Source organism: Acanthochromis polyacanthus, chromosome 9 (assembly GCF_021347895.1).
Source record: "Acanthochromis polyacanthus isolate Apoly-LR-REF ecotype Palm Island chromosome 9, KAUST_Apoly_ChrSc, whole genome shotgun sequence".
NCBI classification, from domain to species: Eukaryota; Metazoa; Chordata; class Actinopteri; family Pomacentridae; genus Acanthochromis; species Acanthochromis polyacanthus.
This window is the reverse complement of record NC_067121.1, coordinates 28,498,585-28,786,942: the sequence shown is the minus strand read 5'-3', so window position 1 is coordinate 28,786,942 and position 288,358 is coordinate 28,498,585. Positions and strand designations below refer to the sequence as shown.

General features: G+C 39.9%; 13 protein-coding genes across 17 annotated transcripts in view; 9 read left to right on the top strand and 4 right to left on the bottom strand.

The window, feature by feature from the left end:
- The window catches only part of clstn2a (calsyntenin 2a), a 170,405-nt gene extending 72,844 nt beyond the window's left edge, over positions 1-97,561 (bottom strand). The window contains exons 1-2 of the mRNA XM_051953245.1: positions 97,364-97,561; positions 18,934-19,056 (exon numbers count right to left, since the gene is read on the bottom strand). Coding sequence (XP_051809205.1) covers positions 18,934-19,056; positions 97,364-97,436 — 196 coding nt within the window. The 5' untranslated portion in view covers positions 97,437-97,561. The remainder of the gene's footprint in view (positions 1-18,933; positions 19,057-97,363) is intronic.
- A 12,170-nt stretch (positions 97,562-109,731) lies between these two features.
- Positions 109,732-136,356, top strand: LOC110948050 (nicotinamide/nicotinic acid mononucleotide adenylyltransferase 1). The gene is made up of 12 exons (XM_022189424.2): positions 109,732-109,849; positions 117,171-117,316; positions 118,314-118,497; positions 120,479-120,564; positions 123,072-123,485; positions 127,207-127,385; positions 128,704-128,805; positions 130,636-130,640; positions 133,396-133,499; positions 133,799-133,977; positions 135,877-135,978; positions 136,194-136,356. Exons 2-12 carry the CDS (start codon positions 117,205-117,207, stop codon positions 136,245-136,247), a joined length of 1,521 nt encoding a protein of 506 aa, XP_022045116.2. The 5' UTR covers positions 109,732-109,849; positions 117,171-117,204; the 3' UTR covers positions 136,248-136,356.
- On the top strand, positions 126,040-132,208 carry rbp1.1 (retinol binding protein 1, cellular, tandem duplicate 1). The gene is made up of 4 exons (XM_022189427.2): positions 126,040-126,420; positions 127,207-127,385; positions 128,704-128,805; positions 131,583-132,208. The coding sequence occupies exons 1-4, from the start codon at positions 126,348-126,350 to the stop codon at positions 131,631-131,633; spliced, it is 405 nt and encodes a 134-aa protein (XP_022045119.1). The 5' UTR covers positions 126,040-126,347; the 3' UTR covers positions 131,634-132,208.
- Positions 136,357-138,840: 2,484 nt separating the features above from the next.
- copb2 (COPI coat complex subunit beta 2) lies at positions 138,841-147,398 on the top strand. The gene is made up of 22 exons (XM_022189423.2): positions 138,841-138,981; positions 139,421-139,558; positions 139,693-139,779; positions 140,592-140,718; positions 140,820-140,968; positions 142,167-142,313; positions 142,577-142,676; positions 142,772-142,914; positions 143,159-143,358; positions 143,513-143,623; positions 143,706-143,794; positions 143,889-143,995; positions 144,278-144,421; positions 144,599-144,729; positions 144,874-145,081; positions 145,321-145,431; positions 145,548-145,762; positions 145,869-146,007; positions 146,169-146,306; positions 146,430-146,507; positions 146,612-146,758; positions 146,936-147,398. The coding sequence occupies exons 1-22, from the start codon at positions 138,979-138,981 to the stop codon at positions 147,029-147,031; spliced, it is 2,808 nt and encodes a 935-aa protein (XP_022045115.1). The 5' UTR covers positions 138,841-138,978; the 3' UTR covers positions 147,032-147,398.
- Positions 147,399-149,666: 2,268 nt separating this feature from the next.
- Positions 149,667-164,922, top strand: LOC110948053 (segment polarity protein dishevelled homolog DVL-3). Its single transcript, XM_022189428.2, has 15 exons — positions 149,667-150,296; positions 151,775-151,844; positions 154,229-154,344; positions 154,992-155,104; positions 155,797-155,932; positions 157,158-157,248; positions 157,394-157,463; positions 157,713-157,852; positions 158,381-158,457; positions 159,069-159,136; positions 159,262-159,411; positions 160,769-160,900; positions 161,321-161,488; positions 161,612-161,815; positions 163,642-164,922. The coding sequence occupies exons 1-15, from the start codon at positions 150,136-150,138 to the stop codon at positions 163,998-164,000; spliced, it is 2,055 nt and encodes a 684-aa protein (XP_022045120.1). The 5' UTR covers positions 149,667-150,135; the 3' UTR covers positions 164,001-164,922.
- A 957-nt stretch (positions 164,923-165,879) lies between these two features.
- LOC110948054 (AP-2 complex subunit mu-A) lies at positions 165,880-180,703 on the top strand. Its single transcript, XM_022189429.2, has 13 exons — positions 165,880-166,052; positions 167,425-167,546; positions 172,163-172,428; positions 172,691-172,773; positions 173,395-173,400; positions 173,548-173,683; positions 174,812-174,956; positions 175,265-175,282; positions 175,817-175,936; positions 177,567-177,702; positions 177,858-177,955; positions 178,151-178,262; positions 179,577-180,703. The coding sequence occupies exons 2-13, from the start codon at positions 167,473-167,475 to the stop codon at positions 179,709-179,711; spliced, it is 1,329 nt and encodes a 442-aa protein (XP_022045121.1). The 5' UTR covers positions 165,880-166,052; positions 167,425-167,472; the 3' UTR covers positions 179,712-180,703.
- Positions 180,704-185,577: 4,874 nt separating this feature from the next.
- pcyt1aa (phosphate cytidylyltransferase 1A, choline a) lies at positions 185,578-197,160 on the bottom strand. The gene is made up of 9 exons (XM_022189431.2): positions 196,797-197,160; positions 193,357-193,470; positions 192,755-192,854; positions 192,390-192,506; positions 191,423-191,574; positions 191,109-191,187; positions 190,203-190,345; positions 189,723-189,911; positions 185,578-188,001 (listed from the first exon to the last, which is right to left on the bottom strand). Exons 2-9 carry the CDS (start codon positions 193,468-193,470, stop codon positions 187,777-187,779), a joined length of 1,119 nt encoding a protein of 372 aa, XP_022045123.1. The 5' UTR covers positions 196,797-197,160; the 3' UTR covers positions 185,578-187,776.
- Positions 197,161-201,725: 4,565 nt separating this feature from the next.
- LOC110948025 (uncharacterized) lies at positions 201,726-203,040 on the top strand. Its single transcript, XM_051953684.1, has 3 exons — positions 201,726-201,732; positions 201,843-201,991; positions 202,078-203,040. Exons 1-3 carry the CDS (start codon positions 201,726-201,728, stop codon positions 202,777-202,779), a joined length of 858 nt encoding a protein of 285 aa, XP_051809644.1. The 3' UTR covers positions 202,780-203,040.
- A 1,434-nt stretch (positions 203,041-204,474) lies between these two features.
- LOC110966849 (dynein, cytoplasmic 1, intermediate chain 2a-like) lies at positions 204,475-213,437 on the top strand. 4 transcript variants are annotated; one of them, XM_022216338.2, is made up of 17 exons: positions 204,475-204,625; positions 207,072-207,180; positions 208,193-208,322; positions 208,773-208,857; positions 209,234-209,296; positions 209,500-209,627; positions 209,718-209,807; positions 210,045-210,207; positions 210,322-210,421; positions 210,665-210,790; positions 210,872-211,018; positions 211,109-211,222; positions 211,308-211,441; positions 211,558-211,702; positions 211,800-211,940; positions 212,126-212,251; positions 212,347-213,437. In XM_022216338.2, the coding sequence occupies exons 2-17, from the start codon at positions 207,073-207,075 to the stop codon at positions 212,446-212,448; spliced, it is 1,902 nt and encodes a 633-aa protein (XP_022072030.1). In that variant the 5' UTR covers positions 204,475-204,625; position 207,072; the 3' UTR covers positions 212,449-213,437. The 4 variants fall into 4 exon arrangements, with proteins under 4 accessions (XP_022072030.1, XP_022072029.1, XP_022072032.1 ...); XM_022216337.2 differs by having other exon boundaries at positions 208,722-208,857; XM_022216340.2 differs by lacking the exon at positions 209,234-209,296.
- Positions 213,438-213,713: 276 nt separating this feature from the next.
- On the bottom strand, positions 213,714-225,696 carry LOC110966848 (electrogenic aspartate/glutamate antiporter SLC25A12, mitochondrial-like). The gene is made up of 18 exons (XM_022216336.2): positions 225,611-225,696; positions 224,847-224,900; positions 222,599-222,744; positions 221,965-222,080; positions 221,416-221,555; positions 221,160-221,306; positions 220,296-220,434; positions 220,082-220,175; positions 219,845-219,929; positions 219,531-219,612; positions 219,262-219,420; positions 218,695-218,747; positions 217,516-217,596; positions 216,859-216,999; positions 215,954-216,092; positions 215,559-215,717; positions 215,377-215,467; positions 213,714-214,704 (listed from the first exon to the last, which is right to left on the bottom strand). The coding sequence occupies exons 1-18, from the start codon at positions 225,620-225,622 to the stop codon at positions 214,491-214,493; spliced, it is 2,052 nt and encodes a 683-aa protein (XP_022072028.1). The 5' UTR covers positions 225,623-225,696; the 3' UTR covers positions 213,714-214,490.
- A 2,432-nt stretch (positions 225,697-228,128) lies between these two features.
- Positions 228,129-235,980, top strand: metap1d (methionyl aminopeptidase type 1D (mitochondrial); the record flags this gene model as incomplete). Its single annotated transcript, XM_022216335.2, has 10 exons — positions 228,129-228,181; positions 230,064-230,223; positions 230,985-231,134; positions 231,217-231,365; positions 232,035-232,077; positions 232,178-232,341; positions 232,430-232,527; positions 233,524-233,571; positions 233,653-233,731; positions 234,071-235,980. Coding segments are annotated over 10 exons (1,044 nt in total), but the record flags the coding sequence as incomplete, so codon positions are not given.
- Positions 235,981-249,701: 13,721 nt separating this feature from the next.
- Positions 249,702-267,219, top strand: LOC110966850 (integrin alpha-6-like). Of its 2 annotated transcripts, XM_051952865.1 has the most exons (26): positions 249,702-249,929; positions 255,318-255,445; positions 255,577-255,656; positions 256,350-256,611; positions 256,798-256,929; positions 257,015-257,228; positions 257,315-257,508; positions 257,604-257,701; positions 258,296-258,423; positions 258,504-258,593; positions 258,742-258,803; positions 259,951-260,120; positions 260,203-260,343; positions 260,806-260,921; positions 261,054-261,210; positions 261,302-261,385; positions 261,467-261,546; positions 263,362-263,439; positions 263,520-263,622; positions 263,762-263,932; positions 264,094-264,195; positions 264,307-264,417; positions 265,057-265,155; positions 265,340-265,465; positions 265,669-265,749; positions 266,328-266,475. In XM_051952865.1, exons 1-25 carry the CDS (start codon positions 249,754-249,756, stop codon positions 265,735-265,737), a joined length of 3,171 nt encoding a protein of 1,056 aa, XP_051808825.1. In that variant the 5' UTR covers positions 249,702-249,753; the 3' UTR covers positions 265,738-265,749; positions 266,328-266,475. The 2 variants fall into 2 exon arrangements, with proteins under 2 accessions (XP_051808825.1, XP_022072033.2); XM_022216341.2 differs by lacking the exon at positions 265,669-265,749 and having other exon boundaries at positions 266,328-267,219.
- A 1,148-nt stretch (positions 267,220-268,367) lies between these two features.
- On the bottom strand, positions 268,368-277,969 carry LOC110966846 (neurabin-1-like). The gene is given in 18 exon segments (XM_022216332.2): positions 268,368-268,969; positions 268,972-269,008; positions 269,373-269,561; positions 269,724-269,822; positions 270,039-270,237; positions 271,711-271,776; positions 271,982-272,208; positions 272,293-272,423; positions 272,635-272,704; positions 272,799-272,895; positions 273,031-273,159; positions 273,994-274,094; positions 274,565-274,618; positions 274,818-274,976; positions 275,062-275,155; positions 276,239-276,343; positions 276,429-276,549; positions 277,196-277,969. Coding segments are annotated over 18 exon segments (2,094 nt in total). The 5' UTR covers positions 277,227-277,969; the 3' UTR covers positions 268,368-268,784.
- Between the last annotated feature and the right edge of the window lie 10,389 nt (positions 277,970-288,358).

The window sequence follows — 288,358 nt, the reverse complement described above, 5'->3', positions numbered from 1 at the left end:
TATTGTTCACAAATCTGTCTAAATCTGATAGTGAGCACTTCTCCTTTGCTGAGATAATCCATCCCACCTCACAGGTGTGCCATATCAAGATGCTGATTAGACACCATGATTAGTGCACAGGTGTATATTTTTTGTTGAGTGTATTTGTTACCTACAAAGAGTGATGGTGTATATACACAGATAGTAACATAATTTAATGATGACATGATGCCAGAACTTTGATTAAATCTACTATATACGGCGCAGACAAATCACACACCAATTAAACTTACCTTAGCATACCATAGGAAGGAGCTTTTGTTTATGCGATAAATCATCTTCCCAAATTCTTCTGACTGAGGCAACCAACTGGCTTCTATTTACAAACTGTCCTCTTTCTTCCCACTGACTGACTGACTGACTATAGGCAACTTCAATATTAACTGGCCTTTTAGCGGCAGTTTGGACCATCATCATAAATCAAGGTCGGTCTAGCTTGCTAGATGGCTGACATTTCCTTACACATTTATCTTCTGAGTTTGTTGAGACTGGCTGAAGGAGGCTTTGCAGATGGAGACCAGCCACATAAAACTATTAGATCAAGAGAAAGATGAACAGAAAAACAAGCCAGTATGCCGATTCTCAGAGGAGGGAACACTAATATCAGCTTTAACTTCACAGCAAGTCATTTGGTTCTTTGTGGATATTAAAAATACGGCTAATGGTTTTTTAACAGTATTGGCTGCTCGTTACTTCACATGCCTGCAGAGCTGTTGAGTCTTTAAGCAGACTTATAAAAATAGGAGTTTTTGTTGATTTGCTTTTGAAATCTATGAACAGACTCCACCGCTCAGAACTCTGCAGTTACAGATTCATCCATTTCACCTGTATCACTTACTTTCTCCTTTTTTCTCCTCATCTGGCCTTCTCCCGTTTACAATGAACTCTTGGTCACACAATTATTTTCCTATTATTTGTTACAGAAGTTCAACTATAGCATGAGTTAATGCAAACACAACATCAATGAACTCTGACAGGTGGCATTTGAGAACCCCAGGAGACCTTCTGCATGCTAATGCACACTTATTAAAATGACATAGCTAAGCCATCAGTCAGTCGGATCGGCGGGGGGGTGGGCTGTGGGGTGAGAGTACATGCGGCATTCAACAGGAAGGTAAATTCAGAGAAAACACCTCGAGAGAAGGTAATGAGCAGTGTAGTTTTGATATGCTGCAGAGGTTAAGATAACCTAATCTGTCATCTCTCATTGATCTCTGCATGCTAGTTATGTTTGTCATAACAGACGGCAGGCGATAGCTCATGCATGCGTCGCTGTCATGTTTGATCATTTGTCAGTTTCTCAGTAGAAGTAAATGTGAAAGTGTCTGTTTTCAGAAGGAACAGCTCCATTCAGCTACACAGATTTGCTGCTGTGAATCACGGTGTGAAACTGAAAGAAAATAACAATAGATTTCAGGTTTTTTTTGCACATACCTGCCAAATCTGTTTAGCTTCTTATGAATACTGTAACATCAGCATTTACAAGGTTAGACAAAAACACAAAACAATTTTTTAGAAAACAATGTTGATACAACGCATGCGCGCATCATCAAAGAAGGTTTCATCTCCATCAGATGTTATAAGATACCGAGCATCAGTGATGCGTTCCCCCAGGTGCCGAATGAAATTAATAATTTATACACCACATGCATAGAAGCACACAAAAAATAGAATCAAAATGTGAATGAGCGTGAATTTTGTTTACAAAATATTAGACTGATATAATGCAGAAGTCTTTAGTTTAGCATTTTTGGATCAGGTAAATGATAAGGAGTCAGAAAAATACTGCAAATCCACATAGAATAATTACATAGTAGCTCAAATCACTGAAAATAAATACAGGACAAAAAAACGCCACTGACTATTAGCTACAGTTGATTTTTATACTCACACAAATGCTGTTAATTGTGTAAATGCCGCCTGTTTAACAAGCCAACATAAAATATACATTCCTACTTTTAAATTCCAGTGATGTCATTCTAGGTAGCAGTTTCATATTAAATCTAAATGGAAAGGTGGCATTTTCTTATTTGCATCCATATTTTGTCTTGAAATGATCACCCAGAATCTCATTTACTAATAAAGACACATTGCACTTATGTTGATAATGTACCCAAATCCAGCACCGGCCGCCTCTAAGGTTCGTCTAACTCACTGCATCTTCAAACTGAATTTTCTGAATTTCGCTCCACCATTCCAGAATCCCCACACTTAACACCGACCCATATGGACTGTGAGTTCACAAAATCCTCACCTCACAGCAACAGCCCCACGTGTGATAGAGTTAAATGACAGGCAAAGGTCAACGAAAGGTCTTAGAAGGGCAGGAAAGGGGTTGGTATTAGACCGTCTTCATCTGTTTGCGCCATGGGAGGTAGAAGAACACAGATAAGGGAGATTTCCTTATTCCCCCTTCTCCCTCTATTTTCACTTTGGCTTTATTCCCCCTTACTCTCACAATTAGCAGAGACAAAGAAACCCTCAGGGCTGGAGATTAAAAACCTGCAAAAGAATACTAATAACCTCACAGCAAATCATAAATTAGTTCAGCAGCTGCAGTGCTGTGGAGCTCCAGGTGTCTGTAAGTCCTAGAAAAATACTGTACCACTATTTGAGCACGTGAGCGAGGTACGTCTTATTTAAGCTTTTTTGTAATTATTAAGTACAATAAAAATGACCACTGGCCTGCACAAGTTTGTTATTTAGGGATTACTCTTTCAACATCTGTGATCAGGAATGCAGATTTTTTTTTGCTTGATATTTAAATTTGCTCCACAACCTTTCGATAGCAAAATACATCAATATTCACCATAGATTTTGCAACAATTCTCTTCAAATTGGAACATGACTCACACTTGGCTGCTCTAAGATCATTTTTAAAATACTTAACAGTACCTTCTTCATACAATATGGCATGATTGTGAATAACCTCTCCATGCAATTTTCCTGCTGCAGTATTCAGCAAGAAGATGGAAATTGAGTCATTTGCAGTGAGTACAAAGGCAGCAGAGTGGCTGTTAGTGTATGGTAGCCAGAACTCTGACTTAGTTCTGTTCAGCACTTGACTGATGGCCCTCGCTGCCCTCATCCGTTACTCTGTCACCCGATTGAAATTGCCTTTCAAACGTTCTGGCACTTGTGTAAAAGTGAGCACTCTTCCTTTTTGTCCGGAGAGCAGAACGAAGGCACAGTGGCAAGTGGAGACGCACAGAAAAAATCTCAGTGCACTTGCACAGCTGTCAGATGTTGTGGGACCACTTCAGAGGTGATCTAGGCCTGTGCTGCAGATGGAATGCCAAAATGTGAACAGAAAGCACTGAGCAGAGAAACAAAGGACAGTTACAGAATAAATGTAGACACAAGCTGCAAAAAATGCAAACAAAGAAGACGCTACCACAAAGTATCATTACTACAGCTTTTAGACTGGATATTAAGCTGATTTGATAGGTGTCAATAGGATAAAACTTCAGATTTTGCATACAGCGTTGATTTCAACCATATAGCTATGAAGCATAGTAACAGCTCAGATTTCACAGTGCAACAAGGGCAGCCTCTCCTGCCTCTTCTCCTCTGCTCTGACATGACAGCTCATTCCTCGACACTATTAATGACAGAGCTCCCCTTTTCCAGCGCTGACAGTCATCCATCAGCCCGCGACCAGAACGGCCATCACTCCTTCACTAAATTACAACCTACTGCATGAGACATAAAATAGAATAATGGGCTGAAAATTAGCAAATTAAAGTCATTAGACTGTCATAATTGACCCCTGAGACCCGTGCCCAGCAGTACACATGCTGCCTTAAGGTTATGTGTGTGCTTGTGTGTTTGAGGCACTTAATTAGGAGTATATTGGACCGTGAGGATGGAATTTAATTTATTGAACAGCTGCAAACTAGCAGCTGACCGGCAGTAAACAAGGAGTCTGACATGGTGAGACACTTGCAGAGAGAAGAGCAAAAGAATGAAACTGAAAAGACTAAATGCGAAGGGAAAATAGACGATGTGAGAAGGGAGATATTCATTTTATCCATCCTTCAGACAAGAAAGAAGACTGGAAAAAAGGAGGAAGAAAACATTTAAAAACCTTTTAACAAAACACATGCAAGAGGCTTTACAACAAGCATTTGTATGATGGCAAAGGAAGAGCTTATAATACAGAGTGCAGGAAAACAAGCTGACCTAAATGTGCTTTGGTTGAACTCCATAACAGTTTGTTCTGTCAAAGCTTTATATTATGAAAAGCGGGAATAAATAACATCATGACTTGTATTTATTAGTCCTTATTTAACCTCTCTCTCTCCATCTCTCCAATGCAAACATTAATCTCAGGTTCTCTCAGGCTGAAGCATCATAGAATACAGAGGCTGTTTGTGTCTTTCACCTTGGCAGGCAACAGCAAGACATCCATCAGATTTAAACCACATTTTCAAATACAGCCCCTGATCCAATGTGCAAACTAAGGACATCAAATTCCACTTTTATACTGTAAGGACACATGTAAACGGGTCATTTGTTTAAAAAAAAAAAAACAACAACTTGCGTAACATTTACTGATTTAAAAAGACTAGATTAGAGATTCGCTTCTTTGGTTGTTCTCGATAATACGTTTGTGCAATGTTGTAGCACAGCAGAAGAAATCATTTTTATTCGTGATGAACAGCAATGATAAAAACAACATTGTTCCCACTGCATTTGTGACCCATAAGTGCTTTACTTACTGTATAGCTATGTGCTGTACCACAAATTGCCCCCCCCCCCCAAAAAAAAAACCAACAACACATGAAACTATCAAACACACCTAGAATATTCCAGTATTGTTCATATTAGAGTTTACTCACATAGCCACAGATCCTTACAATGTCAAGTCACTTTGGCAGTTTATGTGAACTGATAAACTCTATTAGTAAAACTGCTGAATGTAAATTTCTGCACTTGTCCAAGCATTGAATATTCATTAAATATATTAGAAAAAGTACAACTGATTCAATCTGCGCAGGACTGACAAGAATTTCAGAGATATAAAGATAAAACACGCCATGCAATCGGGCCTGTATCATTTGAATTACACAGACAAAATAAAGCACTCTGTGGCCAAAGAATTACTCATTAGCCTTTTACGTGAACTTTTAATGACATCAATGTACAGGATCAGTACGTAAATCATGCAAAAATTACACAAAAAGAAATCTGAAGCATAGTTTGGTAAGAGACATACAAATATAATCATTTCCCTGCCTTGACTCCTAAAACACTGGCACAGTGAATCACTATGGGGGTTATTATTGTAGCAAAACTATTTGTCAATGCAAATCGAGAGTTGTCTGTCTGTATTTCAATCCATGTGTCCGAAGTGAGATTTGTCAATGTGTAAAAGAATTTGTCTATGTAAACTGAGATTTGTCAATGCAAACCCGAATCTTCAAAAGTCGTCTGAAAATTTGTCTGTCTGTAAATAGGTTTTCAAATGTGTAAAAAAATCTGCCAATCTGTATTAAAATTTGTACATGTAATAAGATTTGTCCATGCGTACAAAGGCATTCGTAGTAGAAAAATTTACGTATCCCACTACACAGCAGCAGAAAATTCAGAAAAATCACCAGTTACGAGTCGTTCGGTTTCACAATTGGCTGTTTTATTTTCACGTGACTTTTGCTACACTTCTGTCGTGAGTGAGGTTTGGGTTTTAGCTCCCTGACCTCAGGCTCACAGGCTCGTCCAAGCTGGCTGCCTTCAGCTCTGCTGCCCTGAACCTCGGCAGTTCGCGAAATTGTTTGGCAGGGTGTCTTCATGAAAGTTTGCTCAGCAACCTATAAATTCAGCAAATGTAAGTTGTTCACATGTACCTGCAATATTATATTTTTAGAAGGCTCAGCAATAGCCTGCCTAAATATACAAACTGCAAAAACATTAACATGTACTCACTGTGTGCGATCGGGGCTCCATCTTGTCCACACCCTGCCCCACAATGTCGCGAACGCTCAAAGACTGAGGCATAGTGCCGCCTGATGCCTTGCAGACGGCGAGAACTGCATGGATTGAAATACGGACAGACAACTCTCGATTCGCGCTGACAAATAGTTTTGCTACAATAATACCCCCATAAATCACATACTGGAAACGTAAACTTGAATTTGTAGAATTTTGACTAATGCAATATATCAGATTTGGACGGTGTTGACTTTTTAAAATTTCATATTTACAGAAAGCACAGCACTGTTTTGAGGAAACCGTGTTGTTCCATAAAGTTCCTGCTATTTTTAACCACAACCAGAGTCTGCCAGTTTGATAACAGACTGTTTATATGCAGGACTGCGGTAGTTTGTCATGTTACAGTGCACATAAAGATTGACTGTAATTGATGGATTTCTTGGAAAAATAGCCATCAACCCATCCAATTACCTTCAGTCGGAGAGCATGGCCCTGTTTACTTTTTGTAATTTGGATGATGACCATGATGAGAGAGAAGAGGGAGCTGAATGTGTGGGACAGAGGACAAGATAAATGGGAATGGGAAAGGATGAGACAAGGGCGATAAAACAGCGGAGGCCCAAGTTGGTTGCTAAGAAAGCGAGATGGGGCGAAGTTTGGAAGGTGGAGGGGTCATGTATGATGGAGGATAAAGTTAGTCTGACTGCCTCTGATATCGTGCACAGGTCCAAAAGCCAGATTATCCTATTTTATGCTCTCATGAACAAGGCAAATGGAGTGAGGAAGATATGCAAATTGCTGTCTAATTGGCCTGTCAGTATACTGAAGTCCTGTCAAACCACTGTCAGAGAGAGGGAGGCAATAGCCAGAGAACACAGAGAATTACTGGATTAGTTTCAGCTGCTATTCACTGCACATTTCATTAAGTAATTCCAGCTCACGCCAGGACCATGGGTCAGTGCTCTATCCTTGAAGTGCTGCTCCGTTCGGCTGTCATTGTGAGAAGAAGAGAGGCAGAACATTACAGCTCTACCTTCCACCTGTCTGTCTCTCTCCACCAAAAACACAGATACTGCCAGTAAACAAGCTTTCGCTGGCTTCGCTCCTCTGCAGATGGCACAACAAAAACAGATTTAAATACAGACAGGGTGGCAAGAAAATACTATGAAACTAAATATTGAAACTGGAAAAAATCTGTTACAAAAACACGCTATTCATCTCATGTGTAAATCAAAATTCAAAATCACTTCAGTGAAACGCTACCTGTCCTCTTCTCTTTGTATACTAAATATACTTATACTAACAGCACCAGCTTGAGCTAGCAGAGATTTATTGATTTTCTGATTCAGGCTTGTTTAAAAGGACACCTAGCAAAAAGGGTCTAGAGTGTGAAGGTGTAATTATTGAGACATACACACGTGGACAAAATTGTTGGTACCCCTCAGTTAAAGAAGGAAAAACCCACAATTCTCACTGAAATCACTTGAAACTCACAAAAGTAACAATAAATAAAAAATTATTGAAAATTAAATAATCAAAATCAGCCATCACTTTTGAATTGTTGATTAACAATTATTTAAAAAAACAAACTAATGAAATAGGGCTGGACAAAAATGATGGTACCCATAACTTAATATTTTGTTGCACAACCTTTTGAGGCAATCACTGCAATTAAACGATTTCTGTATTTGTCAATGAGCGTTCTGCAGCTGTCAACAGGTATTTTGGCCCACTCCTCATGAGCAAACAGCTCCAGTTGTCTCAGGTTTGATGGGTGTCTTCTCCAAATGGCATGTTTCAGCTCCTTCCACATATGTTCAATGGGATTCAGATCTGGGCTCATAGAAGGCCACTTTAGAATAGTCCAACGCTTTTCTCTCAGCCATTCTTGGGTGTTTTTGGCTGTGTGTTTTGGATGGTTGTCCTGTTGGAAGACCCATGACCTGCGACTGAGACCAAGCTTTCTGACACTAGGCAGCACATTTCTCTCCAGAATGCCTTGATAGTCTTCAGATTTCATCGTACCTTGCACACTTTCAAGACACCCTGTGCCAGATGCAGCAAAGCAGCCCCAAAACATTACTGAGCCTCCTCCATGTTTCACCATAGGGACAGTGTTCTTTTCTTCGTATGCTTGGTTTTTGAGTCTATGAACATAGAGTTGATGTGCCTTACCAAAAAGCTCCAGTTTGGTCTCATCTGTCCAAAGGACATTCTCCCAGAAGCTTTGTGGCTTGTCAACATGCATTTTTGCAAATTCCAGTCTGGCTTTTTTATGAGTTTTTTTCAGCAGTGGTGTCCTCCTTGGTCGTCTCCCATGAAGTCCACTTTGGCTCAAACAACGACGAATGGTGCCATCTGACACTGATGTACCTTGGCCTTGGAGTTCACCTTTAATTTCTTTGGAGGTTGCTCTGGGCTCTTTGGATACAATTCCAACGATCCGTCTCTTCAATTTGTCATCAATTTTCCTCTTGCGGCCACGTCCAGGGAGGTTGGCTACTGTCCCGTGGGTCTTGAACTTCTGAATAATATGAGCCACTGTTGTCACAGGAACTTCAAGCTGTTTAGAGATGGTCTTATAGCCTTTACCTTTAAGATGTTTGTCTATCATTTTTTTTCGGATGTCCTGGGACAATTCTCTCCTTCGCTTTCTGTTGTCCATGTTCAGTGTGGTACACACCTTTTCACCAAACAGCAGGGTGACTACTTGTCTCCCTTTAAATAGGCAGACTGACTGATTATGAGTTTGGAAACACCTGTGATGTCAATTAAATGACACACCTGAGTTAATCATGTCACTCTGGTCAAATAGTTTTCAATCTTTTATAGAGGTACCATCATTTTTGTCCAGGCCTGTTTCATTAGTTTGTTTTTTTAAATAATTATGTTAATCAACAATTCAAAAGTAATGGCTGTTTTTGATTATTTAATTTTCAATACATTTTTATTTATTGTTACTTTTGTGAGTTTCAAGTGATTTCAGTGAGAATTGTGGGTTTTTCCTTCTTTAACTGAGGGGTACCAACAATTTTGTCCACGTGTGTACATATTAAACACCTACAAGCACTGTATCAGGATAACCTATTGAAACGAGAGTTGCATTTTCCAGGCAAAAATGCATCCTACAGATATAAAACATATTCTGACTGAAGAAATGGCACTGTTCTTGGAAAAAGTGCTGTTTCTACATTCAATTTCAGATTTAGTGAGTCATAATATTGTACAGCATGATAAAAAAGAAAGAAGATTTTCTCCCAGATTATGTCTCTAATTAATGCACTTTTGCCATTATTGCGATGCTTTTGTGAGATGAAAGTCAATTGTGAGCTTTTGGGTTATCAATCATTTATATGTCAATTATCTGCTAATCTGTACTAATGATCAGTAGCCGATATCATTTCAGGGAAACAAAATACTTAAAGTCTTTCTAAGGAAATATCTTAGCCTCGTCTCTAGAATGCTGGACTGCCTTAGAAATGTAAGACTTAAAAGGTTTACATGAAACAGAAAACTGTATCATAAGGTTTAAACTTACAACCTATTTACAACGAGCCAATAGGAAAAGAGTTTGTGTTCACTGTCATGGTATAATTAAACTGTCATTCTTCTTTCCTGGCACAAAGAGGTGCTGATTGAATTTTGTCTCTCTCCCGCAATGCAATGATGAACTGTTCTTCTCCATAATCTGTACAATATTACATTTAATAATGTCCCAGAAATGCGTTTGTAGGTAATACTAGTGATGGCAGTATTTCCACAACACTTTGGTGCCGTTTGTTTACAGTAAATCAATCATACATTAGGTGGGGTGGGACTCGCCCTGGTAACACACACAATCCACGAGAAGCTTCAATAATATTGTGAACCGGGACAATATTTTCCGAAAACAGGAAGTGAAAATGAAACTTGTGTCTACGAATAATGGTTCTAAACAGAACGCAAACCCTGGAAGAAATTCCAAAGTGAGATTTATGTCTCCAACCTCCCAATGCCGACTTTGTGGTTCTTTCAAACTAGAAGTATTTGCTACGACTCACAGTCCCAGCGTTGAGGGAGAAAATACATTTTCTTTAAAAATTAGAATGTCGTTTACTTGTGTAGGAAAGTCATTTTTGTGAGACATGGTTGACTTAACATACTTGTACAAGGGGGAACCAATGTGTCAGGAAATTGTAGCACCATTTCAGGCAATGTTGGCTCAAAGTTGCTGAAGTGCAAACTTTCCCAAATCCAAAGAGCTCGGAAGATGGGCCGTTAATGGAACTACAGTACGCTGGATTTGCTTGAGGAGGCACTCAAAAATTACAGTTTGCATTAGAGAAGTTCCTCACAATTTTGCTGCGAAAAACTAAAAACACGCTCGGGACTCTAAAACCTAGCACTTTCACAGCATTTCTATGTCAAATTCACCATCCTGATGCATTGCTCAATCACTGTTAGACACATGAGATCAAGGCATTCATATAGAAGTATCACGAGTTGTAAAATGTGCTTTCTGAAAACAAAACACCTCCTCCTTTTAAAAACGAGCTTCCAGAGATAGTGGACCACGTTTTATAACCTCACTGACACACACACAAGCACACACAAAAATCACACACAGCCACAGCTCATTACAAGTGGACACACAAAAGAGAAATAGGGAGCAATCAAGAAATTGAAAATCATCGCATGGTGTCAAGAAATGAGAGAATGATAGTGCAAAATAGAAAAATGGGGTAATAGGGCGATAATGGAAGGGACTGGGTCCGTCGTAAAATCAATCAGAGGCTAAGAGGTTGTTTGACACTGTGAGCAATTTGACAACGCATTGATGACAGAGCTCCAGTGAAGCATTACTGGACGTGTAATTACTCTGACCATCTTCTATGGATCCAATTAGCCTGCCTCAGCACTGGAGAGGCACGGTGATTCCCACCACATAACAGGATGGGGTTTCACTGCTGGTCAGTGTTTTCCAGAAAACATCTGATATCAGATTCTAAGTGCATCTTCTCAGAAATTGGCTTATTTTCTCATTTGGGTCTGATAAATTTCCTGGTTATATACACTGTAGTTTCACTGAAACAACAAGGATGCAGTCATGTCATTGATTTTGCTTGATAAATTCCATTGGAAAATATCTCTGCTACACAAACACGTTCAGACGAACTAGCACTAGCACATCACCTTCGGAATAATGGCGAACACGTTAAGGAGAAAGAGCACAAGCTCACGATTAGCTACAAAAACGTTTTTAATAAAACCTTTCCCTTATTTGGTTCTTTCATAACATAATGCGCACACTTACAGTTATTGTTCGCTATAGATCAACCAACAGCACAATAATGTCTGGCCTTGTCGCTGAAGAAAACACATTTTACATCTAGGAACAGACAGCAGTGGCCTTCAACTTTTGAACACATTCTTTAGCCCAAGCTTCATCTAATCATCATCCATTGTCATCAGTGAACACAACATTTGCACAAAGTTATTGTAATACTGCAATATTCATTACATACTTCTTTGTCGAATAACAGCTAATCTTACCGTATAGTAATTGGCTAATTTTGTTACCATTCCATTTTGGGAAATAATCCAACAGCAGTGGCATTTTGAAAATGTTAATGCCCCCTTCTACAATGATTTGATCAAAGTCAAAACTTTCTTTTAAAGCTCTTCTTGTCTGAAAAACAGGCCCTGCGGGGAGACCAACTGGCAAGCTAACAAACACGAGGGCAAACATGCAGGTCAGATACAAGGGCAAGTGAAAGCGGAATCAATAAAATGTGACAAACACAATATCGCTCTGTTCTGTAATAAGACGACGCCACCGTCTCAGGCACGGAAATTATGATGGGGTGGAGAAGTTCAAATGAAATAGCCCACTGTGATAAAGGTTCAAAAGACAAAGGCAGAGAGAGAAAGACAAAGAGAGGGATTACATTTTGAAAAAGTCTTTTGCCCTGAAAACAAGAAAAAAGGAGGACGACACAGCATGAGGAGAACCACAAAACTGGTCTCCAACTCCACATCCACTGTGGATTTATGTGTGCGCCCGGCGTAAGGAGCTTTTTGGTGTTGCATCCCTTTTTCCTGAACATCTTCATTTTCTGTGTGCACGGCATTGCAGCAGGCGTCACACAAACAACAAAAGAAAGGAAAATAATGAAGCGTAATGCAGAATAATGCAGTATAATTACAAGAGCTGTACTACACATTGACTAATTATAGACTGATACCACGTATAGAAAGAAAAGATTGACTGACTAAACCAACAATAGAAGAATATGTGGATTCATGTAATAGGTCAAGATCATACCTTATCGTCAATATATATAATTTTAAATTCAAAATGTTAGAGTATTAACCATCTGTGGGTTCCTCCCTTTCAGTGATCCCTTTCACTACAAAAATATCATTAATTAATATTATCTGTGCCTAATTAATATATAATATACATATTTTAATGAGTGCAGATTTATTGTATGTGATGTAATTACTGAAAGAATAAAAGAAACTATTCTTTGTCTGCTAAAGCTGGTTGTAGTGAGCAAAATCCAGTTTGTAGGTAGGTGTCAGAGCTCTAAAGAGCATACTGAATCTTTGATGTTGTGCATCTGTTTCATGTTGCAGACCTGCCTCACTATTACCTCACAACTAAGCACTCGCTGCAGAACTTTAACCATCACACAAAGGCACAGAGGACGGAGAGAGAGAAAGAAAGAAGGAAAGGGAGAGGCTGGCAAAGTGATATGTTCCTCTCCTCCCCGGGGCAGAGAAACAGACACCTGCGAGGATTGATCAAACTGTCCCTTCAATATCCTCACTTATCCTTTGATGATCCATCACATCAGTTCTGTCTGCTCTCTCTCTCTCTCTCTCTTCAACACACACAATGACTGCATATCCCCATTTTCTGGGTCTACCTTTGTTTCTCTCTTTCATCTCCTCCTCTCACCTCTCCCGCCTTTTTTCCCCAAACATCTTTTTTTGGTCTCTCTGCCTCCCTGCTCCACTTCCGCTTTTGTCCCACCACCTTTGAAGTGTGTCTGCTTTGTTGGGTCCCATAGTTTAATTAGCACCTCTGCTTTTGTCACCTCGGTGCAGTTTCACTCTCATGTAGTCGCTTTTAGTAGATTGGGATCTGGCAAAGGGAAACTGACTATGAACCGACTGTGAAGATGTTTAACAGCAGCGGAGCCAAAACTATGGCCATGATCAGTGGTAAAATTGCCCTCTTCATTGTAACCATGCCATCTCTTTATTTACCCCAATTTTCCATTCTCCTCTTAATGTCCTATTCGTCCTTTTCTGTTGTGATACTACAGTATGTTGTCCTGCTGTTTCTGAGCAGATGGAAAGTATTTTTGGACATACATATGCACAGTGCTTTAAAGGCTGCTATTGTCATGGCAGCATTGTTGCTGTACAAAGGAAAATGCCAACGCAACTGCAAGCAAAAGAGTGTTAGGCAGTGACTAAAACATATCCACTCCTCCACAACTTAAAATTGACTAGAGAATGTGTTGGAAAACTGGAAATAAATGATAAATGTTTCTGACAGATCAACAGGAAATTTAAACTTTTCACTTACAATTATTTCACTGTCTGTCATTGTGATTGATTAACAAGTCAGGTTTTGAAAAAAAAAAAGCCGATTAACTTATTTCAAAGTATTGTTCCCCCAGAAAAATCCCACTCACCATTGGCTTTGAACTTATGATAATAGGTCCTGTTTTTTCCAAATAAGACTACAAGCAATAAATGGATTTTGACTGAGTGCTTCTTCAAAACAGGATGAAAGGCACTGAAAAATTTACATCATATGTACCACTTCTTTGTTGTTTTGTTGCTAATATTATTGTTTTTCAACAAAATAACAGTAAAAATGGGGGACTTCTCATGACAAACACAAGGAATTCACTTATATTCTGAAATATATGTTAGAATGCTCAACACAACAGAGAGTATAAAATCTCTCCCTGGTTGGTAGTTAAAACTCTAAAACTCATCTCTGTGTATTAAAGTTCCAGTTGCTTCATGTAGAATTCAAAAATCTTTGAATTCCCTGCCTCTCTTGTAAGTACTTACTTACTGCAGCTTGAGCACACCAGCTCGCCCATGACTCTGCTTTAACACTATAAAACAAGCTGACACTGCTTGTTTTATAGCAATATTACAGTTTGCTTATATTAAGGAAACGGTAATATTGGAGTAATTCACCAATACACTGCATGTTTAGACCAGAAGCTGACAGGATCGGTCCCTCAGGTTTGTTACGTATGGAATTTCATGAGTATAAATCTGTTTTTTCAAGACAGTCATCAGTATACTGCAGTTTAAATACTGTGCTATGACACTGACTGATGCATCTTCTGTCATATAAAAACACAACAGGCAAAATAAAACTGAAACCATAGTTGTCAGGTCATCATCAAGAGTGTCTGGTACACAAAGGTTAGATTTACATTAAGTGTTACTCATTAAAACTCATGTGTATCCTTAAATGAACAAATGCATCTCTTCCTTTATAAAACATCTGAAAGCACATCTTCACAGTATTTACCTCCATGTAACTGCCTTCCCAGTCTTTGTTGGAGCAGTGCTGCATGTTTTTGTGTTACTACCACTTGTTGACCGGTGCAATATTGTGAAATAACAGTGTTTCAATACATTATAAACAAAACAGGAAATCAGAAAACAGGCCTCTACTCTTAGAAAACAAAACTGCTTTGTGCTAATGGATGTCAAACTCAAAATAATATGCATCTTCAAAAACTAAACGAGCCTAGTGCTGAGGGCAGTTGGACTTTTACAAGTGTGAAATGGAAGAGTTGGGACTTATGTATTTACAGAGGAGTTTTAATCATATCCAGAGGAAGAAATGAAAAGAAAAAGCTCAGTTTTGTAATGCATGTCCAGAGTGTTTTGTCAAAAATCTGTGAACAAAATAACAATAAAAGCATGCCTAACATGCTTCAATCTACATGCTGGCATGGTACAAAGCATTTTGAGGTCAATTCAGAATGGCATTCAATTAATTTGCATACTATGGTTCATCTAAGAAACTTTAGGATTTACAGATCAGAGAGAATAACTGAGAAAGCATCTGCATTTAACAAAATAGTACTGATTGGTTGATAATCTTGTGAACAAGCACACAATGAAATACTCATGACATGAAGGGCAGAACAGAACAAGTTTGAAATAACAATTGACAATGTAACCCTGAACCCAATATAATAAATGCCAACAGTAATGGGAATTCTAGTGAATGCAAGCACACCTACATGCACCCACACACAACTAGCAGGAATAATCAAACCTGTTATTTCGTGACAGCTGTGTGATGACCCGCTCTCCTTCTCATTGTCTATTTGTCTCTTCCATTTTCTCCCCACTATTCATTCTCCCTTTTTCTCCAATTCTCCAACTACTTTTGTTCCTTTACCCTGGGTGAGTTCTGCAGAGGAAACAATGTACCACGGTACATTATTCTGGTGCCATGATGAATGGGACGAATCCGTGCCTGTTGACTGTGGCCTTGAGATAAAGAATAAGCAAATGAAACTGCCTGCTTGCCTTGCAGCACCCTGGAGTCCACTGCCACCATCCCTCATGCTAATTTGATTGAGAACGCTCCATCAGCACATACTTCTCGACCAACACACCTCTGCTCATGGGAGGAGTTGCAGGGGGGCGGCGGAGGATGGAGGATGTCATCAAGGCGCACGGTAATAACAAATTTATCTCCAGGATGCCTGTCTCAGCGTATAATGTTTGAGTTAGGCCCACTGTGGGTAGTTTACATGAAAGTGAAATGTGGTGCCGCAGGAGAGGGCAGGATAGAACCAGAGACAGGAAGGAAAGAATAAGGTATTGTAAACACTGAAAGATGAGGAGGGGTAAGAAGTGAGGCTTTCAGACGCCAATAGTAAGAGATGGAGTAAAGAACAACTTAAAGAGTGGAGAAAATGGGCAAGTACTTAACAATCCTGGTCTGTGTTCCGACACTGCAATTAATGTGGAGCCAGAAGGATGCCCACTCCTTTCTGCAGTAAAACAAAACCAGGATTGATGAGAGTGTCTATAATGCGTAAGTGACTGGCTGTATATGGGCTCGCTAGGAGCAAAGTGTCAAGATAGCGAGGAGGAAAAAGGATAGCTGTGTTGAGAAAGAAGGAGTGCGGCGCTGGGTGGGGAGAAAGACACAGAGATCGAGCTAAAATTTTCAGAGAATAGTTAGACTCCAAGCAGGAAAAACAGGGGGGGGTGAGTTTGTGCAAAACACAGGGTGAGCTGTAGCACTAGACAATTGCCAAGGGAGATAAATTGGGACAGAGCTGCTCTTTTGCGGCCATTTTTTTTGCAGTCTCCTTGGTAGCTATTGTATGGGTCTCATTTGTTAGACCGCATGTAATGAAAAACATTCAAGGAGAGAAATATCACCAGTCAGCAGCCCGTGCACGGCTCTGCTTTGTCCTCTCGGGCGATATTTCACCAGACTTGACCTTCTCTAGTAAACAAACCACATGTTAATCATGGAGAAAAACAATTAAAATGAATTTCCTCTTTAGTCTGCCTACTTGTCATGGTGTCATTGAACCTTCTCTGCACCACGGATCTGGTGACTGGGGAACGCTACGTACTGTAAATTACTGTAAGGCAGCTTGATTAGACGGGAACAATGCCTATGAGAGTATCCTCAGAGTCTCCATTTGTAATGAATAAAATATTACGGGTGCTTTTTTTGCTAAATATATTCAGTATTTCTTTTAAAGTAGAACTAAATCTTCTGTACCCTCCAAAAGATCATTAAATCCTCATTTACAGTACATATTGCATAGTATTTGGGTTACACTGTACAGCACTTTATGTACAGTATTTTGTTGAGAACATCTGTGAGGGAAAACATGGACTCAATCTGCTTCACACACTTCAAGGTCAACAGCTTTTACCCATTACTTACACAGCAGCTCACAAGAAGCACTAAAAAAGGCAACATTATTGCCGTGGCATTAGAATAAACACACACACACACAAACAAAACAGAGAGAGAAAAATAGCTGAGTATCAGTTTTTCATGGTTGTCAGCTCCGGGATTAATAGGAGCCATTTCACCATAATGAGCTGTTAAGCGTTAGCTGCCAAAAGCCTCTTCGTTTGCCTTTGAGTCTCAGAATACTTTGTCTAATTATAACAGCTCTCTCCGTCCCTCTTCTTCCCGTCACCATCAGAACTGCTGTACCTGTGCGACGGGCGTCTGATTTCAGCTCTTGTTAGACAACATAATAAGCACCTGAAAGTATCATCTAGAGAGGAGAGTTCCAATGATGCTGTAGCCTACTGTCATTACAACGTGCCGCATGTCAGCACTACACCGCCAGCATCCAGTTTAATGGTAACGATTATAGGTTCTGTGGCAACTTCACTTCAAGCGGGAGCACGATAAAAAAGTTCAGCTGAGCAAATGTTGTCCTGGGGTTGTTTTTCGTGGACTACTGGGGGAATTTTTTACTGACTGAGTAAGCCGCGGAAACTTTTTCTCAAAACGCTACAGTGAGTTCTCAGTGGCCAAACTTTTCAGTGAATGCAAATATCGCCATCAAATATTGCTAAAAGGGACGAGGGACATTTCTGAAGAGCAATAAAGTTTTAGAGATTTATTCATGAAGTCTTTATTAATTATTAAAGATTAACAATGAATGGTATTGTGGCCGAAGCAAAACGCAACGCTTAATCAAAGACATGTATGAAAACAGAATTCAAATAAGTAAACCTGAATTTAAAATGAGCTGGAGCCAAAATGCACAATGTACTACACACCACATTATGCAATGTAAATCCTTATTAAAGAACATGCAGCCATGAAAATTCTGGCGTTCTGCTGCAAATCACAGAATATTGTTTTGGTTCTAAAATAAATACCGTCATAATGAAATGCTGACAAGGCTTAAGAAAAGACCTTATATGCTTCCATTTCTGAGGGCTATTTTTTGATTTTTTTTTTCAAACCAAATGCTTGTGTTTTTTAGGTTAAAGCCCACTGCTTCAGCAACGTGCCACACGTGTGTGTTATATAAGACGAGTCAAAGATAGAGACCACATGAGGAATGAGGTTCCAGCCTGAAGAAGGTCATTTGTTATGAATGTAGACACACAGTTGCAGGTTACATTTGTCAAACCATTTGAAATGAGGCAATGGAAAGAGTGTTGTGTTCATTGTCATACCATAAATAAGCTGTCACTCTGGAAGACCGCTGACAGAAAGATGGAGATGCTTGACAAATTCTGTCTTTTTCTCTATTGCATTTAGATGAAAACTTACCGACACTCAGCCAAGTGTTCCTTGTATTTTTTCACAACAAAGGAGTGACTTAAAAAAAATCTGAAGTTCACACATTTTGAAATGTTTAGAAATGTTTAGTCACATACCTGTAGTGTTGACTGTGCTTATTGTACGCAGCAACTCAGTTTAACCACAAAATTACATACAGCAATAGGTTTCCAAACTCTGTTTTGTACGTTCCTCGTTTAAGAAATAAAAGCCTTTTCTTTTGTGCATCCGTGTAAACTATTTCTATATAATAGCGAGGGAAAAAAGTTCTCTTTAACAACAAGAACACCATTTGTTTTCTGCTGCTAACAGTGATAAATGGCATTCAGTCTCCATGACAAACAGTGAGCACAGAGAAATGTTGGATCATCTGTTTTTGTCTCGTGGTGTGAAGTTGCCTCAGTTTCCTGCACACAGTACTGAAGCATCCTCGTCGGGGTCTTTTGTGTATGAGAGACAGTGTGTGTGTGTGTGTGTGTGTGTGTGTGTGTGTGTGTGTGTGTGTGTGTGTGTGTGTGTGTGTGTGTGTGTGTGTGTGGATCTGTACTCTGCATGTGTGTGTACTGTGTCTTCAAGTGTATGAACTTTACACTATACAGCAGATGTAAATGTGTTTGTCGCTGCATATTTGCATTTCCTACCAGCATAGGGAACCGGGGCGTCTTTGTCTAGAGCCACCAGTGGAGGGTCCAGCAGCACCGTGTCCATGTTCTCTGTGATCACACCGTGGTACGAGGTCTCTATCCACGGCTTGTGCTTGTTGACTGTGAAAAGAAAAGGAAGAATGCCATGAATGTTGCGGTTTTCTGTGCAAATGTACTTTATATTTCAATGTGCATTTCATTTTACAGTATTTCTGTAAAGAGTTTAGCTGTAATTCATAGACTTCTTCTGCCTACATAAGTGTATCTCAGGAGGTTTGTCCACTAAGGTGTTATGCTCAGGCTACGTGCCCACAGGAAGCAATGTGTCCAAACACTGGCTACACCTGATTGGACAAACGTTTCACTTGTGGGCTGTCTACTCCTGGATTTCAAACTGGACCAACATGGCATCTGTCGTGACAAAAACACCACATCGTTTGATCCGTCTTCATTTTAGATTGACAACAGTTTCTGAAGGCATCAAGAGTTGCATAAAATAGCCTAGACCTCAACTATAAGCAAATAAGTAGCGGGAAATCTCACCAACACTAGGATGCATTGCACGTGTTTACATAAACAACTAGAAAAGCACTCAGAGCGGAGACCTCCGCCAGGCCATCTCTCAATTGTACAGAGTCCTTCAAAAAAAAATCTTGGATCCAGACGGTGATCCGGATCACCTCCAAAATCTAATCGATTGTTACTTTTGCTCTTCTGGACATTCTGTAAAATTTTGGTGAAAACCCGTCCATAACTTTTTGAGTTATGCTGTTAACAGACAAACAGACAAACTTCGGTAATTACATAACCTCCTGGCGGAGGTAATGAATGGGGAGCACTGAAATGATGGACCTTGTGGACACAGCGTGAGAAGGCGCTGAGCATCTATTATGCACTGAGCACTGCGCGCTTGGCTTTGTTTGTTTTTTTGGTCACCTGTAGAGATGTTTAACTTTGGTTAAAACGCTGCACTCATCACTGTCTCTTTTTGCCCAGCCACACAGGTGCAGGACCACACTGACCAACTGCACCCAGCTGGGCATTTCCACAGAAGCCTCTGAATTCTGAAGCTGCCAAAAACAAAGCTTTGGTGGACACATAGCCTACATGAGTCAATTTAAAAGGACAGACAGTGAGAAAACAAACCCCTACCACTGTTAGTATTTTTTTTACAGATAAAAGGACTAATGGTCACAGTGTGAACAAAGTGAAAAACATTGATGTTTAGTGTACAGCATTTAGGCCTGTCTTGGTTTAAAAGAAGATCTTGTGTTTCCAGAGGAAATATTGCAGCCAGAACTGAAATGATTCCATGAAAAAAACTCAAGTAACTCAATGACTAAAAAGCTACAAAAAATCTCAGCATCAAAGCTTCATTCTAACTTTATACAGTGGTACAGTGTGTTCAGTTCAGTTTAGGAGGAAGGAAATAGCAGGCCAGGTCTGAGAAAAATCCACAGGAAATGCCAATGTTCGAGTTCACTGCATGCTGTAAACAAAATGAAAACTCAGTACAATACGTTTATTGTAAAATTTAACTCACCTACTACAATAGCACAACTCCAGTGCTTTAGCACATTAGCAGAAAACATCCAGTGCACAAAGTGGATGTACTGTAGCTACCAGCAGGAATACATATATACAGAGCAGATCTGTCTTAGACACCACAACTAGTCACCTCAGTTACATTGAATTAACGTATCAATTCACTAGCTAACTAGCTAACGTAATATTTTGTCACAGGTGTCATGTCATTTTGGTATCCTATTTTAACAACCCGTTATTTTGCCTGTCAAAATACACTGCTTAACTGTTCTGTTTACATTACTTATGTTTGTTTTTTCTTTACTTTAATTAAAATTTCTCCCCATTTTTTATGCATGTAGTGATACTTTTGCTCAACCTTAACAAGAAGAAATGTCATGAATAAGACATGAAAAGGTCTCTTGGTTGTCTGTCCCTCTCATATTCTCAATAAGAAAAGCCTTAAAAACTGTCCTTATGATACACTATATTTGTACATTTTAAAAGACTTCACTTTTTCTGTTGCATATATATTATAGCTCTTTAATAAAGCAAGTGCATTTCTTATCTTTATTTGATTAAACATGGAATATTCTGTAAAATATTCCTAAGTTGGGAAAACACTATGTTGTCACGTCTACACACCTATTTTTCCGAGTTCTAACTAATCTTAGTCCAACTAATGACACAGTGAACTACAGAATACACATCCTACTCTGACATAAGCTCTGTGTTTTGCCCTCTGCATCTGTAGATATTCCTCCTTCAGCACCACCCCACAGTAAACTCTCATTGCTTCTTTTCTCTCTCTCCTTCCTCTGTTTCTATTTGTGTCTCTGCCCATTTCTACAGAGTGGAGAATTCCACCACGATGCCACAAAAGTGATTGAAAGGTCAGAAGGATAAGCTGGAGATTACACAGATCAGCATCGCACATAATTACTGACATTGAAAATTAAACTTCCTCTCACTTCCTCACAGCAGGATCTCAGACATAGGCAGAAACCGATGTACCAAGCCACAAAAACAACCATGTGTGCGCGTGCATGTTTGTGTATACACACACACACACACACACATATCTCTGGTGTACAAGTGTCACTCTCTGCAGGGAGCTGGGATGTCAACCTGACCTTTCAATTCACTGAAGAGGAACGCTTTGTCTCATACCATTGAGCAGATGACATGTCCAGCTGGCAGTGATTTAAAATGCATCAAACTGTTCCTAAAGCCTTCTCGCAGCTTTTCATCTGTTTGGACAAATTTCAGTAGTTTTGTCCTACTATCCCATTTTCTCCCTCACTTGTCACCATACTGAGTTGAGAGAACAGGGTCAAAGCAAAATTGGAAATAGGTCTGGACAAAGGAAAAAACAAGTTTAAAGCAACAAATGTGAAGTGAAACATTTCAGTCACAAAAGGAAAGTCATTTGAAAGTTGGCAACTTTTAGACTCTGACAAGACTTCTGCTAGCTTCACATTTGACATAAATAAGTATTTTTTAGAAGCTTTTTTTGATGAGATTTCTGACATAAAACACAATATAACGATGAGAGGAAATATAGTTAGGAAAGCACGATTACTGTGCTGTAGCACTACTTCTCTTCTACATTTGCGTTCCGCTCTATCAATTCTCTGACAGACTTACTGATATTTCTAGATGGGACTATTGCCATGTTGAGAGTAAGTAGAGTGTGGATCACAGGGAGAGAAAAAAGCAACAAAGGAAGACATTATTCATACGAAGAGTGTCATCTCAACCTCATGCAGTAGACAGAAACACTGCAGCACACAGCATGACTCTACTCTGCCAGAAAGTGAAGAGAGTGGTATGTAAGCATCTTTCACCTTGAATATATTACTTGTAATTGTGGATTCAATGGTGCATTTACTAGTGCATTAAAACACACTTGCACATACGCTTTTATGCCGTATTAAGAGTTCAGTCTCATCGTTATGCTTCCGGCTTTCCTTGGATTTTCTCTGTTCGTAAAATTTCCATTAAAAAGACAGATGTGAAATGAACTGAAACAATCTTATAAAGAAACTCCACAAAACAAGAAAATAATAAACTGAGGTGCTGAGGTGACTATAAAACAAGCTAAAAAAATGGGTGTTAGAGGTTATTTTTCCGTTCCAGTCTGCCTGCATTTGCCAGTGTAAATACACATTAATCCATCATGCACACATAGCATTTCATTTACATTTGAAGATGTCTTCAGTGAGTCTAATAGCAGCCCACAGCTAGTGCAGTTTACTCATGGATGGCAGGTTCAATTTCTTGCTCAAGGTCTTGCATTTATCCCAAACAAATTGGGTGGTAGTTGACACAGCAGAGCTGTGACTTTTGAAAGGGAGTCTAATATAAGAGTTTTTTTGCAGAAAAAGCACACATTCACAGGCTGAATGGGCTATTTCTAAAATGGCTTTCATGACATGAAATAATGTAAAGCCATTAGTGATGCATTAAGGGTATTTATCCTTGACTTCCCTGTACTCTTGCATTAAAAGCCAATTTATGTTTTCTACATATATGTGTGCGCAGACCATTGAGAGGTTTGAAAACAGACAGCGGGCGGGCACATGGTTGCATTTACAGCACAATAGGATTACGTTGTTACACGAAGGTTGTATTTCGCCGTGACACCAAACAGAAAAACACACGGGGGTTCCCATCATGTCAAGGCTATTTGTGACATTTTTTTCAGCATATAGCAGCTGTTTGCAGTTGGACTGTAGTGTTGTGTCAGTAAATATTGCTAAAGTGTGTCAAGCACAGTGGATGGACAAAGCACTTTAGAATTTATTTGTCTGTGCTTTCTCTCAATATCCATGGAAATCAGAGCACTGCGCACCAAAGTCCCACTACGGCTCATTTAATTATGAATAATAAAGGTGTTGACAACAACAAAAATCTATATGTACAGTCTCTCCTCATAACAAGCACATGTTTGAAGCACAACTTGTTTTCTTGGCATGTGCAGTGTGGACAGCCGGCTCAGACCTTCACAGATGGCCTCTTGCAGACCCTTGTGGACTTGAGTGGATAACAAAATCTACATCTTTCGTGGCCCAATGCGGACTCAGAAAGCATGAAACAAAACTAAACAAAAATGGAGTTAAGCTTGTATTCAAAGAGAAAAACAAAGCCTAGATAAAGTGAAACCCACTACAGCAGCAGTTTTGGTTGTTTCAAATGAGTCTACAGATGGTAGTCACTCTAAGTCTGCATTTATGCACAGCTGATCTTTTTGCATTTTAATTTGTTAACTCACAATGAAATACTAACAGGCTATTGCTACGTAAAATGTCTACCATATCACCATCTCAGGTCTAGCTTATTTTAGCACGTGAGCAACCGTAAAATACTGCAAATAGTGACTGAAATGTTGGTAGATTTTTATACGTGTTTCGTCAAAACAGTGAATTTGAATTCAACATTTGACTGAAAGATCAAAGAGTTATAACAATCAATTCTCAGCGAAACACGAATATCAGAAAATGTCATGACAGTCTGTCAGAGAGTTGCTAAGACATGCAAATCCAAAAATGATAACCTTATGGTGGTGCTAGAGAAAACGTGATAAGCAAAAGTCATCATCTGGGAACTGTGAACGTCTGTACAAAATTTAAGGACTATCCATAAAAGCTGTTGAAACATTACAGACTGGCCCAAAACCTTGGACTGAACAACTGGCAGACGCTACCATCCCCAGGGCCAAGCAGCAACTGTGGTTAATAATAACCATTTTAGAAGCAGCTGATTCCCTTAATAAGGTTACAAGTGTCACTGGCTGCAAAATGCATGGCGACTTCGGCCGTTTCCTACGAATCATCTGTGGCCATTACAGTATAACAGCATCTGACTGCACATTATGGAGGACTAATTCACTTATGAGAAGAAACAGTCTGAGCGCAGACAAAGTACAGCACAGTATAAAATCTAATATGACAGTAATATGGACACAGAAATCCCGAAAACAAGATCGTGTTTTCCTGTAAATAGCATTAGAGCATGGGGACTGTTAACTTATCCTGTGCGGTATTGAAATCAAAATATCTGCTATGTTTTCTTCTCCTGGTATTAAGATTCATGAAAATGTATTACTGTGGGGACAAGACTGGATGATAATCTATATTTAATTTAGGTCCCAGCTCATGAGAGACAGTGTATCACTGTGCTACGGAGTGATCAGTTTAAGTCATGTCAAATCCATAACATTTATTCGATTACAGTGATGTTTCAGTGGAGTCATCTTTCCATACACTACAGAAGTAAAATATAAAGGCAAGGCTAGTAACACAAGCACAGAGGAGTAATATAATAAATACAAATTTACAAGTAAATATGTAGGAGGAAAAAGTCACAAAAGGGCAAAAAGATAAAGTGTTTTCCTCATGCTGCAAGTTTTCTCATTCAGTACACTTTAAGAGGCTATTTTTACAGTTCAGTCTTGACTTTGAAATGGCCACGATGTCCTGTCAGGGGATCCAAACTGGTTCAGGGTCAACAAAGGTCAGGTGGCTTAATATGCTTAAATTCTGAGGTTCTGCAGTGTATCTCTCACCAGCAGCACCATTCACCGGGAGGGAAAAGTGAGAAAATGTACGCTTCTCACACGATAAAGGTGAATGACAGGAGGTTGAAAGAAGTGGAGTGAATCAGTAAGCTAAGAATACAAATAAAGAGAGAAAACAATCCTGCAGAGTGCATCAAACATTTCAGTAATACAAAGAATAATGGCAACATCTCAGTGCTACCGACAGGTGAGAAAGCAGCCTGAGCATATGGGAATCTGCACTGACCTCCCTGTGCTCAAGTAATTAAACTTGGAAAAGCGTGCGCAGTACACACACACACATATATATGAGCACGGGGAGACAGAACTAAATAACATGACAGACGAAAATCAAAAGAAGGAGAAAGAAAGGGTTAACCAAGAGAAAAGAGTAACAGAGGAAGGGATGATAAGAAGCAGCCCTACAGGAGGCGGTGAGGTGAGGAGCCAGAGATGATAATAGAGGGGAGTCGGAGAGAAAATGGGGCAATCCAGGGGTAAAAGAGAGGACAGGCTGAGCTGGAATTTCCTGTATGGTAAATGGGCTGCCGCCTACAGGGCCTTAAATCCTTTCATTTATTCTCCAATTTAAATATAAAAATGAATTCCTATAGGAAACAGTACATGACAGATATTACACATCATCAAATAGTGACCACGACTTGAGGAGGCACCAACTCTTGAGCATGGAAAGATCAAGCAGAGGCTTCCAAAATAATGGTTTGGGGCAGCCTTTTGTCACACATTTAACATTATGGTGATAACACACAAAAGCCCTGTGTGTTATCAGAGAAAAAAATGCATAAGTTGCACTTGCAAACTCCATAGTAATCACTCTTTGGTGTCATCTTCAGCCGGTATAATTCCCCACCAGAGAGATCATATCCCTCTGTCCTTTATTTCACACCCTGATTCCAGCTTCATTAACGTAACAAGAGTGAAGACTTGTATCCAATTATTGTTAACTGACTGCACGTTCATTTTACACAAATTAAGAAGCGAATGAGATAATTTTGCATTTAATTCTCACGCAAAAAAGATGACGCATTATTAATCCATCTTTGAGAAAACAGGAACATTCAGACTCTCTCCCGACACTATAATGTGTATCATATTAAACAATGTCTTTTATTCTTGGTTTCTCTAATGAGGCAGTTAAAACAGATCGTCTCACCCTCGCCTTTTACAGCGATGTGTCCATGTGGGAAAGTGGTTATGATGCTGTTAGCTTAACAGTAAAAGCGGTCGGAGAATTAAAACTGCAGCTTCAGAGCATTTCAGCTCAGTTAGGAGGTGATAATTGCTTCAGTGGTGAACAGCGAATCTCATTATATTACACTTCTTACGGTAATTGATGTCAACTGAAGCTAAGCTATGTAGGAGTTTATGTCTAATGGTTAGGACACAACATGAGCAGACATGATGGACAAGTTCAGTTCAAGTCATTAATGTGCCTGAAGACATTCACAACATAACTACAGTATGTAGACATCAGTGTTCGCTGTCAGAGAGCGATTTAAATGCCCACATCACTTCTATGCAAATAAGGAGGTTCACAGCATGGGGGCATGGATCATTAGTATGACAGAAAATCTTTCATCTTATGTTAATACACAAGGGAAAAAACAACTCAACAAACATACGAGTCCAAGTTGTAAATTACAACCATTATATGATTGAGGCCTGTAGGATACAAGACTACAGATAAAACTGCTGTTTTTTAATCAACGTGATTTATGTCAAAATACTAGAATCGTTTTCTATTTCTACTTGCTGTCAAACACAGATGTAGTTTAATTACCTCGTGTACTGTAGTGGAATGAGTCGCATTTGACAATGGAGTAAAACATTTAATATGAAAACCGCCGGAAAATTCTGCAAAAGCTGCAGTTTTCTGGCATCATAAAACCAGGTTTGTTCATTAAAAGGAATTCTGACAGTGTAATACAGCACTACAATGTCACTGATGCCACATGAGGCAATTTAATGATAACTGGAAATAACTCCCAACTCAATGCAGCCCTACACCAAAATGTGTAATAGCTGCACTGGTCCACAGCACAGAAAAGTAGGGATCAATCCGATATCGATTTCTCAGGGCTGACACTGATGACATAACTGATATTTTGAACTGATATAAATTAAATGTTATACCTTATCAGCATTTGATAGCAGGAATCTATCATTCATAACTAGGCTTCTTCATTATTCATTATCTCCGCTTTTTACTCATCGATTGATTGATCTGAGATCCAACAGTTTGTCTTCCACAGTTCCATCTGCTGTTCTGTGATTTATTTGTAGTTTTTTAATCTTTCTCTGTTTTATAACTTGTATTAGCCACAAAAGGTCAATATCTTAAAGCTTATTAATCATCATTTTCCAGACTCTGCTTCAATTTGTGGCTGCCTTCTAACTTCGCCGCTAGCCCTTAGCTTAGCACTAGCCACTGTGAAAGCAGTAAATTTCCTGGCTTTTGGCGATGGTTTGTTTGCAGGTTGTGTCTCTGCTAGTGAGACATTGCTGAAACCACAGAGTGACTACAGACAGAAAGAGGCAGCAGCATCCAACCCAAAGTAGAGCATTTAATTTATCAATAATTGGTTAAGGAGAACAGGAGTACAGATATTCAGAAAAATGACAAATATCGGCCCCAATAGGCAGTCTGGCCAATAATCAGTCTATCCCTACAGAAAAGGCGGGAAAATTACGAGATGCCAAGACATTTTTGCCAAATTCTTTTCTATTCACCTGTGTCTGTGTCACATGACAACCAAAGTCCAGTAGGAAGAAGTTGAGGGGATGGTGGAATTAAACACAAGACTTACACCCAGGAGACTAGAGTTCAGATTGTGTGCGGAACCATTCCTTTTCATGTTGGTTTTTATGCGTTGCTACTTCAGTCAGTGTTTTCTGTCACGGTCAGTTGCTTTCACTTGCGGTTTGCTTAGGTTTACACCACAACTAAGTTAAGTTTGGTTGAAGAAAAAATCATGGTTGAGGTTAAAATACACCTGTGCAAATGCTGAACATAAAGCTCTTTTGTTTTGAAGGTTTTGCCATTAGAGTAGCCCATAAGAAATATAGGTATCTCAAAATTTCACAGCCTTTTTGTGTCTCGTTTAGGCTGTTAATTGCTTTGAAGAAACATGTCCGTCGTGTCAGGCTGACCTTAGCAAATATTAACCCTTACGTTTTCCCTCCCATCCCCTCTTCTCTCTGCTTTGGCTGCTCGGTCTTTTTACATTTCATGTCCATCACATATTCAATCTCACATCCAAATCATACACTACATAAATGGCAAACAATAGTACATAACATGCTGTGAATAATAGCCTTAACCTTTTAATTTCGTCATTTTTCTAGTGTTTCTGCTCCTTATTCTGTTCTAGTTATGTCATTATAGTGTCTACATGTCATCTACTTGAATGTCTTATTTTGCTTTCCCTACAATCAATTTTTCTCACAGATATATCAATCCCACAAAGTTTCCCTACCTGAAGAAACAATTTGTGTACAAAATACAACATTTAATGCTTATGTAACTGAATCAGTTCAGACACCATTCATCAGTGGGTTCAGGGACCAGCACTGAGAAACACGGACTTGTACAGTAACATTAAAGTCAACTGCTCTCACAGGGATTACTGAGAAAAGAAGCAACTACAGAGCAGTAGATTAGGCATTAGAAACTCCAACGCCCAAGAGATGAGTGGGACAAAATCATTACATTAGGTCCATAAGTACTATGAGCATCGACTCTGACTTTTATAGTCCCAGTGCTCAAGTGCAAGATGCAGTTAGCAAGAACAAAGTAATTAGGCCTATTGACTGCTGCATATAAGTCCTGCACTTTAAGCAGAACTAGGTCGGAGCTGACCAGTGGTTCATTTTCAGAACATTAATTCTTCCCACTCACTCCCTCTCAGGACCTTTCTTCCTCGTATAGTTAGATTTGCAGGCAGTGCTGTTGTTTTTTTACTCATTAAAGGGGCCATAAACTCTGATCCCCACCAACCACTGCACATAAAGCCCTCCTAGTTATGAAGACAATTAGCTTATGGAGGTTTTGATTTAATTTGGCTTTTCCCAAAATCTCATTACAACACTTGATAGGTTGCTTTTCAATATGAACAAGAGTATGTGAGACACAGATTTGACATAATTGCTCTGCGACATACAGCTCCCTTCCTTTCGCTGTCTGCTGACTGCATCAAAACAAACTGAGGTGGGAAACAAAGCCACTGTGTTTAATTGGCATCAAGTATTTTGCGGGAACCAAGGCATAGTCTGTAGGCTTAGAGGAAAAACAACTGCAGAGCTACAGAACATCTGAGTGCACAAGTGCACATCAGTGTGTAAAGCAGATGACCATGATAAGAAGAAGAAAATCACTTCGGACAAATAAAATAATCAGTGGATGAGCCGAGTAAGGAAAGAAAGAAACTGATTAAGCTGCTGCTGAGAGACGAAAGAAAGAGAAATGTGTACAAGCACAGAGTAGGGAGAGAAGGAAGGAGAATATAGTAAAGTAATTTAATTGTGTGTGGTATGCATCTCCCTGTGAGTGTGAGATGAAACTCAGCAGGTTTCTAATTCTGCTGGATCTGATGAGTCGGCAGAATCCTATGGAGACTGTGGCAGGTGGGTGGAATTGATACAGAAAATGGCAAAAAATTCCAAACAGGAGAAAATGTATAATGCGCATTCAAACAGAGAAAACAGCAACTCAGATTCAGCTTTCTTGTAATGTATGCTATATGAATTTTGCGACATTTGCCAGTCGCGACTGCAGAGACAGAAAAGCTGCATTACATCTCAGACTGAACCTTGAGGTCAAAGCATAAAAGAATTACAGAATCCAAGACACATAACAGACCTGATACTACCTTAACATAGAGTGGGTAACCTTCAGCTTATGAATATGAAGCATTTATGCCAAAGTGTTACAGAAACTTTGATGTCAAGTCTGCTTCACGTAATTAATCAGAAATACTAGAGCATCACTTCTTCAGAGACTAATTATTTACAATTTTAGGCAAACATTCCAACTTGTTTAGCTCCCTGGTTACGTTCTTTTTTCCCTCTGTGGCATTTCCTGACACCAGAGCTAAAGCGATACCGAGGGAGTCTCAAAATGTCAACCGTTTGCCATTAGAGCACTTGGCATTCACTACAAGGAAATATTGAGCCTTACTAAAAGAAACTCAGTCTTCCTGCCATCCCCAATTGCACTCAATAATAAACCCTATTTGTTTCCTTTCTGGCCCGCCTTTTCTACTTTATTCTGCGTTATGAATCATTTGTTGATTTACAGCCCAATGAGAGAGGGAGGGAACGCGTCTCTGAGTGATGGCTTACTGTCGATTAGTTTCACTGAGTGGGCCAATGAAGAGGCACAACAGAGGGATTTGAAAGAAGGCAAGTGAAAGTGGAGTGGAGGGAAAAGGACAACAAAGAGAGAACAGAGAAGGGGATGTGGAGGGAGGAGGCGGGAGGAGGTGATATCTCCATTAACAGAAAGCAGCAGGAGACGAGAGGAGCCATGGTGAGGAGAAATGGATGGCAGTGTGACTGACTGGATTGGATTAGAAACAGTTCCACTCCGCAGCCTTGGGATTCATGTGGCGATCAGCCAACATAAATGGTCTACAATTTGCACTTATTTCAACACACTTCAAATGCAACAATCTGCTAAACGTCAGAAAACTTTAAATGGAAATTCTGCACCTTGACTGGCTGGAGTGAACGATTCCTCCGTCTGTTCAGGCGTAGTTTTGGATATTCAATGGAGCTTTTAAGCTGGCTTTGCAGCGAAGGTGTGATAAAATGTGCAGTAATTGACAGTTTGAACACATTTAACTTTCAGGGACAATTCTCCACCATAAAACAACATATGTGACAGCAGTACAAATCAAAAATACCAGTTTATCACAGGGAAATGAAATGCATATAATTAGAGAAAACGTCTTTATCATCTACATCAGTTAACTGCTGCCAGCTTCTAGTTTACACTGACAATCTAATTTGTGATGCATGCATATGTAAATATGTCTGTTGAAATTTGCTTTGCCTTGTTCAGGCAATTTGGATTGTCAATCAGGCAGCTTCTGTCTGCAAAGTGTAGGAAGTTGAGAGGTTGTTTTACAAAGGAAAAAAAACAGCAGAAGATTGTTTCTTTTGAAACAATGAAACGAAGCCCCTGATGTCTCCCAATATACTGACTGGCACCAGCTGGGAACAGTCTGGCCTGTTCTCTCAGTTTTAGCCAGTAGCCAGTAATAACTTCCAAATGCCTCAAAATTGGAAGTTTATATCTTAGAAAAATTGAAATGCATCTAAAAACAATAATAATACCCCAAGTGTGTCACCTCCCTGGCTCATCCCAGCTTTTCTTTTTACTCCATAATAGAGCTACTCTGTCATTCACCGGTTGGCTTTCATACAGGTCCTCTGATGCACACTAGTTCACAGCCGCTTCGGCCTCTCATCGTGCCCAGCCAATGCTGTGGTCTAAAAATCCCTGCAACCCTGTGACCCCACCTATGCCTAAGACAAGGGTTATTTTTTCCATGCCTGCAAGTACACAAAGGTCCACAAAGGCCAGCGCAATGTAAATTTCAGCCTAGCAGCGAAGTTCCGTGGTTGCTTGTGCTTGCAAGTGGACTACAGAACAGTATAACAACAACAGCTACACATTTGTGGTGTCTGCAGTAGTGCTCATGCATGGGAATATAATGAAGGCACTCTACATGGCTTGCTGAAAAAGAAAGATTTCATTGGGAAACATTTTTTCAGATATATCGCTTAGCACTACATACAGCACCCTCCATAATTATTGGCACCCCTGGTTAAGATATATTCTTTAGCTTCTAATAAATTCAGTTTTTTTCTAAATAATGTAGGACCAAAATTAAAATCCAACCTTTAATTCAAGTGCATTTATTCAGCGGGGGGAAAATTAAAAATCATACATTAAGAAATAATTCTTTTACATCAAATCATGTGTGTCACAATTATTAGCACCCCTGATGTTGATACTTTGTATAACCCCCTTTTGCCAACAAAACAGCACCTAATCCTACAATACAGTTTTCTACAAATTTCAGTGTGAGAGTATGCTTCTGCAATGAAAAATTGAATTTATTTTAAGGCTTTCAACACATCTTAACCAGGGGTGCCAGTAATTATGAAGGGCGCTGTAAATACAAAGAGGTGGACAATGAGTTGACATCAGTTTGAGACTACTATTTCTGAGAAGTCTTCCTGCTTCTCAACTTTTGCTATCATTTGGAAAGAGTTTTAAAATGATCTGTACCTCATTTTACAAGCACATAAACATGTATGTAATCATCTAGCAGTAAATCAGCAAAAGATATGTTATGTAGTGTTAGCAATTGTTAATTAATCAGTTTGTATCCTAGTTGTAGATGTTGCACAGGGGAGATACAATTGATGACTTATGCTAAAATAAAAACAGCATCATGTCTGTAAATACCTGCTTTATAACTAAACTATTTGATGATGCTGTCTTCAGTCTGCCATACAAACTCACAGATCACCAAACGAAAGAGGACAAGTCTTCCTGCTCTGCCAGGTTGGTTATTTCGACATTAAAGATGCTGGGTGGGAGATGCATTGCTCGATCCACTGCAGTCACAGAAGTTGTACTGTGGCAGATCTCTGTTTGGTTGCTGCACCTCTTATCCATTTTGTTGCTGATTTATCTCAGCTGCGAGTCTGACTGCCTCTAACTTTTTGCACCGTCTGTCTCAGATCTTCTGTCTGTCACTGTCTGCCAATGGTAAATCTGTCATCTAAACCCACTTAACCGTGTCTTTCTCTGGCTTTCTGTGTCTCATTCTCTTTACCTGCCACTGGCATCAGGTGACAGGTGTGAACTGTCAGCCTGGCAATTTGTTGGGACTTTTTCCTGAGCTAACAGTGAAGGCACCACAGTCAAAAGGGGGAAATAGTCAACATATATCTAATATCCATGGTGGTGACAGATGGGAATTAATTAAAATGTGGGCTTGTTGATCAATAAAATATTGAATATTCACACAGTCAAACATCTGAACAAGTTCTTAGAAAGTGGATTTTGCATGCACACCAAAAAGAAATGCACAGTTTTTTCCTAGATTTTTTACAGAACAAAGCGTACATCAACACCTTAACAAGCTGCCCTCAACCTGCTTCCTTCTGGCACGTCAATTCCGTTTCCTTTGGACAATCTCTAAGATCTACAAGCCCACCAGAGGAATAATGGATTGAAAAGAGCAGGAAGTGTATTACATCTGTCCGAGCTCCAAGATGTCTGATTCAATTACAGCACAAAATCTGTTCCAATAGTGGTCTAACAAGAGAAGAGCAGGAAATTACTTCTACTGTGGTGTGCTCAATAAAAATCATAGAGTCGCACATTGATAAAAGGTCTGAAAGTGGCTGGTCTGTTCCCTTTGCTAAATAGATGTGACAAAAAAATGTATTCTAAAGCTTCCACGTTCCATTCCTGTGAAAAGGGGATACAGATATAATTTCATTGGCTGGCAGTATAATTCACATGAAGTAAATTATATACGGCTAATAATTAAAAAAAAAAAAACACACACACACACACAATCTCCTGTGTAAATATGAATCTTTCTCCAGAGTTGCTGACTCTACTCAAACAAACAACCTCACCATTGTAATCACAATTAAATTTGCTGTCACAGGTCATGTGGGGGCTATCAATGCAATATTAGAACTGCTTGTGTCCATAAAACACATTTCACAATAAATCACAAAGTTCTTCCGCTGAACTTAAGACACAGCTGGTGAGAAATCTCAGTCATTTTCTAGTTCCAATAACCCGTCATTTCCATCTCTAGTTTATCCTGAAAAGAAAATGTATTCTGATTCATTTGGTGAGAATAAGTATGCAATATAGGCAAATGCAGGATTAAAGAACTTTAAATGTAAAGGTCTAACATATGACTGGAAAATAGTTGCAAATCCATGTATGGTGCTGTGGATAAAGAATGAGAAATCACCCCAGGGAGGTGAAAGTTGCTGGCAGAGGCACTTTTAAAGCAGGAGAAAAGCTTTAGTCATGGCTGAAGGGACCTATAAGCCCCTCTAGAAAAGTATGAGAGTGAAAAAACTGTTACTTTCCGCAGAGGACTCATTTAGGACACACAAATGTGTATGCAAACACACCAACACACAGTACCCCAACAACACAGAGAATTAGTGAGTACTGCACCACTGGGAATGAGGGGTTTAGAGCTTTTAAGTACCGATTTAGTACTCCTTCTCCACAGTCTTCTGGTCACAATGGTGTGCACAGCAGGGTATCTTATTTGGAGAAGCAGCACACAAAAGAAACCGCATATAAAAATAGATATTTGTCACTAATTCCTGATGACTTAAGCTGATGCTGAAAGAGGTACAGTCATAAGTAAATGGACGGTGATTTCAAATGAACTGCAGTTAGGGAGGTATATGCTCTTAATCATACACGTGATAATACCATAAATACTCCAGTGCCAGCAGCTATCTGGTTGACACTAACATAGGAACAACGACGAGTGCAGCTATGGCTACAGACTCGCTCTTTCCTTTTTTGCTTAAATTTCTATAAATACTGCAGTCATATTATTACTGTGAATTATTTTGGCCATAATTATTGTGTAGTAACAATTCGGTATTGTGACAGCCTTAAATAGAAAAAAACAATCTCCTTCAGCACAAAAAGTGTGGTGTAGAAGTTGAGAAGTTCAGTCTTTATATGCCCATTTCCTGTCTTCATCCTCATCAGTTGAGCATTTATGTTTCCTTTTTTGTACCACAGGTACAATGGTGATAAACACAACACACAATGTCCAAACAATATTCGGAGTAAAGAGCTAAATCTGGACATTCACCTGCAATGTTTCTGAGCATGCTTGAGAGAATACATGAGGACATGAACTAACTGGTACAAAGTCTGCACTAATATCGAGCTCATCTACCTCAGCAGGACTCACTTTACAGTGTTTCTCATTCACCATCACACACAGTCCACAAACCTTCCACCTTTGGGAGCAACTCTGGGTTCAGTATGTTGCCCGAGGACATTGGCATGTGGAGAGGCACAGGATCGACTGTTCAACCCTGTGATTAAAGGACAGCCCACTCTATCACCTGAATCACTGCTGCCCGGCAGTCAGCTGTACTCTACTGAAAGTTAAAATCTTCCGAGTAACAATAAAAGATGTTCTTGTGAGTTCTAACTGAATCCTTTTTGTCTTTTGACCAAGAACAGCAATTTGTCTACAGACATGCCCCATTGCCAAGTAGTCATAAAGTGCACATTGACTAAAAACAAATTGTACTGGTGGGGTAATTACATACAGAGATGATGCATTCAAAGCTTTACAACACAGTCTGTATATCTGCTACTGACTGGCTTACTGCTAACATCTGTACTAGTAATTTTGCACGGTAGCAGTTTGGGGTAAAAAGAATGAGGGTAAAAGGATTCAAGTGGTCACATTTGTAAAAGTAATGTGAGAAAATCTGTCAGTCAGTGTTTCGTGTTACCTTGTCTAGATCACTGGACTCATCCGGAGCATGAAAGCATTTCAAAACTTTGTGGCACATTCACATATTCACACCCCTGCATGTTCTCCTCTGAGGATTCAGAAACATCACAGGCATTATCAGTCAACTGTCCTGCATCATCTGGGAGGGTCCATTTGCAATACAAAGCATGCATGCCTCTTTTTGATAAATGTTTTCATGTAGGTTCAAAATAAGGATGAAACAATTTGAGAGCGTTCATAATCCAGCAGATCATCACACGCATACCTGACACCGCTGAATGGTAAAAGTCTGTTAATGATCAAAGAGTCACTATGTATGTACAGATGGTGGGTCATGCCTTGGAGCTCACATCCATACGCGTTTGTCAAACAGAGGTGCGCGTGCACAGACATAAATCACATGCCATCCATGACGTTATTTTTAGTCCAATAGTCAGTAACCTGGAGAGAACTTGTGAGGCTTTAACCCTGTAAATGCTTCATCTTCACTTCAATTCCACTTGTTTTCAAAGTGGTCTGTTTCACCACAGTCTAAATACAAACACTGTAGATTCTAGGCCTGTGTGAAGCCACTGGCAATGGGATGAGACACACTATTGGAAAACTATTTTCTTAATCTGTTAATAAATATTTTAGTGTTTCCTTCACTCCGTCTCCCTGAGTCTGTCTCTCTCTCTCTGTGTGTCTTTATACCTGAATTTTATGCCTCCAGAATCACAAACACACAGACTCACACTCACAGCCTGAGGCTAAATCCAAACCACCATGGTAGAAAGAACCTGGGGTGATGGACTATTGACTGACAGAGTTCAAGCAGTCCATGTAACTCCTGGTGGTTAGCCAGTCATTTCAGCAACAGCCTTGGGCAACCTGCTACTACTCTCTGTGTATTTGTCTCTCTCTATATATGTGTGTGTGTCACTGGATTTCTATGTTTGTGTTTTGCTGCACAGTGATGGAATGCCCAGAAGCCCGTGAGAGCGACTGGGAAGATGTATGACAAGTGAAGATAAACCGGACCAACGGCCAACTGTGTGGAAGCAGTGGGCTTTACAAGCAGAACATGCCAGACAGACCACACTGTCTACTTTGTATAAGTGCTGACTAGGACTGGGATTTAAGGGGATGTGGTCCTGCATTTGTGCATGTAATGGCGCTGGCAAATCACAGAGGCTGTCGAGGTTACTGGTTAACAAAGTGGATGCACATGTCTGAGTATAATGGGGCTAAATGAAAGCTTGGGGAGTAAAGACAAGAGAAAAAAAGAGAGAGAGAGCGAGAGAGAGAGAGCGAGAGAGAGAGAAAGTAACTGCAATGAGATAGAAAGATGGGGGAATATATCAGAGATTAGTTACGGACCAGAAGGTAGAGCGGCAGATAAATCACCAACAGCGTGGGACAGCAGGGAAGGAAAGCAGCTGAAGCTATCCCTCATGTTTTTAGATTTAAAGGAGTCTGCGATTCTGGAAAAAGATTGTTGACAAATAGCAGGTATATTTTCATAGTTAGACCATTACCATGTGGCAGATTTACTGTCCCCTTTGCTTCCACTACCCCTTTCCCCACATCTCCCTTCTTCTCTTTTTCCCCCAGTCCAGTTCACAAGAAGGGATATGCATTAGGCACACTGGACAATTCAGCCTCCACAATATGATGTTCTTATACAACTAGCCTGCATCATCAGTTACGTTTTAAATGAAATCTATTTTCTGATGGATTGGAACATATCACAAACATGTTTTAATCAACATATCTTTGCAATTTATCTTACTGTTTAGCAGCAAATCAATCACATATTAGATGAGGTTGGACTTGCTACCTTAAAAACCCAGAAAATGTAGACGATGCTTCAAACACATAGCAGAATTGTCATATTTTAACCATAACCATAAAATTTTTTACTTACTTTAACAAAGTAATTTTGGTGCCTAAACATTATCAATGTTTTGCGTTCAAGGAACACCCGAACTTGCTGGAGCGTTCCTTGAACGGTAGGGAGGGGGGCCGAATTTCGACAACGCTCGTCACCACGCACAAAATGGGAAAAAAAAAAATCGAAAACACGGGCGTTGGCTTAGCGTTGGTTTAGCGGTAGCGAGCGTTGCTTTCGCGTTGGTTTAGCGGTATCGAGCGTTGGTTTAGCGGTGGCGAGCGGTGGTTTAGTGGTGACGCGAGCGTTGGTATAGCGGCATTCTCCGCATGCGGGCGTTGGCTCGGCGGGGGTATAACGTTGGTTTAGCGGCATACCGCTTGTGACGACGGAGCTGAACGGATCGTTCATCAAACATGGCTAGTGACATCCTCATGAAGTGCTGGAAGGCTCGTGGATCCTCATTCCTCAGCACCACCATCAGCTTGTCATACAGTCCATGTTCAGGCCTTCTCAGTATCCACTGTCTGACCCACACAACTCTGTCTCTCCTTCTTCTCTTTCTTCTCCTTCTGTCAACAGCTTGTTGCAATCTGAGGAGGTTCTGGTTCTGCTGCTGGACTAGTGCACCAATCATAGCAAGTCTCTCAGCATCCACGGTGATACAGTTTTACTGTAACTTTGAGCAAATTCGATATAGATGAGGTCTGAACTCAACGACAGCTCAATTCCAAATGAGCTCCTGGTCCATTTCTCCCCGTATTTAAAGCCAAATTCTGGTCCCGCTCCGACACCTCTATACCAACGCCAAACCAAAGTTCATCACCGCCATGGATCACTGCTTCAAACGCCCGACACCATTCCAGCAACCCCGTGTCCGCTCGTAAAACGCTTACAACCGCTCCACCGAAGTTCGTGCAACGTTTAATCGCCGCCCGGGCAACACTGGCGAAGCAGTGGTGGTCCAGCGTTCAAGATTTCTGCGTTGGCCTAGCGGACCCAAGCGTCCACAAACTTACGTCTAGCGGTGCCAAACTTTGACTGGGCATTGGTGGAGCGGGGGTGAACTTTGCCGGGGCGGAAAATTGCCCCCTCCTCACCGCTCGCAATATTTTGTGCAGCTCAAAACTTTCGGAGCGGTAGGAGGGCCCCTCCAGAAACATCAGCGGTGGCCGAGCGTATACGGCGTTGCTTTAACGGGGGCCAACTTCTGTTAAACAGTGGTGAACGGTTACGAGCGGTGATGAATTTTTTTCACCGCTCCAGGAACGCTCCAGCAAAGTTCGGGCGGTGTGACCGGGCCTTAACATGTGAAAGTGGCCACCAAAGCATGTTATTTGCCCAAATCTGACCATGTATTTTTTGTGCTTACGCTTGAAAGAACTCTTCATACAACTATAACATGAAACAGACTTGCAAACACAATTTTAGGTCCTGGTCCTCTGCCATGTTTTTCCGCGCGGCTCTGTCCTTGTAGCTCGTAGTTACAAAAATGTGGAGGTGCACTAAGTGGAAATTTTCCTTGTGACAATGACCGCTCGAGGGGGCGTGGCTGCTAAAATTATGTTATTTATCCACGTGGAGCCGCACGGACCTCGCAGACGCCGTAAGCATACAACAAGCTTAACCCAGCCTTTACACTGCCACCACTACCCTTCCAACCTGAAAGTGCAACTGATCCAGTTATTATACACTGTCAAGTGGCCACATGGAAGAAGTGAAAAGAGTAGGATTATACAAGTCGAGGCAACCCAGCTTTAAGTTGCAAGTGTCACAGTGGTAAGAGACTTTCATCTTTTTACACCATCTTAAGTAGACACACTGATACACTTAATCCATACGACCACATGCTGCTCCTCTGCCACTTCTTCCTTAGTACCAGCACAGATAAGAGCATTCACCATTAGGGCTTCACCTCAGCAGAGGACACACACAAACACAAACAGATAGAAGAAGAAAATTCTGACAGGCCAGTGAATGCACCCTGCTATGTCAGGAAAAGACTGCAGACTGTGTGTGTGAGTGTGTGTGCGTTTGTAGAAAGGTGTCATTTTTCATTCCGTTTCTCAGCAGGTTTAGCTCTTGATGTTTGGATAATGTACTGAAAGCTCCATTAGTTCCTCAATTCAAGAGAATAGATTTCATCTGCAGTTGATATAGAGTTAAGATTTAAGATCAAGTTGGATGAATTAGCTATAGCCACCCTGGTGCAGAAGCCTCTGTTGAATCCCACAAAGCATCGTAAGTCAAATGAAGTACTGTTGCCATTTCGGAACATCTTGTTTCTGTGCCTGCACATCGTCCTTTAACATAACATTTTCTTGTACAGTCATGTCTACAGAGGCATTCAGAGATTTGTGTCTCACATTCTACAAGAAAGTGTTTAGTTGACAATACAGACAGGTGACAAGTTAAAGGAAAAACCTAAATCCCTGAGCCTAAAGAAACACATGGTGCCACCTTTCTAAGACATTACAGAATATGCTGGGTTTTTTTTCTTTAATCTATCATCCATCTTTAGTTTTGCTCAAGTTACAGAGGGGCACTTCCTTTCAGGCATCTACTTTTGCATTATGCCGGAATTTAGAGCCCGATTCATGGTTGTTTCATCATCTCATCCCCAGCTGCATGTTTGTGAAATGTGGGAGAGACAGATGTAACAGAAAGGATGAGGACGAGGCCCTCTTCAAACCAGTATTTCAAATGATCGCACCCAAAACATTATGTGTGAAAAACAGCACGTATCTGTCTAGCAAGAACTATATTTTGAACATGGAAACAACAGCTTTTACCAGTCTTCCCCTCTGTCTGCTGAGGAAGACATTTAGATTTTGTAAAAAGCTTCAACAAGACTGGTGGAAGTGGATCTTCAGTCCTTTTGAATCTTGGTTGGAAAAACTCATGGATTTAAATGCAGCAACTGAATAACTTTCATGTGGCATTTTAAAATTTTTATATAAATCCTTTCAGAATCTGCAGATACACTGGCCACGTGTATGCATGATGAGATATTCAGAGAGACAAAGGAGAAGCAGGGAGGCTAGGCCGAGGGCGAGCCAGCTAAGATCTATGGGCTGTCAGTAACACTAATCAGGCTTTCCCCAGCAGTATTCATCTCTGGAGCTGCACCAAAAAGTGGGCACTGACCAGCAGTCGGCCAGCCAACTAAACAGGCTGCCATTGCTACAGCACTGCTTCAACTGCCCAGTAATAACAATGGTGAAGGCAGATTCCTTTAAAAGAATCTCATCATATTGCGGAGCGATGACTTTCAACTTCAGTTGTTTTCTTAGCTATGCTTTCCTTATTGTGAAAACTATGTTTCTGCTTGAAAATGGCTCTTTGCTTTCTAGTTGTCACCAAGCTGTCTGGCAAAGTCATTGTTAAAAAGACTAGAAAATGAAACATTGTGAGAATGTGACAGAATACCGTGTACATGATGTTAATATGCGCACTGACTGACTTCAAGGATAAAAATTCAGGAAAATGTAGCCAGCAGTCCCTCAGCAAAGTCAAGCTAATAGCATCAGAACCCTTTCATTTCTGTTGTTTAAAGGTTGTGCCATTTCCAGAACCTCTGCCTCTCCTTGCCGGCCTTATGTTCACTTTCAATCCTCTGCAGTTTGCATCTGACTTTGTCAAAGTTGTCCGGATTACATTTGAAAGAATATGTCATTGGAATAAAAAGGTATGAGGGAGGAGGAGTGGGGGCCAAAGTAATCAAGGGAGCTGAAAAGCGTGAAAGTACCATTACTCATAATGCCATATACACATAGGAAAGATAAATGACTGCAATCCAATGGCAGCCCTCTAATACTGGATCCAGTTGGGTGGAAAGGGAGGGAAAAACCTTCCCCTTGCTTACCATCCTGCCATTGTTTTAAATAATTCCTAAACATTGGGAGCTCATAAGAAAACACACATTCTCTGTCTGTGGCTTTTTAAACCACAGTCAGATTTCTCCCTCATTACATACGTGAATTTGATTTTGACCTTTTTCTGAACATGCCTTATTTCCATGTTATTGATGCTCATTGTGCCATTTGCTGATAATTTTTCACTAAAATGGGATTCTCAAGGTGAGAACAGCAACTCCAGCACAGGAAAGGTGTTGGTTATCTCTGCCTCGGGCTACATGTTACGATATCTGAGGCTGGACATGAGGATGGGCAACATGTGCTGGGGAAAGTCAACCAACTGAGGGAGAAGAGCGCTGGCATAACAATACGCTACACTGCCTCGAGGCCTCTTCCCAGGGAAAGTTACATATTGCAGGAATATGATATCAAAGACAGCATATTTTGACAGTCCTGTCAAAATATGTTTCCTCTATCTGTTCAAATACACCACTGATATCACACAGTCATTACAGCACACTGAGTTGTGAGCAGCTTTGCTTCAGCCTCCATTCAAATACAGAAACATCCGGCCCACTGTAATGCAATTTTTAGACAAATGCTAAGGTGTTTCCTTTTGTGCATAGAAATACACCACAAAGAATAACTTATTGGTCCGATAGGTAGACCCATTTTCTCCAGAAATCATATGGATATATGTACATATATCATAAAACAACCAATTTAACCTTAAGGTGAAGGACAATTTAGGCATACCTACTGAGAGAAAGCACCATAAAAATCAAATTTGGAGTCAACAACATGGCAAAAATAGTGGTGAAAATGGCAGATGCTAAAAAAAGTACTTGTTTTTAAATTCTATCTGTGAGGCAACAGTAATCAGACAAGTACTTAAGGCTCCATCAGGTGTATAAGATAAGAAAAGAGAAGTTTTTATCAATCATACAGTGGCTAAATTTGAAAATCACCAGGCTAGTCGGTAGCCAGAGTAAACGGGCACATTTTCCTGAAAGCATCAGTATAATAATATTCATCTATGTGCTGTCAGAACAGCTTCTGTCCTCCTAGATATTGGTTCTCCAAGTCTCTGGAACTCCACTGCAGGGACCATTATTCCAAAAGATATTCACTCATTTAGTACTTTAATTATGATGGTAGAGAGCACAGTCAAACATGTCGCTCCAAAATCTCCAATGAGCGTTCAAGTAGGTCAAGACGTGGCGACTGCAAAAGGCCATCGCACCTGATTAACATCATTTTCATTAAGCCATTCAGCGGCTCTATGGATGGAGACACTGCCATTCTAGGAAAGACCCCACCTGTAATTATCGAAGTTTTTCATCAGGATGAATGTGATCAATGAGAAGAACTGAGAACAGATCTGTAGTGATCCCTCCCTAAAGGAATAAGTAGACAGAAACCAGAGTGAAAATGTGTCAAGGTTCCTGACTTTGCCTTTAATTTGTCGTCTGCTTGTATATGAAGACGTTTTAGAGCAAATAAAAGCAAAACAAGTCAGCTCAAACTCCCATATGTCACAAATGCTTGTCTGCAATACTACTGAACAAAGAGCTTGAGTAATTTCACACATGAATTGAACATCTCTTCATTTTAACCACATCAGTACTGAATTATAGCACGCTTAAGACTGTTCACTTTCTCTCATTTCACTGCGATTTATAATATCTGATTTATGACCTCCGTCTTCTTTGCACAATTGATTTTCACCCTTTTATTGTTTTAGAGGTTTTAAATATACCTGCTCTTTTACAGTGTTATCCATAATGTTTCATGTGCAACACTGACTAAATATTTAGTTTCAGTTTATTTGATTGATTTGATATCTGTTTAATTTTATTTTACTGTTTAATTTTGAATATGCTCTGCCACCTACAGACCATACTGTCATAGTCATTGCATTAGATTTTGCAGAAATAGAGTCTGTTTTATGCACAAGAGGTAGAGTTGTAGCATGCCGTTTGTGTTTGATCTATGTTGTGTACATATTTAGATTATGTAACTGCATAATATTCAGTTCTGTGAGTGTTCCCCTCAGGGACAATGAAGCATATCTTACCTTATCTTGAAATGCACACAAGCAAAAACTCACATTTTTCAGAAGCTGTGTCTAAAAAACTACTAACACCATTTACAGAGTTTGTCATGGCTTGTATAATGCAGGTTATAAACAGCAGATCCTCTTGACATGGGCATATGACACATTTGCACACCTCCCAGTGCGATTTCATTCCCCTGGCATTTTTCAAAAGTTGTTTAGCTGCTCAGAAAGCTGTGGGAGTTGGGGAGGGAGTTAACAATTGCCAGCAAGAAGACACAAAAGAATAGAAGTATGGAGAAAAATCTAAACAAATAAGAAACAGAAATGAGGAGAAATAAAAGGGAGTTAATTAGGAAGCCTCTACTTGGAGGAACCGCGAGATTCGCAAGTATTGAAAGCCTGAATAACAACCAACTACATTAATGCCATATAGTGAAAACAACCTGCAGTAACACTGAGAAACACTGATGCAGTGTTACATCATCTTCCCCTCTGGGCTCAAACACAGCAGTTTCCATTGTGCCACAGCAACGCCTGGGTCAGGATTACAAATTAAACTCCACCGATGAAATTATTTTTGTTCCTTCAAAGCATAAAGTTTTCTACCTGAACATTTTTATACTGCAACAAAATTTTTACCGGCTTTGCTCTGTGTAGCTTACAGGAGGATTAAACAGAGCAATGGCCATATGCTAGCAGGGGAGCATATCTAATAGGAGCTGTATTTTAACAGAATGGTCCATGCAGTAGCCTGAGACATTAGGTTTTATATAGTATATTTCACAAAAAATTTCTGAAAATGAGATTTCAGACATGTAGGTATTCTGCTACAATCATAACAGACTGTCTAAAGCCCATGGATTCATGCTGTGTAGTTGTCAGGGAAGTACAGAAGTCAGAAGACTGAAATAACAAGTTGGCTATTTTCTTTTGACAAGAAATAGGGGAGACGTGGCAACCAACAAGTAGATAACATCCAAAAAAATAACACTGTAGCTTTGTGACTGGAGCAGCTGACAATGAAATACAATATTGAGTGCTACAGTCAGATGGAATGTTTTTGTAGTTTTTACTTTTTCTCATCATTTTTAGTCTTTCAACATGTAAAATTCGAGAAGATTGGTTTGACTAGTTGTACCGGCTGGGTCAGGAACATGGACAATGCAACACAACAAAGCACAAACACCAATGATATACAACAACTGTATCACAAAGAAGCATTTTTACATTTTCCATCACGTTAAGCTCTGGTACGACAAAGGTAGAATGATGCTTCCTCTAAGCAGATACTAAATCACTGCTGCCGTTTCACACACAAAAGCCCATAACTCCACACGAGTGACCAACTTTATCTTATACACACATTTCGATGTCGAGTTTGCAAACTACCTTCCTCACTCTCATCTGACACGTGAAATCTGTAGCGTTTTCAAACTGCGCCCCTCAGGCAGAGACAGCGCCGTTTCCTCACTGCAATGTGTTCTCAGAGGTGAGCACACAATGTTTTCCTGGAAGAAGCACTTCTGACACAGAGCAGAGTGGCCTGGATGTGCCTATAGCTGTGTTCCAGCAAGCCAGTGACATTATGGCCAGATATAGATTCATCAGCAGTAAAGGAACAATAGCTGCAGGCACTTGCTATATAAGGCAAAAAGGATCAAAACATGTTTTTCTTGATAAGAGACGGGCACTAGAGAAATTATTTATTATTTATTTTATTGATGCCTTCTATGGCTGTATTTGAAGACCCACGAAACACTGCTGTTATGAAAAGCTCTATCAGGTTAATTGGAAACAAACAGTATTTTATACTAAGTCAATGAGAGCCATTCCACATGTTGCCTTTCTATGTAGAAGGCAAAAAAACAACAACAAAAGAATGAGCTACAACAGCCCACGATTCTGAACCCACTCCTGAATTGTCACATTGCCACATTTTTCAGAGCTGTTGGCAGCACATTTTAATGCATTGGGCTCCCTTTACCATCGTTTTTTCAATGTGTAGATTAATCGGACGCCCATGAAAGAGTTTGAAGCTTGCCTTGTCATGTCATTAATTTTGTTAAAGGATGTCTTTTAACCAAAACAATGATCTTTTCCTAAACTTAACCAAGCACTTTCGGTGTTTAAACTTAACGAAATGGTGAGCAAAAACAAAACTCAGGTTATAAGATGATACTATGTGAAGGGCTCAAACATGTCTCTTGAGTGAGAGGATTATGATTTACACTTCTGACCTCATCATTAAGCTGTATTTCAACTGTAGAAACTCCTGTTGCCATTGAATACTAAACAAAGTGGCGCAGACACCAAAGGACATCTTGTGCGTGTCTCTCAGACAGCAGTGGCTTTAACTAAATGACACTATTTGACATTGAGACGGGTTGAAATTCTCTGGGCTTTCACATCACACCAGTAAATTCCTCAGTGTAAATCAGCTAAACTGACTTGGTCAGCTTGTCTCCTTCAACTTTGCTACTATACAGTACTTCCTAGACTTTCAACACACACTTGTTTAAATTTGTATTCAGAATATGACAGAGAAGAAAGCCCTTCTTTACTAAATATGTAGGATTCTGGTTTATTAAGGCTAGCTATGTTCTTCTGAAATTCTTTTGTCCCTCTATATTAAACAAATTCAGAAAGAGATACAGACAGAGTTAATATTTCTGTGGATGTTTCAATGATTAAAGTATACTGCAACTAAAAATGGAGTCATCCTTAAAAACACACGAAAATGACCACCAAACAAGAAACTGGACACAGAACTGTTCAGTATTCTGGCTGTATCTTCAAGTAAAGACGTGCCCTACATGTAGGAGTAGCTGTTGCATCGTAACCAAGACATTAAATATACAGTGGGGTTAAGTCATTTCTCTTCGAGTTCAGGCTTAAATTCATCTTCCACAAGAATTTCAATATAGACTAAAAAATACAAATGAACATGCAATAAAAAAATCCATGGACCTGACTTTGGTGTCCTCCATGGTAGCTGCAGACTTGGTGCAATATGTGAGAGGAAAAAGGGGCCACAGCACAGTGTGAAGACCGGTCAATAATCCGATAAGTAGAAGGACAGACAAGACAAAGTCAGTGACGAGTGAGCTGCTCACACAGGGGCAGTGTTCATCACCACAGAGTGCTTCATCCAGAGGAGGTACAGCACTAAGGGGAACAAGTGTTTTGAAGTAACTGTATTTCTTTTTCGAGCAGCAGACTCTCAGCTCACAGTGTGGTATTAGCCAGCTCTCAGCTTGCTGCCGCTCGTCAGTGACTCTCACTCCCATGTTTTCCGTCAAACTCACTTTCTTTGTGTTTCGACAAAAAGCAACACAATTGGGATGCGAGATGAAAGAGGTTTGGTGAGTGCAAATCAAGCGAATTGTTTTTAAGTGGTCAAACAAGAAACCCTTGTCCCAAATGCACCTTGCGCTCCTCTGAGCACTCATCAAGGCACTCGCAAATAGTCAGTCTACGAAGATCCATCGGGATATTAGAACACTCTCCACACAGCTGAATGTGTGACAAGTAAGCATGAGTTGAATAAAATGGAGAAAACTCAAGGAGATTTTATTATAAAAGAACAGATCGATTGATTGTTTTTACTATCAATGACTGTGCAGGATTTTTCACATAGTAACATGTAATGCTAATGAATGAATTGTTTTTACATTTCAAAACCACAATTTTTAAAATGTATGAGATACAATATTTACCATACACTATCATTGCCAGTGCCACAAAATTTTAAGATACAATATCTTTATTTGAACAGCAATGATGGCAACGGTTGCCAAGGAATTTAGTGTTAACTTTCATTTCATGAGCTGGTGAAGCAACAAAAAAATAATCTTTATCATTATCTGTTCTCTTTATGCCAGTGTACATCCTGGAGTTCTCAAAATCTTACCATTACAAATTTAAATAACCAATCAGTTTTATTATTACCACCTTAAAAGATTTTAACTGACATATTAAGAGATGTCATCCTTTCAGAAACCACCTGGATCTGCCATTTATTTATCAGTAGCCACATCTTTATGTCCTAGCTCCAACTTTACCTTTCGTCATTATGTCTAAAAGTAAATGTATTTGTGTTTTCAGTGCTTCCTTCTCAAACACTTAACCTTTAAATATCTCATCACAAAATCATGATTAAGATTGATTAAATGGCCAGCAAGAAAGTCTATTCCCAACCATTAAACATATTCTCACCAGAATTATTTACCGAATATGTTTATATGTGAGTTATGTCTAATAATTTTGGCATGATTCCCCCTCAGAATCACATAATTATTTGTATTTCCTCCAGTACTCGTGCCTGTGAAGCAGTACATGCACTAAAGTCGGCTGAAGCAGCCACAGTGTAGAGCAGAAGAACTCAAAGATCATCTGTCTCAGCAGTTTGTCATTTGTACAACAACTTGGCAGTGATAAAACAAGGCAAACTTCATCTTGAAGTGGACATTTCTCACTGACAGCATAAAAAAACGGATCCTGGGACAAGTTTAACAATTATTTTATCTGATTCGTGTGTTGTAAAGCTGAAAGAAGTGTATGATTCTTGTTGTGGTATTATAAATATCTAGTTTACACAGGACAGTAAATGGGATTTTATGGCAACGGCGATATCGCTAAGGAAAATCTTAATTAAATATTTACTAAAGCCATATTAAATAATCTTCACAAACTGCCTTGCAATTCTAAAATAAAGCTTTCAGATATGTTATAGTGTCAGATAAATTATTGTGTGAGAAACTGTCAGGCACATTTATGAAGCAGCAGTGGCTTCTTAGCTTCACACAAATTCTTTGCATGAAAAGCATTTTTGAAGACTTTCCAAGTATGTATCAATAGTCAATTAAATATGCACTTAAACATGTTAGAAATTTCTGCACAATGTGACAGAGCACAAAACAATACACATAATTAACTAAACAGTCTTGGCACTGCAATTCAGCTGCATGTGCACATGACAAAAGGTGATGATATCATGAAGCAAAGCACAGTTGTTTATTTGCTGTTCATGCTGCTGCTACCCTTTGCATCTTCTTAGAATTATTTTTTGGCCTGCGGTCTTCACTGTGCTCTCCTGACACAGCAGCAGAGCAGTCTGTGCAGTGGTCATTAGGCCACTGCGTTGGTAAACACTACATAGCATCACTGCATGGCAATCGCCTCATAGCCACTTGATAAAGGCATCACTGCAAGAATGCAAAGCAGTCAAAAGCAGGGTTGGAGTTTTCTTTAATAAAATTTTATGTGGTGCCGGTGAGACTGAATCTGGATGCACTTGTAGTTTACTGAAGCCGCTAAGTCTGGTTTGCACAGTATGACTGCGTGTGGTGTCGACTGCACAGATAAAAAGTCAACTGAGGTCTTTTAAATAAGAGGATTCCTTCATAGTGGAACTGCATCTAAAACAAGGACACTGAAGTACTAATTCAACAGCTATGCTTATTCCAACACTGTGCATCAAGCTTTTAAGTCTGACATCTGTGTTTGTTTGAGTCTCACATCACAGAAGTCTTTAAATCCATCTCTGGCTGACTTCGGTTTATGCTAACTAAGATGCCGTGCAAAGGCTAAAAGCCGACTTGACTTTAAAGAGAATCTCAAGGAAAATAGAGAAGAGATCCAGCGGTTCTATCACGTCACTGCTCGTCAATTTTTGTAGGTAAACTGGTACACATTGTTAGGAAAACACTAAAGCTGTAGCTTTCACAAGCAACACCTAATCCATGGATATTAACACGGCAGCAATGTCCGTTTTGGTAAAAGAAAATCCGTGAGAAAAAGAGTGTCGGCGTGAACAATGGCTAAACAAACAAGAAAATCCTCTGAATTGAAGCTTTCAACCATGGTGGATGAAACTGAATGTAACAGTGAGATGAAACCACATGGTAGGTGCAGGAAGGGTCAGAAAAGAGAAAAAAAAAAAACAGCATTTGACAACCAAGGTCGGAAGAAACTGCTTCATAGAGAAAGCATTTAGGAGGAAAATGTGTGCATCAAAGGGAGAAACACAAAGAAAACTAAAAACAGGAAGAAATAAGTAATAGGAAGAGAAACCACAGTGGGGACAGATGAAACAAGTAAACTTTTTTTCTCCCCAAATAAAATTCCTCTCGCTCTGCTCAGACTGCCCTCCTTTTCGAGCACACCTGCACCCATCACATTTTCCCTGGCTTTTGGCTCTTGATTTGAATTTAGACAGGGAACAGTGAGCAGAGTGCATGGCTGAGGTTTACAGCAGGTGATTTGTCCTGGCTACCCTTGGAGACAGCTAAAGGGAGAAAATTCTGTATATTTTTTTTCTTCCCGGCAGCAGGCAGGCAAGAAACAGAGAAGAACGGGCAGGTGAGTTTTGTGAGCCCAGGTGGCCTCAAGGTTTAAGATGCTGACCATGTAATCACAGCAACACTGAGTCGAGATGGGGACGATGGTCTGCTCTTAAAGATGTCATAGAGAGGGGCAAGTAAGTGCAACTTTTCATCTCTGAGTGTCTGAAGGGATTTATAATGTTGCACATGAACACACAAGGCTGACAGGTGATTGTGTGCAGAATGAATAAGGAACAATTAAAGACAAAATAGTCAATCCGTGGCTGCTTAATCACCCCCATACACCTGGACTATTGTTGGATTGTCAGTTTTTTGAAAGTTTTCAAATTGTTCGACACAGTTCATCCAATTCCAAAGCTTTTCACCATTTAACAAGCATTGTTTGAAGCAAAGTGATGCTTAAACTACAGTAAACCAAGCTGTGGCACGCCATAGCCACAGTCGTAACAGACTGGAGTTGCAGTTATCTTTTTTAAATCAAAATCTTTCATTTTGTCATGTGACATAATTTAGGGATTTGCAGATTTTTTCCCATATCTTTATTTTTCACTGCCAGCTGGGTTGTGTGTCTGTATTTGTGTTACAGGATTTAAATAAGACACAAAAAAACAAAAATTACCACCACCGACAGCCAGTCAAGCTGCAGGTTACACTAACTTATCCTTCTGTTCAGAGTTATTGCACTGAATAATCATCAGAGAACTGTTTTCGCAGAATTACGATGTCAGTGAGGTAGGGCTCGGGTTATCACTTCATTGTTTTATCTTGACAGATATTTGGGTAAGATTTTGTTCTAATTAGCATAAGAATTCTTGACTTCTAGCAAAAAATGTTCTGCAAAGTAAAAGTAATCTTTCAGCACCAAAATCTAATGTGTTCTTAATTGAATTCAAGTGAGTGTTAGTGCTAAATTTGAAGAAATTATCCAAAAACGTACTGTGCCCACGATGACAAAAATTACAAGCAAAACTGTCATTTTTGTAAAACCACATCAAGAATTAAGAACAGACATCAGCTTCACATCCGTAAAAGGGCAGAATACAATGCACAAGTTATGAGTAGAAAGTAAGAGAGAGAGAAAGTGAGAGAGATATATTCTATGAGTATAAATGGAATTGAGTCGTCGCCGGTTTGGAATAATGTTTTGGAAAGAGGAATAGAATAAAAGTAGTAAAACCAACAATAAGGCACTGTACTGAGACAAACATACTGAACTAAACTAAAAACTTGTAACAGTTGTTTAGGAGCTTAAGCCAGTCAAAAGGAGAACAGTGTGTCCATGAACCAAAGCTTTTATAATTGAGGGTAAAATAAGATGTTTGTTCTTCAGTGCCTTGGCGACAGAACACGAACTAAAACACTTTGTTGTCTGTTTGATAGATTACCATCTGCCCACTATTCCCTCAGCATGATTCTTCAATCAGACACAACCATAGATCTTTCCAGATAAATCCCCCTCTCTAATACTGTAAGGGGTAGAGGGGAGACAGAGAAAACAAATCTAAAATCTAATTTAACTCACAAACAGGAGAATGTGTACATCAGATTACAATCAAATTGAATTTCCTACCCCCCGTCTCCCAAGTTGCCTTTTTCCTACATCCACTTGTACACAAACCGCCTTCACTTTCTGTGTTTCCCCTGATATTACAAGACATCCGTCGGGGCAGTCCATCACTCCATCCACTGAGCAGTCCAATGCTTTTCCATGCATCTTCTGGATTTTCATTTTCAGGTGGCCCTGTTCAAATACTTATAGTATTCATAAATATAATTGACACTAATCAGATGCAGGTAATTTCCCAGGAGAGAAAATTAAACTCAAAGATTTCCTCGGAGGTTGCTGTTTAAAATGCTCCCACTTTTTGAAGTTGTTCTTTTACACACTTCCCATCTTTCTCATGTTTACATCATGCTCTCCCTTTCTGCCGCGCTGACAGACTCCAAAAACAAACGGAGCAGGATTTATAGTCAGGATTCACACTTGGGGCTGCTCCGTTTGTATTATACATTTAAATTAGTGAAGGCCTGTGATACAGCGAGCAATAACTTGGAAAGGAAATGTATAGCAGCAGCTAGACCAAAATACATACATTACAAAAAACACAATTTTCTGTCAGCTGACAACTGCTCAGGTTGGTTGCCTTTTAGATTCAAATGATCCGAGATATCTCAACAAAGATCACCCTTCAAACGCTGATGTAATGTCTATGCTTCTTTAAAGTTGTTTAAATTTAAATACAGGTTTCAATGGCATTTTTTTAAACAAAATGTGTCCAAACTAATATCTCAACAATACAAAACAGTGTGTTTGAAACTGGAAAACTTGCATACTCGGGGCACACAGACTGCCAGGTGTTTAGGGCATAATATACAATAAATGCATGTCATTCCTCTACTCTTTCTCCTGTCTCTCTTTACTGTCCTATCAAATGAAGACTAAAGAGCTCAAAAACTGAACAGGAAAGGCTTATGTTGTTCTTTTTGCCAAAGTTTAGGTTCTCCACACACACTGAAAAGTCAGATGTATTCCCTGTAGAAGCCGTTTTCAAAAATCTAAAGCTAGTTTTGACATTGGACATAATTCAGGGTTGTACAGAATGTCCATTATACTTATATTGTCTGACAGCTGGGTTGTGTGTGTCTATTTGTGCGTAATGGGTTCATTGAGATTGAAAAAAATACAAAACATTTAATACAAAAGATTTAGGAACAAAGGGTGAAGTTTTAATTTGAGGTGGTATAATGTACAAACATATTTTTAGAATTTGTAAGACTTCCTCTTTAAATGTTCCCAACTCTGATTCCATGAAGCATTGGTTTAGGTCATGACATTAATTAAATCTCATCCAATCGGGACTAAGGATCTTACCCCATATTGTTTGTGCAGGTCCTGTGGTGTGATAACGGGTCTGAGGTCAGAAGCTTTATAACAGAGCTACAAGGTTGCAACCTCATCATACAGGCCCTGTGTCTGCGTGTGTCTGTGGGTGTGAACGCTTAGCAAAATGGAACCTGTAAGACAAAAGACAGACCCTGGTTCCTTACTTCCTCCATACTTGGCAATTAAAATAAATTACGGGATGCAAACCTAAACTCTGGAAGCCTATAATGTCCTTCTGTGCCAGTGGATTTGAAGAGGAGTCGAATGAGGACCCCACATTATTCTAGTGGGAACTACAGAACTGTCAATTACAGTACTTGTGCTGTTAAATTATGCGAAGAATTAGAGACAGATGCATGCTTTATTTTTAGTTATCTTCTCCAAGTGTACTTAAAAATAGCGCTGACTTTCAAGAAGCAGTCAGAAATGTCATCTCTCAGTCAAAGCTCGTCTCACTTTGCATAGTTTCAGACTCCGTCGCTCCCTTCTTTCTCCCTTTCTCTGATATACCACTCTTGTTTCTCCTCTCTCTCATGTTTCTCTCTCTCCTACAAAGATCACATTAGGGGATCCATTAAGTGAGAAAGGGAGAGAAAAAGCAGCTAGCGGACAAACTGTTAACACAGCAAGGTCGGCAGATAGCCATCCGACCGTTATCAGGAAAGGTCACAGCCATAATGCTAATGTGTCTGTATGTGCATGTGGCTTTACAGCAAATGTGGATAATTTAGCCATTTTCGAGGGGATGCGTTGAGATGTAGAGGGTCATTTGCACAGACGCCTCGGCTTATTCCTCAAACAAAAGCACTGTCTTGTTCTGCTCTCAGCATTTTTCAGTGGCGTCCAGATAAACTGACACAAACCACGCTGGTCGGAGTCATGAGAGACGATGTTGCCAAGTCCATTACTCTCCCCAGGCCTGAAACAACAGAGACACAGAGCGCTTCGCTTTGGCAATCACAATACTGTACTCCATGAGAATAAAGCCAAAGCTGGCAACATGAGCGAAATAATGCATGACAAGAGTCTTTACTGTTGCCTTTGATTAATACATACATACAAATTTGATATATCATGACTAACCCTACACACTGGATATAAATTAGGTCAAACTGAGCTTGTAAGCAGCAGTTTAAAAGTTGTTTCTGCTTTTTCTCAGAGACGTATTTGTTGTATCACAAAACCCTATATCTAAAAACTAAAAAGAGTATCTCTATTGAGGATACTATGCTTTGCAGCACATCGCTACTGTGTATGTAGCAGTCTGTGATATTTGAGACGGCGTGTGTGCTGTGCTGCTGCGTCCATGGTTTCGTTTGCTTTCATTCCCCTATACTGATGATTTGTCCTCAGCCTCCTTCAGTCTGTTTATTGATCTATTTTCAGACTCTTGCTCACTCTCACACTCGTATAGCATGAGCATGGGTGGCAACCCCACCATCTGTCCTCTTCACCCTCCTTCCCTGTTTGCTGCTTGCTAATTTGCTGGTTAATTATAGAAATGCAGGGGATCAGTGCAGTCTCTTCATAACACAGACTGTGTTTATTGTCTTTTGGAAAAAGCTGACTCTAATGAAGCGATCAAACATTTGCCCTATAACCCAGTCAGTCAGCCAAATAGTCAGGCAATGGATTAAAATACATACACATTCAAAAGGTAGCTACAGGGGAAGCAGGCCTTTCCAGGGGAAGATGAGTAGCTTCTGTAAAATTGCTTGGGCAGCTAAAACCCAAATTGGTGCTGTGAAGCTCGAAAGCTCATCTGTAAAGTCGTACAGAGAGCTGCAGAAACATGAACTGTAATAACACACCATGTACTGTGTTGTAGCTGGAGCAAAGTATGCTCTCTGAATCAGCAGGTGTACATCCTGTATGTCTGCAGCAGGCCACCAAAACAAGAACTAAATGTTTCAAATTCTCACTCAGCATTGCTTTTTAAGTACATCTGAACCCATTTGGACCCTGACACAAGGATGATGCATTACAAATGTCTTTGCTCAGGTTCCTGCTTTAAAGCAGTTTTCGTCATTTTGTTGAACGTTTCATTGTTTTTAATCTCTTGGGGAGGAAAATAATTTAATTAAATGTTTTCAATTAAGAATCATTGACTTCGCTGTCGCAGGGAGACAAAAATATTGCCCTTAACTAGCTGATAGCAGCAGCTCCCCTAATGCATGAACAACTTTTCAGATTAAAGGTTTCCAGCTTCATCACCTCATGTATAAAATTAAACAGAGAACTTTCTAACTTCAGACTTGCTACACTTATAAAAGAGATATGTCAGTGTGTTTGTCCGAGTCAGACACAGTAAGATGTCCCGCTGTACAGTAGATTACATTAAAAAAAAAATGCCTTATTTGTTCTACAAGATATACAAAACACATTTTGAACCCACATTGAAAACATTGCAGAAACACATTAGGGCCATTTGCCTCTCATGGTTAGCTTTATGTGCTCTAATAAAGAGATAATAAAATATGAATCCTGGTATTTTCACCAGACAGAACAGTAGCACACAAAACCAGACTGTAACTGCCTATAAAACTGGAGCTGACTGTACAATAACTATAAATTTACTAAGCAATGATAATAATGTCACTTTGATCATGAATAAACAAAGAGAATTTACAAGTCTAGGGAGGGCCTGTAAGAACAGAACCACAAAGCAGCGCTCTGTGCTGCAGCTGAGGTTATTTAGACCTTGGGCTGCAGGTGGGACGGCAGATGTCTGACGACGGAGCTAATCAGACTTCCTGCTTGGTCTAATGGCTGAATAATTGTCCCGGGCTTAGCTGAGGTCTGATAACGCTCTATCAGCCCAGAGTCGTCTTACAGAGCAGACAGGGATGGAAAGTAATGCAATAGGGAGAGCCGGCAAATTTTATTACAGATGATAAAGAATGGATTCATAAGTCTGGATGAAAATAGCGAGAAGCTGAGAGCTGCAAAGCTCATTGCTCGGAAAAAATGGCTCTCATCCTCTGACCTTTCAGTCAGAGAGTGAGGGATAGAAAGAGGATCTCATTGTGCTTGAGGAAATGTTCCCTTGTGTGAGGAATTATTGTCTCACTCACAGTCACATATAGACTATTATTATTTCTCAATCACAAAAGCCGTGCAAACGTACGGCTATGCACTGCAGATGAAAATACAACAATGGTGCCCAATAAAAGGAAATTGTACCTGTCAAGTAAATACGATTTACATAAATGACAGGCACTGTCTGCATCCATTTTTAATTTTTTGCTTCATATTCACTTGCAGACCACTATGCTGTAGAGATTCATTTACAAATCTTTCACAATAAAAACAAAGAATCCGTATGTTGTTATCATAACCCAAGACTATGAGAAATACAGATTTTGTAGTTTCAACATGCTGAGTGGAACAGAAATATTCTCCATTTTTCACTGATAAAAGCAAATTAAAATCCTTTTACTCCTTGCCAGCATGCCACTGGCTCCTTGATTCAATAAGGCATTTCAAATCATCTTGTTGAGCTTACACTGTCTGTTTTTTTAAACATTAAACATTTTTTTTAAACATTAAACATTTTGGCATTAAATATTACATCACATCAAGTTGTATTCTTTAGATTTCCTACAAAAAAAAATAATCAAAAAAGCATAAACAGAAGAATTTGTCAGTAGCCTTGCTGCAGCAAAGAAACCCTGAAATCAATCCAGTCGTCTGTTCTTTACAGTATTCGTTGTTACACCCACCATGAGGGCTGCATTCTTCACAGCCATGAGCGATGATTTTGCAACAGTATGATGCGATTTATCTTCCTCCACCAAACGAAATGTCAATTTCTGCAGTTTCTTCAAGCACTCAGCTTTCTGAGGCTGTGTCTCTGGGATTTTTTACAGTGCATTTTTGTATGTTTCCAGGCTGTGTTTTGGTGTGTGACTGTGAGCAGCTCTTCCACATGGCTGCAGTGAAAATTCATGCACAGTCTTATCACCAACTTACATGTTTCCCTCCACATTGTTCACACCAAGTAGAAATGGCAGATGTTGGATGGATGGGGTTTCTTTGTCTCTCTGTATAAACTGGTTGTAGCTAGAATGAGAAACCCCATCTTTTTATCTCAGTGACATTCAAATGAGCATCATAACAGGTGTCTATGTATGTTTGTTTTTGATATCACAACATTTACACACGTGGACAAAATTGTTGGTACCCCTCAGTTAAAGAAGGAAAAACCCACAATTCTCACTGAAATCACTTGAAACTCACAAAAGTAACAATAAATAAAAATTTATTGAAAATTAAATAATCAAAAACAGCCATTACTTTTGAATTGTTGATTAACATAATTATTTAAAAAACAAACTCATGAAACAGGCCTGGACAAAAATGATGGTACCTCTATAAAAGATTGAAAACTATTTGACCAGAGTGACATGATTAACTCAGGTGTGTCATTTAATTGACATCACAGGTGTTTCCAAACTCATAATCAGTCAGTCTGCCTATTTAAAGGGAGACAAGTAGTCACCCTGCTGTTTGGTGAAAAGGTGTGTACCACACTGAACATGGACAACAGAAAGCGAAGGAGAGAATTGTCCCAGGACATCCGAAAAAAAATTATAGACAAACATCTTAAAGGTAAAGGCTATAAGACCATCTCTAAACAGCTTGAAGTTCCTGTGACAACAGTGGCTCATATTATTCAGAAGTTCAAGACCCACGGGACAGTAGCCAACCTCCCTGGACGTGGCCGCAAGAGGAAAATTGATGACAAATTGAAGAGACGGATCGTTGGAATTGTATCCAAAGAGCCCAGAGCAACGTCCAAAGAAATTAAAGGTGAACTCCAAGGCCAAGGTACATCAGTGTCAGATCGCACCATTCGTCGTTGTTTGAGCCAAAGTGGACTTCATGGGAGACGACCAAGGAGGACACCACTGCTGAAAAAAACTCATAAAAAAGCCAGACTGGAATTTGCAAAAATGCATGTTGACAAGCCACAAAGCTTCTGGGAGAATGTCCTTTGGACAGATGAGACCAAACTGGAGCTTTTTGGTAAGGCACATCAACTCTATGTTCATAGACTCAAAAACCAAGCATACGAAGAAAAGAACACTGTCCCTACGGTGAAACATGGAGGAGGCTCAGTAATGTTTTGGGGCTGCTTTGCTGCATCTGGCACAGGGTGTCTTGAAAGTGTGCAAGGTACGATGAAATCTGAAGACTATCAAGGCATTCTGGAGAGAAATGTGCTGCCTAGTGTCAGAAAGCTTGGTCTCAGTCGCAGGTCATGGGTCTTCCAACAGGACAACCATCCAAAACACACAGCCAAAAACACCCAAGAATGGCTGAGAGAAAAGCGTTGGACTATTCTAAAGTGGCCTTCTATGAGCCCAGATCTGAATCCCATTGAACATATGTGGAAGGAGCTGAAACATGCCATTTGGAGAAGACACCCATCAAACCTGAGACAACTGGAGCTGTTTGCTCATGAGGAGTGGGCCAAAATACCTGTTGACAGCTGCAGAACGCTCATTGACAAATACAGAAATCGTTTAATTGCAGTGATTGCCTCAAAAGCTTGTGCAACAAAATATTAAGTTATGGGTACCATCATTTTTGTCCAGCCCTATTTCATTAGTTTGTTTTTTTTAAATAATTATGTTAATCAACAATTCAAAAGTGATGGCTGATTTTGATTATTTAATTTTCAATAAATTTTTATTTATTGTTACTTTTGTGAGTTTCAAGTGATTTCAGTGAGAATTGTGGGTTTTTCCTTCTTTAACTGAGGGGTACCAACAATTTTGTCCACGTGTGTAAGCAGCAGCACTGGAAAACAATACTATCTTTAACCCTCGTGTTATCCCGCGGGTCAAAATTGACCCATTTTAAAGTATAAAAATGTGGAAGAAAATATAACTTCACAGTCAAAACTTCCACATTTTCTGGGAAATTTTTGAACATGTTTTGGTGGACAAAAAAAAGAATGTTTAAAAAATATTTCTTTAGGAATGTTCTTAAAGAAAATATTGGAAGTTTTACTGATATATATATGTGATCACTTTAGATAATTTTAGAATTTTTGGGAATATTTTTACTCATTTTTTGAAAAGATTTACAAGAATTTTCTTGCCAAATTTGGAGGATTTTTTAAAAATAAAACCTTTAAGGGAAACTTAAGGAATTATTGAAATTTTCTTCCTGAAGGTTTTGCAAATTTTCAGAATTTTTTTTTTGCTAAATTTTTGGATTATTTTTTTTTTTTCAGACAGGGAAACAATATTTTTTGGTGCGCATAAATGAGAACAGGAGGGTTAAAAAATTACCAAGCAAACCATACTGCTTTAATAAAGGATATGAATCTTTCCATCAGATTTTTGTCTTTAAAGTCTCACCATCAAATCAGTTTGTTTAAACAGTTACAGTAATCCAAGTTTGAGCAGTGCCTACTTAAAATTTAACACTGCTTGTGACCAAAGTGATTTAAATGTATTTGTCAGAAGATTATTGGGCTCATGCTTTCTTGCATCTCATCAATGATAAAAAACAGCTTTAAAGTTTTGTAGCCGGTGGTGAGTCACGCTTCAGCAGAGTTCAGGCCGCAGCTTATTGATGCGCTAAGGCTGCCAGTGTGGCTCACTGACTTGAGAAGGCCACGGGGGGAAAGCAATGATGCGAGATCAAAAGAGGACAAACCAGCCTAAACTCTCCATTTCAAACATAATGCTGAGCCCATGGGTGCAGGTAGAGTCTCGTAGAGCTGGACATGAAAATGGAAACAAGATTGCATTTTCCCTGTTGGGCCTAATTCACTTTATTCTTTTCATTTCATTACACATCTTCAGACTAATTTATATTCATTAATTGTATAACATTATGACCCCTTCCTTTATTCTTAACCATTTTAATCCAATTCATCAGTGTTAAAAGTTGGCAGCGGTGAGCTTTTGCATTTCAATCAGCGATTTTCAGCATAATATGTCTGTTTCTGTCAGAGATTTGTGTCTGCATGCCAAAGAATCTGCCTTTGTCTGTCAGTTCATTGGCAATGCTGCACATTGAGCACCTTGCCTTGCAGGTGGCATGCCCATATGGCAGCAGCTTCACGTTGCTCTGTTTGGGCTGTGATTCGTCCCAGGCACTCATACTCGTATGAGACACCCTGCCAAGTCAGGCTCCAGCAGAGGGCCCCGTTCTCCCTCGTCCAGGTGAGGTTGATTATCCCAAAGGTTGCAGTTAATTAGGGGTTTAGAAACCATTTTTGCCTGGCCCCCTCCTGAGAGTTAACTGGGCTCAGGAGACCTTAGCAGGAGCTGTTGCTCCATCGACAACAGCTACTGCAGTCATGTGGGAATCCATGTCTCTGAGGTACACCTGAAGAGGTGCTACAACAATTGGCTTGTTTGTCACACAACCAGAGAAGAATCATGAATGGTTTAGACGGCTCAGGGTTTTCTGCATTGTTTTATACTGAAGTTATCTCAAATAAAGACAATTTCGCCTAATGTCAGAAGGCATCATTACTTTTTTTTTGTAATGTAATCTAACAATCAGCCTATTAAGCCTGCAGGAAAATCAGCAGAAACAAAAAGATAAGAGTGTAAGGGCCACCTACTGCACACAACACTGTATTTGAGTAAGCAATTTGAGCAGTTTGAACAGTGTCAAGATAAAAAAGTCTGTACTTGGATATAAAGTACAAAGTAAAGACACTGTCAGTCACATATGGATGCTGCTGTATGAAAAGGACTGCAGCTCAAAAACCTGGTTGAACTAATAATCAGTAGATGGACATATTTTATCCAACACAGTCTGCATCAAGGTTAAAGTTTACATCCCTACGTATATTCAATGCTGTGATTAGCCGCAACAAACATAAATTTGTGACAAAAAGTCAATTTCATCATTTGTTATACTGTCAACTCCTCTTTTTTTTTTTTTTTTTTTAAATCGGTAGAAAAAAAACATTTTTTCCTACTTAGAATGCCAAACAAACAGCTTGGGTTGTCAGTACACTGTTGTGGTGAAGTATGGTAAACAAATAAAACTGAAACACTGTGCTCTCTATAGGAAATGTAGTAATGACACAATATTAATATAGCCTAATGTTCTTTTCTCTCATTAACATTAATAGTTGTAATAGATGCAGTGTTTAGGTGGTAACAGTAATATTAACATTACATATTTACCACGCAAGATATAATTATGTATTTAGATTTCATGGTGCAGGAAAGTGTGGAGAGTTTTGCAGATCCGTTGTCAGGATAACAGCCAGAAAAAAGAAAATGTTATTAAACTGCAGCAGCATAATTTTCATGGCGAATTCAGATTTTGGTGCAGCATCTCTCCACCTGCATTTATGGCTCTTCTTTCATGCATTAATGTTGCTCATAAAGGCCAATGGTCCAAGACATTATCTTAAAAGTTGTCATATCAAATTTAGTCTATGGCGGCCTCAGGGCTAACTCTGTGTGTGTGTGTGTGTGTGTGTGTGTGTGTGTGTGTGTGTGTGTGTGTGTGTGTGTGTGTGTACACTTGTTTCTGCTATTCCGGTGGGGACTTTGACCTGACTATTTGCTATAAAGGTGGGGACTTGTCTTACGGTGGGGACCTAAAATGAGGTCCCCACGGGTGGCAACACCGTTTTCTTGGCCATATCGTTGTTAATAAAAAATGTAAAAGTGCAAAAACGTTTGTTTAGGGTTAGGCATTGATTTGGTGATGGTTAAGGTTAGGGTAAGGGTTAGGAGTTAGATATGAATGGGAGTCAATGGTAAGTCCCCACCGGTATAGAAAAACAAACGTGTGTGTGTGTGTGTGTGTGTGTGTGTGTCCATGAAACACCGGTACATCACTGCTGTCTAAGGAAAACCATGAACGCAATATGTTTTTAATGTAGACATGTTCAGATCTATTAGAAAATCAGAAACGTATTGATTGATGCAGTCTAATAAAATGTTCCTTTAATGCTTCATATAAACCGTTAAAACTGCTGTGCGTGAACAGAAATAAGGTTGCCGTGAATGAAGATGTTTTCTGTGTCGAGCCTTTCTCTTCTCGCCTTAAGGTTGCATTTAGCTCTGAGTAGTGAAGCTCATCGTGTTTTAGTTTCCGACAGCAATGCGTCCATTGTTCAGAGTAACTGTTTTGATGCTTCATGATATAAATTAAATTTGTGCCGATTTCAGACCGCTTTATTTTTAAGTACAGCTGTGCAGCTGTTCATGTTGACAACGACTTAACGTAACATAACTTTAAACCTAATCTCTTCATATTAATCAGAGTTCACACATAATCGTAGTTACAAATATCAGCTTAAGTGAGACTGTTCAAAATGTTCTTTCTGAAAGACTGCAGTTGATTCGTTTAGAATGAAATATAATTAGCTGAGGTGTGTTCTTCAGTTACTTCACAGACGTGCATTCCGTATAATTGCTGTAAAGAAATTTCAAGGTAACTATTGCACTTCATGATGTAATCTCTGAAAATAGAAAAAAAGATGCATAATTTAAATATTATATTAAGCAGCATTTTGAATAAATGTTACACTGAATGGAGGAATGACCCCGCTCATTGTAGTGCATCAATTTCCTGCATCCACTGGTGTTTTCTATTTGTATGCTGAGCCCAATCAATGATAGTCACACAAAAATAAGGCAAAAAAATAAATGACCTGTGGTGCGTACTGCTAGTTTGACTGTGGCATTCAGTGCTAAGATGTGTCACAACATAGTGACCAATACTTTATTTGTCCAATATGTAACACTGATGATAGACATGTCATTTCTGTAATAACTGCATATTGAATTTTAATTATGTATAGTATTTCTGTAGATTCTAAAATTAGAAGTGCTTTTTATAGTATTGTACAGCAAGTTTTTCAGAGTGTATACTAACCTTTAATGTTCATGTTACTAACCTGCCTGTCCTGTCTTCTTGTTATTTATGTTGTTGTATGTAAGCTGCTGAACATTTGAAATTCCATTAATCAAGTATCCATCCATCCATCCATCCATCCAAATAGAATAAATTGACAAACAACATTGGTGGTAATGCATAAGTAATTCCTAAATGTACAGACAGTTCTATAATACAGGCGTATACTATTAGAAAAGCACAACTGGCCGCACTGTTTTCTACATCAGTAAACATCCTGTGTGTTTACATGCTGATTGTCTTTATCGTCTCTGCACCAAGACCAAACGCACTTTGTCTTGTCTAACAGCACAACTGCTATTGTCAGGGCAACATTTAACTGAATGTGACAGTTCTGTAGATAAAACACATTGGAGCGCCTGGATGCGGGAATCATGTCGTATTTCCACAACAGTAATACTGAAAATGTTTGCTTTTGCCTGCGTGAATTCCTGAGGGCAAAAAGAAATCACTGGACACCTGATATTTCTCGAACGAAATTCGGGAAGTAATGCAAGCTGTAAGCTGAGAGCAGTGATTTTAAAAGCTTTGTTTAAATCTATTGATAATACAACGAATCTGCGTGGAGACACAAGCGCAGGCTGCTGGTCAGTGTTGAGCTGTTTGGGTTTTCTGCTCCGTTTCAATCCTTCATATACAGCACCAGCACACCACATTAAACTGGTGTCGTCTGAAATATTGTTTAGCTTTGAACTAGAGAAACAGAGTTCATTTAAAAACCGAAATGTTGGCAGAAATCAATCATCTTTTCTGTTGTGAGCACGGCAGTAAAGGGTGGAATGATAAAAAGCTCACTGACTGCAATGACTACAAACAGAACTGCATCTGCAACCAGTGAACAATGCAACCTTGAATCTAAAAAAAACAACTATTGCTTTTCAAAAATTAACCAAGCAGGCACAGTTCAGGTGATGTGCAACTGCCATTATGCCGTATTTTTGATTAACAGACACCTGTTTGGTATTTTGTGAGTGCAAGCACAGTAGAGGGAGAGTGTGAAACTGCAGTAATCGCACAGAAATCAGCCTCAAAATGACACTGGCTCACCACAATAACTCCTGATCCTGTGGCACAGAACAAAGCGATACTATGAAGAGCTTTCCTGGTTGTAAAATCTAACTTCGCTAGAGTTTACCCATCACAATATAATAGTGTTACTCCACGGATATGGGTGAAAATTGCCAAAAATACTTTATTTGAGACAACACCATGAGAGAAAGTAACACTATCTGGGATACACAGGAATATATCACACAGGGGATTAAAAGATTGGTGTCATACATGCTGCACTGCATTCATTTTTATTGGACTACCCTGTGTGTTGTTATAGTCCAGTGTGATGTATTAGGGGTTCTGGTAGACTAATGGAGTGTATGGGCAACTCTGAGTAAACATCCCGCAGATGATAAAGCTCCTGCATCCAGCAGTGATCTATTCTTGGACAGGAACACATTCTGTTTCTACTGGGACAATGCGCACACACACATTTACAAACACACAAACGTACACACCACTAGTCCTGGACACACAACCAGACAGAGGGGCTAGCTCTGTCTGGCTAGTACGACCAGCAGCACCGCTGACACTGCAGGTTGTGTGTGTATATGTGGGTATTTTTGTATGATTTAGGTAAGCTACAGGACGTCAGATTGAGTGCAGTTTTGCAAAATTAGAACATGTTAGCGAATCCTCAGTACTTTAAAATGTTCTGTGGGGCTTAGTTTTAATATTCAGCTTAGAATTAGGTTTTGGTTAAAGTCAGGGTTAGAGGCTCGGAAATACAATATGGCAATGAGGAACCTCACAAATGTAGCGCAAATGTGTGCGTATGTGAACACAGGAGGGTAAAGTTGGAGCTTTTGTTTCCCCCGTTATATGGCACTTGCTGTAACTCCATGGCCAGGGGGTGCATTGGCCTAGATAGTGAAGGTGTGTGCACAGTGCAGAGAAAAGTAAAAATGGAGCACTGGTTTCTGGGGGAAAGTAAGTTAATTTTTAATGAAGTCAGAAACTTTACACTCTAATGAGCAAGGACTCCATGAAGTTGCGAAACATGTTCCACACACCTCAACATTCAAAGATACCAGTTCCAGATGTTATAAAATAAATGGCCATCAATTTAATACAGTAACGTTATTGTAAAAACATTCTTCTTCTTGTGCTCCATGTTTAGTTTGAGTGAGTATTGATAGTTGCTCCCTATATGTTGCCAGTAAAGTTGTGAAAAAAAATACAACAATATCAGCTGAACAAATATCCTTGATCTCAACAGTACCAGAGTGTGCATTTAAATGAAAATCAGAGAAACATTATTAGATTCAGGACATGCAGGCTTACTTTTGGGAGGGAGATGTGATTTTGGTGGGAAAGTTCAAATAAACACTCAACTCCATCTATTATTTCACATCAGCGGAGCAGCACCAAGGATTATCTCGTTATTTTTGTAAGAGACGGCATGAAGAGCAGCAATGAAGGTATGCAAATGAAAGGTTTGTTGATATTACAGTGCAGAGGTGTCAATGCCAATAAAGGAAACAATCAGGAGACTCGAAAATCTGAAAAAATGTGGTACCCTCATGACTCGAGGGCTAACATGGCAGCCATAAACTGCAATTATGTCTGACTGGAGTCAGGCTGGGTGGGGGTTGTTTTATCTTTCTGTCCATTCTTTAAAAGGCATACAAATACACTGCCTAGCCAAAAAAAAAGAAAAAAAAGGTGCACACACGAATTAGCTTTGGGTATTCACTGTGGTGTCATTTCAATGAGCTTCTGCAAAGTCATACCATTTATTTCTGTCCAGAGATTAATTTCTCACTAAGATCTTATATTGATGACTTCATCTGCCTCTCCTCTTACCCAGATGCACCCATCACTTTGGAACAGGGTAAATCTGGACTCATCAGACCACATGACCGACCATATTTGTTCCTCAATGATGATGATTCACCACTATCCTTCCAGGTTTTATTAATGTATTGGATGGTTCTTAACCAGATTTTAGTAGTTTCAGAAATCTCTTTAGTTGTTTGCTCTGCTTGATGCAGGCCAGCAATTAGACCCTTCTGAGACAGATTAGCATCTTTTCCATGACCATGTATGTCTTCCAGCATAGTTGTTTAAGAAATGAGAATCTCCTCACTGCATCAGCTAGGGTTAAATAAGTTGTTGCTAGCTGAAACATATTCATCACTGCAGAAATTATCCAATGGAAGGCTCTTACCAGGAAGGCAAGTCAGTCTGATTGTCATTATTGTAACACATTACGGTCACACTACATACGATTTGCAGCCTGTTTCACCATGTGTATTCTTAACCTTGAAATGCATTTTTTTGGTTTTCAGTGGGCATGGTGCCAAAGCTGACAGTGTTCTTACAACAGATAAAGATAAACAGGCTAAGACATGGGAAAGAATAGGAGAAGAGAGTTGAGATCTTGTGAGGTAATGTTGCCAAGCTGTCAGATAGTCCTCAGGGCATCCAGCACAATTTTGTCTTAAGTCCATCTAATACCACTTAAGTCTAGCCAAGGTTCTCCAACATTCATATGCATCAGGGCTGTGAAACCACAGATTGTAACCTCAAAAGCAGGTAACTGGCTGCAGTAATGCTATAGGAGTCAAAGGATCTTCTCTGCAACTCATGTAAATCTAAAAAAAAAAAAAACACACACACACAAGAAACTTCCTGTATGAGAAATACAAGTGAAGTAGTAGCAAGATTACTTTTTTAAACAAGCATTCACTTGTTGTCATAGGTACAGTGATGCCATGTCGCTATCTCGCAATGATATGGAAATCTTTAACAGATCTGTGGATCCAGACCATAAGCCACATCACTGCCAAAATCTATTGAGGTGTCATTTCTGACCTTCCTTGGAAATTTCAACCAAATCCGTTTCTGTTTTTGAAGTAATGTTGCGCAGACAGACAGATTCACAGATTAACAGAAGGACAAATGTAAGCCGATCATCATATAAGTATTGCGTTCCTTGGCAGAGTAAAAAACAGCACAAAGTGAGAGGCAAAAGAATTTTTTAAGGAAAACTCAGCAAGAATGTAGATTCTTCTGAAAGTAGTTGAATCTATTCTGCTTTCATAATGTAGCACAAATACATAATGGATAAAGATGAATACTTGAGGCACTTCTACACTAGCTGCATATCAAACCTTCGTTTAAAAAAAAAAAAAAAACTTCCAAAATATTAGCAAAGGAATAAACATGAATAGACAGACCTTATGAGTTAAGATGGCAAGTAGTAGAGTGAAAAGACTTTAAAAAATATTGCATTAATATGTGAAAAGCAGAAAGGAGAGAGCTATTCATTTTCAGACATTTGTGAATCTTTCAGAACTTCTTTTACATTATGTAAAAAGGAAAAAGAAGAGTGGTGTACTAATGTGCAGAGTTGCTATGGGTCATTTTTCAAATTTAATATTCAATTTCTGGGTAAATATGACTAATTTAATAGAGGATTTTTCGACCTTGTGATCATGTATAGCAAGGATGATGTAATTTTAACGTGAAAGAACATTTTTTCTCAATCAGGACAACGTGGAGGGGCGAGCGAGAGAGAAAGAATGAGTGAGCGAGACAGTCTAGCAAAACAAAGGGAAAAAAAATAAAGCGTCAACAAGAGAAAATCCGCAATCGGTTATAAAAGAGAAGCCCTAACCATATCTCAGGACAAGTAATTACATTATCTATGTAAATGTTGTATTTTTCACTGAAGATCACTTAGTTATGCATAAGATGACTTGTTTTGTTGAAAACTGTCGACATGATCAATGGCGCTGCCTTACACTCCCTCTGTTTGTGTTGTTCATTTTTCCTCTGTCTTCTAATTTTAGACAAACCTTGCTTTTCAAACATTAACTCTGTGATGAAGAAATGTCTGGACTGTCCTTAAGATGGGAAAAGCATATGAACATTTCCATAACAGATTGTCTGGAAGCTTAAACTGTCTGATGTGAAATCGCTGCTCATTTTCATCCATAATGAACAAATGGATTTTATTACATAACTGGATCTAACAACAAAGGAGGGTAAAGCACATGAATCAGAGAAATGAGTTATTACAGTACTAAGTAGTGGTTATTAAATGACTACAGAATCACATTATGTACTTTTGCTACTTCCAAATGTACAACTTTAGCTATAAGCTTGTGTAAACAATGACAAGGACTTTTTTTTTTTAAATAAAACTGATCTGATTTACTACCATTTCAGAAGAAAAATGGAATGTAAATTCATTAATCATTTGGCCATCAACATTATAAATCCGTATTCATGTGTTTGACTTCATTTAGTAATTCAAAATTGACAGCAATTTTTCCCCAAACGCTGGCAGTTTGAATAAAAATAATGTTGCAATTATATACCTTTATGTTTTGGTCTTATTTCTATTATCTCTGATTGTTTCAAACCTCAATTTTACAATTATGTATGCGATTCTGTGTCCGGTGAAAAGCTACAGCAGCATACTGACGAAAGGATCAATACAAACACTTTTTTCCCCAGAACATATTCCACATGTAAAGCTGTGATTCTGTCCAACAAGCTGCCAGTCAAAACATACACAGATGTCTGTACGAAGAAATCAGTTACGAGTTGTCTTTTTTTAAAAATAAACAGTAATAGTCAAAACTCTGAATTGATTTAATGGTCACCTAATCACTTTAGCTAAAAGCTGCATTGACACAATCATTATCTCTCAGTCAGAGAAATTTAGCGAAAGGAAGCGAATGTCGTGAAGCTAAAAGGCAGAGAGTGATAGTATTTTTACTGTAGCTTTGTTCAGATTTTTTTATGCACTTACTGCCTGACAGACGTTTTATTTAAGAGCAGCTTACAGGTTGGAGACCCCAGTGGAGGAAAAAAAAAAAAGTCTTTATGCTCTTCAGAAACATTTAGTAGTAGAGCTTTACACGCACCTAAAAAGAGCAGCTTGGTCATAATATCACAAAAGGAACAGCATCTGATCTCAGTCCAGTTTAATCATAAAAAAATTTGGATTCTAACTTTAGCCCCGACACTGATGAACTCAATATGCATTCCACTATTCCACACCTTTAGTTAGGGCCTGCTAGGCGTCACAAACATGGATTAGGAGACATAACGGCCATCAGCCAAATGGAGGAGGGGTAGAGCTGCCTAATTTAGAAGTTTGCACACATAAAAGAAGACTTAATGTGCACTATTTGCCTTGCATTGGAGCTGCAACTCTGACGGGACTGTGACATTTGCTCCTGCTGATCCAGGAGCTGCTGCTGTTAGTGGAACTGAAGCTGCTGTGTGCACCGTAGCAGCTATCCGTCTCACACAGTTTTGGTTTAGACATCCCATCCAGAGTTCCATTGTATCTCCAGGAATATAAATAAGTTTTGCATTACTGATGCAACAGTGAAGTCCTGACTCTTCACCTGTACAAGCACAAAAGCTCGCTCTGCAGTTAGGAAAAGTGTTTACTCGATGTCCTGGCAGGCTGCAAGTCTGTGGAACACGCACAAACAAAATATTTCTGTAATTAGCAAAAAAAAATAACATTTTCTAAATCACAGCTGCTCAGACTCACTACCACGTAACACTGCACAGTGCGATGAGGCAGACAACTCCCTTATGTGAAGTAATATGATGTGTTTTTAAGAGTGATGCTCAAAATACAGACAGTTTTATCTGAATTTGAGCCTTTGTGTCCCATAAGATATATTAAATCATGCATTAACTTTACAGACGATCATATTCATTTAAAAAATTCAACCTGCAAGTTACATTTTAAGCAACATTGACATGGAGTTTGTTTGATTTGAGCAGGAAACCAATGCAATGTTAACCTCTTGACGCCTGAATAGATTTAGAATTAAATAAAAAATATTTGTTGTGCGTTTTAGCTTTCTAGTTGATGCTAAAATAAGTGGAGATTGTTAATTTATCTTACGCATTTAACAGATATATAATAACATCATAAATAATAGGTAGTGTCTACAGATACGGACCCGTACCTGTAGCCTGTGGGCTACGGATACGGCACTTTCCATTTGCTGACAGATACGGACCCGTACGCGAGTCAAGAAGCTGCTAACCACTGCAAACTGTTGAAAGGTAAGCAAAGGTTAAGGTTAGGGTTAGTGTTAGGTTTAGGGTCCGTACCTGTAGTACCGATGCTACGGGTCCGTACAGCTAGCGTCTACCGGGAGTCACGTGACCAGATCTCGCGTATCTGATTGGCAAATGGAAAGTGCCGTATCTGTAGTCCACAGGCTACGGGTACGGGTCCGTACCTCTAGCAACTACCTAAATAATAATTACGCCAACCGGTCCTAGAAGAAAACAGTGCTTACAAAAGGTTCTGAGGTACGTCATGAAAATGCACAAACCAGCATTGGGGGAATGGAGTCGCTATCTCAGCTGCTGTCTGAATGACAGGGGTATGATGCAAATTTGCGACAATGGGCGTTAAGGGGTTAAAGGCAGTAAATAATTATACGATGGAGTAACCTGATGGCCCACTGGTTAGGGAGCACACTACATGGGCTGCAATGTCTTTAACAGTCCCCAGTGTGACTTCAGATCAGTTTGATTTTGTCTGTCCATGTCTCAAAAAAATCTCTAAAAATAACTATGTAGTGCAGTCTCAACAGCTTTTCTCAAGCCGCAATATTTGTACACATTTTGACATTCACGATACTACAAGCAGATATTACAAATGGGCCACAGATGAACTTGAAGAAATCCTCTCTGAAGCCTCTTGTTTCATCATCCTGAAATCCGTCTTTGTGAGTGGACTGCAGCAAATCAACAAAATTGTCTCTCAGTACAAAGCTGGCTGCCCAGATGCTCACAACTACATTCACTTTCACACAAACAGATTTTTTTTATGTCACTCTTTCTTTCACAGTTCCAACCACCCATTTTAACAAGGGCACAGAGTGTCCCTCTTAGACACACTCGCACACAAACACACACTTCTTGTCATTCTTGAAAGTAGCAGCACAGAAGGAAAAAGGGACAGCCCCTCCTCTGACCGGATTTTTTTTTTTTTTTTCAAGAAGATCTCCTGCTGAAGGGATAATTGCAAACAATTTCCTCACTAATTTCATAATTTTGACAGGAAGAAATAAAAAAAAAAAAAAAACAGCCAGTAAATGTTACAGATGGCAATCTTGGTTTTTGAAGGAGAGGAATGAGAACAAGAAAATAGTAAAAGGGAGGAATGAGGGGGGAAACAAGAACCATGTTGTCCTCTTCCAGACAAATCTGATAACTGAGGATAGGACTTCTGTCATAATAAACGGGGTGCTGTCCAAGCTCGCTGAAAAATGTAATCTTGGTTTAAAATTTGGTCTGTTGCATGTTATGCTTTAAATCCACTCATATCTCCCTGCCTTTACTCACTTTGATCTGTTAAAAAAATGTACACAAGCAAAGAAAAACAGAATAATTAGAAAGGAAAACAAGCAGGTGTGACAGCCAGCTAACAATCAACAAGGGTTCTTCACATCACCTCGAGAACAAAAATAGAAACGAGCTGTCATGCAGCTTGTGGATGGACGATGAGATTTTTTTTTTTTTTTAAATCCACTCATTAACATTACAGAAAATTTGTAAAGGAAAGGATCAGTGTGAAATAGCACTTCACTCACAGTATAGCAGCTCAATCAAACCTCTAAAGTTTTCCAAAAGAATGCATGTTAAAAGCATAAGAAAACAGATGAAGAATAACCAACTACAAGTGAAAAAGTAAGATTTTTCTTTTACTTTGCTGAATATTTGACTTGAATGATGAGTGGAATAAAGAGATATTCATCCCCAAAATACTAAATGTGACAAACCACTTCCACTGCTCAGCCACAAAGTTGTTCAGGCCAAAGGAACAAAGTGAGACAAAGAGAAGAAGAAAGTGTTTTAGGAGGAAGGAAGAGAAATGGGGAGAGGGAGTGGCGGATTATTTCATTTTCCCTGCCAGGCTGTTTTGGTCTGCCTAACTCATTCTTCCAGAAAGTGAAATCAAATCAGAAATCATTCAGTTGTCCAATAATGTATTTTACTCTTATCTTGTGTCGCTGCAGAGAAATATGGCATGGGCAAAACAGATAAAAAGCAGGAGAACGGTTAGCAGTATGCAGCAACACAATCCAAACAGAACTGCTCTGACTTTTAGTTTCTAAACTTAGACCAGCTCATTTGTCTTACTTACAGGACTGTTCAATCAAACTGTTTGTTTGTGTGCGTTTATAATGGAGACATCTGAGTTAAACGTGTTGATGTGTTTTGTTTTTTTTTTAGTTTGGACTACAGTTAAAGTAAAAGACCTTTAGCAGTTCTTTCCCCGACTGCAGGCAATCTTCTTTAACAACGATGATCGGAGGTACGTGTTATGAGAATTAATTACTCTGCCAAAGACAACCGCCCTTGCATTAACCTTAGCCCATTATAAATCCATCCAGATTGTGTTCTCCCCAGAACATTGCATCAAATTTACTATCGGCACAGACTAAAACACTAAGTTTGTTAGCTGTCCTACACAGTCGTCAGCATTTTGCAGTATAAAAGTGAACCTGGAAATTTTGGAAACAGGAGTAAAGGGAGCAATGAGCCATGCACTGGCCACAGAGAGAATACTTTCATTCCAATGACAGCATTAGCTCCAGACAAGCCTCATCCATCGCTGATGTTGCCTCAGATGACAAGGTCAACCTCAAACCACAGGCAAGGCCAATACACTCCACACATTTCAGGGTGTCATCACAGACTGTATAAACTCTATAAACTATATAAAAGATGGACGTCTGAAAAGTGAGGCCAAAGCAGAAGCGATTTGAACCCTTAAGGCCAGCAGGAGGCGATTCAACAGGCTCCAAAAAAGAAGTCCGACTGTATAAAAGTCTATGAGGAAAATCAGCTTCTTGCTACATTTGTTGTTTGGGTAAACATTTTTGTAAGAACTTTTTTGTCTCCCACACTAGTTTCTTTGATTTACAACTCCATACCAAATGGGCAACTTCGGGTTCTCACTCACATTCACCCTGTGCTCATTACGTCCAGTTTCAAAAGACCAAAGACCAAAACGGCCAAACTCCAAATAACTGAGGCTTCAGAATGGTCAACAAGCCAAGAGCGGGCATCATCTTCAGTGCACAGTCTCTGGTTGTGATCTAGCTTGTTCAAAAGATCTGCAACGTACAATTAACCATCTTTTGTGAGGGAAACTTAACGGAAGTAAGTAATTTATCCAACAACAATATATATCATGCTTAAACAGCAGTCTCTTAAATTAGTAAGATATTCAATACCTGCTTATTTTTTCCTTCTAATAGGCTTGTTGTCTTTTTGTTGGGTATACAAAATCCATAAACAGATCTTGAAAGAAAAAATTCACTTTAGAAGTTCATTCGCTCCAGAGTTTACAATTTTTGGCTGAAAAAAAAATCTGAAAGACTTTCACCTTTTTACTTTGTATTATTTGATCAAAAGAAGAAAAAAGAATTCACGCCCATCCTGAACAAGCAGAAAGCTCCAATTAATTTTATTTTTCATTGTCTTTGTTAACTGAAAGTAATTACTATCCCAAAATCACTCTCGCGGGAAATCTTATCCTTGAAGCGTGCCCATCTGTGTGTGCGTGTTTGTTGTTGTGAGCAACTTTTCATCTGCTTGTTTCCATGTCCTTCCCTGTTTGAAAGTCAAACATTGGCTGCCCTTCCCTCCCTCAGAGTTTGTACTGTCTGTCTTCCCACCACCTGCTGGCCTGCCTGTGTCTCCCTCACACTGTCAGTCTGCCTTTGTAGTGTGGCAACTGTTGGTCTGGTTTGTTTATGGCTACATGTACGTGTGCACAGTTTGCACAGTCTGGGCGATTGAACGTGAAACTCCACGCTGTTTGTAGTGACACCGTATATAGTCTCAAACTCATCCAATATTGTCACCAAACAGAATCACTCCGGGGAGGATTCCTGAAAGCTCAATGTCAATTTCCTCCCTTCCTCTGCTGCTACCTATGAGCATTTAATTTAATAGTGCAGCACACTGTCAACTCACAGGAAGAGGAGAGACTACAGCAACCAAAAGGTCAACAAATTGTGTTGGAAACTGTCCATGTATTAATTTTGACATTCAAAACCAATATTGAGCAGTGCAACTATTAAATCAGCTAATAAAATCATTGTTTCCTTTCATGACTCCACACCATAAATTACTCAGTCACAGAGTCTGGCATTTCTTGCAGATCTGAGGAGAACTTTCAAAGTTTTGATTAAAAAGCATGATTTTTTTTTTTTATTTGAGTACATGTGGATCTGAAGGCTGACTTTCATTTCAAAGTTTGACTTTTTACTCGTCAGTCTTCACACAGAGGAACATGCTGTCTGCAATAGATCACACTTCTAAAGCAGCGTGTTAACTGATGCCTCATGTCTTTCTAGAGCTAAGCTCCCTTTAATTCCCTTTTAATTAACTAAAAAATAAACACAATTTCAAAGGGCAACTGAAGGACGATGCAATAACGCTTGAGAAGTGAGGGGAGTCAGAGTAGTAACCAGTGCGGTTAATATGAAGTGCAGCCCACTGTTAGGTATCAATCTACAAATGGCCTTGCACAGTGAATGATGGTTTAAAGAGGGAAATGAGTACAGAGGAAATGTAAGGAGGGAATGACATTGACTTCAAGCTGTACATCACTACCAGATTAAACCTATAGTCTGAACAGAGTATACATATTTACTGTATGTTGTCCACAACTGAAATTGACTATAGTTGCCTCTGTTTTCTAATGGTAACACAAGATCATTGTAAGAAATAAACGCCTGAGGGAGAACAACATTTAAGTGATTACGAGCCGCTCGCCTGAAAGCTGCCACCCTCTTTAGCCTGCTTATTAGAGGAAAGAGGTTCCATTAATGTCGCTTGTTGACCAGATACTTCCAGACAAAGCGGACAGATACTGTTTAAACGACTGTGATCAAGGCAATCACAGCTGCTTCCTTTTAATGTTCAACAACAACTCCCATGTCCAAATAGCCCATTAACAGTTTGAAATGAAATGTTGCCATTATCAATGGAAGGATACTCTGATTTTTATTTTTTCCCCTGTGGTTATGGAAATAATAGCAGTGGTGTGACAATGTTTTAAATTCAGCATCTGCTCAAATTATGACTTGAAAGATGTTTCAGTTTTCACCACAGCTGAATTTGATCTCTCTCGCACTGTTTTGCATCAATAAAATGTAGCCTGGTGTTTGAAGCCTAAACAGGGGTGAAGCACGATGAATAGCTAATCAGTTTTGAGACATTTAAGGCAAATGTGCTTCATCTATTAAAAACTGTGATAAGCTTAGACCTTTTCAGGGTCTTAGCTTGAAGAGAAGGCTATGGCTGACTTCCAAATATTCTGAAGTGCCGAACTAGAAGTGTGCCGGAGTCTCAGATGGGCATAATTAAGACATGTTTAAACGCTACCTTTTAGCCCTGACTTTGCTGCAGGTTGTACTTTAGGCCCAGATTTTCAATGGACTCTATCAAACCTTGTTGGAGTTTTATTTTTTTCGTTGCAGATGAGATCAAATATCCGTAACTTTAATCTAAAATAATATTTAACTTTGATTTCAACATTAGTTAACATTTAAAGATGCTGTACAGACGTATACTCAGTTTCATTATATACTATAGATTTCTTTTTTTTTTTTGATGAGAGTGTGGGAGGTGGGGGGATTAGGTGGAAGAAAAAATAATCACTGGTGGAAAAGTGTTAGACCTCGACATTCAACAAATATTCTCCAAACAACATACAGCACTAGTTCTAGCACTGGAGAAAGTCTTATTTGCCAGAACTAGGAGACACGAAAAACTGGAGGAAATTCTCTCTGTGGGAACTAAAAAGTTATAAATAACATCACAGACAACCTAGTTACAGAAATAAATAAAAGTTTTCTCAAGTTACGTATAAAGCAAACTAGGCAGTTTAACCCTTTTTTTTAAGGGAAGTTATCCTATGAGGATGTTTGTTAGTGGATGACAGAATCTGTTAGGTGATCAATCAACTGATCTCATGGGACAGTAAATGAAGCAGCTTTACTATATTAGTAATGCATTATGTTTAATGCTGTAGGCAAATTGCCTGTATATAGAAACACAAATGGCACATCCATGCACCAATCTAACATTATTCATGCTTCTTCAGACATTGTCACTTCCAATCATGAAGGAATCATGAAAACATTCTTGGCAGATATTTCTTCTCAAGCCAGAATTACTTTATTTTCTTCTTCTTTTCTAATTTTTCTAATTTCATCTGAGCTTATTCAGGAATTTAAAAAAAAAAAAAAAACACCAAAGCTATAATTACTCCACCAAGGAACGGCAGAGCGATGTGACAATTGGCCATACATTTGTCTGTGTTTGTTAGCTCAAAAATGGATTCTGATCAAATTTCCAGGGAAGGTCAGAAATGACAACAACCAACTCACTAAATTCTGGCAGTGATGCACCTTACAGTCTGGATTCATGGATTTGTTAAAGATTTCTGGATCATAGCAAGATAGCGGTACAACGTCACTGTAACTATGACAACATGTGAACACTATGTCAGCTGCCTACTGCCGATCACATGATTGCGATCCTACCACAAATCGACCGTTGCGGACTGATCGGTACTTATTCATCTGAAATCATACAATAATGTTTCTGAGTCCCATCAATTCCCGCTATCCGCTACATATTCAGGTCATGCGATTCAGTGTTCGTACATAACATACATAAGACACCAGAGCTCAGCGCAAAGTTATCGTTTGTGGGTACATCTATATTAAATGGCCACATTCTATAGTGTCATGATTTCTGCTACAATTTATTTCAAGATTTCAGCCACTGGAAAACATACAACTGAGCAGCCTTGGCAAAGTACTGCACTCTCCGATTGCTTTTCATGTTTATATTTAGAATAGGCTGTTTAATTGGTCCCTCGCATGTGATAATGTCACATTTTTAATGTGAACTGAGAAAAGATACAAATGAGATGTGAGGATGACAGGACAGTGACAGGTGAGGAGTTAAATATGCATTAACACTGCAATTAAGAATAGGATAAATTTTATCTTGAAAGTAGGACTACAATTAACATTTACATTCAACAACAATTTTCTTAGTCAATTAATTGTTTTTCTAAGATTAATAAAAGAACATAAAAACCAAACCAAGCAGAAAATGTTGGCATTTAAGAAGCCAGCTGATATGTACTCAAAAACAAAAGAACACAATGCACATACTGTATACACATTTCACTACTTGTGCATAATATCATGGAGAAAAGCATACAGTCTACAAATTCTGCTAAACAGCTGTCCAAGCACATGATGTCTGGGTTAAAAAAAAAAAAAAAATCTAAATGACGTTCTGCTCTGCTTGCCTCCAAGATTGTGCTGACGGAGCAACACTGCAGACGGGTAATCATATTCCAGAGCACCTAAGGGCACACAGCAGTACACTGACACACTAATACTTTTCAGTAATGTAGACTGTCAACTAAGTGATTATAGTAGATGATGACTTTGACAATGCCTCCCCAGCTTAGGCAAATGGTTTAACAGATATTGTCAACATGAAGTGCTAATTTTCATCTCTTTTTAATATTCGGCATCTTCAGTACAAAATGCATTTTAAGAAGTTATCTATCAGTCAATACTAAGAACAGTAATGCACATCTTAATATGCAACTGGTCTTAAAGGGCCACTAGTTCAGGGCAATCATCACAAGGAGCGCAACTCAGCCAGGAACAACTGTTCTATCATGTCTTTTGCAGCACTAGATGAAGCCATCTAATGTTAAAAATAACCCTTGTGTGTCAGCAGGGATATCTCAGTTCAGGTTTGAGATTTCACACTTTTAACAGATAATCTGCATTGCAAACTGGAGGTTTGGGGATTTAAAGAAGAGGGCATTTAGGACACTAATGAAAGGAGTCAAATGAAAGACAAAATTGAGTTGCATTATGGAAAATGCAGGGTCCAGTGTTTTTGAGCTTGACCCATCTAGAGACGAAGATCCAGGATCTAAAGCTTCTCTTTTTGAAATCTGTTCCTTGTGGCTCTATTGCCGCTATGGAAATGCAACATTTAACAATTTCAGTACCTGATTTTCAGTCTGTATGATGCTGTGTTTCCTCCACAGGAAGTTTCTCTAGGGACTTGAAAACCTTTTGAGGAACTCTGTACCTCTTGACCTGCATCGTATTGAAGAGAACCAGATTCTAACAGATGTTATCAAAAAATGAAAAATAAGCGTCTCTTGTTGCGGGAACGCATGTCAGGCAGCAGATGGTGTAACATTTAGAGCAATACCCCCTACTCTGTCTTTCCGATTCCATTGTGCATGCCAAAAAAACAACAGAAAGAACAAAGATGGCTGCTGAACTGCTGTGTGTTGTGTTCGCCTACATGCCCTATGTTATGTTGTTGATAGCAGTGTTTGAGAAATGGTTTTTCTTTCATTGCCTTTTCCGAGTTTAACCAATCGGCATTGAGCCCTGTCCAGCCAATTTTAGAGCCTCTCAGAAGTAGTAGCTACTCTTTTCTCATGGTGATTTGATACAACAACATGGAAGCACAGAAAAATCCAAAGACAGATGGACCAACAAGTCGACGCCTTGTTAAACATTTACAGAGAGAAAGAAATCCAGCAGGAATTTGAGACACAGCAATGCGAAGATCTATCTAGAAGTTTCCTGTCTGTGCCCCGTAAATTTACCATTGATAACTTAAATTCAAATTCAAAGTGAAGAGTCCATCTATCAGGGACTATTTTTCAGCTACTAATAATACACAATAGGCATGAAAGTGAGTATTTACGTCAGCAGGACGATACATGAGGGACTGACTTAAAATAAACAAGTAAGACTGAAGGAAATACTTGCTGAGAATCAAGTCATTTTAAGGTTTGGTGTTTTTTATTTGAATCTGTTAAGGAAACACATTGAATGTGTCCTCTAAGCAGAGTTTGTGATATTTATTTATTCATGTCATTGTCAGTTCCTACACTTTTATTTTATTATTGGAAATCTTTTTCAATTCTTGACAAAGCCATGTATTTCCTTTTAGTTGTGTTTCATTTATTGAAAGCATTTGGACACCATTGAAAACCAAGGTTCTCATTCAATGTGTTCTCTGAAGTTCCCTCTGAGGTTTAGTTAAATAATGGTAATTCTTCTGCTTGATACTTTCTTCAACCAAAGAATTTCTAACAGTGGCAAATACTAAAGACTTTCACACAAACAGTCCAGCTTGAGTTAAGATTGCAGCTCGTTGGCAGGGAGCATTGCTTCCGCTGAAAACATTTGGAGCCTCCAAATCACATCAGCAAACAATAGACTAGACTAGAAGAATTAAAAGATGGCTGTCTAGTGGTAGATGGACAGATATGGGCTTATTTTTGAAGCGAGAAAGACAATAACATGTACAATATTCATGGAGGGACAGCAGGAAGGGAGAGTGACACTGGTTTTAGCTGCAGCTTTGGCAAACACACCACAGAGGCGATCATTAATCATTTAGACTTCCCTACCGTCACACTGTGTGTTACAGACTTAGCATACAGGAAGTGCACATAACATCGTGTATGTGTGTCTTTTCTAAAAGCACCCACAACTTTGTGAAGGGCAACAAAAAGCTGTAAGAATATACACATGCAGAAGTTACAACTAGTAGTTAGTGTTATTTACAGGTTCATACACACACGACAACATCAGGTTTATATACAAAACTGGTGACATTTGGACAAACGAGCACCGGGGTTTTGTCACTGCGCACAGTACGAGCTGTTTTTAGAAGACGCAAAAGGTGACTGACTGGGATCACTAAAGAGAGAAACAATAAAGAGGTGTAAATGATCAAGGCTAGAAATGATGGCAAATGGCGCAGAAGAAGTCAGATGTAAGAAGGGTAAAGATAGAGAATCGCAGGGGAAGGGTGAAAAGGAAAGAGAGGGAGGAGAGAGTGAAACAGACGAAGACACAACCTGACATTTGACATTTAAAACATCTTTAATCAGTCACCGGAGCTTGGTGTGAAATGACAGGCAGGAGTGGGAAGCAAAATCCAAAAAAACATCAACACAAAGTAGCTAAAATATGGCATCCGTTCATGAGTGTAAAAGCAACACATCATATGGCTCTGCAGAACAACTATCACTACCCTGATAGCAGACATTTTCCAGAGCCAAACGAAAATAAGGAAACCTGAAAAAACAGGACGGAGGAAAAACAGACGTCCAGAGGGCACAGCAGAGACACAACGCAGGCTGATGTGACCAACGAGATCCTGGCTGGCAAAGACAGATGCTCAGAAATAACAGCAGCCTCCACCTCGGGTGTGCCCAGCCCTCCCTGCTGTGACATTACCTGCCTACCACCGTATAATCATGATGAATCGCTCTGGGGCTTGCTACCGACCACAGACCGCTCACACGGCCAAACATTGAGTGGCAATGGCAAACATCACCACACCATGCCGCCTCTCTCCCTTTATCTTGCTCCTTTTTCTGTCATGATGCTCCCATTTTTTCCCCCCATTCTTTTCCTTATCTCTGCCTCTCCCTTTCCTTCCAACATCTTGCTTCTCCTCTGTCCTTGCCTTCTGCACTCTCCTCACATTGTCTCTCTTCTTGCACGGTCTGATTCTTTTCTCCCTTTTGTATTTCCTGATGCATCTCTGTCCTCCATTTCTTCTTTCAACTTCAAGGGGAGCAGCCACCAAAGAAACAAAGTAGGAGGTTCAACATGCAAAAGGACAATAGAGGTGACTTTTGCGAGCATTGGACTGACAGTTTAATAATAGTTTTACTAGTTTCACCAAGTCCACTGTGTATGTGGAGAGTGAGGCCAATCTCACACTGCAGGAGTTTTTAAAATCCTAACAGACTTTGAAATTGGGTTGCATCACACATATAAATACTTCACAGATATTCTTCCCTCTAATCTCAGACATGCACACACCACAAGATTAGAAAATAATGGCACATCACACCCTACAGAATAATATTAAGATTATTAAGCCAGAGGGAGCAGTCTGCGAGCAGAGCACCACCTTATGAGATCTCATGGGACCGCAGATGTAAACAAAATGGAGACTGTAGTGCAACTAATTGCGATAATTGTATTCTAATAAGACAAATAACTAATGCAGAAGGCTGAATTAGTCTGGAAGATAAAATGTTTGGGAAGAAGCTGTCAAAATGGGTTGTGCGAGAACTGGAGGTGTGATTTTAACAGTTTTAATATCTGTAGCTAATGTAAGCCCCGAGTTAAGCCGAAGAAACATTTCTTTTGCAATCAACAATACTTTTTTTTTAGCAAAGCTTTATATATATATATATATATATATATTTTTTTTTTTTTTTTTATTTCCCCCCCCCCCCCATTTATTGCCAAATCTAAAATCTTGTCCCCTATTGTATTTCTTGGCAACATCATCCACTGTTTCAAGCAGAAGTGTGACAGAACAGAAATAATAAACATCATGAGAGCATTTTGGGAGATTTAAGATTGCATCTGTAAACACCTCAAATTACAAGATAATCTGGGCTAAACATCGGGTCAAATCAAGACCTCAGACCAGATTTCTGACAGTCTGGAGCGGTGAAACAGGGAAAAATTGGCCCGACAGTCCTGTGGTGCGAGTCTTGCCTTTTTGAGCTCTCAAAGAAATAAATGGCAAGCAATGTCCATGCTGCCATGTAAGCCATGATAAAGTATGCCAAACCAGGCTATGGACCTCCGATAATGACATACAATTCAATATTTCAGTCTGCAGTGAATGGATGAACTATAATTCCAAGGCAGAAACAACATTTATGTTACATTTCATATTGTCTCCAGTATTTTCTTTATAGCATCTGTTTTCTACATCATCACGCAGCCTGAAAAATGCGAGTGTTGGCGCTGTTTTAGAAGGGAAAATCAATATACTTGGAATATTATACTTCCATAATGTCATAAGTTAAAAGACTTGTGGAAGACATTTTTAGAATTTAATACTAAACCAAGCCATATTACTCTCAGCAGTTTGTTTTAATCTGCTACAGGGATCAGGGAGGGGGAAAACAATGTTTATCATCACTTTTCTCCTAAAATCAATATGTGACAACGGCGATGAATTACATATTCTGCAATAACAAAGAGGGTATCATCACTGCCTTACATTTTTTCCAGACAGCACCACAGCTACAAAATCGGCCTAATTTATCAAAGACAACCCAAAGAAGTCAGAACCAAAAGTAAAGAGTTTGCTGAATTTTGTGACGGCAGCCAGCGGTCTGCTTCTAAGAGCGGGTAAAATCCTCGATGGTGAATTTCTGTCACGACTTCCCAAGCAATTACCCGTGTTCCCCCTTCACGTTGCTCCTCCAGGCTACTGTCTAAATAAAGAAATGATGCTGGAGAGGCAAACAGCACCTTGAGAGGTAAACAGTGTAGCGCTTTAATATTGTATGACGCCTCAGCTTTGTTGCTACCAATGTGAGCAATCCTTCAGTATCAGCAGTGCGAGGTGGCAGAAAGAGGGAAGAGAGGCAAAGGTCGGGAGGTTAACAAGACTAGTGAGGTGGCCACCTTCTCCCTGATTTGACTCATTCGCAAGCATCTGTCTGATCCTTTGTGGAGCTGCCATCTTGGACCGCTCCACTCACAGCTGATCCCCATTACTGAAGACGACAGCATCCTTATTACAGAGGCTGAGGAGCTGCTAAGGGAATGTGTATGTGTGTGTTTAATTCTGCATGAGGGAAGGAAGGAGGAAGGCAGTGCAACAGCCATGAGGGAGAGGGCAGCTGTGGGAGAACGCATGAAGGAAGTAGGCGAAGGAACAACACACTCGTGTCCAATAAAGGCAAACACAGCCATTACGTCCTTGCAAGCTTGCTGCACTTTCACTACCGATGGCGACTCGGAACCACTTTCCGGCTGGTCCATTTAAATAAAATGTAATGGGTGAGTGGGCACACAGCGAGAGAGGAGAGGAGGGTAGTCTTTTGATACTAATACATCCCAAACCAGTGCATAGGGAGGGGCACCACAACACACATGGGGGTTAAATTATTAAAGACCGGAGAATCGATAAGCTCCAACATTATCAGTTCTGCTCTTGGTGCTGGAGGAATTTTAAAAAATAGATTTCCTATTTGTTGTTGCTAGATAAACATTATCTTGCACATTTTATCTTATCAACTTTATGATGCATTTTCACTAGTCCCTGGCACGCTGCAGCACTATGTAGGACACTCTGCTCACAGTGGCAATGGGAAAGAACTAAATGCTAAGAAAGTGTGGTTCCACTTAACTGGAGTCAGTGCTGACTATGCTTTTTGTTGCCACGACTTCAACAAGTCTTCTGCATGTAGGACTAGAAACGCAATCAATCTGTCATGAGCAGTTTTTGACTGCTTAGTTCATAGCTCATCTCTAGCTGCCCCAGGTCTGTTCTGTATGCCGACAGCCTAGAGCCCAAACACAGAGTTAAATAAATTATTAAAAATAACATTTAGGCAGCTGATTGTTTAGCTGTGGGTGCGTTCAAAAATTCAATCTGAAATAATCAGAAATTCAGTTTCATTGTGCTCAGAGCAGGATAGCGTTAGTGATTTAGGGGCTGCAGGCAAACTCTGACTTCCTAGTTTCATTCTTTCTTTAACTGAATGTTGGTATTGGCAAAAGTATGATAAAGTCAGCCTTTTAATGCCACACGGTAAAAACGCTGTCAAACAAAAACTTCAACCTAAAAGCAAGTGGTAAAACAGGGAATAATTGTAAAAGAGAAAGCATATTAATCTGGTTCAAATTTTCTCTTTAAAAAAAATAAAAAAGAACAAAAACTACCAAAAATGATAGCATGAAAGTGCCAGACTGACAATCAGTAATGGTAGAGCTAGTAGTACTATTAAAAAGTAAAGGTTACAACTCCTACCAGTGCATCAGCAGTGTGATCAGTCCCCTCTAATTCCCTTCCACACATTTTCATTATTTCATCAGGGACAGACACTCTCTGCCTCTGTCCTGCATTTTCCTTACAAAAATACTCTTTCTTCTACCTAATGATGTTCAAAACACCAGCAATTCCAGCTTTAAAGATGAGCCGTAACCGATATTCAGGACAACTTAACAGACGTATAAATGACACATTCATCATTGCAATGTGCTCCAATTCAAACTATTGCTTAATAAATGTGCAACATATTTCACAGATATAGTCGACATTGCCAGTGGATCACATAGATGGTAAAATGAAGGCTGTAAAGTTTTTATTGCCTGTAGAGTTGAATTTACTCATCCAATAATCAGGAAGAGAAAAGCCCATTCTGACTACACTGTTCTAGTGAAAAGTCAATGATTTTGTCTCAGGAGTTTATCTATCGAGGAACAGACTGTTTCAAGCACTTCTATGTTTTCAACTATCAAAATTAATTTTTTCACAGCACTCTGACGTGCCAGTGTGGTGGCACTGTCTTTTCAACTCCGTACAATAAAGTTATTGTCTGCTTGTGAAGAAAATTGACTATAATTATAGTGGAAAAGTGCCACAGAGATATGGGGGTGAGCAATCCACAGACAAAGCCTTGGCATTTTGATAGAAATTTAACAGTTCAGTCGTGGGTTAATTGTGACAGGTAGACTGAAGAGGACATTCTTACTTTAGCTACGTCTTCTTGCCAGGCTTTTTGTTTGGAAGACAGTCATTTCTTTGATCTGACTGCCTTTGTTTCTCAAAAACAATGCTGAAAAGTTTATTTAACAGAGAGAGGGAGTTATTCTACGGTCTCACAAAAACAGAATACAAATGCATTCATATGCTGCCTCTGTCTTATCAGGCACAATCCACTGTGCTTGAGAAAGGGAAATGCATAATAGAGGCAGAATTTTTGCATTTACAGTCATTTATTTACTGATTTGTTCAACAAAATTATTTAGAAAGTGTTGCAATAAATTACACCTCACTGGGGCTGTAGTCAACCAAAGAAATCAGCTGAAATCATACCTGCTCTGCATATTATCCCTCACATAAACTAAATCGGCTTTGATGCACTAACTGCAGTCTACCCGCTGGTCTTATTAGCCTAAATGAATTACAAACAAACATAAAAAGACGGCATATGCTGCATATTAACCCATTTTAACCTTACTTTATAATGAAATGAAAACAGCAGGCTCAGAGTAGACCGGCATGCACCTACCCATATGATTTATGAAAATAAAACCACCTAACTGGTGATCCCAGGACAAGAACTATTGAGGAATACAATGGAGACACATTAGTCCATAGGTTTTACATGACATGCCATGTTGATTGTTTAGCTGTGGTTTACATTTGGATTCCTGGCCACCTGTTTAAATTAAGTGCCGCTACACCTAAAACTTCACTAACATTGAGTCAATTCATCTGGAGCTCTCAGAGAGTATACTTTTATTAAGTGTAAATGTTACATAAGTTAGATCAAGAAGGCCCCATTAGGTTGGGCAAAATCAAAGCTGTGAAAGCAATCAAAAACATACAGCTTTCTAAGTATTTTATTTGCTAATAAAGCAAAACTTCACTGTTTCTAAATTACTGATTGATTATTTTGTGTCACTGCCATTTACTAAGAGTGAAATTCATTGGCCATTTCAAAATAAAAGCACTTTACAGGAACATTACATTCATTCAATATGCATTCACAATGCATTTTATGAATAAATGTTTTCATACATGTACTCATAAAGTACCTGTTATTCTAACTTGCTAAGCTTGTCACAAATGTATCAACATTTTATACAGTCAATGTTAAAATTTCAGTTTCTCCTTCCAAAAATAAAGCATTAATCCTGGAAGGCTACTGACACAGAGCTTTTACACCAATACAAAATAACACCAGCAATGATCCAACCAAACTGTCATTGATTGGACAACCATCGACCAACCAACAAACCAGTAAACCAGCAGACAACAGTTCTAGATGTCATTACTTGACTCAACAAAATGCTAACTGAAATAAGGTGTTAAAAATAACCCAAAAGGGTTGTGGGAGCGTGTAATCATCCAACACCTCAAATTGGTAAGTCTTGGAAAGTGAGACTGACTTACGTTTGAATCATGGGAAACACACCATTACAAGAAGTGATTGTCAGCATAAGTACACTGATGCGTACCAAGTTTTAATCAAACCGGTTACCATCAACATACTGCATACCGTAACTTTACAGCACTGTGTCACTGCAAATAACACCAAGTTCCTGGTCTGTCCTTGTTGCCTTGTAGGAAGAAATATTGATTCTAAAAGTGCCATTGTTGTATCTGAAGGTAAGTGGGTGCAAGATTTTGCACATTACAGTGCACAATGGCCCAGCAGAGCTCTTGCGATATAAGAGACTTTTCATTTTGCAGCTGTGATGATGAATGTCAATCGATTAATAATAACGACCTCAGAAAACATACGTAAGCACCATCATCAGACTGTGCCGCAACAATGCTGAATACGCAGAGGGGGGGAAAAGAAAACAGAATATTTTGCTGACAGAACAGAGTGTTAATAACAAATGCTGTGGACCACAAATAAAAATAAACAGAAAATGTCATTACACCAGAGTAAGTAAAAATTAAAACTTGGTGGGAAACGTTGCTCTGCTGACACAAGAGTGGTGGGTGGTAAAATGCTGCCCATTCCTTTGGGGCAAAAGCAGAAAGGGAGGTGGAGGAAGAGAGGAAAGTAGAGAGTGTTTGAGCGGAGCTAAGTAGAGCTCAGTGCAAAACCAACAGCGGGATGAACTCCGTTTTTGGGTTTTGGTTGAAAGGTCAGATGAGCTTGTAGGAAGAGTGCACGGAGGAGGAGGAGCAGATGACTCAGAGACAACAGGCCATAGATCAAAAACACTACAAATAGAAAAGGCAAAGGCAATGCTGAGGGGTGTGTTACAAATGGGGAACTGAGGTTTTGTTGTGACACATCCAGATTTATGGATCAGGGAAACATGCAGCGGATGAATCACAATCACGCTGCATATTTTATTGGAATACAGTGCAATTCATACCTAATGCAGACACCTAAACAAGAATGAGGTCATTAAGTCCCTGGAGAACATTTCCTGTTACAGTAACTTGTGACTCGGAAAAGCCAATATTTATACAGGTGCTAAACCAGGACAGTTTTTGATCTGTTTACTGCTAGGAAGGTAAAATATCATGATTCCAGGAGTCTATGTTTTTAATATATGGAAGGGACACCTGTTAAAAAACACAGCAGATAATGACCACGAGTGAGGGGAGCAAAACAAAGAACATGGCAAAAAAAGAAGAAGAAAGAATATTTTGCCCTTAAAACCACACTATTAAACTGTTGTCTCTGAGTATCACAAGCAACTGCAGGGGCAAGTTTAAGCCAAAAGTGTTTTTTTTCCCAGCAAAGCTCTCAAATATTCTCCTGGCACTGGAGAGTTTCTAGTGACCAGCTTCCAAACCCTGGTCAGCCATTAAGTGAAGCAAGTACAGTAAAGACAGCAAGGACAGATATATTTATTCAGAATGAAGCTGTAAAACTTTATGTGTTCACTCACATTGGTAGCTTCTCATTATTATGGTTGGCAGCACATTGTGTGTGTGTGTGTGTGTGTGTGTGTGTGTGTGTGTGTGTGTGTGTGTGTGTGTGTGTGTGTGTGTAGTGTCCACATATACTTGCCAAGTGATTATAAAACATAAACATTGTGCTAGAAAATGGGCATTAAAATGTCGCAGCAACATAAACAAGGCAGAAGATACCAGCTTTGCCCTGTGAATAATACAAATGATGATACTAAAGAGCTGAACCTGCAGTTTACCTGAATTCACCTCCTCTGAATCAGAAATAACAATGAATACTGCCAGATGACACATTTCTGCAGGTGCACTCAGTACATAATATTATCTAGTTTATCTATTCAGTGGCAGCTGATAATAACAGTTAATTTATTAGCACAGAGTGGGCACAATATTTGTCCAAAAGTTGATGGAGCACGGTGTTTTGTTGACCATAAAACTTCAGAGTTGCTAATTATGCTTATTCCAATGTGCACATTGGTGGCTTTTCAATTATGTTGAGCTTTCCTATTGAATTTATTGTTCATAAGGCAAGTCACCTGAATTAAAAAGGCAATTCAGTTAGATTACAGGCTAGGAAGATGAGTTTCTTGTAAAATATAGCTTGATTTTAATGAGTTTCTTTTCACACTCAGTGACCACTAAAGTACCCTGTAAAATCTAACGTTGCAATGCATGCAGATCTACTTTCACAAAGGTAATTATATTGTTCTGTTCCACACCGACAACAGAAGCGTTTGTTTATATTTACTATTTAGGTTTTAGCTTGCATTGGTGTTGAACTGAAATACATTACATTTAGAAGCATTTCTATTGTTTTTCTAATCTCATTTTCAAACATGAGTTTACCACAAAAACACGGCTGCTTTCAACCTTGGTGGTAAACATGCAATTGAATTAGCATTCCTCTGGCAGTGTCAACAAAAACTGAACTTTGTGGGGCTGTCATACATTTGACCAGTTTAACCAGAAGTTACAGGGATTTAAACTGTAGCTGCCTGCTAAACCATCCTTCTAAGTCATGCTTCAGCTGAACCTGTGTGTTGGAGAACCTCATCAATGAGCACACTGGGTATACATCATCAGATGCACTGTAGTAATGAAATGATCAAGGTCATCAATTTATCCGTGTTGTTGCACTTTTATTTGGGTTACTGTAAACTGCATCGTATTCTGCAGTGTTTCCACTTGTACAACTGATCAGCACTACTGATTACTACACCTCGAGTGATGTTTTGCACACATTTTTAGAGAGTGATCTGATGACTAGAAGTGAATTTCCAACAACGAATCACATGAAGTGAGAAACCTACTCCTCCATCTGAAGACCTTGACAAAACATGCATTTATGATACTTAACTCATATCAATTTGAACCATCCATAGTATGATTAATCATGTGTCAGATTTGTAGAATTATAAATAAAACAGTAAGCTGAAATAAAGCTAGAATGGAACAGCAAAAAAAGCAATGCTAGCAATTATACTTAGGTAATAAGTAATATCAGACATGATAATGGAATATTGCAAATGAAGATGAAATACTGCATTGGCGAAATGACATGAAAATTAATATTGCACATTACATTGACATTATGAACTGAATGGCTGGTAAACCACGTCAGTAGCTGGTTTAAGTTCAACCCCAGAAACGATGACCTCTGCAGGACATAAAGTGAATTTTACAAGCACGACAAAGAGACTATTCAGCCAAAACCTCAGATGACACTGGCCAAGAGAACACAGGTTTAAACCCATCCATAAACCATAAATCACAATTAAGCTCATCACAGAGCAACAGAACATCAATAACGATAATAACAATAACAGCTTATTCAATTAGCTTTGATTTATATTGCACTACAATCAATGCACTACATAAAAAACAAACCAATTATATTCACAGATCAAAAGAGCCATAATAATAATAATAGCAACAATCGTCTATTCATAAAGAACATATGCTTCACTATTGATTGATCAAAATAATAATAATGAAAATAATACCATTGCTGTGCTATTCATCGATCTATGCATGACCACAGATTCAGTCTAAGATTTTAGGGATAAGCTGCTGACCTCCAGTAATGCTAGAAGCACTCCAACAGAGAATCATCATCATTAAACAGCAACAATCTCCACACATTTCAGAAGATCTACTGCCCCTTCCTCATTACAATCTAGGAATATTTTTCTTTTTATGACTTAGAAACTTCTTGCTACTTCACTGTGGATTTATTCAGTACATCAGGCACACATTTTAGTGCCTTTTAAGGCTTTAATCAATGAAATGTATTCCTTTGCTATTTCATCAAAGAGGCCATCATTTTTCATGAGAAAATAAAATCAGGATATTGGGAAAACAGTTGTGCACAATGTCTATCTAGGGTGTTTGACAAGAAGCTATATACAGTATTCTCAGACAACTAATCAACTTTTAATTTGCCTGGAACAGAAATATTCGTTATTTTCATGCCACATAACATGATATTAGACATGTAATCTAAGCATGAAGCTAAGCAGTGGCTGAGGTAGGGCTCTTGGTATATAATAGGTTGGATTTTGCACAAACAATCCATTATACACACAATGGCACGCACACGCAGTATAGAAAAGTGATGCATGCACACACAGATTTGGTCACACCTCGAAACACAGTTCAGAATTGTATCATCTCAATGATTGCCAGCCATGACACCGTGACTGTTTGTGAAACTGTGTGTTTGCACATGTGATCGCGACGTGATCCCATCGCAAGCTGGCCTCCAGTTTGTAGATGCAACACAGGAAGAGACCGAGAAAGGAAAGCGAGGGGGCAAAACGCCGACAAGGAAGAGGACAAAAGAGGAAACGTGAAGGCAGTGACAGAGGTGAAGACGTACTCTCTGTAGTGAGGTGAGGTTCAAGACAGGCAGCTTTACAAAGGAAGGAGAAAATGGAATTTGAAAGTGATCTGAGTGGTGAAACAGGGAAATCTGCACGCACACACACACACACACACACACATCACATCACATCTGCTGACGCCAGAAGGAAGGAAGAATACGAGGCACTGACACAGACAGACGGGCGGGGTTGGTAGGGAGATAGTCAGACAGAAAAAAAAAACAACAGAGATAACTCTTCTGATGACTCGTGGAAATTAAAACCTTTCTTCTTAGAGACATGCTTTCATTTTCCCTCCCTGCTGCGATTCCTTTCTTCCTGAGCTGCAATTGTAGCTCCAGGTAGACCAGGTGTGTGAGTCTGTATATGTATGCGGATGTGACTGAAAGTGTGAGAAAATCCACACAAAAACTCCTTCTTTCTCCTGTGCTTTTTAGACACACGTACATATGTATAAACACAGTAATCTTTGTTTTTAAATGATTGTTTTTCAGTCACACACTGAGTTGCCTTGCAGACAAACAATTAAAAGAATTTCCTTTAGCATGTCTTGCCGTAGCACCTGCGATGTTGCACTGTGTTGTTTCACTTTGAGCCTACCTCACCAATATTCCACAGTCCTATCTCACGATGGAAAAAAAATGCATGGCTCTTTCATGGTCTGTATGAGAGGGAATCAGAAGCAATAAAAAAAATCAAATATAAAGCCATTTCAAAGCGTATAGTGAGGCTTTGGACTGACTATACAAGAGACCCACACAAGACAACTTGAAAGGGAGATGAAGGAGATGACTCAATCGAGTTCGGAGTAACATGAAAAGAGCTTTGTGTGTGTGAGTGGGTGTGCATGTGTGCGTTTCCGTGTGTGTCTTTTTTGTGTAATGTATTTGGTTGGAAGTGAACAAACACTATGATGTTAACACATTTTATTAGGTGTACAAATACACTGCAGGCTAATAAGTTTGTATTGGAATTATAATTAAAACAGTGCGCAGCGGTGCATGTCTTCATAACTTCAGCCTTTATCATGAGTCACAACAGACCACGGTCTATTGTTTAATAAAGAACTGCTGCGCCTGTGTACATAGAGACCATAGATAACACTTCACTGACACCAGCTCACGGGACAGAGCACAGGCACATCGTCTCTGTTTAGACTATAAGTTGCTGGTCAATATGGTGCTCTTCAGACTGAATTCTGACTGAGGAGAGAGATTTTCAGAAGTGGTAGTTTAGTATGATTAGGTTTAGGGTGATAAAACATCTCATTTCAGCAAAATATTCTGTTGTTTTTCTCAAAACAAAACAACAGAACTTCAGTATGACTTGACCTCATCCCTGTTTGCCCTGGATTCTGCCCTTGGCCTGTGGCAATTTTCCAAATGTTTTAATGCACTGTCAATGAGAGCATACAAGCCTTTTTCTAACAACAAAATCACTAGACCTTGAGCTAGAGAGAAGATTATGAAACTAATAAAATAATAAATTGACTGAGTATTGAAATCATATACTTAGTCATGAAGAAAAGCAATGGAGGCCATGGATTTATCATTTCAAAAATGAAGCAATTAGTTGTTGTTTAAAATACCAATAAGTACTTTGTTTTTTTAATATAAACAGTCACTGCTGGAATCATCTGAAATGATAAAAGTAGCATGTTCAGTCTTGCTACCATGAACTGTTGTACAGAAAAGCAACGCGCAGACATGACTGCAAACACAAACAGATCGAAGTTAACGGCTTGTGTCACAGGATTTATGACTACTTCTTGCAATTTATATTCTGGTCCGCTACACTAATGCCCAAAAGATTTATGATCATCTGACTTGTGGTTCGCACACCACTATTTTTGAAGATGCAACTAGGATTTGTGAGACATGAAACTCACATGTGGATGTATATAGATGCCTGCATTAATCAACCACTGACAATTAACATATTTACAGTACACTTCATTAATCATTGACTTGGTCTACAAGTCATCAGAACTCACTCAGTTTTATTATTATGTTTTCGAGGTGTGTAATCAAAATATCCAATTATACATCATTCACAAGGAAGTTGCAAATATGTCTTTGACAAAAAAAAAGTGCTGGCCAAGCAGTTTAAAACACTACTAGAAATGCGATGCTGAAGAACGGCCTGTTTGAAGACGCTCCACTTCTGAAATGCTTCCAGCAGATATTTTAATCCCAACAGAGGTATGATGGAGCTGCGGTGCAACCGGATTGCGACAGAGCATCCAATTGACAAACTTGGCTCCTTGCACCAAATAAAGAACTGCCTCCCACTGGTACCCCGATTTATTGTGGGGTATTAAGTGGGCCTCACTAACCCATGTAGCCAGTCATTTGATGTTGTTGAATCATATTTCAGCCAATTTATCCTAATGTCTTCTATATTAGCATACCTAAAGCATACAGAGTGGAAAATGAACAAAATAAAGCACAATAATCTTAAGATAATAAGGTGACAGAAAATCCACAAGGCTTTGTTGCTTCTCGACTCTTTCCTCTCACATTACTGTTTTCCCTCTCTCATACTCTGCCCCGTCTACGACATCACCTCAGTTATTTAGTGCATGTAAATAAAGTGTTTACTGAGATAGCGTTAAAAGTACAAGAGTGTCATAGTGTGTGAATGTGCGTGTCATTGCATTAGTGAGATAACAGAAGAAGAGAGCATGCGGCTGTCTCTCAGAAGTCAGTACTGCATGCAGTGTTTATCCACCACATATTGAGCAGTGTTGACCAGAAAGCCCCACTGGGCCCGTTGGACCAGCTGGTGCAATTCTGGCACACACACAACCCTAAACACCAACATCTCTCTCCTTCACACGCAGGCAAACACACAGAAAACACACTTCATTCTCCCAGCAGCACACATACATCATCCTATGGCAGCCCCTCCATTTCACTCCTCTCCTCCACCTTACGCCTCATCAGACATATTATAATTAGGTGTGCTGAGTAATTAACATCCAAATTAGGATATTCATTTGCATATCTGCCCTCATTTGCATATACCTCTAGCAGCACCAAACCTAACATTCCGCCACATAATGATAAATGCCAGTACAAAGCGCACAGGTCATTATTTTTAATGCAGTATCTTAACATCACAACATCATTTTACAAGCAGCAAACCTACAGTGTGCTCTCTGTTAGAAAACACAAGCAAGAGTGAAGTGTTGCGGTGGACAAGACAGGGAAAAGGTAAAAGGCAGGAAATATCCATTGGCTATGGGAGAGGGATTGAACATATCTGAGACTGAGGAGGGGGCTCAGTCATAGTGGAACCCAGAATAGAGTGAGAATGAGACACTCTCCAGATGAGAAAAGGCAAAATAAGACAGAAAGAAGACTGCCTCTCCATTTGTACATCTCACTTAAGCCCATAAACCTTTGGAATTGAATCCAAGGCTGTGAAGGGAGGGAGAGAGCAGCAGCAGCTCTGGAAATCAGAACGAAGACTGTTCAAGCATAGAAAAAGAGAAGGAGAATGACGAAATACTTTTCTCTCTCTCTGACATTTGCCCTCTGAATGGCATCAGCTCAACGGAGCAGAACGGCGAAGAGTGATGCAGAGTCAAAGAAAGGAAAGAAAAAGCGAGACAGGCAGCAAAACACAAGTGAAAAACGGAGGGAAGAAAAAGAACCGAAAAGTCAAGAATGACAGTAAAGAGTAAAAGAGCGACAGGATGGTCAGAGCACTTCCCGCCAGACATTGTTTCACCAGTCATTGCACAGAAGAGGAAAACCTGAGTTATGATTCTGCGTTCCACATCGCTTTCACGATTTATGTTCCGGCAAGGATAATGCAGCTGGATGGCTCTGTTGAAAAGACACCCATAAATCTGATCTCGTTTTCCATTTTTTTCCTTGCCTTTCTTTCTCTCTTCCAGCACTCCTTAGATTTTCTCCGTCTGTGTTCTTTGCCACTCGTCTGCTCTGGTCTATTTCCCGACTTATTATGCAAAGGTATTCAGCGGCCTTTGTCTCATGTATATATTGTATTCTGCTGAGTTTGTAAAGCTTGTAAAGGCAAAATTTGCACTCACAAAAAAAGAAAAGCACTCTTTGTCTGCCTTATACAACAAGCTAACATCCAACCAGCACTCAGAGGCCTTGATCTATTCTTCTTAAGATGTTAAAAGGTAATGCCTTTACGTAACAATAACAAGTCTAATAAAATGTTAGGAATTAGACATTTTAATGAGTCAAAGGCAATTCAGCCGTTTCATTGAATGTAGTCAATGTTTGGCCTTCAGACCAGATAATGTAGCTGTGCAATGCATTAGGCTTGGGCAGTATAGGGCTGCCATACCGCTTTTTTTGTATTAAACTGACACAGAAACACTCTATTACCATTGATGCACAACACTTTCCACCATAAGTCAGCTATGATAAACAACTGGAGCAGGCAGGCAGCCGAGACGAGACAGATGGCAAGCCCTGGTGGTGACATGGGACCCTTAAAAAAGAAAAATCGGAATATTTTGTGATCAGACCTATATATATATATATATATATATACACACATACAAAAATCCATTTCTCTTTGCTTGTATATTTATTTAGCCTTTTTCTGTATATACCTATTCTTATATCTTGCACCACTAAACCAAGCCTACAAAACCGCCTTCAAACAGACCTCGCTGTGTTAGCATTGGAGAAGGGTTTGACTGTGTGTTTTTGTTTTCCAGCTGATGCTAAAATAAGTGGAGATTGTTAATTTGTCTCTTACACACAGAACAGATACATAATAATAACAACAACAACAAGATATATAACTAGAAGTTTTACCAAACTTGGACCGCCCGGTGACAAAGATGACCCCTGTGACCTTGAAAATGAGATCACGGTCACCAAATGCAAACTTGACCTGTGTCTTATTATGGTAGACCTGTGTACCAAATATGGTGAGGCTACATCAATATTTTATGGAGTTATTGCGCGGAAACCAAAGTGTTACAGACAAACACGCAAGCAAGCAAGACCATGCAGGTGAAAACAATACCTTCCGGCAAACGCAGTTTTGCCGGGCGGTAATAATCCCACTCCGACCAGTCCTATGAGAAACCAGTGCTTACGAAAGGTTCCGAGGTATGTATTGAATATGCACAAGCAGGCATTGGGGGAATACACTATCTCGGCTGCAGTCTGAATGAAAGTGGTATGATGCGAATTTGCAACAATAGGCGTTAAGGGGCTAAAATAGTGTAAGCGTAGTGTTTTGGTGGAACCTTTGCAGGAGAGGCCTGTGCTGGCATTAACATGGATAATGAATTAAAAGAACCGAGCAGGCCGTCTTGCTGCTCGATCTAAATCTCCAAAATGGGCAGTTTTCAGTATGTTGCTAGCTAGGATGTTGTTGTTGTTGTTTCCCGCAGCAAAGGGGATTTTGAAAATGGTAATAGGAAGTGAACGCCACATGAAATGCACAACAGAGATAACTGGTATGTAGCAACAATTCTCATCCTGTGAGAAAGAAGGACTTTAGCAGACTAGACAAATGATTTCTAATGTATTTGCTTTACTCTTTCATCTTATTTCTAAAGAGAGTAGCACAGGGTCAAGCAATCAGCCAGCAGGTCACAAACTTAGACTAGACAACAAAGAACATGATATATTCTTTCAGAGCTTCTCTTCCATTACTTTTTTAATTGACTATTATTTCATGCATTTAGCATTGAATAATTGTGAGCACTATTTTGAAACACAGCACTATAAACTTTAGACATTTCAGGTATCTTTGGAATAGGAAAACTGAAAACAAAAAATAAAAAGGAGCTTATTTCAAAAGAGAGCTTAGTCAAAAGCAATACTCAGAAGTTGAAAATGCAATCTGTCTGTGCAGTGCTGCAACATTATATTGCAGCAAGCAAAGAGCGTTTATTAAATGACTGGTATTAGACGGCGCTGTAAGAGACTACTAGGAAGATATTTAAGGATGAAAAACAGACATTGCCCAAGCCTAAACTGCATAGTGATGATGGTGTGTGTGTGTGTGTGTGTGTGTGTGTGTGTGTCTGTGTGTGTCTGTGTGTGTCTGTGTGTGTCTGTGTGTGTCTGTGTGTGTCTGTGTGTGTCTGTGTGTGTGGCCATCAAAGCTGAGCTCAAAATCACATTCACCTTTGAAAACTAAATGAGTCATTGACGCCTTTACAGAAAACAGCCACTCATTTAAACTTAATCTCAACCTAGTTAGCCGTCTCTCTGGCTCCCGGCCATGTGGAGGTCTTTTATAAACAGGAAAAATAGTGATAATGTTTGGTTGAGTGCAGACAGCCAGTCAGCCCAGCGCTCTCACTCCAGAGACCCAATTAATACCACTGTAAACTGCCGCTACCCTTCATCGGCAACACCAGTCAGAGCTCTGTGTGTGTGCGTGTGTGCGTGTGTGTGTGTGTGTGTGTGTGTGTGTGTGTGTGTGTGTGTGTGTGACAGAGAAACAGAAAGGAAGATGTGCAAGTATCACAGGGTGAAGATGAGATTGAATACAGCTCCCCGACCGCGGCTGCCCTCCATGAGCACTAATCGATTCTCATAGACAGAAATCAATTTTAGCATCACTGGCCAACCAGCCAATCATGACCGACAACATACTGTACAGCTATATATACATCTTTTACTCTCTGTATTAATCATTTGAAAGGCAATTTAGCCACATAAGAGTTTCCCAATATGTGCATTGCAATACTGGGTGGGCTATGTCAATAATTACAGATGCAATAATAAGTGGGTTAACCAATTTGTTGACATTGTTCAAGATAAATTTAGAAAGATTCCTTAGTTTAAGTTAGCAATCTGTACAGATTGGCTACTTTTTATTGTCCTTCCCAGATTAACACATTAAAACAAATTAAATAGATTTAGGTCTCAAACTCTTAATAGGACAAAACAAGATATTTGAAGTGGCACTGTTTTAGAAAATCAAATATTTTATTATATTTTTTATTGTTGTTTATTCAATTTTCGATCAAACTAACATGTAAATGATCTTAATTTGCATTCTTCACGTGGATATTCTCTTTTAAATACGGGCTTTTCCCCAAAATATTGCCATCAACACACTCCAGAGCAGCTAACGTTGGCTACAATGACGCTAACTTCCATCAAACTGAACACCTGTCTCGTTAATTATCACTACACTTCTTCAACTAGCCTAATTAGACGACGATTCTAGAGGGGGGGGAACAACATAAAGCTGCTAAGTATTGAGCAGAATTCAGCAGGAAACAACGATAAACACGTGCAAGTTGTTGGAAGAACGGTTGACACTCTCCAAAGCCAACTTGTGTAACCCAAACGCGAGGAAAAAACACGCAAACATTTCGAAGTCCAGTTGGAAATTTTCCCCTCATTTTATTCTCCAATGCTCTTACCTTTTCCTCCGAGAGCGCAGGAGTGGCTCCAGGTAAGCCAGAGCAGCAGAAACGGGATCCCGACTGAGTGCATGTTGGGCCGACAGTGAGCTGGTGTCTCCCCGTCCTCCTCTTCTACTCTCCTGGATCTCCTCCCCAGCGCGAGGATGTTCTCAGCTGCCAGACAGCGCGAGGCAGAGTGCTCAGGTGGAGAGACACCGAGAGAGAGAGAGAGAGAGACTGACGGTCATTCAGAGGCATTGAGACAAGACTTCCTCCTAATGTGGCTTCAAAATAAAACACAGCCAGCTGTTAACGCTGGATTATGTCGAATAAAGGCATAACAGCAAGGCTTCATTCACACTGAGTGGGGATAAATGTATTTTTGTACGAAATTATTGCGTCCTGTTGATTATAAGGGATTCAAAACCAAAATCAGTACGAGATTGACAAATTACACCCTTTTATGCTGAAAAAGAAATCGGACTTTCCAGGAACAACCTGGTTTTACTTGGCAAACTTGACTGAGGTGTTACTAAGAGAGAGAAGCAAGTTAAAGAGAGGAGGGGATGCCGGAAGGAGTTTACTGTATGTGAGTTTGGTGTTAATAGCCCGGTCACACCGCCCGAACTTTGCTGGAGCGTTCCTTGAACGGTGAAAAAAATTTGTCACCGCTCGTAACCGTTCACCACCGTTTAACAGAAGTTGGCCCCCGTTAAAGCAACGCCGTATACGCTCGGCCACCGCTGATGTTTCTGGAGGGGCCCTCCTACCGCTCCAAAAGTTTTGAGCTGCACAAAATATTGCGAGCGGTGAGGAGGGGGCAATTTTCCGCCCCGGCAAAGTTCACCCACGCTCCACCAACGCCCAGTCAAAGTTTGGCACCGCTAGACGCAAGTTCGTGGACGCTTCTGTCCGCCAGGCCAACGCAGAAATCTTGAACGCTGGACCACCGCTGCTTCGCCAGCGTTAAGGCGGCGATTAAACGTTGCACAAACTTCGGGAGAGACAGCAGGTCCGATTTGTGGCACTGGCAGCCAGCAGTGACACTTTTTGTGGCACCGCCGCGGTGCCACGGTTAATGCCACTGTGCAGTGACACTTTTTGTGGCACCGCCGCGGTGCCACGGTTAATGCCACTGTGCAGTGACACTTTTTGTGGCACCGCCGCGGTGCCACGGTTAATGCCACTGTGCAGTGACACTTTTTGTGGCACCGCCGCGGTGCCACGGTTAATGCCACTGTGCAGTGGCACTTTTTGTGGCACCGCCGCGGTGCCACGGTTAATGCCACTGTGCAGTGACACTTTTTGTGGCACCGCCGCGGTGCCACGGTTAATGCCACTGTGCAGTGACACTTTTTGTGGCACCGCCGCGGTGCCACGGTTAATGCCACTGTGCAGTGGCACTTTTTGTGGCACCGCCGCGGTGCCACGGTTAATGCCAGTGTTTGGGCGAGATGCCACTGCCGCAGCGGCATTTCCAGTGGCCTCTGGAGATGCTAGCAGAGATGCCACGGTTAATGCCACTGTTTAGGGAACATGCCATGGTTAATGTCAGTACTTTTACCGCTGTTTGGGCGAGATGCCATGGTTTATTCCTCTGTCTGAGGGAGATGCCACCAGGGGTGAAAGTAAGCCGGAACGGTCCGGAACTGCGTACTGGCAAAAGATCTGGTGGCGGAAAGCAGTTCCGGGAAAGGATCTGCTGGCGGTATGCTGCTCTTCCACCGGTATCTATGGGTACGCCGGTACGCCGCCCGGCCTGCCTGCTATCCATAGATATCGACCGGAGTTCACTCAGCAGTACGTGAGTGCGCATGCGTGTCTACTTCCGTAACACAGCGATTGTTATGGCCAGTAGCAGCCAATAGCAAATAGGTGCGCTTGATTTATTGCACTGGGAGGAGCAATAAATTACACGTGAAATTCCACACGTTCTTGTGATTGGCTGAAAAACTTTCAACAGGATTTACAATTTTTTTTTTTTTTTTTTTTTTTTTTTTTAAAGCTTTATTGAACTTACAAAATCCAAGATCTAAAAGTACATTTCACATTGCCATCATTTTTGTACAAATTTTCTAAGTTCGACATTTACAATGCTTAACAGCTTCAAACATGATTTAACAGCAGGTTCATCAAGACTTTCTAAAAAGTTTCTAGACAATTTCTGCCTGATAGTTGACAGCAGATATACAGCATTGCTAGATTAAAATTGCGAGGGGTTAAGTAAAGGAAAAAAGAGAGAGAAGAGAGAGGGAAAAAAAAAAAAAAAAAAAAAAAGGAAAAAAAGAAAAAGACAATACACACTAACTCTACAACAATTACAGACAGCACATGATGTAACGCAACGACCTATGCACAAAGACAGCCAATATTCCAGTCTTCATTCATATATATACATGGTATACACCAATACACATATACCCTGTGTAAAGCGAGCCAAACACCTCGACCCCCAACTGGCCAACCCCGGCCGCTAGCGGATGGGAGTGGCCAGTACAGGGTCAAGCGTGGGGTTCCCCACCTTTTTCATAGCAGCTTCAGACTGTTACAGATGGTTAATGTTTTCACAGCCTTCTTATGATTACATAATTTAATGATGGCCAAATAATGTTCAAGTTCCTTTTTAAATACTACAAAACTAGGGGTAGAGTTAGCATATTTCATCTTGTGAATATGAAATTTTGCAAGGAGAATGAGGAGATTAATGATAAAGGGCCCCCTCAACAGGATTTACAATGGTTAGCATCGACGGAATGGGGTGAACGTAAGCCGGAACGGTCCGGAACTATTACTAATAGTTCCGGCAAGAATTTAAAACTACTTTCACCCCTGGATGCCACGGTTCAGGCCACGGTGCATTGGGATCTTAAAGTTGTTTTTTTTTGTTTGTTTGTTTGTTTTTTTTACCAGCACTCCAGCAACTCTGTTATGAATGGCAATCAGCGTTTAGCCCCCTCCCTCGTCTCCATGCTGTTTTGAAGAATTCTCATCAGAGCCTCGCACAGAAATAAAGTTGTGCAATTAAAAGCAGATGAAATTTAAACTGATTAAATTGAAAGTAAATATTAGTTACTATCAAAATTTAAATACAATACAGAATACAAAAAAGTACATTAGTAAATACAATAATAAAATACAAAATATAAGGTGTGTGTATCATATTTGTCTTGAACAACTCTTAACCATTTTAATACACTATAAATACAATACAAAATACAAAAAAGTAAAATGGTAAATACAGTAATAAAATACAAAATATGAGGTGTGTGCATCATATTTGTCTCGAACAACTCAACCATTTTAATACACTATAAATACATTACAGAATACAAAATAAAGTAAAATAGTAAATACAACATATATGGTGTGTGTGTGTGGGGGGGTGTTTTCCTGGATTAATTTATTTACTCAGGTTCATAACCTCCTCAAACCTGGCAAATATTTTCAGGGGGGTTTTTTTGTCGACTATTTCTTTAATGAAGTTCTCATATTCATCATGTTTTTCAAAAACAAATGACATCATTTCCATTGGAGAGGACTCATCAAATTCACCCTCCCAGCTCTGCAGTTCTTTGAGGACGTCCATTTGTTCCCCTTTGTCCATTGAAATGACAGCTGGCAGCTTCAAGGCTCCCCCAAATTTGGAATTTTTTGCACCAGTCAGCTGCAGCTATGGCATGTATTAGAAGCACTGTTCCCTGCAGTAAAGAGAAAAACTTCATCAAGGTATTTAAGCGTATACATCATTCACAACTAGTTTTTAAAGTTACAGAGTATTTACTATACACTCTTAAAGAGCTCACACTTGGTACATATTAAAACTGTCTATTATATTTGTCCCAGTTAGTGCATACTGACACCAAATAAAATCTGCCTCATGCCACGTAGTTAGGTATTGCTGTATTTCATTATTATGCAACATATATCTAATGTGGAAAACGTTATGGGATTAATTAGGTTAATGTTAAAGTTTTTGTATTTTCTATTTTTTTATGTATTTACAGGATCCCTTAGGAGAAGCAGAATGGTGTTGCTTAGGTGAAGGATGTCTGTGTCTGTTTACAAATCTGTTTACAGACAAGCAGCAGAACACTGACAAACTTCATCTCCCAGGTTTTTATTCAGCTGCAATGTTATGCCATTATAAGAACATAAAGTAATGAATATGACAATGTACAGATCTCTGTAAGTTTCAAGCAACACAGAGCATAGAGTTTCAAGGAAATATTATCACATACTTTACTTTCTGAGAAGTAGATATTAAGTTGTTGGTTAGTGCAGAAATAGAATAATTTCTTACCGGTTCTGTATTTTCCTCTGTCACTGTGGTTTAAGCCTTAAGATGCTTTTTACTAAGATGACTTCTGTTGGCTAGTTCTTTTCCTGTGCAGAAAATGCACTGTGAACCAACACAGGCCAACAATGACTCCGTATCACAGAACACCTGATGAGAACCTGTGAAGAACAGTAACAATGTTGGTTATAACAGCACGTTCCACCATGACATGCTAGGTGGAAGTCAAGGTGGAAGTTATTTTAGGTACTTGTGAAAGTGGCTTTTCTCACCTTCCATTTCCATTTGCTATTTCTCACCAACTCAAAACTCTGTGGAAATATTGAATTGAATGGTCAACAAGGAATGATAGTAAATGAATATCACTTATGCTTGTATATCACAATGTAAAAGTAGCTATAAATGTGGAGAGGCAATTTTTTTTTAGTTTTTTTTTTAATGTTTGTTAGTGTAATGTGTTAATTAAATTTGACTGTAAACATTTAAATTGCTAACATTGTGTTAATAAAACACAAAATATTCGCGTTGGATCTACTTTGCTTGGTAAACACATTTTGTATGGGAGTAGGGCCCACAAAAAATCTTGCTAGATTTTGGGACCAGTACTGGAACTAGACACCCCTGTGGCCCGCTGTTCAGCAGTGTTATACTAGAAAAGCACTCAGAGAGCGCAGACCTCTGCCAAGGTATACTCGTTTATCCTTTAATCCAATCCAAAATTTAATCATTTGTTCCTTGTCCCATTTTGAAAGTTTCCTGAGAATTTAATGAAAATCGGTCCATAACTTTTCGAGTTATCGTGTTCACAGCCAAACAAACAAACAAACAAACAAACAGACAAACTCTCCCGAAAACACAACCTTCTTGGTGGAGGTAAATAACCTCGGAACTGCCCAGCCTTATTATATCCCGACTCATTAATAAGGATAGACCTACCGTATGGGGTTTGCACGGAGCTAAATGGAGTATTTGTATAAGAAATTATGGGCAAAACCGTAACTACCTTGTAACAGGTGTATCCTACTTAACTATCATTTCATTCGGAAAAAAGTGACATAGTAAAAATCATTAGTAAAATCATTTGGCAAAACTTACTTACCTAGCAAGGCCTCGCCAGTAGCCAGTGTGTCGTGGAAGGCTTGCTAATTGAATGCCACAAGACCATCGCTCCTGTCTCTCCAAATCCAGAGTGGCTGACGTGAGCTGTGTAATTACCTTTTTGACGACCTGCTGGGTTGCCAGGTCCGGTTTGAAGCATCAATTCAGTAACAAAGTGGTCGATGTAGGCCTACATGATGTGGCAACTATTTACCAGAATTTAAAGAGTTTGAACATGTGGACCTGGTATTATTGTTAAGATGCAACAGTTTCATTAGTCTGGATTTTATAATCCTTTTTCCTGGTTTGAAAAATCAAGCATGTTGTGATCTCTATCACCTGTTAAGACTAGGCTAATTAACACCTAAAATACCTTTTTCTTTGTGCAATATACCAGAAGAACCAGAAGGCTGGTTTCAAGGCTGATTGGTTTAATGTACTGACACTGTGAGCATGACATGTCTGGATCTGTGGTCTCTACAAGAAACATATTTTGGCAACATATTACTTTCAAAACCTGAGGCAAAATGCATGATTGAAAGATGTAACTGAAAGATAAACAGCATAAGACATGACAGTCCAGTAACGGTACAGTCAGACCAAGTCAAAGTCTACAGAAGTAGACTTAGATATGTAGAACATATAAATTGTAAAATTGTTCCTCAAAATTGTAGCACAATTGTTTATATGCTTTTATTCATGTATCATGTTTACATCACTGGCATCTTTCCCAAAAAGCAACATCAGCTGTGGCATCTTTGTGGCAGTTGTAACCCACGCCTGGTAAAGGCTGTAATAATCAAGAAAGCACACAGACAAGTTATTTCAAACAGTTTTAGTAAACATATTTTCTGGTGACAATCCACACAACATGTGTAACAACTGAATGAAAATGGAAATAAAATAGCCTATTTCAAGAGAACTGAGGATGAATTTGTTTCACATTACTCCAGTCTGCTAGCATTTGGCAGCAGTTTCTTCCCTCAAATAACTAGTGTCTTTAGCGCCCCTAGGGGCAACGGCCACTAGTTCGGTCACCGGACAAACCACAGAATCGGATAAGCCCATCCAGATAGTAGTAGTAGTAGTGGCATCTCCCCGAAAGAGTGACATTAACTGTAGCATCTCGTCCAAACAGCGGTAAAAGTAGCCTACTGGCTTAAAATGTGGCATCTCTACCAGACTGTGGCACCTCACAGTGGCATGAACCGTGGTATCCCCTAAACCAGTGGTCGGCAACTGGCGGCCCATGGGCCAAAACTGGCCCGTCAGAAATAATATCTGGCCCGCCAGATGATTTTGAAAATTTGATTTGGCACGGAGCCAAGCCAGTCCATCACCGCAACACGAAACTCACGTGGTCGGCTGCTGCCGGGCATTTCCGCGTTTGCGCTACTGGTTGGACACGGTTGTACCAGCCAGATTTCACTGAGCAACAGTGTGCGCAAAACGTGTGTGTGTCTCGGGAGTCATTTTAATACATCTGTGATCAGAATTGAGACGTGTGTCCCAAGCAGCAGCGATCAGCTGTAGAAGCTCCGCTGCTCGCGGTATCGCCCCCCCGTTCGCGGAATCAGCACGCACCCCCTCGCAGGTTGGCCCGCTGTTCGATTGTTTACAAACATTTTGTCCCGAAGCCACATCTACTTGCTGACCCCTGCCCTAAACAGTGACATTAACCGTGGCACCTCTGCTGGCATCTCCTGAGGCCACTGGAAATGCCGCTGCGGCAGTGGCATCTCGCCCAAACAGTGGCATTAACTGTGGCGGACCAGAATTTGGCTATAAATACGGGGAGAAATGGACCAGGAGCTCATTTGGAATCGAGCTGCCGTTGAGTTCAGACCTCATCTATATCGAATTTGCTCAAAGTTACCGTAAAACTGTATCACCATGGATGCTGAGAGACTTGCTATGATTGGTGCACTAGTCCAGCAGCAGAATCAGAACCTCCTCAGATTGCAACAAGCTGTTGACAGAAGGAGAAGAGAGAGAAGAAGGAGAGACAGAGTTGTGTGGGTCAGACAGTGGATACTGAGAAGGCCTGAACATGCCATGGCATGATGAACTTCAACTATCGACTTCTATCAAAAATCTATCAGAACTTGTATCAAAACGATCCGTTCAGCTCCGTAGTTACAAGCGGTATGCCGCTAAACCAACTTTATACCCCCGCCGAGCCAACGTCCGCGTGCGCAGAACGCCGCTAAACCAACGCTCGCATCACTGCTAAACCAACGCTCGCATCACTGCTAAACCAACGCTAAACCAACGCTCGCTACCGCTAAACCAACGCTAAAGCAACGCTCGCTACTGCTAAACCAACGCTAAAGCAACGCTCGCTACCGCTAAACCAATGCTAAGCCAACGCCCATGTTTTCGATTTTTTTCCCATTTTGTGCGACGAGCGTTGTCGAAATTCGGCCCCCCCTCCCTATCGTTCAAGGAACGCTCCAGCAAAGTTCGGGTGGTGTGACCGGGCCTTAAGAGAGGAAAGGATTCCTACACTGTAAAAAAGAATGTTTTAGCAGGTTTGACAATTTACTGCTACTTTATAAAAGTAATCTTTTATATAAAAATAATAAATATTTTATACTATTATTTTATAGTTGCCCGATATTTTTTAACTATTGATAATAGCCAGCAAAATTACCAAAAATAGTCATTTATCTCTTAACCTAAAAATAAAAGACCAATGCTGTGTATAATATCAAAATCTATATTGTTATAAATGGTAGATTGCTCTTTTACATCATTTGACTGTAAAATTATATTATTTTACTACATTTAAATTTCAAAAATATTATTAGAAATTATATAAATATTTTTACAGAAAGAAAAAAATATGGATCCATTTTGTGAAATTACAGAAATTTTAGCAAGAAAAGTCACATAAAAAAGCATCAATTTACATGCTGACTTTAAATATAAGACCCAAACACTATGCAATGACCACATCAAAAATCTGCATTGTTGCAAACAGAAAATTGTTCTTTGATAATGTTTGAACATAAAATACTGCACAGTGAAAAGATGCTACCAATATGAAAAGTGCAGATTTGCAGGTGTTTTCTTTGCTTTTGGACGTCACGTACCCCTTTGTTTTTAACATGCTTTTTCTGGCACCTTTGCAGACAGATTTTAAATGTTTTTTTAGTCTTTTATCTTTTTACAGTATAGAATTTGCAACCAGTGACTTCATTGATGCATACGAATCAAAATACAAGATTATATTCAATCACTAACTGTCTGGTTCATGAGACGTCACACCTTGTTGATGTGCATCTTCTGACCATGTCAGTATTAAGATCAGTGTGCAACTATGAGCACCTTTGAGTCACTCTGCTAGTATTTATTCTCCTTTAATTGCCTGTGTTCCTTATGCTTCATCTGGTAAATGTTTAAAAAAGTGTCATTCTAATTAAGGAGTGAACTGAACTGTGGGTTTTTGCTTCTTTTTTTTCAGTGCTATGCTCTTTTTATAATCGAATGAAGAAGCTGCTACAGTGTGATGTTTTTCCAGCTGCATCCTCCTAACAAGAGCCTGTGAGCAGCGCAGCTATACTCCCCCTCACAGATTTGAGTCTTTCAATTTTCACCCTGTGGCGGAATCACTGGTTTTCTCTAACGGCCACATGTTCTTCAATTATTCCCCCCTACTTCTTCTTCTGTTGGGTGTGGGTGTGTGTTCTGGGGATTAGAGAGAGGAGCAGACCTCAAGTGAGTTAAGAGGATAACAAAGATAGAACACAGACACACACACACACACAAACATGCACACAAATGCACAGAGGACCACATTTACATGCACATGCAATTACTTACACTCACAGACTCCCAACTGGGAGTAATAGGAATAATGGCAGCTAAGTTACAGCAGAACAGTGACAGGGGGAAAGATGTTCTAGTGAGCAGGCCATCCTTCTAATTGTGGTCAAGCCATCAGGTCAGCAATTATTGAGGACAGAGAGCAGGAGTAATTCATTGTGGCATCGCTGAAGTGTTGCTTGTTACGTTAATGACAAACATGTTTTGCTCTTTATGCTTCACTTAAAATAGGCTGGATGAGGTTAAATCATGATTGTTTTTTACTTAGTCATTCTTCACCCAGCCCAAACAATGTGTGATTAATACATTTTGTATTAACCCTCCTGATGTCCTCATTTACAGGCATCAAAACTCTTGCTTCCTCATCTGAAAAAAAATCCAAAAATTCAGCCAAAAAATCCCCCAAATTTCTGAAAATTTGCAAAATCTTCAGGAAGAAAATTCCAATAATTACTTAAAAGTTTCCCTTAAAAAAATTTTTTTAAATCCCCCAAATTGGCAAGAAAATTCTTGCAAATATTTTTTTAAAATGAGTAAAAATCTTCCAAAAAAATCCTAAAACTATCTAAAGTCATTATATATATTTCAGTACAACTTCTAATATTTTCTTTAAGAACATTCACATAAAAATCAACCAAAATCAGGCGAACTTCGCTGGATTTTGGTTGATTTTTATGTGAATGTTCTTCAAGAAACATTTTTAACATTTCTTTTTTCCACCAAAAAATGTTCAAAGATTTCCCAAAAATGTTGAAAATGTGGACATCAGAAGTTTCACTGTGAAAATATTTTTTCCATATTTTCAAACTTGTAAACAGGTCAATTTTTACTGAATGAATAAAGCAATTTTGAGTACTTGTTTTCAGGCAGGAAACCCCAGCAGAATTTTATTGAACCAATCAAAAAAATCAGTGGGTGTCTCAGTAGCTCAAGTGGTTCAGCAGGAAACCCACTGTTTGGTTCTATTAGTCCCCACTGCAGCAGCCATGAATCAGTTCCAACCCAGGGCAAGAAAGGTCCCCTTTCTTCTCCCCTATTCTTTCTTTCTCTTCTCAGCTATGTTTAAAGGCTAAAAAATGCCCCAAAAACATACTTAACAAAAAATAATATAATTAAAAAGGCCGTGGTTTCCATCTTGGCTGATGGTCAGCTCAGGCTTTGTGGAGGTGGCAGAAGGTTCATCAAAGAGTGGGAGATGAGTTGGTGGAGCTACAACCAAAGCAGAGTCTTTGGTAGGCTTATCACAGATATTACCACCTTCAGACACTGAAGTAAGTTCAGCAGGAGTGAGAACTACAGCTGTTCTGGCTGAGTGCCAGATCTGGATCCTTTACAGCAGTGATGGCAGGAGCTTCATCAGCAGGTGTCACTGGAGGTGATGAAGATACCACACCAGAGAATGGACACCTCCAGACCAGGCTCCTCATTCACACCTTTAGCACTTTAGCAATTAACAGATCTCTTCCAATGCAAAACCGCCTTCCCTGAAACTGAGCTTCATCACTGGAAATTCTTCAAGGTAAACTTTTCTAACTTCTTCTTGGATAGACAGGATCACATCATCTCTGATGGAGCAGAAAAGGTGACCTGTAGGATCATGGAGGAAAGAGCAGCAAAAACCTTCAACTGCTGTTGTTGCCACAACCACAAAAACACCTCTATTATCATGTCCCAGAGGCTGAGCAGTTTGGACCAGGCCCCCACCTGTTGCTGCTCTGTCAGATTTCTGGCTCACTTCTCCACCTGGCTGATTATCTAAGCACGTCTATAGATTACAGTCATTCCCAGTTTGTTTTAAAAACACTTCAGAAGCCCACTAAGAAATCAAAACCAGAATATTTTAAATGTGTGCCAAATATAATTCACTTAACTGAGGAGGCATGGCCTCTGGTGAGTTGAGCAGCCGTTTGGCTTTAAACTCCACATCCATAATCTTCACGTGGTGTTCACCTCCCACACCTGGAACGAGGAAAGACACATGTTGAGCAGATTGGATATATTTACAGGAGAAAATCAAGGGTTGAGTCTTTTCAGGATTGTGACTTTACACACTTGAAACAAGAACCTGGCATCAAAGTCAAACCTTCAAGCAGAAAAAAACACAAATTCTATCTTTACTTTTCTTGTCTTCGTGAGGAGAATTTAGATCAAGTGTAGTGTGTGTGTGTGTGTTTGTGTGTCTCTGCGACTCACTTCACTGTCAGTGTGTGTTTGCTCTGCTCCACCACCAGCTCAGTCATATCCTCAGCTGTCACGTCAGATGATTGCTGTTTATTCTGCTGAAGCCTCAAAAGTTCAGTCACAAGTCCAATCTAAACAACACACAAGAGATCAGAAATGCAGAAACAAACAGTGCAATTTAGAGATTTCTAGCATTTTATTTTGGTGTAGGCTTGAAACTGTACTTTATGAACTGCAAATAGATCTGCTGAGTCTGCTCATATATGGGTGTGACAAGCAACATCTAGAATGGAAATAGGGTAATGCTGCTCACTGGATTAATTATTCTTAAATCATTTAGTTTTAGCTACATCGTAAATGTTTACAGTCTCATGAAAGAGAACTCTCTACACCCCAAAGGGTCTGAAAAATGCCTCTTCTTCCTTCAGTAAATTCAGTAAAAACTCAAGAGTTCGCAGCACAGTTGATCCTCCAGACACAAATGAACAATGTGTTCCAGCTGAAGAGCTTAGAAAAGTCTGCAGAGAAATTGTCATTGTTGAGGCACTGCAGCCAGCATTCATGCACACACAGACATGCACAAATACACAAACCTGTCATCAAGCTAGAAGTTCTTCATCTATACTTGAACATTCTGATTGCATATTTGACACTTGACTGACTTTTTAAAACTTTCTTCCCCCTTTACTATATTTCAATATATTATTATTTCATACAATTGAAGTCATCATTCTTATCTAATGTGACTTACATGTTAGGTGATGCTCATTGCTGTGATCTCCATGTTTAACGTTTGAACATGCTTCTTAAATAAATAAATAAACTTGAGACTTTGGCGCCAGATACAAATCTAGTTCATGCTCTGAAACTAGTAGCTGATGGATGTCAAGTTGTGGGGCATCACTACTGCGTGAAAGTACAGCCAGCCTGTACAACACACTGTGTTCTAGCACCACAGACAGCTCCGTCAGTTCCCTCTCCCTCCAGCAGGGGTCTCACCCCGGTCAGGTTTCCTAAGCGGAACCATCCAACAGCACCTCCTCGGAGCGGCGGAGCGTAATAAGCGTGGCACGCAGACAAAACATCAACAATGTGAAAGGAAGGTAATGAAATTAATTCCCACTTCTGCCTTTAAACATTGTGTGTTTTGTGATTTGACCGTTTTAATGCGCAGTTCGTCTGTTTAATTTATAAACTTACGTTCGTTTCGTTCCCCTAATGTCGCGTTGCACCTGTACTTTAGCATGATAAGCTAATTAATGCTAACTGCCTGCTCAATGTCAAGAAGACTGAAAGTTGCCTGAACGTCCTTGGTGTTTACTGTACTGAAATAGAACTGTTACGCAGTTTCGAGTTATTACAATGGCTTAAAAAATTAAAGAAACTGTCTAAAATGCACGTAGCTTGTTCCTGTTAGCTGTACACAACCTTACAGATTTATCTAAATCCACACTAACTTATATAATCAGAGGGGAAGATTGTGTCTCGTCAGTCCATATATACTTTGAAAGATACACACAGAAGATAGTGTATGTTGGAACAGTTAGAGAGCATATAAAAACAGTACGAGGTGCCACCTGCATAACAGTATTACAATTAATACTGTAAAATACTATAGGTCTAAGCATACAAGCAGTATTGGTGTGATGAGAATGTAGAATCAATGATTATTTTCTCAAGTAGCAAGATCTCATTTCTATTGGTGTGACTAGAAAAGGGCTCATTAGACATCAGTTTAGGAAAAATTCGGGAGATGTTCAAATTATGATAAATTCTCGTCCACTGAGTTAATCCAAACTCTAGTCAAGTTTAAAGGACAATGATCAGACCAGCAGCCAATGACTGTAAAATGTGACTGTGTTCAGATAACAGAAGAAAGACAGTTTGATTGAGCTGTTTGTGTGATGGATGCTGGCATGTCAGTTCAGGCTGTAGCCAGACATTTCAATGTCCACAACTCCACCATTTGGTTTCTAAGTGTTTCAGACAGCTCTGGATGTCTGACAAGATTCTGTCCCCTAAAATGTCCATCAACCCATCAACAACATTCAGAACCTCATTAACTATGTATTGCAGATGTGTGAGTTGTTACTGACATGTAGTTTCTGGTCTATGACTCCACTCTGAATCAACTTATCATTTTCATTGTAGTGGATACCAGAGGTGCCGAGTACTGGAACAACAAATACTTATTTCCCTATGTAAAATCCAAAATAAAGGAATGTAATAAAAATATTACATATTGCATTTATATTTTGTTAAGGATACACATCTTGGAAGGTGACAAAGTGAACATCAGCTGGAAGATAAGCTTTCACATCCAGGCTCAAAAATACACTGTTAGATTGATTGTCAGAGGAAACAGTCAGTGATATCAAACGTGCTCGAGAGCAGGTTAATTCATTGTAAACAACATTAGCTGCTGGACAGAAACCGGTGGCAAACAGAGCTTTAGTCATCAGACGTGCATTTCAAGTGGTCATATTCTCCAGATCAGCAGTCAGACAATGAGTTCTCATCCATCATCACCTCATCTGTCTGCTGAGCCGCTGGCATAATGACATTTCCTGGCACTGTCTCCAAACAATTATTACTGAAGAAAATAAAGAAATTACACCTCAGGGCCTGTGATAATAAATTTGTAACACAAATGGCACCAATGTCGAGTGAACTTACTTTATGGCAAATTAAGTCATCGCTGCTGCTCTTGCTATGAGAAATAACATCCCCTCACTCCCTTTTTACATCTCAGAAAATATTTTTGATGGCAGCCAGCATGTGGAATGGGATCAAGTCTGTCCCAGCTGGTCTTCTGCCCTTTTCCTATTTACCTTTCAAGGACAGAAAACATAAATTGATCTGTGGTATATTAAGAAACAGGTTATGTAGGTTTACATGGGCTTGGGTGATTTGTTTCAATCATCCAGATCCGACGAGTTTTCCTTTATTGTCTCAATAAATCAATAATTGATAAAGTGCATTTGATCAGTGCTGTGTTGATGGATTTTTTTTAATGGTTTTAACGTTCCATAAGCTAATGTTATTGTCCTCCACGTTACACTCCTCTGGTGAAATAAATTGTTTTGCACTGATTTAATGTTCACTTCATTCAGATGATCGCAACCATCATCGTCCTGACGAACGTTAAACTCCATTAATGTTGTTCAGTCACTAAAGCATCTTAGGACAAGCTAATGTACGCTAGCTCTCTGCTAATCTTGAGGCTAATGTTATTAAAATGTAAGAAGTTTGACACGAAGCATTCCAGAGCCGTTTTATAGGTCAGATGGTTGTAATGTCGTTTTGTTCACAGTATTAACTATATTTTGGTTTCCAAAATGATCGTGGTGAACAGATGTGCTTGTTGTGCAGCAGCTGGATGCAGGTAGCTGGAGGTGAGGATGCCTCAAGCTAGATGGTGAAGTCAGAATAGCACGTTCCCACTTTTCTGAAAAAGTTTCACAGAAAGCATGAACTAGAAGCACAAAATAAATCAGTGATGGTGGCAGGAGTGTCCATGTCTTGTTTGTGCACTGTCAAGCAGAAATACGTCAGCAGAAAGTTGTAACATCTATATATGATGGGTTTACTGCTCTGTAGTAGAAAAGTGCATTACACAAATATTATCATTTCAATAGTAAGAAGATTATTGCTTAATTTGTCGCTGACTTTATGCCTCTTTTCTGGTTTTCTTGCTGCTTTTGTGGCATTACAATGAGTGGAAATCATTACATTTCTCATGGCACTCAAGCAGAGGAAATGTGCACTCCTCTCCTCCATCTTTCCTCCAATGACAGAGCTGGTGATCAGTTTCCAGTTTCTCCATACATACCCCAGTCAGTGACCACTATTCAATCATCCAGGATGTCTGAATCCAGCTATTTTAATCCAAATCACTCAAGGATTTGACAAACTGACCTACCCAGTTAGTATAAACAGGGTCAGCAGATTCTGGATCAGCCAGATGATTGTGGATCTTTCAGTCAACCTACAGAAAATAGGCCCCTGATACAGCTTCAGTGTATTAACTTTTTTCCAAAAATTTCAAAATTTTAGAGGAAAGAACACACAATAGCACATCCCTCCTTTTCAAATAAATACAATTCATGAAGACCGCAGGATGGAATAAAATTTCAAAGCCAGAGTTGAGCAGCTTTTAACAAACTTTTTTTTAAGTTGGTTTTGAAAGTGCTGATGGAAGTGCAGCTCTTCACATCATTTGTGGCTGTTACAGGAAAAGCTGATTACCCAAATGCAGTACAGTGAAATGGTACGGTACAATCTCATACAGAGGATATCCAGGTGGATCTAATAGGATTTACTGTCAAAGTGAGGAGCCTGTTTAAAAGCAGGGACTTCTCTTCAGGAATTCTCTTGATTGTCCTGTTAGGGTATTTCCTCCATAGAGGAATTTTTGGCACCTCTGGTGGTTTCAAGTCACTGAAATGATAAGAATTGTGAAAATTAGAAGTTTTAGCCAGTTTTGTTGATTTGCTTTTGATCTTCCCAAGAATTATAGACATCTTTGTTCATGAAATGCTCATACACACGTGGACAAAATTGTTGGTACCCCTCAGTTAAAGAAGGAAAAACCCACAATTCTCACTGAAATCACTTGAAACTCACAAAAGTAACAATAAATAAAAATTTATTGAAAATTAAATAATCAAAAACAGCCATTACTTTTGAATTGTTGATTAACATAATTATTTAAAAAAACAAACTAATGAAACAGGCCTGGACAAAAATGATGGTACCTCTATAAAAGATTGAAAACTATTTGACCAGAGTGACATGATTAACTCAGGTGTGTCATTTAATTGACATCACAGGTGTTTCCAAACTCATAATCAGTCAGTCTGCCTATTTAAAGGGAGACAAGTAGTCACCCTGCTGTTTGGTGAAAAGGTGTGTACCACACTGAACATGGACAACAGAGAGCGAAGGAGAGAATTGTCCCAGGACATCCGAAAAAAAATGATAGACAAACATCTTAAAGGTAAAGGCTATAAGACCATCTCTAAACAGCTTGAAGTTCCTGTGACAACAGTGGCTCATATTATTCAGAAGTTCAAGACCCACGGGACAGTAGCCAACCTCCCTGGACGTGGCCGCAAGAGGAAAATTGATGACAAATTGAAGAGATGGATCGTTGGAATTGTATCCAAAGAGCCCAGAGCAACCTCCAAAGAAATTAAAGGTGAACTCCAAGGCCAAGGTACATCAGTGTCAGATCGCACCATTCGTCGTTGTTTGAGCCAAAGTGGACTTCATGGGAGACGACCAAGGAGGACACCACTGCTGAAAAAAACTCATAAAAAAGCCAGACTGGAATTTGCAAAAATGCATGTTGACAAGCCACAAAGCTTCTGGGAGACTGTCCTTTGGACAGATGAGACCAAACTGGAGCTTTTTGGTAAGGCATATCAACTCTATGTTCATAGACTCAAAAACCAAGCATACGAAGAAAAGAACACTGTCCCTACGGTGAAACATGGAGGAGGCTCAGTAATGTTTTGGGGCTGCTTTGCTGCATCTGGCACAGGGTGTCTTGAAAGTGTGCAAGGTACAATGAAATCTGAAGACTATCAAGGCATTCTGGAGAGAAATGTGCTGCCTAGTGTCAGAAAGCTTGGTCTCAGTCGCAGGTCATGGGTCTTCCAACAGGACAACGATCCAAAACACACAGCCAAAAACACCCATGAATGGCTGAGAGAAAAGCGTTGGACTATTCTAAAGTGGCCTTCTATGAGCCCAGATCTGAATCCCATTGAACATATGTGGAAGGAGCTGAAACATGCCATTTGGAGAAGACACCCATCAAACCTGAGACAACTGGAGCTGTTTGCTCATGAGGAGTGGGCCAAAATACCCGTTGACAGCTGCAGAACGCTCATTGACAAATACAGAAATCGTTTAATTGCAGTGATTGCCTCAAAAGGTTGTGCAACAAAATATTAAGTTATGGGTACCATCATTTTTGTCCAGCCCTATTTCATTAGTTTGTTTTTTTAAATAATTATGTTAATCAACAATTCAAAAGTGATGGCTGGTTTTGATTATTTAATTTTCAATAAATTTTTATTTATTGTTACTTTTGTGAGTTTCAAGTGATTTCAGTGAGAATTGTGGGTTTTTCCTTCTTTAACTGAGGGGTACCAACAATTTTGTCCACGTGTGTAAATACCAAGACGATGCATAGATTTCTGTTAAATATGGTGACACAAGCATGCATTTGCTTTAATTGTAAATGAACCAATCATTCAGTCCCTAGCATAGTCAGCTCCCAAAGGCCCATTCTACAGCAGGAAGAACATTGCCCATGTCTATGCAATTTCTTACCCAAAATATAAATGCTATAAAGGACTGTTTGCATTGGTCTGCTCAGAAGCTGGGAGGTTTTTCATAATGACTTTCATAGTTGGGGAAAAAGTGTAAAATCCAGATAACTTCAGACTGAGTTCAAAATGTAGTGCAAAGAAAAGTTTCGACAGAGTTAACCGGTTGCATAACTTTGTAGGAGGTTAGGAAGCTGGTTAGTTTCAAGTGAAATGAGGTATTGGCTGGGTGCCTGCCAGAGTGGGTGGTTAAATCAAGCTGAGCAGTCGCTGTTGTTAATTTCCCTTTAGGCTCTTTACACACACAAACGTGGACATTAAAGCAAAACACCACTGCAGTGTCCGACTCCTGCAAAGCGCTGCCACCTTTATTCTTTCCTGCATTTCTGCGCATTTGGTGTCCTGATGATAAATGGATAGAGAATAGGAACGCAGTGGGTTTTCCTCTCTGTGGGATCACCTACTGTACATAAACACTGCTCTCATACTTTGTAAGTTGCTTTGGGATATGAAAAAAACAAATGACAAATAGGTTAAAATTAATGCAATTAAACCAAGCGTTTCCAAAACGAACAAAAGCAGCAGGTACTTGAAAGTACACAGTGGCTTGTAGATACATAAAATCTTCATCTTTTTGTGTATAATCTGTAATTATTCTAGAAGAGGGCTCTTCTTGGTTCCTTCTTTATCAATCAATTAGTTGATCAGATTATTTAAAGGTAGGAAATGCTGCAAATGTACATAAATCTCATGAATCTGCAATGACAAAACATCAGCAGCAGGACAAGTCAGTAACTCAGATTAGCAAAAGAAAAAAGACAGTAATAGAAAAATGAAGCTTTAAAAAAAACAGACTAAACTTTATGAATATATAGAAACTATCAACACTCTGCTGCCCTCGGGTCTTCAAGGAGTTTGTTCCAGAGATGTGGACTATAACAACAAAAGAAAGGCTCACTGTTGGTCTTTGTTCTGACTTCAGGTTTAATTTAAAGGCCCCTACCAGAAGACCTGAGGGTTCTAGAAGCTTTATAGGATAAAAGCAAATCCGATAAATCAGAAAGACCATTAAGAGTTTTATAAACCAATAAAAAGATCATAAAATCAGTTCTAGAGGAGACAGGTGGACAGTGCAGGGGTTTTTAAAAATGGTTTCATGTACACTCTCCTTCTGCTCTTAGTTGACACACATGCAGCCAAGTTTTAAAGCAGTTTTAATTGAAATATACAGTGAACCCTCGCTATAACGCGGTTCACCTTTCACGGCTTCGCTGTTTCACAGATTTTTTTAGTGCAGTTTTTTTATGCTTTTTTTAAACAGTGCATTGTGTTCTGCATCCTGATTAACTAAGGGACTGACCAACGTGAACAGTCTCCACGCCTCGTCTCCTCTGCCATACAGGCCAGCGCTGCCTGCTGTGGACCACTGGATCATTTCTCTCCTTGGTCTCCATGTAGTGAGACACCCTGAAAGACGGAGCCGATGGAGCAGCCTTATTCTTTTCCCCAGCCGTCAACCGGACAGTGGACGTGGTCCCCAGCCGTCTCTGGCCACCGCAGCCGCGCTCCCCAGGAGAAGAGCGCAGGCGCGAGCCTTCCCCACCCCCGACTGCTCCAATTGATTCAGCCGGCCCGCTCTCTGAGGCAAGAGTACCGCTGCGGCGTTCACCTGGCTGCAGCTGCAGCGCTCCCCCAAGTGCAGTATTGTATAATAACTGTAAAAAATAAAGCTGACTACTTCACGGATTTCGCCTATCGCGGGTTCTTTTTGGAACGTAACCCCCGCGATAAACGAGGGTTCTCTTCTTGGGGAGACCAGATAGCAGAGTCACAGTAGTGAATCCTGCAGCACTTGTGTCTCTGTATTGACTTCAGAGAGAAACAGTCGCACTCTGACAACATTCTTCAGATGATAAAATGCCTCCTTAGTTCTGTTTCTAATGTGAGGTTTTTCATTTTTTGGCGTGGGTTTATACCAGCACTTGTAGTTTCAGGTTCAGTGTCTCTCTTCCTTAAGTCCCGTCAGCTTTGTGTCACATCGTCTGACTCGTGCAACGTAAATAACATCTTCCTCTACGTTCCCCAGGGTTCTTCAACCCGGTGTCAGAGGGTGAACCGAGATGGCTACCCGTCGTGTTCCACTGGTCCTATTGGCCTGTGGGTCCTTTAATCCCATCACCAACCAGCACATGAGGCTGTTCGAGCTGGCCAGAGACCACATGCACAGCACAGGTCAGATTCAAACACTGCTGATCGTTTGTGTGTTTCATTTCTTGGACAAGCTTCAGTGCAAGGATAATATTCTTTCATGAAACAGTTAATCAAATGTTTATTGTGAAATATGCACCTGCAGAGGATTATCCCACACGACGTCTTTAACACTTGCCATTTTTGTCTGTTTTGTCAAGTATAGTCAGCAAGATGATAAAAAGAAAGCTTTTGCAGGTCATTAACAGCAGTACAAACAGCGCTAACATATGCTAATCTTTCTGAACCTACTGCGACCCTTGTTTTGAAAAAGCTCACTCAGTCGTGGCGTTGTGTCCTGATGTGAGCTGCCACACAGTCCCAGTCTCAACAGACAGTCTTTTTATACAAACTCACAACCATTTACCTCCTAAAGCTGCTCTGATTATGAGCCCTGGCCTGGTCACATGGTCGTAATGACATCATTATACCGTAAGAATTATACCGGTCCTGAGTCAGCTCTCTCATTCTAAGATGCTTTGTGAATCGATGCACAGTGCAGCATTTCAGTGCGTAGGAACATTAATGCTCTTATAGTTCCCCTTAAACCCTTACCTTTAAGACATCAGCTGACTAGCTTGAGGTTAACTATCAAAAATTACTGTAAGCTGCACATAAAAGCTGTTGTTATTCTCTTTTTGCTGAACATTTGGAGTGCAAGCGCATCTGTTTTAACTTGCATTATCAAACATTGCTACTAAAATGTGAATTAAAAACTTTGAGTCTCTTTGAAGCTGTTTCTAGACTCTTAAAATTGATGCTTGATTACTTAGTTTGATTCTTCTCGCCATTATCGAGCATCTTGATCATTTCTTTATAAAGATTAATTGGTAGAATGTGTCATCAAACGTGAGATCTGACGCAGTATTAATGGTATTAATATCAGTATCTCTAAGAGAGTATTCTTTCTACTGAATCATATTCCATTTTTTAATCAGCTGTCCTGACCCAGAAATGCTGCATTAATCTTCTCTCCCCTCAGGCCAGTACCAGGTGGTGGGTGGCATCGTGTCTCCAGTGAGTGACGGCTATGGAAAGCAAGGCCTGGTGCTGGCTAAGCACCGCATTGCAATGGCAAAGCTGGCGCTGCAGAGCTCCAACTGGGTCACAGTTGATGAATGGGAGAGCCAGCAGCCAGACTGGACAGAGACAGTGGTCACTATGAGGTATAAACCATTTTTACCGCAAAATCAGGTTTGAAATGTCCACGTATCTCAGGATATACAATGGAGAACATGCAGGAGATGGAGAGGTTATACCAGTTTCCTCTTTTCTGTCACCCATTGTCAAAGCACCTCACTGATAATTACATCTGCTATTATAGTTGCTTTTAGTGACTGCACTCAATAATTCTCTGGCTGTTCACTGTTTAATACAGAGTGGTTCAGTGCCTAATCGGTAAGATTTACTCCATAAAAATGTCATTTCTGCAGAGTTCAGAGGAAATGCAGTTGCTGCAAGTGATCAAACATTGTGAAATTACATTTTGTGTCTCCACTTAAAGTATTTGGACCTGATTGCTCCTATCGTATTAGTATTGTGCTATCCTTAAGGATTTGCATTTTCAGTATTAGCTGAGGCTTGAATTGCTGTATGGAAAATCACACTCAGTTTCATGCTGCATCATGGTAGGCCTTAATGCACGAGGAAACCAGCAGAGTTCACAGAGATGCTCTCTGCTTGCCTGCACTCTGCCAGCCCTTCATTATGCCAGCTTCAACTGTTTATGTAACAGACGTTACCAGGTTCCCTGCGCCTAAATTATGGGTCTTAGTCTTTCTGGGGCCGCCAGACTAGTCTGGACCCATATGAGCTCTGGGTTCCTCATGGGGTGAAATTAGGGGCACGGGCTGTTAAATTCATTGGCGGAGAGGGAACGGAGCGGTTGCAAAAGGCTGTCTGGGACATGAATTTGTTTGCACAGAGGCAGGCAGGAGGTGCTGCATTCTGAGTAAGAAGACTTGAAAGAGGGGCAGCTGAGAGTTGGCTCACTCATTATCACAGACGCTTCCTGGGGAGAAATATGACATTTGTTTGGCCCAAGGGAAGCACTGAATACAAAACTGTTCCTCACACTGTATATACACGCGGCAAACATACAAATACTGTATGTGATGTGCACATCAGGGATACCCGCTTGCCTTTTCCCCTGAGATCACTTTTGCAAAATGACCAAATGAGGCCACAGACCAGTTAATAAACAAAGAATAATATGTGTCAGATTAAGTGAATAAAAACCAAAAATTGTTTATTTTCACATGAACTGAGTAACCGCCAAGGGATAACATTGAACATTTATTATTTAAACAAACCGCAGTGTGAACCATTTTATATCACTGTGAATTAGAAAATGGTCAGCAGGCCAGCCAGCATCCTACTGGGGATCTAATTTAGCCTGCGGACCATGAACTGAGTAGCACTAGTGTACATATTTGGGCTCATCCACTTGCAGCATTTGCTCATTCCACTTCTTTCATTTTATTTATTATATTTCTTCCCTGATTCTCATTTTTCAATCCCCTTATAGCTGGCACAAACACTCCAACACACACACAAACATACACACACACACACACAAACACACACACACACACACACACACACACACACACACACACACACACACACACACACACACCTCCTGCTCCTAGCTGTCGATAAGCCGTTTTAGCAAAAATGCAAGGCCTGATCAAGGCATGAAGTGGACTGTTGTCCTGAGGCTGTTAGTAGGCCAAACTACACACCATCTTATTCCTCACACACACACACACACACACACACACACACACACACACACACACACACACACACACACACACACACACACACACACACACACACACACACACACACACATTCAAAAGTTCTGGAACAACCTTAAGAAGCTTTACTTGAAAACAGTGGAGTTTTCCATTCATCTATTTTTAAGTTCCTCTTCTAACTGAGTTTAATAACACTTCATTAGCATAATGTTTGGATTGAATAACAAGCTTCCTGATCACATTCATAAACAGAGTAAAACTGTAATTAATACACAAATACAGACACAATATAATTACTGACAACAAATGAAGAAGTGAAATGTATTCATAAAAACAACAGAATGAATAGTCTCAGTCTGGCTTTTTTCCTGTGCTTGTTGGACAGGTATCATTATGGGCGTATTCTGAAAGAGTATGAGCAAAACAGTGAGACACACTATGACTCCAATGGGAACATCGCTCCTCTCTCAGGTAAGTGCCTTTGATTGTGGAGAACTCGGGATCAGATTTGAAATCTTTTGACCCCTGACTGTTTTCTGGCATTTCATACTTTGTTTTTATTTAACTGAAACGTCTGAACTTGATGAACTGCAGACGTTCACGGTCCCAAAGGGATGACTTTCTTCTATGATCCCCTGACTTTTGCGCCACCAGCAGGTCATAGTTTAACTTTGGTTTGTGTTGCCTTTCTTCTCCACCTCAGCTGTGCTTTGTGTTCAGTGCAGCTTAACTTAGCTGGTAAACTTGGTAAAGATTGGAGCTACGAAGCATCAGCATGTTAACGTTTTGAGCGTGCTAGCATTAGCATCGCTGCTAGAAAGGCTGCAGACTCTTTTTGATATTAGTTTGATATTTGATCCTTAACAAATGTTGCAGGGGAAGGATTTACATTAATCCCACATAATGTGCCTGCGCTTAACACGTGCAAAATAGAAGCTTAATGGTGCCCTGTGGTCCTGACTAACCGTAGTTAAAGATTATCAGGGATGGCTGTAATGGTTTTCTGTGAGCATGTGTGTGTATGAATGCTCACAGGACTGAAAAACTTACAAATGCATAGCTTGAACATGTGTGAGAGTGATGCTTGTTATATAACTGAAAGCTGGCCAATCAGTATTCATGAACATTTTCAAGGATTATCTATGATTTATCAAATAATCATTTACAGGGATATCTTTTGGGTCCAACAGCTTGTTTTTTTTTTTTTACACTACATTGCATAAAGATGACAAAATCTATGAAAAATAGAATATTGGACTGGAAGGCCCCTGAGAGCTCATCAGAGATGAAGCCGATAAAATATGTATTCCATTGGCAAAGGCTGACATTTTTTTTGTGATAGAAAGTCTTAAGTTTCCTGGCTGTTCCAGTCTTCCTCTTATTCCAATTTATGTGGGCTGTGAGTCTTCTTCACACAAGTTCACACAGTTTTCATGTAAAAGTCGAATTCCTTGAATAATTGGTGTTATTATGTGATTTGCTTTCGCCTCCAGCACCATGTGAATCTGAGTTGTGTAATTTGTAGAACTAGTAAGTCAATTTTAATCATGTTGTGCTTTTTATTTGCCTGATCCAGACTCCGAATGTTCACTTTCTGTTTCTTTGATATTCACATCACCAATGCTTACAATTTACAACTTTGCTCCTCAGCAGTATGAACACTCTTTGAGGAGACATTTCACTGATATATCATTGGAGTGCATGTTTTTGTGTGTGTGTGTGTGTGTGATTGTGGACTAGCCAGCTGGCAAACACCCACTGGACTGTTTCCACATATTCAAAACTAGCACCACTTGAGGATTATGTCACTCTTTGCCATCATAATTGCTCCGAAAAGGACACGAAACGAGGACTGAAATATGAATGATTCAGTCAACGGGCCGATCACAGAGCAATCATTCTGGACGACAATCGTTTGAAGGAAACCAATGAGGCTATAAAGGTTAAAGCAGAACTGTGCAGGTTACTGATGAGTGAGTAGAAAACAAAGAAGTCAGTTGGTACTTTTTGGAGGCATTCTTTACATCAGCAAGCATTTTAAACTAACTTGTAATGAATTTATTAGTGATATGTATGAATTTCTATTCTTTTAATTTTAGAAAGCTTCCGTGTGACTGACGGCCTGCTTTGTATGTTAGATAGATAGGTAGATAAGTCATACTTTTAACCTCCCCCCTCACTATTTAATTCTACCTTTCTTCTCAAAACAATAGCAATATCTATTTTTTCTATGTATATTAAGTATTTATCTACTTATGAATAATCTGTGTAATATTAATACTTCTGTTAGTATATTACTGGCATATGCAATGCTGGTATTTCTATAACTAGCACTAGTATATTTTGGTTTATTTTATTTTTGTACTGCATTTCCTTAACCCTCCTGTTGTCTTTATTTACAGGCACGAAAAAAATATTATTTTCTTGTCTGAAAAAAATCCAATAATTCAGAAAAAAAATTCCCCAAATCTCTGAAAATTTGCAAAACCTTCAGGAAGAAAATTCCAATAATTTCTTAAAAGTTTCCCATTAAAGTTTTTTTTTAAATCCCCTAAATTTGGCAAGAAAATATTTTCAAAAAATTAGTAAAAATCTTTCAGTAAAACTTCTAATATTTTCTTTAAGAAAAAATCAACCAAAATCCAACGAAATTCACAGGATTTTGGTTGATTTTTATGTAAATGTTCTTAAGAAACATTTTCAACATTTCTTTTTTTCCACCAAAAAAATTTTTCCAAGATTTGCAAAAATGTTGAAAATGTGGACATCTGAAGTTTTACTTTGAAAATATTTTTGATTTTTTTATCTTTATATAACATCTATTCTTTCCATATTTTCAAACTTTAAAACAGGTCAATTTTGACCCGCAACATGACACGAGGGTTAATGTTTGCTCTGTCTTTGCTGCTGTAACTCTACAAATTTCCCCACTGTGGGATTAATAAAGGCTTATCTTATCTGATCTTGTCTTTTATTAGGTCCGTCTCCAAGGCTAAAGCTTCTATGTGGAGCTGATTTCCTCGACACCTTTAAAATTCCAGGCTTATGGCGGGACGACCACGTGGAAGAGCTGGTCGAGTGTTTCGGTCTTGTCTGCGTCAGTCGGGGGAGGCTGCAGCCGGAGCGGGCCGTCCACGAGTCGGACATGCTGAACAGCCACAGACAAAACATTTTCCTGGTGAGGGAATGGGTGAGGAATGAGACGAGCGCCACGGAGGTCCGCCGAGCGCTGAGACGAGGCCTGAGCGTGAAATACCTGATCCCAGACTCTGTGATAGAATACATTCAGCGGCACAACCTCTACACGGAGGACAGCGAGAGGAGAAATGAGGGCACGGTGCTGAGACCGCTCATCAAACAGGCTCACACACCAGTGAAGAGTCTGGACGACTGATAGACGGAGCTGAACATGGAAACCCTTGAAGTGTAAATTCACTCACTCATCAGCGCGTCCCTTCAAGGATTGGAAGCTCTGTGTACGTCCACTGGACTGCAGCTTGGAAGCGGTTTGAATGTCTACAAAGAAACACTTTTGGCCTAAATGTGTTTTCCAGACATCGCTCGTTTAGAACAGGAAACATCGATCCAGCATTTTGATGTCTAAAGTATCACTCACATGAAGAACTGGAAATACTGAGCCTCATCTTTATGTCACAGTGTCAACTACATATGTTTGCTAAATGTTTTTCATCTTTGGGAGTTTTTACACATTTCTCACATCATTGCAGTTGGATAAAGTGAAATAAAATCCTGTATATTTAAAGTAGTTTTGCCTGAGTTATGTTTTTTTCTGTCAACTCAAGGCTTTTTCCATCCCTGCTCCTGGTGTTTACACAGTCCACCATCATTTATTAAAACAGATGCAGGCATTCAGCATTAATCATTGAATAACTGAATCATATCAGAGAGAAAACAAAATTGAAAACATCCAAAATATCCAATTTCCAAGAATCTTCTTTTAAGAACAGATCTGGTCAGATATATTTCCAATCAATTTTGTTTTTATAAAATATCTAGTGTGTGTGTGTGTGTGTGTGTGTGTGTGTGTGTGTGTGTCTGTATGTGTGGTAAAAGAGCACAGCTCAACCACTATGCTACCAAGTTTTTCAGCTGCAGAATGGAATCTGTATCTTTGTTTCCCATTTCTTCTCATATGGATATCGTGTGGGTGTCTCTGCTCTGCAGCAGCCTCCCAACAGCAATTCATCCTGGATCCATTCAGTTTCCCCATTATCATCCAGCAAAGGATTTAAACTAATCCTGACAGTTGCTCAGCTACAGGAGGTGTTTTCTCGCTGAGGCCAATGGCTGAATGCACGTCTGTGCCACTGATACTGAAGGGTATCCTTTGAAAGATGATGATAATGTGTGTGTGTCTTTGCCTGTGTTCCAGTCTGTAAAGGATTTAGACAGTGGGTTGACTGCAGCCGACCCTGAGGAGAGATTATCAAATTAATTGAGTTATTTAGGCAAGACAAAAGATGTGACAGGCATATTGTGCAGCATTTAATTCTTCCATTTGGATGATTTTAAGCCCTGGTGATGATGCTGTTGTACTGTGAATGTTGGCCTCGCTGCTGTGCCTGTGAAAAATATTCACCCCCTTCGGAAGCACCAGTTGGTGTTAGAAGTCACACAGTTAGTAAAACTGAGATCATCTGAGTGCAGTGAACATGTCTCAAGTGACTGCAGTAGAACAGCACAATGTATCTGGAGGGTCCAGTCACTGGTAAATCAGGGATTCTAGAGTGAAATCATCAAGAAACAGAAGGATTATGGGACAAACATAAATCTGCCTAAAGCAGGACAAAACTGGACAAAGAGAGACTAGCAAGGGAGGCCACCAAGACACTGATGACTCCTCTGAAGGAGGTAGAAGCTTCAACGGCTGAGATAGGAGAAACTGTACATACAGCATCTTATGTGAGAATGGCAAGGAGAAAGCCACTGTTGAAAAAAGCTCATATTAAATGTCAACTATTATTCACTGGAACACACGTGGGAGACTTTGAAGTCAACTGAAAGAAGGTTCTTTGGTCTTATTAAGTTTTTTGGACATCACGCTAGATACTATGGTCTAAACAACAAACACTTCACACAATCACAACCACTGTGTAGCATGGTGGTGGTGGTATCATGATGTGAGGCTGCTTCTCAGCAGCAGGCACTGAAAAGCCTGCAAAGGAAAAGGGTGAAAAGAATGCAGCAAAGTGTGAGAACATCCTGAAGGACAAACTACTGGAGTCTGCATGAGAGCTGCAACTTGGAAAGAGATATGTTTTCCAGTAAAACCATAACACAAAGCACACAGTCAGTGGTACACAGAAATAAGACAACAGGTGAATGTTCTTAAGTGGCTAAGTCCGAGACCAGATCGTAATCCAATTGAGAATTTGTGGTTAGACCTGCAAAGGGCTGTTTACTCACAATCCCAGTGAAACACGAAAGTTTGAGCAATTTTAGTGTAAAATTGCGGTCCAGGTGTGTAAAGCTGGTTAAAAGTTATCCACACAGCTGTAACTGCTACCAAAGGTGCTTCTACTAAATGCTGGCTTGAAGTGGATTGATATTTATGCAGTAAGTTCTTTTACATTTTGTATTTATAATTAATTAGTAGAAATCTGTTTTCACTTTGACATCAAAGAGTCTTTCTTTGTGAATTCTTGTCAAAAATGCCAGATTATATTGGATTCAATGTCGAAAAGGGAAAAACGTCCAAATAGGGGTGAATATATTTCATAGACAGTGTATGTGCTCCATATAGCCACATTTAATAGAACTCTAACCGATTTTTACTCTGTAATTTGACTCTTCATGGCCCTGCATTTTTATAAAACTCCTTATTTAAAGATCAAGTTATACAACATGGCTAACTGGAAGGCCAAATCCACCACACGTGGAGTAAATGGGCCGATTATTAAAGGAGATGGATTCATTCTAATCCCACCTAAGCAAGTAAGCATTCTCCAGCATAAAGCCCACAAGTGTTTGCATTTTATGTATGAATGCGGCATGTCTCCCACATGTAACATGCAGGGAAAGCTAGTGAGGTTGAGGGGTTATTGACTGTGTGAAGGAAGTGGGAGGGCCAAACTATTCTCATAAGAAAGAAAGAAAGAAAGAAACTCTGTAGGTAATCGGATTAAAGTGAGTTTGGTTCAAATTGGGGCTGCGTTTGTTGCACTTCGTCGCCTGCATCCCTCCACAGCGGACCTCCTCAGTGACTGAAAGTAGAGAAACAGCAAGCAGCCAAGATGCCTGTTGATCTGAACGGATACTGGAAGATGATTTCCAACGACAACTTCGAAGAGTACATGAAGGCTTTAGGTGAGTTTGTAAGAGGGTAGTGGCAGTCAGGCCTGGAAAAGACAGAAAGCAAAACTTACATTAGAAACTTGTAAGAACTCCTGCTTAATTTGCAGAAATACAAATATGCATTCAGGATTTTTATTTTTGAATGAATTCAACACAAATGTTCCATGAAGCAAACTGTACTACACTGTAAAAAAGTGTTTTTGACCTGAAGTTAAAGTACTTTTAAAAAATGTATCTAATTTGTCTTTTTGTTTTGGTGATGTAAGTAAAAGTGCAAAAAATTAAGTTTCTAACTCACATATTATATATTTTAGCATAATTGTATGTCTAAAGTTTGCGTTTCTTAAAATTTTCTTGTGACAACAAAACCATCAGCTACTTCTAGTATTATTACAGAATAAAGAACAGGAAAGAACTGAATAACAAATAACAAAATCATGTTTGACACATTATGTTTGAGTAAAGCAAATACTTAAGTTGGAAAAATTGAAATTTTCAAGGTGACAATCCTTAAATGGACTGCAGCAATGCCGTTTGAAAGGAATCAAATGATTTTAGCACTTCTTAGTGTCATTATTATTACTTATTAACTTCATTTTGATAAACTCAACTCCACTGCATGTTACCAAATACAGCAAATTATTTAAGTTTGTTCAACAATTCTCCATTTTTCAGTGCACTTTGCCTCAATATTAGCACCTTTGATTGCAAAAGAAGTGTATATGGCAAGAAAAACACAAAGAATTCACTGCTTCTCTTTGTCTCCTGTTCATTTTCTCACCTCATTTGGGGGAGCAGATGTAAATGTTGCCATCAGGAAAATTGCCAACTTGCTGAAGCCTGACAAGGACATCACTCACGACGGGGACCACATCATCATCAAGACCCTCAGCACCTTCAAAAACTACAACATGGACTTCTATGTGGGCAAAGAGTTTGAGGAGGATCTGTCTGGAGTGGATGACAGGAAATGCATGGTGAGTGTTTGATCTGTGGGTTTAATAAATGTTAATTAGTGCACAGATGATGCATCACAAGTCAGACACCGAAGGCACTAGTAAGGTATTATGTACTGTAAATTGTTTAAAGTTCATTCAGCTTAGAAACATAAATTCTCCTACTACATTATAAATGTAAGTTAACTGCGCATTTAATTTTTTAGCTCATAGTCTTCTTATGAGTGTTAAGCCAGCTGAATTAAATTCACTGGACTTGAGGAAACAAGATATTCAGTTGAATTTCTTCTTCATTTATCCTGGAGAACTTAGAGGCTCAACTGTTAAAACCAATGGAACCAGTGTCAGTAATGAAAAAATACTAATAATGGAAATAAAAGTGAGGCTCTTTCTGGTTACAGTGAGATCAATTATAAGTCTGCAAATGCAGGGACAGAATTCAGTGCTTTTTGCCATGTTAAAGCTGTTTTCATTACTATGAAAATGAACAACTAAACTTGTTTAACATGAATTCAAGGCACAAGGCAAATTTTCCACCATGTCAGGTTTCTCAAACCACAGAAAAAATATTTACAGAGTCTCTGGGGAGCTTGAAATTTCTACCAATGCATTCTGGGAAGTAGAATAGAATAAAATAGAATAGATTTAGACAGTAAATCAGGAAAGACAATGAAGCCTGCTTTAATGGTAGTGTTTTTCTTATAAGCTTCTTTTCATGAGTAAAGTTAACTCTCATTTGGTCATTCATTCAACTCATTTTTTATTGAATTTGAAATTAAATGAAGTTGATTTGACTTCATTCCTGTGCGCTGTTTTACAGTGCAGATAAATTCCATTACTGCAGGTGTGTGCGCTTGCGGCACTGACATTTAGTCTATATAAACCCTCCAGAATGCAGCATAATGAGCAGATACTGTGGTGACATCTGGTCATTTTATACAAAACTTTCCTCCCACTCACAAAAACTTTCCACAAACTTGTCACACTCTTGTTAGTGAATTGATGTAATGAAGACTGATGTCAGACACCGCAGAGAAAGAGCCAAAGCGCGGACTTTCAGTTAATCAGTCTGTGCCACCGAATACTGAAGAGGATAAAAGATTATCTGTGGTGTTAAAACCCTTTTTTGTATGCTGATAGGCTGATTATAGAGAAGCTATTAGTGATTTGGAGTGTGTCTAGGAGAGGCAGAAGTCACATCTGCCTGCATAGGAAGATTTTATCTGAATAATTATTTTAAGTGGTGGATGAGGAACATCTTCATAATTATAAACTCTACATTTCAACCAATATGTGCTGCTCTGAGATGCATCTTGCACTGTGATCACATCTCCTGCAGACCACCATCACCTGGGAGGGCGACAAGCTGGTTTGTGTGCAGAAGGGAGAGATTGAAGGAAGAGGCTGGACCCACTGGGTGGAGGGAGATGAGCTTCATCTGGTAAGAAAACATCAGTTCCTGCCATGAATATTAATATATGCAATTTGGACACTTTAATCCAAGTCCAAAATGCCTCTCAGCGCTGTATGTGCAGCGCATATATTTTAATGTGTGTCTCCACTATGAATTAGCCCAATATCTCCAGCACCAGTACCATTAGTCAGTGTGGTGTGCGGACAGAGGAGAAATTATTTCTGAAAGTTACAAGTGTGTGGCTATGACTCACTTACAACCAAATAATTCATATTATTTCTGCATAATAACTGCTTCTGAAGTTAGTGCTTCAAGGGGAAACCAGACAGGCTTACTTATTTTGATTCCCCACTGTTCCCTCCAGATCTAGCAGAAAGATTGATGTGAGATGTTCTTTCATTCGACTCTTGTGTTGATCAGGATGAATTGGGACTATCCGGCACAGCAGCCATGTTCCTTTATCCTGGCTCTGCAGATTTAAGCCCCGTTAAAAGAGCTTCAGCAACCTTTTTTTCAAACATCTCTTCTGTGAAATTCATAGTGCGGCCTGTAACAAGCATCTGAGAAGACTTTAAAGTCATGACGAGCACATTAGCATTTTCATTAGCTCAGCATTATCAGATTTCCCTCTTTATGATTACTGCTATCAAAGCTAAGTAAAAATAATCTGCCAAATTATTTGGTTTAAGTGGTGCCGACAGATGTTTTCAATCAGCAGCCATGAAATTAGTTGTTAGTGGAAAGTTCCCAAGAGCTCAGAGAGGCCTTGGATATGGAACAACAGTGACCTCTAGTGGCAGAGAAGGCATTGCAAGTTGGATGCATACTTGGAAAAATGATAAAATGATAAAATGTATTGGAAAATTGTCTTTAAGTTTGGTAGGTTTTTCAGATCAATTGAAGGATTTGAGAAAACTGACCTTCTCCAACAGCAAAACGACACCATTAAAGATCTCCATATCACAGATTTAGATGCACTGACCAAAAGCAGCATTCATGTCATGACTTCATTTCTTGTCTTGATTGTAGTTGCCACTCATTTTCCAACAACTACTCCACAGTTCTGCATAATATCGGGAAAAAAAACTGACATTATGATATTTTGTTTTTCGGAGATACGTATCAAAAATACAGGAATTATCACCAGATGGCCTGAATAACTCTATTTACAAAGAATTATTCATCCTAGAATGATTACAGTGATTATGTTGGGGAGTGAATCTGCATGGAAAATAAAAGACAATTTTTGAAAAGCCAAAAAAGCCCTTTTGGAACCCTCCTCATATGTTGTAACACTGGCAGAGGCATTCAGAATAGTTTCCAGCTGTGGATGGGGTTGTACTCATCACACTGAGCTTTGTGGAGCTGCTTTAAATGAACAAACACTGCAGCCAGAGTACCTGCTTTGGGTCAGCATCATCCTTTCTGTAGCTGAAATATTTCCATGCAATGAGTGTTTCTTTTTGCAACCATGTCCTAATTTTCAATACATCGTAGAGGATTTAAATCAGAGAAAATTATGTATTATCAGACTTCTCCTGCAGGGTAATCGTGTAAAATGAGAACCCTGGAGGTTATATTTCAAGTCAAGCATCACAAAAATAGCTGTTCTGCCTTATTCACACTGCCCTTTTTGCAATGTCAGTATTTTGCATTCACACATCCCAATGCAGATGCTTTAAAGCAATATATTGTGGAACCCTGAAAGTTAACTTTCTACTTATCTTGGAAGAACTAGTTTAAGACAATAAACTGCAAACTGCCTTCAAGCTACATTTGTTATTCTCCTTGTGAATATCAAAGCTTTACTATCTGGAGTTTCTTTTTTAATGTGACTGTTGTAATTGTTTTCCCTAGCTCTTGTGAGTGTATGTGGTTGTCTGATTAATGGATATCTCTCATTGTCTGCTCTCACTTGCAATCAAAATGAGACTACCTGATGAAATAAAGTTTAATAATCTGGAAAATGCATTGCTCAAAGCTGGGAAGAGTCCTTTTACGGCTTACAAAAAGTTAACATTTTAGTTTTCACAGGACGGTGATGTAATGTAGACGTAGGTTAGACTAGTATAGAATGGTATAATGGTATCTCTTACTTACTGTTGCTAACTCGGACATTTGTAGCCCACGCTGTCTTCAGGTTGTTCAAGTTTCCTAGTTCTTGCTCAGCTGCGGCATTAACTCTTGTGTTGTCCTGGGGTCAGATTGACTGATTTTAAAGTTTGAAAATGTGGAGGAAAAAAAGCTGTTTTCACAGTGAAACTTCTGATGTCCACATTTTCAACATTTTTGGGAATTTTTGAATATTTCTTGTTGGGAAAAAAAAGAAATGTTAAGAAAGTTTCTTAAGGACATTCACAAAAATTCAACCAAAATCCAGCAAATTTCACTGGATTTTGGTTGATTTTTTTGTGGATGTTCTTAAAGAAATATTAGAAGTTTTACTGATGTATATGTAATCAGTTTAGATATTTTAATGATTTTTTGGAAGATTTTTACTCCTTTTTGAAAATATTTACAAGAATTTTCTTGCCATATTTGGGGGATTTTTATTTTATTTTTTAAGGGGGAGGGGGTTGCTGAATTTTTCTTTTTTTTAAATTTCAGACAAGAAAACAATATTTGTTAATGCACGTAATTGAAGACAACAGGAGGGTTAAAGGGATTATTACTGGTTAAAAATGAAAGCAATTCCCATTAAATTTACATTAGCGACATCCCCTTGCTAAGTCATTTCCATTTGTCACCATTGCTTTACTATGTTTTTGCGGGTTAATCTGAAAATTGTGTTTAATTCTCTGCAGGAGCTGAGAGCTGCAGGAGTTGTTAGCAAGCAGGTCTTCAAAAAGTCGTAAAGCAGACGTTGCCCCGAGCCGACAGATCGTCAGATAAACACATCTGACACAACCTGGGCCTCTGACGTACAATCCAGCGTTCCTTTAGTCTCTCCTTATATTCATGATCTTATTCTGAGTATTATTTTCACCTCATTTATATTCTATCTACACCGTTGCCTTACTTTGACAAAGCCAGTTCATATGAGGTGGATATAAAGCGTTGCATGTAACACCATAAACAGCAATGCTCTGTATTTCTCTCTGTTTGGCTGCTTTGATTAGCAGGTTTAGATGGGCTGGATGCAGGTATATTGAGGTGTAGTTAATCTGATGGATGAACCACACTGATGAATGAAATAACAAGAGGGAGCCTTGTGGATGAGTTGAAAAGAAACGTAATATAATTATTAAGTTGTATTCTCCAAATGATTGTTGTGGATGGAAAACTGTAAGATCTCAGTCTGGACTTCTTTGTTCCTGGTGCTTGCTCAGCAGAATGCATATCTGATGTCATAAATGTATATATTCTGAATTCCTTTGGGACTGTGCCACTGATAGTAAAATGAATCGATAAATAAACAAAATAGTTCTCAGCAGATTCTTTTGTCTTTTGTGGGTGGTTAAAGCTTCCAACACATCTTTATTTTCGCATTCCGACACTGAAATAAACAATCCTACTGCAGTTTAAAGTTAGAAGCTCTTTTTATCTGCCTTTGCAGCCATGTCAGAGGAATCTGAGGTTCTCCACTTGTGAATGAAGCAGACAACTGGAGCTGTGCTGTGCTCTGAATCAGCTAATCTGTCAGCTCACTTTGTGCTTTGCCATTACCAATTGTCGAGTCTGTAGAAGCTGTCTAACTCACTTGCTCATTCTCTGCTGCTGCTGCTGCTCACGCTGCTGTTCTGGCTCCTGCTGCTTCTTGTGCATTCCCGCCCGGCCACCATCTACCTGCAGACTCTGTTTATTTATGATTCCCCAGGGGGTTGTTATTGATTCCTCCCTGCTCTTGCTCTGGGTGGTTAAAAAATGATGCTCTCAGGGAGAGGTCAGAACAGAGTCGGACGCCAAAGAACTGCATTTATTCTCAATAAAATGCTCCCTAAATTTGTGTGTTGTCTGGCTGGAAGTCAGTTACTCAACTCTCTTGCTCTTATTGGATCACAAATCTAAAATACAAAGTCCCTCTTTGCTCTTATTGTTACTTCAGTTCTTTCTATTCATCTTAAATCTCAGTTCAAGATGTGTTTGTTCCAACATGATAACAGCATAAAACCCACACTGTTCTCTCTTTAGAAGTTGCAAATCTATTTCAAATAAAAACTTGCACACAAATAACGATTTTTTTCAGCCGCAACAGGCTGAACTTTAAAAACCTTTGCGTTCAAAGTTCACACATTCTGGTTTAGTATCTCAGATTGCCACAGAAAGAAAGATCAAATAAAGAGAAAGAACTGTTGGCACATGTTACAAAACAGCTTCTCCTGTCTGTACATTGTACACTGCAGCGTGTGCATGTGTATTTGCTTAAAGGTTCATGTGAGAATGAGAGTGATGGTGTGTGGGCACCCACTGATTCAGCCCTTAGTAACCTCCTCCAATGACCACACAAAGCCTGAAAGAAAAGGTCAAGTCTCCCTCCCTCCTCCTCCCAAACAACCGTCCCTGCCAATCGTCTTTAGGCAGTAGAGTCACTTATCAATAGTTCTCTGCCCTCATGCCCCTGACCTGTATATAAGCAAGCGTACAGCCTGCCCCTTTCCCTCCTACCACTGTCTAAAGTCTGCATACAACAGTGCCACCAGCTGCCACCATGCCTGCAGACTTCAATGGAAAATGGATACTGGAAACCAATGGCAATTTTGAGGAATACTTGAAAGTGTTGAGTAAGACACCTTTAATCTCACGTTTGGTCTGAAATGTTTGAAATACATATTAAACTAGTGTTAAAGGAGGGATGTGGCACATTTTTAGAAGCTGCACAGGTAAAACATTCATGCTTTCTCAGTTTTCCTGAGAGCATTTCAATTTGGTTCTACCTTTTGTACATTATTCAATATAGATTCTTGTACAGTACAACTAAAAAAGGCAAATTTGAACATGATTCTCAATCAAAAGCATACTGCCTCATCTTTATTATTTCAGCTACAGACTGTATAATCACATGTCGCTGTTCTGCTCCCAGATATTGACTTTGCTACCAGGAAAATTGCCATCTCCCTGTCTCAGACCAAAGTGGTGACCCAAGATGGAGACAAGTTTGAGTTCAAAACACTGAGCACCTTTAGGAATTATGAGCTGGCCTTCACTGTAGGGGTGGAGTTTGATGAGTACACGAAGGGACTAGACAATAGAAACATCAAGGTGGGTTCACCTCTCGTACGTGGAGTCCATAATATGTCCATATAAGAAAAGTATTTAGATATTCAATGAAGTAAAAGTAGGAATGTTACAGTGTAAAAGAAAAGCTGCATTCAAAATTGTAATTGAGTAAATGTACAAGGCATTAGCATCAAAATATAATTAAAGTAAACTAGCCATTATATATGCTGGTCCAATTAAAAGTCACACACTTATATTATACTGTTGGATTACAGTTAATAATATGCATATCACTATAACCCTCCTGTCGTCCTGCAGGTCAAATTGACCCGTTTTGAAGTTTTAAAAATGTGGGGAATATATATATATATATATATATATATTCATAGTAAAAACTTCCACATTTTCAAAAATTTTTTAGGAAATTTTTGAACATTTTTTGGTGGAAAAAACAAATTAAAAAAATGTTTAAGAACATTCAGAAAAAAAATCAACCAAAATCCAGTGAATTTCGCTGTCAAATTTGGGGATTTTTTTATTTTAAAAAATAAAACTTTTGAGGGAAACTTTTCAGGAATTTTCTTCCTGAAGATTTTGCAAATTTTTATAAATTTGGGGAAATTTTCTCTGAATTTTTTGACTTTTTTCAGACAAGGCAACAACATTTTTTGGTAAGGACAACACGAGGGTTAATATTGCAGCTGGAGCTAATTGTATTTAGTTTTGTAGCTGATTTTACTCTAAATTTGACATTATCATTGTCAACATGCACAATAACTACAGATTAAAGCTTTAAATTAAATGCAATGGAGTACAATGTACAGCGTTTGCCTTGGAAATATAGTCAGGGAGAAGCAGAAAGTAGCACACCATGAAAATATCTGACTAAAATGCAAGCACTTCAGAATTCTACTTATAAGATACCTGAGTAAATGTATTTAGTTACATTCCGGAGCACATGGAAAAAAGAAAAAGGGAATTCTATAACACTCAGTTTATATGGTAAACCTCTCAGAGTACAACAACCACAGTTCACGAGTACTACAGAAATGATTAGCCAATGATGTTCTAAGCACATTGACTAATTCTTTTTAATCTAATAAAATAACTAGATATAAATAAACCATATACACAGCTTACTCTGCAGAATAAATATCTGATATATGCATGTATTCTAAATTCCTTTGGAACTATGTAACTGCTAGTAAGGTCAATTAATGAAAATCTTTTGGGGTTTTCTGAGTAGCTAAACCTTCTACAATATCTTTACTTTCCTGATCAGACACCGAAATAAACTGTTCTTACTGCAGTTTGAATTTAGAATATCTTTTTATTTACATTTGCAGCCTTTGCGACATGTTAAAACAATCACTTTCTGACTGTTGACAGCATTTTTGTGAAGCAATAAAAAGAGATATCTAAAATCTCCTCTTCAAAAGCCTGTGATTCTAATACGTCAACAAAATGAGACAAGAATTCTGAAGCTGGTTTTATTCATTGCTTAGATTTCTGTTGTGGAATACGTGCATGTTTTGATAGATAATACCTCATATCGCATTTACGAGTTAATATTCTGAAAATTTTTAATATTGTCTAGTTGTAAATAATTAACTGGGGAAGTTTAAAGGTGATATCCATCTGTTAAACATTTGAATGTAATAATAATCTTAAACTTATTGTATTATTACTGTAGTATGCAATTACTGGACGCGTTTGAGAAATCAGGCAAATTTCTCTTCACATGGTTGTAAAGAGTCATTGTTAGAGCAGTCATAATATGTGTGTATTACATCAACCAAAAGCATAAACTGGTGAGTCATCATGGTTGCATTAACCTCAGAACAGCCGTGTGAGCCTATGAGAGGGGAATATTTACTGTTCAGTACAAAATGAAAAGATCCACGTTATTTGTTTCAAAAGGTTTCAAATGTTGTCTTGTAGTGTTTGGTTACCTGGGAGGGGGACAAGCTGGTGTGCACTCAGAAAGGCGAGAAGTCCAACCGTAGCTGGAAACACTGGATCGAAGGAGACAAACTCTACCTGGTGGGTGACTGTATTGATCTTCATAATTGGATTCCTGTGAAATTTCTGAACCATAACTTGGGCTTATATATTAAAGAGAAGTGTGCTGGATTAGTGGGAGGCTTTGCGCAGCAGGAAGGATTGATAAGTTTAGAAGTTTTCACACCGTTACTGCTCTCATACTTTTTAATGAGCTCTTTGCTGAATAACATGAACGCATTTAATCTCTTCTGCAGGAGCTGACGTGTGAAGATGTAGTTTGTCTTCAGGTGTTCAAGAGGAAAGAATAATATCTGCTTTCATTTTTTCAGTTAAAATCAAGGCTTGCACATCAATACAACTTTACATTTTCCAGAATATATGAAGAAAAATCATGAATAAAGGTGCTTTGAGAATATACCCCGTTGTATTTGAATTGTTTTTATTATTTGCTAATATAAACAAACTTTAAGTCTGGGTGTTCCTGATTAATCTAACAGTGAAGACAGTAAAATGAGAGTCCTGAATGCTTAATCCATGTTTTTCTTATTGAAACACTAATATAAATATAATAAATATAATAAATATAACTTCTAATTATTTACGTAGCCCTTTAAATACAAGGGTTTATAAAGTACCTTGACAGACAATAAAAATGAAGATAAATCAAGAAGACAACAGATGCCAAAATGCAAAATGTACTATATCAATATAAGTCAAGGCACCGCTATTTATATACAGTAGCAAATCTAAAGCCACAGCCACAGAGTACAAAATTTAGACAAATTTATTTAAAAAGCTGAGACATTATGATCATGGAAATATTTTTAAATTTTGTAAATTTAAATTTATTATTGCAGTTAACGCCCTATAATATTATATAAAACATAAATTTACCAGATTAAATATTAGGGTGAGGATTATTCAATGTTGTTTATGAAAACATGCATGATTTATTGACATAAACGCCAGACTGAAATAATTCTATTTGACAATAAAGAAGGCGGGCTGGTGCTCAATGCTTGACTTGAGGTCACTCAAAAGAATCTGGTTGTGATCATTGATTAGAATCTACATTTCTGCAGCTAAATTAAAGCTGTAACTAAATCTTCATTATGGCTTTAGGAGGACAACATTTCTTCATCAACCAGTTGGACCAAGGGCAAAGGGGAGAGAGAACAAGGTAAGCAGAGACAAACAGACAAGAAACAAGAGGACATGAACACTGAACAGATCAGACCTTTGCAACTCCAGAGGTAGACTGACCTTCAGAGAGAGAAAGACAACAAATCACAAACTGTAACTTGAATGAGACTCAAAGTTAATAACATGCATTATAAATTCATCAAGAAATTTCAAAAAAACACAGAACGAATGCATATGAAAACAACCATATGAACAGGACAGCCAAAGCAAAGTATATTTGGTAGATTAACAAGTATTAATAAATACTAATGAACCAGGTAAAACCTTAATGAGCAATAAAAGCTTAATAAGCAATAAAAAGATGAGAAAAGAAATACAACATCACATAAAAGCAAGTCTGTAAAAATGGGTTTTAAGGAGTGATTTCAAAAGGAGTCAGTGATTCTTTGAGCTTTACCTCCCCAGGCTGCTCATTTCAAAGTTGAGGAGGCTTGAAAACACATTTATACATGCACTAAATACTGAGAGAGAAGGGGATCATTTTCATACTGTTGTAACAGTTCATCCAAACTAAGACTTAAACTGCCATCTGCTGGAAACGTGGTAGATTTTTTACCTGCCTCTTGCCTAGAGTCAGCTAGGATTTACTTCAGCCTCCCTGCAACCATCTGTACATGTTACAAGGGAATAAGCCAAACTATAGCGCATCCTCTGCTGCTACTAAAACTAATAAACAAACTCAATGAAAAAGTAGATGACTCCAACCAGCATATTTCTTTCTAAGTAAATAATAATAATAATAATAAACTTTATTTATATAGCACCTTTCTAGAGCATAAAAGTCACAAGGTGCTTTACAAAAGCATAAAACAACAAGGCATTAAAAAGAAAAAAGAAAACAAAAGAGATAAACATACAACAAATCACACAAAGGCAAGTCTAAAAAGATGGGTCTTTAGCTGCTTTTTAAAGGTGTCGACAGTGTCTGCTAATCTCAGATTTGGTGGGAGAGAGTTCCACAGAGTAGGTGCCACAACCTCAAACGCGCAGTCTCCTTTAGTTTTCAGCCTTGAACGAGGAACTACCAGCAGGCCCTGATCCGAGGACCTCAGTGACCTGCTGGTGACATAAGGCTGTGACATATATATATGACATACATCTTGTGCATCACACCATGTGCACAGCGCTGTTTAGATTAATATAGATTAGATTCTATATAGATTATAGAAAATATTAATATAATGGTTGAGCAGCATAAGTATAATAACTGGTAGTTGGCTAACAATCATCTTCACTAGCATCACTTTGATTTGTTTCTGATGATCTGCCTTCAGTAGATGTTTGTAATGAATGGATATTTGTAATCAGGTCAGTGTCACACAACATAAATGTAATACAATACTATAATTAGAAAATGTGCAAAACAAACATGCATCCACTACAAATGAAAGGACATGCCAGTTCTTAAAACGTTCAATTACAGCTGTAATGTCTGACAGTGAGTTATATCAACATTAACAAATTGCTGGATGCACTGGACTTCCCACTAAAGTAATATTGACTATTTTTTAGTTATATTTACTCAATTAATGTCACACAATAACAAAACGAAGTGAATTACTAATCAGAAATCATCGTGTCATTCCAGTTTGTCCTATAATCATAAATAGCAATCGTTTGATGAGGTGATTTTTGTCACCGTGGCATATTGTCGTCTGCAACAGCCGGACGGACCTTCCTGTCACGTCATCACTGTTCCCGCAACTCTCGCGAGATTGTGGCTTCAGGAAGTTCCACGTCAGTGCACCGTTCATTGAAGTCGCAACATTTGGACCCCGATTACAACTGTTCACAACACATTTATCCTATTTTATTGCGACGACACGGGGATAAAACATGGTAAGAGACATTTATAATTGGTCTGTCCGCGTTTTAATTCCATAAATGTTACGTGAATGGCTAGATTTGTTTTATAAAGAGCCGTGAAACAATGTCAATAGTAGTCTCTTGTAAATAGCTTAGCGGCTAACTAGCTTGTAGCTAACGGTCATTGGAATGTATAACCTTCTTTGTTTTCTTATTTCATAGGTGTGTATCTCTGTTAAGAGATAGTCGTCGAATTATTTAATATACGATACGTAGATATGCGATTAGTGAGGATAAGAGAACTGTTTTGGGGTCGGTGTTAGCTGCTAACTGTTCGTATCATTTCATAGCACTTCTGTTATTCCATGTCCTTACTTTGATGCTTCAGTCTTTTTACCGAGGAATTAAATGTTCATGTAAAGCCACCTGTACTCAGGGTTTTAAAACAGACTTACGTCCTCTGTCTTTTCAGCCTCTGAGGCTGGACATTAAGCGGAGGCTGACAGCCAGGTCAGACCGAGTGAAGAGTGTGGACCTTCACCCAACTGAGCCATGGATGCTGGCCAGCCTGTACAACGGCAGTGTCTGTGTGTGGAACCATGAAACACAGGTGTGAACACAAATTAAAGGGACAGTCGTGCAAGGTTATACTGCTTCGTATGAAAAGATTGGTGAAACAAAGTATATGGATGGAATTGCAAACTATAACCCACTGTCCCCCCCCCCCCCCCCCCCCCCCCCCAGACTCTGGTCAAGACTTTTGAGGTGTGTGACCTCCCTGTCAGAGCTTCCAAGTTTGTGGCAAGAAAGAACTGGGTCATCACTGGAGCAGTAAGTAACATTTTTTCATGTTGGGAGCCTAACTCTGAAAGTTAGTCATTTATAGCATCAACAGTAAAAACTGATTTTTAAAAGACTTTTGTGGCATTAATGCTCGTCAATCCAGTCCTTAAATGGTACTTTTGTGAGGTGTTTTGGGATTTTTTTTAAAAAAGGAAAAAACAAAAGCCTTTAAGAACAGATTTGACATTGCTTCATTTTCTCTTCTTTTATAATTCTCTCTCTTTTTCACATTGCTTTTTTTTTATTGACAGTGTTTTTACTGTATGGTATTTATAGTTTTACTGAAGAGTTTGAAATACTGCTTCTGTCACTGCCAATAATAACACCGAGTTCAAGAAACAGTAAAAATAAAGCAAGACAGAGTTTACCTGCAGCTCTCAAATCTCCAAATCGTACTTGCTGTAAGCATTCTGAAGCTGTGAATTTCTAAAGGAGAGTTCATCTGATGCTCTGACTGTTTTTGACTGAATCTATAAACACATCACAGCTAAACATTCAGCTGACTAATGGCCTGTAAGATAAATGTTTGCTTAGTGTTTTGACAGATTGATTATGTTTCGCTCAGAAATGGAAAAGTGTTGTTGCATTAGTAGCAAGGAGCTTCAACTTTGTAGAAGTGTAACCCCATTTTGAATGTTTTGACCAGTAACCATCGTGATGTCAAGTAAAATCTTGAGTGATAATTTCAAAACTCAGTGTTTGCATTTAGGCCTAACGTCTGATTATCTTGTTAAACATTTCTCTGACTGCACTAAGCTTGTATACATTTAGTACACATTAATTTTTATCCCTCAACACAGGATGACATGCAGATTCGTGTGTTCAACTACAACACCTTGGAGAGAGTCCACATGTTTGAGGCCCACTCTGACTACATCCGATGTATTGCTGTTCATCCAACCCAGCCGTATATTCTCACCAGCAGCGGTATGTTTGTAAACTTAAAATTTCCTCACTGGTAGCAAAGTTTATATCAGTTTGTGTGTATTTGTTTTTGCACATGTGATTGTGTTTCTGTGTCTGTGCAGATGATATGTTGATCAAGTTATGGGACTGGGAGAAGAAGTGGTCGTGCAGCCAGGTGTTTGAGGGTCACACTCATTACGTTATGCAGATTGTCATCAACCCCAAGGACAACAATCAGTTTGCCAGTGCCTCCCTGGACAGGACAATTAAGGTAGGGACCACTTGATGTTGCTGTTGTCATTTGTGTTGAAGCTTAAGCCATGTTTCCATTGCAGGAGTTTTACTGGCTTTACTTATGTGTCACCCTGTGCAACCAAGGTCTAAATGCAGTTCCAAGGAGAATGTTTTACCCCTCAAAAGTCTCTGTTCTGGAGTGGTAATAGTTTCTGAAGATTTAGGATCTTTTTTTTAAGCATTTATGGAGAGAAACACAACCAATGGGAATTTAAGATGGTGATCTGTCATGAGAAGTTGTTTTGTAGCTGCTATTATTGTTTTGAATTGTTGGATGAAAAAAATATGTCATGAAACCGCTGTCTCTTTTTGATAATGTCGGCTGACTAATCTGTCTAATCTGGGTTTGGCCTTATGTCTGGGTTTAAACACATGTAACAAACTGCTGCAGAAACCTAGCCTAGCCGCGCTAGACAACCCACGGCAACGAATTTAATTCTCTGCCAGGGTGGGTCTAGTTACCCTCCATAAGGTTCGAGGCTGGATTCTCCTAAAACTGGCCGACGAATCACCATGAAGTGTAGAGTCAGAAGGCGGGCGTAACTAAGTGACGACAGAGGCGCGACGATTCTGACAGAAACAACCGGAAACAACTAGCCTAGCCGCGCTAGACAACACACGGCAACGAATTTAATTCTCTGCCAGGGTCGACAACAAAAACGACAACAGTCGTTAGCTCCATTAGCACCGACTCTGAATAATCTTTCTGTTAACATGTCTGTAATATACTTGAGCTTCACCCATTGACTGTATAAATAAGGCTTCACCGAACTACCGCATCCTCTGATTTCTGGCGCTCTAGGAGCCTATTCGTTGCGCTGATTGGTTGTATACCTACCCAATTGCTGCAGAGTGATTTGATAGACAACCTTTTAGCCCGCCTCCCTCCCTGTTGAGTGTGCCTAGACCCTTGTGCCTTCAGAAACAAGGGTCTAGCGTGGCTAGGCTAGCAGAAACCCTTAGTTCTGTGAAAAGTTTCTGGACAAAAATCCTTGAAGTTGAAAGATTGTGGGACTTTTAGTGGAAACATGGCTTAATTGAATGTGAACTTTGAAACATCCAGACCTGACTGCAGTACTGTAGCTTCTTTAATGACTACAGTTTAAGCTTGTTCCCACTGATATGTATATAATGACATTTAGTGATTCTCTGTCATCCTCTCGGGGTTCTCACAGGTTTGGCAGCTTGGATCTTCATCTCCCAACTTCACTTTGGAGGGTCACGAGAAAGGTGTAAATTGCATTGACTACTACAGTGGAGGTGACAAGCCCTACCTGATATCAGGGGCTGATGACCGCCAAGTCAAGATCTGGGACTACCAGGTTAGAAAACTCTATTTTGTGTTTTTTCTGTTATTCACTTACTTCATGTAAAAGTGTCTTGCAGAACAAGATAGAACTAATAGACAGGGAACAGGCTAATTCCTAGTTGACAGGTGGCTTTTTGTTAAATTACATTTATAAGAAAACTTCTTTAGAGCTTAGTGGAAAGGTTAATTGTGAAAAGAACGTGTCTTTTCTGTGAGTATATTTAGGCATCGTGTCTACACATAAATGTATCAGCTCTCTGCCACTGTGCGTTGTAGAACAAAACCTGTGTTCAGACTCTGGAGGGCCATGCACAGAACGTCTCATGTGTCAGTTTCCACCCGGAGCTGCCCATCATCATCACTGGATCAGAGGACGGTGAGCAGGAACCCACACTTCCTCGCCTCTTTGTATAAAACCCCAGAGTGTATCTCTGTCGGGGCCTCATTGATCGTTGTTTTATACCTATGTAGGTACGGTGCGTATCTGGCACTCAAGCACGTACCGCCTGGAGAGCACACTGAACTACGGTATGGAACGAGTGTGGTGTGTGTGCGGCCTCCGGGGCTCCAACAATGTGGCTCTAGGATATGATGAAGGAAGCATTATAATCAAGGTAAAATTTATTTAGATGTTTCAGAAACTCACTATGAACTTTTGAAATGTACCAGTTTATAGCAGTTTGCTTTTGTGTACAATACAACAAAACTCTAAATGTTTTGCAGAGAAGAACTCAAAGTGGCTATTTTATTTCTAAAGGAAATTAAGATAAAATCTACCATAGATGTAATAAAATATTCATAACTAACATCTCATCTTTCTCTGCCCACCTTTATTCTCTGTCCTCTTCTGTTGTGTAGGTGGGCCGAGAGGAGCCGGCCATGTCTATGGACACCAACGGCAAAATCATCTGGGCCAAACACAGTGAAATCCAGCAGGCCAACCTGAAGGCCATGGGTGATGCCGAAATCAAGGATGGAGAGAGGCTGCCACTGGCTGTTAAAGACATGGGCAGCTGTGAGATTTACCCTCAAACCATCCAGCATAACCCCAACGGAAGGTACACATACGCTCATTCCAGGCCTTTTTAGTTGTTATTCAGAAGTAAGTAGACATGGCACCAGAACTGTTTGTTTCAGGAAGTCAGGGTAGTGGGATCAGTTCCCTATTGGAGGAGCTTAGTCATTAATTTGCATATGTTTTGTGGGTATCAGGTTTGTTGTGGTGTGTGGAGATGGAGAATACATCATCTATACGGCTATGGCTTTGAGGAACAAGAGCTTCGGCTCAGCGCAGGAGTTTGTCTGGGCACACGACTCCTCTGAGTAAGTCCAAAAATTACATTTAGGTGACTACCAGAGGGAGAGATTTGTACATTTACTAGCATTTGTCATTTCTGTTCAACAGATATGCCATCAGAGAAAGCAACAGTATCGTAAAAATCTTCAAAAACTTCAAAGAAAAGAAATCTTTCAAGCCTGACTTTGGAGCTGAAGGTAATGAGACATTTGCTGTTTGACAGATTTTTGTTTTGGAAGTGGATTGGAGAACACTGTCTTCATTATGACTGAATGTGTTTCTTCTCTGCAGGAATATACGGAGGTTTCCTTCTTGGTGTGAGGTCGGTGAATGGCCTGGCATTTTATGACTGGGAAAACACAGAGCTAATCCGCCGCATCGAGATCCAGCCCAAGCATGTAAGACTGAGTTACATTTTGGTTGTAGGTCCCCGTTTTATACTGTAAATGTAGCATATTGTAAAGTGCATCAATTTGGGAGTTCTCTACATTATTTTTGCACAGCTGTTGATAAGGAATTTGCTGCCAATTAGTTTTGTGCTTCTGTATGCTCATCTTTACCAGCACTGTGTGTTAATAGTGCATTAAAGTCTTCCAGAGGATGTCCAGTAATTTTAATATTACTTGTTTTTTTGTCTCATTTGCCCTTTTTTTTTTAAATTTCTTTTCATATTTGTTCAGATCTTCTGGTCAGACTCTGGTGAATTGGTTTGCATTGCTACAGAGGAGTCCTTCTTCATTCTGCGTTACCTGGCAGAAAAAGTAGCTGCCTCCCAAGAGAACAATGAAGGAGTGACAGAGGATGGTATTGAAGATGCCTTTGAGGTACGTGTGTGGATGTGGATGCATGCACATCCTTTGTTAGAAGCTCATTTTTGATGACATTAGTGCTAAAAAAGCTTCTGCTTTATGTGTGACCTAATGAATCCTGTTTATAAGTGACTGTTCATTTTAAAACCGTTTATTAGAATATTAGCGTCGATTCCAATTTCACCTGTTTAGGTCCAGGGAGAGATCCAGGAGATTGTGAAGACCGGACTCTGGGTTGGAGACTGCTTCATCTACACCAGCTCTGTAAACAGACTCAACTACTATGTAGGAGGAGAGATTGTCACTATTGCACACTTGGACAGGTAAGAATACAGAGTGGTTAGGCTTGAATTAAATTGGTTTGTTGCTCTTTAGAATGTCACAGTAAATATCTAACTATTACATGACAGATTTAGAAAAGGCAACTAAGCTTTAAACATTGTTTGTGCTGTTTTCTCTCCCTGCAGGACCATGTACCTGCTGGGTTACATACCCAAAGATGATCGTCTGTACCTGGGAGACAAGGAGCTCAACATCGTCAGCTACTCCCTGCTGGTCTCCGTCCTGGAGTACCAGACTGCTGTAATGAGGAGAGACTTTGGGATGGCTGACAAGGTGCTACCTACTATTCCTAAAGAGCAGAGGACCAGAGTGGCACATTTTCTGGAGAAACAGGTAAGGACAATGATTTGAAATTATAGACCGTCAGTTTATTTCAGCTTCACAGAAGGAAAGAGGCAGATCATAAGAGATTAGGCTTGAAACTGAAACTCATCATCAGAAATTGTGCTAATGTCAGCGTTTGATATTATATTTACTGCTAATATATGTTTTGATTTATTGTTTTATTCCTGGGTGAAGACAGCTTTGTGTTTGTTGCATGCTGATGGGGTTTTTCTTCTTTGTGTCCTCAGGGTTTCAAGCAGCAGGCACTGGCAGTGTCCACAGACCCAGAGCACAGGTTTGAGTTGGCCTTGCAGCTGGGAGAGTTGAAGATTGCCTACCAGCTGGCTGTGGAAGCAGAGGTTAGCTAGTTGGCTTTTAAAACAGACAAATTCCATATCCTGTCGCATTTTTTCCCATATGAAATCATTGCCAGCTGGTTTACAGTTTCTAATATTTGTTATTCTGACCTGTGCAGTCGGAGCAGAAGTGGAAGCAGCTAGCAGAGCTGGCTATCAGTAAGTGCCAGTTTGGCCTGGCCCAAGAGTGCCTGCACCATGCCCAGGATTACGGTGGCCTGCTCCTCCTTGCCACCGCCTCTGGTAATGCCACCATGGTGGGCAAGCTGGCAGAGGGAGCAGAAAGGGACGGCAAGAACAATGTGGCCTTCATGACCTACTTCCTGCAGGGGAAGTGAGTATAAGACGTGTCAGACCTGTGCACAAGTCAGGGAATAAATACAGTTTGTGCTGCTAATTTCAGATGTGCAATGGTTGTTGATACTGACTTCTCTGTGCAGACTGGATCAGTGTTTGGAGCTTCTAATCAGGACAAACAGACTACCTGAAGCTGCCTTCCTGGCTCGCACCTACCTGCCCAGTCAGGTGTCCCGTGTGGTCAAATTGTGGAGGGAGAACCTGGCCAAGGTCAACCAGAAGGTCAGCTCTGTCATTACATTTTTTTTAAATTACATTGCAACATCAGTCTAGGTGGGAAATTGTAGCTGTTTTACATACATTGTTTTACAACAATAATGAAAGAATCTAAATATCTCTATTTCTTCTTGATCGTGACCTATTCTAATACATCTTCATTCCAGGCAGCTGAATCCCTAGCAGACCCTACAGAGTATGAGAATCTGTTCCCTGGGCTGAGAGAAGCCTTTGCAGCTGAACATTATCTGAGAGAGTCCTGCTTGGGCACCTCCAGGCCTGCTAAAGACTACCCACTTGTTACAGTAAGTTGTACAACTTGTTGCAAAAGTGAGGAGGCAAATGACTTTAAGAGTAATCTTAAGGTAAATTACACATGCTAATGTTAGCGCAGCAGTATTTCTTAATGTGTGTCTCTCATTTTTCAGCCCAATGAAGACAGAAATATTCTTGAGGAGGCCCAGGGATATGAGCCCAAAGGAACCTTCATTCCTATGGTCTCCAAGGTTTGTCCGCACTCACCATCTCATGCGTAGTTCTCCACTTTCTATATTGCCTAAAAATAGGATTTTGCAGAATTTTTATTATTTGACTCCCTTTTTTCTGGCAGACACCAGACAGTGAGGAGTCCACCTCTGTGGGATCAGCTCCTGTTGCTGCTGTGACGCCTTCACAGCCTCAACCTGCTGCTCCTACAGCTGTGGAAAAAGAAGAGGAAGAGGAAGTCCCTACATTCTCTCAGTCAGAGAAAGATAAGGCAAGGCTTCCTGTGTTTTTTCCTTTACTGATAAATATTATTTTCTAATCTTAAAGTGATTTATAATTTCTTTGGATTGCATTAAATTTGAGCTTCTTTGACTTGTAACTAAAATAACACTTGTGAAGTAGCAGAAGTCTAAGTAGTAAAATAATTTTCCTTTGTGTGTGTCTGTAGACTCTGGATGAGCTGGAGGTGGACCTGGACAACATGGAGCTGGATGACATCGACACCACAGACGTTAACCTTGATGATGACTTCCTGGATGATTGAAACCTGCCACCACTCTGCTTCTGAGCACTCTTCAGAGCATATTTAAGAGAAAGAAAGAAAGAGACCAAACCCCCTTTCCCCCCCTTTTTTGTATTTGTACGTAAAAATATTCTATTGTCACGTTCACCTCCTGCAGTGTCAGGGTTTAAAGTAGAAGATGATATCAGTGATGTTTTATTCTAAGAAGAAATGCAGCTGGATCGGGTCTATTTCAACTCCTTCATTTTGTACATCATTTATTGATCATTTAAGAACAGCTGACTACCTGTCCACTGGGCGATCTGTTCTTTACGCTTTGCTTTGTATTGTCTGTAATGGCGAATGAAGTTCACTCAGTCCAATAAATTGTGGTTGCTGTACATACTCATATTTGACTTAAGTGTGATCTATATTTGACTTTCTACTGATTACTCTTTCTCACAAAAGCATAATAGAATTAAGCATTATAAAAGCGGACTGTTTTAAAAAGGTGATTATTTAACAAGAAATCCTGAATGTGAAAATATACTCAAGCCACTGCATAACAAAAAACAGTGACATCCTGGTAAAAAAAAACACATGTACAGTATAGAAAGTCTGAAGGAAAGTATGACCATTTTAGGAATACAAACAATAAGGCTGCAATTATACATTGGTGGAGTAGTTATCAATTATTAAAGAATAATATAATCTGCTTTATGTCCTCTATACCCCTTTTTTTAATCAAAAAGAACCAGGTGCTTGTTAGGTGCTGGTGCTTAGTTGATTCAAATCTCATGCCTCCTAAGAACCAGTTTGCTTTTCCATTGACAATTTTTCCGTAAATTTCACCCAAAAGTTAAATAACCTTTTGTGAGTAGTGTATGTAGACATGCCATGTAAGCACACTTCAATAATATATTTGCTACAGTAGTGCATTTTATCTGTCTAGCTTGGTGTGACAGTAAAAAACAACATATGCTGCTGACATGTTCAAGAATCTGGTTGAAAAGCACAACTGATTATCTGTCAAAATGTCTGTACATGGAAGTGTGCACTGAACGCTGAATAAAGTCTCTGTAGATTATAGACAAAACATGCAGCGCTCATCACACATTTCTTTTTATTTGCCCAAAGTGGAAGACAAAAAGGAAAGTATGGCCGAATTGAAAATGTAGACAATAAAGCTGCGACTATACATTAATGGATTAGTTGGGGATAATTAAGTTGATCTCCAACTATTTTGAAAATTGTTTAATTTGTTTGAGTAAATGTTTCAAGAAAAGCGCGTCTAAATTCTCAGATTCCAGCATCTTAAATTTGAATATAGTCTGCTTTTTGTCCTCTATGACAGTAAGCTAAAAATCTTTGGGTTGTGGCCAAAACAAAACATTTGGGGACTTTTCTTTTGATTTTCGACATTTATCACCTTTTTCATACATTTTATTGACCAAACAGCTAATCAGTTCATTGAGAAAAAATTAACAGATTAATCTACAGTGAAAATAATTGCTAGCTGCAGCCCTAATAGACAATAACACAAGTCTTGTCATTGCCTCCCAGAAAGACAGCAAAGACTGGCGTTGAAAAAAACATTTTGCTCAAAGAAAAAGCTACAAATGTTCTCGTTTCCACAGCAGCCATTTTAACTGCTCTTATTAATTCATGATGGCTCTGTTGAATGTCTGTGTGCAGGGACTTTCACAGGCCCACATGGCTGATATCTAGCCTTGTATTTTGCAAACTACTTTATGCTACACAACAAACCCCCTTCAAAACAGACACAATGCTACGTCACAGAAGTCGGCAGTGGACATTTCTTGAAGTACATGGGTTCAATTTTGACATTTTTGTACATGTTTCTAAATAAAGGTGTCAAAAAAGAAGCTACCCGGTCGTATGTGTAGAAGTTAAAATTGGCATTGCATTATTTTAATCCTTATGGAAATGTTAAATATTGTGTAAATCCTTCTGAAATGAACCATTGTATATAGAGAGTACTTAGTTTTTAGCACTTTAAATATATTTCATGTATTTTATGTTTCAGTGAAAAATGAGCCCATAGTGATTAAAAATGTTTTTTTTTTAAAAAAAAACCATAAAGTGTTCTGGGTTCAGAGAGTTAATTTTTCTTTATTGAGACAGCTGTCAAATGTATTATTTGGACAGCGTTTTTATTCTTCGGATGACAAATAAAAGAAATGACTCAAAATTGGCAGGCAAATGGGCAAGTTCTTTAGATAGATAGATAGATAGATAGATAGATAGATAGATAGATAGATAGATAGATAGATAGATAGATAGATAGATAGATAGATAGATAGATAGATAGATAGATAGATAGATAGATAGATCACACAGCTGGGAAATATGCTGTGCAGCGAAGACAGAAAAAACAGACAAAAAAGAGCAGCACACATTGCACAGATATAAATAGATACTTTCTCCTTAAAAATAAGAAATATACTTGTAGTATTAAATATTGAAAAACAAAAAATAAAAAAATATATCCAAAAAAAATGTAAAAACATGCAGCAAAATGTATACCTACACCATGTGGAGCCCATAGGGTCCATGTATGAGTCTCGGGGGCCCCTCCGGCCTCAGGGCCCGATGCCCCAGCGGTGGGAGCGCCTCTGCGGCCTCCATGCAGCGCTGCGTCGGGAAGCTGCCACTCTCCTCCTCTCCTGCGGATGGCGCCTCTCCGGGACAGGCTCGGACGATTTTGTGCAGTTTCGTGTGCAACAAAGTGTCGAGCTTGGCAGCTAGCGAGAAGGGAAAACCGACCCTTCTGAGACTGTCTATTTTTTCTGCCTTTTGACTGCTTTTTTCGCCCATTTCGAAGCTTTCGGCGGCACATTGGAAGTTTAACACGAGCGGAAACCAGCGCGACCCAGTCTTCGGGCGGTTTTAGGACGCTTTGAGGAGCAGCAAGGGGTTTTTTCAGACAGAAAGACAAGCGGGACGTTAGCGAGCTGGCGTAGAAAAGACAGAACCAGGACTACGCGACGAGTCGGTCAGCCAGAGAGCCGGGAGGACCACGGCACGGCCGCCGCCAGCGCCACGGGGAGTCGGGGCCCGAGAGGGAGCCTGCCAGGCCCTCGGCTTGATGCACCCAGCCTGCCTTGCCTTAGCCGCAGTCCGAGATGGGGGAGACCAAAATTATCTACCACCTCGACGACCAGGAGACACCGTATCTGGTGAAACTGTCGGTGCCGGCGGACAAAGTCACTCTGGCAGACTTCAAAAATGTCCTCAAGAAACCAAATTACAAATTCTTCTTCAAATCTATGGACGATGACTTCGGGTAACTGTTAAACGGCTTATTGTGTTCAACGTGGATTCAGCATAACACCTCTGACTTTTCTTAACCTCCCTACAGCTACATTAACATTTACTTAATTGTGACCTCTTCCAGCCGGCTTGTCATTAGTTTTAATGTTTCCTGGCTGTCGATCATTTGCTAGCTTCTTGCTTTGCTGTTTCTTTGTTAGCTGCTAGCGACGCCTTAGCAGGTCTGTTTAGCGTCCCGACCCCGTTTGTTTACATTGCTTGTAATGCTAGCTATGCGTCTTGTGCCTTGAATTTGTCTGACCAAGTTTGGTATTTGTCCGTTTCGCGAACACCAGAGAAAGTTTCAAATGGCATTTTAACTTTTATTAGACAAACCAAGAACATAAGCAGTCGATATCACCGGTAATAAACGAGTTACTGACGCTACTGCTGTCAGTTTCTGGCTAATGTATGGAAAGCTTATGCTAGCAGGCTAATGTCACAATGTATACAGGCAGTTAGTCAGTGAGTCCAGCAGCAGGCCCCTGCTGTTGTTGTCTATTAGCCCGAGGAATGCAGAATTGGACACAGGAATGCCCTGTTCATCACTCTGGCAGCTTTATGAGCATGTCCTTTTGTGTTAAAACATGGCCTGAAAAGTAGACGTTTTATGTTCCTACAGACAGTGCCTTCTCCAGAGTACAAAAAAGGGGGAAATGTACTACTTTTTAGATCCAGGTTTCCAAAGTTGTTTCTGGCTAAACTTAAATCAGGGTGGGGCAACAACTTAAGGACTTTTGCAAGTGGGAAAGAGATGTTTTCCAAAGTCCCACAGCTTTTTCATGTGGTGGAGAGTGGAGGGATATTCTGTAAATGAACAACTGAAACCTTTACTGTTGCATTGAGCAGCTTGTCTGACTGGTCTGGAGCCCATTTTTAACAAGAAAATCTCACTGACCATCACTGTTCTCCCTCTGAGACCATCTTGCCCAGTAGTCTGAGGCTCTTGTTAACTTTGTGCCTGTTTGTCCTTTTTACTGTGTGACTAGAGGTTGTTGACCTCTGATTCCTGCATGCATGCACTCCACTGTAGCCTTATTGAGTGGAAGGATTGGTTTGGATATTCACATCGTTACATGTCTTTTGCTAATGTTTTTTTTTTACAGTCTTTGATGTATTGACAGGCACTGCTTATGTGTTATGCCTGAATGAGCTGCCCTCTTTTGACTGGTTTTCCTCGTCTGTGCCGGCAGCCTCAGGCATACAGCGATGTTGGCCTTTCCCCTGATATCCTGGCATTTTGTTGAACGGTGTCATTGGGCATTAATAATGTGTAAAACACTCTAGCACTGGCTGGCAGTGTGTACCACTAATATAGTTAGGTTGTCCCAGTTGTCAGTGTCTATCCTGGTTGATGGATGCATTGCCTGTCTCACCCTCATGTTTTATTGCCTAGAGAGTGCCTTTGTATTGGCAATGGCTGACTGAAACAAAGCTTTACTGTCTTTACAGGGTGGTAAAAGAAGAAATATCTGACGACAACGCAAAGCTGCCTTGCTTTAATGGACGTGTGGTGTCGTGGGTAGGTTTAAAATCCATTCTGGAGTCATTTTTTTGTTGCTGCGTGCCTTGTCTATGTATTTGTGTGGTGACTGTGTGCATGCACGTGTAACAATGATTCCCATCTGTTGGGCACTGACCACAGCCATCCTTCATCTCCAGGGAGAGGCTCTACGCATCTGCGAGACAATATCATTATCACGTAATGATCGTCAGAACAACACAGGCACATTCACACACTGCACCCTTCCAACGCATTGTGTTTTTCATGACTTTTGAGGGAAATGATCTTCATTAGTTTTCCCAGCAGTTTCATTTCAGTTCTCACACAAGCTCGTCTTCCACATGCAACACATGTATCTTTTTTGAAAAGCCTCTAAGCAATAATTCTCCTCTCTCCACAACACAAGAGACATCTGGTGCTCGTGTACAGCCTCCTTTCCTCTCTTCTCGACATTGGAATTGGATTAAGAGCAAGTGAAATCACAGGATAGGAGGAAAATATTCAATAACAAAGGGCCTCTCTGCATGTCACCTAACAAGAAGATTGAATCTAGCAAGGAAGCGAAAATAAAGTTGCGAGAAAGAGTGTTCTGTGTGTTGATGTGGATGGCTGATGTATTTTACTGAACTTTGCAGAGTGTGATTTTAATTATAGGTCTTTTTTAGAGTTAAAGTGTTGTTAGTGGATGCTTGAGTGCATACTCCAGCATGCTCATCCTAATGGCTCACTTGTTGTGATCATTTTCATTAGACTGTGTGGACGTTTAGTTGGTTGTATTTAAAAGTCATTTCCTCTCTTTGTGTGTGTGTGTATGTGTGTGTGAATAAGTCTGTCTCTTGGGGATTGTTGAAATGTTCCACGTACAATGAAATGTTTTTTTCAGTTACAGTATGTCCATTTGTTTGTCTCCGCTGTTCATCTGTTGTTTCAGTGGTCTGATTGATTATTCTCTGGGGTCTACAGGCCAAGCCTGCCGTGAATCACATTATCACAACAGACCAGCGTGCTAAATCTGCTGTGCTTTATTGTCAGATGACAGATTTTATGTATTAACTTATGTGTTTACACCCTGTTGTTGATGAACTCAACAAACTCAGCAATGGCATGTCATATGTGATACATCAAATAAATTCCTGTGCGCCAAAGTGGACTCCTTGTAAATGGAAAATATGGAAGTAGCAGTAGGTATAAATTGGATAAAAGGATTAGCAAAAAGGAATTGTGGGGTGCATGATTAGCACACTGGGAACTTTGCCACTATGTCATATTTTTTTACCCTTACAAAATTCATCTGACTTGTGCTGGTTCGCATTTTTCAAATCAGTTTACACACACTTGTATATCCCCTTGTATATATCATATATAGAAATATTGTTCAATAATAGTCATAAATATCCCAGCAGTGTCATCAACAGCTAGCAAATATTTCATTCTTCACCATTTGTTGCCTGTAATAGTGTGGACAGTTTCATTTGACTTCATGTTAGCTTTCAAACTTGTTTTTTCGTGCAAATGCATGCTTCATTTGTAATTTGGAAGCCGTCCAAGAGCCAGGATTCATGGTAGAAAGAAAGATATAGATTCTTAAGCAAGCAGGATGAATGCACTCTGGAATGTCATATAAGTGAAGGAAGGTGGAAATGCAAGCAGCAGAGTAAAATCTACCACTAATATCATTTCCTCCCCCAAAAAACTTAGTCATGGTCCGTTGGAGCCCATTTTTTTTCCCACACTTTGGTAACTTAGGCAACACTGTCAGGTAGACAAACCACAAGTCTTGGCGCAGGCTCTTTTTTTTTTCTTTCCCCCTCAGCTCTTTGAATTCACAGCTGCCTTTGTGTAGCATGGCTTGCTCAGTAGGAAATAGCAAGAGCCAGATTAAGTTTTGCTTTTATTTATTTACGATTCTTTATTAAGTGGATAGTCGAGAACATTTAATCAACTACAAAGAGGCAGCCTTGCAGTTCCAGAGAGCTTTAGAAGATGGAAACGATGGCCTGTGAACAGTTTGACTTCAAATCCCTCCATTTTCATTCTTTTTTAAACCTGTGTGTATCATAGACAGTTTTCAATAACTAATTACATTCTGAAAAGAGGAATGTGTGGAAAAAAGATGCAAAAGATTATCATGCTGACAGTTCTTTACAGTAGAGGTTCGCTGTAGTTTTGTATTCCGCAGTATACTTTGAGGAATTAAGCAGCTGGTGGTGTTTTCAATGCTGACAAGCCTATAGGCAGGAAGAATATAAAACAAGACACGCCATTCAGCCTGCAACTATGGTGTAGTGAGCACAGTGGTGGTTTCACAAGGTCTACTACCTACTTGTTCTGTGTCTTGTAGTGTATTCTTCTCTCTAAGTGTTTATCTCATCCCTCTGACTGACCTGACTGTCTGTTGACAGTTGGTGTCTGGAGATGGCGCCCACACAGACACAGGCTCAGTGGCAGATAGTTTGGCGCCTGCACCACCTCTGGAGAGGACCGGGGGCATCGGAGACTCAAGACCTCCCTCCTACCAGTCAGTATATTCAGAAGTCACTTCATGTTGTGTTTGGTAGTAGATCTTTTGTGTATTATATCAACATGAAACATGGGAATGCCACAAAAACATTGTGTTTGGCTTGAATGAGTCCTTCTGTTCTTCTTAATAACAAAAGACGAAACAGCAAATTGAATGGGAAATGCAAGAAGTCTTGTGATTGTCATGGAGGACCTTATTCCTTACATGCATTTATCATTAGGTTGTTGTCATTTTGGAAATTAATCAGAAATTATATAGAGCAGTGATGACTGACTGAAACCTTCTGTTACTAGTCTGTCATATGTTTGTCCAAAAGAATCCGATTTAATCAGTGCAGTTTTTGTCAGTCTGGTTCATAAGCAAGTTTTTGAAAAAAGTGCAAAATTAGTACAAGACACATGGTAGCAATAAAAAGTAATGCTCACCAGACTGAAATAAATCAATCAACACAGCATGTGCAATTCCTGGCAAACATTCAGCCATAGATTAAAACATTTAATTACACTGAGCCACAGAATCCAGCACCCTCAACACAGATTAGAATTTGATTCTAGCAAGAAGCATTTAGACATCGTTTTAGTGGCTGATTCTGTAATTCTGTCTCTTCTCAACACTTCCTCTTCCCCCTGTGTCTCTGTCTGAAGTGGGAAAGCAGCAAGCGGTCGGGACAGTTTGGACAACGACACAGAGACCGGCTCCATGGTGTCGCAGAGAAGAGAGAGGGAGAGGCCGCGACGGAAACACACCAACGACCACGGTCAGAAAGATGCTGCGCTTTGGTTTGCCTTTGCGTTGTGCATGTCAGTTTAATTTCCATAATTTGCAGAGCTCGCTCATTACAGTTATTTTGTTCATAAAAAGTGAGCGTATCCACGGAAACTTTAGAGATGCAGTAAGTTTGGTGAGCTTGGTAATCGTGGTTTGAGTTACAGTAAAATCACACTGCAGTGGAAGGCTGTGTCATCATGGAGATAGAATAAAATTTGATGTCCTTGTTCTGTATAAATACCCTGTGATAAATGTTATTCAGAATAGTTTGATGTTAACTTCCGTGTAATGCATACTAATCAATAAGAAACGGCTGAAGTTAGTCTTGAACTGTAAAGTGACAAAGCTTAAAAAAGACAGAAAGGCACTGTGTGTGTGTGTGTGTGTGTGTGTCTGTGTGTGTGTCTGTGTCTGTGTCTGTGTCTGTGTCTGTGTGTGTCTGTCTGTGTGTGTGTGTGTGTGTGTGTCTGTGTCTGTGTCTGTGTCTGTCTGTGTGTGTGTGTGTGTGTGTGTGTGTCTGTGTCTGTGTCTGTGTCTGTGTGTGTCTGTCTGTGTGTGTGTGTCTGTGTTTTTGTACTTTAAAATAACTTTATGGTTGTATTTTGTACCTTAAGTTTTCATCTTTTTGCATATGACAACTTGATTTTGATCTCATTTTAATGAAATGCTGTCCGGCTGCAGGTGGGAGACAGAATGGTTATTCATCTCGAGCAATGGGACGTGGAGGCCCTGAGTACGACAGCTGTTCGTCCTTCATGAGCAGCGAGCTGGAGTCCACTTCCTGCTTCGATTCAGAGGATGATGACGCAACCAGCAGGTCAGTTGTTGTATATAGCTCTGCAGCCTGTTGTTAAGTACAGTCCCCAATCAGAAAAGGCATTTGGATTCAGGAATGCGTCTGGAATTACAATAGTTGGTTTACGGCAGAGATTAGTGCAGTCAAATAGTCCCTTTTCCACATAATATGAAATGGTAAACACGGGCGTTACTAGTCACATTAATGATGGCTCTGTTCCTAATTAAACCAGAACCTTCGTTAATTTTATTTTATTAGTAGCACCAGTGTTTTCCTACTGCTTCATAATAAAATTGCTGCTGAGAATAGAGTCTGTTGTGTTGTCATGTTTGTGGTAGCCCCCTGGGTTCTCCTCCAGGAGTAGTGGAAATCTCAGCATCCCAGTTGAGAGGCTGCTCGTCTCAGTCTTTAGCCGTCTGACAGGATGTTTTATCCTGTTGTTGCATTTCTAATAGATCCGGATGGAAGCTTAGTTTATTCAACCGCACAAACAAATTGATTTTTGCTTCTGGCACCAACTGATGATTTGTCAGCCAGATTCTAGTTTCCAAATGAAGCAGGTGGGATGCTGTCTGACAATCTGTTAAAGCTGCTCCTGACTGTTGGCAAACATCACTTCTGTTTTGAAAACTGTGTGTGTGTTCTGATGTCTGTACTACCAAACTGTAGAGTATACCAGATGAAGAAATGTTTAGTGTGTCAAATGTAGTATGCAGAAAATCCCAGGATTTCCTGTGATGTTGGGTTGGATTCTGCTGTATGAAAGCCAACATGCTCTTCTGGCTCTTCTGACCCACAATCCTCTGCACAGTTATCTCACCTCATTTCACTCCACAGGCTGCGGGAGTTGCTCAATGTTGCATAATATGACAATGTGGTATTTTCTAATTTGCATGAAACAGTTTGTATTTATTGAGGGCAGTTGTTGTACATGCTTGAAGTTAAAACAAGAAGTATGTGATTTGGAATGCAGCCTATGTTTAGATGTCTTTCCTTTTAGTCGGTCACAGAAAGGTTTGTACTTTACCCTTTTACAAGTTGAAACGGCACCGGTTGTTTTTATTCACATGATTTGTGAGTTTTTTGTTTTTTTTTTACCTTTAGGTTTAGAAAAGTTTTTTATGATAACCGAGTTTAGATAGAGTATAATTTCTCTAAATATTTATACAGCACAACCTTTTTGTTATTTGCTCTCGGTTGTGGAGTTTGCACATGTATTATTTGAACAAGTACATCTCCTCTCCAGGTTTAGTAGCTCCACTGAGCAGAGCTCTTCTCGTCTGATGAGACGACACCGCCGTCGCCGACGGAAACCGAAAGCTTCCAACATGGACAGGGTGAGGTTCTATACCCGTAGATTTAAAAAAGGACAGAAAATGGACTAAAACTTTTTTTATTAAAGTTGTCTTCCAGTTTGTGATTTTTGATTCTGATTGTCATGTTTCTTTGCTTCAATCCCAATTTCCATCATTCTTACTCCAGTCTTCATCATTTAGCAGCATCACAGACTCCACCATGTCCCTGAACATTATCACCGTCACTCTTAACATGGGTAAGTAGCGTGTCCACGTGGTAGCTACACACACAATGAAATTAAATGTTGGGATAAACAGACTTTTCTGCTTTCAGACTGAAGCCACACACTGAGCTTTTGGAGTCAATAATTCCTTTAAGAGCACATAAATAACACTGATTTGTTCAAACAGATGCAGGTCATGATCATCCATTCTGTCTTTACTTACTTCACTGCTGCATCACTTCACTTCTGAATGTATTTCCTCTGCTCCTTTCTACGTCACAGAGAAGTACAACTTCTTGGGCATCAGTATTGTGGGGCAGAGTAATGAGAGGGGAGATGGAGGAATCTACATCGGCTCTATCATGAAGGGAGGAGCTGTGGCTGCAGATGGACGCATAGAGCCTGGAGACATGCTGCTACAGGTGTGTGTCTGTGTTTGGGAGAGAGAGATGCACACAGAGACCTGAAAAATGTGTGTTGGTGCATACCTGGGGCTTGGATCAGGAAAATGTGCGTGTTTGTAAGAGATGCATGCTGTGTTTGCATTTGACACCAGGCCTTTCAGTGCGTGAAAGAACTTGGTAATGTGAGATCAGTTCAAGTTTTTTTTTCTCCAGACGGGCACGTGCACCGGTGCCATGCCTTTCTGCAGTCTTTTCCTGTTCACACTGCTCACACCTACAACCTTTTCTGCCGTGTTATTTCAGTCAGGAAGTGCTTCAACTAAATTCTTAAGTTCTGCTGTGGCACCTCATGTTGAAACACTGCAAGGCCAGTTAATGGTTTTGTGCAGCAGGATTTAGTGGAACGATTGTGAGGCTGTCAAAGTTTTATACCTCTTTTCATAGGAATGTAATTTAGTGTTGAGCTCATCATTCATTATCATCTCTGTCAATCATACGTCCACAGTTTGAGGCATTGTAATACTTCTGGCATTTTTATGCTGTCAGGTGAATGACATCAACTTTGAGAACATGAGCAATGATGATGCTGTCCGAGTACTGAGAGACATTGTGCACAAGCCAGGGTAAGTGGCACACATCTTCCTTAGTTGCAGTCATAAAACACACGTGTTATTATAATAATAATAATAGAATTCTCCTTGAAGCTGACACTGTTCTGTGTGTTTTAGATCAGTGGTAACTATTATTATCATAGATTATCAGTGCACCGGTGCCAGATATCAGTATTTTTAATAAAACTCTGACACCAGACTGACTTACCGGAGTCACAACATTATGACTCTTGGTGTTGGAACTTATTCAATAAATGAGGGTAAAGTGAACAAATGTCAAATAATCTATGTTGAAGAAGAAGGAACTTACAGGGGGAAATGGTGAACAGCAACAGAAAGCAAGACACCAAAATGATTAAATCGACAGCATTAAAAGTGATATATATGGATATTACACCCACACTGATGCCAAACTGCAGTAAATTAATACATGATTCCTGCTTTCTTGTCTTTTTAAGGGTATTTTTGCTTATTCACTTCCACAGATCACATGATAAACTGCACCTTAGATAAAAGTCATTCAGTTTTGCAAAATTGCCATATCATGATCCTGATGTTCTCACCCACAGTAGTATCATGAGTTACTCTGCATCAGTATTAACTGTATGTGTGTTTATTAACAGCCCCATTACTCTGACTGTTGCAAAGTGCTGGGATCCAAACCCCCGGAGCTGCTTTGCTCTGCCCAGAAGTGAGTATTTGTTTTTCATTCCTTTTTTCCCCTCATATCAGTATCATATATTCAAAGACACATGTTAGGATTTTTTGCAATAAGCTTACCATCGTGCACTGCCCTCCCTACGTTTCATTTACCAGGTGAGCCAATCCGGCCCATTGACCCGGCTGCATGGGTGTCCCACACGGCGGCCATGACCGGGGTTTACCCTCCGTATGGCATGAGCCCTTCCATGAGCACTGTCACCTCCACCAGCTCCTCCATCAGCAGCTCTATCCCTGAGACTGAACGTGAGTCACACTGCTCCCTGGATCTGCCTGTCGTGACTTGTTATCAGGGGACTTTTATTAAAAACAGCTTTCATCATATCTTACCTTTCACACAGTTGTGCTGTTCCTTTTCTCTTCTCACTTCTGCACAAGGTCTTTATGCTGACATGTCCTCCTGTTTGAATTCACAATTTATTTCTTTGTACTTTCTTTATCTGTTGCTCTGTTTTCTTGTTCATTACTTGTTAAACCTTTTGATAGATACGTTTGACTATTCACACAGTTAGAATCTGAGGAATAAAGTACTGCAGGTTTGGTTATATTTTGGGATTTCATTTTCTGAACCTTCAACTTGCTGCAGAGAACCTCCACCCACTGACCTCCAAAAAGCAGTCGTATCACTGTCTTCTTGTGAAGTGTTAGTAAATCGCTGTGTCAAGTGTGGCCCTGCCCTTTCCCTGCATTCCTGCAACTACTCTCTGTTCCAGCTTTTACTGTGTTCAGCCTCACAGCTTCCATCTGCTCAGTAACTCTTGTCCAAACTGAGCCATAACTCACAGCTTTCATCTTCCCTGTAATCTTTGGAACGACTCTGAGGTTTTTGCTTCATCTTTGGAGAAAAGGTCTTTCCTCCCTCAGGATATTTTTCAGCCAACTTATGATATGACTCACATTTTGAGATTTTCCATTTCAGACAAAAAAATACATTTTTGTCATATGTGATAAGCCGTGTAAAAAAAGTTTAGAAGGAGAAAAAAAAATCAGATATCTAAAAGAATAGTGGCCAAGTTTGGTTTTGGTTTTGCATCAGTTCTCCAAAATAAGCACAGATTGAGGTGCAGCCCAACCCGGTTAAACTATTTCACTTTTAGGTTGATGATAGCTATCTTCTTCTGATTGTTGGCAGGTTTTTAACGTGAAAAAGTAATGTCTATGGAATATCTAGTGTGTAAATGTTATAGTCACAGTCATTTCTGGGGGAAAAAAAAAACTAATTAAAAATGATATGGAAGAGGTAATAGTGTTCAAGACAGGACATTTAATTCAGTTTCTCAGGGTTTTGTCAGGACCATCTCATCTGCCGTCCAGTTCAAACAAAGATCCAGCCAAATCCAGTCCTGATTCATTCTCAAGACAGAACAGGGGTAAAATTACAGTCCAGACCACAGGAAACCAAATATTATTTCAGGCAAATCCAAAACAGGCCAGTAGTTGTCCAGATAACATCACTCAGCTGTTCTTTAAATGTTTAACAAACAAAACAGAATGCAGCACTTTCATACTCGATGGAAGTTAAAATCTTTGTCCTTTTACCCTCAATGTTCAATTTTTTACGAGAAGATGGGATAACTTGCATGTGTCCTCTGATCTTCCCTAGGATTCGATGACTTCCACCTCTCGATCCACAGCGACATGGCAACAGTTGCTAAGGCCATGGCCTGCCCCGAGTCAGGACTGGAGGTGCGAGACAGGATGTGGCTCAAGATAACCATCGCTAACGCCTTTATTGGTACGCCTCCCAAAGCACACTGCATGGTCCAGTATTTGTTGTATTCCACATCAGAATGCACACTCACATCTGTCTTTTCACATTTGCTCAGTTCCTCAGTCCAGATTGTGGTTTTTCAGCGATTCATTGATGTGGCTAATGTGATGTCTAAATCCCTTTGGATCTCTTCAGAATTTGGAATCGACTAAATTAGACAAAGTTTATAGATTTTAGTCCACCAGTGCAAATATTTAAACCCCAGTAATCCATAAATGCAGTTTGCCTTCATTGTTCCAAGTTGCGCATTGATAAAATCAGTGCTCTGATTACACGTTGTTCAAATAGTTATCTTGAATTGTATAATATGGTGTAAAAATAGTCCAGGAAAAGTTATGGACTATAATGGCTTATACAAGTTTTCTTTGCTAATGTGTGCATTAGGTTCTGATGTGGTAGACTGGCTCTTCCATCACGTGGAAGGATTCTCAGATCGCCGTGAGGCCCGTAAATATGCCAGCAACCTGCTAAAGGCTGGCTACATCAGGCATACGGTCAACAAGATCACCTTCTCTGAACAGTGCTACTACATCTTCGGAGACCTCTGTGGCAGTGAGTTTTCCTCAAACTTTGATGGTTGAGTTTTTGTGGGTGAAGTCAACTTGTGGTGTGAAGTAGGAGCTCTTTTCTCACATGCAAACTCTCAGCCTGTTATCTCGTTCTGTTTCCTGTCAGATATGACCCACTTGTCTCTCCATGATCACGATGGTTCCAGTGGGGGTGCCTCAGATCAAGACACTCTCCCCCCTCTGCCTCACCCCGGGGCAGCCCCCTGGCCCATGGCCCTGCCCTACCAGTTCCCTATTCCACACCCGTATGACCTGCCGCAGCCCTTCCATGGTGGACCAGGCGCTGGCAGTGCAGGAAGCCAGCACAGTGGTGAGTGCAGTTTCTCTACAATGTGTGTGCTGATCTCATTAACGTCAACAGTGAAAGATGAGAACTATTGCCATATTAATATGGGAATAATGCATCCAAAATCTTATCTTTTGACTGTCAAAGCCCTTTAATACAGCCTATTAAAAGGGAAACTGTTATGGCTTTAGTCCACCTTGCTATTCTGTGTGTAAGGTATGGTGACAAAATGGTGGGATCATTGTTGTTACACCTTTAAGCTGGTGGTGGAGGTAATCACAGAACCAAATCGACATCCACGTGAAAGATAGAGGCAGAACACACGACACTAGACACTGACACTGTCATCTTGAACATCACGCCTCTGAGTTCACAATGCTGGCATGAGACATGAAAGCTTAGCTACTGCTGCATTAGGCTTGTTAGTTTGTTTCAGTGTGACGAGAAAAGGTAAGTGATAATAGTGATAATGAGGGAGTCTTGTTGCCGACACCGGAGCATGATCTGTGTGAAACAGTTACTCCATGTGGATTTGATATCTGGGTGTGTAAAGTTTGCTCCTCTACAAAGAAAATCTGCAGTGAGCTTGAATTCATGTCCGTAACAACAGAATTTGATGAGATGTTTTCATGGTAAAGATCTGCAAAGACTACACATTTCATTTATCTGCTGTGCAGCAAACACGACAGTATATTACATAGTATTTGCAGACACAGGTTTTCCAAAGTATGTCTTTACTATAACACTTCAAACAGCCAACCGTTCTTAATAGCAGTATGTAATGCTAACTAACGCTGCATTTCATGTGAAGGAGCCAACCACAAACCTTTCCAAGTATACAGACAGAGATTTTGGGTCAAGTGTCACTTTGCAGTTAGGAATTTTAAGGAAACAGCACAACATTTTTGCAGTGTTTTGAATTTGATATGAGACAAGAAGACCATAAATATTTTCTCTACACTCTTAGAGTCAGTTCATGTTTTGATTAGTTTACTTTAAAGACTCAAAGAACACATCTACCTCTGTCAAGCATGAAAAAAATATTGTTTCCATCAACACCAAAGCTGCCTTATTTACATACTGGTCTGCGTGTATTTAACATGTGCAGGAATAGACAAACAGACATTGTGGTTTTAGAAGCAGTTTTCTTACATAGTGGGGATATTTACTGACCAATAACAGCTGGACCCACTAATGCACAACATGTCAGATGTCCTGTCCTCATTCTGTGGTGGCACTGGACTGTAATTTAAAAGTACTGTCGAGTAGTTTACAAGCTAACAAGATACAGGTTGTAAGTAACACAGCTTGGGGCTTTGTAAGGTGTTGTTTTATCACTTCATGTATGTTAGATGTTTTCCTATGCTTCAAGTGTTTGGCTACGCTAGGCTAACACCACACATCTCTGTCTCTAATAGACAGAAAAACTAAATTAATGGGAACGTTTTAAACTGTCCATGATTTTGATGCTATGCATTTCAAAAAACACTCCTCACAGGAATCTTTAATCATATAAACTGTTATGGTTTTAAATTAGTCAATCTGAAGAATTTACCATAAAAACAAGCAGGCTGTGTGTGGTAATAAAATTAAAGCTGTAATTGCCTTTGGTAACAGCTAAGCTCTTTGGCCTGTGAAAGGCAGTGAATGCTCCGTGACCATGTCTGCATTAGTCATGCAGCTCTCCTGAGAGTCTCCCACAAACTGGGTCAGTGCTGCCTGCGTCATGTCACTGGCACCCAGATGGGAGTGATTGGCTCATGTCGGTCTTTCATATTTAATGCAAGAACGTGATGTGTTTGTATATCGCACTTAGATAATAAATATGATCTGCCTTACTCTGTTCACAGGAAGCAGTGGTTCTAACTGCAGCAAGAATGAGGGTCGGAAGTCCGGCGGCAGCGGCAGCGAATCTGAGGTCAGGAGCCACCGAGCTCCAAGTGAGCGCTCCGTGGCTCCTCCTAGTGAGCGAAGCATCCGTAGCTCTGTCAGCCACCGCAGTGCCAACTCCCACTCGATAGCCTTCGGGCCTGGCCTTGTTTATGGGCCCCCTGGCCTGCCGCCCCAGCCCCCACATCTGTCTACAACTGCACCTGGTGCCCCACCAGGCAGAGAGCTCACATCGGTGCCCCCTGAGCTCACTGCGTCGCGCCAGTCTCTCCGCATGGCGGTGGGCAATGCAGGAGAGTTCTTTGTTGATGTGATGTGATGTAGGTTGTAGGTCGGTAACTAAGTAGCAGATTGAGCGTTCTCATGACAGGACGATGGAGAGGGAAGTTTGCAAAAGCTGTAACCCAAGGCCTTGATTCACTTTTCTAGAAAAGCAGAAATGGAATCAACCCTGCTGTGTATGCTGAGAGAAAAAAGTTCCTCCACTCTTGTGCTTCTCTTCCTAGTAGTAGTGGCCATATTTTCTTCAATGAAGAAAACCCCCCTTGATCAAGATGGAACCAAAGCGCCTTTCTCCATTTCTGCTCCACAGTGGGGAAGAGTTAGTGTGAGGACAAAGAGCAGGAGAAAGGAGGGAGGCAGTGGAAGTGGTCAGCTGGGGAAGATGACTCAGCTCTTTTCCACATGGATGTTTTTCATGTGTTTTTCTCTTCACTCTTCCCTCCTCTCCTCTGCCTTCTTTATCTAACACTCTCTGTCCTCCCCCATTCCTGTCTACGTCAAAACTGAGAGAGAATGAAGCCTCTTCCCTCCTTCTGTTCTTTCAGTCCCCACTCGCTGACCTCTAACAAGAAAAAAAAACTGAAAGAAAGCTGAGATGAACACTAACTGTTAACCTTATTCAAACTTTTAAAATATTTGCTTGACTTAAGAGAGAGAGAAATGGAAAGATTTGTATGTAGTGCAAGAGAAATTGCAGTCCTTCTTACTGTAAGAATGCATTTGTTTTATTATATATGTAGTTGGTCACAACTAGTTTCATTTTCAATGCTTAACATGAGCATCCAGCTTCGAGAGTCGTTTTTACACTACAGAACTACATTTTCATCTGCTAACCAGAGAATCTTCAGACTGTCTTGTGATGATGTATAGTGGAAAAAATTTCTTACCATGTCTTTCACACTACTCTTTTATTAAGGAAAAATGTCTTTTTATTTATAAATATAGTTTTATGACTTAAATTTGCTATTCTGTGTTGTGTTTTTGTTTGTGTCATGTGTGTGTGTGAGTACATTTGCAAGGCAGGAAATTGCAACCTTAAACTTCTTTATTTGTTTAGTTTTTTTTAAAGGTACCTCAGGTCATATTTGCATTTAAGAGCAGTGGATTCCTGACTGTCCAAGTGCAGGAATGTGAAGGTTAGGCAGTCTGGTGCACAGATGTGTGTGTGTATGTGTGCACATTTACTTAGCCTCAGAACTGAACGACCCTATGCAAAACCTTCCCTGTGGTGTGAGGTGGAAAACTCCTGTAGAGAAACGATTTGATTCAGCTTGGACATAAAAAAGGTAAAGTTGACTCTGCAGGTCAACATAAAACAAGACCACCCACACACTCACCCCTCTGGTGACATGGTGAAAAATATAAATAAATTGTGGCCACAATATAGCTATAACGAAAATACATAACGAAATACTAATTTGTGGCCACAAAATACTAATTTGTGACCACGAATTAGGTAAAACGTGCGCACGAAATACGAAATTGTGGCCACGAATTAGGTATCATTCCTGGACGACTTGGTAAGCAAATCGAGCGCACCGTCTCTACAACCTGCAATCATCTGTGTTAAGTTATAGCTGTATTGTAGACACTATTTATTTATTTATTACTATGTCACCAGAAGGGCTCCGTACACTTGTACAAACAAAGTATGATCTTTGCTAAACCCCCTCAGTAACATTTGCTTCCTTGCTTACTCTCTGTAAGTTGTTGCAACTCGTGTTTATTGACACAAGTTAGGATGAGCTAAAGCCCGAGAGAACTAGCACACTGTGCTTTCTTGTTTAGATTTTAAACCAAAATTAATTAATGAAGTACTGTGAAACCAATAATAATTCACCAGTAACCCGTGTAGCTTATCACAACGAGGCCTGGGTGCGGTTTACTCGCCGCTCCAGCCGCGCCTTTTCCTGTCACAGCGGAACGGTCGTGCGTAAGGACGGCGGGTCAGCTGACAGCTATCAGAGGACCGGGAGGAAGGAGCGGAATTAGCGGGTGTGTGAACTGGGAACCCACTGGATCCTGACACGGGCTATATTCAAGGCCAAGCGGGGAGTGAAAGACTGGTGGGGTTCGTGAGAGAACTAGGGTAAGTTCACCGGAGACGACGCGGTTGTATTTTCCGCGTCAAAATGAACAGCCACTGGCCCGGTTACCGTAAAAGAAAGCCGGTGAAGCGGTTTCATTCGATGCTAACGTTAGCAACTTTAGCCGTCGCTGCGCAAGCTAACGTCAAGCTACAACTAGCATGATAACGGAAAGGCAGGATTTATTTTAAACAAAGAATATAGCGAACACTTTGTGCCACTTATCAACGATTTAACATTGCTGGGGAGTAACTTGTGCTGCGCTTTTACATTGCTAAGTTGTATGTTTCCTGTAATTAATAACGCCACATAATAAATAGCCGTCAAACTAACTGAGTCGCAGGTCCACTGAACACCACCGCCTGCTAGCCCGCTATCGTCAGCTAAATTAGCTAGCTTCCTCTCATTCGGTGTATTCTCCATCACTTGATCCTACCTGAAGGTCAAGCCTTCATCAGTGCCACTTAAGAAGGTTTAAAACGAAGCGTTTCGGACAGACTTTCCTATCCGGCCGAGGAACAAATGAGTAATTATGAAAAATTTATGAACGTTAGGAAACGGCCCGAGTAAGCAGACATCTTGACTTCGCCAATAAAAGGGCGATTAAACCCCCTCAGGTCCGGTGCTCGGTTTATTCGGTCACGACTCAGCAGTGTCTTAACGGGGAAATATTTAACTAATCTTGGGATAGGAGTAGAGTCGTGCTTTTCCTCTAAAAGCCATGTGTTAAAGTTGCCTAGATTCTGCCTTTTGAAGAATTTCAAACACGTCCTTCATCTCCTGATTTCCAGAAGCTCCATTCTTGAAACGAGGGCAGCTTCATTTGATTTGTTGGTCTGAGCAATAAATAGATCAATTGTCTAACAGCAACACTGACTTTAGGTAAATGGACTTGTTCGTCGCTTATAGTCTTAGTTAAGGTTTCGTGTTTAGCCTAATCAGATCCAGGCAACCCTTGGCATTAAAACGGCACTTAGAGTAACAGATTTTAGCTGACTACCTGGCGGCGTCCTGCTTCACACTCGTGGCTACTAATCTGCCTTTAATCTCACTCTCACGAAGAAAAACATGTAATGCCTGTGGTTGGAGTGGCAATAGTCTTTTTAGCCGATATTGGAAGGAAGACTGATTTATGTATTTGTATGCACATACATTAAAGAAAAATGAGTCACCACAGTGGTGCAGCTGCAGGATATGTTCAGCTGGCAATAGAGTGATCTCTGTGTGTTTGAGAGAGACAGCAAAAGCGGATGTGAGGGACAAATGCTTCTCTGTACTAACGGTCACTCCCTCACTTTTCACTGCTTTCACTTCTCTATCACCCCTCTTTCCTTCCCCTGTTTCCTTCCTTCCTTCATGTCTGTCTCTTCTCAGGAGGGGTTTGGTTTCACCATGGCAAGTTGGGATTGAGGAGCAGCCACAATGATTGGAGGACTGTTCATCTACAACCACAAGGGGGAGGTCCTCATCTCCCGAGTCTACCGAGATGACATAGGGTACGTTTTTCAGTAGCAAACCTGCTGTGACATTCCTACATTTTGGGGAACTTGAGGCCCGTAAGATGTTCCTGATCCCATGTGAGTGGACAGGTTGTGGTTAATCCTGGATGACAGAGCATTATGTCCCACTTCCTAGCTGAGGTCACATTACTCTGTATATATATATATATATATATATATATATATATATATATATATATAGTCCATATAATACAGTTTTAACCATATAATAGCACTATATTTACACAAAAATATGCCACCATTCACTATCTTCCCATATTGTATGAGGCAATGGATTGGTTTACTCATGCTTATGAAGCCACACCTCCTACTTAAAAGATTAACTGCAGCTGTGTGAAAAACTCCTCCAAACTGACTTCGGTGTTGACATGGCTTCCAAGACACAAGTTATTAGTTACAACCACACAGCAGAGAAGTTCTGAGAAGCATCATTGTCCTCTCCATAAACATCTCTTACTTAATACCCTGTGTACAATCTGTTTGCAAGGCAAATACCTGAACAATAATGCCCTAAACAAGCAGCATGTTTTTCTTGCATTAGTTATATACTGGAGTCAGATGCATTAAACAAAAACATAGTTTTACCTCTAGCATATTAGGGGTAATGTATATTTAGCAGTTTCTGCACTGCTGAAAAGTCGAAGTAAAGAAAAAGGCAAGAGCCTGAAAACAAAGAGTAGCAATGACATGAAAGCACATGTAGAAAATTACAGCGGAAAACATAATGCAAAGCATAAAGTAACTACATAGAAGTGAATAATGCATAGTATTGCACGCACATAATGCATGACCAACATGTAAATCAAACACATGGAACTCAAAGTATCCATTGTTGCATTACGTATCAGGATACATATAGCAGAAATATTTCAAATCTGACTGTTTAAAGGAATGTGATGAGAACAGAATGACTTCTGTTTTGTACTGCACATTAAAACGCTGCAATCTGTACACGCTTAACATTGCATACAGAAAGATCCACACCCTTATGAAGAAGATGCAGTGTATATTCCCTTTAAACTCAGATTTGGTGATGTTATCTTTTGAGGATTTATCTGATTAAATAATAGTGATATTCAGATGTTTTGTTCTGTTCTGATGTTCCACATAGTATAACTGCAGATGGTATCACTTACATTCAGGACTAAGATAGGTGAAGTACATCACAGTGATAATCACAAAAAATGTTCCTGTAGATTCCTTTGACCAGCATGGAAACACAAATTTGCATATATTTTTCAATTTTATATGCATATGTTTCATAAAAAGAATTGTGGCTGCAGGCAAATCATCTTAAAGGAAGCTCCATCATTGCTGCACTGGCTTTGTTTGTCGATTCACATTCTACATGTCATACAAATCGAGTCCCCCCCTCCCTCTAAATACACATTTGCAAATTGCTGCAAGTATGGTATGCTTGTTTTCAGCTTTGACAGTCACCATCACCTTTTTGTCTTGCAGTGAAACATGGGCACTGCAGCTTTCTAAAAATGTACAGCTATTTCAAAGAAAAGCATTTTCTTAGATTGGGCATGAAGTGGTGGCTGGTTGGTTGTTATAACGTCATGTTAAAATGGCTTTAAAGCACAGACCCTTCTTTAAAAAAAAAACGCATTTGAATGTGGCGATCAGAAGATCACCTTTACAAAACTTGCTATAAATTGAATGTTATTGAAATCATAATTTTTTTCCCACTGCTTAAGATGTACATATATTCACATAGGCTATGTATCAGTGGTTTTGTTATAGACAAGGACTCTGTAGTGTGGCCAGAAGAACACAGTCGATGTGAAGATCTGACTGACTTTCTTTTGTTTGCTTTGTGACACACTGTGCAATTGACTTGAAAAGGAAATACAGAGCCTCAGTGCATATATTCACTCACTCACCACTTGCTGTGTAAATCCAGTCACATTCAATGATTATATTGAGTTCAGGGTAGGATGTTTGCCAGCACTGACACCGGTCCAGTCCATTGTAGACTGACACAGTGAGGGCTGGTGAGGTACAAAGAGGGCAGAAGGGTAGGAATCGATTTCCTTGTACTCTCAAAGTGTCAGTGTGAGTGTACAGCAGCAGCGTTGGGTCAGTAGGTTACTTTTTTGTGCACACCTGAAAACATGTTTAAGCATTTAATCTCTGACTCAGTTGTTGCTGTAGCTATAGAGGAAGTGGCACAGCAACGACCATGGAAAAGGACAAAGTAGTGCATGCTGCGTTGCTTTTTTTGAGCTGCTCAGTGAGACCAGTTGCATTAGCCACTTAGACACAGTTTCATAGTCTGTCTGAATTAGATATGTGCATTGTTATGCAGGGAATTGTGTGTATGAGGAGCTCTTCTAAAACTGCCCTGTTTCTAGGCAGCAATCAGTGAAGTGATTGTTTTTGCTTTATTTTTATCATTGCTCCATCTTTGTCTTGCAGTAGCACAAACACAGCTGCTTGTCTCTGCTTCCTCAGTCTTTGTACTACAGAAGAACCCTGAATAACAAAGGAAAGGAAGCAAATTACATTCATTGTCTTTGTTGCCACAGTTAATTGTCCTAAAACATGTAAAAACTACTAAGACCAAGACAGTGACTTTTCATATTGTGTTCACCAGAATAATCCATGTGTCTCGTTATTGTCCACACATTTCAACTTGGATTTTTTTGTTGACATCATCAGCATCATTTGTGATTGTCCTTACTGCTGTAGCAGTGCAGTGGGAACCAGATGCTCTGTTGCTCATAAGCCTGCAGTGTATGTGCTAGGATGTTGTGGTGATGGCTCTGGTACATAATGAGCTTTTACTTACTGCTTAAATACAACTTGAAATAAATTGCTGCTACTCACTTGCCATGCTGTTGTATTATAACAGTACATTAAAGGCCAGTGTAACGCTGCTAACCTTTAACCAACGTATTTGGTTGCAAAGATAGCATCATAATAAACTCCATGTTACTCACTCTGTCTACATGATGCACGAAAATGTCTCTTGTGCATTTTTGTCTCGCCTCTCCTTTTACTTCATCCTTTTTTCCTCTCTATCCTCTGTATCACCATTTTCCTCCATCTGTTCATCTTGGCCCCTGTAGGAATAGGTAAGAGACGTTCCAGCCTCTAAAGCATGATCCTTCCCTTTCATGGCCACTGATCAATGACCCCATTATACCCTAATCTGCATGTCCATTGATGCCACAGACAAATTCCTGATGAGGAATAGCATGAGCCACTTGTCATGATATTAGAGTGGTGAATAAGCCATCGTATACTGAAATATAACAGCAGATCAATCAAAACCAAGAATTCAGCCAATACCAGTCTCCCTTCAGTTAATATTTTTGCTCACACTTAGCTCTGCTGGTGCCTAAGCATGTAGTCTGAGCATGATGGTTAAGTTAGTCCTCTCATCTTTTGCTCCTGTCCTGATTTTTTTTTTCTCTCTCACAAATTCAGAGATGGTTTGACCTTTTTTACAGTCTCATGTGTAAATGTGGGAGTTGAATTTAATAATGTACTCTACAGCTATCTGTGATCTTATGGCTAAGATGTTGTAGTTGGATTTATTGAAATATCAAGCTTGAATGCTCTTTTATACATTCCATAGACCAATGTCTTCCAGCTTATAAGGTGATCTATCAGCAGCTTAGTGATAAGGCAGACATCATGGCAGCCTTCTAGGCTGACATCAGTTGTCATGGACATTCAGTAATCACCACACCGAGTTTACCAAACTTGTGAGAAGACATTGTCTTCCAACGTATATAACATCAACCAAGAAGGCTGCCGGTTGCACGTGCCTGGTTCATTTCTTCTTCATGGTATGTTAAGTAGGAAAAAATAGAGCAATGACAGTGGTTTAAATGTCTATGTTTTTTGGTTAGGAAATCTTATATATTCCTTGATGTACTTGTGACTGATAGTATTGTAAGTTATGTGTAGAAATCAGTAAGGTCTGCACTCTGTCTGGAAATGGACCTCAGGATGTTCCCAGGCATTTGTCAGCAGGATTTGGTATTCTTGTTGGAACATGCTGCATCCTTTGCACTAAGCCCTGTTATCTATAAATCCACGTTAATCAGGGCAGAGTTTCCCAAAGTAGCTTTGGCAATAAGCTAAAGTATACTTTGTCTCACTTCCATAGATTTCCGTTCAGATGTAATTCAGATGACACTTCTCCCCGAATCATGATCGGGTTTGGACGATGCATCGATGAATACGTGACTAAAACTTTTTCCTCTTCCCACATAAAGTCCAGTTAATTATGATGCTGTTTCCTTGGTCTTCTGTTTTCCCATGGTATTTATCACAATTTACACAAAACAACACTCCCGCTGTCCCTCTAAATGCACCAACTCCAAATGTCTTTGGTTGGTTGGAAAATGTCTGACTTTTTATTTCTTGAAATGGATGAACCTTCCCCTGAGGTCTGATGGGATTTATTTGTCACACTGTAGCTATTTTTCAGCAGTATTTTCACAGGATGTCAAAGGGTGGAGTAATGTCAACAGCAGTCTCACTGTTAAGCAAAAGCCTAAAACAAGTGTCTCAGCTATTAATGAGAACGTCTCTCTCTTTATCCTTCTGTCTCTCTCATCCTCACATCTTAGGCGTAATGCCGTGGATGCGTTCCGTGTGAACGTGATTCACGCCCGGCAGCAGGTTCGATCTCCGGTGACCAACATTGCCCGCACAAGCTTCTTCCATGTCAAGCGCTCCAACATCTGGTTGGCGGCCGTCACCAAGCAGAATGTCAACGCTGCCATGGTGTTCGAGTTCCTTTACAAAATGTGCGATGTTATGACGGCCTACTTCGGCAAGATCAGCGAGGAGAACATCAAGAACAACTTTGTGCTCATCTACGAGCTGCTTGATGGTAGATAATGAGTGTTTGTTTACGTGTGGAATCGATCGGCTTATCCAAACGATACATTTAATCCAGTAAATATTGATGGAGGCTAAAGAACATTAATTCTTGTCTTCTTGGTGTCATATTCAATTCTAATTATAAAAAAGTGTCTTCATTATCCTGCCTTAATGTTTGTGTCCCAATTCGTTCTGGTTCTTTCCAGCCATGCATGTCCTAGTTTTTTCTCATCTTATCTCTTACTGATAGTTATCCGTTTGTGTCCACACAGAGATCCTGGACTTTGGCTACCCCCAAAACTCAGAGACTGGAGCACTGAAGACCTTCATCACCCAGCAGGGCATTAAGGGACAGGTCAGCAAGGCAGATCTAGTGATGTAATCCTTTTAGGCAGACAGAGAAAGGATATACAGTGTAGTTTCTGAGATACAGTGCAGTTTCGGCTAATATAACAGCCTAGTAGTGAGTGCTGTCTTCATGTAGTTTGTTATTGTCTTGTGATTAAGCTAAAACAAGAAGCTGGAGAATCACATCTGATGGATAATAACTACATTGTGTAATTTGATCAGAAGCTGGTGAAGGCATTTTCTGAGAGATTGGTATTAATAATTTATTACCTGATCTATTTCCGGGTCCTTAGTTTATTATTATCCTTTACACTAGTGTATGCTGGAGCCTATGACTTTGTGCTAAAAGTGAAACAATAACCAGCTGTGTTTAATTCTCTTGATGAAACATATAAAATATAGAATACAGAGCTTTACATGAAACCATCAGGGCCTTACTATTTGAATAATGCAGGAAAATACAAATATTGGAGACTCAAACTGGGCAGGGAAAAAAGAACATGGTCCTGTTTTATGTATAATGTATGTATACTCACTGTGTGATTAATATTTGCCTTTGAAATGAAATCATTTTCTTCTGTTTCTGTCTCTTGTCTCCTTCAACAACTTCCATCGTTGGACACTTCAGCACCAGGTGAGATCCTACTGAAGCTCGTGTCATATTTGTTTTCCACCTTCCCTGTAGTGCTGATGACCCCCTTTCATCGCCCTCTTTTTGTTGTCAGTCTGTCGACCTTTTCCATTTGTCGGTAGTGATGCGGTTTCTCGCTCTGTCTCCCAGACAAAAGAGGAGCAGTCTCAAATCACCAGCCAGGTGACGGGGCAGATCGGCTGGCGTCGCGAGGGCATCAAGTATCGCCGCAATGAGCTTTTCCTGGACGTACTGGAAAGCGTCAATCTGCTCATGTCACCACAAGGTCTGTTTTTATGGAGGGCTGATCACTGACATGGATGATTCAGTGAAATTTTATCATTCAGAACAACAAGTGGCAGCAATGTTGATTCTTTATTAATGAAAGCAACTTAGTGCTGTTTTATTTTTTACGTTTATTTCTGGATATATCTCCCACACAGTCTGTGCAGCCAACAGTTAACATTAGCATTAATACTCTTCAGCAATAACAGTGCTACTTAATACTTACCTTGTTTTTATGTAAGTGTGTTTACATTTCTATTTTGAGGACTTCCTGTTCATGATGATATACACATTAAGATTTAATGTAGCCGACTAAACAATGAGGCTGATTTATAAACTATTATTGTCCCATTGATCGGATCACAGTCTTCCTCAGCAGCAGGAGTTGCTGAGTTTACAGTTGCAGCCAAAGTCGGAGAAATTTATGTGCAGGTCTGTTAACAATTATACAAAATGCTGGCTTTAAAAATGTTATTTACAGATCCACCAGACTGTCTAAACTTTTTAAAATTGATTTCTTGAATATCTTATTCCTATTATTTTTATTGTTTCGGTCTGGAACAGGTGCAGTACATTTCACTGCGCATTATACTATGTATACCATACTTTCCGGACTATAAGCTGCTTCTTTTTTGTCACGTTTTGAGTCCTGTGGCATATACAACGATGTGGCTAATATATAGATTTTTACGGGCTAACGAGCTTCATGCCTTCAATACGTTTAGCCTCGTCACATCAGACCAGTGAAATTACCAAACAGGTCACAATGGACCAATGAAACCGTTCGAATTAAATCAACCACACTCACACTAACTTCTTCAACTCAGTCATTTATTTAATTAAAAGTTTAAAAAATCTTTCTGTGTAAATATCTCATGTTACAACGTGAACACCTGCGGCTTATAGTCAGGGGCGCACAATAGTCCAGAAATTACGGTAATTGTGTTTTTGATAAATAAAGGTCTTGAATCTTGAGTTTACGTTACGTTTGTGATAAAACACGTTATTTATTTTGAAAGTGATAACAAATTCTAATGCTCTGTTTTGAAGCAAAGTGTACATTTAAATTATCAGTACTCCATGTGCAGTTTTTGGATGAATAGCTCATATTTGTCGTCCTTCCATGCAGGCCAGGTCCTGAGCGCCCACGTGTCGGGCCGAGTAGTGATGAAGAGCTACCTGAGCGGAATGCCTGAATGCAAATTTGGCATGAATGACAAGATTGTCATCGACAAGCAGGGCAAGGGAGGAGCGTCGGACGATGCAGGGAAGAGGTGAGCGGTGCAAGACGGCAAACTGAACCGCTGCAATTAACCATATTAAAACAAGCGAGGCTGAACATCATGTAGCTATTTTGCATTTCGTTATTGAGAACAGTTCCACCTTTAAAACCCTGACAAGGAAGCTCATTGTTGTTAAGGTTTAAGAGGCTGGTGTCTGTTAGCCCTTTGTCTGTGTTATCAGTGTTGTCTTGTTGTTTGCAACAAGACAGGCTTTTTAATTTCTTTTTTTAATTTTTCTTTCCTTTGGATGCATCTCTCCTTTCTTTCCCTCTCTTTCTTTTCTATGTGCTGTACCTCAGTGATTTAGGGGGAGGAAGGTACTGTACTGACAAGTGTCCTCACCCTCTGCCACTTCAACACACACACACTTAATCACACACACATACTTGTCTTGTCAAAGCCCTTTTTTTTTTTTTTTTTAGGCAAATTAAGAAACATCTCATGCACTGTTGTTCCCCACACACTCTCAATATAAACGAAACACGCCTCGTTTTCTCGTCAGTGTAGTGCCTGGTGGTTGTTTCCCTCTTTTTGTAGAGTTGTCTGTCTGTTTTATTTGCCCACACCTTCCTGCTTGACTTTTAACCCTTTACCCAAACACCTAACAGAAACTGTGATTTGTTTAACTACAGAACATTAACCTCAACTACGTGTCTTGGTACTAGCAACCGTGTTTCCATGTTTGCTCATATATTGTTTCTTTTAATTCTGACCATTAATTGAGGGAGAGTTTTATCTTTTGAAGACTGGCAATCATATGTATTTTTAAAAAAAGATATTGTATTAAGCTAGCAGACTGTTATTCCATCTCTTGTGTAAGTGTGTGTCTGATGTGTTTTCTGTCCTGACAGTGGGAAGCAGTCCATAGCCATCGACGACTGCACTTTCCACCAGTGTGTGCGTCTCAGTAAGTTTGACTCGGAGCGTAGCATCAGCTTCATCCCCCCTGATGGAGAATATGAGCTCATGAGGTCAGTGCACTGATTTTCTTTCACCTTTCAAAGCTGTTTATTTATTATTAAACTTTCTGACAAGAATAGAATGTGACAGAAGATAGTGAGGAGTTAGGGCATGTGTCTATATAGAGCTTTTCTCTGGCAGGAGTGCCTCATTAAAAGCATTTCTCTGACCATGCTGCGGGATTTTGTTGCTGTGACGGTAATAGCTTAACACATCAACAGTCTGTCATCGTTGATAGATAAAAGAACGAAAGGGGCACCAGTGCGTTTATGCAAAGTTCAGAGATTTTCTACAAGAAGCACTCACAGCTGCTTAACCCTCCTGCTGTCTTTGTTTACAGGCACCAAAAAATATTATTTCCTTGTCTGAAAAAAAATCCAAAAATTCAGCAAAAAAATTCCCCAAATTTCTGAAAATTTGCAAAACCTTCAGGAAGAAAATTCCAACAATTCCTTAAAAACTTCCCTCAAAATTAAAAAAAAAAAAAAATCCCCCAAATGTGGCAAGAAAATTCTTGTAAATATTTTCAAAAAAATCCTAAAAATATCTAAAATGATTACATGTATATCGGTAAAATTTCTAATATTTTCTTTAAAAACATTCACAAAAAATCAACTGAAATCCAGCGAATTTCACTGGATTTTGGTTGATTTTTTTTTTTTTTGTGTGTGAATGTTCTTGAAACATTTTTAACATTTCTTTCTTTCCACCAAAAAATGTTCAAAGATTTCCCAAAAATGTTGAAAATGTGGACATCAGAAGTTTCACTGTGAAAATATATTCTATTCCCCGACATTTTCAAACTTTAAAACGGGTCAGTTTTGACTTACAGGACGGCACGGGTTAAAAAAAAATTATAAAAGCTGGGTGCAGCATTGATGACAGCTGAAAAAGATGATGGTCACCTGACGAATTATAAACTATTTCCACTGGGAGATTAATGAAGTATTTCTGAAACTGATTCCTACATGATATGCTTACAGCTAAAAAGGGTCAAACGACATAACATTGGCTTTCCATGTTTTCATTCTATGCAAATTGCTGAAGTTTGTTCACATTAACCCTTTACGCTTCAGTGCGTCGTAGGTGTACCGCCGGCGGTACACCTACTAATTTGCATAGGAATTTCAAGAATGTCCGACGGCTGCAAACACGATTATACAAACACTATACGCCGATGGAAAGCTTAGATTCTCATGAATCCGCCGGTATAAACCACTTTCAGATGCGATTACTACAGCGGGTGAGAAAAACACATTTGTCCGACAAAAACAAATATTCATCCATCCGTTCTCTATACACGGCTTCAACGCACACAGCGCGACTCACATTTCCGGGTTTATTATTACACACAAAAAAAAAGATTCCACAAAAAACGGCCATAATCCAACCTTTTACATCCAGACGACACAAGCCAGTAAACTATTTTGTCCAAAACATGTCCTGAAGTCGGTATAAAATCCCCGAATCGGTCATTTTCAAGGAAAAGCACCTCGCGATGCCCGTCCAATATTCCCCGTATTTTTCGTAATTTTTTTTATTTGAAAATAGAATATTAGCGATTTTTTTGTACTGAAAACGGCTGGAATTGACTGAAGCTTAAAGGGTTAAAGCTTTTTTTCCTCCTCCTCCACCTTGCAGATATCGCACCACTAAGGACATCATCCTGCCGTTCCGAGTTATTCCTCTGGTTAGGGAGGTTGGCCGCACTAAACTGGAGGTTAAAGTGGTCATCAAGTCCAACTTCAAACCCTCTCTGCTGGCTCAGAAGATTGAGGTCAGCGCAGAGAATTTTAGCTCTTCAACACGCAAAAACTGTTTTTTTCTTTGCATTCTAATCGAACTGTAGATTGAGAAATGTGTAATCCTGCCGTGATTATGAGTCTAAACTTTGATGACGTTAAAAATAAAGTGTCTATGCTCACTCCCCAGGTGCGCATCCCAACACCCCTCAACACCAGTGGTGTGCAGGTGATTTGTATGAAGGGAAAAGCCAAGTACAAGGCCAGTGAGAACGCCATCGTGTGGAAGTGAGTGGCAGCTCTGCACGAGCATTTCATGAGAGAAAAGCAAACTTGTTTTCTGCTCTTTGCACAGTTAATGATCAACCGCCTCATCTCTTTGAGGCCTCTGCTTGTTTAACCCTGTTCTGTTCCCCATTTCGAGGCAGTTTTTTTCATAGTATGTGCAGTTTTAAAAGTGAATATGTTTCTGTGTGTTTGCAGGATCAAACGCATGGCTGGGATGAAGGAGTCTCAGATCAGTGCTGAGATTGAGCTGCTGCCAACCAACGATAAGAAGAAATGGGCCAGGCCTCCCATCTCTATGAACTTTGAGGTACAAATTTAATAGTATAGTTAAATCCTTTGCTTTCTTTCAGTATGACACTCACTCAAACTCTGATTTCACACAGCTTTGGACTTTCTGGTAGATTTCCAAATCTGAGATCATTTGTTCCAGCTGCACATGTGTTCTACTGAAGACTTTGGACTGTCTCAAATCCTCTGCACACTCATAAAATCACTAAATTTATTTTTTCCAGTGCTGCACAAATTATTGTGCTATTAAAAAATAGTATTTAACATACGATTTCAAAAAGTTAGTTGCAGCATTTTAACTCATCAACGCTGTCTGTGAAATAAAAGCGAAGCAGAACTCAGTACAGAGTTGGCAGCCCAACAAATGGACTCAGGATGAACCCTCGTGTCGTCCTGCGGGTCAAAATTGACCCATTTTAAAGTTTGAAAATATGGCAGAAAATTCTATTTTCAAAGTGAAACTTCTGATGTCCACATTTTCAACATTTTTGGGAAATCTTTGAACACTTTTTGGTGGAAAAAAAGAAATGTTAAAAATGTTTCTGTAAGAACATTCCCATAAAAATCAACTAAAATCCAGTAAAATTCGCTGGATTTTAGTTGATTTTTATGTGAATATTCTTAAATAAAATATTAAAAGTTTTACTGATAAATATGTAATCACTTTAGATTTTTCAGGATTTTTTTGGAAGATTTTTACTTATTTTATGAAAATATTTACAAGAATTTTCTTGCCACATTTGGGGGATTTTATTTTTTTTTTAAATTTGAGGGAAGTTTTTAAGGAATTGTTGGAATTTTCTTCCTGGAGGTTTTGCAAAATTTCAGAAATTTGGGGAATTTTGGAAAAAAACTAATGTTAAAAATATTGCTTAAGAACATTCACGTAAAAGTCAACCAAAATCCAGCGAAATTTTGTGAATGTTCTTAAAGAAAATATAAGTTTTACTGATATATGTAATCACTTTAGATATTTTTAGGATTTTTGGGGGGGTTTTTACTCATTTTTTGCAAAATTTGGGGGGATTTTATAAAAATAAAACTTTCAATTGAAATTTTTAATGAATTATTAGAATTTTCTTCCTGAAGGTTTTGCAAATTTTCAGAAATTTGGGGAATTTTTCACTGAATTTTTGGATTTTTTTTTCAGACAAGGAAACCATTTTTTTGGTGCCTGTGAATGAGGACAGCAGGAGGGTTAAATGAGATCTCAGTATCTGTCATGCAAATCACAACCTGTTTACCATTTCCTCAGACGACACAAACGCGCTTCCTGCCCGTGCGGCTCACAGATCCCGACACGCTCTAACTCCTCCTCCTCTCGCCCCTGCAGGTTCCTTTCGCGCCATCTGGTCTGAAGGTGCGCTACTTGAAGGTGTTTGAGTCCAAGCTCAACTACAGTGACCACGATGTCATCAAATGGGTGCGGTACATCGGCCGCTCCGGCATCTACGAAACCCGCTGCTAAAGTTCAACCCCCTCCACCTGCCAGGCAGCAAACTGACCACTTCTCCTCCCATCTATCCTGTTAAGAATTATTTTGTTTTGTTTTCTTCTCTCCCTTTCCTACTTTCTCCCCCTCCTTCCCTTCAGCCCTTATCGCTTCTCTCCCATCCCCCCTTCCTAACTAGGTGTTGGAGATCGAATTTACATCGTTTAAAAATACAATTTAAAAAAAGTAAATATGGTATAATGCACAGATATATGCAAAATGTGAACCATTGTATCGTATATATCTCGTAGTGATGAGTTAAAAGAAAAAAAACAAAGTAAGCCAACCGGTGTCCGAAAGAAAAAGACAAGTGATGCAGGGGGGTCCAGGGGGAGAGGACAGGAGGCTCTGTTGTGTTTATTCAGTGTTATTGTCCCACTATCTACTTCTGCAGTTACTTTAGAAGTCACACATGTCTTAGAGTTATCCCTGGTAAAGATGGTTTGTAGCTGTGGTGGTTTAAAATGAACCCTGATATAGTTCCTGTATACCGACTTCTGTCTCCGTAGACCCTTTGAATGAATCGATTGATATTTGATCTGTGTTTTCTGGGGATGGTCATTGCCACTCAACAGGACGAAAAAGTGAAATTATCCTCAAAGTAAAAAAGGAAAAGATACGTGCAAGCAATGTTTGTACTTCCAAGTGTATTGATCCTTTTCCTCTGCTACTTTTCCTTTTTCTGGCATTTAGTCAGTGAAGTTTAAACATAAGGGAAACATTCCAGACAGTTCTGAGGTTTCAACCATCATCCTGATAAGCTTGTTTTGACCCAAATTCCCCAAATGTTTCTTAAGCACTAAGATTAACTCTGTCACACTATTTTGATTTAGAGATCAGGCTCTGGGAGGGTTTGCAGTGAGGTGACGTCTCCCCCTGGCGTTTGCTTCGCCACTGTCTGCTTCTTCATGTTTGTAGCCCTGGTGACCGTTCTGTCCAATAAAATCTGACTATGTAACCAAACCTCACCTACCCTGTATGTGTGTGTTTGCATTTCAATTCCACTGATGTTATTTTAGGTTGTTGGCTGTTTCCTCCTTATGTTGGACACATTTGAGATGAGCCTGTGCAAAATAAATCACCAGCATTGGCTGCAGAGAGCATGCTGGGTAGATTTCTGTCTGACTCGAGCCCAACTTTGTTCTGGTGTCATGCAAATGTAGACGACTGGAGTCTAGTAAGAGTAGAGCAGCTGTAGGTTTTGGAGTCAGGTGCCACAGTTTCTGTCCACTACTGGCCATGATGGAAATGCAGATGATCGGTTTAGAGCAGAGGTGTCAGACTCATCTGAGTTCAGCCCAGTTTGATCTCAAATGGGCCAGAACAGTAAAGTCAGAGCATAACCTATAAATAAGTCCATTTTTTTTTTCAAAAAGCTGTGTTTTGATTAAGTCTGCATTTAAGTAATCTTTTTGCAAAACATTATGAACGACCTAATATTTCTTAAGAAAAATAAACTCAGTTTCAAAAATATTATGCCTCAGTTTATCAGCTACAGATTACAACTTATAGATCAGTGTGTCTACAAGGGCACAAAACATTTAGTCACAGGTATCTGGAACTGAATGATGCAGTATTCTACTTTATGATCAGAATGACCAAAGTCAGACAAAAAACAAAATTAAGACAAAATATTACAAAAATGAGACACAAGATGTCAAAAATGAGATACAAAATGACAAAAACGTTGCAAAGTGACAAAAAAATAGACAAATGACGAAGAACTACATAAATGACAACAGCGAGAAACAATGAAAAACAGAAGCGAGACAAAACAAAACGACAAAAACAATATGCAAATCAAGAAATAAAGCTAAATGACAAAAATCAAACAAGCGAGACAAAAAGGAAACAAAATGACAGCAAAAATTAATATTGAGATACAAGGCGTTTTTCCTTTCCATGATCAAAAGGGATATACGAAATTTTTAAAAATGCTTTGACTTTCATTTTATATTTAGAATAACAAAAAAGTCAAATCAGTAAGAGACAAACGAAAAAGGTCCATTTTATAATTTTCTGAGAACGGAAGTGGATCATCAGCAAGGGTGGAGTCAAACGGAGTACGTGTGTGTGTGTGTGTGTGTGTGTATATGTATATATATATATATATATATATGTGTGTGTGTGTGTGTATTCGTTAGTTTATTTCTTAAAATAAATCAATATTGAATACAATATTAAAACGTAATGTGGTCCAAAATGTGACAAAAACGTCATAGTTTAGTATGTTGTCCAAAATGTCACTAAAACATCATAGTTTAGTATGTCATCCAAAATATCACTAAAATGTCATAGTTAGTTGACTGTATAAATAAGGCTTCACCGAACTCCCGCATCCTCTGATTTCCAGCACTCTAGAAACTATGTCAGCCTATTCGTTGCACTGATTGGTTGTATACCTACCCAATTGCTGCAGAGTGATTTGAAAGACAACCTTTTAGCCCACGCCTTGCATCTTCAGACCTGGGTCTAGCGCGGCTAGGCTAGCATAGGTTAGTATGTCATCCAAAATGTGACAAAAACGTCATAGTTTAGTATGTCGTCCAAAATATCACTAAAACGTCATAGTTTGGTATGTCGTCAAAAATACAACAAAAACATAAGGTGGTCCAAAACGTCACAAAAACTTCGTAGTTTAGTATGTCGTCCAAAATTTCACCAAAACGTCATACTCTAGCATGTCATCCAAAATGTGACAAAAACATCATAGTTTAGTATGTGGTGCAAAATGTCACTAAAACGTCATAGTTTAGTATGTCATCCAAAATATCACAAAAACATCATAGTTTAGTATGTCGACCGAAATGTCACTAAAACGTCATAGTTTAGTATGTCATCCAAAATATCACAAAAACATCATAGTTTAGTATGTCGACCGAAATGTCACTAAAACGTCATAGTTTAGTATGTCGTCCAAAATGTCATAGTTTAGTATGTCGTCTAAAATATGACAGAAACGTCATATTTTAGTATGTCGTCTGAAATGTCACAAAAATATCATAGGTTAGTATGTCGTCCAAAATACAACAAAACGTCATAGTTTACTACGTCGTCCAAAATATCACTAAAACGTCATAGTTTGGTATGTCGCCAAAAATGCAACAAAGACATAATGTGGTCCAAAACGTCACAAAAACTTCATAGTTTAGTATGTCGTCCAAAATAATAATAATAGGTAATAGAATATTCTGATATTAAGCTCGACTGTAGACAGGTATTTTGCAAACACTGTAAACACACACACACTAATTATATCAGAGAAGTAGCTAATGGCAGTAAAGTCAATTATTTTAATAATTTGAAGAGACAATATATGATTACGCTATATATACATATATAAACAAAATACTGACAAATTAACACATTTCTATATAAAACAATAGATGTTATATATCAGAGAAAATGAATATATATAAATCATAGATGGAGTATCAACATCATTCACATATATATATATATCATAGATAAAAGTTATATATCAGAGAAAATCATACTACATATATAAATCATGTATGTATGGAGTATCAGAAAACATAATATATATAAATCATATGTGGAGTAGTAATATAATCAATATATCAGAGAAAATTATTATATATAAATCATATATAGACTATCAATATAATTCATACATATATATTAAAAAAGATATATCAGAAAATGATTATATATATATATATATTGTTTTATATAGAAATATGTGTTCATTAATCAGTATTTTGTTTATATATGTATATATAGCGTAATCATATATTGTCTCTTCAAATCATTAAAATAATTTACTGCCATTATCTGCTTCTCTAACATATATTAGAGTGTGTGTGTTTACAGTGTTTGCAAAATACCTGTCTACAGTAGAGCTTAACATCAAAATATTCTAGTACCAAGATGGCGGCCGTATTTCTCGCTGCGCAGCACCCCGAGCAGCGTCTACTCTTTATTATGTCTATGGTTACACGTACCTGATGGTGACAGTAAGGAAATATTCTGATGAGCGATTCTTTGTATGATAATCATGTTGAAATTTTTGCACCAATGTAACTATGACAATTTTTTTTTGCACAAATGTGATCTGGCTTTCCCACGTTTGGCCTGGATTGTACTTATATATATATAAAACATCAAAGTATAAAAAAAAAAAAGTGGATTTCCTGATACCACAAGGTGGCGCTATGACTGTGAATGTATATAACTACATGGATGTCATCAGGGCAGGACTCTGATCATACATTTCCAAAACAAAACAATTCAGGCAGATTGGAGCATGTTCAGGAGAGTTAGACAACACTTCCTGTTTGATGGCGAAGGATCAATATTTCTGGGAGTCGCCATGACCACACCCTTTGACTTTTGCGGAGCATTTTGATAAATTTTCATCAGGAAGGTCTGTTGCATATACTGGCCAAATTTGAGGTCTCTGGGACTTACCCCTGATGAGTTATTAATTAGAAAAAATTTACAGCAAACTGACTTCCTGTTGGGTTGAGGGCATGGCCATGATTGACTTTCGTGTGTCCTGATGTGCTGCATATGCCCCCCAATATTGTGGCTGTAGATGAAACGTTGTGGCAGTTGGCCTAATGACCACTTTTTCAATTTTACAGGGGGCGCTATGGAGCCATTTTGCCACACGTGCACAACTCCTATAACACATCAAATTTTTTTGCCAGTCCTGATTTGCGTGCAAAGTTTGACACGTTTTGGGGTATGTTTAGGCCGCCAAAGTGGAGTTTGAAAAGATGGGAAAAGAGTGAAGAAGAAGAAAAAGAAACCCTCGTGTTTCAATAGGGTCCCTCGGCACCGTTGGTACTCGGACCCTAAATATTCCAAAAATGTGAGACAATGACCAATGAACAATGAACCATCTAGTATTTTAATTTATGATGAAAAAAACTTGTCATGGTCTAGAAATTATCTTATAGTTTTACATATTTACAATCTGCAGTTTTTCCACCTTACAGCGTCGCCGGATTGGACCCTCTGGCAAACCAGGGGTGTCAAAGATGGCGCACATGTTTGACACCCCTGGTTTAGATGTTGGCAACAATGTGATGTTTGATAGAAACTTGCAATTTTATGAATTGGAGAGACTTGGATTTATTTCTGATTTTACTTCTTATTCTGTTAAAAAAAAAAGTGTGGTTGGTGGTGACATTTATCAGTCAGAGGTAAAACTCGTTCATATTATAGATCATAAACTGCATACAAAATCTCGTTCTAGTCCATTGTATATTAACACTGGACTGATTTAATTCAAGCTTTTAACAACACAAATGTCTGTTTAACAGTTTAATTATCTGACAGATCAACACTGAAAGCTTTTTTTAAATTTACTATATTTGACTATTGGTGTTTTCCATTTGTTAGGTCTGCACTAGAAAGAATAATTTATGAAAAATGGAGGTTGAATCACCAATGACATGTACAGTGTTTTTAATAGGCTACTCTGTCATGAATAAAACTATTGGAGGCTCTGTGCAAACTGATACATGGGTGTCATAACATTTTATTAAACTGGAATCAGATTTAATGATGCTGGAAACTACCCAACTTCACCACAGCTTTTCAGTTCTGCTCCCTGCTGCTGCATTTTGCTCTCCAGAAGAGGTGCGCTTCATCTCAAACGAGCCTTTTGTCTAAAATGAGGAAGCACTTGAGTAACAGTGGTTGCAACAGAACTTCCTTCAGTCCAGCCTTCTAAACTGTCCTCTATGACAAATAAATTGAGAGTAAACTGTACTGAAACTTAACCTCCAGGTTTGAACTGTGAAGGAATAGATGGTAAATCTAGCATTAGCATAAACTCATCAGTTATATAAAACCACAGGAGACAACATAATCAGTTTTAGTCAGGAAACGCTTTGGCCAACACATTTTAATACAGCTTTCCCGTCTTGCTCTTCCTCTACACCCAGGACGTAAAACAAAAACAACCCAAAAACAGTAAAATAACACGATTAAAACAACCGCTGTTAAAAACATTTACATTTGTATGCCTCTTAGTGGTAGTAGTGGCTGTTATTGGCCAGCCACTGGAGCTCGCTCTTTAACGTGGACATGCACTTACTGACAAGTTTCACACCGACTTAAAGGAAAAGACTCCACAAGAATGAAGGCGAGGCTTCCCGAAAGTATCTTAGCACCAAAATGTAGGCTGGATTTCCTCAGCAAACGATACTGGTTCAATCCTTTCAATATCAAAAGCAGGGTTTAATAACTGTAGGAGTCCTTTGCAGTCATTTCCCCTCCAACCATTAAATCTGACAGGAACAGAGGCAGGCGTTGTTGCTGATTGAAATCATAAGTGCTTTTGGGAAACCAAGCCCAGAACAGATCAATCTGACATCTGTTAACATTTATATTATCTAACTGTATTGCATTACATCTTCAGGTCACCTGTGATGTTTTCGGTTACAGAGAAGACACAACACATGCTTTATCACTGGAGATGCAGGACACACACACACACACGCACACACACACACACACACACACACACACACACACACGCACAGACTGGAAAATGTCAAATATTCCACCACGTCACATTGCTTCAGTGCTGCAACAATGGCTCTGTTCAGAAAAGAAAGAACATAATCATCATATTTGTGCTTATTGTAGGAAACAGAATCAGTTCAGGGAAGGAGGTAGCTACATAAGCGTTGATCTGGAGTTAGTAGTAGTTCAAACACAACTCTAAACCGATTAATGCAGGCTGTGAGCGCAGTTTGCTCTAGTGGAAGTCCTGTCTTTGAAGGACGGACGTGTGTGTTTCACCGTGTAAGTGTGCTACCCAAAGGAAACCTGTTTTGTGCTTGTGAGTCCAACTGAACACGTTTCTGTAAGAAGAAGGGCATTTTGACATTTCTCTGACGTTCTGGGATAGATTAAAGCGTTTTATTGTCATCATGTGTGTCATATGAAATAAAAAATATTAGTTCCCTACAGGCCCAGATCTGCATTACAAAGAAAAATAAAGTAAGTCCAGCCTTGCTAATGTTGATTCTCTGCTCAGACTGAGAAAGCACTGGGATGAAGACCTACAAAAATAAGCATTTAAATGGGCCATTCGCTCATTTACGCCACTGAAAGGCGTCGAGTTTGAAACTAGTCTTCCAAAGACTGATTCTCGTCAGCAGACAAGTTAAAAGCAAATTTATTATTATGCAGCAAAGTCAAAGCTGAACCCAGATCTGTCAACAGATGGAAAACGTTGACAGAAAACATTTCAAACATGCGGACTCAAGAGCTTGCACACACAAATGTTGCATGCACAAATAGAGACAGGCGAAGCCCCGATGCAGGCAGACAAACTCAGGAAAAGGCTGCTGTTCAGTAGACATTAAACACATCTACTCTCACATTCAACTCAGATTGGATGTAATCTGGAGCTTCCCTGTTAATACAAAAAACAAAAACAAGGTTTGTTAGTACGAGCAGAATACAAACTGCTCCGCCATAGTTCGGTTTCCTGATCTGTTCTGACAAACGTCCGCCCAGAGTTATTCAACAGTCTTCATGATTCCTCAGCTCGCCTCTCCCACATCAAAACTACAAGCGCAGCTTCAACAGGTGACCAAAATCCTGCGAATCCTCCCGCTAAAGCCAAGACAAAAATAAAAAAACTCCTACTACACTACGATGCCAACCTTAAGAACACCATCACAGATGCAAGAGTGCACCACGTGTGACAACTGAAATATTCTCAAGTGACAGTGAGTGACTAACAAATGCAAAAAAACATGAAAAAGTGACAGAGGTAAATGGGACTAAAGTTCAAAGAACTCGGGTGACTATTGCTAACCTTTACTGACCTTTACACAGAAATAAAAAGGATGAAAGTTGGCTGGTAAAAACAGAGAGCTGTGGAGAACCTGGTTGTTACAGTTACCGTAACGCTGAAGTGCTAAAGGTCGGAGTAAAACCACGAACAGAAAGAAAATAAAAGATTTGAAGCAGGAGCTCGATGAAAGCCACGCTACTCAACAGCTCGGCTAACTGGCAGCGCTGACTGTGACCCGACCGATTCAAGCTCCGTCTAGTTTTCGTCGTCGTCTTCGTCGTCGTCGTCCTCACTGATGAGGTATCCGCGGGCTCCACTGTGGTGGGGGGGAGGCGAGGGAGGCGGGGAGGTCTTGGAGAAGAAGGGGAGACGGAAGGTGGGAGAGGGGGAGCGCTCCTCCCGGGTGGGGCTGCTGTTGGGGCTCTGTCTGGGGCTGATGGCCTGCAGCATGCGGCCTTTTCCTTCCTTCAGCATGTGTTTCTGTGGAGGGAAATAAGAAGAGATCAGCTGTTAGACCAGACCAAAGCAGTTCAATAGAGGAAAGAGACATGGAGAGGAAGATGGTGGAAACATTTCAAACACTGAGAATAGACTGTGAGTCAGTGTGATGCTAAAACCTGTCTGCCTAACTGATTAAAATGAATGAATCATATGCAACCACAAATACCAACAAGCGATGAGTGAGATGGTTTGTGTGTGGGCTAATGTCTACATGTACACTTTAAAGCTAAAACTACTGCACCAGTACTTCATCTACTTTAATCACACTTCCACGCTACACGAGTGTGAAAGCAAGGACCACCACACTAAAAAAAATGTTTTTATCCACAGTCCATCAGGCGACTAAATCACCGACTCATCTGCAATATCTAGAAATAACCATATTTTGCACACATCCCTTGACTGTCTACATATGACAGTATTGCCAACATTTGCACACAGAATATATTTGAAACTATTATCTATCTTATTTTGTTTTATTCTATTTATTATTCATTATTTCATTTGATCTCATTTCATTTTATTTGTTTCAGTTGTGTGAAGTGAGTTCGCACAATAAGAATTTCATCCCTCAGGGTAACCACCGTGTTTCTGCTGTGCCTATGACAAAAAAGTTCTTGAATCTTGAATCTACTTCACTGCAAATCGCTATTTGATTTTGATGGGGCAAGTGATCATATTTGGGAACTTCCACACATTAAATATCTGCCTCTCAGTGAGGTTGAGAAGCATGTGGTTTTCACCCAGCCGATCTTTGAAGATCACGCTACGTTACAGAACACGGCATCTGACCAATCAGCAGAGCCCTGGAATGTATCAAACTTTCTCTTTTCTCTGAAGTTGGAAAAACAAGGAAAAAGTTCAGTTCTCTTCCACATTTTCGGTTAAAACATCAAAACTAACCATGCTTAGCTGACGAAACTCACACATTTAACAGTTGAGTAGTTGTGCTAAGTGATGATTTATACATTTCTTGGAATGTTTATTTTTATTTTTTACCACTAACGGGCAAGAAACCATACATGGTAAATTCGTTGATGTTGAATTTCAACATGAAAATTACAAATTATGAAAAATGTCACAAAGTAAAAAAAAAAAAGTCTTGCATCCTCCACTAACACTCTCGGGCTGAAATTTTGAATTTCAAAGTATTTCAATGACCGGAATTCCTTCTGCTTTGCTGCAGCAATCAATTGGAATTCCCTCCAAAAATCTCTTGACCCGAACGAGGGACAAAAACACTCTGATCTCTCTTCCTTTAAAGTGTCTCTTCAGAGTTCCAACAATATAAAAGCAACACTGAATGACTGGAATTACCTTTTAAAGTGACCAAAGGTTGAATGTTTTTGTGGATTAACCATATTATGCACATTTCAAATCTCTGCACGAAGGCAAGAACAGAATAAAACCAAAATCACATGAAATATAAAGGCATTTTTCAAAGTAAAAGCCTGCACTGAAACATGGGCAGCAGAAATGAGAGTAAATTAGTTTCATTTTAGTTGTGAGTATTTTGTTTTCATCAGTGTTTTGTTCTTTTCCGATGATAACTCTGGAATGGCAGATCCTAGATGTGTGTAAAGCCTCGTTCCAGCTGCAACACGTCACCCACACCGTTAACATTGTAAATGCGTATGCCTTACTAATAAAGCACCCTTATTAAAAAGTGACTCAAGTACAAATTAAACCGGCGTCCTCACCAGGGCTCCCTCAGGGCCGAACATCTGCAAGAAGTTGCCGATGAACTCCCTGGATTTCTCCTCCCATTTCTGGATGAGGTCGATGCTCTTCTCCTCCACCTTCTGGACAAACTCCTTGCTCTTCTCCTCAACATCGCGTACCTTTCTCTTCACTTTGTCCACACGCTCCTGCAGGTGGTACTTCTTCTCCTGATAAGAGGGAAAGAAGAGAGGTTAGAAATAATAGTTTACTAACAAGGACACCAGCGTGAAACGAAACTCAAGACCACTAAGATTCAGAAAGATGCTATTAAAGTACTGAGAGAATATCACAGAGACTTTACAGACTTCCTTATAATCTCCAGAACAGGGAGGGAGCTCAGAACATGCTGCTATTCATTGCTCTGAGCCTGCAGTGGTGATGAACGTCATCACAATTTGGCACAGTGTGGTGCAGCTACAGCTCACTCTTTCACACTCTGTTAAAGCAAAGTTTCTTACGTTGATGAAGCTGACGTTAAGTTCCTTGGCCGTGTATCCTCTCTGCAGGTTACGTCTGACGTAGACATCATAGTCGCGGACGATGCGAGTGATGATGTCAGAGGTGGAGATGCCCTCCGTCCGCTGGGTGGGAGCAAACATACCTAAAAAAAAAAAACGCAGAAGAGTTTAGGAGGAAAGAAACGCCAAGGTCAAAGTACACATGACTACTCTGGTTCAATGCTCCTGACCTTGACAGTCAAGTAGTTGCATGTTTAGGGAAGCAAATGACATGTTTGCTCTTTTAAATGCAACCGTATTCTTTGTTCCCATTAGTCACCAGAACAAAACGTGGAGAACCTGTCAAACTAGGTGAGAAAAGGCTAATTCTGACATGCTAGTCTTCTTGTTTGAATGTTATTATAGTGTCCTTAATGCTGTGTCAGTTGTCATTTCTATTACCTGCACTGATGCCCCTCATTTGTGAAGTTAGTAGTTTGAATTCATCACTGTGAGGTGAGGACAGATTAGCCTCTGAACATTCAAAAATGACTAAAATGGCACTAATTTCAATTTCTGAATTTAACCCAGCTGACATCTTGCTCAGCTGGTACATTTTTCTCATCCAGTGCAGGAAGGACTCACAAAGAGCGTATTATTCTCAGTCTATTTCCTGACAACAAATGCAGCTCAGTTAAGACTCATTACAAATGCTACTTTTCATCAAACTACTTATACCCTCAAGGCTTCATGATGTGGAAATGCACAAAATCAAACTTCAAAAAACTTCTAACACATTTATATTTTAATCCAAGCTTCGTATACCGTCCCTTATCAGTAATGGTGGCAGTAGTAAATACAATGCTGGATCCTGTATTTACTCTTACTTGCATGTCACGCTACGCTCGTGGCTACTTTGGCACTCACCGGCTTCTTTAATGTGCTTGTACACGTCATCACTGCCCGCTGAGGAGTATGGGATGTCATCATGAGCCACAAAGTCAATCTGGAGAGGTCATTACAACATACATCAACACAGTAGATTCACATCTACAAATAGTACAAAAACTAAAATACACACAAAAAAAACAGCAGAGAGAAGGTTACACAGGATCAGGGAGGGCGGCTGGTCAGCTCATTCTCATAGATCCTTTGACTAAAAATCAATAGATTTTAGTAAATCAACAGATGGAGTCCATTCATGTCTTTCATCTCAGTGTTTCTCTGTGACATTAACTTACGCGATGTTTTGCGAGGAACTCTGGCGTTAATGTCCACGGAGCGTTTCGGACTATTTCATCCACGTAGCGACAATGTCTGACAGCATCGTATCGCTCATCCTCGTTCATCACTGTGAAGCCCTTGTATTTGTGGGTCAGGTCATCACTGCACACTGTGAATGGCAAGAAATATTCACAAAAGTTACTATGAAATTCAGAACAAAAAGGACTGAAGGCTTTGAACCTGTGCATACACAGAAAGTAAAGCAGCGGGCAATGGAGAAAAAAAAGCGCTCAGGTCTTTTTTGTGTCAGCTGAGGGAATTACTGAGACCAAAGGTAGCAAGTATTTTACTGCACTGCAACATAAAAAACACACTGTTCGCCTTTTCCATTTTTATATGAAAGTTAGTCAAGACTGTAATGTGATGAACATGCATAATGCCTGATAGAGACATTCAGTTTGAACATCCAACATTTAAAGCTGGAGAACAGTACTTGCTTATCAATGAACATCTGTTACATTCAATCCTTTGTCAAATGAATCGTAAAAATGTTGATTGATCCAATCAGCAGCATGCAAGTCTTCCTGTATTTTGCATCACACCACTGTTTCAAATCAGGTTTATTTGGCGATATTCCTGTGCTGGCACACTGTAAACGATGCTTTTTACATCGACCAGCCATGACTGGTTTTCTAGATCTGAAGAAAGGACCAGCTGGATAGTGGCATAAACAAAGTAGGCTATGGCAACAAAGACCAAGGAAGTGTCCAAGAGAAGGTTGTTGCTGCCCCAGATAAAAATTAAAAATTAGTGTTCAGGGGACTGATTACAGGTGACTGATGGTGAGGCATACATGAGAAGCACACCTTGACAGTGTTTGTGTAGTAACTCTCACTGCCAGATGATGGAGACTATAGTTCCATACCGCTGGTTTAACAACATTCATAGCTACATGGATACAGACAGTCACAGATTGACACTTACCTCCAACAATGAGGTGTGTATTTGGGAAGAGACATTTAGCCTGCATGAGAGCTCTGGCGTGACCTGAGTGGAAAACATCAAAGATGCCATCTGCATAAACCCGCACTGGTCTGTCAGCTGGACGGAGAGAAAAGAGACAAGATGAGCAGAGATTATAGACCTGGTCTGTATGAAGTGGAGCTAATATTGAGCTTGTTTGTGCACAGGTATTAATGTACTTAAGACTGAGAGAAGAAAGAAAAGAAAGGAGAATTGGATAAGAAAGACAAGGAGAGGAGGGTAATACGTATGGGGAGGAATTAGAGAGACAAACAAACTGTCAAATGAAGACACATCTGCTGAGAGAGTAAAAGATTCAGACTCACGTGGTGTGCCCCTCTTGGCCTCGTCCATGCTGACTCTCTCATAGGGTTTACCATCAGCTGGCACCAGCTCATCTGCAAAAGGTGCAGGGTGCTTCAAACCCTAAAATGCCCGAACCAGCAGAATGAGAGACGATCAGTACTGAAACAAGTTTTCTTCTGATTCACAAAACTATAACTTCTGTACACCAAACTGAATCATTTCATCTTCTGGCTGGAAAAAAGTGGCATCATGTTGTATTTCTCTGAACATTCTTTTCCCGACAGGTGTAGAAATAAAGGGTGGTGCTGTTGTGGGTGAAGAGATGACATTTTAAGCACAGTACTCATCAGATGCAATCTGAAATATATAGAAACTGCATCTCTTAGTGTCCTCTCTGCTCAGGTGTGCAAATTTTACACAATACTGCAAAGACATTTAACCAACATATAATCCAACAAAAATCATTTTAGATTTGTGCAGAAAGCATTAAAAGTTTAAAGTTTATCAACCATATTGTTATCAGAATGTCATGGACATTTGCATACACAACCAAACTGGCACATGGACAGAACCTACAGAAACTGCTGGACAAACAGACAGCCGAAGCACACAGCTGACTCACCACAGTGCATCTGGGGATTTTCCCAAGTCTTTCTCCGTCCTCGGTCTCCCCATTGGAGCCGTCTCTTCTTCTCTTTCTGGACAGCAACAGCCCACTGGAGCTTTGGGCCTCCATCTAGGTCATGGTCCAAGAGAAATTCAGCTAAAAACGCACCATACTTTACGTACACTGCTGTGCTATGTCCCAGTATAAACAAATAAAGCTACGCACAGATGTACATGCTCAGCTTCACACTGTGCCCACATTCTGAACATGAACTCTGTGTTACATAATCACAATATACACACAAAATATACTTTACAGACAGACTGTAAATCGAGACACCTCGGGGGATGTGGCAGGTGACATGTGCTGAGTCAACTCTGACCCAGTAACAGAGGAAACTGAAGAGCTCTCACTTGGCATACAAATAAAGGTCAACTGAAAATCATGCAAGCACCACCTGTTCCAACATAAAACTTTTTGTCCCCCAACATACAGAAAATGAACCCTCAATTAACTCATTCTCTTCTGATGTCCAAGATCAAGTTAACATCACATTTGACAAAGGGACATCGAGTCCAGTTTCACGAGAGACATCAGGCCACCACTGTGCGTACTTTCATAGCAGCTGCTGATTGACTTCATCTGACTTTGTTATGCACATAACAGCCAGCTGGAAGTCTTTGCACAACCTATTATTAGAGGAAACTATAAGGCGAACAAAAATCTGTTTTTGACGAAGAGACAAGGAGACAAAAATGCAGGAGACAGAAGACAAAGAGGCAAGGAGACAAAGAGAAAAGAAGGCAATGAGACAAGGAGGCAGGCCAAAAAGACACAAAAAGACAAGGGAACAATGAGGCAAGGAGATAAATAGTCAAGAAGACAAGACAATTGACAGGAAGACAAGGATTTGCCAATTTTTGGAAAGTTGTATGTATAGGATTTCAGCCAACTCAATATCCAGAATATCTGTAGCTAATATCATAATATAGGACTGCAAATAAATAACTATACTGATGACAGTTTAATCTGCTGGTTGTTTTCACAATTTATGTCCAAATAGTTTTTTTTAGCAAAACATCACAAAACTGTAAAAACAAAAATGCCTATCAGAAATTCCCAAAGCCACGGGGAAGCGTTCGCATTGCTTCTTTCATTAAACCAACAGCTCCCTGCATTTTTTTGCGCCTAGAGGAATTTTTGCCCCCCTCCAAACATTTTTTAGCCAGCAGCAAAGGAAAATCACCAGGACCAAAATGATAAGCACAGAGTACAAAAATAGCAGTCGGTGGTTTTAAGTATTGACGCCTAGATAAAAGACATTTTTGTTCATCAAACAGTCAGAAAAAAAGCAGAAACGCATAGACTGCTGTCAGATAAGGTATCACAGACTCACTTCCTTTATTATAACTGGACTGATGTTCACAATAGCAAGTTCGAAAACAGGAAAAACCCCAGTCCCAAACCCAGAAACACTCATCTCACAAGCTGAAACTGTCAAGAGTTTGAAATTTTGGCTTTAAAATGTACATAAATTAGTAACCAACAATGATAAAAGGAATGACTTCAAAGTAATTTTCAGAAGCATTTAAATATGGAAGTGTCTAAGTTCAGTCAGTAGTTTCATGATGGAGTCTACAACTGTCCTGTGTATCCTGGGAGAACAGGACTGGCCTAAGATAGTCTGTTACTTTTTGGACATGGTCTTACATTCTTAATAAAAAAAAGTTTCCTTTAAGAATGTTATGCACATGAATGATGAGACACCCACCCTGTCTGTCAGACTACAGGGACACAAAAGAAACCAGCACTGACGTCCCGTTACAAATGCTCCTGTATTATGGGTTAAGGCTCTGCCCCATTCCACACATTCCATTATGCCACTAGAATGAAATCACAGCTCATTAAAGGGAGGGTTTAATATTTTGAAATGTCCAGCTTTGTCACTTCTTTACTTGCTCTTAAGTCATAACAACAGCCTTGTGACTTGTGCTGCTATATCACTTATGAAAGTGGAATTCAGCACAATGACTGGAGGACGTGGCAGAATACGTTCCTGGTGGTGACAGCTACCTGATCCAACACTGGGCACTCACTCAAGTGCCCCCTTGCCCCTCTCTCTCTCTTGGCAGCAGCAGAGCTCTGAGACTGAGAAGCCTTGCAGGGCTCAGACACACTGACAGACGAGATTTACATGAACAGCACATGTATCCATTGCTGAGAGTGGTTGCTATAATAAGTAAGCAACAAAAGGACAGCGTCAGGTCTTGTTTGACCAGATGCTTTGCCTACCAGGTTCACAACAGGCCCAGTAACCTCATTTATGATGATGATGACACTCGTGTAATCCAATCTAAGAGAGTTACGGATGAGTAAGACTTAAAAAAGGCTACCAGTATTTAGGGTTGGAATTAAATGTTTATTAATGATTTAATCTGACAATATACTCATTTTAAAAAATGGTCACCACATTTTAACAGATGCAAAGGGACACATTCAAATCCCTTCCTTCCTTCCTTCTACCAACAGTCCAAAATCTATTTTTTTCATATTTTTTCAATGACATTAAACAAAGAGAAAGACTAAATGGTCACAATTGAGACAACAGATCAAACAAATGTTTGTCATTTTTCACTCAATAAATTACTGAAATAAACAAATTATTAAAACAGTTCATTTTCTATACATCAGTGCTGCAATTTTCTTGATTAACTGATTAAGTGTTTGGTTGAAGTTAAGTTTGTTCTCAAATGTCTTGTTTTATTCTACAACCCAAAGATATTCAGTGTACCATCACAAAGGAGGAAAGCGGAAATTGAATTTAGATTTTCATCTTCTTGGAAAATTACCCAAAATTATTACTCTGCTATCAAAACAGATGGCAATGAATAATTAGTTGACCGCTAATCAATTAATCCCTCCAGCTCTACTACTGACTGATCTGTTAATAGACTTATTGTTTCAGCTGTGAGAATACTCTAAGTAAACTGGACACAGAGATCCAAAGACAGGTCAGTGCTGTCTTTACTCTTGTGCTTCTAGTAAAGTTAAAATACAGAAATCAAATATCCTTTTTGTTAGCGGGCCACTACAATCCTCTCCCGGCCAGCAAATGGTTCCCTGAACCACACTTTAAAACCACAAGCTTCAGCACCATTTCACACAATGTTCCCAATGACTGGATCCTTGTCCATTTCAAAATGTTCCTTATAAGGTTACAGAAACAGACAACGACACACTAAAAGTTAACTTTAGTTAACACAGTCTCTCTGTGGTAATGACAGAAGGGAAACCAGTGACCAGAACAGCTGACAGAGTGATTATACTGGTGAAACTGGTTATGCACTCCAACCGTAGAAACCCTCTGGCAGAAATCCTTAAAATCAATTTGCTAACATTACTGGCCCTGACTGTTGCTAACGTTAGACAGCTGTTTTAAGTTTTTGCTTACTTACTGTTCACTCCTTTGTCTGGAATGCTGCTTTGAAGTAGTGGGCGGCTTCCTCCCCTCGTACTGCCAGCAGCCTAGGTAGCTAACTGCAAGCAAGCTGGCTAATGCTGCTAGATACCGTCAAATGCTAGCAGGCTAGCTGTCAACCTGTTGGCTAACTTTAGCCGTTAGCTCGCCGTATAGCTGACACCGCTAAGAGCAGTTTAGTACGAACCACGCTGTGCGTCCGACGCCCCGGTACTTGCTGTATGGTTGGAGAAAAGCTGCAACTACCAGAAGGACAGACAAATTATCAGCAGTGACAGCTTGTACTACAACGCTGACAGGTCAACAACACAGGAACTACAAAACTTCGATATCCTTAAAGGAACTGACATAACGAGCCAAACATTTCCGGGCTGATAATGTGCTGCCACCTACTGGAAAGGCTGCAGAAGGACTTTTCAGGATGTGTCCTTCATTTGACAGTTAGGTGCTTTCCACGGAGGGTAAAATATGGGAGGCCACACTTCACATAGGAACCATAGAGACCCCTTTGAAGCTTTATGTATTTCCACCACTATACAGTCATCTGCATTTTAGTAGTACTTTGTTTGTTTGCTTGAGTGTGAACAGTGTGTGTGTCTACCACAGAGGACTAAATTTTCAGGACTGCAGTAATCAGACCAAATTATCCTCCACGAACTGCAACCAGCTTTTCAATCACTCATGCTATAGCAATAACTATTATGTGGAATAAACTATTAAAACTGTGACTACTTGGACAGAAAGTGCCGCTTTGGGTGTACTGAACCTTTAAAACCATACCTCTGTCATTAGAAAGTACTATCTGGGTAGAATAAACTTATAAAGCTATACATGCCAGAACAAACAGCTGTATTTTGGGTGGACCAAACCATTTAAACGAGAAGCAGTATTTTGGTTTGAAAATATGTAAATGTGTTCAGTTGTACGCTTTTGCTATCTTCCAGTTTGGTAGGTGGTGCTGACGCAACGAACAAGGTTCCTGCAGTTGCAGTCCTAAAACTGCAGCCTCCTCTGCTGCAGATGAGCATTATGAGTCATACCACTTGGTCTTTCTCACACATTAGTCCACATTTATTTTTGTTACACATTGTCTAATTCATTTCCCTGTGGAGGAACAAGTATTAAGGACTATTTCTTACTGTCATAGTATAAAAACACTTTAGTACACCTTGTTAGTGTGACAGATGATCAATACCAGGAACTGGAAACTGCAACTAAACTGAATACAGACATAATTTTTCATTTACATTTTTGCTTTTTGTCCTGTGGGAATGCATGTTCTGTAAATTCAGTCTTTATTTTACAGAATTGCAACATGGATTTGATATGTATTACATTCAAGTGATCATTTTCAGCTAATAAATATTTGCTATATGCGTATAATATGTCAAGCATGAATAAATACTTCCATAAAGACCACCACTGTTGAGGCAGCTTTAAGTAGAGACTACAGTTGACATGTGTCTTAGGTTTATTAAAAGCTGACATCTGGTTCTAGTGATTCTTTGGATTTATAGTGTCAGCTTAGAGCCAGTTGAGGTAAATAGTCAGCAGAGATGAGGCTATGTTATGGCTCAGTTCTGCTTTGGCAACTAGATCTTCACAGCAATTTTTTGCTGCATGTGGGCTTAGTGAAGGTGGACTGTGTGGGTCGTCAGTGGAAAATCACATTTAATGTTGTCCAGGAATTGCAAATGTCCTTTTGCAGTACAGTTACATCCAAATATCTGCCATAATAGTGTGTTTATCTGGCAGATAAATGTGCAGCACGGTAATCAGAATCAAAATTCAGTTGCTACAGGGAAAGAGGGTAAATTCCTGCTGAGGTTTTGAAATGAGCTGGAAGCAGTGGTCTGCAGTGGGTCCTCTTGTGTCCCGCAGAGAGCTCTAGGACAAGGTGTAATTTCACTTCAAGGTCACAGGGGCAAATGTTACTATAATTGACACCATAAAGGTGGTGTAAAGCTGTGCAACAAAAGCTGCAGTATGCTGAAAATTAAATGTGTGTTATTTTAGGTTCATCGATCTTTAAGTATTTTTTAAATCATAAAATAAGATCTTAGTGATATATTTTATGCTTTTCATGATAAGTCAATGATTCATTTTAACTATGAGCTGTTAGCTTAATCAGTTTTGAAGTCTTTTATAGGCATCATAAAATAATCATATACATGTCAAGATAACAAAATCAGTGATTCATTTTACAGCTCATTCAACATTGTATACTACTGTTACCATTATTCGGTTCTGAACTGTAAACACGTGACAGCATATTTTACACACCATTTGCTTTAATGTTCCTTTTTAACTAGCATTTTAGAAGACTAGATTCATCAGTCTGTAAATTATCGAATGCTGTTGCCTTATTAAAGTATTATACACATGATACTCAAACAAGGCTGCAAAATAAAATAAGAAATCTGCTCCATTTTTTTCACCATCTCATACATTCTGTAAAACAGATGGATTTATTTGGCGAGACTGTTCTAACTCCATAGTTTTTCTGGGTGTTCAGGTAAAAATAAATATATATCATTTAACAGTAACAGGTACCCTTACCCTTCCTTTTTGTCATGTGAGTAATTACAGTATGATGATTAGCCACCAGGCAGAAGCCCTCAGACTCACTGTCTCCTCCTTATGCTCTTTGATCGCAGTCTTACCTGCTGGTTTGAGGGAGAAAATTTGCGCCACGGCAAAAACAGCAAAGTGAGCACACTGACAGGCAGTGAGCAAAAAGAAAATGTGGAAAACTTTAATCCCTGTGGTCATCAAGGTCTTCTACCATTTGTATTATTTTTTTAATTTACCATCATCACTAATCATTAATGCAGCTTGTTTTTGAAATGTATGGTAGTTCTTCCACCATGGTTTCATACAGATCCCATCTCATCTTGATCCCACACTTATGTGTTGATCTACTAGTAGTAGATAGTAAATGCAAATAGCATTTTATTGTGAGCATCTGGGATCTCACAACAATTTGTCCCCAAAATTTGACAGTACGGAGACAGAGGACAAAATTTAGTATGTTCGCAACATCTAATCCAGATATCGTCTTTATATATTAATTCCATCTTATGTCTTTCAGAAATATGTTTTTTAAGGAGAGTTTTTGAGATCTCTAAACAACATTTCCCAGGATGTCTTACACTGACTTGGTGCTTGGTCAAGCTAGCTAGCCCATAATTCCTGCATATTTCTTGGGGACTTAAACAGCAGTTGACTCAACTCCTCCTCTATTTTTTTGACTGTCTGAGACCAAAGTTAAAAGCACATATCCAGCTGTTTTGAGGCAGAGGGTTAATTTTCACCTGCGAGACATGTTCTGTGAAGAATCCGTCTACAGTAGCACGGTGCATGTCTCTCTGTATTGTATATGTGGTCCTTCAAGCAACTGAAACATCCATGTTTGACAGCTATATATTTAAGAAAATTATCTTAATTTGTGAGTATGAATTCTGCCTTGAATGATTGATAAACTCTAGAGTGTGACCCCCTGTACTTACAGGTGAGGAACCAGACTGCCCGTGCACCCATTGGGTGCCCTGCTGTTACAGGACTGTTTCTTGTGGCTTTACGAGGAATCACATTTTGTTTGAAGTCTGTCTTTTACTGCTGGTTCATGCTCGGTGTGCTAATGAGCTCTCCCACGTCTCAAGACAACATGCATGAGGGGTGGAGTTGGGCCTGCTTGCAGTCCGCTGGCCAATCGAATGGCCCCGTTATGCACTGCAGTACTTACGAATAGTAATGCTGGCCAGCAGAATAAACCAGGACTGGGGAGATGCAGCAGCAGGTGAGCAGGTTCAGGTTTTTTACTCCATGTTCAATTTTGAAGTAGAGCATTTATTTTTATTTTCAGCTGACATGACACTGAGAGAATTAATGTGCCATATATTCTGTTTAAAATATTTTCTGCAAATGTACCAGAAAAATGATGATTGGAAAATAAAATTAAGACCACTAACATAATTAAAAAACAAGGTCCAGCAGTAATTTCTCAAGAAACTGTAAATATTCTGTAAGTTCAAAAACACTATGGCAGGTGATGTTTCCATTGAAAACAAAGTAATTTTTGTGTACTTTTTCGTGCTTTCACTGTTTTACGTATGCAAGTTGAAAACACTTTTGTGAATAACAACAGTGATGCAAGACAGAGCACACAATGAAAATAATATGCATGTGTGATATTGCAATTGCAGATGTCAAGGATGATTTCCCAAGTGTCTTTGTTGAGAGTGATTTGCTGCCTGCTATTAATGCCAGGTTTGTCAAAGTAAAATGCATGGAATGATTCACCATATGAAACCATCAAAGAGTTAACAGCCATATGAAACACTATACACAGTCAGTAGAATAGATGCCTTAACTGATAACAAGAAAAAAGAAGACAAAGGCCTTTTATATTGCATTTTTGATTTTATCCATTACTGCATGTTGAATGTGTTGAAAGAGAAAATCTTGTGACACCATTTGCAAAGCTGTAATTGCACTTTCTGTTGTAGTTGCTGTTTAATGCTTTACAGAGTAAAGTCTTCCACTATGTTGTTTGTGCTGTATTTCTAATATACCCTCTGCCTCCTTGTAGGTTTGCTAGAAGTAACATCTTTGATGAAAGTACAGAATCCTGAAGGTATTAAATCATCCTCATTCTGCTAATTGTAATCTGATTGTTAAGTAGAACAAAAAAGGAAAACACATTTGTATTACAGTTGGGAAATTTCTACTAGTAAATGAATGTGTATGTGATCGTTTTGTGGTTTTACGTAAAAAACTGAATTTCAGGTCTTTAAAAATGTGAAATCACAGTTCAGCAGTTTCTGACATTCAAATTTTATAACAGCTAACACCATTTTTTTCTCTAACATGACAGAAAAATGTTATTTTTGAGCCAATCGCCAAAATGACAGGTCATGTCTCATCTGTAACTGTCATTACATTTCTATACACCATGTACTTCTCAATTTTAAAACTAAATTAAAGCTGTTTTTTTCATTCTTGGTCTCATGTTCTTCAACAGGAAATCCAGCCAGTATCAACTCTGCCAAAGCACATGATTTCTTGACTAATTCTCGGCCTAAGAGGAACATTGAGCCAAAATGGTACAGAAGCAGCCCAGATTTTCAGTCCTACTACCGCTTCTACAACAGCATTGGGCACATTGAAGGAGTAAGTTGAATGAGTTAAAAATGCCCTCTGACATATTTGTGATTCAGCTGAAATGTTTCATTTCCTTTCGTGCCTCTGGGTTTCAGCTCTATGAGATCGACAGGATCAGGATGCTGTATCAGCAGATGCGTCACTTGGAGCTGACCTACGGCCCAGACGCCTCCAGTTACCAAAATGTCATGGGTGTACAGACAACCACTGCAGCGCCGACCACCACCACCCAGCCCCCTCCACCTCCCACCACCCCTGATCCCACACCAGACCCTCTGGAGAACGCTCAGAGGATCTATCTGTGCAACCCCAAGGACCCACTGTGCAAACCTAATATCGTGTACCTACCGACGGGGGCTGTTCCAGTGCTGTTTGACCCGAGACACAACCCCTCCTGCAGGCCCCAGACAGAGGAGGAGATAAAAGCTGCCGCTCCACCTCCACCCAAGCTACCTCCGGCCCCTCCTGCTCCCAAAAAGTCTGAGCCACCTTCCCCTCCTCCGATCATTTTCAAAGGCATGGAGTACGACTGTGACCCATACTGGGACCCTGACTGCCTCATCGACCACCCTCCCCGCCCCATCCTGGAAACCGCTGCACCAGAGGCACCTGCTGAGGAGAAAGAAGTGGTGAAAGAGAAAGAAGCAAAACCAGTGGAAAGTGTCCCTGAAGCAGCAGCAGCCACTGAGAAACCTGCCAGCCCCGACTTTGATCCTTATGATTTCACTCGTGACCTCTTTGACCCCTTTCGTTACGCCGATCCGGCTCCTGAACCGGAGGAAAACCCAAAGTGCTGAAGAGATGATAGCCTTCTATGCAGGGCAAGACTGCAAAACTAAATAACAAGATGAAACCAAAGCAGAACTGTGAGAGTAAAATTAAAAACATGAAAATCACCACATTTTACAGGGTAGACACATTAAGCTTTTATGTTTATATACCTATACCTTTACGGTATGTATGTTCTGTATGTATGAGCGATCTACAATTATGGAATAATAACAATAAAAAATGAATAGAAACTGGCTTAGAAATGGTAATAAATCAGTGCAATTTTTCATTTGCTCTGGGTGTGTTAAGGTTGAAAACAAACAAGGAAAGATGCCTCATTAGACTGCTATTTTTTTCTCATTTATTTGGCAGCTGCAGTTGGTGGTACTTTGAAGATCATATTTTTGTAGGTATAGTAATAAAATATGATACATTCTTCTTAATTATGCAGCCTTTAAGTATGCAGCACTTGAGATTGATTTTACTGTGACTGATCAATACTAATCCAGCACTAGTATAATGAAATAAGATATGAAAAACATAGTGTTTTAACAGAGTGAAATTTATGAGCCAGATGTTTCTCAGAAAAAAACAATAAACCTGAGAATAAGTACAGGGCCTAATAATAATTTTAAAAACTCTATTAGATATGATACATTAATAAAAATCCAAAATAAGACTACACAGGAAAAGTAAGAAGCAACACCAACAATAATCCTGAGGGACTAAAGTAATATTATGTATGAAAATTAAATATTACACATGACAGTGAAATATTGCACCTAAAATTGAAACACAACAATACTAAGAAACTGATATTACACATACTGTTGAGAAAGTAATATTGCAACTGGTACTAATATAATTGTTAAGAATGTATTATTAATTTAATTTCAGGAGGAGCCTAATAGGACACTTTAGACTAAGCCTGTCACCATACACCATCAGTAATGAAGCCTGTTTTAGGGGTCCACATGCATGAATAGAACTAAAGTTACATCCAGAAATTGCTATTTTTCTGGCAGAACCTTTCAGGGACCATTTCTCTCCGGCTGTTGTTCCTGTACAGGTGCATTTTAACAGGCTATACCACCAATTAGTCAACCACATAAGTAGTTCTGGCTGACAAGAAAAATGTTTGCACTGATTTTGTGGAATTTCAAAGATTTTACATTATAGACATTAAGAAGTGCATAGACAGCATAAAAATATCTACTTTTTACATGTTAGTAAACACTCTTTTTCTAAAAATGTTTACATGATCATAGTTTGGCAATAGAATGAGTTGAAATTAATGTATAAATTCTTAATGACTGCATGGATGAAGCCTGCTTTGAAGAGTACTGAAAACAAACTGCTGAATGATGCAAGACTGACTCATAACCTCCTAGCAGGCGGTTGTCCTGAACAGAACAAGAAGTCTTTTGACATAAATGTCATACAAATAGTTTAATTTGAATTATTCTGATCTTTTAAGCTCAGCAATAAATAGGTGGTTTTTTTTTTTAACTTTAGCAACCGTTTCAGCATTTTATCAATTTAGGGTTACAAAAAACATTTATGTACTTTTGTGTCATTAAAAAGACTGTTTGGTCTACAGAGATCCTGAAAATTAATTTCTATATCTATTTATTTATTTAGCATTAATCAATATTTAACCTCCTCTTCTTCAGTGCGATTCCTGCAGCAGGAGGCGGTAAAGCTCTACTTCTTCTACGGTGTTTTGTCTAACCACCGAAGAAGAAGAAGCGGAGCAAACTACTGTCTCTTCCAGCATCATCAGTGCCCCTCCGTCATCTCTCTTCAGTATTAACGTTCACGAAAGTGGATTCTTTTGTCACCTGACGACTTACATCTAACTTCTGGCATCAGGTATTTAATTCTGCCTTTATAGCTGTGTCGTTGTTACCCTATTTTCTGACACAAAGCAGAGGAGCTCGGGCGTTGGTTTGCGATGTTACCGTTAGTCAGTTATTGTAGGCCCGCCGGCTGCCATGGAGATTAGCATGCTAACACAGCTAGCTGTCGGCACTGAGTGGAGCCGCTAATTAGATTATAAACATGTTTGACAAATCTCTGGCTACACAAAAAACAATAATGCGTTGAAACATCATCCAAGTTAGCGATTTGTGGTTAAGGGAAAATGTTAAAATGAGCACAGCAGCTGGTTTTATTTATTTTTTATCTGCAGTTATGACAGTGGGTGGAGAGGTGTTGGGCATCTCGATTGTGGACACCCACGAAATACAACAGGACAGGAATGAATGCCTCAGTTTGTTTTATATGCTGACATGACTAGATATTCTATTACTTAAAGCCCTGCCAGCTTTAACTTGGATAAATATGTAAGACTAATCTAAATATATTTAGAATAACTGTCAGTAGTGGTTACCTCTTCTCCTGTTTAGCTTTTACATTTATGCAATAATACACCAACGGTTAGAAAATGAAGAAAACCGATAAAGAGAACATTGTTTTCCACAGCTGTCTGGTGTTGTTCACATGTTCCCTGTGTGACAGGCCCACGGCTACGTACTGTGCAATTCTGCACAAATCCAAACAGCAAAATTGCAACACTTAAAAACTAATTTATAAGACAGAGGGGAAAACATGGACAAAAGTTAATGATTCCTGTGACATGGCATCTTTTCAGTGTGTTTTGGGTCTTTGAAAAGTTTTACATTTCACAAACTTGGCCTCAGCTGCCACCATCTAAACCTGTAGCTCTGACTGTAGCAGACCAATGACCGACACAACAATTATACTGTGAATCTAAAGCAAACATTTTTTGCCATAAGCTCAAGTAAAAATAAATGAGTTGATTAAGAATATTGATACTGACAAATTTTCAACACCAGCACCATTGATTAAGTGGACTAATTGCAGCAGTTCTATTATAAATGTCAAAATAGTTTACGTGTTTTTACATGTTTAATACAGAATTCTCTATTTTGGTTTGTCTATAATGAGTCATTACTTTCTTTATCCAACAGAGAGTAGAAAACTCAAAGATACTTAGTTTGTTAGAGTGTGTGGCTGTACAACAGGAAACCTTTGCATTTGACAGTCTGAAAACTTGGTGTGATTTGTTATTTTTGCTTCAGTTGAGTAGTTTTCTAGAGTTATTTTCGTTTATTTTCTTTCAAGTGACTAATCAGTTCATTCATAATTTCAGCTGTAGTTTTAAAGTTACCTCGGCCTTAAAGGCCCGGTCACACCGCCCGAACTTTGCTGGAGCGTTCCTGGAGCGGTGAAAAAAAATCATCAACCGTTCACCACCGTTTAACAGAAGTTGCCCCCCATTAAAGCAACACCGTATACGCTCGGCCACCGCTGATGTTTCTGGAGGGGCCCTCCTACCGCTCCGAAAGTTTTGAGCTGCACAAAATATTACGAGCGGTGAGGAGGGGGCAATTTTCCGCCCCGGCAAAGTTCACCCCGCTCCACCAACGCCCAGTCAAAGTTTGGCACCGCTAGACGCAAGTTCGTGGACGCTTGGGTCCGCTAGGCCAACGCAGAAATCTTGAACACATAGTCTTGAACGCTGGACCACCGCTGCTTCGCCAGCGTTGCCCGGGCGGCGAACGCCGCTATAGCAACGCTCGCGTCACCGCTAAACCAACGCTCGCTACCGCTCGCTACCGCTAAACCAACGCTAAACCAACGCTCGCTACCGCTCGCTACCGCTCGCTACCGCTAAACCAACGCTAAACCAACGCTCGCTACCGCTAAACCAACGCTCTCTACCGCTCGCTGTCGCTAAACCAACGTTAAAGCAACGCCGGCTTCAGCGGTGCACCGCTAATCCAACGCCCGCGTTTTCGATTTTTTTTCCCATTTTGTGCGCGGTGACGAGCGTTGTCGAAATTCGCCCCCCCCCTACCGTTCAAGGAACGCTCCAGCAAAGTTCGGGTGGTGTGACCGGGCCTTAGTCTTTTTGTGAATAATCTTTGTCTGAGTTGTCAATCATGACGTTAAAGTGATGATAGTTATTAGATAACAGTGAAAAAGTAATGTTTAAAGCATGCTCTGTTAATTTCCATTTTAAGGACATGTTAAATCAGGACACAGAAATGGTTAAACTGGCAGATTATTCATAGTAAAAATATGTTAGTTGCAGGCCTACTTAACACTCTATAAGCTAGTGTTTACTTGCATGATGGTTTTTGCCAGTGCTGCTCATAAATGAATAGAGTGAATGAACTAATTCAAAATAATCATAAAAGAGAGTTAAAACAAGGGCAAGGAATGAAATTATTTGTTGACGTTTTAGGTAAGATGTCTTCAATGTCAGGTATCAACCTTCTCTCTCCCTCAGCATGTCTGATAAGAGTGAGCTGAAGGCCGAACTGGAGAGGAAGAAACAACGGATCGCCCAGATTCGAGAGGAGAAGAAAAGAAAAGAAGAGGAGAAGAAGAAGAAGGATGTACGTGACAGAAATTATATCTTTAATTTCTAGTTGAACTCTCAGAAGAAACTGCAAGACTGCAACACTCTTCATCCACATGATGAGATGTTGTCATTATTTTGGTTTCCAAAATGATCGTGGTGAACAGATGTGCTTGTTGTGCAGCAGCTGGATGCAGGTAGCTGGAGGTGAGGATGCCTCAAGCTAGATGGTGAAGTCAGAATAGCACATGTTCCCACTTTTCTGAAAAAGTTTCACAGAAAGCATGAACTAGAAGCACAAAATAAATCAGTGATGGTGGCAGGAGTGTCCATGTCTTGTTTGTGCACCATCAGGCAGAAATGCATCAGCAGAAAGTTGAAACATCTATATATGATGGGTTTACTGCTCTGTAATAGAAAAGTACATTACACAAATATTATCATTTCAGTAGTAGAAAGATTATTGCTTAATTCGTCAGTAACTTTATGCCTATTTTCTGATTTTCTTGCTGCTTTTGTGGCATTGCAGTGAATGGAAATCATTACATTTCTCATGGCACTCAAGCAGAGGAAATGTGCACTCCTCTCCTCCATCTTTCCTCCAATGACAGAGCTGGTGATCAGTTTCGAGTTTCTCCATACATACCCCAGTCAGTGACCACTATTCAATCATCCAGGATGTCTGAATCCAGGTGTTTTAATCAAAATCACTTGAGGATTTGACAAACTGACCTACCCAGTTAGTGCAAACAGGGTCAGCAGATTCTGGATCAGCCAGATGATCCTGGATCTTTCAGTCAACCTCTAGAAAATAGGCCCCTGATACAGCTTCAGTGTATTAATTTGTTTTGTTTTTTTTACAACAAAATTCTAAATTTTAGAGAAAAGATCACACAATAGCACGCCACAAACGCCTCCTTTTCAAGTAAATACAATTCATGAAGACCACAGGATGGAATATAATATCAAATGTGTTTCCATCTGTCGGATGGTCATAATGTCGTTTTGTTAATAGTATACTGAAGTTGTATGTGCTCTGTACTCTGTAGGGAGATTCAAAACGTGGAGGTGATGCGGGTGGATCCTCTGTCGGCCATGACGACTCTGATCTGGAGAGGAAGAGGAGGGAGGCAGAAGCTCTGCTGCAGAGTGTTGGCATCACCCCTGACATAGCCCACGGTAAACTCACAACAGCAGCATGTTTCTATTTTGACCTTTCACCCCCCACTTACCTCCCATAATTGTCTGCTCACGTGCTTGTTGGAATAGCAGCATTGACACGAGTCTCTTAACTTTCTGGTCTAGCTTGGTTTCTCATTACCCCCCTCCTCAACACAATATCTGAGCATTTTTACATGTTATGTGCATGACACCTAAAACCTGCCTGCCATTTATTTTCATTCTCTCTTCTCTCCCCTCTGTCTGTCCTTTTGTGTTTTGTCCTTCTTACTGCATGCAAACTCATTCACACTCTTCTTCCGTACCTCTCTTCCTCCCTCGCTCACTCACTTACTGTCTCCCTCGCTCACTCACTCACCCACCCATCACTCACGCACTGACAAACACACATGTTCACAGCTCAGCCCCTGAGGGTAGTAACAGAGGATACGTGTCTGTTTCACTACCTAGTCCCTGCCCCCATGTCTCCCTCCAACAAATCAGTGGGCAGCGACGCAGGAAGCCAAGATTCTGGGGATGGAAACGCAGGACCAAGGTCTGTTAGTGTGTGTGACACAGAGAGAGAGATGAGGATTGGTTGTTTTAGGTCATTTTTCTGAGATTTAGTCGTCAGATACCTGCATGCTAAGTGTGTGTGCATTAACATGGTAATTATACTTTGATGAATTCTGACCTGTCTACTCTTTGCCTTTTCACCGGCACGCTGATGTTTCTCAATTAACACGCACTCCGTTCTTCTCTCTGTGTCTTTCTTGCCCTCTTTTCGCTGTATTTCCCCATCTTTACCATCTCTTATGTGGCTCACCTTTTGCCTGTCTGCCGTGTTTGATTTCATCCTCTTGTTGTCCTCTTTCTTTTTCTCTGACCTGTCTTTCTCTTACTAACACCATCTGGTGGTTTGGCTGTATAAGGACATTGCATTGGGATCCTGACCCCTCCACTCTGCAACTCCACTCCGACTCTGAGCTGCTGGGGTACTGCTCCTCCTCTCTCCTTTAGCTTGTCTTCCAACTTTGATCAGTTCTTGTGGTTTCATCTTAGATTTGTCCAAATGCGTTAATAATATGTCTGTACATCACTATTTATGTCTGTACATTTGAAATTTACATTCAGTTCAGTTTCATACTGCAAACCTGTGCAGGCATCTGCTTATTTCCATGATGGTGTGTGTGTGTAGACGTGGAGCCGTGAGACTCGGCATGTCCAAAGTGACCCAAGTGGAATTTGTCCCCAAAGAAATGGTGTCTTACTCCAAAGAAACACAGACACCCACGGAGGCACTGACGCACACCGATCAAAAAGCAGGTGAACAAACACGCTTTTGCCAATCTTTCATCCTGGCTCAACCAAAACGAAGTAAAAACTAAATTTATTTTGCATCTTTGTGTGTTCCAGATGAGGAAGAGGACGAGGAGTTAGCTGCTCCCCCAACAGCAGATGACAACCAGGAGGAGAAAGATGAACAGGGTGAACAGCAGGATGAGGGTATGGATGGAAGTTTGTAACATGTAAACTGTTAAATTGTGAACTGGCCTCTGATGGCATAGTTGTTGTGGCAGAAAGACCGCTGTGTTGTTCACTGCTGCTTAATAGAAAAAGAAAATTAATTTAAACTTCTATAATCTTAGAATGCTGCCAGGGAGACAAGCATATAGTAATGTGTCACCAGGAAGCCAGTAATGAGCTTTCTTCTCCTTTTGACACTGAATTATCCATGCATAGACACCCCCAAGGAGCTGACCGAAGAGGAGAAGCTGCAGGTCCTGCACTCCGACGAGTTCTTGTCATTTTTCGAGCGTGGCAGCAGAATCGTAGAGAGAGCTCTGGCTGAGCAGGTGGACGTCTGCTTCGACTACAGCGGGAGAGATCTGGAGGATAAGGAGGGGTGAGGCGCATGGCAAAAAAAAAAAAAAAAAATCTGTGTGAATTCTGTCGATAAAAATGAAGTCACAAATGAATGCACTGACAGAACTGACATGTTATTCTCTTTCCCGTCCAGTGACTTGCAGGCCGGTGCCAAACTGGTTCTGAACAGACAGTTTGCAGATGAGCGCTGGACCAAAAACAGAGTGGTCACCTGTCTCGACTGGTCTCCTCAGGTAACAGGTTCAGACATGTCTAAAACAGCACTTCTGGTAGACGGTTAGTCTCTTCAGTTGACATTTACTTAAACCTGAGAAGTCCTGTCTAAATTTCTGGCCTTGTTGCTACCTATATGTAGACTCTAAATTTGGATTGAAGGCAAACTTTCAATACTAAGTAGATTCATTCTGTTCAGTGAATCTTACGAGGCACTACTTTTTCTTGTCTACACCTAATATTGGCTGCTGTGTCCCTCTCAGTATCCAGAGCTGCTGGTGGCCTCGTACAATAACAACGAGGATGCTCCACATGAGCCTGATGGTGTGGCATTGGTCTGGAACATGAAGTACAAGAAGGCCACACCCGAGTACATCTTCCACTGCCAGGTAAGAGAAGAACTCGCATGCTGTTGAGAGTTTATATGTGAAGGAAACAACTATTCAAGGTTTATTTTTGTCTTTCTCTAGTCTGAGGTGATGTCTGCTGGGTTTGCCAAGTTTCACCCTAACCTGGTGGTGGGTGGGACATACTCTGGACAAATAGTCTTATGGGACAACAGGAGCAACAAGCGCACCCCTGTTCAAAGGACTCCCCTATCTGCAGCTGCTCACACAGTAATGCACCAGAGCTCACACCTTTCTCTGCATCCCTGTACCCGACTGACTTTTTTATGTTGTCTAGTAACTTGTCTCTGGTCTTCTCAGCACCCGGTCTACTGTGTGAACGTAGTAGGAACCCAGAACGCCAATAACCTGATCAGCATCTCCACTGATGGCAAGATGTGCTCCTGGAGTCTTGACATGCTCTCCCAGCCACAGGTACGCCGGGCTCGTGTGTCTGCTTGAAGGCATGTGGTTGGACGGTTGTTTGCTCTTGCTGAGGCTGTGTGCGTTTTCCCTGCAGGACAGTCTGGAGCTGGTGTTCAAACAGAGCAAGGCGGTGGCTGTCACCTCCATGGCCTTCCCTCTGGGTGACGTGAACAACTTTGTGGTGGGGAGCGAGGACGGTTCTGTCTACACTGCCTGTCGCCACGGCAGGTGGGTCCTCTTGGAACAGATGATCAACTAATGTCTTCAAAATTTCATTGAATTCAGCTGGTAAAATCTGAGGAAGTAGTCGAGGTCAACATAGCTGTCTTGCGTGTGTTTCACAGTAAGGCAGGAATCACTGAGGTGTTTGAAGGCCATCATGGTCCGGTCACCGGGCTGAGCTGCCACAGTGCCGGAGGACCTGTCGATTTCTCTCACCTCTTCATTTCCTCATCCTTCGACTGGACCGTCAAACTCTGGAGCACTAAGGTGAGCCATACACAGTCATACACAGTTGAAGTGTTAGAGGCACCATTAGTCCTGTTTCTTAACATAAATCCACTGCTCTTTCTTTCTCCCACTGTAGAGTACCCGTCCATTGTACTCATTCGAGGACAGCTGTGACTACGTCTATGATTCGATGTGGTCTCCGACACATCCTGCCCTGTTCGCCTGTGTGGACCTATCTGGACGTTTGGACCTGTGGAACCTCAACAATGATACTGAGGTAGATACATGAGCAGAAATTCTTGCATTCAATTGGAGAAGAAATCATGGCAATAATATATTAGGACTTTGCAAGCTGTCACACAGTACACCTGGGCCCAATCTGAAGTACATGAGCGCTGATTCTGACTTTTCAATGCTATGCTGTGCCTTTTTTCCTTTTCCACACATCTGTTTATATTCTAGGTTCCCACCGCCAGTGTGTGTGTGGATGGAGCTCCAGCACTGAACCGTGTGAGATGGTCTCACACTGGGAAGGAGATCGCCACCGGGGACTCAGAGGGACAGGTGCAGGTCTACGATGTAGGAGAGGTGAGATGTCAGCCCCTCTGATAGCGCTATAGATTGTTTTGGCTATTTCTGCAGGTGATTTCAGTCTATTTCCCTAACTCTTTGCTCTCCTGCAGCAAATCTGCGTGCCCAAGGCAGACGAGTGGACGCGCTTTGTCAGGACGCTGGCCGAGATAAACGAGAACCGGGACGAAGCCGAGGAACTGGCCAACGTCTGACGCTACAAACCTCCGCCCAGCAACTGTTCATAGATTTCTTTCCAGTACACTACTCTCCTATAGCACATGACATGTACATGACACTATCAGAGGAGCTGCTCTGTCCTCGCTCTGGCTTTCAGCTTTTCCACTTTCTATAAACTGGCCTGAGGAGATGTGCAGAGCTAGAATGGATAGAGATGACAGCTTTAGAAATGTTTTAGATGTGTTTTTAAATGTGTCTTTAAAGGTTTTAGATTTGTAGGGGACACTCAGCGTCACGTGTAGCAGCACTTGTACAAGAACCGTAGTTAAGGTGTTGAAAGATCAACTTGGAGGGATACAAGAAGGTGATTTTCAGCATAGACGGCGGCTGTCCACTCTGAACTTCTAGCTTTGATAACATCCTCAGGGCTCCAGAAACTGCTCTTCTCCTGAGGCCTCAACCAACTCAGCCCTTTTTTTAAAATATGCAAACCTTTGTACCCGCACCTTTTTATTACCATTTGAGTGTTTTTACATGTTTTAATATTTTCCAGACACGCTTTGTGCACGGCTGGCAACCTTTATCAACAGGATGGGAAAAAGAAAAAGCTGACATCTTACTATCAGATCCTCTTGAATTTGATGACAAACAGCTAAGGTGCTTAGACATGCACAATCTGGCCTGTGCAAAAGTGTGTCATCCTTACATTTTAACCACTACAATATTTAATATTTATTATGGTGGTTGCACTTATTTAAATATTTTGTGTATCATTTCCAAAAGTTGCTGCTTTGTACTAAATGCTTGAATAGTACGTTCCTGAAATTTAGCACTACAAGCTTTTTAACCGGTAAAATCCGTGGTTTGAATTTATAGACACTAGTTCAGTTAAAGTGTTTTTTTTTTTCCACTACCAAAGGTTATTGTTTCATACTGTCTATCTGTGTAAGGAGAAGTAGAAACAATTCCCTGGCTTGTTCTCTTTAAGAGGATCTAAATAAACTGCAAAAAAGTTGAAAATTGAGGTTGGAAAGCACAGAACCTGAATTGATTTTCATTCCGTCCATCTGCCATTCCGTCCATGATGCAACATCCAACCTCACCGAGCTAGTTAAAAAAAAAAAAGGTCAATGTTTAAAATAAGCTACAAAAGAAATGCACAATAGCAACCGTATTTGATGTAAAATGAACAAGATCAGTATTTTGTGCATAGATTGTACTGTATTCTCTTCTCTGTTACTGCTCCTGATGCGGTTCATGGTTGCACTTTCCCATTGGAATAAAACTCAAGAGATATTGGTAAAATTAAAACCATATGGATGATTTATTTAATTAAAATACAATGACTGGTTTGAGATACATTTAATTTATTAATACCTAATTCTCTTCTCCTGAATCTTATCAAGAAAACACATAATTGAAAAGTTCTGTACATCAGTAAGAGTGATTCTCTGACCGGGACCAAAGGCCCCATGTTGCCATCACATTACTATTACTGTGTAATGATGCCGACTGAATGTTACAGAACTTTGTCTTGTAACATCTTCTCAGTACAGTTATACAATATGTACAGTCTGTAGCCTCCTGTGTGAGGAGAGATCAAGAGTAAAGCCCCACACACCGTGCAGATCAATCTATTATTTTCTACGCCCGCTGTCCAATAAGAGAAGTCCTACTCATACCGAGTATCAGACCGAAAACAGAACAAAAATCATATCAGCTACTCATGAGAGAGAGGAGTGCTCAAGGCCCAGTTTTATACAAATGCTGGAGAGAAGAACACAAAGGATGGAGTTGCCAGGAGCGTGCAGCCACTGAAGATACAACACAGTCAGCGCTCTGGTCCCGTCGCCGTCTGCTCTGTTGTACGTCGCTGCAGCCAGCTCCACCTCTACGGCTGGCTGCTGTCCAAAGGAGAACACCCTCGACGGAGCCGGTGTTGCCTGCCGCTGAGCTAATGGCCCCGTCATTTGTGGAGAGTGTGTTAACTGTGTGCTTTGTTTTGTGTGTCTATCTAAGTGTCTGGCTCCTGGTAGTGGTGGAGAGGGATGGCAAAGTGATATTTAAATTCAGGGCTCTATGGCGCCTGAGCTGGCGTGGCAGTTGGTGGCTCTGGGTGATGTATGGAAACCACACCGGAGGACTTGAATTTAGGCAGGTGGAGGCCAAATTTGTTCTCCACTCCGGCGAAGGTAGCTGCAGCCAGGCGGTAGCCGCCGACGTGGTCTGCATTGATGGGAGGAAGCTCTGAGATACGAGACTTGGGTGTGGGACTAGATCCTGCCGGACGACTGCAGAGAGGAGAGGACAGGAATGATCAATGCACTGACAGTGGCGTTTTCATATACAAACAAAAGCAATCAACTACGGCAGCTGCATGCTGACGATCACATGATTGCGATCCTACTACAAATAAATCCCTGTGTTATCAGGACCTATCCGTCAGATATACGACGACGGAGCAGCCTTGGTGGAGCACTGCATGTTTTTTTTTGTTTGGACATGTTCTGATTTCAGATTTTCAAAATTAGTGGAATATGTTCTTTGGTAAAGTAATCAACTACACCTGTTGTTCCTCTGCTGAAGGCAAATATACAGAATGGACTGCATCAGAGTGAAATAGAAATATTAAAACAGCAGCAAGCATCACTTCAAAGATCAAGGAGAATCTCTAGACAGTTAAAGAGAAAAGTTCAATAAAGGGTTAGAGGAAAGAAAGTAAACAAAATCTACATCTAATTTTGGTAACCCTTAAATGTGTCCAGCATAGAGAAACGGGTAATACACATTTGTTTTGGACAAAAAAAATCAAATAAAAAATACCAATTGTCGCTAAAGTCCAATGTCCTCACATGTGCTTCTCCAGTCTCTATCCCCGCCTACTTTTCAGCTGCTTCAGCTACTTAAACTAAATGTTACTAAAGTGACTGAACCGTTCTCCTATCAAGTAAAGATCAACTTACTGTCCTCCAAAGTCAACGTAGAACCACTGCTGCAACAGTTCATAGGTCACCAGAGTCACACCAAACTGAGGAGAGGACCGGCACATACGAGCTGCACAAAAGAGGAACAGTTCGTCATGGTTGGAATGTGAAAACACTTTGAAACACACTGTCTGCTGGTCCTGGTGCACATAGCCACACACCTCCAGCTCCCTTCCACAAAGCCCTGAAGCCTTCCTCTCTCATAATCTTCCTGAAGCAATCAATGACTCCTGAGTAAGTCGTCTGTCCAGCCCTTGCTGCCACTTGCAGACGCGTCTTGATGACATCAGCAGGCGTCACGAGGGAGGCTGCAGGGATACCTGGGAGGGAGAGTAAAGAAGAAGTCTGATGAAATTCAAACCTTTGTAAGATATTATCTTTATGTTTTAAGGGGAAGCAAGCAGTCAATAATACGTAACAACAACCAGCTTGTGTAGTTGCGACTCTTAGCTCAGTTTGAAGCTGTAAGGTCAACTTGATGATACACATTTTTCTCACGAAGAAGGGATCATGTTATGACTGACTCCTGGAGTTGTGAGTCACCATAAGAGGTTACCTGCTATTGCTCCAGCAGTGAGAAGCTGCAAAGGTCCCACCCTGCCTTGTTCGTCGGCTAGGGAAGCCTTAGTGTGAGCGTACACGGGGAAATAGATGGCTGAGAAGGGGATGTCCCTTAGGAAACAAGCTTTAGCACCCTAGACAGACACACAGAAACAGACAAATGTGAAAGAGTGAGGCAAAGTGAAACAGCATAAATATCAGACAGACTGAGAGCCAAACAGAGCTCCAACTGTGAGAAGAAAAAAAAATGCTCTTAGCGCCAAAACCAGGGTTTCTGCAGAAATCAGCCAGTCAAATTTAATGCTTTTTAATGCCATTTTAATGCTATAATGTAAAAATGTTAATGCCACAACCATGAACTCAACAAATTACACAGGTTTGTTTTTTTTTGTAAAAGATGATTTTTATATGAAAACTGTCCCTAGATTTCATTATTTCTGAATCTGGAAAACACTCCTGATCACCCACAGGCTGCAGTCATTCTCTGAACTCCACATTTTTGATTTTTGCGTTTCCCCATTTCCCAGCTTTCCTCCACCTGGTCCAGACTGCCGGTCACTTTAAAAACATTCAGTTTTTGGCAATTGTACCCGACCGGCCGGAACGATTATCACAATGCTTCGGCATGTTTAAATAGATGCACATATCTGACGAATCACAGTCTATAATTACATATTATTATATTATTATTATCAAATTTTTTCTTGAAAACTGCAGAAAGAATTTTTAATGCCACCAAGAATCGAATTGAATGATTTTTAATGCTATTTAAGGCCTTAATTTTCCACAAAATCACTTTAATTACTATTAATGCTTTTTAAATACCCTGTAGAAACCCTGAAAATGTTTACTTCTCTTGTTCTGACTGACTAGCATAAGAAGAGACTATGAGAACATTACCTTGTAGAGTCCAAAGAAGCCCAAGTCACGGACCACATTGAGTGCACTGACTCGAGGTCCGGTGGTGATCTCGCCTGCCACCTGCAGGCGAATCTTCACAATCTCCAGTGGGTTGGTGAAGATCACCTGCGAGCCTCCAGCCTGGACAAATGAGGAGAAGAGGCGCTTGATCACACACTTGTTTTAAAAAAAAAAATGAAATCTGCTTGTTCCTGCATGTGACATGTGTGCAGCTCAGGGGTGGGAGCCAAGTCTTGCTCATGTAAAGTATCAAAAATAAAAATTAAATCCTGATCAACCATTTACGTTGCCATTTCCTCGGACGGTAAGGAGTGCTGGGCCAATGTGTGTAAGGATGAACAACGCTATCAAACACAAAAACAGAAAAAAAACACGTTGCGTTGGACATTGAGAATTTTGCTCTGGATGCAACTTAGCATTGCCTCCACTGTTAGTAATGTCATTTGGACGTCTGCAAGTGAGTTAATGCAACAAATACAACGTCTACATGCACAAATGACTTGTTAAAGCATTAACAAACTAAGGCTGCACACCGCTGGGTATCTTAGACTGTATCTTCATGTATCTACAGTATTCATTGATGCATTCACAAACAGATAGATGGGAATACTGAGTCGTTTGGGACCTGATACTTACACAGCCACCAGCCAAAATCTCAGCAAATAAAGGAATCGTGTTGTCTTTAGTGGTGAATTTATCTCTCACAAAGTCATTCACCTGTGGGACACAAAAAACAAATATGAGGCTATAGACAGTTCAGTGTCAGCAACACAAAAACTGTATACCTTTACTTTTCTGGAGCTGCCCTCACACAGTTCTTTTATCTATTAATTAACTGTTCCACTGGTGACACTGAAAGTTGGAAGCATCAGCACATGATTAGGTTGCACTCTTTTCTGTGTACAGCATGGCATTAATCAACCTTGCACATTAATGAAAAGTTGCCTTAATTTTCAAACCCCAGCTTTGCATGGATTTACATCGCCAAGGTTTCAATCTTGCAAAATATTTAATTCTGAAAATACACAGAATTTTTTCCACCAATTTTTCCCAGAAGTTGTCTGGTATCATTCCTTTAAAATAGGCAGAAGACGTGTCATTGGCAAGGTTTGGATTCATATTCAATCTGTTCTTCATTAGTGTGATCTGGTATTTGAATTGTATTAACAATCCAGAGTTCCTTTTTCACCATGTTACAGGCAGCGTTGAACTCAATGACCATTTTATTCTCTTCTGTTGAGCAGTTTTTCCTCATCAAGTGCTGAGAAGACATGAGTAGGCCCTCAGTGTTTCAGTCAGTCTCTGCAGCTTTTGTGTGTCAAAGTTTCGAGCTTCAACTATGGTGACCAGGTAACAAGCTGAGAGTTGCCTGCTATGGCTCGGCCACAATCCACACCAAAAGCATAGCGTTCCTCTTGCACGGCAGCCATGGTTACTCCGTTAACCACAGTGAATGAAAGTCGTACTTTTTCCTCTTTACAGTCAACATCTCAGTGCCTACATCTGAGTCAGGTCCTCTCCTTCTCCAGCAGCCTCCTCCTCTCTCTCCTCACTCATTAAAAAAAAATTAACTATAGATCGGTTAAACACAGTAATAGCTAAATGTATTAGTCTGCATGTGAAGCGAGGAGCGACTGACCGAGCCAGTGAACAAAAGAATAAAAAAAAAATCACTACTTCAAACCACAATAATTAACACAGCAGCTACTCCTGCTGGCCAGAGGGGCATGAGTCAAAATCATTTCAAATTTCAAGCTTTTGGAAAACAAAAATGGGGGAGGATTATGCATTGTGTATGTGAGGAGAGATACTCACTGTGAGTTTGATAGCTTTCTCAGGTGCCACACCTATGAGCTGAGGAACCAGACCTGGAAGGCAACACAGGGGATTGAATGAGTGACAGGACAATCTCATTTCATCAGCAATACTGGGCAAAAGGGAAAAAATCAAGCAGAAATAAGACTGAAAACAAGAACATGGTATGAACTCTGACAGAGGAAAGCAAGAGCACACATATAAAGGCTGATCACTAACAGAGTATCTTGTAATTAGTGTGATGCAACACAGCCCAAGATGAGCAACAGAAACTCTGCTATAATTAGACAAAGATGGATAGAAAATTTGGAATCTGTGACAAAACAGCTGAAGTGCTCTTTATGAAATGCTCTGAATTATAGATTTGGCTCACAAAAAGTATAATGATTTCTTTCAGCAAAATGAATTCTGTGTTTAAGAAATAAATGGCACGGTGAGAAAAAAATAAGTGAAAAGACAAGACTCAACAAAAAAAACAAAAAACAGGCAGGACACAAAAACTGCATCATTAATGTTGTGAATACAGACAAGTGGATAATACTGGTAGCATATTAGAGCTCTGCCCACCTCTGTAGAAGCCGAAGAAGCCCTCGTAGCGAAGCACCTTCTTGGCACAGTCAAAGCTGTTCTTGTACATCAGCTCTCCAACAAAGGATCCTGTGGATCTCTGGTTCTGCATACGAGTCTTCACCAGGTCGATGGGGTACACTGCTGTCGCTCCCGTGGCTATGCAAACACACACAAACTCAGACTGAACCGATTCGTTCAAACCAGATGTCTGATGCTGATGTGTGTCTGTCTGGCACCAATCTGTCTCAGATCACAGGATAACTCACCTCCAGCGATGGAGCCCAGGGTGAACCTGTAGGCTGACTCTGCAACTTGGAGCCACACAGGCCTGGAACTGTCTCCATGGGCCTGATGGAAAAACACGAGCGACCAAGGTGACTTTAGATAGTGTTAATTATACCACTGCTATACAAAGCTGTTTTCTGTACAAGACAAAATCCTGCATCCACTGTATTCAATATGGAATGTGTGATACAGTACAGTAATGTATAGATAATTAACTGCTGATCTAGTTTTATGTCAGTTGCGAGATGTATTTCTAACAAGGAGTTGTACTCACAGCCTGCTACAAGCATCCTACCTGTTTCTGGGTTTCGACCAGGTGGTAGGGCAGACATCCCTCCTCTAATGGAGCTATTCTTTCAATGTCTGCAAGGTTCAGACGTCTGAAAAACATATTTATGCACCAGCTATTAACACCAATGTCATATATACACATCATAATATTTTCTGTAAATATCAGCAGCGTGCTCGTGTTCAGTTGAAGGAGTTCAGCTTCTGGCACGGACTTTGGCAAAATAGCAGAGTGACCGTTTACCCAGAGGGAGAGTGAAGGCCTGATAACTGGTACAAGATGTCAATTTCCATGGGAGTAATCTGACCAAACTTGTTGGCAGCATGAACAAACTCCTCTGCAAAGACAGAGAGAGAGAAATGCCTTATTAAAAAACACATCGATGTTTATGGCACTCGTTAACGTCTTGGCTGAAGAGGAAAACTATAAACTGACAATGACATAACGGTCTGTGCACCTTTGGTCACCAGCGTGTCCTTCCGTGTGCCAGCCAGAGTGCTGTAGATCTTGCGGATCAGCTCCATGTTGTTCAGTAGGGAGTTGAAGGCATTGAAATAAGAGAAGCTGACCAAGTGAGAGGTACTGCCACCTGCAGCCTGGCAGGAGAACAGCAGCGCATGTCAGATACTTTTTTAAAATTAATTTCTTATTGACAAGGCCAAGATGTCAACTTTAAAGACTGTAAACTATGTTTCTTTTTGTATTTTTTTCCCTTTCTTTATCCAAAGAGCAAAGGAACACCTTTAATTTAACTGAAATGTGACACTGACATGTTGTTGTTAGCATGGCCTGGACTTGTGCCATAACAGTTTAGTTGGTTTTCGACAGATACATTTTTAAAAAAATCAACTGCTCACAAAAACTGTTCTAAAAGTGAAGCAGGATCTTTGCCGTTATGTGGTAGCTAAGGAGGTTCACCATCATATTTAGCACCATCATCAAAAGCCAGGTACAACAGTGTGAAAGTATAACTCCTGTCATTAGGAGGACACCTGAGCAAAGCTTAAAAGATGATTAAAATAAGAAATGCACAAGGGCTATGTTGAAATCTCGAGTAACGTATTTGTGATTGTTGTTCACAGCGACATTTTTTTTACTTGTTTTCAGCACAAAATGGGGTACTTGTCGGAAATGGATGAGGATCTGACCTCAACTGAGTCTGGAGGTTTTTGCAACACCAAAGGTCCAAGTGGATTACACTTCGACTTGCCAGTGATCAAAACTGCAGTATTGTTTTCAGGCTTTGATTAAAGCACTTTTTGTCCCCGTTAGCCTTGAATTATACAATGAGTCAGCTCCCCTTGCGCACACAAACACTCACTGAGACAAGATTCTCCTCCACGAAGGGTGTGAGCATATGGTGTCTGATGGTGGCCATAATGTCACTGAAGTCCATGGCAGAGATGACGCCATTCTTCCCTTTGTCCTTTTGGGCGAATGCCTGGCGTGCATGCTCCAGCTGCAGCTCCTAAAAACACGACACCACAAGGCTGAGTCTAAATATAGACAAAGTAAAACTTGTTGTGTGAGAAAATGAAAGAGAGAACGAAAAACAAAAAACAGGTCGATCAGTGTACCTGCAGGAACTGGGTGAACTCGAGGTAGCTGAGGCGTTTCTTGCGGTCGTGCCCAAAGTGCAGACGGATGAACTCACAGTCCCAGTTGAAGGGAATGTGGTGGTGCACTGTGGTCTGGCTGAAGATGTCCCGCACATTCTCTGCAGCACAAACACAATCTGTGGTAAATTCTCTGGACAAACTTCAAAGCATTTCAATGTCGCAACATAAAGCTTTGTGCGTGTGACGTAAAAAGGTAAGCAGAGGTAAGAAGGAGAAAGGAACGCAGCATAAGCATGATTATGTAAATGCATCTGTGTAACGACTAAGCCCAAGAAGTAATCTGGTGAACAATGTCTTGTTAGGAAATTCTCTCTCCACGGCTGGAAAACATGTAAATTGTTTTCATCAGTGCCACAAACGCATCAGGGGTGGCTTCAGTGCAATCCAAGCAAGTGTGAGAATTGTAAAACTTCTAAGTATAATATAATAATAAGATTCTAATAATCTTTTCTTAGTTTTAACTGAAGTCACATGAACTTAATTTGAACTTAACACAATGGTCCATACCGAAGGAAATCGCTCCAGTTCCAGTCTTGTCAAACAGCTGAAAGGCTACAATGAAGAGCGTGTCGGGTGCACACAACACCGATTCAAAGGCAAGAAACTCCTGGAATGAGATCAGCCTGTGATTGTGTGTGGGCAGAAGAAAAAAAAAAAAAAGTTAAATCATTAAACACATTATTTAAGACATTTAAGACTTTGGAATGGAGCAAAGGTCAGACTACACAGTATTACTTAAAGGGCCACATCAGGCAAACAAACACAACAGCTTCTCTGTTCACAGTGACAGTTTACTTGTTATTGCAAACACATGCCAACCAACCAAAAGCAAACCATTATATGAGATTACATACACCTTACAGATACAGTGTGTCATTTCTGGCCCAAAGAAAAACATATTGGTCTCTTAGGTTTTCTGAATACATTTCTGATCAAATCTAAACATTACATCACATGATCTTTGTGTACGATGGCGGCGTGGGAACTAGGCCTCAGTGGAAGATTTATCTTATCAGTAAGGAGCTGTAAAGGCAGCTATTTAAACATTACTGACACTCAGACGTGGCTACATAAATCATCAAAAAGTGATGATAAGCTGTGAGTGTGTGTGTGTGTGTATACCGTTGGTGTCAGTACGTACCCATCCTTTGTAGTGTCAGCCACAGCAGCAATGAGTTGTACGGTTTTAGGGTTGTGGTGAATTTGTGTGTGTAGTCCAAGGTACTTCTGGACAAAGTCCCCTGGAGTCATAAACCTCTCTCCATCTTTGTCCACTACACTGGCATACTGAGGGGCAAACAGAACACAGCATCAGCATGCATACTTAACCCTTTATGGATGGCGACTTCTTTTCTTGCCTTCCTTAATAAACAATTACAATAACTTCTCCTTTCACACAAATAACTGATGACCAAAAACTCCAGGTGATTTCAAGCCAGACTACAAAAGAAAAACCTCAAGATATCTCAGCAGGCGGAGTGCATGGATTACACAATCACGAGTTGATTAATCTCAGTACCGTGATTTTATATTACCTTTTATCTACAGCTTGGTTAACCCTAAAAGTGTCCTGACCTGAGCAGTCAGAGGTTCAAAGGTCTTGCACAGAGGTGTCAAACTCATTTTAGTTCAGGGGCCACATTCAGCCCAATTTGATCTTAAGTGGGCTAGACCAGTAAAATCAGAGAGAAATAACCTATGAATAACAACAATTCCAAATTTTTTCCCTTTGTTTTCGTGCGAAAAACATTTTTGTCAGACAAAAAACAATAAAAACAAGACAAAATATTCCAAAAAAACAGACACAAAATGACAAAAGAACAATGAGTTATAATCAAAATGACAAAAAACAACCAAAAAAGAAGACAAAATGTAAAAAAAACAAGACACAAAATGACACAAGCAAGAAACAAAGCGACAAAAATAGACAAAACAATACAAGCAAGACAAAAAACAAAACGACAAAATTGAGAAACAAAAGAAAAGCATGAGACAAGCAACAAGTCAGACAAAAGACAAACAACTCTGATGCATGATCAAAATGACAAAAAAAAACCCAACCAAAAATAAGACCAAATATGACAAAAATGAGACACAAAATGACAAAAGAACAACAAGCAATTTTAGTTTTGATCACAACAACTTGTCATGGTCTAGAAATTATTTTAAATTTATGGGTTTACAAATTTACAATTTGCAGATAATGTCTTCTCTGTAATTTTTACACTTTACAAAGCTGTCCCACAGGCCGGACTGGACCCTCTGGAAGGCCGGTTTTGCCCTACAGGTCGCACATTTAACACTCCTGGTCTAACATGACAATACTACACCACATACTGCTGGCTCTTTGCTCCAAGATCACATTTAGTGTCACAACATTAAAAGCTTCTCTCAGTGCCACTCTAACAAAAGCGTTCGAATTAAGATAAGACAGGCTTATTTTGAGGTTAGTGCTTCACAAAACCATCCTTACATTACTGGTGCCCGCACTAAACTGTTCTGGCTGTTGGTTCTGTACCTGAACAATCAAGGTCAATGGACCTGCAGTGGTGGCATGACATGTCAAAATTATCACAGCTCACACTTGCACGCAAAGGACTCAATGTTTTCGGCCTGAGCGTTGAAAGATATCCGACCCGTGTCGGCATACTAAAAGTGCCGGCCCACATGACTGCCACACAGTTGCCACGCAGTAAGCAGAGGAGTAAGGTGAAGGTTAACTCAGTCTTATTGCAGTCTCTCGTTACATCTCATGGCCAGACACACAAACCATTCTAAGTATCACTATCATCTGATATGTAAATACTTTTACACAACATGAGCACTTGTGGCACAGTGCTCCCTGACCCACAAATTGACAAGGACATACATGTCCAAGGCTGTAAAAGTTTGTGATGAAGTCAGTGTTGTAAAATATAACAATCCTGAAACCTGAATACAGACTGGAAACCTGGACCTTCAGAATAAAAGTCTGACAGTTCAGAAAGCAGCCATCCTCAAATCAACTTATTCCTATGACAGGCAGCGACAACCACTAAACAGACAACTCCTTTTGCTAACTCAACATCAACCCACGTATCAACTGCAATTATGTTTTGGCTTCAGCTTCTGTCAGAATAAAAACAATGTTAGACTAACACATGAATGAACCTCTGCTCCAGCTATTCAGTCAGAGTTACACTGTCTTTACTGTAACAACAGCAGTCTGTGGGTAATGCTGTAATTTAAACCCCATGACAGGAGCTTACAAGCTCTTTCAATAAATAAAAGCAGTCCTGGGAGTGCCGTTGTCCTCGTACAGAGGCGATTCATAAATACATCTGATCACAAACAATAAGACGCTGACTAAAGCGATATTTAAAGCTGTTACTGTTAAGAGGAAGTCTTACCTTCTGGAAGATTGTTTTCAGCTCACTCGGGTCCCCGCGTTTGGTAGATTGCACCTAAACAACACAATAAACTCACATTACGGCAGTTTTCGTTTCAGTTAATTTCACAGTTCACATAAAGCTGCTGATAAGAGGAGGTTTTATTGGACACTGAATAAACAATTTGCTCTTCGGTTGTTTCTCCTTGAAATGTCCACTGCTTTCAAGGAGAAACAACCCACTGCGACAGCAACGACACACCATCAAAGCTAAAAGACCACACCTTGGCAAACAAACAAGTGAGGCAGCTAATTTAACAGTGGAAAAGCCAACAAGGCAAGTCTGTACAGAGACACAAACTAACATTACCGGGTAGTCAGCTAGCAAGCACAGAGTACTCATGTGAAGAGGACACAAACCGTTTCAGCGACATGCTAACATTTAAAGCAGCAAAATGCGGGAGATGAACGCAAACAAACAGCCGACTGCCGTGAAAAGATGCGAGTTAAGCTAGCGGCTGTGGTTTTATCACAGGAGTCGTTTAGCAGTTTAGCTCTATGTCGCTAACTCCGAGGTTGTGGATGTCTCATCAAGGCCAGCCGCCGCCGGGCGGCAGCTAACCCAGGGATGCTACGGCGTCAAGTTACACCGCATCCGAGACACTCTGCCCGGGCAGGAGCTCAGAGTCTGGCTTCGGCAGTTCCAAGTCGACAAAACGCATAGAAGACATGAGACACGGAAAAGTAGAGGTTTGAAAATCGCTAAGAAAGAGATGCCCAAGTCACCTTGACCGCCATGCTGGTTTGACGTCACGCACAGTGAGCGTGAGCGAGCAGTGCGCAGCGCACGCGCTCGGACGGAGCAGGAAAACGAAACCGAGCAGCCTATCAAATACACACTGGCAACCGAAATATATTTTTTTTTTTAAAGCCTATCAAATACATCCACCGATAATCATATCATCGATCAGCTGCTCAGACAGAGTCACTAGAATTAAAGTATCAGAGGTGTTGTGATGGAGGAACTGCATCATACCTACACATATGATACAACTGATGTAAGAGGATGCTTTTATTGCATTAATGTCGGTTACAAACCTGCAAACTCTCTTCTCACTCACTACTTTAGTATTTACTTTCGTTACTGCGACTACTGTGGTAGACACTACTACTGTGGTTCTGCCCCACTACTACTACTTCTATTACTGATATTGCTATTGCAGCTACTTGCTAATGCTATTACTGCATTGCCACTGCTACAATTAAAGCTACTAATGCTGTAACTACTATCACTACTACTGCTATTATCCACACTGCTACGAATCTACTGTTAATATTGCTGCTGGTTCTACAAGCACTGCTATTGCAGTTTAAGGCTACAAAAAATATTGTTGTTTATTCTGTTAATTAATTTCCAGGTTGGTGTTAACAATAAACAATAATAAATGGATAAAAATCTGAGAAAACTCTAACTGGTGTTTTTTTTAAAGCCCAAGATCAGGCTACAATGTTCTATTCAAAGTCCAAAGACATTCAGTTTATTGTCACAGTGGAAGAGAGAAACCAGAAAATATTCATACTTACGAAGCCAAGAATAGAAAAGCTGGATAAGGTCGATTTTTGGAAAAGGTGAGTCCATGTCTCAAAGGTGCCGATTCTAAAAACCTCATTAAATGTGACATGTTATGGAGACAGTTTTAATGTCCCATTAAGCAATAGATATATACTTCTGCTGCAATACCTAAAGTATACCCTGTCTAATAGAATGGTTGGTGTATTCAGTCTGAAATACAAACAATATAAAAGAACTTGGAATGTCCACAAATGGTTAAGTATGATACATTCGGTCATTTATTGTGACAATTCTGCCACCATCCAGCTAGTTCAGAAAATGTGGGCTTTTTTTCTTTAAATAAAAGGATACTCCAATAACACCATTTTGGTTTCTCTCTATGACAGATTCTTTCAGAAATGTTTTCACTGTTTATTCATTTCAATTTCAGTTAAGTTTCACTTGATGCAGTGTCAATTCTCAACACAATTCCTATTCAGGTGTTTCACATTGTAATTCCAATACCTCACTTGTAATGGGAAGAAACCTCCAGCAGAAGAGGCAGCCTTCTGCCTCCACCAGTTAGGGTGAGGTGAGCGCAGAGAGAGAGAGAGAGAGATAAAACCAGGAAACAGACAACAAGGTAGAGAACAATATACAATGAGCAGGCTGTGAGGCCAGTAACCTGCAGGTATTGCTGTTAGCGGATGAGAGTTTATCTCTCTGTCCTTGTTGAGGTGTTTAAATGAGATGTCAGCTGTGTTTGTCTGCACTGATAAGAATACTACGGTATCTGGCCTACCATGGTCTGGCTTACGTAACTTTGCTCAACAGTCACTTGCTATGACGGTTAATGCTCTGTATAAAGGTGTGGTTTTTTTAACATGGTGGCATGAGGGGTGGGGCTGAAGTCAGGAGACACCTGGTCATACAGGTATCTTAAAGCAGATAATATTGTGTTAAAGCAAAGTATAACTAAATTCTTGTCACAATGACTGCTCCTTCAGTTATTGTTTTTAGAGAAGGCCTAATACATGATGCAAGTGACTAAAATTTTTGAAGGTGTATTCAGTCACCAAAGATGACAAAGCAATTAAATAAATCAATTACAAATGGTGTTGAGCAAGTTTAAGTTTTTTATTTTTTTTTTAGAAGTGGTTGAAAACAAATTGGGACACAGTCAGTGAGTTATGGTGGCGTATGTGGTTATGACTTGAAGATACTCAAAATAAATTAAAAAAGTAAACTAAATGCACAAAATTACTGTAACTTTACTAGTTATTTTTGCATATTCAGATAATCATGGAAATCTTAATCAATAAATCAATTCTAATGTAGTATTATACTAATGTCCTAGTGGGAGATTTACAAATTTACTATCCAGCAGCAAATATTGACATTAAATCACCTTCACTTTAACAAGCTGCAATATTAAAGCACTGAACACAATCGTATCTCATAAAAAAGCATAAAATACATGCATTTTGAAATGGGCAATTCTGCATGAGTACTTCCACTTGTAACAGAATATTTTTGCATTGTGGGTTTTGGTACTTTTGCTTAGGTATAAAATCAAAGTACTTCTTGCACTTCTGATTAATTGTCTGTAATAATAAACTGTATGAAAATGTGTGTATAATAATAATAATACTAAATAATAATGTAATAATAATATTACTAAGATAATAATAATAATAATAATAATGATTGTGCTTCTTCTTATTGTGCATCACGTGACTAAACACATGACCACTGGTAGTAATTCATGGCGGCGCACTGTTCAGCAGGACTTTCAGGGAGAGCAGGTACTTCAGTAACCTACTTTCACTCACAGAGACAGAGTAATCTACGACTCTTCTGACTAGCAGAGTTCACGCGTAGCTTACAAACTAATCACTTATGAAACAAATACGTTGAAAGACGAAACAGCTCGGTTGTTTCGTCAGTAAAATTACATTGTTTTTGCCGGTTGATGTTAGCATGCATGCTAACTTGGTGCAACAGTCTGTGTCCTGCAGTTGAGAGACTTTGCGGCTTTAAAAGGAATGAAAAGTATGCAGTGTCCCCTCTCTCTCTCTTTTTCTCTTTGTCTCTCTCTCATACACACACACACACGGTCAGACAATTCTGTAACAACTGCACCACAGCTTCTGCTAAATCATAGTAATACTTCTTAGTTCAGGTATGTATGTGTGACAGTGTGTCCTAATGTTCTCTGTAGCTATTTTGTTAGTCAGCTATTTAAATCCAGTACAACTGTGTACTTCTATCATGCTTAGTGTTTGGTTTCTGTTAAACAGATGCTAATTCAGTTAAATATCTCTGTAATGAGTTCACAGTTTAATATTAAGTGTAGTAATAGCATTAAATTACATAGAGGTTTTCAAAAGCAAGAGAGGACAGTCAGAAAACCAGAGCAAACAGAGAAGAAAAGGCCCAAAAAGTGGAGAAATGGAGGTAAACATAGTGAAAGACACTAAATGCAAGAGTCAAAATTCAAGTATAAGTAAATTAAAATAACACCAATTGATACAAATAGAAGAGTAAAAGCATCAAAAATGCCAAAGACACTGTAAATCACATAAAAGCACATCTATGAAATCGGTTTCAAGAAGTGATTTTAAAGAAAACACTGATTTTGCAGCCTTATCTGCTCAGGTAGTTCTAACATCCCGTAAAAGTTTGATTCAAGCCTTGACATTGGAACAGTCAGAGGTGCCTCACCTGAGAGCTTGAAGTTAACGGGCTCTTATAGGGTCAGCATTTCTATTGTATGACTTAGAGCCAGACCCTGATAAGCTCATTCATAACACATATTTCTATATTTGCTAATTGTTCAGTTGATGTGAGATATACTTGCATTTTTAGTTATGCCCTAAGGTCCTGTTTGGTCTTGATTTTGCACTGGAACACTGTGATTAATGTTCCCAGTGTCTCATTCATTAATGCATAGCAAAACTCATCTTGATTAGAGTTTGATGCTGGTGGAAATTGAAAATGCTGGTGTCCTGAATTCTGTTACACATGTTGTTGTGCATTCAGCCAACATGTGTTATATGAGCAGCATAATTCGATATACTGAGATAGTGTGTGTGGTCTTTATTTAGTGTCGTAACCCCTAATGTGTAGCTAAACAGTTTGTTCAGTATTTTAGCTTAGTTTTGTGCCTACATTAGATAGTGTGCACATATATTGTATAGTGAAAAAGGGGGATGAAATGCAACAAAGTTATCCTATAGAGCAAGCACTGTGAATGTTGGCATTACTCAAGTTTTTTCTGTGTAGAGAAAAGATTTTTCTGCCGCCTCAAAGGAAAAAGACCAGCACCAAAATGATAAAACTTGATAATTTAAAAAATAATATAGCTAGTTATATTTTTATCGCAACAGAGCCACACAGACAGATTTCAGCTTTCACTAACCACATGATAATCACACTGACTAAATGAATATCATTTTAAGCATTAACTTGTGCTGTTGTATTTCTCAGTGGTCTCTGACATGATTTACACAATACATAGAATAAAATAAACACATCATTGTTGATCAAGTGGCTACAAAGAGACTGTTTGTGTGTTGAACAGTCTAAACAGAAGAATTGCCTTTCTACTATTTATTCTTAGCAAAAAAGCCGTTGTATTAATAAACGGAGGGCTCTTTTGTCATTGTACTGTTTTTTTTTCTTCAGGACTCCGCAGTTTCCTGCGGAGAGTTTTTTGTGCAGGAAGCTGCAGCCCCCAACAGCCCTGCTGTGTCAGCAACGTCGGCGCTTCTTCTGGAAGAAGTGGAAAAGTTCTCACAATGTTGTTCGCCCAGCTACTGTTAGACCTGCATATGCGGTACCCAAGGTACAGTACCCCGCCTAAAAGCACTCCCAAATAAGCCGAAACAACAAAAGTGTAGCTGGAGCAACACAATGGATGTTGTGGTTGTTCTGTGAACTGTTTCAGCCTTTAAAGTTTCCTCTTTTGATGTGGGTCCATGGGGATTCTATGTTGCTAGTCAGGCTGTCAGACATGTCTAAAATCACAGATACAGAAGTTGTAAAGGAGTGCGACTGGAAGCTGAAATTAATTACATGTGCATTCAGATTGGATTAGTGTCACCAGAAGAGTTTCTTGAGGTGGATTTTGTTCAGTTATTTATAACTTTCCAGTTAGCTAAAGATGATTAAAATGGCAAATGTTGATGTAATTTTAAAAATTCATAATTGGAGCCGATGTGTTGATTCTGATTACAAGCTAGTCTTCATGTTAAACCTGTTTGAATTGTTTTGAATTGTTAAAGCATTGCTGCATCATTCAGTTCTTACATTCTTTACAGCCACGTATTTACTAGTGTTCAGCTAAGTTTGCTCCTAATAAATTACCAAATATTCCACATTATTCTGCTTAATTCAGTCTGCATGAAGGATATTATTGGGTCGATGCACAAGAGGCGAGCAAAAAACAAACTGTAAACCGTTCGAAATCCTAAACAGCATTTTACATAAAGCAGTCTCAGTCTTTAAATTTCTTTTTTTATTGTAGTTCGGTCTGTCATCTCTAAATAACTCTGAAATTGAGAGCCACCTTAAACATCCTGTTTGTCCTCTCCTGTTTAATTGTAGGAAATTATGCGGCCGGGCTATGTCGGCAGTGGACTGGTCCCAGAATGGCCGGACTACATAGAGATCAAAAACCAGGAGCAGATTGAAGGCCTGGCCAGAGCATGTCAGCTAGCCCGACATGTACTGCTGCTAGCTGGACGCAGTCTGAGAGTGAGCACCTAATCACTGCTTGTCTTATCTGAGTTTCCACATCATCAAAAACAACACTCTAACTATGATCTATGACTTCAAGGTTGGCATGACAACAGATGAAATAGACTTCATCGTGCACCAGGAAACAATAAAGCACAACGCCTACCCATCACCTCTCAGATACGGAGGTTTCCCAAAGTCAGTCTGTACGTCTGTGAACAACGTGGTCTGTCACGGCATACCTGACAGGTAAAGGAGCTGTACAGTCACTCCCTACGTTAAGACACACAAAAAACTGCATTTGTGTTGTTAAATATAATGTGACGTGTCATTACGTCAGATTCTACGAATAAGCAACTAAATACAACTAGTGGGGAAATTATTTTTAGCTAAAATGTAAATCACATTTAACAACTATTAAATGAATGCTGGGCACTTTCATTTTTAGATGTTGGGCCTTAGAGAGGATGAAGTTGGTTAAGAATTAGATTAACACTTCTTTTTAACCATTAAACTAGTAAGGATGGTTAAGAATTATTATTAGAAGTTATTTTTTTAACCTTTGTTGGCTTTATTAGACAGGTTAGTCGAGAGGCAGACATAAAAGAGAGAAGAATGAGGGGAAGACCTGCAGCCATGAGCATTGATAGATACTTTATTCATCCTGAGGGAAATTCAGTCGAACCTAGGCCACTACATCGGGGATTATAGCCCCTCATCGCCTGCTTAACCTGTTGAGCTATCCCCTGTTATCATTTTTAATAACTTAAATGAAACAGAATTCATGTTGAGTCTCTTCTTCGATAAATATGACAAGTGAAACATTCAGCTGTGTACTCTTGTGTATTTTTAAAATGTGAAGTGTATGTTGAAGTCTCTGTAAACACCGCCATCTTTAAATATGCTCGTGTCCTGCAGTCGGCAACTTGAAGATGGAGACATCATCAACATCGATGTCACTGTAAGTTGAAGTCTAAATAGACGCACAAAGAATCTGAGATACATCACTGCAGATGTGATCTGTCACACCAACACTGCTCCCCTCTGCCTTTTCCTGATAGGTGTATTTGGACGGTTACCATGGAGACACTTCAGAAACGTACTTGATTGGTCAGGTGGATGAGGTTGGGCGGCGACTGGTGGAAACTGCCAGGCGGTGTAGAGACGAGGCCATCGCCGCCTGCAAACCGGGTGCACAGCTCTGCGTTATAGGAAACACTATCAGGTAAACACAAAATCTACATGCCAAATGCTTACATACTACATAATCGCTTTTTCTTTTTGATGACTACTTTTTTATACATTGCTTGCAGTGAAATAGCCCACGCTAATGGCTTCCAAGTGTGTCCTTATTTCATTGGACATGGAATAGGCTCCTACTTTCACTGCCATCCTGAGATTTGGCATCACGGTAGGTTTGGGTTGGAAGTTAAAGCAAATGGCAAATTCTGTGACAGTGTAAGACGGTCGGCCTCGTACCAGAACGTATTTGTATTTTTTTTCCTGAATCTCTCCTGCTCTGGGTGAACCATTAACCGGATAGTTAGGGCACATATCACATGAGCACAAAAGCTTTCAAGCAGTGACTTGCTGATTTGCTTACCAGCTGGACCTGGTGTTTCTCTTGTTCACTTTCCTCACATTTCCATTCTCTCTCCGCTGTAACACCAGTGTTATACTTCTGCTTGTACACTGGTGTCTACTTGTCAGAATGACATAGATGTCGTCATCTGACCAAGTCTATGTGGACTCTTCTGCTGACGTTTGTGCTCAGAACAGGATTCAAGGATATTTATTGTCATTGCATTTCTGAAAAGAAACTTTGTTGGGACTTCCAAAAAAACCATAACAAACAATGAACGGCTGTATAACACAAGTATTACATATATTTTCAAGTAAATAGAAACAAGTATTTAGAAAAGTTTGATAGTGCAATGAGGTGCAACATCTGCTTTAAAATGTCTGATTCAAGTAAAATGCTCGGTATGAAATGGTTATTGCACATTAAAATGACTATCGTCCATCACTGAGTCTCTGTTTGAGAGCAGAATTTGTCAGTATGGCCCAAACGCTACGATTTCAGCAGTGTAGCTAGCATCATATAAACGGTAGTGTGCATGTGTGGAATATACTGACACCTATCTACTGTGCTTTTATTTATAAGAGAGATTAACTGTCTAATGAAAGCAAAAGAACTGATATAAAATTCTCTTTGTTACTTGAGGTTTATTTGTGTCCCAAGTCAGTTTGTACAAGAAGTTCTAGCATGAGGCTTGACTTGAACACAACTGTCTGCCCTTCTGTGCATCACTTGTGTATTTCTGTGCATGTACGAGATGTGTTTGTCAAACATGCCTTTTATGGGATAGTGTCGGTTCAGTCTAATTACCTATGACTTCGTTTTCAGCTAATGACAATGACATGACCATGGATGAAGGGATGGCTTTCACAATAGGTGAGTTCCACACTACATTTTTTGTGTGCACATGAAGATGCCACTGTGTGTATGGGATTGATATTGTGTGTTAATCTGTAGAGCCCATACTGATGGAGGGATCTGTGGAGTTTAAGATCATGAAGGACAAGTGGACCGCAGTGTCTGTAGATGATAAAAGGTACAACACAAAAACGTCTCGGCTGTCTGTTCTCAGCTATGAAAGCCCATCAAAACCACAAATTGATGTGTTTACATTGCTGTTTGTGTGTGGCTTTAAACCAGTGGAGATACAACATGTTAATTAGAGAGCTTTAGATGCTGGTAGGAGTATTTTTAAACTTTGAGGAGAACCAGGCTAACCATTTGGCCCTTTTTCCAGTCGATAGTCCAAGACAAGTTAACTGCTCCCTAACTCTTGTTCCATACTGAGTCTCTACTCTCCTTCAGCCAAAAAGCAATATTCTCTTAAATGTTCATCTGTTATTTTAAAATCTTACATGTGCGCTGTGTCACACAGGTCGGCTCAGTTTGAGCACACGGTGGTCATCACAGCTGACGGAGTGGAGATTCTCACCAAACTGCCAGAAGAGGACAATCTAAAACCTGAAGGATTGTAGCTGCTCATTGGTTCAACACATCACCTACCTGAGGGTCTGGACTACTGTTTGTGATAATAAAGCACTAAAAACTTAACTGATAGTTTACCTCAATATGATTTACAGAACTATGCAGCTTCTACATGTAAAGTGTAAAAAAGGTCACTTTTATTTATTCACCAAGGCTTACTTTCTGTATCTACACATATTAGACAGCATTAAAGCCACCTACCTAACCTGAGCTCTGGCCTGTCAGTGCGTTAACACAGAACCTCTGGATCAGACTTGTTCTGCATCCCATGGATGCTAAATCAGATTGGAAATGGAGAGTTTGGAAACCAGATCTGATGTTTTGGCCTCTTTGTTGTGTTCCTGAGACATTCCTGAGCAGTTTTTGGGGTGTGGAGGGACTGAGCGTCCTGCTGGGAAGCTGCTGTCATCACTTAGTGCTGTGTGCTATGTTTAGGTTTGTTACATGTCCAAGTAACATCTGTATGAATGCCAGGCAGAACACTGTAGCATGCAATGTGGCTGCAGGTGCATCTCATTAATTCATTTGGGTTTTAAGCATGTGTGTGTGTTTATAGTGTTGGCATTAGGAGGTTACATTTTTTATTTTGATAGTCTAGCGGTATCCTGATAGTTTAGGCAATGATTTTTCTTGAAGACAGTGAAATGGAAGTAATTTAACCAGGACAGTAACCACAATCCAGACTCCTCCAGGACAATGTGATCTACTCATGACAGCCACCAACTACAATCACAAAATGTCACTTATGTATCATATTTTTCTAAATACTGTCTCAAATCCCTCACGACACTGCAAGGTACAAATGGTTACAAACCATGCAGGCAAAATACCTCCTTATAGTAACACAGGGTGTTCAGACCCCTGGCTCCTATTTTTCCTTTATTTTGTGAACCATCTGTATGTAATTGTGGTTGAGAATCACTTTTATTTTTTTATTAAACTGCATTTAGTTCACAAAAGAATTACATTTAAGAATGCTTAAAAATGATGTTTATATGCAATCCTCTTCATGAAATAAAGCCCAAAGTCAAATCTTAAAAGCATTACAGGAAATCACCATAGGTGATGATCACAGCTCTGAATGTGAGTTATGACAACTTACTGAGACAATTTGTGCACACTTCTGAATCATAAAATACAAACTTTGTAATAGATGTTAGTTAAATCTGTCTCAGTCATCCTGGGAAAGTGATATTACGTGTAGTTGAGCATAACCAATAGATGGCAGCAAACACTGCATGTTGAGGTCAGCCCAGATTTCATGTTGAAGTCACTCTTGATGTGCTGCAGCAAACTGTATCTGACTTTCTCAAAAGTGTTTGCGGCTCCCAGCCATGAGGCAAAAGCTTTCAATTGTAGTAGTTGGTATTTTTAACCCTATCTCTTGATCTCATGGCATTAACCTAAACCAAGTGTCTGTAATTAATCGCTGTGAAAACATAATTGACACTTCTACAGCCGCACCATTCAATGTAACCTCTTGACTTCCTAATTATAACAGAATGAAAGCAAACTTTACCAGATAACTTGGTGAAGAATATAATCTGAGCAAATGAGAGGTTGTGCTGGGGGATAAATTCCAGACATTACAGCCTTCTTTATTCATCCAGTTCCTCACCAACGTCTGTATCTTTCGTCCGCTGGTGGATTTAATAAAGAACATAGCAGATTGTGCTTTTACCGGTTGTCACAAAGCTTCTCCCATTCCTCACTATAATTTAAGTTCACATCACAGGCTTATTAGTTTATATCGAACTTGGACTGCGGTATGTGTGATTAAAAACTGCCCTTGAAACCTAATCAATTTCTCTGACAGTTTGTCTGTTACACTGTGTGGATAATGTGTATTTGGTGATCATGTGTTGGCACTTATTACTGCGACTATAACTGGGGTGAAGTGAGGATGCTTCATAGAGAAAAACATAGGAGGAGAAATTGGACACTTTCCCACTAAGGGTGTGTTTTCACTTCCTGCCAACGTGCTCGTGTGTGTGTGTGTGTGTGTGTGTGTGTGTGTGTGTGTGTGTGTGTGTGTGTGTGTGTGTGTGTGTGTGTGTGTGTGTGTGTGTGTGTGTGTGTGTGTGTGTGTGTGTGTGTGTGTGCGCTCATGCCGGTGCCAGTTCACAGGCAAGGCAGGAAGGATTAGACAAATAAAGGAGGGTCACATAATCTAGAATCTGGTCATACCCAGTCAGGAAATGATTCACATCATTTTATTTGATGCGCAACATCATAATACTACATCTGCATTGATTCCACTTTTATTGAGCAAAATTGTCACATTTCTGTCAGGAAAGAAAGACCTTCCCAAGCAGTGAAGAATACTTTTTTTTTTTTTTAAATTATTTTAGTACACTCCTCAGTCTGATTTTAAGTGTGTGAAGCAACACATTTGATTTTAGGGCAGGGAGTGTGTAGCTGAAGGAGTGTGAGTCTCCTGTGAACCAGAGCAGTGTGTTATTCATTAAATATGAAACACGACATAAAAACCTGAAAAAGATGTAAGAGGTTCAGACGGAGGAAGGCGAAGGGCAGGAGGGAGATGTGTTGGAGCAGCCTGAGGTCTGTAAGAGTTAAAGGAGGTTTAGGGAGGAACAGGGAGTGGCGGGGTGAGGTGTTACACTGAGGATCTCAACACTCTCATTCTTCTCCTGCATGTTGGAACTCATTCCTGATCTCTCCTCCTGCTCTGCAGTTCATCTGTGAACCCTCGCCTCTTTGTTCAGGATCCACTTCGCTTTGAAAACTCAAAATAGCAGACTATTTCAAAAATGTGACGGGCTCCTATTGCTTAAGATCAAAACTTTACAGGTTTTGTTTCTTACAAGAATGGTTCGTGTATTTTAGTTTGTCCTGAGTGTAGATCTCAAAGTGTCTTCTAGTGAAATTTGGACAAGCCCATGGAAAACCCTCCTTCCTTTTTGCTGTACCCACATGAAAATTTATGAAATGCTTGATATGCTGATAATGCGAGACATTTTTAAGAAATTATTAGGATTCTGCAAATAATCTACGCAGGTCAAAACTTTTTGTGCAAAACATTTTTCTTTTCATAATATCTCTAAGTGTGAACAAAACTCCTGAGTGAATCAACTCTTTATTTGTCAAATTAACAGCTCTAAAATTCAAGATTTGCCCTCTAAGTGCCAGTAGGCTAAATGTGCTGCAGGTCTTTTGCCTTATAATTTATTTTAGATATTTTTGTTGTTGTTGTTTGTTTTTGTAATTATCAGTGTTTCCATAAACAATTTTTTGGCATTTAATTAGTGTATCTGTCAAAAAAAAAGGATATTTTCCTGTTCCTATAATATAAAAAGTTACTTGGAGATTTAAATGTTAAACAAGAAAAGCCCTCAGAGAGCGCAGTATTCTGCCAAGGCTGTTCATTCCCACATATGACATTGTCAGAAATGCAGCATATTTTTGTAGAACTGCAACATTTTTTTTATTAGTTGTTGATAATCACAAATCACGGCAACATAGAATGTGGTCATTTAATATAGATGTACCCACAAACATAATGACCTTGTGCTGGACAGATACCAAATCGCGTGACCTAAATATGTAGTTGATGTGACTCGGAAACACCCCAACAATTTAATCAATTGTTTCTTGTATCATTTCTGACAGAAAAGTCCCGATAAGTCTGCAGCGGTGGGTTTGTGGTAGGATCGCAATTATGTGATCGTCAGCAGGCAGCTGACATAGTGTTCACTTGTTGACATGGTTACAGTGACGCCGTGCCGCTATCTCGCAATGATACGGAAATCCTTGACAAATCCGTGGATCCAGATTATAAGCCGCATCACTGCCAAACTCTAATTGCTTGTGTTATTTCTGATCTTCCCTGAAAATTTCGTCCAAATTCGTTCATCTGTTTTTGAGTAATGTTGTGCACAGACAGACAGACAGACAGACAGTGATCGTCACATAACTCTATCACATGCCTTGGTAGAGTAATAAATCCATAGAATAAAAGAAAATGTGCTGGCGGCTCATTACCTGGACTAAGAAATGGAAGTTTTCTGTTAATTGATGGTTCACTGACTGTAATTTAATTTTTTCTTTTTAATAGGCAGTTTTTGCCAATATTATACCCACAGTAATAACAAAAATTACGTTTTTAAAATCTAAATATGTACCTACCTTGAAACTAACTCATTTTTTAAAATGATCTGTGATTTAAAACCTGTTTTTATAAAGTAACATATGTGACATGACAACACATGACACAGTATTTCACTGTAAGTCGTGCAACTCTCTCTAAAGGCCATGTTTTTCATTACTTTTTCATTAAATTTCTGTTTGGACCTTCAACATTAAGTGTCCAATTTTGGCTTTACATTACCGTATATTTCCTCAACTAAATACAGTTTTCAAGGAATGAAACATTATGTGTAATTACAATTACATTTGTCCAATTATGACTGGCAAGTTTTTACCAACACACTTGTGCTGAAGCTACAGTGACATAGTACATTGGTTATACAGCCCACCATGTGTTGGCATATTTACTGTCTACTATGTTAAGTTCTGTTTAAATGCTGTTTAAGTAGATTATTGTGTCGTGTTTCTCAGACGTTCCCACGTTCCAGGTGTGCAAACCTACAAAACTGTTTGTGTGTGAGAGTCACACTGTGATATCTCACACGTACCTGGAACATTTCTGAGAAGAGAACCGCAAAAATTCTTGGTTTCCTTGGCGATCTGTTAAGTTATGGTCTTAACACAGTGACGGATCATTTTTATACTTGTGGAGACAGATCACCGCACACACACACACACACACACACACACACACACACACACACACACACACACACACACACACACACACACACACACACACACACACACACACACACATGTACAGAGTCTTTCTGAGTAACAGTCTCTGTAAGGACTTAGTCAAAGCACCTGAAGGCCAAACAGACACAGCTGAGTTGAAATTGAACATTCAAGTTAACAGGACATGTTGATACAGGAGGATGCTGAGTGAGTAAACCTTTACAGAGGCAGGGCTTCTTCGTGTACATTCAAAATTACTACACCCTACACACCATTTCTTATTTCTGGGAATCATTACCTGAACCCAACTTGGATGAAATAACTTTGTAAAGTTCCAGCTTGAGTGGTGTTTATTACCAGCCTTTGATTGGACATCCCTGTTTTCTGCATTTAGCCTAATTTCCTTTATTTGTTCAAAATTTTATCACATTTTTGTCTCTTTCATTTGTTTGGTGTTTCTTTTTTCAGTCTTTTTTAAAGTTTACTGAACAGTAACTGGAACAGATGTCAGCTGTGCTAAAACAGTGTTACCATCAGTATGCCCACATTTTGAAATGAAAAATGAAGTGAAAACGTTCTGAGATTCAGCTGCAGTCTTTACCGGCGTGTGTAGGCAGGCTGACATGAGCTTTTCGTAATCACACAGTACATGTCTGTCTGATGGGAATGTTTCTCAGGTATTTAATCATTTTTAAAACAAGAGCAAATGAAAACTTCGGTGTCATGATGCTGCTGTATAGCACGTTTAAAACAACCTGAGTTAACCAATGTGCTGTACATGTTATCAGACAACAAAATTATAAGATCAGATAAAACTTTATTAATCGAGGAAACTCTTGTGTCAGATATTGCTTAGAAAAAAACAAAATGAAATAACTTAAGCAATGCAATGCCTAAAAAGTAGAAAAGCAATAGTACATCAGTACAATACATCAGCGAAACAAAATTAATACGCTACAATGGAAAGAACAGTAAAAAGCAATGCTGGCAATTACATTGTGGTAAGAAGTAATGCCACGTGTGATAAAGAAATAAAATAATGCCTCTGAAAAATTTGATAACAATGAAATGTTGTCCATTATATTGACAATGTCGTACATATTTGAAATAAAAAATAAAATACTAAATCAGGAAAGACAGAATGACAACTTGAAGGATTAATTTCCAAAAAGAAATGAAATAAATGTGAAATATGAGGAACATTAAGAGCAACAAAAAGCCATTGAGAATATGTGTATCTCAGTTTTTTTGTTTTTTGCTTTTCTTTGGAAACTGTTTAATAGTTTTATGATATTAATTGTCTGTGTATTCTTTGGTTGAGAACCTGAGGGCCTTTGAGCTGCCAACTGTTCTATCTGCTGCACCAAAGAAGTTTACTATTTATTGTTTATTTTTCTAGTTTTCAAGTGCCGTTGTCCCTAGGCTCAGGACATATTGATCTCCAGAATATTTGAGATATTTCAGCATCACCAAATTGTAAACCACACCTTGACATTAGGATAAATACATAAATAATTTTTTTCTCAGAATATGACACACCCCTGTGACAGATTTGATTCTTTGTTTTGTGTGAAACCACCATATTGATTATTACTGGTATTAGTTCCTAAGTACATGTGTATCACAAGTTCCACTTCACATTCAAGCCTCCATGTGTTTCTGTGTCTGTGTGACAATAAGATCCTTATAAACAGGGAGGGTTCCCTCTTGATTGACACAAGGTGAAAAACTTTCTCTTTTGACCTGTTGACTCCAGGAATGCTTTGGATTATCGGCACAGTGGAAATATTTCTGGAGGAGTGATCTTGGGCTCTCAGACCGCAGAGAAGCAAACAAATCTATCCACGCATCTCAGTGTGTAGCACCGATTGTTAATGTGTATCTGTTTGGCTTCTGTATGTCTCTTTGTTCCTATGACACCCTCCCAGCGGCTAAACAAACGAAGCTGACGGCTGACAGTAAGAGGGGGGCAGTGTTATGTGTATTATGTGTGTAGATGGTATGCATCGCCTGAGGCTGCTCTGAAAGCTCTCTGATAATTGGCATCTGCTTCTGTTGTCTTCTGAGTGTAACACACTCACATAAACACACACTGGGAGCTCGATGTCCTGCACAATGCTCTCCTCGTACTGTTGGACCACAGAAAAACCGGTTATACAGCTTAAAGCAGTGGCCTCTGAGCCGTGAGCGCCTGCGTGTTCAGGCCTCACTGGAGCCGTGGAGACATTCTGGGCAGGATCAGATAAGCCTGAAAGGAGAACAAAAGTTTTATTTCTTTATTTCTCAGAACCCTCCCTCCCAAACCCAAAGAAGCCAAATTTTGATCTATTTCAATACAGTTTCAGCAAAAGAAAGACTTGTAATGACACAGTGACAGTAATATTGATACCAGAGTCACTGATATGGACAAAATGAAATGATTTCACGATAAGACAACAGAGAAATAAATGAACTACAAACGGAATTTTTAGTGTTCCTGCTTTGAATGCATTCCTTCCTACAAACCATAGATATTTTCAACAATGTGTGTGTGTGTGTGTGTGTGTGTGTGTGTGTGTGTGTGTGTGTGTGTGTGTGTGTGTGTGTGTGTGTGTGTGTGTGTGTGTGTGTGTGTGTGTGTGTACATGTTTATCCATACCGGTGGGGACCTGGTGGGGACTTCAACCTAGGTGGGGACTCGTGTCAGGGTGGGGACCTAAAATGAGGTCCCCACGGGTGGCTACAGCGTTTTCTTGGCCATGTTGTTGTTACTAAAAAATGTAAAAGGTTAGGCATTGTTTTGGTGAAGGTTAAGGTTAGGGTTAGGGTTAGGGTAAGGGTTAGGGGTTAGGTATGAATGGGAGTAAATGGTAAGTCCCCACAGGGATATAAGAACCAGACGTGTGTGTGTGTGTGTGTGTGTGTGTGTACAGTATCATGCCGTGGACAAAAACAGAGGGAAGGAAGTTCTCCTTGAGGTGCCAAAAGGTGGAATGGTGGAGGAATTTATGAAGCAATCCTCGTTCAGGAGTCCCTGCCAGAATCCTCCAAGTGCCATTAAAGGTTCTCAGTATTTATGTGTTTGTGGATGCGTGTGTGTGTGTGTGTGTGTGTGTGTGTTCTTGTACTTGCTACATGGTGAGTACCATTTTCTGCATTTAACTATCAAAGTGAGGACATTTTGGCCGGTCCTCACTTTGAAACAGCCATGTTTGAGGGTGAAGACTTGTTTTTAGAGAACAGGTATGAATTGAGGTTTGGTTAGGGTTAGGGTAAGGATTAAGTTTAGGCAATCAGTTGTGATGGTTAAGGTTAGGATAAGGCTCTAGGAAATGCATTACGTCTATGGATGTCCTCACTAAGATAGAAGTACAAACATGCGTGTGTGTGTGTGTGTGTGTGTGTGTGTGTGTGTGTGTGTGTGTGTGTGAAAACTAGCAATTAGTTCCACCCAGTAATGTACATAACGTATAGTCTTCCTTGGCAGTGAAAACAAGCCATTATGTGGGAAACAGTTTTGTTTAGCTTTGAGTTAAGGACAATTCACATGCACTGGTGTGTGTGTGTGTGTGTGTGTGTGTGTGTGTGTGTGTGTGTGTGTGTGTGTGTGTGTGTGTGTGTGTGTGTGTGTGTGTGTGTGTGTGCTCCCTAAAGTATATTTATTACAGTGATTTTTCCCCCTCTACATAGCGGTGTCATAATATTTGCCACTAGATTCACTCTTTTGTTTTATCAAACAACAAATATAGTTCAGACTTTAATAATTAATTTTCATTTTTTTCATATTGTACTTATGCTATACTATAATAGATTAAATTTAGCACCCTACTAGTGATCTGTGAGGCTCCATTTGGAGTAACTGAATTAAGTGTGTACAAACATGAACAAAATAACAATGTTTGTTAAATGTTTACCATATTAGTTTTGCGTGTTAGCAGGCTGTCATTTGCTATTTAGCTCTAAAGACAGAGTACAGCTGATACTTTTTCTTGTACTGAATTGTTTTCTCTTTAAATTGGCTCGTTAGTGTGATTAGTTAATGGATCACCAAATAATTAAAAATCTTTATTGGAACCTCTGCATCAAATTTCAAATGTCATCTGTCAGGAGGAAACACACACAGAAAAATAAGTATGAACTTCTCTCAGTCTGGGGCGCCCTCAGGTTACTTAGCTTTTTTTTTTTTTTTAAAGCACACCTGGATCTATCAACACACTCACAGTTGCATTCCACAACTCCTACAATCTCATGTTACGTCCTCTGGCCGGCGCTGGGACACACACACCGCTTACTCAGGAGGTAAATGTACAAAGGGCGGTATGCGATTGTCCCGAGGGTGTTACAGCACCGCTGGACAAGAGAGGACATCAATTACTCTTCATTGACTGTAATCAATACACACATCAAGAAGGCTGGAGGATCTGTTACTGCCTGCATTGTGAGTGTCTCTTTATGTTTTAACCATGAGAGTTTAAGTCCTGCTAAAAACCCGGATCAATAATGGGAATAAAAGACACCAGATAGAATGTAAATGAGATGCTTGTCCCCTACAATGTCACCTGATTGGAACAAGTAATGTCTCTGCTCTTCTGCTGCTTTACAGCACTAAATACCCACAGTATCCTCACCACACTCACAATGTATGTTGTTCATATGTGGGTCAGATGTATCCTCTGCTCTGAACACAAACTACACAACTCGACTGGGATGTTAAGCATTGAAATCTAAATTTTCATGCGTATAAGGCTTTTACGTGATAGTAATAATGTTGCACATCTTGAAAATGTCTTTGTTTGATTTATGTTTTTGTGATGCTGATTCAACTGTATAATTTAATTTGGTCGTTAACAGTTCAGCTTACAGAAATGAGCACAAACATTTTTCTGTCAGCCGTGAGTTCAGGACTTTAATGACATAATTGCCTCTTAAAGAACCACTTGTACACTTTCTTTGTTTTCTTGCTGGGAGCTGCCATTGTGTGCTTAATATGCCGCAACTGAGAAGCTGCCACTGAGCTCAGCATAAAGACCTACAACAAGGTGAAACAGCTAAACTGTTTAATTAGCACAGAAGCTGAAGTGTAAAAACTTAAGGATTAAATAATTTGTGAGCTTTAGACATACAGTAGATGAATACTTTAAGCTTTGCTACGACCACGACCTGGGATTTTTTATATGTTCACACCCACAAAGCCCTTTACCTGAGACAGTTTAAGGGTCTAATATTTCCACAGCCATGAAATTTGGTGAGGACACAGACACAAAGCAGATTCAAATGACTGATACCAGATCTTTAATTGTAGGCCCTTGAAAATGGAAGAAAGAGCAAAACTTCCAAACAAGGGTGGTACTGGAACCCTACAAAGTTCCTGTAAATGTCCATCTGTGGAGGTGTTCAGTTTTACAACATATTACCAACGTCTGAGGCCTCTATTATCAGTAGAATTTAATGTATAGCAAGTAAAGGTGCCATTTTTCTTCCATTTTGACAGGCCACAATGGTGATGTGGGCTCACTGGTAAGACCACAATAACTGGTGTGCATAGGAGGATATATTGTCATTATATGTGCAAAAGTACAGCTTTCTTCCATGTTGTCTTCATGTCCTAACATGTGAGGGTTATTTCCTGAATACTCCCATGCACATACTTCAAATGAACACTGAACAGAGATACTGATGATAATTCAACAGACATCACAATAAATCTCATTTTTATTGAAGTACATCACAGTGGATACCAGAACATAAAGATCAGCGAAACATGATTTCAGTGCTGCACTAATAACAGCAAAACAAAACAATACAAAAGAGTCATCATTTCTTAATGGATTTACATTTCATTTACTTGCAGAGAGGAAATTCTCCAAAGCCATTTCAGTGCCATTGTTGATTTTAGTGTCGAGTTCGTGCTGTTTGTCTCCTTGGATTGTGACAGGACAAGAACTATTGTCACCGACAGATATCATCAGATGGAGGCCACTGGAATCCATTGAGAAGTGATAACTCTTTTGCTTTGTTTTCTTTTGCTGTGTTTAGTACAGCACTGATATCCTGTTTTATTGTTATAGCACTACGGATGTGTGTTGATTTATCAGTTTCTCTCCTCAGTGTTCATTGCAACTATATTAGTTTGTATGGGAATATTTAATAAGACAAAATAAACCTCTAAAAGAACCGACAAAGAAGAAAATGTACAAAGAATTTAAGATTATTCAGAATTCTTATCTTTCTAACTCTGCTACCATATTGTCTCGGACTGAGTCATTCCTCCTGAAGATGTTAAAGCCTCATTCAGATGAGGGACGTTCTCATGTCTGCTCCATAAGAACCTCCAGAACTTTTTTTTGCCATCAGTGATTCTTTGGCAGTTTATCAGGATTCTTCTGATGGTTGTTTTTTGACCGTTGAACTCTAAACGTGACGTCTTTAAGCTGCCAACTCTCTAAAACTGTTTCATTTACAGACAGAAATGATGAAGATGAGCAGATCTTTGTGCTGGAGAAACTGGAGCCAGAACAGATTTATGTGGGGGGTTTTTAGCATTAAAACTGAAACCTCCAGTTTTCCTGCAGCAGTTGTGAGCAGAATATTATCGGTTCCAGCTTCTTTAAAGGAAATTCTTTCAATCTAAATGATGAGAGCTTCTGACTGCGATTTTTAGCATACAGACAACAAGGAAGTGACCTGTAACTTTGCACATATAATGAAAATATACAGACTCCTTTGTATCTACTGGAAACAAATTATAGTTATATTATTCAAATGCAATATTAAAAAACAAAAATTCTAAAGTCTGAAAACATTTAAAGCTGAATAATATTTTACAAGACTTAGCTTTGGGTCCCAAACAACAAAAATGTAAAGCCTAAACAAAGTATGAGCTGATAAAGCAACACCTTTATCAGCAGTGACACAGACTGACCCAGCTGTTTCCTGTTTCCAGTCTTTATGCTAAGCTAAGTGTTTGTCTATGGCTTTATATTCACGACACACGACAATGACTGCTAGAAAGATATTCTGCCAGGCCCACTGTAACTTGTTACACATTAACTGAGAAGATTCATGCCTCGTATCTGGTGTTTGTGAAGGGTCTTAGATTTGTAACTGGTTTTAAGGTGTGAATTAAAGAGCACAAACAAATAAAAGGCACCTTTTCTCTTAGAACACTGTCTATGCCTCACCTTTCTGTCTGTCCTGTGTGTGTTTTATGTTTCACTTGGGTGTGCACAGCCCTCAATGGCATAATGTAGGAAACAGCTTGAAATAAACATGATAGGTTAATTTGCCATGAGGGCAGGTGATGGTCACAGTCACAAAGAAGAAAAAAATTGCATGAAGCTTAAGTAATGACGCCATGGGTGGTTGGTGTCATTTTTGAGCGGATTTGCAGACAAAAAAAAAAGAGAAGATTCATGCCAGCAGGACTCATTCATCATTTCTCCATCCCGTGCTGTTCTCAGAGGCATTCATGATTTTTCAGCCAACAAATGTTTCATCCATTTTTTCTGATCTGAATCACAACCACCCCACTCCTTCTGAGGTGAGCTGCTGTCAGCGAGCTCACATGCTTAGTTATGCTCAGAGAAAGTGCAGCGAGTTAATGTGATGCCGTTGTGAAAGATCTTGGCTTTGGAGTTCAGCACAATTACGCAACTGCTTTGTGTGTGTGTGTGTGTGTTTTTCAGTGTCCCAAGGCCACATGTTTCTACAGCGTCATAAACACACCCAGCTCACAGTCACACACCCTCAGGTGAGTGACGTTCCTTGAGTGTACCTGGAGCTGCAGCTTTCAGAACAAACACTGGGCTGTGGCTCGGGCGAGTCCAGGCGGTGCATTTTTAACCTATGTGTGTGTGTCAGAGAAGACTGATTTCACTGTCAATCCTCCGTTTTAGCACCCGAGGGAAGGTTTTTGCTCCTCTGCTGTTGTAATACCAAACATGCTGTACACGGGGAAGTACACATGACTCACTTCTTAATTCTGGGTAGAGATAATTAAAATAATAAGTAATGTGCGCAAGGAAATTCATATTTTGTTAATAACTGAAGCGTAAAATCATAAAAATGAGTGACTCTTTAAGATAAAGACTGATTAGCAGTCAATAATATGCATACGATAAGTGATTAATTATGATTGTGTGCGATTTAGCTCCTGATAGAGTTACCCAGAAATGATTCAGAGATCAGTAGGCCGACTCAAAGATAAAAATGTAATTGATTGTTTGGTACTGGTTTACATAGCAGTCACTTCTATGGTACTTTATCAGTATCTTTAATGTTGTTGTTGACAGAATTTGCAGAGAGTTGGACTGCACCTCTTTAGTTTTTATTTGAACAGAGTTTCTAATTAGGTCCTTGCTGACTCAGAATGATTTGTGCACCTTTGTTGTCCTGCAATGAGGGCTGGATGTGGCTTTTCAGTCTTTTTATGTGTAGACAAGATGTGTGACCTTAATGTCAAAGGAGGACAGTAGTAGGAGAAGAAGAAAAAAATGGGGGGGGGGGATAAGAGTATTGGCAGGCTGTGATATATAAAGTTAACCCTCCTGTTGTCCTGCGGGTCAAAATTGACCCGTTTTAAAGTTTGAAAATGTGGGAAAATATATATATTTTCACAGTGAAAACTTCTACATCTTCAACATTTTTGAAATTTTTTTTAGATTTTGTTGGTAGAAAAAAAGAAATGCTTAAAAAATGTTTCTTTAAAAACATTCAGAAAAAAAAACTACCAAAACCCAGTGAAAATTGCTGTATTTTTATTCTTTCTTTGAAAATATTTATAATTTAATTTTTTGTTGTTTTTTTATTTCTACTTCTTGCCAAATTTGGAGATTTTTTAAAAATAAAACTTTTAAGGAATTTTTGGAATTTTCTTCCTGAAGATTTTGCAAATTTTTATACATTTGGGGAATTTTTTTGCTGAATTTTTGGAATTTTTTCAGAGAAAGGAACAATATTTTTTGGTGGCCGTAAATGAGGACAACAGGAGGGTTAAACGAACGAATGAAATCCAGTGAAAACAATCTGGGATTATTTTTTCTGAAGCAGACAAGAAAAGATAAATAAGAGGCTAAAGAGCTAAAAATCAGGGAGATAAGGATGGCTGTCATTTGATGTCAGGTAGAGGATATGTCAGTTAATTTTGGGCTCCTGTTAGAGCTGTATCAACAATATATTTGTACACACAAATATACTTTGGGAACATTAATGTTTATAGTGAAGAAAATGGATAAACAAAGGGCGAGCTAAGCTAACACACATCACCTCACTTCAAATTCTGCTGTTTTTATCAGTGATAAGCCTGGTTCCTGTTTCTGACCTTCTGCAGAGTCATAAATCACCATCTAGCTCCTACTTTGAACACCAGCTAATCAGGACAAGGGAAAATAAACAGCTCAAACACAGCTAACGGTCAGCTGGTCACATGATTTGGGGATTCAAGAATGAGATTTTGAGTAATATTATCAAGACATCTGCCTCACATGTGACCCAGCATTTCTGAAACTGATTGAATTACTCTGTTCTTGTGTTGAACTACATTTCAAATGTACCTTATTTCCTCAAATGTTCATGAAAAAAATCAATCCAAGTAATGCTGAATCAGCTGATCTTTGCTCAAGCTTTCCCAATCTCGCTAATGAAGACTTAAGTTGATAACAGATCTGTATAGTCACCACATTCTTCCCTTGCCCTTTTCCCTTCCCACTCTCCCCTCTTCCACCATTATTTGTGCCTTTTATAGCACTGTATGTGGCCAGTTTCTTTCTCCCCTCTCCCTTCTCTGTCTGCCCTCTTTCTCTGTGCGCAGACAAAGCCAGCGTTGTCTGCTTGCGACGCTGTGTTGTGGGGACAAGCTTTGGGTCAGCGTCTCATGGAATGCCTTGAAAATCATCTAGTAAGGGAGTGTGTTAATGTGCCGGTCTGTGCCCAGTCTGCTCTCTGGCTGCTTCTGGCTCCGTGACTCATCTAATGAGTCATTACAGAAGACACAGGCCCTGCGGTGATAACATGTAACAATCTGAGTGAAAAACGCCAGGGGGACTGGAACTTTAAACTTAACTAATTTCCAGCTTTTGACTTCTGGTCTGTGGTTTTAGAGCAGCTACTGAATTGCAAATACACCAGTTGCTGCTGCATATTTCTATTTTTTCTGTTGCATTGCCAGAACTGTGTCTTCACTGTCACTCCCACTTCATCTCATTGTATTGTTATTGTTGCCTAGACTGAGTATCAGAGAAAATATCTGTATTGACTGGCTTCTCCTCTCTCCGAGTGTGTTGCCTCTGCTCTTTTTTGGATGGATGTTTGATATCTGTAAGCATGAAAGCATGGAACAAATGTGCAGATTGCACGCTCATGTCACTGGGTGTTTTGCCAGTATCTTCCCTCTTGTGTGACTTTGTATATGTTTTTGCTTACGCCTGTTTCCAAGGGAGTTTAACAGCAGCCTTTATTACAGTGTACTACTCTGAGATTTACAGTCAGTGCAGCCAGAAGCACCATATTTCTGCTGCTGTACATGCATTTGTAGGCAGCCTTAGGCATGTTTGACCCACTCTGATTACACTCTTGACCTGCTGCAAACTAACAAAGAATTCATGGCCTCTAACTGAAGCAAAGTTAACAATGAAAAGCTGGATTTCATGCAACCTGAGGTGTGGTGGGATGGTGTGTGTGCCAGGAGAGGCCGGTGGGAGGGGCGGCTACAAGTGGACCTGATTCAGCCCTGCAGCAGCAGTCAGTCAGTAGCGCTCTGCTCCTCCTGCAATAAGGACTCACTTCTTACTAGTTCCAAGGGAGTTTTCCATGGAGGGCCGCTTCACCTGTGGACTCTGGCTGGTTGCCTTTTTCTTAGGATGTGGGCGACTGTCGGCTTTCAACCTGGACACGGATAACGTCCTGAAGAAGAGCGGGGACCCGGGCAGCCTGTTCGGCTTCTCTCTGGCTATGCACCGGCAGCTGAACCCGGTGGATAAGAGAATGTAAGAATTTTGTTTTATGGGGGAAAAAAAACTGTTTGGAGGCTGTTAGCTAACTTTGGAGTCGTGTTTGCTTCGGAAACGCCCTTCTGTCTCAAAATAACTTCGTGTAATTAAAATGTTGATTTCGGGTTATTATAACTGCTGAAGTGAGGAAAAATCGCATTAAATCTACTTTTAAAAGACGTTTAATTAAAATATCGCGAGAATTCTCAAAGTTGAGCTCAGGTATGTCGCAGGTAGCTTCAAAGAAATTTCAGAACACTGTACCTTTAACACACCTGTTGAAGTGAACTGCTTGTTAATGTTTTCTTCCAGGTGACCGATTTGTAAATTTTTATGTTTTTCTTTAGAAACATCCACAGTTGCTGACTTTTCCTCAGAGGTGGTTTTAGGTGAAACTGTGTCTTAATAATTTAGGGCCAAAAACATGTCACTGAATCACTGCTGACAAATTCATGTGCATTGTTTCACAGGAGGTTTGTAATTCTGCATAAAGGCTAACTGCCATCAAGTGGTCACTGGTTTAAATAGCCTGATTATAAACTGAGCAGTCTTTCATCTGGGGAGATGTTTTCACTTTGTTCTACAAGAAATGGGCGTAGATTTAGTATGGGTGTCCTCTCCAAAGAAAATTTGAGCATGAGACACTTGATTTCCTGCACTTGGGCGACTTTTCATGCACCAGTGTGTGCTTTTTTGTGTCGATTTATGCTGGAAATGTCTTACATATGTAAAGTTAAATATTGTTATTAGGGTGACAAATGTTCTAAATATTAAGGGAGACGTATCTCCTGCATCTTCCCTGAAATCAGTGCTATGATGAACCACACGGAACTATGTATTTGTCAGTATTTGTGATTAAGCAACTTCAAATTGTGCTGCATTTCCATAATCAGTGGTTGAGGAAGTATTCAGAAATTTCATTCAAGTAAAAGTAGCAATGCACCGCTGTAGAAATATTCTGTCACAAGCAACTGTCATGCAATAGAGTATGAAGTAAAATATTCTGTCAAGAACCGCACCGTACTGGAACATGGTCGAGAATTTTAAGGTAAAGTGTAGCTATCGCAGTATTTGAGTAAATGTACTTAGAGTTTAAAGTATTGTAAACTAGCAGGAGTGCAGACAGCATTAGTGCTTCTAGTAAGGATCAAAATCAAATTCTGGGATTTATTGTGTAAAGTGCTTTTATTACACAGAACAGATCAATACTTGGGCTTCTCTGCCGTGTGTCCAGTCAACTAAAAGGATAAAACTGTGCAGCAGTTTGTATTTGTTCAGCTAATACCTGAAGGTCACAAACCAACAGTAAGATACGCTGCGCTACCAATTACTAGCACTCCCAGTTATTAAGAATCCTCAGGTCTTAAACATCCTCCACAGATGTTAAATGTAGTTTTTAAAGTTTTACGCACTCCTACTGCTGCTGCTGTGCATTCACACACACACACACACACACACACACACACACACACACACACACACACACACACACACACACACACACACATAGTGCCAGTTACTGTCCCAGTTCCCAGCTGTGTCTAAATAAAAGACACATGGTGATCGGCACGAGACCAAAGCTGCCACACAAGTCCCCCCTTACTGCAGGTTGTAAAGTTAAATACAAGAAAGGCAGAACATGCTTGGATTCTGTGACTTGGAAAACAACACATACATGTAGGAATAATGTTGGCTGAGTTGTTAGTGGAGGTGTCAGCTGCTGAAACAGTTGGGTAATTAAGTTCTTGTAGATGAATTTCATATTTGATAATAAGTTATTAAAGTCATTTTTAAGCAAAAATGTCAAACATTTGCTTGTTCTGGCTTTTTAAATATAAAGATATGCCTGTTTTCTTGATTATGTGTGATACTAAAGAGTATTGGACTGTTGGTCACCATGAAATTAAATTAAACTGTGACTAAAAGCAATTAGTTGTCACGAATCGCTGATATTTATTAGCTTAAATGTTAACTGATTACTTAAAGAAGCCAGTCTGCAGATGAGGAAAACATGTTATTTGCATCCGTATTGCAGTATTTCAGTGTGTTTATTTAACAGGATGCATGTGCATTCACCATAATCACTCATTAAATGCAGTACACTGTATTTTTCTACACACTAGAATGGTTTGTTGATGCAGTCTGTTGTCATATTGAGCGTGACCCATCAGGAGCATGTTGCGTTATGCATGTGTGTGTTTGGATGTGTGTGTGCATGTTGGAGCTGTGTTTATTTTGTAGCGTTCATGTGGCTGTTACAGAAGTGGAATGTGCTCTCACTGTGGACTCTGTGTGTGTGTGTGTGCTGCCTGTGGATGTGCGAGTGCCTGTTTGGTGTGTTTTAATGGTGCTGATGCATGCTGTGGCTGAGCACTGAGGCGTTGTCTTGTTGTCAGTCATTTGGAAGAGTGTCAGAGGGCTCAGAGTGCTGCTGGATACATTCCTAACCTGAGGCAGAGAAAAAGAAGAGATAGGTTTTTTTCTTATGTTCACTGTCATTCTCCATCTCCATAAGAGTTCACAAATGTCCATTGTGCTAAAATAACGTGTGTGTACTTGTGTTCCCCCACACCCATGTTTCTTTCCCCACTGCTGGGTGTGTGTTCACTGTGAGTCACAATCCATTGCCAGCCATGGATGCCAACTTCCAGTCAGATTTATACACTTTTTTAAGTCCTTTTACGTGCAGGGATGAGTGATACATGTACCTGCTGGAGAGGGCAGGACCTGTACATGCATGTGTGCACGCATCTGTGCCTGCGACTGTGTGTGTGTGTATGTGTGTTACATTCCATGCTGGGTCATAATTGCCAGATGGAGCTATCTGTCTGTATAATAAAATCAAGAGAGAAAGCGCAAAATGCATGAGCGGGGGAGAAGAGGGAGGAGGAGAGTGAGGGTGTTGGGAAGTTTAAGAGCTTGGACTGAGTTTGAGAAATGTGTGGGAGAAAGTAAATGCATATGTATGTGTAGGCTTTTTTGAAAATGAAATGAGTCTGGGGAGATGGATAGATGCAGCAGGAAGAGTAAAGGATATGTAGAGACGCTGTGAGAGAGAGAAAAGTAAGACATGTCAGCAGGTTCAGTAATAATGTTGCTCTGTGTGAGAGAAATGAAAGAACGACTGTGAAGTTTAATACTTCACTGAACTTTCTGTATTGAGTGTCCGTAGTCGCTTTATTGAATAGAGAAAAACCATGAGAGTCAGATTTAGTCCCCCGGCCCCCCCTTTTCACTCAGGTTAGTTAAGGTTATCCAACATCAAAGAGAAAGGAGCTGGAGAAAAGTAAGAAGTGATGTCTGAAAGAATGCAGAGAGGAACATAAATCAGTTTTACATCTGGGCACCAAATACAGCCGTTATTCAACCAGTCGGATTCTGAGATCCTGGCAGATGGATGGAGGGAGAAGTTGGGTAACACATGTCATGAACCTCTGGATCTGCAACCCATTTGGATGTGAACGCCTCTAGTTGATAGTGTGCCACTGGCTGTTGCTAGGCGACGGGCTGTGCCCTCGCCGGCAGGCAGTTCGCTGCCGAAAAAAACAAAAACAGCACACCTCTTTCAATGGGATGGCCACTGTACGCTGGTAGCTGTGTTGTCCTGAGCAGGGAAAATGTGTCCCACTGCCATCGCCAGCATGTGTGTGTCATTGTACACTTGGACACACGCACACACCCTCTCACTGTGTTTGTCTTTGTCCTTCCTGTAGTCTAAGCCTGCATGTTGGGGCTTCCTCTGCTGGTGGTAAATGATTAGATAAACAGCTGGGTCACCGTCTGTGGAGCAGCAGGTCGGCTTTATCACAGCGCTACTCATTGACACGTCATGTCAGCACTTCACACTTCCGCTCCTAAAGATTATTCTAATGTGTTGCAATAAAGATTGCCCAAACGCATGTGAATCATCTCGCAATTAAGATTGTTCTGTAAATATTTTAGTGATTTGAATCACATATAATTAAGAGGTGTAACTTTACATGTCTATGCCCTAGTTGCTCCATTGTTAGTTGCGTTTACCCCAAAGCAAACAGCTGATAGAGGCAGAATTGTGCAATGTGACCATGCATTAATTCTTTAGACTCTCGTCCAGTATATCATTTTCCTTTCCATTTTCCCCGACTTCAGGCATCTCTCAGGATAATGGAAGCAGAGATGTGCCCACCTGGGATTCACTGTGAGAGTTATCCCCTCTTTGAAGTGATGACTCATTTGAAACCAGCTCAATTTTAAAGCCCCCGATTTCACTTAGTTTGAAAACATGTTGTGTCTTTGGTACGGTTGTGAACGTACAGATGAAGAGATGACTCCAGACTGTGTGGTATCAAATGTCAAGTGTCAGTCACTCCCCTTATAATTTACAAAAGGCTGGATTGCACACATAACGGCCGGATAATGGTTCAAATTATAGTGCTCTGGTTTTCGAAGTAAGGCCAAACCAATCCAGTGGTTAAAATGGGACAGACAGTGTGCACTTGTCTATCTGTTTTGATTACGATCACTTCTGCTACTGCACTTCATTGTAGGGAAATGAAATTATATTTTCTCAGGGTTTTGCGTTTGAATACATCTCAGCATTAAGTGTGACTATGTGAAAAGTTACAACAAGCCTTATTTTTTGATTTATTGTCCTTTGCTCATCCCCACCATGCCTGCTGAATATTCATGGTGATTTATGCTGCCTTTATAGTTTGACATCATCTCCCATGTGTAGCCAGCGTTGTTGACTCGAGAGGTCTGCACTGCAAACATGCTGATCACATTAGGCACAATCGCTCTGCTATATGTCTCAGTAAATTCCCTCCCAGATGGTATGTGTGTGTATATCTGAGAATGCTTTGTATTCCAGCTAAAAATGGCTTTGCTTAATCTCATCTGGGGAAGTCAGCGTGCTGCCCAACGTTAACTCTGGAGGTCATCGGACAGACAAAGCAAACCAGGGAGAGATCCTGGAACACGCACTGAGAGAGAAGATCAGTGTGGATGTTCCCCTCTGTAAACCTGCACAAAGCATCATTTCAGAGGATGACATTGTTGACTTGTTTGATTGACTCAGTAGGAGACCATGGGAACTGGATGCCATCGTCAAGGCTTGGGCGTGACATTTGCCCTTGTCCTTGGCCCACAAAGGCAGCGTCTGTGTTTGTATGTGAGCCTGTGCACGGAGAGAGACAGAAAGCCTGGTTCAGTCATCCACAGCAAGCGACTGAAAGGGGTCTTTGACTTTGCTGGACTGTGAGGACATGGAACATCAGCTTGGTGGCGGATGTACATGTGTGTGTGTGAATGTGTCGGCTGTATGGTACTGTCAACTGGAACGTGTGATATAATGGAATGTGCAAGTGGAAGAAATGCCAGAGTGTCACAGATTTGATTGTGTTGCAGGCTGTTGGTTGGCGCCCCCAGAGCCAAAGCCTTGAGTGGTCAGAAAGCTAACGTGACAGGAGGCCTGTACAGCTGCGACATGAGCGCCACCTCTCCTGGATGCAGCAGAGTGGACTTTGATAATGACGGTGAGATATCTGCTGACACGTGCAGCTCTTTAATATGTTTTTTTGGCTACTGTGGACATTTTTTCACCAAAATTTGACTCACGTGATGCTGTTTGTGTCTGTTTTTGTTGCCGGTGTGTGTCCTTGTGTAGAGGATCTAACAAGCGAAAGCAAAGAAAACCAATGGATGGGAGTGACGGTCAATAGTCAGGGGCCAGGAGGCAAGATTGTGGTAAGGCTGTCTTTGTATTTGAATATGAATACTTTATTCTTATTGCTAACAGTATCATTAAGCTGCCCAATCAGGTACTGTAAAATCAATAGATATTAACAGCAATCACACTGGAAATAATGTCCCTCTCAAAACAAGAAAAAAATCTTATTTTACCTTGAAATCATTGAAAAAATCTGCCAATAGAACAAGTGAAAAATGGCTTGGTAAGATTTCTTGAAATAAGATATGATAATTAGAATATTGAGATCTTAAAATTAGCTTGGAAAACTTATTTTAAGCTATATTTTAACAGGATTGTCAAGCTTAGGTGTCTTAAAATTAGCCAGACATGCTAAAGAAAATAGCAGTTTTTCACTCAAAAATAGATTTTTGCTTTCGTGTAGCCTCCTAGTTTGAGATGTATTAAACTAATTTTGAGTTTTCTTGTAAGATACAACTCAAAAGAAGATAATTTCAAGATTTTTTGACTTAAGATATTTAAGATGCATTGTCTTAAAACAAGTCCCTCCATCTTGCTGAAATGTCACTTGTTAAGTGAATTTATCTTAAATTGAGTGAGATGAGACGTTTTGACTAAACTAAGACAAACAGACTTGGTAAGATTTTGAGTTTTTGCAGTACACTGCAGATGTATTTTTTGTTCAACTCTCATTTTGTCAGCTTAACTGTGTACTTCTGTTTCCTTGTTAGACTTGTGCCCATCGCTACCAGCGTCGGACCAACGTGAACACGGCCATCGAGTCCCGTGACATCATCGGTCGCTGCTATGTGCTGAATCAGGACTTGACAATCAATCCCATATCGACTGAAGAAGGAGGCAACTGGCATTTCTGTGACAGCCGGCCCAGAGGCCACGAGATGTTCGGCTCCTGCCAGCAGGGCCTCTCTGCTACCTTCGACGACGACTACCACTACCTCATCTTTGGAGCTCCTGGAGCATACAACTGGAAAGGTAGCTAGTCTGGTGTGCATTTACCTGATTTATTCAGTTTTATGATAGCGTGAACGGCACTGATGCTTTCTTCAGTCTACTGTTCAACATTACTTCTTAATTTAAGATCACTGTGTTATGGACTTTGCTTACTTTTTTTAAATTTACAAAACAATCTGTTCCATCTTCTCTCCTCCTCCTGTTAAGGCGTGGTACGTTTGGAACAGAAGAATGAAACTTTTGTGGAGCTGGGCATCTTTGACGACGGTCCATTTGAGGTGGGAGATGAGGACGAAAAGAACCCCGAACTGGTCCCTGCTCCTGCCAACAGCTACCTGGGTAAAAAAATTAACTTTCACTGTCTTCTATTTATTCAACGAAGCATGTTCAAGCACTTAACCAAGTCTGTCCCTTATCCGCTCAGGTTTTTCTCTGGACTCAGGGAAGAGTTTGACCAAGAAGGGCGAGCTGACGGTGGTAGCCGGAGCTCCCAGAGCAAACCACAGCGGAGCGGTGGTGCTGCTGAAGAAAGGCCACCCCGACAGCAACATCTTGCTGGAAGAATACACCCTGGAAGGAGAAGGACTGGCCTCGTCTTTTGGCTATGATCTGGCTGTGCTAGATCTCAACAGGGACGGGTGAGTGAATCCAGAAATTGTGCTTTGAAAAGTGCTATCATTATCATTATCGTGACTCATTATCATGAAATGCTCTTGCTTGTTAGCTGGGAGGACATAGTGGTGGGAGCACCTCAGTACTTTGAGAAGGATGGAGAAATTGGAGGAGCTGTGTACATCTACATCAACAAAGCTGGAAAATGGGACCAAGTCACACCCACCAGAATAGACGGACCCCAGGACTCCATGTTTGGTCTGGCTGTGGAAAACCTGGGAGACATCAATCAGGATGGTTTCCATGGTGAGGATGCAGTATTTGTGCATGTGTGTAGTACTGTCTTTTAATCATATCTGTTATCAAAATGTGTAATCACATTTTGTGTTTGTTGCTGTCAGATTTTGCAGTGGGAGCTCCTTATGCAGATCACAGTGCCGGGCATGTTCACATCTATCATGGATCAGCCTCAGGACAAGTGTCTAAAAAAGCTGCACAGGTACATAATAAACTGGTGGAGAAAATGTTCATGTGTATCTCTGCTGCAGCGTTTTGTTTCATAAGAGTAACACATTTAAATTTTTTCCAAATATTTAATGTTTATATCTAAGAAAACCTCAAGAAACTCTGTTCTCCCAGTAATGGAAAGATGGCCAGTTATTTTAACTGTCATGCTTGAATCCTGAAAGCTTTCTAAGCAACGTACGTCATATAAAAATAAACACAGATCTATGCATTGATTTGCTTGTAGAAGTGGTGCTCAAACTTTTTCAGGAATTCCCCCCCTTCAAAAGTTCACATCTGCCATTAAGGATCCATGAATTTTAGGGGAAATGAATATCAACATGAAAATTAACAATGTCTTTATTGTCTGTATTCCCTGTGTATGACATATTCATTCAGCTTAGGGTTATAACTTTATATGGGCTATAGCTTATTTTAAAAAACAACTTAATTTTACATCAGATGCAGGCTATTGATGTTTTTTGGTTTGTTTTTTGTTGTTGGGCTTGAATTCTTTAAACCAAGCTCAGTATAAATTGAAATAATAAATGCAGTACAATAATTGGCTTTAATGTTCTTTTTGCTTTAGGTTCTGTCTGGAAAGCCTTTAGGAGCGAAGCTGTTTGGTTACTCTTTGGCCGGCAACATGGACCTGGATAAGAACTCCTATCCCGACCTGGCTGTCGGATCTCTGTCAGATGCCGTCTTTGTCTACAGGTGAGCAGGCTCGTACATTAATCTGATCACAAATCTTCTGTGATCTTTAATGAGATGCTCACTGAGTTCTGTCTTCCCAGAGCCCGTCCAGTTATTAACATCAAGAAGGAAATCAAGTTTATACCGAGTGAAATCGACCTCACCAAAAAGAACTGCGGCAACAGCTTTTGGTACGTGTGCACTTAGTTTTACTGGTTGTGTTTCTGATGAAAGTCATTCGTCATTAAGCACAGTGATGATTTTTACTAAATTCAGTAGGTATTTCCTTTGATTTCAAATGCTATTTCTGATTGTGGATGAACTGCACTTTGTCCACAGCTTGACTGTTGAGGCTTGCTTCACCTACACCGCCAACCCCAAGAGCTACACTCCCAGGCTGAGTAAGCTGAGCCACATTCTTTACCTCTAATGTCTTTTTAAACCTTTTTCAGGCACTTAATATGTAGCATTGCTGCTTCCTCAATCCATTAATATGAGGGCATTCTGTTTTCCTGCCATAGTTACTTTTCTGTTAATGTTCCTCACAGCTTCATTCAGACAAACCTGCGATACACACACAATATTTGCCATTCATGTGAAAACTGACACAACATCCAGTGATGTATGCAACATAATATTACAAACAGCAGTGTATCGTACTGTACAAATAACTAACAGCCTACTTTGTTTATGATTTCTCTAATCACTGAAAACTTTGTCCATGTGTGATGATAATCTAGCTACGACTTTGCTAATAGGAAAACAAAAATACCCTGACAGCTGTGATGGAGCTCAGGACTCAACCTGAAGAAGATTGCTTTGTAAGAAATGATTTAAGATTTATTTATTAAGCAGTTTCTCCATGGGACTCAGTAAAGTATTTCTGATTCTGGTTTAACTGCAGCTGATTAACTGCTATTCTGTATGGGACAAGAAGGTTTGTGAAGAAAAGTACAGCGTGGTTGCCATTAGTTCCTGATCCATCCTGTATCCAGGTCAGGGATCATTTAGAATTGCTTCAAAAAGTTAAAGTTCGGAGATGCTGACATGGATCATGCTGCTGTTTGATGCTGCAGGTATTTAAAAAACGCAGACGAGTGACTCCTACAAACAATTGAAAGCGACAAACTAGACTTTTAACTTCTGCAAATCTTGTGGGGAAAAAAGCCTTTGGATTACATTCATTGTTATAAATGAAAGCTGTTACTGCAATGACATTTTCTTTAAAGGATATTGCAGTTCTTAGGCTAATAGATTTGAAGTTGTAGACCAAAGTAAAAGAGGAAGGTGTTTTGTGGTATCTTCCCTGTGATGTTTTGGGTGCTGACGTGGAAAAAAAGTCTTCCTGAAATCACTTTGCACTACTTGAAATACCACTGCTTTATTCACACATGAAGCTGACACGTTCATATGGCGTCAAATCAATGGAAACAAGTTCATGTTTGAACTTTATTGTCAGTAAATGCATAAACTAATAACATCTGACAATACTTGTAGTTTTTTTTACTCCTTCCACTTATGCTGTATCCTCTCTTCTGTCCCATTCAGCTTTGGCATACAACCTCGAGGCCGATGCTGACTACAGGAAGCTCGGTCTTATTCCCAGAGGGACCTTCATCGAGGATCCCACCGCTGAACATAACTATGAGTCAAAGGGGACATTAAGCATAGACACCCAAGGGAAGAAGAAGTGCATTAGACGCAAACTTGCTGTACAGGTAAATATAATGTCTGTGCTCTCCAGTTATCAAAGTGCATTGTGACTCGTGGGTAATGTTGTCTGACACTGTCGTCTCATAGGAAAATATCCGAGACAAGCTACGTGGAATCCCCATCGATGTGTCCGTGGATATACAGGACGCCAAACGTAAACGGAGACAGCAGGCAGCTCCACTGACTCCTGTCCTGGACGCCAATGAGCCAATGATAACCAGATCAGAGGTGTGTATGACGATATTCAGCATATTAATATATAATTTTGCTGTAGATGCATTGTTTCATGTTGCATGTGTGTAAATGTTGTGCTCCTACACACCTGTACAAAGCCAGTATTCAAATGGACATGCACAGTGTTATCTCTGCTTTTTGCACTGCATCATGCAATTAGGATTTGCACTACTGTGTTTATAGCAATTATTTTTGCACTATTGTGTTTATAGCAATTATTTTTGCACTATTGTGTTTATATATTCCTTCTAGCTGTATATTTCTGTATGTATTGAGTTATATTTAATTTTATTACTACTATTTTTTCCCCTTCCTGTTCCTCTTTCTGTAGTTTCTTTGTTTTTTTATTATTCTCTTCCATATTGCTAGGGTGACCCAACAGCCGAAGCCAAATTCCTTGTATGTTGTGTACGTACTTGGCCATTAAAGCTGATTTTGATTCTCATGTGCTTGCAGGTGAACTTCCTGAAAGAGGGATGCGGCAGAGACAATGTGTGTGAGAGCAACTTGGAGGTGAAATACCGCTACGGCCACAGGTCAACGGACTCTGAGACGTTCACGCCATTAAAACTGTAAGAACACACACGCATACTCGCTTTTGATTTGATTGTGTGTCGTTTTATTTTGGCCTTTTTCTGCCTCTCACGTTGATCTACACAAGACTTTGAATGCACACACACTCATTAACTTGTGTCTGTTTGAAGGGAGAATGGCGTACCGGTGATCTCGCTCAGCGACCAAAAGGACATCGCCTTAGAGGTCACTGTGACCAATAAAAACGGTGATGATGCTCACGAAGCCTACGTGATCGTCTCCCTGCCCCGCTCACTGACCTACTCTGCTTCTCGCAACTTAGATAATGTGAGTGTCTCCTTCTCTTTTCCCCTTTTCTCTCACACACATACATAATCACCCATGTGTGGTTTTGATCGGGGCTTTTTATTGTTTTAAGGAGCGGCCGGTAACCTGCATAGCCAATAAAGACGGCTCCAAGGCTGATTGTGAGCTGGGAAACCCCTTCAAACGAGACGCAGAGGTGAGAGAAAATCCCCTTTTGGCACCATCTAACTAATTTGTAGAAAACCTTTTATAACTGTGTGTGTCTGCATGTTTATAGACGACCTTCTACGTTATTTTGGGTGCAGCTGGCATCTCTTTCAACACTTCAGAACTGGAGATTGATCTTCAACTAAAAACGTAAGTATATACACACGTGGACAAAATTGTTGGTACCCCTCAGTTAAAGAAGGAAAAACCCACAATTCTCACTGAAATCACTTGAAACTCACAAAAGTAACAATAAATAAAAATTGATTGAAAATTAAATAATCAAAAACAGCCATCACTTTTGAATTGTTGATTAACATAATTATTTAAAAAAACAAACTAATGAAACAGGCCTGGACAAAAATGATGGTACCTCTATAAAAGATTGAAAACTATTTGACCAGAGTGACATGATTAACTCAGGTGTGTCATTTAATTGACATCACAAGTGTTTCCAAACTCATAATCAGTCAGTCTGCCTATTTAAAGGGAGACAAGTAGTCACCCTGCTGTTTGGTGAAAAGGTGTGTACCACACTGAACATGGACAACAGAAAGCGAAGGAGAGAATTGTCCCAGGACATCCGAAAAAAAATGATAGACAAACATCTTAAAGGTAAAGGCTATAAGACCATCTCTAAACAGCTTGAAGTTCCTGTGACAACAGTGGCTCATATTATTCAGAAGTTCAAGACCCACGGGACAGTAGCCAACCTCCCTGGACGTGGCCGCAAGAGGAAAATTGATGACAAATTGAAGAGACGGATCGTTGGAATTGTATCCAAAGAGCCCAGAGCAACCTCCAAAGAAATTAAAGGTGAACTCCAAGGCCAAGGTACATCAGTGTCAGATCGCACCATTCGTCGTTGTTTGAGCCAAAGTGGACTTCATGGGAGACAACCAAGGAGGACACCACTGCTGAAAAAAACTCATAAAAAAGCCAGACTGGAATTTGCAAAAATGCATGTTGACAAGCCACAAAGCTTCTGGGAGAATGTCCTTTGGACAGATGAGACCAAACTGGAGCTTTTTGGTAAGGCACATCAACTCTATGTTCATAGACTCAAAAACCAAGCATACGAAGAAAAGAACACTGTCCCTACGGTGAAACATGGAGGAGGCTCAGTAATGTTTTGGGGCTGCTTTGCTGCATCTGGGACAGGGTGTCTTGAAAGTGTGCAAGGTACGATGAAATCTGAAGACTATCAAGGCATTCTGGAGAGAAATGTGCTGCCTAGTGTCAGAAAGCTTGGTCTCAGTCGCAGGTCATGGGTCTTCCAACAGGACAACCATCCAAAACACACAGCCAAAAACACCCAAGAATGGCTGAGAGAAAAGCGTTGGACTATTCTAAAGTGGCCTTCTATGAGCCCAGATCTGAATCCCATTGAACATATGTGGAAGGAGCTGAAACATGCCATTTGGAGAAGACACCCATCAAACCTGAGACAACTGGAGCTGTTTGCTCATGAGGAGTGGGCCAAAATACCTGTTGACAGCTGCAGAACGCTCATTGACAAATACAGAAATCGTTTAATTGCAGCGATTGCCTCAAAAGGTTGTGCAACAAAATATTAAGTTATGGGTACCATCATTTTTGTCCAGGCCTATTTCATTAGTTTGTTTTTTTAAATAATTATGTTAATCAACAATTCAAAAGTGATGGCTGTTTTTGATTATTTAATTTTCAATAAATTTTTATTTATTGTTACTTTTGTGAGTTTCAAGTGATTTCAGTGAGAATTGTGGGTTTTTCCTTCTTTAACTGAGGGGTACCAACAATTTTGTCCACGTGTGTATTCAAGCTTTTTTTTATCTTGCAACAGAAACTGCTGAATAACTTTGATTATACTTAGAAATACAGCAGATTCACTTCTCTAATGGAGTGTACTCAGTATATAAAGCATAACAGTTGTAGGTCCGTGGGAATATCCGTTTTGACATGTTTTTAAACTTTGATCAACAGGACAAGCGACCAGCAGAAACTCAGTCCTGTCAAAGCAAAGGCAAAGGTGGCCATCCTGCTGCAGATGTCTGTATCAGGGTAAGAAACACTCACATATGCAGAAAACACACAAGAATGCATTGATTCATGCTACTAACAAGGTATTTCTGTCTTTTCAGACAAGCCCAGCCATCTCAGGTCTACTTTACAGGAAAGGTCAAAGGTGAAACGGCCATAAAGACTGAAAGTGACATAGGCAGCGCCATCATACACCAGTTCAGAGTGAGTACAGGGAAGCTACTGGATCAGACTGCTCTTTGATAGACAAATACATCTATTTATGTCACTGAATAGAGTTCTTTATGCACTGTAGTATAATTAACATATCAGCTAAGGCAGGACAATGTTCCTGTTTTTGCAGGTAGTCAACCTGGGAAGGCACTTGAAAGATCTCGGTACTGCCTCCCTCGACATTTACTGGCCAAAGGAGACCCAACAGGGAAAGTGGCTGCTTTACCTGATGAAGATCAGCTCCACAGGACTTGACCAGATAGAGTGCACTCCTACAGGGGAGATCAACCCTCTCAACAAGGTACGTGAAGGCATCACTTCAGTGTATGGTATTTACTTCCGTGCAAGCTAGGTTTTTCAGTTGACATCTATTTAGTGAAAGACAGTTTTACATTAATTTGGACAGATAAAGATACTAAGGGAAATGCAATAGGCGAATAAACATTTCTTCTGTGCTTTAAGGAACCAGTTAACTCCAGGACGAGAAGAGCAGCAGAAAACACCCAGGGATCTGACAAATCCACTTTCTCTCGCTTAACTGAGAACCACGAATCAACATCTCTAGTAAGCCGCGTTGACCATTCTATTCTTTTGTCTTACAGAGTTGTATTTTGTGCACATTTCAGTCTTCAGAGGGGGAATCTATAAGTAACATTGTGCTCCCTTTGTTGACAGTCCTGTGGTAATGGGGCAACTTGTGTGAGGATAAGGTGCCCCCTGCGGGGCATGGACAGCAGTGCAGTCATCACGCTCCAGTCTCGCCTCTGGAACAGCACCTTCATAGAGGTATCAAAGTGTTTTTGCATCAGCTCTGATGTTAAGATTTGAAAAGAAATCCATAAATGCTTTCTGACAGGCGTATAATGCACACTTTATGTGAAGAATCCAAACTAAAATTAGAACTATCAAAATGTGTATTGGTCTCATTTTCAATTTTTTTGGTAGTTTCTGGTGAAATGGTAATAAACTGTAAACTTATACTGATTTGTCTTGATTTTGGCACACTAAAAACTAAAAATGCAGGAAATTTTGCAATATAAACTTATTAACGCAACAAAGAATTTAAATATTCATGTGTTCTCTCAGTTCATAATCTGGCAGTGTTAAGTTTGTACCAGGTATCCTTCCAACACAGTTTATGCATTTTACATGTCACATATTGTAGGTCCTTATTATAAACACATTTTATAGGATGGCAAGTATGAGAAAATCCATGTTTAGAGTTCATGAAGGATGATAAAAGCTGAACTTCCTTCTAGTTAAATGAAGAATTGCTGAATTATAAAGACTTTTAAAACTAGGCCTCTAACACAAAGTGATTCTGAGAACTTTTCTTAAAGAAGCAAAGATTATTGAAGTAAATTAATCGTCTTCTTTATTCAATGACAGTCTCAACCTGATCTGCTCCCTTTCTCAATAAAACAGGATTTTTCCAACTTGCACCATATGGAGGTGATAGTGAAGGCCGCCCTGCATGTTGATAGCACGACGAAGACAACAGTGCTGCAAAATGCCGAGACACAGGTAAGTAAACGGATTCAATGCGACAGTAGTGGACCCAAGAAAGGGACAGGATTATTTCATTTAATATAAAAGGTTTAAATTGATGATGTCACTGTACTGCGCAAACACAAAAAAAAGTGTATGCATATAATCATATAAACAGACTTTTAGAAGCTTTTTTTTGCCACTTTATTGTGTTCCCCAGGTGAGGCTGACGGTGTTCCCAGAGAGGCGTGCAGCTCAGTATGGAGGAGTGCCGTGGTGGATCATCGTGTTGTCCATACTGCTTGGGCTGCTTTTGTTGGCTCTGTTGGCTTTCGTTCTTTGGAAGGTAGGACTGAAGGATGCAGACGCAGTACATATCCATCTCAAAAACATATACTCTACATTTTCAGGATTTTAACTGAAAAAAAACATGTCTCTTAAGTGTCTAATTTTGAACAGCTAGCAGTCTACGCAACTTCATTTACAGAACAACAGCAGGTATACATGACGGTGATTACACACATTTTCTAATGATTTCCCTCTCCTCAGTGTGGACTCTTTGGGAAAAAGAATAAAGAGGACCCTTCAGAAAAAGAGAGACTGACATCAAATGCATAAAACAGAGAGAGGGTAAAATTACCCGGCCTGAATGAGTCGAACTTCTTCTCTTGCTCCTTCTTGCTACAAAAGTGCTGCTTTCTGGTATTAGGCAGGCAGTGGGCAGTTCTCACACTGTGATATGAATGCTGTTGTAAAAGCTGACTTATTTCTGCAAAGACCTAATGCCTAAAGGATTTACACACATGATTATGTGTGTATCATTTACCTGCATGGCCAGGCCAGGGGAGGTGATAAGCAATGACTGTTACTGCTCTGAAGAACACCAGGGGGGCTGTCCTGCATCTCTTTCATTTCATCTCTTCCTCTGTTTCCTTTCTTTTTTGTTACTATTGCACATGCAGTCACTTGGTCTGGAGGTTTCTTTCATTCTACATTCAAAAACAAGGGAATTAGACCACGTTTCTTTTCTGTATAGAGGAGCACAGATGGCTTTTCTACAACTCTCACTGGATTCATTGCATTTTGGCGCCTGCGAAAGAGACTGGTGACAAAAAAAAAAAAAATCTGCTTTGCTTTCTCTGAATGTCTTTAAATAGCCTTTTCTCAAACAAAAATATTGAGTGTGCTTTCCCCTTTCTTCTCTGCAGTGTGGCTTTTTTAAGCGTGCCAAATATGAAGACAATGTTCCCAGTTACAATGCAGTCCGGATCAAACGGGAGGAGAGAGCGGTCAACCCTGGAAACGGTAACTGGGAAAACGTGGAGAAGAAGCCGTGGATGACAACCTGGCATGACAATGAACACTATTCTTAACAGCCAATGGAATCTGACAATACACTTCACTGTCGCTTACTGACGAACTGCCAGTTTCACTCGTTTTTGCTGCCCTGCCTTCACACAGTGAGGACTGTAAATATCAAAATACAAGGAAAATCATTTGTTTAAAAACAGAAAAAAAACATTTGTAGGACTAAATACTGGATCTTTGCTTCAGGGGCTGATCTGATCTTGAACAAAGTCTGTATGAATCACTGGAAGGAGATTTATGGTGTGGGAGACGGTCCTGCACAACTACTGTCTGTTAGAGCTTTGGAGCTTATTTTGTACATTCACAGTGTTGATGGGTTGGGGGGTATGGAAATGTTTCTAGACGTTTTGTACATTGTTTTTGAATGTTTTGCAGAATTGTTTGTATTTATTCGTGCGAGGAGTACTTTCTGTTACGTGCTCCACAGGCCAAAGATCCATGCAATGCAAACCATACACAGGAGACTTTTTTTTTTTTTAAACTAAAATCTGTTCATTTTCCACAGTTTAAGTGCATTTTTTTTCTCCTGTGCATCTGTTTAAACAGCTGATACATTTTTTTGTGCTCGAGGTGGCTCAGAATATACATAACCTGTAACTTATCCAGTTATCAAACATTTGGTTTATAAATACAACCCAACCACTACAAAACCCATCTTTTAATCACCGGCTGCACAATAGGAAGAGCATGAGAGCCAACAAAGTGTTTTGTGAATAAAACTTTTAAATGTCATATCCATGTGTCTGGGGTGTAATTTTGTTTTATCAAATGATTTCAGAGTCTCATGTGATTTGGCATACAGGTCATTTTATGGCAACACATGTAAAGTCTCAGCATATACAGCCAAACAGCCATAAAGATTATAGGGATGATCTGTTTTTGTCAATCTCTAGATGTAAAAAAAAAAACAAGAAAAAAATCTGTTCTCAGGGAGATTTTTGGTGACACACATCCTGAACCTAGAATTCAAGGTGTTACCATTAGGCAGGAGGAAGCTTAATATTAGAATAAATAATAGTAGGAATAATAAAGGAAGGTGTGATCAGTCAATAAAAAGTATCTTCAGCAACAAGAATGGCATAATGGAATCATTCTGGGATTAAATAAAGACACACAGCCTGAATCCACAAAAGAACTGTAGCAAGTTCTCAATTGTTTTTTTCCCCTTTTACAGCACTTTATATGAAGCTAATTGAGAAAAAAATATTACTGTGCTATTTAAGAGCAACCTTACTCGACTTTAAGTTCCTAAACATAACATCTAGAAGAGCTATATTGATTTAATATAGATTTTTAAAAATGAGAACTTCTCAGGTTTGACTGTCTTTCCTTAAGTCTTATTTGCTTTTTGTTTTAAAGATTCACTGCATTAACTGTAGCTGGTTTCATTACTTTAAACTGTCCTTTCATTACTTTTAACTTTACAAAATCACCAGTTTTATTTATGTAGCGGCAATTCACAGTAAGATGACAAAGATCATAGAGAGAAACCCAACAAATCCGAAGATTCCCTCGTAGCAAGCTGTTTGACAACAGTCTCAAAGATCAGGCAATGCAATTTATTTTTTAAAGCTGTTCTCTATAAATTTAGGCACTTTTTCTGGGCCTGACAATGTTTGTTTGATCTATATGCCTACTTGAACGTGCATTATGATGTTACCGCTCTGTGATGCATTGTCCAAGAAAAGTTTTCTCATTTTCTGGGGCAATTTAATGCCTTTCTATCATGGAGAATTCAGAAATGTGGGAAAAGAGGAACTGCACAAGAGGTATGCTGTTTAGGTGATTTGCTTCCATGTGGTATGCCCCTAACTGCTATTACTATCACCGTGATAATGTTTGTCTCGTCTTACTCTGAATGATTTTCAGGCAACAGGAAGGAAGTTAAAAGCATTATTTATTAATACATAAAAAAAGCATTTACAGCAAATGCCAGAGTGCTTAAATCAGCACACTGTTAAATATTAAAATCATTCTAAGGATGATTTATGGTTTGTGATTTTTTTAAAAATCATCACTGTAAGACAATTAATTCTCACACACTTAATTGAAATATACAAGAGAGATAAAACTGCTGACAGTTTGAACTTTGGTGCTGGAATCAACCACTGCTCTGGTTTGAGGATCAATTAAGAGTTCTTAAATGATATCTACAAAACAACAGAGGATGCGTTCAAGGTTCTAGTCGTTTCTATTAGCTCAGTAGAAATAGGTTCAAGTGTATTCCCGTATATGCGAGACTGCAAACACACCCTCATGCTGGTGGTGTATCTCTGACTGCACCTCTGTCCTTCCTCTTATAAAAGCGACTCAGTTCTTACAGTTTTGCTGCTGCGTTGGGTCTCCTTTACACACTTCTCCTCCCTCATCATCCTCGCCTTCTCTTCCCCTACCTTGTCTAAAACTGAATTCTCTTTGAGCCTCTTCTCTTCTTTCCTGTGCTCCTTCTCCTCTCTTTTTCTCATCTCCTTCAGCTTCTTTTGAGAACAGACCGGTCGCTTTGACTGCACACGCCCAGCGCCTGACAACAGAGAAATAAGACTTTAAACAGAGGGTTCATGGATTCTGTCCAAAATAAGGTTAATCAACCTGCAGCAGAAAGAGAAATCCAGTGTTTAGGAATTATAAAACTATCAATTGAAGGAGCAGCTGTGAAAACCAATATGGAGAACATGTTCAGTCCAGTGTCCTGAGCAACTATTTAGTGTAGTTTTGAAATTATGAATGAATTAGGAAAACCAACTAAACAACTTTTAAAATATGCAGATCTGAACACTATTTTCTAGTATTGTTAATTAAAAGAAAAAAAATACAAAAATCAGCCTAACTTTGGCTACAATACTTGATAAAAATATTCGGTTTTCTTCAACATCTCCTCTGCTCACCTTGAGCTTCTCACTGTCCATGCTGAGCAGCTGTGTCCCATCCACACCTCTGGCAGCAAACTCAGACGTGTACTGATCCATGTTCATGGCGACTAACCACAGAATCACCTGCTGGTTGTTCCACTCCAAGACAGGCCGACTTTGCCACTGATTGTTGTTATTGGTGGGAACTGGGTCATCGTCCAAAGTCTGACAGGACACGAGAGAGACAGAAACAGGAGAAGTGAAGGAAAGAAATGAGTGGAAACTGTAACTAAAGTAGTGTACATTTGGGAAAACTGACTAGACAAGGAGTGCTCCATGAGGACTGAAGGAGGAAAGAAAGGAAAAGGAAGGGAAGGATAGACTCACCTCAGTGGAGGAAAAGGTAAAAGTGTGAGAGTGTCCAGAGAGGGAGTGATCAGAGACATGACCCACCATGCTGGAGCTGTCCGCTGGAGAACCAATACTCTGGAACCAACAGAAACAATCCTTGGCTGCCTACATGCTCCACATCTGCTGCAAGCTTACCCATGCAAGAGCGCTTATTTTAAATTAGATTTCGATTTTGTACAAGACTTCTAGATCAGAAACCTGAGAGGAGGCAGTGCTGAGAAAGCTGTGTGCCTTTTCAGTGCATGTAAACCTGCGTGATGTCAGATATAAACCCCGTCAGAACTTTCTTACATGATCTCTTCTGCCTGTAGTGGTCAGATAGGGCAAACTGCTGCTGGACACGGAACGAAGCCTCTCCCTGGTGATCTCCTCTTCCTTTTCTCTCCCTCGCTCTCCGAACCAGGGGAAGGGCAGGCAGGAAGGCATGGAGGTGACTGAACCTGATGGAGAAATTCTGGTGGGCTCATCCACCAGGTCACCATATGAACCCCTGGTGAAAGACAGAAATGATTACCATTAAAGGTCCCACATGGTGACATTTTTTTAGTGTGTTTTGTGATCGTTATAAACTTGGAGGTGTAAAATAAAAGCTGTTACTTTAACCATTCCTCAAGCCCCTCACACGACTATTTATCCTCTCAGCTTATAAGCCAATCAGACTGACTGAGGATCCAATCGATGTCGAGCTCAAATTTTGTGCAACTCTCACTGCTTCCAGTGAACCATTCAGAATGAGTGGCTACCCCACAGTCCACCAGGTTTATTTACTTTTCTAGAGCTGCTTCTGTGAAAAAGTACATTACATGTTTCGCTTTTGGCTGCAAGAGTCTTCATGCACTGCCATCATCTGAGGAACTGAAGATGCAGTGGATTACCCTAATTTTTGATGACAATGTCCAAAAAACAATAAGAAAATCCTTGGCCTTACCAGGCTGTGCAGCTAATGTGTCTATATGCCAGAGACTTGTGGAAAATGTAAAGCTGAGGGACATTCTGCTGCATTTAAAACTACAGAAGCTGAAACAGCCCATTCAGAACAAGTTGGTATACAGTCTTGGTAAAATCAGCCATATTTGCATTCTTTTGAGTTGAAAATTCAGAGAAATTCTGGTGACATGTGAGACAGTCAATTTTCTGAAAACTGGGCACAACATGGGACATTTAGACGTGATGCAAACTTTCAGTAAATACAGAAAAAACAAAATTAGCGCACTTCCATGAACTTCCTTTATGCAAATGTGTTTTAGATGATATGACGACATTACACTGGTCTTTAATTCGTCATTTATCTGATCTGTCGACCCTCGCTTTATGATGGGGTGTTTTTAATCAGGTGTTTTGCAGATAGAGTTTAGTGACTTGCAACAGGAACACTCGTCTGGACTCAGAGGAAATGTCCTTCCATAGAGTCAGCGACTGCCTATGAGGCTCTTCTTAAAACATACTTTAATCACAGAGTCTTCCCTGATTTTACATAATTTCTAATGTCCTACTCCTTTGAATCTTTTCCTACACTTAATTTCATGTTCTTGTGTTTTGTTTTGCTAGCCTTCCTTGTGAGGCATTTTGCAATGTGGATATTGTGCTCTATAAATAAAGATTATGATATTATTCCAGCTCCCTCCTCTTTTTCATTTCAGTCTTTTCATTGAGTGGAAGGAGCAGCAGTATGACATTTTTTCATGTATCGGCTGTATCTCACAAAAAACTAACTTCTACGCAATATTTTTCAATTTTCCAATGTTTTTCCATGTCCTTTCAGTTTTGGGGGCATAAATTGCACTTGTATATTAAATGTAGGTAAATAGAAAGCACACAGCAGTTTGAATTACATTTTTTAATGGCTTTGCATAGCTCCATGAAATGACAACTCAGTCTTTTCTCTTTTATATATATTACATGGTAACCCATTTTACTAACCCATTTTTAGTTTTGCTTTTGTGTGTGAGTGACATCATCACACCTGTTGTTCAAAGATCTTCTGCTGCGTTTTTCACTTCTCCGTTTGCTGAGAGACTTGCGAAGGCCACTAAAAAGAAACGCAACAGTCATGAAAAGTATCAGAAAAAAGCATTTCACTCAGTGTCGCGCTACATCACTCACTGTGGCAAATAACTAGAAATCTACTGTGTCTGAGGGATATTCCATACATTACCAAGGCTGTCACAAATTTGACTTGAAATATGACTTAAAATGTAAAATATAAGTCAAAGAAAGAGGCAGGGGGTCTGTACCTGAAATCAGGAAATTTCCTTTTGGATTTTCTGGATGCTGAGGATTTGCACGGCGAGGGAGCGACGGTGTCATTGATGTAGATGGGAGGGGTGAAGACGGAGCCGGTGGGAGGTTGAGGGCTGAAGGCTGGAAATGAGGTCATACTGGACAGGTCACTTCTGCTGCCTTGTACCGCTGGGGGAGCAGACAGCGAGAGGCTCTCCTGTGGTTTCTGGACTGCTTCATCCTGCAGCAATAGAGGACATTCGTGTCAGGTGGAAACAGCAAATTCACTATCAGCGCTGCCACATTTGTCAGCTCTGTCTCTTACCTGTTTTCTGAAGCTCTCTCGGAGTTTGTCCCGTGAAGGAGGGTGGCGCTTGGATTTCTGGGCGAGCTGAGCTCTGGCTATGTGAGCGCTGGAGTCTAGACGTCCTGTATCAGGGACTGGAATATTCCAGTCTGGGAATGAGACACAGTTAGAAAGCACATTTTCATTCAAAAGGTTTTAAAAATCCAATTTTTCCCCTCACACAGAATACATTATTTGAACAACACAAAAAGCTTTGAAATCCTTTGATCAGAAATATTTATAGCCAGCAGCAGCACAAAGTGAAAGAGAAACAGTCACATAAGCGGTACACTCCACTGTTACATGAATACAGACGCTTACCTGTGACTGAAGAGTCCACAGAGTGATTCTTTCTCTCGGTTACAGCCTCTTTTCTCTCTTGCTGTGCCATCTGTGACAAACAGTGTGAAACAATGACTACAGAGAGGTGGCAGGTTCAATGACAGTGAAGTAAATCCATACAGGGTTGAGAAGTCTCCTCTTACCTGGATTTGCAGCCTTTCAACGGTGTTTCTGTGCTGCTTATCTCTCTCCTCTATTTCTTGTCTTAAATCCGCTTCTCTTTTCTCTCTCTCCTCCTCTCTGAAAACAGTATTTGAACATTTTAATTCCAAATGTATGCAGGTTGAAAGACTTACATAATTTTACTAGATAACAAAACACACTCCCAGTATTTTTTGCCACAGTGTCAGAGAGTCAACTGGATTCCATAAATACCTGCTCTGGTATTCTCTGACCAGTCTCTTGGCCTTGCTGTATTTGATTTCCAGACTTTCTGACTGGCTCTGGGCATCAGCCAGTCGCTGGCTCACAACTCTGCACAGTGTCTGGGCCTCCTGCCAATACCTGATTAATAGAGTAAGTGTTATTGTCACCTTCTCAACCAATATTTTCATGTTTGTTGCATTTATTTACTTTTTTTTTTTTTTTTTACAGTGTTTAAGTATCTAAATTCCAAAATCCAGTGGCAAATCTGAAAGGCATATGTTCTTAATCTGAGCCAGAAACTGTAAGAATCATATTTTCAAATTTCTGATCATGACGGTTGTGTGTTCCACTTGCTGTATTAAACAAATCTAAACTTAAAAGCATACTATTTAATCAAAATCATGTTCTTCTATATGGCTCATTTGAAAAGTCACTTAAAAATAAGCTGTTTGCCCAGACCAGATTCTGAATAATAAAAAATAATAATAATCTGAGCTCCTTGGTGCAACTTTGAAGCCATCAGTAAATCGGCTGCAACGTACAATCATGTGAAAAAAATTCTGGGATTTTTTTGGATGAACTGCAGGCCATATTTACACAGAGCAGATAGAAGAAAAGCACGGAAACCAACTAAAAATGTTAGTTGTAAACTACCTAACGAGAGCGACCATTTTTTCCACTACTGGTTACACCTTTGGACATAAAGTTCTGTAAAATAAATAAATACTTTCTTCTTATTTTGTAGTTATTTAATCTGGTTTTATTGAATTAATGCACAAAAAGACATTTTTGAGTGTTGCATGCCTCTTGCCGTGAGTTTGCCATTTCCACAGAGCTTTAGATTGTGGTGAAAAACAAGCCCAGACAGAGGAAAAATGTGACAGGAGCAAAGAAAACAGAAGCCTGGCAAAATACACATGCTCTTTGAGATGGCACCGCTACAGCTAAAGCATTTAGTCAATAGCAACATACTTCTCTAGTTTGTCAGCTTTCTCCTCTCCATCCTCCACTTTTTGCTCCAGTTCAACCCTCTGGCTCTCCCAACAGGCCCGCTGCTCCTCCCATTCCTTTAACTAGGAGACATACAGCAAAAGTCTTGTGATAAACGTCATATGCGGAGGAGGAAAGCAAGAGCTTGCAGGGAAAAAAAAGTCCTTCAAGTTATGTCAAGAAGTGTTCTTTAGATTTGGAGAAACTGCATCCTTCTTCCATCTTCCTACTTCAAGAGTTTTGAAACAACAAATGAAGTATTCACAGATTTAACACTGCTGGATATCAGAAAATCCAGATTTTCTTCTGAAAGGCTTTCGCCAACCCAGTTATGTCACAGCGGTGATTACTTCAAGGCAAAAGCAGAAAAGCAGGGCTGACATGGAGAAGTGTTGGAATGTGGCCCGTGTCCTAATAACTCCACACCGAGCCTCATACACTGTTAAATGGGTCAGACTGTTCCAAATTTGGATACAAAGGTAGTGTATTAAAATGAGTACAGTTATCGGTCTGTGTGTCTGAGCGACATCTCTATTTGAACCAAGTGACCAACCTTTCCTCTGGCTTGGTGAAGTTGGGTTGTTCTGCTTTGTAGTTTTGACTGAAGCTGTAAAGACAGTTAAGGGCAGAAAAGCAAATACATGAATGAGTAGATTACAATCAGTAATGAAATACACAGCTTTTTTTCCCCCTTTTGGAAGGCGAAAATGTGTTGAATGCTTGTCTTCAAAAACTGCTGTTAATGCCACTGATCATATTTTGATGCGATGGCGTTTTATCAGATTCTAACTAATCAGACAATGTACCTGCTGGTATTTGAGGCAGAGCTGGTAATTGTCCAGACTGGAAAGAACAGACACATCCTCCTCTTCATCCGCCTCCTCTTCTTCTTCCTCCTCAATCAATGAGCACTTTTCTGACATGCAACTATCATTGTCCTCTTCCCTGCTGCCTCCTATTTCTCTCTTTACATACATACATAAAAAACAAGAAAAATTACAAGAAACTGTTAAAATGATTCAACCTCTAGTGTCCTTCAGGAAAACTCACCTTTTTGGTTTTTGTTTTATCCATTTCCAGGCTTTCATTGATGAGTCGAGCCACCTCACTTTCCACTCCCTCCTTCTCTCGACCGATCAGAAACCTGCAGTCAGACAGCGTTAGTCACTTACAGTATGAAGATTTTACACAATTTAAAAGGCAACACATTTAGCCAGTAGTTTCCAAATACTTAGCTTCTGATGTCTTACAGACAGCAGTGTGTAATCAGTGCCACATTTGAGATATTTATGTGTTTTTAACAGTGCCATCACAGTGATTTACCTTTAACATTTCTCACATGGTTTCAATTCAATAAAATCTCTAATGATTCCATACATTTAAATAAAAAAAAATGAATAAATCAAAGACCTATGAAAAAGTCCAAAAACTGAAAACATATGTGTATCGCAACACAGTTTTTTTTTTCTTTTTCCCTCTTTCATTATTCATCTGAGAGCCCTAAGATTTACTTCCTTGTACAGAAAACTATATTCAACTAGCTTCAAATGCAGCAGCAGCAACGACAACATCTACATACTACAGACACACTTATGCCTCAGTAAGATGATAGTGTCGTATATAATAATATATAAGTCAGAGGGACCAAACCAGTACTTTTACTTTAATGATTTAACTTTATTTTGCTGCTAATATTTATGTACTTTAACTCAAGTATGATTTCAATGGAGTATATTTTACATTTCGGTATTGTACTTGTAGCTAAATAAAGGATGTGAATACATCTTCCACCGGTGCTTTAAAGTGTCACTATATTAAGAGCTGATCGGTTAAAATATGCAAATTTACTCATATGGTCCTGGGAAGAAAAATTATATTTAACCACACTGTGACTGTTTCATCTTTAAATAACTTCAATTCTGTGACAAACTTTTAGAAGTCTTAGAAAAGTCTGCCATTAATCATCTGCACCCTTTTTCAAACTGTCCAAAATACCAAAAATACACTATGAAGCCCAGTTTCCAAAGAAAATGATAAAGACTATATGCTTAGCTTTTCACCCAAACTAGCAGCAATCCACTAGATTTAAGTAGTGGGAGAGAATATTACAAGAAAATGCTTAACATTACAAGATTCAGTAGGTGACAGAGGCAAAGGAAATATTGCACTATTAAAAGACAAAGTAAAACTAGGTACGCCAACATCACACTGTTCTCTGATAACTTACTTGACGAGGCCTGATGTATTTTTGAGGACTGTGGCAGCAAACAGCTGGGACACTCCAACCAAACTCACTCCATCCACCTCCACTATCTGGTCATTCACCTGAATCCTAGCACATATAAACATATGCAGATAAACAAGAATAGCGTGTTTCTGTCATCTTCAGTAGGTAATAGACTCATGTGGAGGTTTACCTTCCATCCTTCTGTGTTGCTCCTCCTTCAGTGACTGTCTTGACGAAGATTCCCAGTTTTTCCAGTCCCTGGTCAGCACCGACACCCATTCCTATGATGCTTATGCCCAGTCCATCGTCTCCTAGTAAGTAAGAGAAGGAGAAAGTCATCAAAACATTAGAAATATATCCTGATATTAGCAATGTTTGCTGCTCATGCCAAGATAGGACCAATGTTAGGGAGTTACATTTGTCTGCTACCCATAAATGTAACACATTTATGTTTATCAGTAATCACACTGCAGTTGCTGATCAGTTACAGTGACTACTTTAGTTTTGAGGCAGTATAGCAGGCTGCCAATACTGCATTGACTCTCTTAGATATGCTAATGAGCCTTGTTTTAACTGCAACATTTTTCTGTAAAATGCTCATTGGACTGCATTTCTCTACATTCAATGTTGTGGTAATACTTTCTTAAATGGGCATTTGTGAGGTTTAATGTTATACTGTTAACTGAAAACGACGTGAAAGCATCTGAAGTGATATTGTGGAATTATGTGAACATAATGTTAGGATGTTCTTTCTTCAACAAATAAAAGAGTAACGTAATGAACTACTAAATAAAAGAGACAATGTATAATGTATTTGTTTTCTTTTTTTTTTTAAATGACCCCAATATTGGATTTCCCCGGCTACATAATCGTATTGTTTTCTGGCTTTAGACATTAGAGCCTAGAATATAGAGACTAAACAAACATAATTACATCTGAAGCAAAACAGACACAAACCCTTTTCTATCTCCACTGGAAACACATCCATCTTGTCCACTCTTTTCTCCAGCTCAAACTCAGCCGAGGCTGACACCGGGTCAATATCCTCATTGCGCCTGTCGTAGTCTGCGTTGGAATATGTGCTGTACACCTGGAACACACCATTCAATATGCAGTTTAAACCCGCGATGGCCTCAAAAATGAAGGTACTGCTTTATGCATTCATGTCTGGCACATTTGCTCATCATGAACGGGCTCTAAAGACAACCATCTGCAGTTATTGACACAACAAGTCACTGTTTATGTAGGCCAATCTGTGAGTGAGCGAGCGAGCGTCACGGAGCGAGACAATCGGGAAGTGCAAAGACTTGAGCAAACCTTGGAAGCACATTTAGAAGATTGCTAAAAATCTCAAAGTACACACACACCTTCCGTGTGACAGTTTGCGATATTACACTGACTCCCACCAAAAAACAGTTTGTTATGAATTGATCCATATTAATACCAGACACATCCACATGACTTTTTCAGTGCATTTCTATAAAGGCAGCTCTGAGCCGGGTGCTGACAGAATAAGGCATGTGGGATCTTGCCTCTCCTCCTCCCCTAATGGATTAGAAACATGGCTTTGGGCTAACACTTCTCTTACAAGGATTCATACAGCAGCTGGAACTGACAGTCACACAAATCTACAATAAAGAGGTTTAGCAAATGCATGACTTCATAGACACGAAACCCTGGAGCTGTCAAAGAGAACAGCTGAAAGAGCTAGTCTGTGCTACTTTTCACAAAGATTTTCCTACCTTGATCGGCGCCGAGGAGAACCTGACCTTCCTCTTTGCAGCTTGTGACGCATCCTCATTCTCCTGATCGGACAGTTCAGGCACACCAGGAATTTCCTCATATTCCAATAAGAGCTCATTTTGGGAATGCTGAGAGTTTTCAGAGTCGGGTCTTGGTGATGCTGAAAGCTGAGGACGAGACTGAGACTCCTGGTCATACACAAAAGCCTTGTTCTCAATCCCACAGATTACTGCAGCTCCTGATTGGTCTTCTTGGACTCCTTCTACATCAACTTTCCCATCACTTTCTCCTCTGCTTACCACATGCTTGACTTCCTCAGTGACAGGATCAGATGTTGATGTTTTATTCTTCTCTGTACATTCCTCTTCTCCATCTTCACCTTTCCTCTTCCCCTCAACTTCCTTGTCTTCCTCTTTCATGATGACCATTTCTTTTCCACTTCCATTTACTTCTACATCTGTCTTTTTTGCCTTGTTTTCGCTTTCTTCTGTTGACTTCTTCTCAGACTGTGCAATGAACTGTCTGTTCCACTCCTCCCTTTCACCCTCCCATTGTTCATTCACCTGCTGATACTTGTCTCTTCTGCCTTCTCCACCATCCTCAGCCACTCTTCCCCACTGCACTGGTAGCTCCTTCTGGTGTTCCTCTGAGGAAGTGACTGGTCTCTCCACTTCCTTTTCCAGCTTATGAGACCTTGGTGTTGTTTCCACACTGTGCTCCTCAAAAACATCATGCACTAAGACCTCCTCACCGTCTCTTGCAGCTTTGTTTATTTCCTCCTCACCCTTAAGCCAGTTTTTGCTGTATTTCCACTGCTTCTCTTCTTCGTTCTCATCACTTTCCGATGACTCATTCTTTATGTCTACTAGTTCTGCCCTCAGTGTCTCCTCAGGGGTCAGGCCGGTGTCCAGAGTGGCGCTTTCAGCCCTCGCTTCCTCTGTCTGCAATACTGTAGATTCATCGTGTTTGCCAAGATAGGTGGGAGATTTGTCGAATGCTTCACTGGGGCCATCTGATACAGGAGATTTAAGGTGCCTTGTTAGTGACACCGGTGCAGGAGGCTTCAGTGATGAAATATTTATGACGTGGTTTATGGATTTGTCTTTATCAAAGCCATCCTCCTCTGTGCGTTTCCTTGTCCCACTTGCCTCCTGCTCATTTTCCACCTGGTTGACTTCACCTTTCCCATCTGCCATCCCTTTGCTTTCCCTGCCAGTCACAGGTTTTGAAACCTGTCCTCCACCTTCTCCACCCTCCATCTTGGCCTCAAACAACCTCCGGGCTACAGAAAACTTCTGAGCCAGAGCAGCTCTGTCGATATCTGTCATTTCCTCACCTCTGGATGGTTTGTCAGGCAGAGATGATTCTGGGGTAGACATGATGTTTGCGGTGCTCATAACAGAAGATGAACTCGAGACTGAACATCTGGGTACAGAGAAAGGTGAAGTTTGGAGCTGTTTGGGAGAAAACAGAGGTGTGGAGCCAGAGCTCAGCCTTGGACCACTATCTTGCCTCAACTGTTGGCTATCCATTTGAAGGAAAATGTTATCTCTGATCTTGGTTCCCCTGGTGCTGGGGATCCGACCTCTGCTGCCCATGGTGCTGGTGGAGGTGTGGGACATTGTGGGATCCGACAGGCTGGACGGCAGAGTTTCTGAATGCGCAGCAGAGCGTTTGGCGGCGGCAGCAGCAGCTTTGGTTGCTGGTTGGAGACTGGTCCCAGTGTCAAATGAGCATTTGATAGCATGGAAATCAGATTTGTAAGTTATCCGGTGAGGGGAGGCACTGCGGCCTTTGCTGTCTGTCCGCATCATTTGGGAATGAAAGTTTTCTTAAGTGAGAAAAAAAGACTGTAGTGAAGCTGAGGGAAAGGTTTTCACAGGGAAGGAAAGCACCTGAACAGGTAGATAATGTTGGGAGGGTTTGCTGGTACAGTGGAATGGTTGCAATAAGGCAAGAAGTGCTTGATAACAAAGCTGGTGTTTAAAGAGTTTACTGCATAGGCCTGGCGTCAACAGCTGGCAGGACTTGATGTGGAAATGTCATTGTCATCAGGCGGTTTTCAGATATATAGTCTTCAAATCACCTTCAGCACAGCAAAATACCTCCTGAAAGATTGAGAAAAAGTCGGTTCAAAGCAATAGTTAAGTTGACATGGCATGTTCTTGCAGGTCAGTCAGACATAGGCCAGTATGCACCCTCTTTGCCCAATTGCAATCAATTCAGATTCACCCCTCAAACTCCTCAAACCTCAGTTACAACCGAGACAAACTGCCCGTTTCTGATTTCCAGCTCCATGCCAGAGTTAAAACCAGCATTTTAAGGTGTACTCACGCAGATGTTCTGTTACACAGCTAATTGGCACAGGTGTCCGCAATTAAGTTAATGACTACGTACGCGTTCACGTTTGGGCGGACAGCGGGAGGGTGCACCATACAGTAGCACGGTAAATATGCGATTTTTAAAATTTGCATTACTTTCACTTACACTACTTACAGTACTCATAATTTGTTAAGCTGACACATTCTATGTCTGAATAAGTTTATTCTGTTGTAATATTTTGGTATTATGAGTCAAACAACTACCAGGAGCTGGCTTGAAGGCGCACTGTTGTTGTTTACGCAACTAGCTAAATTAATTAGCAAACGAACCTTAAGCTTTCCTTTCACAGCTTCTCATAACGTTAGCCAGGAATATCTCAGATAACACTCCAACAGCACTCATTTTTCTATGATATTACACTTGACTCACTCTGACTAAAACTGGCGGAAAAAACGAACTAGAGCTGAGAGTCAGTGCCAGAGTTTACGGCAGCACTTGAAGGCAGCAAATAGCCGTCCTGGCCTGAGTGCGCGCGCAGTTTAAAGGTCGCCGACTTCAACCCATAGACTGTATATATAGCTTCAACCACGGTGAGTTTGCCGGAATATTTACCGAGCACATTTTAACGGTAGCTGTTTTCCCTCACAATGTCTGTTTCTTCTTACCGTAAAAGTGTTGTCGGGTTGCAGTCGGTCGTTACCGGCGGCTCCCTCGCTGAGATAAATGCAGACAGATGGCGACTCATGTCTCTAAATACTGTAAATGGATTATCCCCCAGTAATCCTGTGTAAACTACTCCAGTAACCGTGAAGCAGCGACGGTGACTGGGTCCCATCCCCGGGGCAAGGCAGCCTACATCTAACGAGCCAATAGTAACATTTGCCCTGTAATGTGTTTACGTCCAGTAGGAAGCTTTAACGTTTTCCCCACTCGAGCCTGTCACTGTTGCTGTTGTGGTACATCATGACCATTGAGTTGTGCTAATGATGCTATCTCCAATAACACACACTGCTTTTGTTGCTTCCTCTCTCTAAAGTTGCCACTGATTACTATGTTTGCTTCACATATTGACCATAAAACGCCATTAACTTCTACCAAGCATGCAGGTAAATGGTGCATTCACTTACCTCTACCTGTTTCCCAGCATCACTGCCAGCGTTGCTGTCTGCTGTGGAAACCAGTATCACTCTAGCAGAGCCTCTCCTGGGCTGAATATTCACCTGTGTGCATGATGCAGGTTAGTGCAGTGAGCCAGATCTCCCACCACCTACCTGTGTGTGTCTGTGTGAGGCAAGTGATGGCAGTGATGCAGCACCTGCTGATGTGTGTGTGTGTCTGCCTACCTGCCTGTTGGTGAGTCGGTGCAGTACCTTTGTCTGTCTGTGAGGCTGCCTTGTGTGGCAGGTGGACCGAACCGGACTGGACTCCGCTGGACTGGACTGATCCGTGCAGAGCCGTGAAATGGTTCTGCTCAGTGTGACCTGGATCTGACTGGAGACCATTGTCCCAGGTGGCACTGGGACCTAGTTGATATAAATACTAGCCAATCACAAAAGCTTTCTTCTGAATGAGGCTAACCAGGAGAGGGAGGGGAAGGGAGGGGAGGGAAAGTGAATTGAAGTCGAGATGGAAATTGAAGGAGTGATGTCGGGGTGGGTGGCCAAGTAAATTTAGAGAGGGAGAAGATGCAAGAAAGTGAGTGAGGTGGAGTAGATGGAGGCAAAGAATGAAGCCGAGGCATTTTACCTGAGATGTGAGGAGCAGTAGAAACATGAATTACTCTGGGAGTGAATGGAGCTGTACAGGTAGAGAAAAGGGTAAATCCCAGGTATGATGAGTGCTGTGGGATAACAGCAAGTCCCTTCTATTTAACTCAGCAGTATTTCTGAATGATGGTGGGTAAGATGAGAAATACAGGGATCTGTGTGTACTGACATAACCTTCGACTCACATTTCTCTCACCAGCAGCAGGTCACCTTGACTTTTACTGAAGTTTCTGCTCTAGCCTCCTCAACATCACACATTTTACAATTTAGGCAGAGATCGCCATGACGACACACATGCACGCTTTCCATTTTGTGCAGCTTTGTCTCCTGCACTAGAGTATTTTTTTATTCCCCTACATTTGTCTCAAACTGCTCTAGTTGGTTTTCAAGTTACAATTTTTCACACCCTTGTTGATTTGTGAAAACCTTTGTATTTTGACAATAAACTGAACAATTTTATGCTTTTTTGAGATATGAAGATTGTCCTGCTTCTTCCACTTGCTCTAAATTACTTTGTGACAAAGCTGAAAAAAAGTATTTTTTTTCTGAGCTCATAAAAGTTCAAATCCGCTCAACCTGAAGCATCTACATCAGTGGACATTTCCCTGTCAGAATAGTTATAAGTACACTGACAGTCAATAGAAACTTTGAGACCATAGTTTTCAACATAATTTTTATTTTGAAGCCCGAAACTGGATTTTCTTCATATGAATCATTTGTTTAGCATATTGGCATACAGAAACAAAAATCTAAAGTTTCAAGAATGATTTCAAAATAAAGAATTTCACTAAAGAAAACGCCACCTGCCAAACACAAAGTCACAACAGCCAATACCGAGTATGGCCTCCATTTTCTTCGATGCAGGCAGCAATCCGTCGGCACATGCTTTGGACCAGGCTTCTGATTGTGGGTTGGGAACAGCCCATACGCCTGGCTACATCACTGTAGCTCAAACCGGCCTCCACCATACCCAGTGCCCGGAGACGTTGTTCATGTGATAGACGCGGCATGATGCTGTTCACTGGACTAACAATGGTGGCCTTTAAATAGGCCTTCAAAACCCATTCTCAAATTGTGCAGATACTCACTGAGTATTGCTTGGTGTGTATTTGGTTCACTTTTGCAAAGTGACCAACCCATGTGCAATGAATCATGACAAAATGACAACTCATCATTATCTCAACTACCAGGGCACTAGATCATCAGTAAATCCACAATGAATAATTACAACCCCCCTACAAGTAGAATTACATTTCTACATCAAAGTTTCTATTGACTGTCAGTATACATTTGATACTTTAAGTATTTTTCCTCCTGATAATTCATTTGCTTGTAGTTGAGTATTTTCACAGTGTGCTATTTGTGGGACCTGAGTACTTCTTCCGCTATTGTATTGCATAGTTATAGTATTGATGTGTTGTGTTACAGATGGAGTGATGGTGGGGGTGCAGGTATGAAACTGTCCCCCTTTTGGTGAACCACACCTTCTACTGAGAATTATTAGATTGGTGTTCGTTTCTCTCTGGCGACCTAGAATTTGTCACCACCAACCCATTCGCTGTGCTGTCTCTTTTTATTCTATTAGAATCAGAGCAACATATACAGAAAGTTGATGTTGTTTTTGCCACACAATCAGTACTACTGTAATCCAACAGAGAGCACTGACAACTTTATTTTCCACACCTCGCATATCTTGACAATCTTTTAAAACAACAATTTAGTGATCGTTATAACTACATTGTTTATATTTCCATGTGAACAGCACAGATTGAATGAAATATTGCGCATGCGTTTGAAAGAATATTTAAACTTATTATTGATTGTGGTATTGCTCAAACACCCAGCATCTGCGTGGCTCTAGAGATTATACCTTTAAATCCTGTTTTAATGAAATGCTACTAGACTGACACTGTCAAATTACAAAAAGGACAGATGCTGTCTGTACTGTCTGAGAGTTGATATCAGCTGTGTGTGCTCTGAGTGTGTTGTCATGTAGGCTGCATTTGGCAGACGGTCATGCCCCATATGGTTATCTGTTCACTCAGCCATATTTAGAGTTCCCTAGTTTCACGAGGGAATTGCATTGAATCCTCTGAACATTTAAATGCAGACATGCACGCTCCCTTTACTCGGCTCGTGGCTGGGATGAACGCGCAAGTCTGTAGTTTAATGAGCAGAGCTCGATGTAGCTCTGCAAAGTTAGTTTATATGAGTGTAGTGAGTTGGTGTAACGTGCCTCTTTATAGCAGTTTTTATAGCTCAAGTGTGTGTGCTTCCATAAATCTGAAAACAATGATACTGCCACTGTGTGCCTAGATGTGTGTACTGCACATTTATCATTTTAACAGCATCAGTGATAATGATATAATCCTCTATGTAGATTCTGTCATCCAGTTGTCGATGAGTTTGTAGAGCTCATCCGACAGAGTTATGGATTCAGTTTTTGTCATTGCCAAGCCTGATTTAAAAAAAGAACAGTCTTCATCATGCCGTGATGTGATTTGGAAGAACCCAGGTGTAGATATTTTTATCCTTCAGGGGCCTCAGATGTGCATACATATTTATTTTCTTATTTGCATCCGTCTAAGTAGTCAAAACTTTCACAAGTAAAACTTTTTCCTCGTTAACCCTCCGCATCGAAAGCAGTTTCTGGGCATTTTTACTCACTGTGAGCTTATTTTTTATTGCAATATAAAGTGTTGCAACTTTGTATAAACAACCAAATTCTGAAGGAGAGAATTACTTTTCTTTTTTGCAGTATGACACATTTAGAATTTCACAAATCGAAAAATGAACAATTACTCCTTATTTGTTATACAGTAATTGTAAAAATCTGGATTCAACATGTTCCCAGCCATTACCAATACTACTGAAAAAAAGGCGGCTCTACATACTGTAGATATCTTACTACTTGCATTTATAATTTATTCTCATTCTTTTCCTCTGTCTGCTCTACTGCAGTTCAATCCAGTTTAGGCAAAAAGTCCCTGAATTTTTGTTACATCGCTGTTGGTTGCATCTGGGTCACTAATGGCTTCAGGGTCGTGTCAAGAAGTGCAGAATGTTTGTTTTTTTTTTTCCACAGAATTTGTTTGTTGTAAAGGCTTTATTTGAAGCTATTTTTAAATTAGATATAGAATAAACAGATTTTGAAAAATATCACAATTTTAAGCACAGATTTGTTTTGGTGAACTGCAAGGACTGTCAGAAAGTTAACAAATCTAATGATTCCTTCTTGTGAAATTTAGGATTTTTTTCCTTTTAAAAATGACGTACGTCAAACCCATTGTCTAGTTTTGGAGTTAGTTCAGTGTTAAATCAAATCATAAATGGGTTTTTGTGGTGCGATCTGTACACTGATTACCTTTAACATTATTCCACATTGTCATAAGTTGAAACATTTATACTGTCTGGTGTACATAAAATTAAGCGCCTTTATATTTCTTTTGCAATAGTAATTTAACATTAGTTATTTTCCAAATAAAAGACTTGTTAAAAATAAAACATTTAGCCTTTGTGAGACAGCTGGCACTGACACACGTAATTTTAACAGTCGGCTGAAAACTTGCTCAATCGCCCTCCAGTATTACAGTCAAGCGTGTTGAAGTGCCATTTCAAACAGATGCAGTAGGGTGAGCGTAAACTGACACACACACACATCCACACACAATTACAACAGTTGCACACATTCTCACAATGGATTTCACCTGATGCAGTAGAACTAATAACTTTAGGGTTGTCTGTGTGCAGGATAGAGGAAATAGAAGAGGGTCTGAGTTGTGAGGAGGTTGAGATATAACAGTAATGCATTCTCCTGCATCCCTTGTCTCATTTATCATGTTACAAACAACTGTTGCCCTTGTCTTTCTGTTTTGACCCGCCTTGCTTTTCCAGTGCAGACAATGAACAGTAAATCCCTATATTCCTCTTGCACCTTCTGTTCTCCTTCCTCTCTGTTATCCTCTCCCTGTTTTCACATATGTTTTTCGGCACTATTGGATGCTCAAAACCTCTCTGCTCCTCTTTATCTACCCTCCCTCTCTTCCTCCCTCTCTTTGCTGCGGTGGCTGCAGTCATGGTTGTGACAGTCTGCATCCCTGCTGCTGCTGCTGCCGCCGCTCCCCCATCACTTGGTTTGAAGCAAAACAAGTGAAACTAACACTACTTTGTTGCTGTTTCTATATAATTTCACGCAAGGCATCTTGCACTGATCTTTTTAGACACATTAAAGCTATCGAATACAGAAACGGTGTTCAAATGCAGCTCATCTATGCCATCTTGTCTCATGTGGCCGGCTGAATTCTGAAAATGCTCTGATTTGGCTCCTCGCCTCCTTTTGCATCACAGTGTTTTTCATTATGTTAGTTTTGCCAAGAATATAAATGCATATTATGATACAGTGCTTGGTTGTATATCAATGTATAGAGGTTGCATATCTGGTATTATTAATCTTATGTTATTTATCTGAACCTAAATAGACACAGAAATGATGCATGCCACTTTGGGTTTTCTGTATCGCTGGCAATCTTGAACAAATATTAAGAGTTAGCAAAGCCATCCTGAGAAGCTGGACATACCATAGACTGGTTTAACCACTTTTGTGACATGCAATATAATTTTCACCTTCCATTATATTTGCTATGTTTCCATAAGAAAACCAAATGCCATCACAAGTGCATCTGCAGTTTGATGCAATTATTTCTGAATTACTGCCAACATTTGAGATTGTCATTTAAGCAGCACTTACAAATCGCGCTTGTGGATCTCCCATGTTGAAAGTTTACATTTTGATGTAATAATAGGATCCCAGTCACTCTGTACAAACTATGGCTTGCTTGTTTAATTTTTTTTTTTTTAAATGTAAGGGTTACTTTTTGCCCTAGGATGACACAAGATGAGCCACAGAGCTATTTAAAAAGCATTTTGGTCTAAATGAGGGGCAGTTGGGAGAACCCTTGTAATCACGATTCCCCAGATTCCTTTCCTTCTGTGTTTCACTCGTACAAATGCACTGTTGTTTTAAACCATTTGTTGTTTTATTCCTTTGTAGTATTCATGGTGATGAAGTTTTTTTTTCCAGAAATAGTGTTCGTGTTAGATTTTGTATTCATCATTTTGTATATGACCCAGATGTTATTGTAGGTCTGAAATGTTCATTATGCCGAAGAAGGCAGTACACTCCCCGTCAACTGATTCAAAACTGTATCACTACTCAAAGATATTAGTGAAATATTTTCCTTTTATGAACAACCAAAAATAAACCATTTAGACTGCAATAAAAAATGTCTCTAAAGTAGAACCTGCAATCACTGCAACACAAGTTAGAAAACCTGTGATCCCAAAAAAATTCAGGACAGCTGTGATTTCCAATTATCCTAATTGCGTGAACATGATTAGAAAATGACCTGTCCCTGTCTTTGCCTCTCTGCATGTCTGCATCATGGCTCCACATGGAGAAGAATTACCAGAGGAATTACGATAATCTGATTGACTCCCCCAAAATGCAAAAGGGTACAGGAAGATTACTGACCGGCTAACAACCCTGGTACCTCAGCTACAGCAGTAATCGGGAGGTAGAGAACAAGTCATCAGACCACTAATCAGAGATTCTGTGACTGCTCAGATAGTATGAAGAACACCGCATAACTTCTTGGAAGGCGTCCTAGAGAAGCATCTTATTTACTGTCGAGCAAAAAACTGCAAGTTGACACTTTACTAAAGAACATGAAAAGAAATCTGATTAAATATTTGGAGTATACTTTTAGGTCAAATGAGACCAAGATAAATTAGTTCAGCTCAGATTGGGTCCAGCATGTTTGGCATGAACCAAGACTACTACAGTGAATGCACAGTCCTGACAGTGAAGCATGGAGGTGGGAGAGTAATTTTATGGTGCCACAAGAGTGCAAAAAACCCCCAAAAACTTATGGATTATCACATTAATGCCAGCAGATATACCAAAGTACTGTCAGACAAGATTACTCCCGGTCTCCAGAAGCTTGACAGAGGATGAATATTCCAGCAAAATAATCTACAACACACTACCAAAAGCACACAAGAAGAGAAAATATGTGACAAGTATGACTTGGTCATGTGTTTGTGGTCCACCTTAAAACCTGACAGAACACCTTTGGGGTATTTTGAAAAAATAGTAGAGCAGTACAACCCCTCCAACAAAAAGCAGGTATGTAAACAGTTTCTGAAAAATGGCAGAACATGCCTTGAGGAACAAAATAAAAGTTCACATAAGATGTGTTAAAAATGATAGATTTTAATCTCAGTATTGAAA

Excerpts from the sequence above, each read along its gene's own strand:
- LOC110966848 (XM_022216336.2), bottom strand. Across the intron at positions 222,745-224,846 it reads TGAAAACAATCTTCCAGAAG|TATGCCAGTGTAGTGGACAA; the intron begins GTAAGACTTCCT and ends TTTGCCCCTCAG. Across the intron at positions 222,081-222,598 it reads GCTGACACTACAAAGGATGG|GCTGATCTCATTCCAGGAGT; the intron begins GTACGTACTGAC and ends ACACAATCACAG.
- LOC110966849 (XM_022216337.2), top strand. The coding sequence starts at position 207,073 with ATGTCTGATAAGAGTGAGCTGAAGGCCGAACTGGAGAGGAAGAAACAA. Across the intron at positions 211,019-211,108 it reads TATCTGCAGCTGCTCACACA|CACCCGGTCTACTGTGTGAA; the intron begins GTAATGCACCAG and ends TGGTCTTCTCAG. Across the intron at positions 211,703-211,799 it reads TCAAACTCTGGAGCACTAAG|AGTACCCGTCCATTGTACTC; the intron begins GTGAGCCATACA and ends CTCCCACTGTAG.
- LOC110966850 (XM_022216341.2), top strand. The coding sequence starts at position 249,754 with ATGGAGGGCCGCTTCACCTGTGGACTCTGGCTGGTTGCCTTTTTCTTA. Across the intron at positions 257,509-257,603 it reads CAATCAGGATGGTTTCCATG|ATTTTGCAGTGGGAGCTCCT; the intron begins GTGAGGATGCAG and ends TGTTGCTGTCAG. Across the intron at positions 263,440-263,519 it reads CTGCAGATGTCTGTATCAGG|ACAAGCCCAGCCATCTCAGG; the intron begins GTAAGAAACACT and ends CTGTCTTTTCAG.
- LOC110948025 (XM_051953684.1), top strand. Across the intron at positions 201,992-202,077 it reads GCATTGGGCACATTGAAGGA|CTCTATGAGATCGACAGGAT; the intron begins GTAAGTTGAATG and ends TCTGGGTTTCAG.
- copb2 (XM_022189423.2), top strand. Across the intron at positions 142,314-142,576 it reads TCAAGATCTGGGACTACCAG|AACAAAACCTGTGTTCAGAC; the intron begins GTTAGAAAACTC and ends TGTGCGTTGTAG. Across the intron at positions 142,677-142,771 it reads CATCACTGGATCAGAGGACG|GTACGGTGCGTATCTGGCAC; the intron begins GTGAGCAGGAAC and ends ATACCTATGTAG.
- LOC110948054 (XM_022189429.2), top strand. The coding sequence starts at position 167,473 with ATGATTGGAGGACTGTTCATCTACAACCACAAGGGGGAGGTCCTCATC. Across the intron at positions 175,937-177,566 it reads GGAGAATATGAGCTCATGAG|ATATCGCACCACTAAGGACA; the intron begins GTCAGTGCACTG and ends TCCACCTTGCAG. Across the intron at positions 177,956-178,150 it reads GAGAACGCCATCGTGTGGAA|GATCAAACGCATGGCTGGGA; the intron begins GTGAGTGGCAGC and ends GTGTGTTTGCAG.
- LOC110948053 (XM_022189428.2), top strand. The coding sequence starts at position 150,136 with ATGGGGGAGACCAAAATTATCTACCACCTCGACGACCAGGAGACACCG. Across the intron at positions 151,845-154,228 it reads ATGGACGTGTGGTGTCGTGG|TTGGTGTCTGGAGATGGCGC; the intron begins GTAGGTTTAAAA and ends GTCTGTTGACAG. Across the intron at positions 159,412-160,768 it reads CTCTATCCCTGAGACTGAAC|GATTCGATGACTTCCACCTC; the intron begins GTGAGTCACACT and ends GATCTTCCCTAG.
- LOC110948050 (XM_022189424.2), top strand. The coding sequence starts at position 117,205 with ATGGCTACCCGTCGTGTTCCACTGGTCCTATTGGCCTGTGGGTCCTTT. Across the intron at positions 117,317-118,313 it reads AGACCACATGCACAGCACAG|GCCAGTACCAGGTGGTGGGT; the intron begins GTCAGATTCAAA and ends CTCTCCCCTCAG. Across the intron at positions 123,486-127,206 it reads AGTGAAGAGTCTGGACGACT|ATGTAAATGTTGCCATCAGG; the intron begins GATAGACGGAGC and ends TTGGGGGAGCAG.
- pcyt1aa (XM_022189431.2), bottom strand. The coding sequence starts at position 193,470 with ATGGAGGCCCAAAGCTCCAGTGGGCTGTTGCTGTCCAGAAAGAGAAGA. Across the intron at positions 192,855-193,356 it reads AAATCCCCAGATGCACTGTG|GGTTTGAAGCACCCTGCACC; the intron begins GTGAGTCAGCTG and ends CGGGCATTTTAG. Across the intron at positions 188,002-189,722 it reads TCGGCCCTGAGGGAGCCCTG|AAACACATGCTGAAGGAAGG; the intron begins GTGAGGACGCCG and ends TTCCCTCCACAG.
- rbp1.1 (XM_022189427.2), top strand. The coding sequence starts at position 126,348 with ATGCCTGTTGATCTGAACGGATACTGGAAGATGATTTCCAACGACAAC. Across the intron at positions 127,386-128,703 it reads TGGATGACAGGAAATGCATG|ACCACCATCACCTGGGAGGG; the intron begins GTGAGTGTTTGA and ends CATCTCCTGCAG. Across the intron at positions 128,806-131,582 it reads AGGGAGATGAGCTTCATCTG|GAGCTGAGAGCTGCAGGAGT; the intron begins GTAAGAAAACAT and ends AATTCTCTGCAG.